The 233,796-nt window shown below is 39.2% G+C and overlaps 9 protein-coding genes, 2 long non-coding RNA genes and 1 pseudogene across 21 annotated transcripts; 4 read left to right on the top strand and 8 right to left on the bottom strand.

The window, feature by feature from the left end:
- The first annotated feature begins 17,490 nt into the window (after nucleotides 1–17,490).
- Nucleotides 17,491–18,607, top strand: LOC107218069 (annotated as a pseudogene).
- Nucleotides 18,608–25,701: 7,094 nt separating this feature from the next.
- Nucleotides 25,702–43,796, top strand: LOC124293746. Its single transcript, XM_046735980.1, has 4 exons — nucleotides 25,702–25,718; nucleotides 25,846–25,861; nucleotides 36,762–37,414; nucleotides 43,128–43,796. Exons 1-3 carry the CDS (start codon nucleotides 25,702–25,704, stop codon nucleotides 37,404–37,406), a joined length of 678 nt encoding a protein of 225 aa, XP_046591936.1. The 3' UTR covers nucleotides 37,407–37,414; nucleotides 43,128–43,796.
- LOC107227720 (lysosomal acid glucosylceramidase-like) lies at nucleotides 28,305–34,340 on the bottom strand. The gene is made up of 7 exons (XM_015668937.2): nucleotides 34,208–34,340; nucleotides 30,762–31,083; nucleotides 29,702–29,967; nucleotides 29,168–29,599; nucleotides 28,994–29,073; nucleotides 28,617–28,894; nucleotides 28,305–28,459 (listed from the first exon to the last, which is right to left on the bottom strand). The coding sequence occupies exons 1-7, from the start codon at nucleotides 34,248–34,250 to the stop codon at nucleotides 28,360–28,362; spliced, it is 1,521 nt and encodes a 506-aa protein (XP_015524423.2). The 5' UTR covers nucleotides 34,251–34,340; the 3' UTR covers nucleotides 28,305–28,359.
- Nucleotides 42,867–45,983, bottom strand: LOC107218385. 3 transcript variants are annotated; one of them, XM_046736036.1, is made up of 9 exons: nucleotides 45,867–45,983; nucleotides 44,756–45,743; nucleotides 44,570–44,668; nucleotides 44,378–44,497; nucleotides 44,186–44,305; nucleotides 44,015–44,113; nucleotides 43,395–43,484; nucleotides 43,146–43,277; nucleotides 42,867–43,057 (listed from the first exon to the last, which is right to left on the bottom strand). In XM_046736036.1, the coding sequence occupies exons 2-9, from the start codon at nucleotides 45,690–45,692 to the stop codon at nucleotides 43,029–43,031; spliced, it is 1,626 nt and encodes a 541-aa protein (XP_046591992.1). In that variant the 5' UTR covers nucleotides 45,693–45,743; nucleotides 45,867–45,983; the 3' UTR covers nucleotides 42,867–43,028. The 3 variants fall into 3 exon arrangements, with proteins under 3 accessions (XP_046591992.1, XP_046591991.1, XP_046591993.1); XM_046736035.1 differs by having other exon boundaries at nucleotides 44,756–45,965; XM_046736037.1 differs by lacking the exon at nucleotides 44,186–44,305 and having other exon boundaries at nucleotides 44,756–45,971.
- Nucleotides 45,984–52,300: 6,317 nt separating this feature from the next.
- LOC124293755 lies at nucleotides 52,301–53,046 on the top strand. Its single transcript, XR_006903629.1, has 2 exons — nucleotides 52,301–52,455; nucleotides 52,522–53,046. It is a non-coding gene; the product is annotated as an uncharacterized LOC124293755 (long non-coding RNA).
- A 9-nt stretch (nucleotides 53,047–53,055) lies between these two features.
- LOC107217966 (lysosomal acid glucosylceramidase) lies at nucleotides 53,056–60,370 on the bottom strand. Of its 2 annotated transcripts, none has more exons than XM_046736038.1 (8): nucleotides 60,219–60,370; nucleotides 59,119–59,255; nucleotides 55,598–55,919; nucleotides 54,538–54,803; nucleotides 54,004–54,435; nucleotides 53,830–53,933; nucleotides 53,453–53,730; nucleotides 53,056–53,295 (listed from the first exon to the last, which is right to left on the bottom strand). In XM_046736038.1, exons 2-8 carry the CDS (start codon nucleotides 59,159–59,161, stop codon nucleotides 53,196–53,198), a joined length of 1,545 nt encoding a protein of 514 aa, XP_046591994.1. In that variant the 5' UTR covers nucleotides 59,162–59,255; nucleotides 60,219–60,370; the 3' UTR covers nucleotides 53,056–53,195. The 2 variants fall into 2 exon arrangements, with proteins under 2 accessions (XP_046591994.1, XP_015511179.2); XM_015655693.2 differs by having other exon boundaries at nucleotides 53,830–53,909; nucleotides 60,219–60,369.
- A 3,188-nt stretch (nucleotides 60,371–63,558) lies between these two features.
- Nucleotides 63,559–69,364, bottom strand: LOC107217976 (lysosomal acid glucosylceramidase). Its single transcript, XM_015655704.2, has 8 exons — nucleotides 69,118–69,364; nucleotides 68,089–68,197; nucleotides 66,364–66,685; nucleotides 65,834–66,096; nucleotides 64,972–65,403; nucleotides 64,787–64,866; nucleotides 64,193–64,470; nucleotides 63,559–63,819 (listed from the first exon to the last, which is right to left on the bottom strand). Exons 2-8 carry the CDS (start codon nucleotides 68,129–68,131, stop codon nucleotides 63,720–63,722), a joined length of 1,518 nt encoding a protein of 505 aa, XP_015511190.1. The 5' UTR covers nucleotides 68,132–68,197; nucleotides 69,118–69,364; the 3' UTR covers nucleotides 63,559–63,719.
- Nucleotides 69,365–74,109: 4,745 nt separating this feature from the next.
- Nucleotides 74,110–80,893, bottom strand: LOC107217958 (lysosomal acid glucosylceramidase-like). Of its 3 annotated transcripts, none has more exons than XM_046736041.1 (8): nucleotides 80,749–80,893; nucleotides 79,275–79,435; nucleotides 78,672–78,993; nucleotides 77,911–78,173; nucleotides 76,343–76,774; nucleotides 76,154–76,233; nucleotides 75,536–75,813; nucleotides 74,110–75,085 (listed from the first exon to the last, which is right to left on the bottom strand). In XM_046736041.1, the coding sequence occupies exons 2-8, from the start codon at nucleotides 79,315–79,317 to the stop codon at nucleotides 74,986–74,988; spliced, it is 1,518 nt and encodes a 505-aa protein (XP_046591997.1). In that variant the 5' UTR covers nucleotides 79,318–79,435; nucleotides 80,749–80,893; the 3' UTR covers nucleotides 74,110–74,985. The 3 variants fall into 3 exon arrangements, with proteins under 3 accessions (XP_046591997.1, XP_046591998.1, XP_046591999.1); XM_046736042.1 differs by having other exon boundaries at nucleotides 79,275–79,415; XM_046736043.1 differs by having other exon boundaries at nucleotides 79,275–79,342.
- Nucleotides 80,894–86,564: 5,671 nt separating this feature from the next.
- Nucleotides 86,565–90,879, bottom strand: LOC124293754 (lysosomal acid glucosylceramidase-like). 2 transcript variants are annotated; one of them, XM_046736039.1, is made up of 7 exons: nucleotides 90,640–90,879; nucleotides 90,122–90,446; nucleotides 89,456–89,718; nucleotides 88,792–89,223; nucleotides 88,604–88,683; nucleotides 87,106–87,383; nucleotides 86,565–86,681 (listed from the first exon to the last, which is right to left on the bottom strand). In XM_046736039.1, exons 1-7 carry the CDS (start codon nucleotides 90,680–90,682, stop codon nucleotides 86,582–86,584), a joined length of 1,521 nt encoding a protein of 506 aa, XP_046591995.1. In that variant the 5' UTR covers nucleotides 90,683–90,879; the 3' UTR covers nucleotides 86,565–86,581. The 2 variants fall into 2 exon arrangements, with proteins under 2 accessions (XP_046591995.1, XP_046591996.1); XM_046736040.1 differs by lacking the exon at nucleotides 86,565–86,681 and having other exon boundaries at nucleotides 87,193–87,383; nucleotides 88,546–88,683.
- Nucleotides 90,880–106,610: 15,731 nt separating this feature from the next.
- LOC107227407 (lysosomal acid glucosylceramidase) lies at nucleotides 106,611–111,590 on the bottom strand. Of its 2 annotated transcripts, none has more exons than XM_015668537.2 (8): nucleotides 111,441–111,590; nucleotides 109,894–110,017; nucleotides 109,432–109,753; nucleotides 108,757–109,019; nucleotides 108,102–108,533; nucleotides 107,914–107,993; nucleotides 107,270–107,547; nucleotides 106,611–106,888 (listed from the first exon to the last, which is right to left on the bottom strand). In XM_015668537.2, the coding sequence occupies exons 2-8, from the start codon at nucleotides 109,934–109,936 to the stop codon at nucleotides 106,789–106,791; spliced, it is 1,518 nt and encodes a 505-aa protein (XP_015524023.2). In that variant the 5' UTR covers nucleotides 109,937–110,017; nucleotides 111,441–111,590; the 3' UTR covers nucleotides 106,611–106,788. The 2 variants fall into 2 exon arrangements, with proteins under 2 accessions (XP_015524023.2, XP_046590534.1); XM_046734578.1 differs by having other exon boundaries at nucleotides 109,894–109,974; nucleotides 111,441–111,582.
- A 5,070-nt stretch (nucleotides 111,591–116,660) lies between these two features.
- On the bottom strand, nucleotides 116,661–223,470 carry LOC107227406. Of its 4 annotated transcripts, XM_046734511.1 has the most exons (6): nucleotides 222,401–223,470; nucleotides 222,008–222,266; nucleotides 136,015–136,263; nucleotides 120,204–120,319; nucleotides 119,302–119,635; nucleotides 116,661–118,855 (listed from the first exon to the last, which is right to left on the bottom strand). In XM_046734511.1, the coding sequence occupies exons 3-6, from the start codon at nucleotides 136,045–136,047 to the stop codon at nucleotides 118,628–118,630; spliced, it is 711 nt and encodes a 236-aa protein (XP_046590467.1). In that variant the 5' UTR covers nucleotides 136,048–136,263; nucleotides 222,008–222,266; nucleotides 222,401–223,470; the 3' UTR covers nucleotides 116,661–118,627. The 4 variants fall into 4 exon arrangements, with proteins under 4 accessions (XP_046590467.1, XP_046590468.1, XP_046590466.1 ...); XM_046734512.1 differs by lacking the exons at nucleotides 222,008–222,266; nucleotides 222,401–223,470 and adding an exon at nucleotides 191,961–192,013; XM_046734510.1 differs by lacking the exons at nucleotides 222,008–222,266; nucleotides 222,401–223,470 and adding an exon at nucleotides 137,075–137,398.
- Nucleotides 172,916–174,552, top strand: LOC124293503. Its single transcript, XR_006903357.1, has 3 exons — nucleotides 172,916–172,994; nucleotides 173,078–173,256; nucleotides 174,095–174,552. It is a non-coding gene; the product is annotated as an uncharacterized LOC124293503 (long non-coding RNA).
- Nucleotides 223,471–233,796: the final 10,326 nt, after the last annotated feature.

Genomic DNA, 233,796 nt, shown 5'->3' with positions numbered 1-233,796 from the left:
GGCTGATTCAATGATGGGATTGTTCTATTCAAATAAATGTGCTGTACTTGCACCAGAATAAGTTGAAATTTGGTACATTTTAATGACACCTAACACTAGATACAAGATGAATTAAAAATAAGAGAATTATCAGGTTCTCGCGAATACAGCGTGTTTCCGAGCGATGACTGAGGAATAAAAAGACAATGGCCCTGATGGGCTGTGGTGTGACAACCGAAAATCGTCGTGCGTTTGCGTCCCCTGAAATGATCCAATGGTAGAGTTGAGAACTTGTTGCAAAACATCAGAGAGTTATCGATTGCGACGTGATGCTGGCATCATTCACCTTCCGAGTGATACAGTCTTCGCAATAGTGAGCCCAAGCCAGTACTTAGCCTGTGTATACTTACTGACTTGTCAGCGATACAAGAAATTATTGACGAGACTAAAAATCTTCCAATATTCGTAGCAGAACAATGATTTAATTGAAGTATAGGCACCTAAGAGAAAAATATATACATAGGTCATAAATAATAAAAGATTTGATGTCATAATGATGCAGAGACCAAAAAGTATATATGTATATGTGGTTCATGTACGACGATATTATTGTATATGATACATTCAGGATTAATACGTGATGCATGCTATGTATTTTATAATTTTCCAGGAGACAAACTAGATTATCTACAATACTACGGAAATAATATGAAAAGAAAAGGATTATTCATTTCGAAATGGGATTCTATTCGACGCGCGCTAGATTTGATCCATAACATTAGTATTCACAATTATTCCAACAACTTTTCATTTGCTCTCTCGATCTTGAATTTTCGTAGGCGTACAAACGAAACGCTGATTTAGCTAGTCGCAAGTAGAGTATCTACGTTAGGTAGAGAAGAAGAATTGTTTTTCGAAAATTGTTCGGGGGAAAAAATATTCAGAGTAACTGTAATACATCACGAATGCGCTAATTTTGATCGAGATGAAATTGATGCTCCGTACATGAGACGGTATTTAACGCGGTGTAGTGATTTAAAGACCTGATAAGGTGACAGTGAGAGAAAAAACGAAGCTACTTGAAACTTCAAGTGTATTTGAGCACACATTTGAAAGGTACGAGCAACATTTTTTATCACCCAACTGTCGCAGAACCGCAGCGTTATTAGCTGACCCGTTACCTGTAGAATATATCTTAAGTCAACGGCTGAATATGAAAGGGCTTGGCCGCTTGAGTCTGGAATCGGCAGGAAGGATGAAGTGGGTATTTCTTGTATAAAATGTGAGGACTGAAATCGTTACACATCATATCGTGTGATCATACATCATAGATCATACATCTTCACACATCACATCATACATGATCATACTTAGTATTACAGTTCGTAACCAAAGTTTGGATGTCGGATGTTCAGAAAGTGACGTCACCAACTCAAAATCAGCTAGCCGAATTCCTCAGTCTGGAATCAACCGCGCAGTAGGGCGGACGGATGAGAGTCGCGCTCCGCAAATTTCGAGCACCGTGTTCTCAACCTCCCGGATCCCGCGCTTCGGGTCCGCTACGTATTTTGAGTACAGGGTTCTCAACCTCCCGGATCCCGCGCTTCGGGTCCGCTACGCGGTGAAACTCGACTTTCAGGATAAGCGCTCCGTGGCTCCTCGTTCATGTTTACAATAAATTATTTCAATTCGTTTTTCGCGCAAGCCCAAATTCAATAGCTGTCAGTGCGCTAATAAAATTTCTATAACTTTACAATCTTCTCATAATCTTTCTGGTAGATTATATCGATAAAAAAATTATATCAAACCTTACACATTATTTTTGATTTGTTCTCATGCTGAAAATATTTATTAGTATTCGGGGTATGACTCGAGGTGGTTGGCGGTGGTCGTTGGGGGTGGTTAAGGGTGGTTGCGGGTAATCAAGGTGATTCAGGAGGAGGGGGACGAGGATTTGTGCTCGCTGAGTTTAACAATTTTATAATATTCGATGGCAATTGTAATTACATTTCATCTAATCTTCTTGAAACTTGTCATCCTTACAATAAATTATTTCGATTCGTTTTTCGCGCAAGCCCAAATTCAGTAGCTGTCAGTACGCTAATAAAATTTCTATAACTTTACAATCTTCTCATAATCTTTCTGGTAGATTATATCGATAAAAAAATTATATCAAACCTTACACATTATTTTTGATTTGTTCTCATGCTGAAAATATTTATTAGTATTCGGGGTATGACTCGAGGTGGTTGGCGGTGGTCGTTGGGGGTGGTTAAGGGTGGTTGCGGGTAATCAAGGTGATTCAGGAGGAGGGGGACGAGGATTTGTGCTCGCTGAGTTTAACAATTTTATAATATTCGAGGGCAATTGTAATTACATTTCATCTAATCTTCTTGAAACTTGTCATCCTTACAATAAATTATTTCGATTCGTTTTTCGCGCAAGCCCAAATTCAGTAGCTGTCAGTACGCTAATAAAATTTCTATAACTTTATAATCTTCTCATAATCTTTCTGGTAGATTATATCGATAAAAAAATTATATCAAACCTTACACATTATTTTTGATTTGTTCTCATGCTGAAAATATTTATTAGTATTCGAGGTATAACTCGAGGTGGTTGGCGGTGGTCGTTGGGGGTGGTTAGGGGTGGTTGCGGGTAATCTCGGTGATTCAGGAGGAGGGGGACGAGGATTTGTGCTCGGTGAGTAAAACACTTTTATAATATTTAATGGCAATTGTAATTATGTTGTATTCAAAATTTTTCAAACTTGTCATGCTTACAATAAATTATTTCAATTCGTTTTTCGCGCAAGCACAAATTCAGTAGCTATGAATAAGCTCATACAATTTATTATATTATCAATTAATTCATTAATATTGTCATAATATTTAATGGCAATTGTAATTATGTTGTATTCAAAATTTTTCAAACTTGTCATGCTTACAATAAATTATTTCAATTCGTTTTTCGCGCAAGCACAAATTCAGTAGCTATGAATAGGCTTATACAATTTATTATATTATTAATTAATTAATTAATCAATTACTCAATTATATTAATCCTTACACAATATTTTCGATGTGTTCTTATACTGAAAACATTTATTACTGTTCAAGGTATAACCTGAGGTGGTTGAAGGTGGTCGGAGGTGGACGAGGAGGAGGACGAGGAGGACGAGAATTTGTGCTGGGTGAGTAAAACACTTTTATAATATTTGATGGCAACTGTAATTATATTTCATCTGAAATATTACAAACTTGTCACGTTTACAATAAATTATTTCAATTCATTTTTCGTGCAAGCACAAATTCAGTAGCTATGAATAATCTTATACAATTTATTACATTATTAATTAATTAATTAATATTCCTATAATATTTGATGGCAATTGTAATTATATTTCATCTAAAACATTACAAACTTGTCACGTTTACAATAAATTATTTTAATTCATTTTTCGTGCAAGCACATATTCAGTAGCTATGAATAATCTTATACAATTTATTATATTATTAATTAATCAATTAATATTCTTATAATATTTAATGGCAATTGTAATTATATTTCATCTGAAATATTACAAACTTGTCACATTTACAATAAATTATTTCAATTCATTTTTCGTGCAAGCACATATTCAGTAGCTATGAATAATCTTGTACAATTCATTATATTATTAATTAATTAATTAATTACATTAATCCTTACACAATATTTTTGATGTGTTCCTATACTAAAAATATTCATTACTATTCCAGGTATTACCCGAGATGGTCGGAGGTGGACGAGGAGGAGGACCAGGTGGACGAGGAGGAGGACCAGGTGGACGAGGAGGAGGACGAGGTGGACGAGGAGGAGGCGGGGTGGGTCGTCGGAGAGGAACTCTCCTCTCCTCAGAGGAGGGGAGGGGTAGGGGCAGGGAAGGGGCAGGGAAGGGGGAGAGGTGGGCGGGGAGGGGGAAGAGATGGGAAGGGGCGGGGGGCAGAGGGAGGGGTGGCGGGAGGGAGGGAGGGCGCGAGGGAGGGCGGGCGGGCTGGGGGGGGGGGGGGGCGTGCGGGCGGGCGGGCGGGGGGGGGGGGGGGGGGGGGGGTGCTCTGATCTATTTACTCTAACGGGCTCGCATCGACATCCGTCCTCCATTCTCTCCCTCCCACCCACCCGCCCTCCCTCCCTCCCTCCCTCCCTCCCTCCCTCCCTCCCTCCCTCCCGCCCTCCCGCCCTCCCGCCCTCCCGCCCTCCCTCCCTCCCGCCACCCCTCCCTCTGCCCCCAGCCCCTTCCCATCCCTTCCCTTCCCTTCCCGTCCCGGCCCTTCCCCCTCCCCGCCCACCTCTCCCCCTTCCCTGCCCCTACCCCTCCCCTCCTCTGAGGACAGGAGAGGTCCTCTCCGACGACCCACCCCGCCTGCTCCTCGTCCACCTGGTCCTCCTCCTCGTCCACCTCCGACCACCTCGGGTAATACCTGGAATAGTAATGAATATTTTTAGTACAGGAACACATCAAAAATATTGTGTAAGGATTAATGTAATTAATTGATTAATTAATTAATAATATAATGAATTGTACAAGATTATTCATAGCTACTGAATATGTGCTTGCACGAAAAATGAATTGAGATAATTTATTGTAAACGTGACAAGTTTGTAATATTTCAGATGAAATATAATTACAATTGCCATCAAATATTATAAGAATATTAATTAATTAATTAATAATCTAATAAATTGTATAAGATTATTCATAGCTACTGAATATATGCTTGCACGAAAAACGAATTGAAATAATTTATTGTAAACGTGACAAGTTTGTAATATTTCAGATGAAATATAATTACAATTGCCATCAAATATTATAAAAGTGTTTTACTCACCCAGCACAAATCCTAGTCCTCCTCGTCCTCCTCCTCGTCCACCTCCGACCACCTTCAACCACCTCAGGTTATACCTTGAACAGTAATAAATGTTTTCAGTATAAGAACACATCGAAAATATTGTGTAAGGATTAATATAATTGAGTAATTGATTAATTAATTAATTAATAATATAATAAATTGTATAAGATTATTCATAGCTACTGAATATGTGCTTGCACGAAAAATGAATTAAAATAATTTATTGTAAACGTGACAAGTTTGTAATGTTTTAGATGAAATATAATTACAATTGCCATCAAATATTATAGGAATATTAATTAATTAATTAATAATGTAATAAATTGTATAAGATTATTCATAGCTACTGAATTTGTGCTTGCACGAAAAATGAATTGAAATAATTTATTGTAAACGTGACAAGTTTGTAATATTTCAGATGAAATATAATTACAGTTGCCATCAAATATTATAAAAGTGTTTTACTCACCCAGCACAAATTCTCGTCCTCCTCGTCCTCCTCCTCGTCCACCTCCGACCACCTTCAACCACCTCAGGTTATACCTTGAACAGTAATAAATGTTTTCAGTATAAGAACACATCGAAAATATTGTGTAAGGATTAATATAATTGAGTAATTGATTAATTAATTAATTAATAATATAATAAATTGTATAAGCCTATTCATAGCTACTGAATTTGTGCTTGCGCGAAAAACGAATTGAAATAATTTATTGTAAGCATGACAAGTTTGAAAAATTTTGAATACAACATAATTACAATTGCCATTAAATATTATAAAAGTGTTTTACTCACCGAGCACAAATCCTCGTCCCCCTCCTCCTGAATCACCGAGATTACCCGCAACCATCCCTAACCACCCCCAACGACCACCGCCAACCACCTCGAGTTATACCTCGAATACTAATAAATATTTTCAGCATGAGAACAAATCAAAAATAATGTGTAAGGTTTGATATAATTTTTTTATCGATATAATCTACCAGAAAGATTATGAGAAGATTATAAAGTTATAGAAATTTTATTAGCGTACTGACAGCTACTGAATTTGGGCTTGCGCGAAAAACGAATTGAAATAATTTATTGTAACGATGACAAGTTTGAAGAAGATTAGATGAAATGTAATTACAATTGCCATCGAATATTATAAAATTGTTAAACTCAGCGAGCACAAACCCTCGTCCCCCTCCTCCTGAATCACCAAGATTACCCGCAACCACCCCTAACCACCCCCAACGACCACCACCAACCACCTCGAGTTATACCTCGAATACTAATAAATATTTTCAGCATGAGAACAAATCAAAAATAATGTGTAAGGTTTGATATAATTTTTTTATCGATATAATCTACTAGAAAGATTATGAGAAGATTATAAAGTTATAGAAATTTTATTAGCATACTGACAGCTACTGAATTTGGGCTTGCGCGAAAAACGAATCGAAATAATTTATTGTAAGGATGACAAGTTTCAAGAAGATTAGATGAAATGTAATTACAATTGCCATCGAATATTATAAAATTGTTAAACTCAGCGAGCACAAATCCTCGTCCCCCTCCTCCTGAATCACCTTGATTACCCGCAACCACCCTTAACCACCCCCAACGACCACCGCCAACCACCTCGAGTCATACCCCGAATACTAATAAATATTTTCAGCATGAGAACAAATCAAAAATAATGTGTAAGGTTTAATATAATTTTTTTATCGATATAATCTACCAGAAAGATTATGAGAAGATTGTAAAGTTATAGAAATTTTATTAGCGCACTGACAGCTATTGAATTTGGGCTTGCGCGAAAAACGAATTGAAATAATTTATTGTAAACATGAACGAGGAGCCACGGAGCGCTTATCCTGGAAGTCGAGTTTCACCGCGTAGCGGACCCGAAGCGCGGGATCCGGGAGGTTGAGAACCCTGTACTCGAAATACGTAGCGGACCCGAAGCGCGGGATCCGGGAGGTTGAGAACACGGTGCTCGAAATTTGCGGAGCGCGACTCTCATCCGTCCGCCCTACTGCGCGGTTGATTCCAGACTGAGGAATTCGGCTAGCTGATTTTGAGTTGGTGACGTCACTTTCTGAACATCCGACATCCAAACTATGGTTTCGAACTTTGATACCATGTATGATGATGTATGATGTACGATGTATGATGTACGATGTATGATGTACGATGTATGATGTACGATGTATGATGTATGATGATATGATATGATGTATAATGATTTTAGCTTTTACATTTCATACAAGAAATACACACTTTATCTCTCCTGCCGATTCCAGACTCAAGCGGCCAGGCCCTTCGATGGTCAGCCGTTGACTGAAGATGTATTCTTCAGTGAACGGGTCGGCTAATAACGCTGCCGTTCTGCGACAGTTGGATGATGAAAAATTTCGCTCGTATCTTTCAAATGTGTGTTAAAATACACTCGAAGTGTTAAGAAGCGTCGTTCTTTCTCTCCCTATCACCTTCCTAGGTCTTTAAATCACTACGCTGTTTTCGCTGCGTTTTCTGAGTTCCTGAGGGTCCAATAAGTCAGGTACGGGTCATTTGAATCGAATCCGAAACAAAAAATTTTCCGCTCAAAAAATGAAGAAAAGGTAAGGCATTTTACATTTTTTTCGAAAATTTTCGCGATTTTGAAAAGTGCTGGAATTAACTCTTTCGTGCACTATTCCGACGTAATTTTGCAAGAGAAATCGATTGTGCGCAGTCCCAATACGCTGCGATCGACGCATCAAAAGTTACAGCCAAAAAACGAGAACCTGAAATTTTGACATTTTTCATCAGTTGCTTTTTTGCTCGCCGTTTCCCTCCTGTTGATCTTACGCTTTTTTCGCTGCGCTTTCTGGGTTCCTGAGGGTCCAATCAGTCAGGTAAGGGTCATTCAAATCGAATCTGAGACCAAAAATTTTGGGCTCGAAAAATGAAGAAAAAGTAAGTCCAACCCCTTACCATTTGTTACGTGGGGGTGAGAATGTACTCAGCGGTGGTAGTTAATGATTAATTGAATAATCAAGCTTCCACGTAGCCACAATGAACAAAAATCAAATCTAAGAAAGACCTACCTTTCTATAAGCCGGTAATTTGTAGGATCGTGTTGGTATAGTCCTGTACAGGTCTGTGACGTTTGTTGAAATGATTGAGGCGAATTTATAGTAATAAAAATGGGAAAAGGTTCTCGTTCAAAATAAATGGTTCGACGTGATTCAACTGGTAAAAGATAAAGTATATTTGGTACGATATGGTAATTGAAATGTGTGGTAACAATGAGTGTTGATAATGACGTAACAATTTATAAAGTGTTTGAATGTATATAACAATCCACACTGACGGACGAATTTATAATGAAATGCAGAGAAGCTGCAGAATCGCTAAATTTAACCATTTGCGTATTTGAGCAAATCGTATGTTATTCTATTCTAATGTTATTATTATTAGATACCAAGATCATCTATCCTGAACGATACTTATAACTAGCGGGTCGTGATTATTGTATTGTATCTCTCTTTTTAGATTATCTTAAATTACTTATATTTCCTGTTGTTATTTCTTGTTGGTTAAATCTTGGAAACAATACGTATGACTTAATTGGGGTAGTGAAGCTAGCCACCAACTCTAGTCTTACCTTTGACTAGATATTATGATAGTAAATTTTGATTAGACAGGTGAAGACATTAGAATTCGTTCAATGCTGATGATTAGCACTCGGATTGACTTATCTTTAGATGTAATACGGCGAGATTGAGAGCCGTCGGATCGTGTCGGTCTGCGTCAGTAGAATTTCCGGATCAGGGCCTCACCTCGAGATCGGAAGGGTTGATGAGTCCGAACGTTGTTAACGTTGAGCACTTAGTCTTTGTAAATTTAGAATAATACTCTACTATCGAAAGCTATGGTTGAAAACGTCAATTTGATTCACTCGCGGTTTTGATATATATTGAAAGGTGATTCTAACGATTATTATTTCAAGATGATAATGTAACTGGTTATTATTATAAACACTTAACATTACCAGATCCGGATTGAATCTGGGCAGAACTTGGTTATTTTTTGTGAAAACCGAATATCATAAAAATGTCTATTTTCGAAATAAATAGATTTAGTAAGGAACAGGAAAGATGGAACGTAGAAGATAGTGAGTCTTCAAATCACAGGATAATATGATTGCTCGAATTTGTCGGATTAGCAAGAGGCTTTAGGCCGGACAAAACTAAGATTTTCCGAACGCTACTATTGCTCAAGATGGGCTAATACGGGTTGACGTCCACGCACCTCGCGACTTAACAGAAGAAAGACGCGGCTTCTTGGGCCTGAGGGTCCAAGGAGCTGCAGTTGTAATAAGTTACAACGGTAATTAGCCAATGAGGTGCGAAGGCGACCCCCTGGTGCCCGAATCTATATGGTCAGCGCTACTCCACGCTCTTTGACGGTGTTCCGACGATTCTCAATCTCGTCGGTGACATATTAAAAATATGAACAAGAGATATTTACATACAATATTCACACATTCATTCATACATCCTTATAAGTAATCTATTTTATTTAGTTCACAATGGATGAATAGTTTATGCTAAATATCAATGATAATTTTGCCTTAAAAAGAGAGGTATTATTAGGCTGAGCTCCGCTGTTACTAGCTCAGCAGTCTCCTATCTCAGTTCTTGGTACCAGTCATAAGAAACAATTTGGAACCTAATACTAGGGATCATTGTCGGTCTCTACGTGACTTTTGCCACGTGGAACTCGCCGTTATTAGAATATGAGATTTTAATGAAATAATATCTGTGCATTGAAGAAATTAAAGAAATGAAATGAAATGGATTTTGAAAAAGGTACGCCAAGGCGGTACCCTACCCTACCCTATACCCTATCCTATACCCTACCCTATACCCTACCCTCCCCTACTCTACCCCCTACCCTACCCCTCCCCTCTCCACGTCCCTCCCATCCACCTCTCCTTTCCGTCCCGCCCTCTTCTTCAGCCTACTCCTTCTCCCGATTCTGTTCCTACTCCTACTCCTGATCCTACTCCTACTTCTGATCCTACTCCTATTACTACTCCTACTCCTATTCCAGATTCTACTTCTACTTCTACTCCTGATTCAGCTCCTACTCCTACCCCTGATTCCACTCCTGATCCTACTCTTACTCCTGATCCTTCTCCTACTCCTCCTCCTACTCTATTCAATACTTTAGAATGATATACTCAGAGTGCACGAATCCTCGTCATCCTCGTCCACCTTGTTCTCCTTGTCTTCCTGGTCCTCCTCCTCGTCCACCTCCGACCACCTCCAACCACCGCCAATCACCTCCAACAACCACCGATAACCACTTCGGGTTATACCTGGAATAGTAATGAATATTCTCAGTATAAGAACACATCAAAAATATTGTGTAAGGATTATTATAATTAATTAAATCATCAATTATATAATAAATTTTATCAGCGCATTTATAGCTACTGATTTGTGCTTGCGCGAAAAATGAATTGAAATAATTTATTGTTAACATGACAAGTTCGAAAAATTTTGAATACAATATAATTACAATTGCCATTAAATATAATCAAAATGTTAAACTCACCGAGCACCAATCCTTGTCTTTCTCATCCACCTTGTTCTACTCGTCTTCCTCGTCCTCCTCCTCGTCCACATCCGACCACCTCCAACGACCACCGCTAACCCGAGATGGTTACCGGTGGTAACTAATAAATATTTTCAGCATTAGAACACGCAAAAATATTGTGTAAGGATTAATATTATTTTTTTACTGACACATTTTACCAAGAAGATTATGAGAAAATTATACAAAATTATATAAAATTTATTAGCACAATGATAGCTACTGAATTTGGGCTTGCGCGAAAAATTATTCGAAATAATTCATTGTAAACATGACAAGTTTAAAAGATTTTAGATACGATATAATTACAATAGCCTTTAAATATTATAAAAATGTTATACTCACTGTGCAGAAATCCTTGTCTTCCTCGTCCTCCTCCTTCTCCTCCTCGTCCACCTCTTGTCCCTGAAGTTGAGTTTCACTAGGTAGCGGAGCTTGAGCGCAGGAACCACGAGCGCTTGTCCTGGAAGTCGAGTTTCACCAGGTAGCGGACCCGGAGCGCAGGATCCAGGAGGTTGAGAACCCGGTACTCGAAATCTGCGGAGCGCGATTCTCATTCGTCCGCTCTACTGCGCGGTTGTTTCCAGACTGAGAAATTCGGCTAACTGATTACTACAGATCGATGACGTCAAAATAGAAAAAAATTTTGGGTGACGTCACTTTCTGAACATCCGAAGATCTAAGCTTTGGTTTCGAAGTTTAATACTATGTATGATGTATGATGATATGATATGACGTATAATGAATTTAGTTTTCACATTTCGGACAAGAAATACACACTGCATCTTTCCTGCCGATTCCAGACTCAAGCGACTATATGTATAGGCCTTTCGATGGTCAGCCGTTGACTAAAGATATATTCTTCAGTTAACAGGTCAGCTAATAACGCTGTCGTACTACGACAGTTGGATGATAAAAATTTTTGCCCGTACCTTTCAAATGCGTGTTAGAATACACTCGAAGTTTTAAGAAGCTTCGTTCTATCTCTCTCTATAACAAAAAAATCGCCGACAATCACCTTTTTACCTTTTCACCGGGATGTATTACAGTTACTCTGAATTTTTTTCCATACGGACACTTTTCGAAAAACAATTCTGCTCCTCTACCCAACGTAGATATCTCACCTGCGACTAATAAAAACAGCGTTTTGATTCTATGCCTACGAAAATTCAAGATCGAGAGAGCAAATGAAACATTGTTGGAATAATTATGAATATTAATGTTATGGCATACATCGAGCGCGTGTCGTATGGTATCCCATTTCGAAATGAATAATTCTTCTATTTTCATATCATAGCTGATTATTTTAGATAATCTAGTTCCTCTCCTAGAAAATTATAAAATTCATAGTATGCATCACGTATTAATCGTAAATGGATCATATAATTTTTGTTCTCTGCATCACTATTACATCTGAACTATTATTATTTATGATCTATGTATACATTCCTCTCTGGAGTACCCATACTTCAATTAAATCACTGTTTTGCTACGAATTTTGAAAGAAATTTATTCTCATTATCAATTTCTTGTATCGCCAACAAATCGGTAAGTACACACAGGCTTAGTACTGGCTTGGGCCTACTATTGCGAAGACGGTATTACTCGGAATGTGAATGCAGCTAGTATCATGTCGAAATCAAGAACTCTCTGATATTCTGTAATAAGTTCTTAACTCTACCGTTGGAACATCTTAGGGAGCGCAAGCACACGACGATTTCCGGTTGTCACACCAAAGCCCATTAGGGCAGCTGCCTTTATATTCTTCAGTCAACGTAGGAGGTGTTTGGAGGTGGTTGGCGGTGATGGGATGAGGTCGAGGAGAACGAGGAAGACGAGGATGACGAGGGGGGGAGGGGGACGAGGTGGACGAAAAGGACGAAGGTGGTCGGAGGTGGTCGGTGGTGTTCGGAAATGGTAGGAGGTGGTAGGCGCTGGTAAGGTGGTAGGCGGTGGTAGTATGTGGTCGTAGATGGTAGGAGGTGATAGGAGGATGTTGGTGGCAGTAGGAGGTGGTAGGACGTGTTTGGAGGTTGTAGGAAGTGGTAGAAGGTGTTTGTAGGTGGTCGGAGATGATCGGAGGTGGTCGAGGAGGACGAGGACTACGAGGATGTTGAGGTGGTGGAGGAGGAGTGGGACAAGGTGGACGACGAGCACGAAGGTGGTCGGAGGTGATCAGAGGTGGTTGACGGTGGTTGGAGGTGGTCGGAAGTAGTTGGGGTGCTTGGCGATGGACGCGGTTACGCTTCATCTCATCGAGCTGATCGCCATTTCTAAGGCGCAGTCGACAAGTAGTCTTACGTACTCACTTTGTACCGATTCAATCTCAAGCTTTGATACCGACACTATTTTGGTTGCTACGAATGTCGGTGCGAGCTCGGTAGGTAGAGTCGATAGAGCAGAACCCCCCCACGCTCCCAGGTCCACCTGGACCCACTTGCCCGCCAAAAACTGGTCACAAACATTTACCCAGGGGTATTAGTCTTTATGTTCTTCAGTCAACGTCCCGAGTAAACGCCACAGTATGATGGGTTGCCTACCTCCAAGGTACACAAATGCCGATAAGATAGGTCTACCTAGTTATGGGTAGGTATCGCGTCTGTAGTCCTCGCGAGCGTTGACTGATGTATAAAGATTCACAGCATTAAGTTATTTTTCGTTTGGGGGTAAGAGCAGTTTCACGTGTATCAAACAAGCAACTGACCACGCCGGTAAAACAAGTTCTTCATAACCAACAACTATCGCGTGCGTGCAAAATGTTGGTAACATACCGTCGTCATTGTGAAAATAAAAAGTTGAGAAAATCTCGCACAAGAAATACGTACGCTGAAATTATACAGTCGAAAAATAAATGTCAATCAAATGGACGAACGTATATCGTTTGGTTTCATATCACTTGAATACTGAATACGTGAAATCTTTTATAGGTGACAGTAGCATCTTTAAGATGCTCAATTTATTTTTTTGAAGTTTCTTATCAAGTCAACTTTGACCTGCAAATATTTTGGAAAAATTTTGAATTGCTTTATTTTCAGTTTACATCATTTCAAGAATGTTTCTATGACATTTTGTTCTTTCTGATTTGATGAGCACTTTTAAGATTTCGAATTGAAAAAATTCAATTCCTCAAGTTTTGGAATATCGGAAAAACTATGAAACATTTTTCTGTTAGCTAGAAGCACGTTGATAATATGTAGAAGGCTGAACCTGTTTTCTGAGCTTGAGATGACAAAAGCTTTTTCGCCACGAAGTAGATACGGTATGGCGCCTGTGAAAAGGCAAAGATTTAGAGATCGGCGGGATGAGGTCGAAACCAATAGCAATAGCAACCAGGTCCTGTAATACAATACAGAAATGATATATGTTTTCGGACAGTATAAAACATAAATAATTATCCTGTTTCATATATGAATCGTCTCTTGTCTCTATTACATTAGGGAATTTTCCTCTTGGCAGTCCGTTTCTTTCGTCCCATCGTTAGATTTTATTTTTTCTGCTGTTTCGACAATTCTGTTTTGAAATACGTTTTTCGCGACTTCGTTGCTTGTGTTTGTAATTTTTGTTCAGCTTCGCAATTGCTGTTGCTCAAAGAAGTATCATATAATTCCATCAAGGATGTGTGAAACGTATTGTCAATGTCCATGACGTGTGAAGTTTCAAATGACTCCTCTTGAATTGTAATTCGATTAGTCTGGTCAGGCTTTGGGTTTGAGGTGGACTCTGCAATATCCGTCTTTTTCTGCGTTCGCCAAAGATCGTGCTGTCATCCGTGTTATTCTGTGTGAAGATTACGTAAATCATCTCTGTTTCAGAAATTTCTGCTACGCTAGTCATTGTTTTCCAAGATAATACAACCATGGCTACGAACGCGGAAATGCCAGTCTCTTGATTTTGTCGTTTTCATACTCTCAAAAATTAAACGAGGAAAAAGATGTGTAGATGGAGAAGTCGTACTTTTATCAACCATATATTCTGTAGATTTTCTGACGCGTATGGCTATCTGAATCGAAGTATGGAGTATAATTTTGAACAATTGGTAAAAGGTAGTTCAGCTACGTTAAATCGAAAAATTTAAGTATTGATTTCTCCAGCCCTCTGTACAGCTACAGACAAGTACAGAATGAGATTGTTTTTCTGAATTTCTTACGTTTCAAATAGGCAAGTCCTGTTGCTTTCAACTTCTGTATTTTCATATTTCAATGTACTCGTTCGCGGAATTATGATTTTTCTAGCAAGTGGTGGGGAGAAAAAAAATGCAACCTTTTTTCTGCATCTAAAACGCCCTTTTCGCGATTCCGAGCTGCTTCCATCAGACTGGCGATGTATTTCAAGATTTTTGATGTCATACTGTCCTACACGCATTGCGAAAACGTGCTGCAAAATGCTTCCGAAAATTACTCGTTCACAGTGATGGGTGCTTTAGAATTTTTATCGGACCATACGGTGCAAGGTAAATCGTTCGCCTGATCTTCGGTCACGTCTATACCTACTTTTGAAACCAAGAATATTTATTAGACTTTCAGTATGATTAGTTTCGTTGCTCGTTTTTTTTTCAATTTTTAAATTCGCAGCATAGTTAATGCTACTGTACAATGTAGTGCCACGAAACCACCCGGTACAGGTGCGCGCACATAATGGGCCGTCGACATAGTGGGCGTATATGAAAACAAGTCTCAGCTACGACGTAAGAACGGATGGGAACGTAGTCCATGCTTACCCGTTCAACGTGCAATGTATGGGGAAAAGAGCACTGGAAACAATAAATATTTGAATTGCACTATCCGAATCATTCATTTCGCCACTCGAAACATTAGATTTGATTCGGGCCATTCAATCGCGCCGAGAATTTGTAGATGAATGTAACGATATACGCATATTGTAGGAATGAAAAAAACGTGCGCCCCAGGAATGATAAGATTTCAGAATCGTAATAAAATGATGATTTGGTTTTCTGATATGGCGACGGAAACGGTACATTGAGAAAAGTTTTGCTGTAGTAAATAAATATATTTCGTTGACTATTTTCAGGAACCATTTTTTAACTGTTGAAAAACTCATCAACATGTAATAAATATGTGTACCGCTACAATACAATCGAAATTTTGTAGTATTTGAAGCAAATAGAATATTACCCTCTCACTAAAATACGTCTATTATTGAAAACATACTCTAAAATTATGGCAGTAAGGCGAGAATTGATTAAAATTTTTTTCTCTATTACCAAAAAAATTAAGACAAATTATGAGGAATTTCACACCGTGTTATCCCGAATGAAGATTTATTAACAGTGAAAGTTGTATGAAAGGTGGGTAATATGTGTAAAAGTAATATAAATATATGTATAATGTAAACTTATTCCTAGTGATCCCAGTACGATTTAGCCTCGTGTTGGTCCAGTTTCGTCCGTTAATTTATTCGATTGCCCTTATTGCCTTTTCGTAGTTTCCGTTATTATTTATGTTTGCCTTTTTTGATGTGTAATTGGTGATTGTTCAACTTTAATAATTCAGTGAATCTTCAATAAAATTAGTTTTCCGAAAAGCTCACTCCATTTTAAGATATATATATATATATGTATATTTATGTTTCGACCGTGTTACCGGTTCAGTTGCCGTCGAGGGACTGAAAGCTAGAAACGGTGAGGACTAGATTCATAGGCTACGACCGCGACGGTCAAACCTTTACATGATCTACATTGAACTCTTGTTGTGTCTTAGGCGGGCTTATTCTATTGTTAGACCACTCACGCAAACATAATTATAAAAACTCGTATCTCCGGTGCAATCAGAATTACCTCCTCCAAAAAGGTCTCGTATTTTGCGTCGTCCGCTACAGAATATTCAATGCTGTCCAATGTGGTAGAAATGCAATTCAGACTTTTCTTTTTTTTTTTTTTGCACAAACGGACGCCGTCGAGGGATGCAAAGATTACCGTTCCAGTTTGTCGGAATGGTCAATGAAAACGCAACTTCACGGTGAGTTTTTACGGTTTAACCCGAATATCCCAAGCTGGAACTTGTAGACTATCCAGATCAAAGTAATGGAAAAAATATCTTGCTCTAGGATGGCTTTACGTTTAGCCAATTTTTATTTCACATATCTTTCTGCGTTATCACAAGTTACGATCGCATATAGTATAATTGAACGAATGCCTGTCACAATTTTCGCTGGATGGCCAACTTTGTTGCGGTAGCATTTATTGTCGAATTTGAATTGCCATCTGTTCACAGATATTTCAATCGGTCGGAACACGTTAAGCATAAAATTTGTTGTTTTTTTGCATACATACGCCACATTGTCGGAGGCTGTACCACTCATGCGTATCTTTTCGAGAAATTTGGAATAATAATAGATTGCGCGAGTACGATTACATTGATTTTGAACAACGTTATCCTCATATTTCTAAGAATTCGTGTTATGCTTGTTTTTTTCTGCCAATTTCGACGCTGACAGCAATATTTGGCACGCCTTATGAACCGAACTTCCTTTCCCTCACTTGATCTTCTCCGCCTTAACCCTTTCGGCCCGAGCGGTGACTATAGTCACCCAACGACCGACGCTCGCTCTGTCCGAGCGGTGACCATGGTACGGACGCTTGCCGCGACTGCTCGGTCAGCGGGGACGGCGCGACGTAGAATGCGTCCGTACCGAAAGGGTTACATACGCTGATCAACGTTGGAAATCGATACTTGCTTCGTACATCCCGAGACGATCGCACCACCATCCGGATTTTGAAGTGTGACAGAGAACTTCGTACATGCAATTTCATTATCGAATTTCCACAACCGTCGCCTACGACCAAGAAGCAGAGGTAATCGATCACACGAAGAGTATTAACGTGTCCCCGTTTGTCAGCCGCCCTTCTGATCTCTAATTGCTCATTGTTTATATTGCGTGTACACAATGCTTTCAGTTGATCATAATTATCATTTGTATTCGATAGGCGAGACCTGGAAGTCCCTGCTTGAAGTGACTTGTACTCAGCAACATGTTCCGGTACTTGGTACTCCTCCTGTCACTCTCATCCATCGCTTACAGCGGTGAGTAGTTGATGAAGCAGATACTGAAGTGGAATCTTCTCGATTCAGTCGTATTTTTCTATCTCTTCCGGCTAGCGCATCTGACGTGCTCGCCCGACGTACCTGTCACTGTGAATACGTGACTAAACACCGCTGGTGAAAACTCGGTACTATCGACAAACGGAAATTTTTTTTCCCGATCAATCAGCGAGCTCGATTTTTGAATGTTCATGAAATATTGCGGGATCTCTCTGATGAATGAGTCAATTGATCCCGAAGACTAGAGTGATCGAAGAACTGTACATTTTCAGAATCAACTGCGGGTAAGCGTATTATCGATGGTGTTCCTGCGGAACTCACCGACTTTCCCTAACAGCTGAGCCTGCGCTTGAGAGGCATCCACATATGCGGCGCTGCCCTGATATCTCCGGAATGGGCCGTCACCTCGGCTAATTGCACCACCGGACGGCATATTCAAGACTTGAGACTCCAGGCTGGAACCGCAAAACTTTCGTCCAGAGGCCAATTCCATGCCATTTCCCAGGTGATCAACCACCCGAAGCTCGACAGCATGTCCATGGACCATGCCATCAGTCTCCTGAAAGTCAGCGTTAATTTCACCAGGGCGAAACCGTAAACAAGGTTGGGCTTCCCGAGCAAGATCAGGAACTCCCAACTGGCACCTACGCCAAAGTTTCCGGATGGGGTTCCCGTTGGGAATGGTACCCCGAAAACACAGATCTTTTGTATCAGACTTCCGTACCGATTGTTTCCAACGATGACTGTAACGCCGCCTACCCCGGTTCGATCACCGATAGCATGATCTGCGCCGGCTACGACGATGAAATTAAAGGACACTGCTACGGTGATGAGGGAGGCCCACTTGTCCGCGATAAAATCCTCTTCGGCATTGTCTCTTGGAGCGACGGTTGCACCCGTCCTAAATTCTATGGAGTTTTCACTCGCGTCGCCGCCTACCGCAACTGGATCAAAAATACGACGAGTTTCTAGTCTTACGACCCCCTATAAGCGTACACTGTCCGTGTCTCTGTTGCCGTCATTGCGAAAATTCTCTAATCTTATGTTCCAATTGTACTTTGTTGAGTTTATTGCTGAAATTGTGCAATTTTATTATCCAAGAATTATGTATGGTTGATTATTACACGCAGCAAACAAATTCCATTTATCCATATCCATTTTTCGTCCTGATACTCGTCCTTGGTTGAAATCAAGGGGTTGACCACTTTATGAGACTTTATGAGATTTCTAGATATCCCATTGTCGAACGATATTAAGTTCGTTGTGAAGATTGCGAAAGACTTCGTATATTCTAAGAGATTTCACAAGAACTTACGCAGTGTACCAGGTTTGAAGGGTAATCAACGCCTCGATTATAACAAAATTTATGATTTTTTAACCGTAAATTTTAACCCTACAACTCATGACTTGATTTTTTTTTTTTTCAAACGCATGATTAGGGTCCGAACGCGCCCGACGCTTTTTTTGATCATAAAACCGGTCCTATGCAATTGAACAGACTCTCTTGTAAGTGGTTCTTTTTTTTCGTTTTTGCGTAAGGAAGAGGATGATATTCGAGAAATCTAATTTCATTCGCATTAAATTGATGAAAATCCTATTCAACGACTGAAATCTGTGTAGTGTCAGGAGGGCTGAGTGTTGTTCAAAGTTCGCGTGGGTTGCGTTATATCTAACATTTTCGCGATTCCGTTCCGAATCATTGGATCCTATGTGCGTCGACATGAGTTGGTCTTTTCAATTCGATTACTCGATCATCATCAATGAACTAATCATACCATTCGAATGGTCTACCTCCTTTTAAACCGATCTCTTCCTCTCTCATACATTTTCTGCACTAGGAGCAGTGTCACGGAAGTGCATAATCGGTGTGTACGGAGCGTAAAACAGCGAAATAACACCTTGGTTGGGCGTAGAGTAGGTTTCGGTAACCACGCACCGAAGTCGACGCGTTCTTCCCCGTAAAACTGTTTTGAGTTTACAATTTCATGAAAAATAATGGTTGGAGAAAATAATTTAACGCAAATCAGTAAAGCTATTTACAGTTGGGACAATCCTGTAAAAATTATGAAAGAAATAAAAAAGGATGAAAACAATCGTTCGTCGAGTCGGCATGGAATACTTCGTACGTATGCTTGACCGAAAACAAAAGTATAGTTTTATTTGATGTTTCGGAAAATGTTATACATAAGTAATAATCACGAAAAATATGGAAGGCACAAGTCGACGTTTTCGTTCGCGTTTCATATTTGTAGTAATGTTGAGAAATACGTCGACACCTTGGGATGCAAATTAGTATGGACATGTTCTCATAGTGTGTCCTGTGAATGTAAAAAAATACTCGAGATTCTATTGAAATGACATCATACGAACTATAACTATTATTTCTAGAGAGTGGGGTACTCTTGCCTGAACCACCGCACCTTCTGCACGTATAAATGCGACCACCCCCAGAGAATGACATCGAAGGAGATGGTGTGAACATGTAGTTATAGGACGATGACGAAGTGCTGCGACGGCCGCAAGTTCTACTGTTGTGATCTGAGATGAGAAGACAAAATACATATTAATTCTCATCATCTTGACTTCTGATCATAATCTCTACTGTTAACATCATAGCTCCAATCATAGTCACTGAAAATGGTCTCAATAATATACCTTCACCGCCACAGGTACTGCATCTAGGAGTGGCTCTCGTTGAAGCCCCGGATGTCACAGAATCGCGCGAGCGTGTTGATCTGTTGTGTTCTGAGGGTTGAAAAATTTTGAAAACACGAAATTTCATACAAAATCAGTAAAACTAGTTGAATTTGCAAGACTTTTTTGAAATTTGAAAATTATGCGTAATCAATATTGAGTATATTTTATAAGGTACGAATAGCAGAGTACAATTTAATTTATTTTTAAATGTATTAAAACACGAGCCGTCATTTGGTTTAAAATTCATTCATTCATCCATTCCACAACTCATTAGTTTCAGTTGTATATTGTTTGAAAATGGTGTATATTGTTAAAATTATAAATGAGTGTGAATAGTAGTCTTTCGTCGAGGGACTATATTCTTGGATTTCTCAGTGTTTTTTGTTGTTCCTTCGTTTTAAATCGTCTATCTTTAAATTTGACTTGACTTGTGTAGTTTATGATAATTAATGTTAAATGTTCTTCTCCGAGGTTTGAATTTATTTTTTTATTATAAGTTCGTCGATTTTCGGTCTGCTAATATTTCATCCGCGTGTGTCGTGCTCATTGCGCGGTTATGTTTGAATCATTATACATTGTTAGTACCTTCTCCTCCAAATAGTCCCGATCCGTGAGATCTCGCAGGAGTGCTGGATGCAGCAGGTTTGGGTGATGAAGTAACTGATCCCAGCTGTGAGTACGTCCGTCCCTCGTGTCCTAGGTGATTAAAACAATTTTTCAATAGGAACATGGAATTTATTTTACTGGCGAGGACTTGTTTCCATTTACAATACCGGTCAAAGGTTCAAGATCAATTTTCGAATTTTCGGAATGATTCTGAATTGTCGGATAGTGATGGTTCTACCTTGTTGACCACGTACGCCGCCTTCATGTGATGTTTCGGTGGCTTTATCAGCAGTAGTTTTAACACTTGCTTTCGTTGAGCCTGGTTGAATTTCTAAATACACAGGGTTATGATCAGATTTCGTAGAAATTTTCATAACTTTGAAATCCTTTATCAACTTCCAGTATTGTATTGGACATGCTACCAAGTCAATAACGCTTTCACTAGCTTTACGTGTACAGTTACCACTAGAATCACTTTGGAACCTGCCGTTGACAATTACGTATTTTTCTTGTTTTAAGCATCTTATGAGTGGTTTACCACGAGGATTGGATATTTTATCCGACGATTCTCGCTCGGACCTCATGTTTGGCATATCGCGCAAGTCTTCAGCCTCCAAACAAGACAACAAGCCAATTCTTGCATTAAAATCACCACCGATAAATATAGGTAAAGGTACCCGGAATTTTAATTTGTGAATATCAGACAAAAATTGAGATAATTTATCCGTACGGACATTATGGCTCATCTCAGAGTTCCAGTATACTATAATTAATATAAATTCAGAATCACCACGCTTTACTTTCAGAGCAAGAGTGTCCGTTTCATATTTAATAACATTATACTTGTATTTATTTTTGTTCAGTGCTATCGCCACACCACCTCTCGCACGCCCACTGTTGTGATACTTGATAGCTGGTAACAGCTGGACATTGTATGATTTGAGGCACACAGGTATTTCTGATTGTAATCTACACCAAGTCTCTGTTAGACAGAGTATATCCGGTGTGCTCAATTTCTCTTTGAACTTCGCAACATTGCTGATGCCTGCCACATTCCAATAGATAATGCGAACAGAACCCGGTTCTCGAACCCCAACTTTATTACCGCAATCGCTTAGTTTCTCGGAACTTTCGATGGTTTTCGAAGGTGAAGTTCCCGACGTCGAAGCAGCTGATTCGTTCGATGAAATGGTCCCGTTGTTACTCCCTAAATATTGACAACAAATTCCACGTTAAATTCTAAATTGTATTTCATTGATTGACGTATGTTTGTCGATAGAGATCTGCCAATGAGTATACATGCTGTTTTAGAAATGATTCGATTCATGAATTTACGAATATTACGCGAACGCAATATATTGATAAAATTATTATAATTTTTCACTTCTTCAATTACCTGACGTCTCACGTTTCGCCCCGCCCTTCTTTTTCTTCGTTTGTTTCGTTTGGAATTTTTTGTTCGGTGATGTATCAGGCTTCCCCTTTTTTTCCGCCATTGCGATGAATTATTTCAATAATTCCACTTGAGTATAAGTCAAAATTCAATACTTCTCAGTAATGTACAGTCAATTCCACGACTTGTGCTTCTCTCGATACGTTTGTCAAACGACACACTCTATTTGCAAAAAAACTCGCGTCTTTGCGCAACCGCGATTTGCGGACACATGACGCACACGGTTATTACATCGGCTTTTTATACATTGTCATCTGTCTCTGGTTTTCTAATTAGGGTTATTTGTTTCTTCTCTCTTTGATTTGATAAGCACTGAGTGAAAAAAACCCGACCATAATTACCCCACGACTTTGATTAGTCTTACGCGTAATTGTGACTAACCAGGCGGCGTCACACCGTCAAAATCACAATTACATTACGCTACCACAGTTTTTGTTCGAAATTGGAATGTTTTTGATTTTATTTTCTAGTCCCCACCCCCTAAAAATTTCCTCCAAACGATCAATCGACTTTGCTTGATTCAAAGCAGGAATTGCAACCAAACTACTTTCGGAAAAGGCAGAAAGTTTTGTAACAATGACGACGCATGCATTTATGTGGTTACGCAGATTGTGTTTTTGTTGAAACGCAACTTTCCTTTAATGGTCAACTTTAGGCATCGATTTTTAAACAAAATTATTGTGATTCTCAGCATAATTCTGCGCCTAAGGTATCGAGTCTCATGCAATTTAATTGGGTGATTAAGACCACCGCGTATGCTTATCACGATCCCTGATTACAAATACATGCGTAGCAGACTCACTAACAGTGAAGGATCTGGTCTCGGTAGCTGCATGACATCATCGATTCCGGAGGAAAATCTCTCCATTACTGACCATCATACGCGACGCATGAAAAAAAAAATGGCGCGGGGAGATCCGAACAATAATATGTGTTTCCGAATCAATTTCTTGTGAAACCATTTTATTTCGAAAGATACACCACTGTTTGCATGATAGAAAATTTTGTTTTGCATTCTTGCAAAATTTATCAACCATTCCACACGAATGGCATCAAACAATATGCCTATAAATTCCGGTAGCCTGCGGAAGTTATTTTGCTGTCGCAATAATCGACTCTGCCGATATTATAGGAAACTGCACGATCCAACGATTCCGATCATCATTTGTACTTGCGTTTAAGCAATTAATATTTCTTTCCTTGCGATGACCTACCTCTTTCAAAAACGTTATTACGTTGAATTTCATCATTTTTCAGATAAAAACAAACTGGAAACAACCCTTGTCATTTTCTTTCAAGTTTCAAAGCTTCACGTATTGGAATTACGTTCTTCTTATTTCCGCAAGTTACATGAAAAGGTTGAACAATAAAAATGATGTTTCATGCAGTAAGACTGACAATTGAGTTGTTACGAATAAAATGTAAATTTTCACACCAAGAGCTTTTTTTTAGGAGTCAAACAAATACATCATTAAAATTGTGGTACTTTCAACGGTAAGTCCAAAAGCCATATTTGGAGTGAAAAAATCTTTCGCGGTTGCGAGTATTCCGTCGCGCTTTTTATCTGACCGCTCGCGTTTCCGGTGCCATGGCAGGAAACTGCATGATTTTTATAATAAGGAAAATATGACACATTGGTTGACGTCACTCTTTATATTCGCGTTCCGACATATCCTGGCAATATTTCCACGACTTGTACTACTTTTTGAAACTCGAATTTCAACATGCATAGCGTTTCGATACGTAATGAGGTCCCACGAAGCGTTCGGTGCCTAACAATTTCATTAATTCTTTCCTTCCAAGTCCGAGATTGGATTCACTTCAAATTCGATAGGTGGCGAGATTTCGATAAAATTAACCGCTCTCTTGAATTTGAACTCAATGGGTCCCAAGCTGCGTTCCGTCGAAGGGCGGAGAAGAAGAAGAATTTTCATCCCACATCAACTTTGGCAATCGGTATGTCCGAAACTGCAGCGTATATTGAAATACGTCAAGTTTATACAACAAGGTCAGACTGTCAAGGTCTCTCGATCCCTGATATGAGACCCTGATTTCGGGCGTAAGTTGGGCCAGGTGAATGATTCTCAGCTGAAATTTTGATGCAGTCGAAATTCGGAACCGCGCATTCCGGGTAACTGTCAGAATATGTAGCGTTGCAGATACGGACCGTTCAATTATTGCCACAGTCCCGGGATGCGCAAAGAATGACTTTCACTGTGAATGATAAGAATGTGACTTCGACAATGTTGCAACACTTCGAATCTGTCCGTAAAGTAAACGGCCTCTTGGTCAATATCTGCGTAGTGTAATCAAAGCTGTTGGAGTAATAGACACTTGCAAGTTTCTAATGGTTTGAGGCAATGCTCGGTTTATATACTCACAATTGATCGAAAGTTTCGGTTAGCTATAATTCACAAATTTTCAAATTTTTTAGTGAAACGGAGAAACAGGACAGTCGAAAGTTGATTTTCTCATTAGTTACTTGTAATAAAAGTGATTTTAGAAGTGATTCCTTTTCGAGATAGGGACGATAAACATTCAAATAACTTAGAAAACGTATTTTTTTAAATCTGAAAAAAATTCTGAAGCAAGGAAATTTTCTAAAATAATTCATATACAAATAACAATAAACACCTAAACTCCTGAAATAAGTTGGTATCTTCAAAAATTCGTAACTCTGAGGCGAATATATGAAATTGAACGGTTGAAAAAGCAAATTAAAGCTCTAGAGTGTTCCTTTCGAGAAAAAATATTGCAAAATCATTTTATGAAATTGGAACCCTTACTTTTTACACGAACATATAATTTTTTTTTAGGTGTAAGCGTAGGAAGTTTTGGTAAGAAATATAAACATTATTCGATTTGAAACTATTTATTGAAATTTTATAACTACAAAATCCACGTCGTCTTCGCTCTCATCCTCAAAATAATTCACAGCTTCACGCGAACGACATTCTCGACTCACATCGTCCCCAGAGCGTTTTGCCATTTTTTAATCTCAATCACAACGCATGGTTGTTTAATTTCAATAATATCAGATAAAATCGAACTCTCATCAGTACAAAATAAAGTACGAAATGATAAACTTACCTGAACTATCGCTCTCACGATTTGTCACCATATTACATTGTGGGAAGAACGTCGCAAGAAATCTTCTCTTCACTGCGTGATTTTCGACTTTAATTTGAATCACAAACCTTGTGGTGTTAAGGTCTCGGTAGCATTTCTCGTGCAGCCTGTTTTGATCTGGAATTATATTGCGGGTCGCGCCAACTATCACTATGCGTGATGAGAATGATTCGTTTTACACAACAATTCAATTCAAAATACACGTTTATCAACAATAAGATGTTGGTTGAATCGATTTTCGAGATTTGGTTCTACAATGTTATTATTCACTAGGTTAGTTATACTGAAGTTCGAAGGTTCCGAAGGTGAGTGTTCTACGATTCAGAATGATCCATAATATTCTTAATTTCAAAGTATTCTGAATCGTCCGGAGTCTAAATTGATTCTGCAATCAATTCAGTTCATTCTCTTTCGATGTCCGAAGTTATTCTCTTTTGCATTAGTCTGGTTCGAAAAGGATCTTCGATAGTGGGAGATCTGGAAGAGACTCCTGATTGGTTCTTAGCTACGTCAGTGCAAGCCGATTGGTCTTGAAGATGCTAATCGATGCGGTGCCGACAAGATAGTTAGTTGCAAGAATGCATGGTTGAATTCTCAGAATGATACTTTGTGAACCGCTCTTTTTTTTTTTTTATCACGTTGCTCGCGTTTCGTCAGTCAGGGTTCATGAGCCTAAGTTCCGTGAATTTAGATTGTAGACCCACATGGTCTATGTGTGAGTTGGAATTGAAGATATGAAGTAAATTTTATATATAATATTATATATATATATATATATATATATATATTGCATGGCATTACATGCACGTTAGCTCGCTTGCGAAATGACAGATGGTATTTTGTATGCAGATTGTCGGTGCGAAATCATTGCACACCAAGATGGTATCTGAATCTAGATCGATATGGATCTTAAAGGCTATGGTACGAGCATGGGCGCTGTCTTATGGTGATTGCACGTCGGTAGGTGACGGTACAAAGAGGGTACAGCCATAATTATCGACTGGGACGTAAGAACCTTAAGGAGAAGTTCAAAGAGCATAAGCGAATCTTCACTTCCGATGAACAGGGCGAACCTCGAACGACCTTGGCAGGCTTTTGGGAATAACTCTCCTGCTACCGACTCTTGGATTCTGATTGTAGCTACTTTTGGAAACAAGTCTCGGGCTATATTTGCCTCATGCGGGATATTGATCGACTAAGCTGAACACGTCTGACTTATGAGTGACGTGTGACCTTTTACATACCCGATGCATTTATAAGTTTATTCAAAGCGTCTAGCGTGCGTTTATTCAACGTTTTGTGCGATGCTGGAATAGCTTAAGTACAAACAAATGCTGGCGGCAAATACAGAGCATTCCATTTTGCAAATAAAGATACTTGCAAGACTGTCTGTGCACGGACATATTCCAATAAACGACGCACCGTAATCCGTGCCGTTCATCAGACGCTTCAAAAATAAGATTCATGTATATTACATATATCAAGATCAGCGCCAAGTTCATTATAAAAAAAAAAAAAATAAATAAACGCGTGGGAACCAATGCACTACCGGCGAAAATATTATCAGATATTCGTTCGCTCTCACGATGAAATTCGACATTTCACAAATTTTATACGCTTATATATTTTAAGAGCTTTCATTTAAGCCCTAAATCAATACGATCGATGCACGGAGAGTCGATACACACATTTCCAAGATTATCGAAATCGTCGGTTCGATCAAGAATTTTCAATGACCATCAATTAATTTACGAATAATTGTACGACATACTTTTGTAACGTATATATAACGTATTGGACAAAAAATAACTCGATCCGAGAAGGTTACGGAGACAGCACAAGAGTTGATCGCCCGCACTCGGTCGATAAAAACGTAATTACGATTCCATTTCGTAAACAAACCGTCAACTGCGTGACACATGATGCGAATGAACGTATGAAAAAAATACCAGAACCAGCGTTGCGAAGTTTTCAACCGTAACGAATTGATCTGTAAGCATAATTTATATGGATTCTTTCATCTACAATGATATTGCCGCGTAAAAATTACACCAAGTATGGCTTGGCTTTCTGAAATAATGATGCTTTTATGTCAGGATTCTAAGAGCCAAGTTGTTGAAATAATCGGGATAATGAATGGGAAAGCATTTAAACGTGCTCTAAACAGTGTATGAAGTATATTTTACACGGAACAAGAATTTCCTGTCAGATAATCATCAAAAAATTATTCTACTCACGAGTCCAGCGGTCTATTAATTACACCGGCCCACAAAAAAAAAAAAAAAAAAAAAAAAGTGGTTTGTACTTTTAACCGGACCTACCTATCTTTATGTATTTTGACGCGCTGAATCCGAATCTGAAGTCGGTTTTTCTCGTACACCCTCAAAATTTTGAGTAAATCGCAAAAAATTAGCAGTTTTGGTCAGAAAAAAATATATGGAACTAAAGACCAAGTGTGACTTTTATGTATTTTGGTCCGCTGAATCCAAATCTGAAGTTTATTCAACCATAAGCCTTTTGAAATTTATGTAAATTGCAAAAAAAAACCTAAAAATTGCGGAAAATAGCAAAAAATTGCAGTTATTGTGATAAAATAAATTCTATAGAGCTAGATTAATAGATCAATCATGATTTTTATGGCTTTTGGCTGATGGCTTATTTGGCTTATATATCTTTAAAAATCTAACTGAATAGCAAAAAATCTCTGAAAATTTCAAAAAATTGACGTTGTGACGAAAATTATTTTTGAAATCAAAACAAGATATGTATTACGTTATTTGATTCAACAATGTTTTAATATACCTTAGACCCTCTGCTATTGTACCGAATACTGCTATGCTCATTTTTGCCCGCATTCGAATCGACAAAATTTACGCAATTGCTTAGAAGTGACCAATCGATTAACAGTGTGTGGTCACTTATACACAATGGTATGAATGGATTTCGGTGGTAGCTGTAAGTTGATGTTTCCTCTTTCTTGGTCACGGATAACTGCATGCTGATTTTCAGTGAGTCTAAAACGAAAAATGAGTTGTATTGCCAAAACAGGACATTTGAAAAATATTACGTAGACAATTTATTGTAAACTGTAACGAAAACTGGTCGTAACTGATAATTCACCTGTCTGATGGATACCGATTGAAATCCGATTATAATATATCTTGAACTCACGTATTGTACAGAACTATAACAATCTTATTGTCCGGAGTCTTGAAGGCGACAGCAATTGTAGACCTTCCCTCCTGACTGAGCTTCAATCTGACCGAACCTCGTGGAATGAATTTACTGAAGTGTGCTAAGCCGTAGAACATTGGTTGTTTGTAAAACTCGTCATTCTCAGCATTCACGATGATTGCAGAATCAACAAAGTTGCTCCTCCAATTGGGACCACCATGATGGTTAAGAGCTAAATTCCAGTCCACCCAGCCGGTAACCCAATGTTGCAGATTCTTTAAGATCAACGAATCCATTACAAGCGAGTTGCCGCCATTTCATTCGCAAAAGAATGCTCCCTTTTCGCCACGCGTGTTAACGGATATTATACTTACGTCCATGATATCCGTAATGTACATTTCCCCTCGTTCCCAGGATCCTAAGATGACTTTGTCGAATTGCCATGGCTTATCTCCTGTACGAATAGACGATATTTTGGCGAACGGATTGTTATAAAAGACCGTTAATATCTAGCATGCAATATGTCGATTGAAAATGACATAACTAACCAACCGAGGCCTCGGTCATGATCAGAAACTTCTCAGGAAAATGATAATGGGTTCGATCGATCACCCAAGAAGGTACAATACTATCCCAGTACCAATGGAATGCAATACCGGCCGTATAGTTTTTTGCCACCTTGTTGCTAAACATATCAGAGACGTACCAGGGCAGGCCGAATTTCTGGTCGTCGAAAGCCAAAATTATGGTATCTTTGTGCTCGGATTTGCTCATGGTAGGGCCGAGGTTTTCCGCCACCCATTTGCCCATGCCACTCGGTGTCCACCCCATGCTGTTAATACCAGCCACTGGTACGATACCGTTAGACGGTTCATTGCCTGTCGTCATCGCCCACATTTCGAGCCCATAGCTTTTGTACTCATCCATGAATTTCACAGTGTACTCAGCGTACACCTGGTAGTACTCTTCAAGGAGAAACCCTGCGGGATACAGTTACCAAGTACATACTTGAGTTATAATGCACGGTATCTATCGATACATCGTTTACCCTGAACTGGCAATACTGCAATATGCGCACTCACCGAAACCCGTGTAATCATTATTTGTCTTCATCCAAGGCGGAGCAGTCCACGCAGATGCGAAAAATCTTAGATCGCGATTCATTCTAAGAGCCTCTTGCATCAGTGGAATTTTGTACTTGATATCTTCCTCTGCCAGGCTGAAGTTGTGAAGTTGCGTATCAACACTCTGGGTGTCGTCGTAAGTATATGCTCGTGTGGAGAAGTCGGACCCACCAATGGGCACACGACCTAGGTTGTATCTACTACCTTCCTCGCCAAAGTACGACCTGAATATTGCGGGATTTTTTTAAGCTACTCAACTGGTGCCCGTTTAGACGCAAAACACAATGGCAGATGTTAATGACTCGTTTGAAGAGTCTTTATACGGAAGCTTCGAGATTGATTTCGTGGAAAGTAAGGTTATCATGAACTGGGATGAGCACAGGAGAATTTAAATGGAATATTCTTCGCGATGATCTACCGACGAATCCAGCCGACACAGATATCCTTTCGTTAAAAATCTCGTTAGTAGGTCACAAGTTTCGCGAGCTTGTTCTTCTTCCGTAATTCGAGAGAGTTGCTGGGAAACCGGTCCACGAGAGTTTAACTTACAACAAAATGCGTGCTACTCGTTAATTTCCATCTGACATATTGCATCATCCGAATATTGAATAACGAATACATGTCTTCTAAAGAACCCACAGTTATTGAATATTTGAAGCTGGAAACCTGTCAACCATATAATCACCTAAACAATTTAGATCGCAAACGTTAATTGTTCAATATCCAATAAAATCATATGCCTTGAGATCGGTTTCATCTAAATTCACATTTGAGCAAAATCAGATTTTCAAGATCGGAATTTTCCTCAAGATTCTCATGTCGTCTGAATATTCCTGAGTATATTAACTTTTGTCAATAATACGATGATTTCATCGACAAAAGTTTTCAAATAAAATATGTCGCCTAATGGTTACACGATCTGCCATTGTAGAAGTATATCAATGAAAAGGGCAAGAGTCAAGGTAACATAATTAGCACTAACGTCCGGTAACTGTTGTGTTTCAAATACAAGAATTACCTGAGTATATAGTCCGCTGTAGCATTGCTCAATAATTTTATGTTGATGCCGGCCGCGTCGGTAAAAGCACCTCCAAATCCGTGAATAGTTTGAAAAGTAGTGTTAAGATCCAGCTGAAGAGTGACGTCAGCGGTTGCCGATTCGTTGGTGAAAGCACCCTCCGTTGGATCCAATCTCAAGCCGTCTCGGCTCGAGACGTATCGCACGAACGAACCGATTTCCGGAATTTCGAGCTCTGGTGTACTGTCGCAGTAAGTAGCGTTGCACACGCACACTGTTCCTCCATTTCCGAAATCTCGAGGCACGCAGGGAAGAGATTCCGCTGCGAATACGGAAGATTTGAATGGTTAACGTTAGTTCATTAGTTCGGTAGAATGAGCATCAGCCTCTTCATAAAGATCCTAAGGGGTGCGGGTAACAAATCGGAACGGTCAGAATTCCGAACATAAATATATCGGAAACTCACAACCGCGAAGGAACAAAGTGGTGAATCTTCAATGAGCCAGAAATAATAAAAATACAATATAAAGGTATCGAAATTTGAAGTTATAGAATTGAGAATACCAAACTGAGAAAAATTCCGAAAGGCCATTAGCAGATTGAGGCAATTGCGATTGCTCGCAAACACAAACAAATCACCTTCGGATGGATAACAAAGTAGAATTTTCATTTATTCGAATTCATAAATGCGGAGGATCAAGAATCAGAATGGTTAGAACTCCGAGTAGTAATCTCATAGAAGGCTCGGAATATAGAATTGCGGTATGTCAGAATCGTTAGAATGAAGGATCGCAATATATCAGAAAAGTCAATAGCTCACATCATATTAGAAGCCCAGAAATATAAGTTTACAATATCAAAAGTCGTAATCAATATTTTAATGAGACAAAAAAAAGATAGAAAATAAAAAGAGGCACATCGTTGGCCAGACTCTAAAGGTCTAACCCACCAGCTTCAACAACTCAAGGTTGTCCATTTGCATCGCGTTTTTTCCTTTTCATTAAGAACGACTATTGAATAAAGAATTTGTTCGATTCTGTAAATGAGACATTTCACAAGTCAAAATAGATTGGTTGGATAGACACGAAATGTGAAATTCTGGTGGTAAGCCATCTATACGGTTACTTTCGGCGTACCGATCTTTCCGAATTGTACGATTCTGAATCATGACCCTTCCGCATTCTGGATATCTGTTTTCCGTCGTTTCTAGATGATCAAGTTTTGACTTTTATTTTCATAATATTTGGACATTTCAGAATATGAAACTTACTACAGATTGAGTCTCTAGAATATTGACTCTATACATTATTAAATTCTGCATCTCTGAATTCTTGGATTAACGTTTTCGGATAATAGAGCCCTCTACTAAATACAGTTTAGGTAAACTGCAGCTTTTTGTGGGCACTATTTGCGACTGAAATTTCTGATAGAATTTGTTCACTCATATTTATCATTCGAGTTTATTAAATTCGGAATTCTGGCCATTCCGATTTTCCGATGAGGTGGAGCTGAAAGTAACGTATCGGTTCAAATTATGGACAACCAGTGTATTTTGACGAACAATGAGTTTCTTTTCTCTTGTGGAGATGAAGTTCAGAGCGCAATGTTAAAGCACTGATCAATGACGGTGAAAATATCACTCGATAACAGAATTCGATTGTCATTGTCGTGTATAAAAAATTATACACTGCATTCTTTTTTTTATTGACGCTTGCCGCAAGATTAACGGTACAATATTGACTGCGTAATACGCGAACAACGTCAAAATGTTATGAAATTGTTATCTAGGTTGTTATAAATAATCATATCGTATTGTGTGAGGGATCGTTATGTGTGAGCCTCAATGTGGTGACATATTAGTGTGTATTGTATAACACGATCGATTATATAATACAAAAACATATGATTATGTATGACTACATGCAACGTAATTATACACAATGTTATACAGGAGCATGAATTATCGTGTGATGCAGAAATATGTACTCATTTATTTTACGGTAACTGACGAATCCCTCTGCATAGAAAGTGATCTGTATCCAGTAGCAACAGTGCCTTCGAGCATCATGGTAATGGCAATAATATAGCAAGGACTATAATAACGATAGTACTATCATTATTAGTAAAGTGCTATGTACGAGCAACCACGTACGTGAAGTTCCCGTTTAGGTGATAAGAAACTCTTCTTTAAAGTCAACAAACATAACCACAAACTTCATTTAAGTGAGATAAGTTTCTGTTTTATGAAAAGGTAGAAATATTGTTCCTTGTTCGACGTAATTTGTCGAATTTGCGTCTAGAAGACAATGAAAGTGAACGGAATTAGAATCGAGACGATCCCTGAAGGAAATTGTGTATTCGTATAATTTCCATCAGTGCATAAGACAGACACGGAAAAGATACAGAAGATCGGAAATTTTTACATACGTAATTTATCGAATTTGAAGATTACATAACAGGCGATGAAGCAAGTAACTCATCAATTGAATCCCATGAATATTTTGGGTGTCACATGAGAAAAAATGGTACGTACGCCAGTGATGTAGTACCAACCAAATCTGCATTGTGTTTCAAGATGAATATATCATTGTATCGTCAGAGATTAGCAGTGATCAAAGTACATGGATCAGAATATTATTAATAAATAAAACTGTCCCTGAAAAAAAAAGTTGAATGTAAGTAAATCGTTATTGAAAGTATATTTACGCGACGGATATTTCTATTCAAGTGAAAATACATCGTGAAGCTGAATAAAAAGCCGCACGATGTAGATCCACCTCAAAACTCCTGACGTTCAGGACATCCACTTCGTTCTTGTAGATAACTAAAAAAGCCAAGTCATCCGCTTTAAACGTTTTCAACGATAAGGTCTGCTGGTTGAAAAATTTTAATGTCTATATCCATCCATCATGCGGCATATCATGAGTTTCAACACTTGCAACAGAATAAAATGCAAAGCCCCAAGTGACTTCAACAAATTCGTTCTTTTTCGTAGCATTGAAAAGGGATAATAGTATTGAATATATTTCGCACTTATTGTAAGAGAAGAATTAAGAAAATCGGTTTGTTATAGCATGGGCACAACAAAAAAAATCTATTATTTGCAACGCGTACTAAGGAAACATTTATTGTACGAACCTGAAGTTTTAATCGTGCAAAATCGATAAAATACTCAACTTATCACTGATACTGATTTTGAATAATAAACAGAATTTGATCAGTATTCATTTCTGAATTTTTGAAAAGCTTACAAAATTTCATTTAACTACGTAATGCAAAAACGTGTTTTATTATCGCAATTTAGTATGGATACATACTTGGTTCCTCTATTAGACATGTTCAATTGAAACGTCACAAGTATAAAGTATTAATTCGAATGAATACTTTTTCAATGACAGAGCATTGCATTTGTCGAAATGACTTAAACATATCCAAGTTAAAAATACCTGCACATATCCACAATATCAGCAGGAGGTAGAATCGTTGCATAATGCAATCTCCAAGTTTCAATCCTTGCTCCGGCTTGATTCTATTTTATTTTCAGCAATGACCCAAGAGCAGAAGTTCCAAATACGTTCTTCCTCTGCTAACGTAGGAATGAGCATAAATTTTCACGGTTCACATCAAGTTATCACTATGAATAAATAATACGGATACACAGGCATCTCAGCGATCGCTTAACGACTCTCTTATCAAAGTCAATTCGCCGTTTGTCAGCGTCAGTGGAGGCGAAAGAAATGTCAACAGAAATTCGGCTTCGAACACATGTTTCACAGCAAACCTTGCAGCCAAACAAACTGGTCCGTCCAAACCGCACGACGGTAGCAAGTCGACTGTTTATCGGCTTGCCCGATAATCACTGCTGTCCAGCTGTGGCGACTCTCTCCCATGGCAATTCTATGGCTGGACGGAACCGTGCTAGTTATTCACGAGCCAACAGTTATCACTCTCCTTAAGTGATAATCCCAGATGCCAGGAGAAGATAAAACGTTTGCACAGAATCTCCGCGGTTCTTCATGCGAGAATACGCAAATTCCCACGTGACTGCACCAGTGGCGCAGTTTCACAAAAATTTCTGCCCAATTATTTTAAATCACGGACCACCGCGTTTATACTGGCCTTTTTGCTTTCAAAGAGATTAATAATGACGAACACTGGTCTTGAAGTTTGCAACCACACGGCATCAAACAGGTCCAAGTCCTAATGAAGTAAATCTACGTGGGCTTCGTCGTGAGTAGTAAATGTGACAGTACAAGAGGAGGATGAATGTTGATGTTCTCTGCTAGACGTACATGCCATGAATATGAAATGTGAGAGAAAGTATGTTGTGGCTAACTTTTACAATGCAAAAAGTATAATAAAACGTCGAACTCATGACGTACACTCGTTATAAGAAGTGAAATCACTCTCCTGTAGAATTAGTAGCGGGTTCCGAATTTTTGCACGAGACACACAATTTTCGCATACCAAGTGATAAGGCTCTTTATTTTAACTGAATAAATTTGATTTCAGATTATTTCACAGTAGCAAATTGCAAATACTGACCTTACAATTCAAGAGCGTGTCCGCGTTTACGAAAAATGCGACACTTCATACTATTTATGTAGACAGTTATTGGGCATATTTGAAAAATACAAGGTCGAATAACTCATTGTGTTTTATGCAGGTAATACGATTATTACAGTAGCACCGTTACTATCTCAAATTGCAGCAGCTTACATCAATACATATTCGCAGTGACTATCCATTGTGGGATATAGGACGTTTTTTTTTTTTTTTTTGATATATATCTTATAGTAGTTTCTGTTCAATTGTATTTTGCGCCTCTTCCTTCAGAGATCAAATTGTAGTACCCCTCACTTTCCTCATTTGTCGCCACAAGTTTCAAAGCAAGCTTTTTTCCTTGGTTGCTATGCAACCCATATCCTGCTCCGTTGTTTATTCTCATTCTTTCGCTTTGTGTCAACGTCATCACACGCGAAATATTAATAAAAACGCAAAAAGTCAAAAAGAAATGGGAAAGAAGAGGAATCACGATCATTCACCGCCAAGAGAAAAGAAAAAGAAGGTCTTCGCTGAGAGACTAAGAGGAATGGTGACCAATATTAACCGAAAAAATAAAAAACGTAAGTGGAGAAGAACTTAATCTGTGCTCACGGGGCGAAAATGACCACCACGAAAATTGACTCTTTCTGAAAGATCAATTACTGACAAAGATCTGTTGGTCTCGACACCTTGTTGCTATGCCAGCGATTTGATTGCTCAGCCGCGTGCCTTTGGTCTGACCGAGGCGCACGCCTTCGTCAGACGAAGGAATGCAACATGCATTGTTCAGTTTCCTGGGTCTGACCCTAGGAAATGAAATTTTTCCTTTTAATGAAAAATTGAACAATTTAAAGACGATGTAAGGCAAGTATTGGCAATTTGCCCGTTTACCTTTCAGGTTATAGATCGAGTCCGCCACATCGTCGGGATCGCTCTCGAACCCGTCACAGGAGAAACGGCGAACGCAGACGAAGGTCAGATCGTCGCGTCCGGTCTCCTGAAAATCGCTCACGATACGACATCAGTCGATCACGTCGTTCGAGAAGATCTTCGCGTCACACTCGTCGCTCAGAGCGTAGTCGCTCGGATCATTCTCGGCGCTCGGGTCATTCTTGTCGCTCAGAGCGGAGTCACTCGCGTGAAATTGGCCAGGGCTCACAACAACTTCCGCAGGAGTCGGAGGAAGAGCGAGAGGAATTTCCGATACGGACTCAGAAAAATGACGAGGTGGAAATCGATACCGAGCAGTTGCCAGCGGGCGCACTGGGGGCCGCATCAACAGCACCGGTCGACAGGGAACAACACGCGAGCGTGACCGCAACGGACAATGAAAACCAGCCTGATCATGAAGTTGATCTTGGAGAGGACGTATTAAACGTTATTCGACCGCGTTTGGAACCGGACCAGAAAAAGGCCCCTGCATTCCACAAGGATATTGTCATTCGTTGGAAAGAGATCTTTAAAAAAGGGATTTCTAACGAGGAAAACAAGGACCTAGTGGAAAAATATGATATTCCCGAAAATTGCGGATTCATAGCTGCCCCAGTGCTAAATTCGGAGGTTATTGCTGCAATACAGGAGAATGTCAAAACAAGAGACAAGCGTATTACGGAAAAACAAGAGCGCATCGCTGCCTGCATGGCAGCCAACGGAAAAGCCATCTCGATTACTTTAAAATCGGACAGTCCAGATAAACTCGAACGGCTCGAAATTGAGAGCGACATGGGAAGACTCCTGGCTTTTCTCCAGAGGGAGGAATCAGAAATTCGCAAGAGTTTAATCCTCGCGAATCTCAATTCATCCGTCAGAGAAATTTTGACGGGCTCGACAGTCGACGGTTTCCAGTTCGGGGAAAATCTGGAAGAAAAAATAAAGACTGCAAAGACGATTGAGCGTACATCAAAGGACCTTATCCAACGGGAAAAACCATCAAAATTCAAGGATTCAAAAAACCAGAGGGGCCCGCCGGCGAAGCGACAGTTAATGCACAAGAGGAATTGGACGTCGAGCGGGCCAAAGAAACCGACGAACGACAAGTTCGGCCCGAGACCGAAGAAAACATATCCTCGAAAGACGCGGTTCCCGGACAGACGCCGTTAATTCCCAACGTACGTAAATCTGCGGGTCGATTACGGTTTTTTCATCGAGCATGGGCAAAAGTATCGGCAGATCGCGAGATTAATGAATGGATTAGAGGGTTAAAAATACCCTTCACATCGCTTCCTGTGCAGGGCCGAATCGGGGAAAAAACAAATTGGTCAAATAACGAGAAATTGGCAATCGAGAGCGAAATCAAAAAGTTATTAGAAAAGGGCGCGATACGGACGGTTACTCCGTCATCCGACCAGTTTTTATCGAATGTTTTTCTGGTGCCAAAATCCGACGGTACGCAACGATTCATTTTAAACTTGAAAATGCTTAGTGAATTCATAAAGGCGGAACATTTTAAGATAGAAGATTGGCGCGTGGCGAAGTCGCTAATTGAGCCCAATTGTTTTATGGCATCAATCGATATAAAGGACGCGTATTACCTCGTATCAATCGCCAAGAGTTCTCGAAAGTTTTTACGTTTCCAATACAGCGGTGTATATTACGAATTCAATTGCTTACCGTTTGGTTTAAATGTCGCATCTTTCGTATTTACGAAAATACTCAAACCAGTGGCAGCATATTTAAGAAAACGAGGCTTTAGATCCGTTTTCTATTTAGATGATATTTTGCTTATCGGGAAATCATACAAAGAGTGTGCGAAAAACTTTCAAGCTACGACGGCTATTTTAAAAGAACTCGGGTTCATAATCAATCAGAAAAAATGTTGTAAGATTCCCAAAAAACGATGCAAATATCTAGGGCTTATTTTCGACTCGGAAAAAATGACAATCGAGTTGCTAGAGGAAAAAACCAAAAGATCTCTTGATCTATTCAAGAAATTTAGGAAAATGAAAAAGTGCTCGATTCGTGAGTTCGCATCTTGGATCGGTACTCTCGGCTCGTGCTGTCCAGCCATGAAATATGGCATGATACATATGAGACGGTTCGAAAAAGTCAGATTATTAGCGCTCGAAGCAAATAATAATAATTATGACATGACCATGGTCATTCCGGAGGAATTAGAACAAGATATCGATTGGTGGACGGTAAATATAGCCTCAGCCTGTGCCCCGCTGAATAAGCCAGTATTCGATTGCGAGATTTTTACCGACGCTTCGCGTACAGGATGGTGAACAGCTTGCGAGGGGCGATGAGCAAACGGACACTGGAGCACGTATGATTTAAAGTTCCACATCAATCATCTCGAGTTGGTGGCCGCATTTTTCGAACTTAAATGTTTTTTAAGCCACAAGAAACAAAGCAACGTGCTTCTTCGTATCGACAACACCACCGCGATAGCTTACATAAATCGTATGCGAGACATCCGGTTCGATAATCTTAGCGATATAACGAAACAAATTTAGGATTGGTGCGAGGTCAGAGATATTTGGATCGTTGCGGGATATATCGCATCGGAAGAAAATATAGAAGCAGATTACGAGTCACGCAAATTACAGCCCGAAACGGAATTCGAACTTGCGGATTATGCGTTTCAAAAAATAGTAAAGGTGTTGGGTGAGCCAAGAATTGACCTGTTTGCCTCGCGAACAAATACGAAATGCAAGCATTATATTTCATGACGTCGGGACCCCGAGTCATTCGCGATTGATGCATTTACCGTAGAATTGAATCAATGGTTTTTTTACGCTTTTCCGCCATTCTCAATTATTTCGAGAGTTTTGCGAAAAATTTGCCAGGACCGCGCAGAAGGAATAGTGGTTGTTCCATATTGGGAAAGTCAACCTTGGTGTTTTGTCGGAAATTGACCACCAGGATTAATTCCCGTACTTCCCTTTCATCTTGAAATTAATACTTATAACAATTATTGATATGGGCAAGGTTAGGTATTTTAAATAAATCCACTCGGTTTGGGGGTCAATCAAAGATGGTTTATTGCCCCAGAGGAGGAAAACCTCAGCAGGAACTGAGTAAAAACCTCCTCGAAATCGTGTACAATGTGTGTGAATGAATGTTAGATTTATGAGTGGATGTGTGCACTGGATGTATCTAGAGAGAGAATTGTGACGCTTCGAGTGAAGACACAATAGGGGTGAGCTCAACCGCCTTACAAGATGCTAGCGTGGAAGCTAGTTACACGATAATTATCAAGGCGATAATCAATTCCCCAGTGGGAATACAAGAGAGAGATGGAACGGCCGAGAGGCGCTATTTGAATGGCCGAGAGGCGCTATGTCATGGAGTGACGACGAGTGTCGACCCTCTTATGCCGCAGTGGCGTTGTCTCAGTTATGTATCAACACAACCATCGTCACAAATACTACTTAGCGTCAGTTCAAATCAGAGATTCGAATTATAGGCTCACCAAGTTGAAGAGGAGCCAGAGTGCTGTCTGGCTCACGCGTATCAAGCAACTGCTTGTGCCAGCACGTGTTGACCCGGCGTTTCTCCGACTTACCGTACTGCGCATGTCAGGTAGCCATTGTTTTCGAGTTCTGCACAGATTTGAAGGTGTGTGTCACACGTCATCACATGAGTGTATCCCAATACAAGTAACTCTGCCGTGTAGGCACGATACACTTGGTTCCCCTTTTTCTCTTCGTTAATGATTGGTGATCTTGTTTATTTCAAACCAAACGTTAATCTGTTGCGTTCTTCCAACAGGGACCCTCACCCGCTGTCGAAGCAACTTACATTGGTTGCCGGCAGGCTATCAGGGAAGCGTTCATCTTGAGACAAGCCCCAACGGAGTCAATCGACATTCTTATTGCGTCTTTAACAGATGCAACGATCCGGCAGTATGATTGTGGGTTAAAAAAATGGTGGCATTTCTGTGCAACCACCAGTCTCGATCCGTTGAGGGGCTCGCCAGTGGACGTTTTATCGTTCCTTACAAGAGAGTTCAAAAACAACGCGTCATATGGGTCGCTTAATTGTTATCGATCAGCGCTTTTACTTATTCTTGGTTCGAGTTTGGGTGAAGACGACAGGATAACACGATTTTTTAAGGGGGTTTCAAAATTAAGGCCTTCTGCGCAACGGTATGATTCGACGTGGGACCCACCAATTGTGTTACGATTACTTTCAAGCTGGGGTTCAAATGAAGAACTTTCGTTATAGCGACTCTCTATGAAACTAGTAACGCTACTAGCGTTAATGACAGGCCATCGGCTGCACACTTTTTCGTTAATAGATATTCGTAATATCCGAAAAGTCGACGAAAAATCGTACGAGATAAGAATTCCGGACCGAATAAAAACTTTGGCTCCAAATAAAAAGCAACCGGTATTGCGCTTACCGTTTTTCACAGAGGATAGGTCAATATGTCTAGCGTCAGCTCTCGAAAGTTACTTGGATAAAACAAAAGATCTACGTAACGCGATTTTAAGTCTTTTCATTTCTTTCAAAAAACCGCATAAGGCGGTTACGTCTCGGACGTTATCCCGCTGGGTAAAGAAGATTTTGTCCATAAGCGGCGTCGAGATTAATGTTTTTTCCGCGTATAGTACGCGTCACGCCGCCACCTCAGCAGCAAAACGGGCTGGCGTAGGCGTCGATTTAATTCGAAAAACGGCGGGTTGGACGCAGGAGTCTGCAACCTTCGTTCGATTCTACGACCGAGAGGTTTTGTCAAAGGAAGTCCAATTTGCTGAAGGTATTCTCGGTAATAGAGATTAAGGCTTTCCGTTTGTGACCTTATTTGATTTTTAAAATATGCAGGGCGAAAAATTGCATGCGTATTATTGCATTATTGCGTTTTTGGTTTGAAATGTTATGAAAATTTCAAAATGTTTGAAAAATAAATATAACGATTTTCTCAACAGCCGTAACTCGCTTTAAACAGCTACAATTTGATCTCTGAAGGAAGAGGCGCAAAATACAATTAACGATTAAACGAACTTACCTAAGTGAAGTTCAATCGTGATTGTATGAGCGCCTCTTCCGAAGAGATCAATCCCGCCCACCCATTAATCTCGTATGAGATACCCAAAATATATCAGTTACGGCTTAGAAAAAAAAATTTTAAAAAAATGAGAATAAACAACGGAGCAGGATACGGGTTGCATAGCAACCCAGGAAAAAAGCTTGCTTTAAAACTTGTGGCGACAAATGAGGCAAGTGAGGGGTACTACAATCTGATCTCTTCGGAAGAGGCGCTCATACAATCACGATGGAACTTCACTTAGGTAAGTTCGTTTAATCGTTAATTATATACAGTCCGGACTGAGTACGATTAACGCTTGAGGAGTTGCAACGGAAAAACAAAAATTTTTTTTTGAATTTACGAATCTGTTGTTCCTCCGGCATCCTGGATATTCTTATCGGAATCCTGAGGGTACACGGTATAAGATTATTTGAAAATTAAAAATTATGCGAAATAAATATTAAAAATCTTTTATAAACTACGAATAGTAGAGTGAAAATTTTAAGTCATTATAAATATATCCACACATGAGCCGGCATTGGGTTTAAAATTCATTCATTTGTCCATTCCACAATTCATTCATTCCAGGTGTATATTGTTTAAAATAGTGTAAATGGTTAAAACTGGTGGATATTATTGAGATTATGAATAATTGTCAATAACCGTCTTTCGTCAAGGCACTATATTTTTTTATTGCACTTTTATTGTTTCTTCGTTCTATATCGTCTCTTTTTAAATTTGGGCTTGGCTTTTGGAGTGTTTAATTTTTAATTTGATAGGTATGTCCTCGTAGTTTAGATTTACTTTATTATTTTTAATTGGTCGATTTTGGATCGATTACGATTTCTTTTCAGAGAGCAAAACCTCCTCACCTCCTTCCTCCTGGAGAGACGTAGACCAAGCCACCTAGTTTTCTCCTTAAATTTGTGACCAGGTGCCCCACTCCCTGGGTCTAACCTAATCCGATCGTGCCGTGTACAATGAGCGGTTATACTTGAATCATTACAGTATTCGAGAAATCTAATTTTATTCGCATTGAATTAATGAAAATCCTATTCAACGACTGAAATCCGTGTAGCGTCAGGAGGGCTGAGTGTAGTTCAAAGTTCGCGTGGGTTGCGTTATATCTAACATTTTCGCGATTCCGTTCCGAATCATTCGATCGTATCAGTGCGTCGACATGAGTTGGTCTTTACAATTCGATTACTCGATCATCATCAATGAACTAATCATACCATTCGAATGGTCTACCTCCTTTTAAACCGATCTCTTCCTCTCTCATACATTTTCTGCACTAGGAGCAGTGTCACGAAAGTGCATAATCGGTGTGTACGGAGCGTAAACAGCGAAATAACACCTTGGTTGGGCGTAGAGTAGGTTTCGGTAGCCATGCATCGAAGTCGACGCGTTCTTCCCCGTAAAACTGTTTTGAGTTACGAATTTCATGAAAGATGATGGTTGGAGAAAATAATTTAACGCAGATCAGCAGAGTGATTTACAGTTGGGACAATCATGTAAAAATTATAGAAGAAATAAAAAAGGATGAAAACAATCGTTCGTCGAGTCGGCACGGAATACTTCGTATGTACGCTTGACCGAAAACAAAAGCATAGTTTTATTTGATGTTTCGGAAAATGTTATACATAAGTAATAATCACGAAAAATATGGAAGGCACAAGTCGACGTTTTCGTTCACGTTTCATATCTGTAGGAATGTTGAGAAATACGTCGACACCTTGGGATGCAAATTAGTATGGACATGTTCTCCGATTGTGTCCTGTGAATGAAAAATAATACTCAAGATTCTATTGAAACGACATCATACTAACTATAACTATTATTTCTAGAGAGTGGGGTACTCTTGCCTGAACCACCGCAATTTCCGCACGTATAACTGCGACCACCCCCAGAGTATGACATCGGAGGAGATGGTGTGAACATGTAGTTATAGGACGATGACGAAGTGCTGCGACGGCCGCAAGTTCTACTGTTGTGACCTGAGATGAGAAGACAAAATACATATTAATTCTCATCATCTTGACTTCTGATCATAATCTCTACTGTTAACATCATAGCTCCAATGATAGTCACTGAAAATGGTCTTAATAATGTACCTTCACCGCCACAGGTACTGCATCTAGGAGTGGCTCTCGTTGAAGCCCTGGATGTCACAGAATCGTGCGAGCGTGTTGATCTGTTGTGTTCTGAGGGTTGCAAAATTTTGAAAACACGAAATTTCATACAAAATCAGCGAAACTAGTTGAATTTGCAAGACTTTTTTGAAATTTGAAAATTATGCGTAATCAATATTGAGTATATTTTATAAGGTACGAATAGCAGAGTACAATTTAATTTATTTTTGAATATATTAAAACACGAGCCGTCATTTGGTTTAAAATTCATTCATTCATCCACTCCACAACTCATTCGTTTCAGGTGTATATTGTTTAAAAATGGTGTATATTGTTGAAATTATAGTGAATAGTAGTCTTTCGTCGAGGCACTATATTCTTGGATTTCTCAGTGTTTTTTGTTGTTCCTTCGTTTTAAATCGTCTATCTTTAAATTTGACTTGACTTGTGGAGTTTATAATAATTAATGTTAAATGTTCTTCTCCGAGGTTTGAATTTATTTTTTTATTAAAAGTTCGTCGATTTTCGGTCTGCTAATATTTCATCCGCGTGTGTCGTGCTCATTGCGTGGTTATATTTGAATCATTATACATTGTTAGTACCTTCTCCTCCAAATAGTTCCGATCCGTAAGATCTAGCAGGAGTGCTGGATGCAGCAGGTTTGGATGATCCATTCATTGGACAGGTCGTTCTGTTGTGTCCTAGATATTGGAAAAAATTTGCACGTCAAATCGTGAATTATATCTTATTTATCAATATATCTTCGTTTATACCTTCTTCGCGACATATTCCGCACTTATATGATCTCTTGGGACTTTCGGTGGCTCTGAAAGCTTGAATTACCGACTGGGATGCGGTTGATTTATTCATTGGACAGGTCGTACTGTTGTGTCCTAGATATTAGAAAAAATTTTCACGTCAAATCGTGAATGATTTCTTATTTATCAATATATCTTCGTTGATACCTTCTTCGCGACATACTTCGCACTTATATGATCTCTTGGGACTTTCGGTGGCTCTGAAAGCTTGAATTACCGACTGGGATGCAGTTGATTTATTCATTGGACAGGTCGTTCTGTTGTGTCCTCGATATTAGAAAAAATTTTCACGTCAAATCCTGAATTATATCTTATTCATCAATATATCTTCGTTTATACCTTCTTCGCGACACACTTCACATTCGCGCGTTTTCTCAAGACTCGGTGTAGGCGGTGGAGTATGAGAATCCATGACTGAGCGTATCGAATCTCTGTTTTCTGGAAATTTCAGTTTCAAATTTTACGAATCTAAGACGAATAAAATACATTCATTCGATTATAATACTTTGTCACTTCTGCAATTACCCAACTCGCACGGAAATTCCTCATGATCGACCTGCTCTTTGGATTGCAACATTTCCCTCCAGATATCAGCCAATTTTCCCAATACATTTCTTGTCTCAGTCTCCGCCTCAGCCTCTGTTTCATTATCTGTCTCATCGTCTCCGAATAACTCGGTATTCGTATTATCCGAGGCCTGTGACGAAATCTCTTGACCCATCATTCCATCTTTTTTTGTCTTCTTATCACCGTTCATGTTATCATATGGTATTTCCGCTGTGTCAGCATCACTTTTTGCTTCATCGTTATGATTTTTATGTGGCTCAATATCAAATATCACAAGTAAAGTATCAATAAGCTTGGAGACCAATTCATTCTGTTGTTTCTGTATTTCAATATTGGATAATTTATCAATGACAGCGATAAAATCATTGACAGTGTTTACGATCTTTTCTTTATCCCGCGAATTTCCAGCATTATTTTTTTTTAATCGCGAGAATAAACCATTGGTGAAGGTAGAGCTCAGTAATTCCTTATACTCCATCAAATTTGTCTCAGATAAATCATTGATTTTGTTGAAAAAGTCTTCAGCACTATCTTCAATAGCATTTATAATGACATCTTCATCGTTATCTTCACAATCATCTGTTGAAACTTCGCTGTCTTTATCTCTATTATCATAAACATTTTCAAGTTTCAACCAAACTTCGCGCGCAGTTGTGCAATTTTCGAGCAACAGAAGCAGCTCGCTGCTTATATGTAAAATCAATTTTGATTTAGCTATTCCATCTTTTTTCATCCATAACTGACCCATCGCGGATGATTTTTCGTCCTCGTCGACATGATCCCAAAGATCAGATACTCTCAACAAAGCTTCGGCTTTCATTCGCCAACTTCGATAATTGTCTTTCGTTAATACATCGAAACCGATTGCCCCTGAATGGCTTAGTCTGTTTGTCATCGCACGTGTAGTACTTTACTCCTGGGAATCTTCTATAAACATCACAGATGCCGAGCCGAAAGACGAACAAGTCTGAAACTAAGCCTACTATTGCCGTCTCGAATCGATACCGTGAATTTCTCAGCTTCAACTCGACCAAAAGAATGAGCTTAATGAAAGCTTATTCCTGCCAGCAGTTTTGTGTTAATACGTTTATTCGCACTTCTCCGAACAAGACAGTAGAACAAGATAGAGCTTTTGCAACGCAACCCGCCAAATATGCAACAGAATCGCGCAAGGTTTGGACTTGTACTGCCGCGATAATTTACTTCTCCGTATAAAAGTTCCAACGCCGCGCGCCGTCTGTCGTGCATCTCTGAACACTAGAGGTCCCCCTCCCATTCGTGTTTGTGCGTCACTACGCATGCTACATCTATTCCCGTGATGGCCGAGCCTTTTCTGCTACTGTGATGAAGAGATAGTGTCGTTTCTACCGTCCCTTATTTCCGTCTAGATAAGGTGACCAACAGTCGAAACTATTAATATTTTTTATGGAATAATCGGCCTATTCAGGGTACGGATGATCTATGTGCCAATTGTCCATCAAGTCCATTTGATTCTATCTAATAACGGATAATTATAAATTTAATACACTCCATATTAGTGAATCTATTCCATTCTGACCATTCCGTTAGATATATACTATTAGTTCTAAACTTGGTTCCTGATAAACGTCTTGTGCGCATCCACTTCAAGTGTCTGTTGCAGTTGAGAAAAAGTAACCAGCGTTATTTGATGTCAACAACTGTAAAACCTATTGATCGCACTTCCGCCGTTATCACAGAAAGCTCCATTGAGACGACAGCCACGTACATGGAACGTGATAGCGGTAACTCGGCTGAATAGCATTTGGGTAATTCCGCCTCTGAGCAGCATATCTTAAGTGTCGTTTAATCTTGTATTTTTCAAATCGATTGAAACTCTTCGTTACGTAAAATGAACAGAGAAAAAAGTGCGCCGGTATTTTTTTGCCAGTTCAGAAAAATTTGTTACATCAGTTATAAATTATCGCATTTTACTGTTAAAATAACGGACGTGAAACTTTGCAAATTAATATTTGGGGTCCCCTTACCGTGGAGAGGTGTGCAAAAACGCGTTTTGAAGATAATGAGAGACACATCTCGAAAGAAATTTGCAATTTCTGAAAAATGTAGTTTTGTTATTCTTATGAGTGTTTCAAATTTTGCAGACTGCGTCTTTCGTCATCTTCGAAACACGTTTTTAAACATATTTTTACGTCAGGGGGGACCCGAGATAATAATTCTTAACGCCACACGCGCGCCACTTTTGCAGCAAAATGCAATAATTCGTAGTTGGCGTACAAATTTTTTTTTTTTTTTGATATACGATGAAACGCGATTCCACCTCTTTACATACATTTCACGTAAGAAAAGTTTTAATTGACTCAAAAAATGGAAGTTCATTTCTCGCCAATTTCAGGTGAAATTGCCCATTTATAATTTCGTGCAATTCTGTATCTCATTATCTGTCAAATTAAGTTAATGCAAATTAAGAACAACGCGTATTGTTTCATTTCGAATTTTTAACCTCACTTTTCTAAGACGTCTTCTTTTTCAAATGCTGCAGGTTGAAAAAAATCGTTATTGTTGTACGACAATATTTTTCCTCTGCGCTAACGGTACCCGCGATACGAACAACATTGTTCGTCACAGTTAGTGGACAGTACTCAATCAAGGTCGAAGGATAGAACAATTGGTCAAAAATGAATTCGAACGAACGAAAGAAAAAAAGGTGCGCGGTACAAGGTGGGGGAATTATTTTAGGTTTAGCCCTTGGTGGGATGCAGAGGGCGCAGTTTCGTCCTTGATACAATGTCAAACTTTTCGAAAAATCGTCATTCTCCTGTGTTTAGTATCACTTGACCTGTAATAATTACGTACACAAATACCAGGCACAAAATCCATGTAAACTTGTGCTATCAAAATTGTAAAATCCTTATAGCTTCTCCCAAGAATACAAAAGCAAACTGTGACGGATTTTATATTGTAACGTTCTTAGACGTTCCGGAAATAAATATGGATCCGTGAGTTTGATTATCAAGCCAAAATCGAAGGCGTAAATAAAATTTCGTGAAAAAGCTTCAATTGCAAGATATGTGTTTCTCTTTTCAAATCTGAAACAAGACAGTTTTTACAATAATGTTGGTTGACGCAGCAACCTTATTCTTTCGAAAGACATAAGAGGTTTATAAACGTCTTTTATTTATGATGACTACTAGATCATTAGAGAGGGGGCAAAACAGGCGATTTCACCTTTTGTAACACTACTCCCCCCCCCCCGAGGAAAAGAGTCGACCCGACTCGGGAAAGATAAAACAATTATAAAAGTGATCTAGCAGTCAGTGCTCAATGGTGAGTTGGAGCTGTGGCTCTAAAAATTTAAAGACTCCCTCTTTTACTATCTGGCATTTGCTGACAGTCTCAAGGTAAACCACAGAAAACCTTGAGCAGATATTTGAGAGTTAAATAATTTTTAAAATTTATGTGCCTTGTTTTATAAAGGTAAGTGTTGTTAAGTGTTATGTATCTTCATGAATTTGAAGTCATCAGCAACGATCCAGATCAATGTCGAAGAGAAATCTAATCCTCTTCATGAAGGATTGTCCGAACTAAACATGTTCGGGTGAAAACATTGAGGCGGGAACCGAAAATTCCAGGACCAAACAGAATAAACGCAGATTCCTTTTTGAAAATTCACACAGGAAACAGGGAAATAGATGGGTGACTGATCCAGGACTTCTTTAGAAACAGCACACCCTAGAGTTTTTGGGAGGACAAATGTGAGTGATGGTGTAACAATTCAAATTCACTAAGTGAATTCGGGAAAATGCACGAATAAAGTGAATTGAATATTTATTCAAAACAAAAGAAACGATCCTATCTGAATCACATCCCTGTATTTCTTCAAAGTAAGGCCACCAGTCATCCTCAGGAATCGGGAAAGGTCGGAAGGAAAAGGCTGTGTCAAATAACCTGAAAAAGTGCTCACAAAAACTGACAATTGAGGTTAATAAAATGTAAAAATCAAGCAATCGCTCATCGATCTCGAAAAATAATCGTGGCTCTATTCACATTATAAAATAAATCAAAGCCTATCCGACACGAAACTCGATTCCAAAGAAGAAGTTTCTAGAAAGAAACAAAACTCTTAGAAAAACAAAAGAGCATTTCAAAACGAAACAACTTCTTATATTGAAAACATCAGTCCGTTGTTGTTCTCCGGATGTCAAGGAAGTACAAAAATCTTTAAAAACTTGATCGGCCGTAGCTTCTGCATTAATAACCAAGACAGGAGCCGATAAATAAGAAAAGGTTTGTTTTACTAGCCAGTCTTCATGAACCTCATGAACAGTTCTGAGTAGTTCTAAAGAAATGTTCGATTCCTCCTCACGAGAACGGGAACTAACTCGAGCAAAAGAAGTTTCTGGAGAAACTCGCAAATAAACAATCAAATCTACTCTGAGCTTAGACGAGCGAACGAGAAGATCAAAATTTTTCATCAATAAATGAGATTCGAAGTCGCGAAAATTACCTAACCTTCGACGAGCTTCTACGAAACAATTGCTACTGAATATCGATCTTTCCATCACCTTTACAGGTAATGAAGTCGTCTGAAGATGTCTATCTAACATAACCATCTGAGCGAAATGCTGAAAATAATAGCAATAACGATCTGGGTCCTGATACATCAAATCTAAGAGATTGATTCCAGCTACGTCTCGATATTATTCAAGAGGTTCTAAAAGTGTACAGACCTGGTGATCTGCTAAAAACCTTTTGGTGAAAGTTGTTTTTCCGCATCCGATATTCCCTTCAATAATGATCGTAAGCGGTCAAGTTTTACTCAAATGAATTCCAAAAGGCAGATTTTTCTCCCAATCGATGACCGATTGTAAAGAAGGTCAAGTCGATCACAGTCGTCAAAGGTGTACGTCTGAAGATCTAACCTCGAAGGATGTTCCTGGTCTTGAAGAGAATGTTCCAGGTTGATCTTCTTCAAATGGAGCAAGACGATCCAAGTGTACCACTTTCTGACGCGAATGAGGAGATCTTCGGATTATATAAACAACATCATTTATCCGGTTAACCACTGAGTAAGGGCCTTCCCAATTTCTTTGTAGTTTTCGACATCGTCCTTTCTGTCTTCGGGGTTGAAAGAGCCAGACAGAATCTCCAGGATTACATTTTAAATCTCTGGCTCGAATATCATGACGAGTTGTTAATTTGTCTGAAGCCATAGAAATTCTACTCCTAGCAAAGTGATGAATTTCTTCTAAACGTTGTTGTAATAGAAAGGCATAATCTGTTTGATGCTGTCTTTGCACAGGAACATGGCCTTTCTCTAAATCTGACGGAAGTCGAAGATTTCTCCCAGTAAGCATGAGGGCCGGCGTCTGCTTCGTCGTCTCATGAATCGCAGATCTGTAAGATAAGAGGAAGAAAGGGATCCAGGAGTCCCAGTCTCTCTGATTCTGCTCTACGAAGGACGACAAATACTGTAGCAAGGTTCGATTCAGACGCTCTATCATGCCGTCAGATTGCGGATGCAAAGGAGTCGTACGAGTTTTTCTTACCCCTAAAATCTGAGTAACCTCTTTCATTAAGGTTGACTCAAAATTTCGGCCTTGATCAGTATGAAGTTCTAGAGGAACTCCGTGTCTACAAATAAACTCTTTAACGAATGCCTGTGCTACAGTGGAGGCTTCTTGATTAGCGAGAGGGACCACTTCAGGCCACTTAGGAAAATAATCAGCAATAACCAGAGCATATTTATTTCCAGAATGGGTTATCGGGAGGGGTCCGAGAATGTCCATCGCTATCCTTTCAAATGGAGCTACCACGTTGTAAATTTGAAGGGAGCTTTGTCCTTTCGCTCGAGGTCGTTTCTTTGCCGTGCAGATTCGACATTTTCGGCACCATTCCTCAACGTCCGTCCGGCAACGGAGCCAAAAGTAGAAGTTGCGAATTCTGCCCAGAGTTTTATTTGAAGCGAAGTGTCCGCCTGCAGGAGAATCATGATAAAAAGCAAGAATCTCCGGAACTCGTGTCCTGGGAACCAAAAGTTGCCACCTGATCTCTTTCAAGTCTGCAGATTCCCATTTTCGGTATAAAATTCCATCAATTTAAAGGATAGAGTCCCATTGAACCCAATAAATTGTCAAATCTGGCTTGGCTAAAGATATATCCTGCCGGTCCGGGCGAGTTTCCGCTTCCTCCCAAGACTTCACTTTAGTCAAAGTGTCGTCCTCTTGTCTTCATTCCTCCAGGTTATTTTCGAGAGAAATATTCCGTATTAAAAGCGAGGGGTCTCGGTTTTTCTCTGATCGTGCACACTGTTTACACTCTGGCATTTCTTCGCAGGGTCTTCGAGAGAGAGCATCGGCGTTTCCATGATGAATTCCTGCTCGATGACGAATGTCAAAATCGTACTGTCCAAGCCTTTCTAACCATCTAGCTACCTGACCTTCGGGAGATTTGAACGAAAGTAACCACTTGAGAGAAGCATGATCTGTTCGTATCAAAAATCTCCTACCGTACAGATAATGATGAAAATGTACTACGGTCTTAACAACAGCTAAAAGTTCTCTACGAGTGACACAATAATTCCTCTTAGTTTTACTCAAAACTCTGCTGAAATAACTTATCACTCTCTCCTGACCTACCTGAATTTGTGACAGAACCCCACTTTTTCCTGAAAGAGAGGCATCCGTATCTAAAATAAAAGGAAGTTCGACTTCTGGATAAGCTAAAATCGGCAAAGAAATAATATTTTCTTTTAATTTCTTGAAAGCTTCTTCGCATTCCAGGGTTCAGTCAAAAGGAATCTTGATTCTAGTCAAATGATGGAGAGGTTTAGCTATACTAGCGAAACCTTTTACAAATCTTCTGTAATACGTACAAAGGCCTAAAAAGCTTTGAATTTGTTCTTTATTCTTAGGTGTCGGCCAAGAAGAAACCTTCTCGATTTTGGATGGGTCGGTCTTCACACCTTGTGCTGAGACGATATGTCCGAGGAAGCCTACTTCTTTCTGGAACAAATGGCATTTTTCGGGCTCATTTTTAGGCCTGCTCGCTTCAGCCTGGCAAAAACTTGTTTGAGATTTTGAACTTCTTCAAAGTTCTTGCCAAAGACGATTATATCGTCTAAATAAACGAGGCATATTTTGCCAGTGAGCCCTTGGAGAACAGCCTCCATCATTCGTTCAAAGGTAGCCGGGACATTACTTAAACCAAACGGCATAACCTTGAACTGCCATAATCCTCCTAAAACCGTAACAAAAGTTGTTTTTTCGTTATCTAGAGGATCCATTTCGACCTGCCAGTATCCGCTCTGAAGATCTATGGTGCTGAACCAAGTTGCACCAGCTATCAGGTCGAGTGTCTCGTCGGTTCTGGGTAGAGGGTAAGAATCTTTCTTCGTTATATCGTTCAGCTTCCTGTAATCGATACAAAATCGTTTGAATCCGTCCTTTTTGTTAACAAGGACGATTGGTGAGGCCCAGGGACTAGACGATGGTTCAATCACATCGTTCATTAGCATGTCTTCCACAAGCTTCTTCACCTCTTCTCGGGCGTTGAGAGCGAGTCTTCGAGGAGCTTGTTTTATTTGTGAACTCTCTCCGACGTCGATCTTATGCTTGACGGAAGTTCATCGGCCCTTATCACCACTATATTTGGCGAAAGAATGTTATGAGTTATGAGCTGTAAGAAAGTCTATTCCCAAAATACCTTCATCCTCTATATCTGCTATAAAAACCTTATGTGGAGAGACGATACACCCAAAAAGGTTAATTTGGACAGTAACCTGTCTTAAAATCGGGGTCGTCTCTCCAGTGGCTGTTCGCAGGGATGAAGAGGGAACAATCTGATCATCGGATTTAAAGAGATCCGATCGAACTACGGTTATTTCCGCGCCGGTGTCTATTACCCAAAGACAATCGACGCCATTTACAGTACCGCGCGCGTAAAGACTAGACTGTCGTAGACTTCTAATCAAAAGCCGGTGTTATTTTTAGCTTGACGTAAGGAAATTCGTCTAATGCAGAACGACATGCTTCGTGAGATACATTTCCATTCATTAGTCACCAATATGCAATGCAACGTCCATGAGACATAAGATTAAAGAGCATCAAAATATATTACGTTATCGTAACGGCAAGATTAGCGTATGATTGCAGTGATTTTCTTTGTCCGGCTTGTTTCAGTTATTTTCAGATAACTGTTAGTTTGCTCGCTGCTTGAAGATGGAACTTATTTTAATCGAAGGTTTGAGGAAACAGAATGAAATTTAAGAACTCATCGTAGAAAATGTTCAACAATGTTGTAATATACCTTAAACCCTCTGCTATTGTACCGAATACTGCTATTTCTCATTTTTGCCCCCATTCAAATCGTTAAGATTGACGCAATTGTTTAGAAGTGACCAATCGATTACAGTGTGTTGTCACTTATACATAATGGTGTGAATGGATTTCGGTGGTAGTTGTAAGTCGATGATTCCTCTTTCTTGGTCACGGATAACTGCATGCTGATTTTCAGTGAGTCTAAAACGAAAAATGAGTTGTATTGCCAAACCAGGACATTTAAAAAATATTACGTATACAATTTGTTTTGAGCTATAACGCAAACTGGTCGTAACTGATAATTCACTTGTCTAATGAATACCGATTAGAATCCGATCATAATATATCTTGAACTCACGTATTGTACAGAACTATAACAATTTTATTGTCCGGAGTCTTGAAGGCGACAGCAATTGTAGAGCTTCCCTCCTGACTGAGCTTCAATCTGACAGAACCTCGTGGAATGAATTTACTGAAATGGGCTAAGCCGTAGAACATTGGTTGTTTGTAAAACTCGTCATTCTCAGCATTCACGATGATTGCCGAATCAACAAAGTTGCTCTTCCAATTGGGACCACCATGATGGTTAAGAGCTAAATTCCAGTCCACCCAGCCGGTAACCCAATGTTGCAGATTCTTAAAGTTCAACGAATCCATGACAAGCGAGTTGCCGCCATTTCATTCACAACAGAATGCTCCCTTTTCGACACGCGTGTTTACGGATATTATACTTACGTCCATGATATCCGTAATGTACATTTCCCCTCGTTCCCAGGATCCTAAGACGACTTTGTCGAATTCCCATGACTTATCTCCTGTACGAATAGACGATGTTTCGATTAACGGATTGTTAGAAAAGACCGTTCATATCTAGCATGCAATATGTCGATTGAAAATGACATAACTCACCAACCGAGGCCTCGGTCATGATTAGAAACTTCTCAGGAAAATAATAATGGGTTCGATCGATCACCCAAGAAGGTACAATACTATCCCAGTACCAATGGAATGCAATACCAGCCGTATAGTTTTTTGCCACCTTGTTGCTAAACATATCAGAGACGTACCAGGGCAGGCCGAATTTCTGGTCGTCGAAAGCCAAAATAATGGTATCTTTGTGCTCGGATTTGCTCATGGTAGGGCCGAGGTTTTCCGCCACCCATTTGCCCATGCCACTCGGTGTCCACCCCATGCTGTTAATACCAGACACTGGTATGATACCGGTAGACGGTTCATTGCCTGTCGTCATCGCCCACATTTTGAGCCCATAGCTTTTGTACTCATCCATAAATTTCACAGTGTACTCAGCGTACACCTGGTAGTACTCTTCAAGGAGAAACCCTGCGGAATTCAGTTACCAAGTACATACTTGAGTTATAATGCACGATATCCATCGATACATCGTTGACCCTGAACTGGCAATACTGTAATATGCGTACTCACCGAAACCCGTGTAATCATTATTTGTCTTCATCCAAGGCGGAGCAGTCCACGCAGATGCGAAAAATCTTAGATCGCGATTCATTCTAAGAGCCTCTTGCATCAGTGGAATTTTGTACTTGATATCTTCCTCTGCCAGGCTGAAGTTGTTAAGTTGCATATCAACACTCTGGGTGTCGTCGTAAGTATATGCTCGTGTGGAGAAGTCGGACCCACCAATGGGCACACGACCTAGGTTGTATCTACTACCTTCCTCGCCAAAGTACGACCTGAATATTGCGGGATTTTTTTAAGCTACTCAACTGGTGCCCGTTTAGACGCAAAACACAATGGCAGATGTTAATGACTCGTTTGAAGAGTCTTTATACGGAAGCTGCGAGATTGATTTCGTGGAAAGTAAGGTTATCATGAACTGGGATAAGCACAGGAGAATTTAAATGGAATATTCTTCGCGATGATCTACCGACGAATCCAGCCGACACAGATATCCTTTCGTTAAAAATCTCGTTAGTAGGTTACAAGTTTCGCGAGCTTGTTCTTCTTCCGTAATTCGAGAGAGTTGCTGGGAAACCGGTCCACGAGAGTTTAACTTACACCAAAATGCGTGCTACTCGTTAATTTCCATCTGACATATTGCATCATCCGAATATTGAATAATGAATACATGTCTTCTAAAGAACCCACAGTTATTGAATATTTGAAGCTGGAAACCTGTCAACCATATAATCACCTAAACAATTTAGATCACAAACGTTAATTTTGCAATATCCAATAAAATCATCAGCCTTGAGATCGGTTTCATCTAAATTCACATTTGAGCAAAATCGGACTTTCGAGCTCGGAATTTTCCTCAAGATTCTCATGTCGTCTGAATATTCCTGAGTATATTAACTTTTGTCAATAATACGATGATTTCATCGACAAAAGTTTTCAAATAAAATATATCGCCTAATGGTTACACGATCTGCCATTGTAGAAGTATATCAATGAAACGGGCAAGAGTCAAGGTAACATAATTAGCACTAACGTCCGGTAACTGTTGTGTTTCAAATACAAGAATTACCTAAGTATATAGTCCGCTGTGGCATTGCTCAATAATTTTATGTTGATGCCGGTCGCGTCGGTAAAAGCACCTCCAAATCCGTGAATAGTTTGAAAAGTAGTGTTAAGATCCAGCTGAAGAGTGACGTCAGCGGTTGCCGATTCGTTGGTGAAAGCACCCTCCGTTGGATCCAATCTCAAGCCGTCTCGGCTCGAGACGTATCGCACGAACGAACCGATTTCCGGAATTTCGAGCTCTGGTGTACTGTCGCAGTAAGTAGCGTTGCACACGCACACTGTTCCTCCATTTCCGAAATCTCGAGGCACGCAGGGAAGAGATTCCGCTGCGAATACGGAAGATTTGAATGGTTAACGTTAGTTCATTAGTTCGGTAGAATGAGCATCAGCCTCTTCATAAAGATTCTAAGGGGTGCGGGTAACAAATCGGAACGGTCAGAATTCCGAACATAGATATATCGAAAACTCACAACCGCGAAGGAACAAAGTGGTGAATCTTCAGTAAGCCAGGAATAATGAAAATAGAATATAAAGGTATCGAAATTTGAAGTTATAGAATTGAGAATACCAAACTGACAAAAATTCCGAAAGGCCATTAGCAGATTGAGGCAATTGCGATTGCTCGCAAACACAAACAAATCATCTTCGAATGGATAACAAAGTAGAATTTTCATTTATTCGAATTCATAAATGCGGAGGATCAAGAATCAGAACGGTTAGAACTCCGAGTAGTAATCTCATAGAAGGCTCGGAATATAGAATTGCGGTATGTCAGAATCGTTAGAATGAAGGATCGCAATATATCAGAAAAGTCAATAGCTCACATCATATTAGAAGCCCAGAAATATAAGTTTACGATATCAAAAGTCGTAATCAATATTTTAATGAGACAAAAAAAAGATAGAAAATAAAAAGAGGCACATCGTTGGCCAGACTCTAAAGGTCTAACCCGCCAGCTTCAACAACTCAAGGTTGTCCATTTGCATCGCGTTTTTTCTTCTTCATTAAGAATAACTATTGAATAAAGAATTTGTTCAATTCTGTATATAAGACATTTTACAAGTCAAAATAGATTAGTTGGATAGACACGGAATGTGAAATTCTAGTGGTAAGCCATCTATACGGTTACTTTCGGCGTACCAATCTTTCCGAATTGTACCATTCTGAATAATGAGCCTTCTGCATTCTGGATAACTGTTTTCCGCCGTTTCTAGATGATAAAATTCTGACGTTTATTTTTATAATATTTGGACATTCGAGAATATGAAACTCACTACAGATACAGTCTCTGGAATATTGACTCTGTACATTATTAAATTCTGCATCTCTTTATTCTTGGATTAACGTTTTCTGGAGTGAGTTCGGATAATAGAGCCCTCTACTAAGTACAGTTAAGGTAAACTGCAGCTTTTTGTGGGCACTATTCGGGACTGAAATTTCTGATAGTATTTTTTCACTCATATTTATCATTCGAGTTTGTTAAATTCGGAATTCTGGCTATTCCGATTTTCCGTTTTTCTGATTTCTCACCCCCGCTCATCCTGAGGTGGAGCTGAAAGTAACGTATCGATTCAAATTATGGAAAACCAGTGTATTTTGAGGAACAACGAGTTTCTTTTCTCTTCTGGAGATAAAGTTCAGAGCGCAATGTTAAAGCACTGATCAATGACGGTGAAAATATTACTCGATAACAGAATCCGATTGTCATTGTCGTGTATAAAAAATTATACACTGCATTTTTTTTTTATTGACGCTTGCCGCAAGTTTAATGGTACAATATTGACTGCGTGATACGCAAACAATGTCAAAATGTTATGAAATTGTTATCTAGGTTGTTATAAATAATCATATCGTATTGTGTGAGGGATCGTTATGTGTGAGCCTCAATGTGGTGACATATTAGTGTGTATTGTATAACACAATCGATTATGTAATACGAAAACGTATGATTATGTATGACTACATGCAACGTGATCATACACATACAATTTGATACAGGGGCATGAATTATCGTGTGATGCTAAAATACGTACTCATTTATTTTACGGTAACTAACGAATCCCTCTGCATAGAAAGTGATCTGTTTCCAATAGCAACAGTGCCTTCAAGCTGCATGGTGATGGCAATAATATAGCGAAGACTATGATAACAATAGTACTATTATTATTAGTAAAGTGCTATGTACGAGCAACCACGTACGTGAACTTCCCGTTTAGGTGATAAGAAACTTTTCTTCAAAGTCAACAAACATAACCACAAACTTCATTTAAGTGAGATAAGTTTCTGTTTTATGAAAAGGTAGAAATATTGTTCCTTGATCGACGTAATTTGTCGAGTTTTGCGTCTAGAAGACAATGAAAGTGAACGGAATTAGAGTCAAGACGATCCCTGAAGGAAATTGTGTATTCAGATAATTTCTATTCAGTGCATAAGACAGACACGGAAAAGATACAGAAGATCGGAAATTTTTACAGACGTAATTTATCGAATTTGAAGATTACATAACAGGCGATGAAGCAAGTAACTCATCAATTGAATCCCATGAATATTTTGGGTGTCACATGAGAAAAAATGGTCCGTACGCCAGTGATGTAGTACCAACCAAAGCTGCATTGTATTTCAAGATGAATATATCATTGTATCGTCAGAGATTAGCAGTGATCAAAGTACATGGATCAGAATATTATAAATAAATAAAACTGTCCCTAAAAAGAAAAATTTAATATAAGTAAATCGTTATTAAAAGTATATGTACGTGACGGATATTTCTATTCAAGTGAAAATACATTGTGAAGCTGAATAAAAAGCCGCACGATGTAGATCCCCCTCAAAACTCCCGACGTTCAGGACATCCACTTCGTTCTTGTAAATAACTAAAAAAACCAAGTCATCCGCTTCAAACGTTTTCAATGACAAGGTCTGCTGGTTGAAAAATTTTGATGTCCATATCCGTCCATCATGCGGCATATCATGAGTTGCAACACTTACAACAGAATAAAATGCAAAGCCCCAAGTGATTTCAACAAATTTGTTCTTTTTCGTAGCATTGAAGAGGGATAATATTAGTGAATATATTTCGCACTTATTATGAGAGAAGAATTAAGAAAATCGGTCTGTTATAGCATGGGCACGGTCAATTTTATTTACTCCTTTCACTACACAACAAAAAAAATCTATTATTTGCAATGCGTACTAAGAAAACATTCATTGTACGAACTAGAAGTTTTAATCGTGCAACATCGATAAAAAACTCAACTTATCACTGATACTGATTTTGAATAATAAACGGACTTTGATCAGTATTCATTTCTGAACTTTTGAAAAGCTTACAAAGTTATATTCAACTACGTAATGCAAAAATGTGTTCTATTATCGCAATTTAGTATGGATACATACATGGTTCCTCTATTAGACATGTTCGATTTAAACGTCACAAGTATAAAGTATCAATTCGAATGAATACTTTATCAATGACAGAGCATTGCATTTGTCGAAATGATTTAAACTTATCCAAGTTAAAAATACCTGCACATATCCACAATATCAGCAGGAGGTAGAATCGTTGCATAATGCAATCTCCAAGTTTCAACCCTCGCTCTGGCTTGATTCTATTTCATTTTCAGCGATGACCCAAGAGCAGAAGTTCCAAATACGTTCTTCCTCTGCGAACGTACGAATGAGCATAAATGTGCACGGTTCACATCAAGTTGTCACTATGAATAAATAATACGGATCAAACAGGCATCTCAGCGATCGCTTAACAACTTTCTTATCAAAGTCAATTCGCCGTTTGTCAGCTTTAGTGGAGGCGAAAGAAATGTCAACAGAAATTCGGCTTCGGACACATGTTTCACAGCAAACCTTGCAGCCAAACAAACTGGTCCGTCCAAACCGCACGACGTTAGCAAGTCGACCGTTTATCGACTTGCCCGATAATCACTGCTGTCCAGCTGTGGCGATTCTCTCCCATGATAATTCTATGGCTGGACGGAACCGTGCTAGTTATTCACGAGCCAACAGTCATCACTCTTCTTAAGTGATAATCCCGAATGTCAGGAGAAGATAAAACGTTTGCACAGAATCTCCGCGGTTCTTCATGTGAGAATACGCAAATTCCTACGTGACTGCACCAGTGGCGCAGTTTCATAAAAATTTCTGCCGAATTATTTCGAATCACGGACCACCGCGTTTATACTGGCTTTTTTGCTTCCAAAGAGATTAATAATGACGAACACTGATCTTGAAGTTTGCAACCACACGGCATCAAACAGGTCCAAGTCTTAATGAAGTAAACCTACGTGAGCTTCGTCGTGAGTATTAAATGTGACAGAACAAGAGGAGGATAAATGTTGATGTTCTCTGCTAGACGTACATGCCATGAATATGAAATGTGAGAGAAAGTATGTTGTGACTAACTTTTACAATGCAAAAATTACAATAAAACGTCGAACTCATGACGTACACTCGTTATAAGAAGTGAAATCACTCTCCGGTAGAATTAGTAGCGGGTTCCGAATTTTTGCACGAGACACACAATTTTCGCATATCAAGTGATTAGGCTCTTTATTTTAACTGAATAAATGCGACTTCAGATTATTTCACAGTAGTAAATTGCAAATACTGACCTTACAATTCACGATCGTGTCCGCGTTTACGAAAAATGCGACACTTCATACTATTTATGTAGACAGTAATTGGGCATATTTGCAAAATACAAGGTCGAATAACTCATTGTGTTTTATGCAGGTAATACGATTATTACAGTAGCACCGTTACTACCTCAAATTGCAGCAGCTTACATCAATACATATTCGCAATGACTATCCATTGTGGGATATAGGACTTTTTTGTTTTTTTACATATATCTTATCGTAGTTTCTATTCAATTAAACTTTGTGCGGAGTCACGTTGCATTTCTATTCATACTTGTGCATAATTATGCACACGGAGGGAAATAAATTCTTGAACCAACAAAATAGATTCTTTTGGAGTCCATTCGCTTGGATCTATTATCCCTTATTTGATCCAAACACGATGACTACAATTCATCAATTTCGATTCGGTTAGATTGTCAAAATGATTTAGTCAAGCGAATACCTTGATTCGACAAAAGCCTTGCTCGTCACAATCGAGCGAACCTTTTGATGTGTTTCCAAAATTGAGTCAGCTAAATATCATTTCTTTTGAAGTTCATGTATTGTTCCTCTGAATCACATGTTCGTTGACAGAAACAATTATGTACTTCGATTAAAATAATTGTACATGAATGTGGTAAACAAAAAATTGACATCAATTGAATGCCATACACTGTTGATCTAACCAGAGCTTGTTTGGCGTAACTGGTTGAATCAGTTGCACTCATTTTTCACGAGCTAAAATATACACCACATGCTTTGAGTGAAGTAGAAAAAACATTAGTATGCTAGTACTATAAACGGCCGCTAGGCGGCGAACTTTCTCGTTACGGAAGTAGCTTCAGAGATAGTTATAAAACCGGTTAGTCGGTTGGGTTGTCAGATACGGACAACGTGACATAAAAGTGTCATCAAACCTATTTCGAACGTAAAAAGCGTAATATCAAGTTTCGAGACATCAATATTCATATTGATTACGACTGAACAAAAACTATTGACACATACTAAATTTATACTGCCACAAATATAATAATAAATTTTCAAGCATGACGCATCAAACAACTCGGAAAATCCATCACAAATTTAAGCCAACAGTATTATAAATGATGTCATTTAAAAAATACGTTATTTGCGCTTAAACAACTCTTAATCTTCAGTCATTGCAAAGTTTTTTTGTAACAACAAAATTCAGTATCTGTGATCAAAATTCATTTTTAGACGCAACAAGACATGATCGGGGTGCGTTCGATCGAATTTTTACCAATTCCAATCACACATTTTCTTGATACAAATTTCACATTATTGCAAGGAACTCGCGCCGTGTTATCTTGAATAAATCGACATTCGGCATTAGCATTCAAAGGCTTGATTCAATTCTACATTAAGTTGCAATAAATATTTCGTATGACAGAAGTATTTTGTTGAATTAGATAAGTATTGGGTTCACAACATTTGACTAGAGCATTTAGTTGAATCAAACGAATACAACTTGACTTAAATAATCCTTCCCCTCAGTGTACTTATACCAACGTCATCGTTTATAAGTTTTGATATTTTTCTCATAACAGAGATACCGCTACGTTTTTTTCGCAAAATTTCCTCGCTTTCTGGCATCTGGAAGTGACGGAAAAGGAGTTTCCGACAGAAAGCACGGCAAAGAAGGGTCTTATTCCCAGTTTGGAAATAATATTCAAACAAAGCAAAGAAGTAGAGCCGAATTAGAAAACGAGAGTCTTGCATGAGGATCTGAAAACATCGTTCGATCACGTCAGCTTTTCATGCATGTGGTTGTGAATGTAAATCGTTCTTGCAGTGTGAATTGAAACAAAGAATACGAGTCGAAGGTTTTTCTCTGAGTATTTCAGATAGAAGCCTAGTCATAGTGACAAAGCTTTTCAATAGAATTTCGCAAATTGTGACTGGAACTGACGACGAGAATTCGCATCTCCGAGTTGATTTCGCACTTTCTTGTTGTACATTACAACAACGATCTCGTTTTTCGGTATCTTAAAGACTACAGCCTTTACCGATTTCCCGCTGCTAGTGAGTCCCACTCTTTCTAAAGCTGGTGTAATGAACTTGCTGAAGAGCGCGATGTCGTAATACATTGGCTGCTTGTCAAATTCTTCGGCCTGCAGGTTCACGATAATCGAGGCTCCTACAGTATTATCTCCAATTGGAACGACCGTATTTGTCTACAGCAAGATTCCGGTCCACCCAGCCAGTCATCCAGTTTTTCAAATTCTATAATGTTAACGGCTTTCTAATACAAGCTATCCCTTTCTTCACTTGAACGTATTACTACGGTATTTTATGAGAAAGTGAAGAGCGGTAGTACCACCAGCTTTTTTTAACGACTATTGATATCATATCCCAGATAAAATTCATTTGCTTATCACAAAAGAACAAATTCAACCCGGAATGTGAATCAATCAGTCCTAGAAATGAGTACTCTGATACCGGGAATCAGGTGCAGTGCAAATTACTGCGCGTGTCCAGAAGTATCGTCATTGAAACCCAAGGTGAAATGACCTACAATGTCATGGCAATATACGTATTCCAATAATGTTAAATACGTAGGTTTCTCCGAGGTTCCAAGACCCCAACTAAATAGTTGCAGTGAGTTTCTGTGGTGCCCCTACACCCAAAATACCATCATGTTGTATGCAACAAATCCTTAGCAATTATTGTGCATATTTACATTAGCTTGGATACAATGCGTATGAAGCTTAACATTCGTTACCCACGTTAAACTCCGTCATGATAAGAAACTTGTCGAGATACTGTCGCTGGATCTCCCCCAGAACTTTCGCGGGAATGGTCATATCCGCTTACCAGTGGATTGCAATACTAGCCGTAGAATTCCTCGCCAATTCGGCCTGAAACATTTTATCAACGATTAAGTCGAGACGTGTTTTTTTTTATCGTCATAGGTAAGGATCAAAGTTTTTTCATGCGTCGATTTGTGGATGATTGAACCAAGGTTTGCAGCCCACTTCCCAAATTCACTTGATCGTATGTCTTATCGCTGTCGCATTGCATATTAACTCGTGACTGATGAAATGAAGACGTAGCAGCCTGCGTGAGTAGAATAATTTTGTTACAATTATTTGAAAGGTAACTCTTCTTTCGTGTAAAATATGCTTCATACATTTTTCACACGTACGATTAAGAGCACGAGTAATCGAACGTAAACTTCGCTTTCATATTAAGATCTAGTTGTAATTACATCATTGGTCTAAACGAAGTTCAGTTCATCATGTACTTGATATCGGGGGTAAACTTCTGTAGATTTTTACTTATTTATTTTATTTATTTATTTTTTTTCCATTATTTTTACGTTACAGTGATTACTTATTTTTCTAATACCAATTTTTCAGATAATAATTTAAAAGCTGTACGCATACGAGTCTATATTATTTTATTGAAGATATATTTGAGGGTTCCGCCAATTTTTGTACACCAATAGTGCTCAGTAAATCAAAATGAGCATTACTTGTACATAATTGTGTGAATCGATTTTGCTGGCAGCTGTAAGCGAATCTGCCCTCTCTCTTTGTCAGAAATGATCACATCCTGCTGTGCACTGCAACTGGAAGTGAAAAAAACGTATTCGCCAACAGAAACCACTGGAAACAACGATTTTATTCCGAGTTTCAAAATCATATTCAAATATAGTAAAAAAGTTCAAGTAGCAGGAAGAAACTAGAGTTTCGGATGAGGATCCGAAAACATCGTTATTTGACGTCAGCTTTTCATGCATGTGGATGTAAATTTTATGCAATTGGTTCTTGTAGCGTGAATTGAAACAAAGAATACCATTTGAAGGTTTTCCTCTACAAGTCTTTTAGGTAGAACCCTAGTCATAGTTTGCGAAGATTTTTTATCGCAGCAATTTCAATTTCGCTAACATTGATTAGAACTGGCGAGGAAAACTTTGAGCTCTGAGTTGGTTTTGCACTTACTTGTTGTACATTACAACGACGATCTCGTTCTTCGGTGTCTTAAAGGCTGCAGCCTTTACCAATTCTTTTCCGCCGGTGAGTCCCACTCTGACTGAACCTGGTGTGATGAACTTGCTGAAGTGCGCGATGGCGTAATACATTGGCTGCTTGTAAAATTCATCGGCCTCTGAGTTCACGATAATCGAGGCACCCACAAAGTTTTGTCTCCAATCGGGACCACCGTATTCATCTGCAGCAAGACTCCAGTCCACCCAGCCAATTACCCAGTTTTTCAAATTCTATAATATTAACGGCTTCTCATTACGAGTTATCCGTTTTTTTCACTTGGACATGTTATTACGGTATTTTATGAGAAAATCAAAAGCGGCGGTACCACCTGCGTTTATTAAGGACTGGCGATTTCATATCCCAGGTAAAACTGATTGGCTCAGCACAAAAGGATAAATTTTACCAGGAATATGAAACAATCAGTCCTACAAATGAGTACTCGGATATCGTAAATCAGGTGCAGCGCAAATTACGGAGCGTGTTCAGAAGCATCGTCATTGATCTCCAAGGTAAAATGACCTGTAAATTTCACGGAAGTATACTTACTTGGATAATGTCCAACACGTAGTATTCTCCATAGCTCCAAGATCCCAAGGAACTAATAACATTGCCCCGCTGTGAAGTCACTGTATCCAAAACACTTTTATGTCATATGCAATAAATCCTTAGCAATGATTGTGTATATCCACAGTTATTTGGGTATAACGTGTACGAAACTCGACATCACTCACCCGTGGAGAACTCGGTCACAATGAGAAACTTTTCGGGATAACGCCGCATGATTTCGTCAAGTACGCTCGTGGGAACTACCGTATCCGCGTATCCGTGTATTGCAAGACCAGCCGTGTAATTCCTCGCCAATTCGTTCTCAAACATTTTATCGACAAACGTGTCGAGAATTGTTCTTTCATCGTCATAGGTGAGAATCAAAGTTCTTTTATGCTTCGATTTGCGAATAGTTGGACCAAAATTATTCGCAACCCATTTGCCGAGATCACTCGGTAGCCATCCCATACTGCCATAATGAGATAGGTTTAGCGTACCGACGTAAGGTTCGTTGCCCGTTGATATAGCCCACATTTTCAGTCCATAGTCCTCGTACTTGTTCAAATATTTTACAAGATAGTCAGCGTATACCTGGTAGTACTTTTCTTCTAGAAATCCTGTGGAGCACATGTACTGCATATATCAAGTCATTAAGGAATGCAGCAAAATCGACTCGGAATGCAGTAAAATCGCATAACTCTATCAATGGGTCTATAGTTTACGGATTGGAACTCATTTCGACTGATTATTCGTACAATGGAAATGAGTTTTGCGTTGTGGAGCAGTTGTGTATATTGTTACGAAGCGGAAAATTGAGAGAGGAGAAGGATTCATTTTGTGACGAAGCTCTCGTTTTAAAGTCTCAAGATAGACTGTTTTTACAATAATGTAGGTTGACACAGCAACCTTATTCTTTTGAAAGACATAAGAGGTTTATAAACGTCTTTTATCTATGGTGACTACTAGATCATTGGAAAGGGGACAAAACGGGTGATTTCACCCTTTGTAACAATATGATAAACGATGGCGATGCTATACAACACATACCGTAACCTGTGTAATTGTGATTCGTCCTCATCCATGGTGGCGCAGTCCATGCTGCTGACAAAAATTTAATTTCAGGATTCATTTCCTGGGCTTTTTTCATCAATGGAATTCTGTAGAGTAAGTCTTCAACTGCTAAGCTAAATCTTTCCAGTCCCACATCACCAGAGTGATCGTCGTAGGTGTATGGCCTAATAGACGAATCAGTTGAGCCGATCGGTACACGGGCGAAATAATAATTACTACCTGCGGTAGTGAAGTACGATCTGAAAATTTGTAATATCAAAATTCACGGTACGGACAACACTGGATACGTTGAATATAGCGCTGCTCTGACCTACCATACACTTAATGTAATAACTGTTTAAAATATATAGATTTAATAGAGAGTAAGAAATTTTTACATGAATTGGAATGTTTTATGTTATTGGCGCATTTTGGTCTTTTCGTAAACCATGAAGAAATTAATGATATTAAGGGAAAAGTGTCTCCAATGATTTCGATCTTGTGTGTTATTATATGTGATGTCAAACCTCATTAAATTCTCTTGAGTATCAGAACTGAGCGTTTTTATATTCAAGATCGCCGCATCGCTAAAAGCGCCTCCAAAGCCCTCGATACTTTGATACGTGGTGTCAGGATCTATTTGGAAACTATTGAGATCGGCAGTCCATTCCTTGACAAAATCACCCTGCGTTTTTTCGAGTCTCAGGCCGTCTTGACTTGATGTGTATCGAAGATAAGAACCATTCCCAGTGATATTGGAAATCTGCGTATTGTCGCAATACGTAGCATTGCATACACAGACTATTCTGTCGTTTCCGAAATTGCGACGTACACAAGGACAAGTTTGCGCTAAAAATTTCAATATCGCACCTTGAGTGACTGCTTTTTTGAGTGCAGCGCCTACTCAATGGACACACGATAGTATACGATACGTCAAATATACGTAAGGGTGGTTTAATTCGAGTATAAGTACAAATTATAAACGTCCGAAAATCAACGTTGCACAAACTGGTAGGTATTATCCAGCAGCGATAAACGTTTAGACTACATTGTCAGAACTCCATAGGTTTATTATACGTTTAAAAATGAATATCTTGATGACTTATGAGAAGAAATTACAACATTCGTATATTTCGCTGTCGAAAAAGCGTTGAATAACCGTATATGTCGCAGTTGTATCGATTTGCAGCCTTCTACCGTTTGCTTTCGAACATGATTATCGTTTTATGAACTGTGATGTTCAACGTTGAAAGTAGTCGCTGCAACAACGTATATCATTAGTTGATAATACGTTTTTTGTTCACCTGACACGTGTCATTTCCAAACGATAATTCTGCATCCTACCATCATGTAAGTAGGTATGTATGTCCGTTTCTGTGAGGTATGGAAGCATAACATATAGTTACTCTGAAAATTATGTGGTAACTTCCGCTTTAACGATTCGGTGAAATGTACGCTACTTTATCTTACAGTGGACAATGTGGACTTTACTCCTGTGAATCTGATCAAATTGTGCTTGTCTAAACTTTATACAAAATACTTAATAGCATCAGATTACAGCAATGCCCAAAGAATTACCGTGTTAAGTTTCGAATAAGTAATCAAATTTTCAATTTCAGACAATTACACTATAAATTTACTGACTATCTAACGATTTACTAAATTTGGAAGGTAAACGCTCTTGTAAATTTATTTAAAATTGTATTGTGAGTGCAAATTCGGAAATCATAATCTCATTGATGACTTTTTGATGACTGCATTATTTGTCATGCCTGTGATAGTCTTGACGTTCATGTGATATGTATAAGACACGTATCCCATGTATAATACACTAACAACCGGGTTACTTTTACACGTGAATTGGAGCGACGTACTTAAAACGTATAAATACGACCGATATTATACTCACACAAATATACGTCTCAAAATCTTCCGACAATACCTATCACAACCGGTTAATAAACGTAAAAAATAACGACATGTGGCAGACATTCTGAAAAGCGTTATCCATGCTTCATGAACGTTTTATAAACTTATGGTTTTATACTCTTTCTCAACGTTTATCATACTACCGTGTGTTTGTTGGGTATTTAAAAATTCTTGTCAGACAGTATAATTAGGTATCCAAAAATCAATCGTGTCCAACAATTTTTGTACCAGGGCATTTATTCATTTACCAATCACAGTTCAAACGCGTTGTACAGAAAACGCTGAATAATTGAGCAATTTGATTAATCGAGTTCAGTACTTACCTGTATATACACACGCGACTATTAACAAAATGCAACGCCACATGATTTTCCAATCTACTCTTCACGAGTTTGATATGTAGTTTGATTCGACTGCCTTTCAACAACCAACCTGAAATGAGCAATTTATAAGTATTTCATCACTAAAAAGGAATTTACGTTGAAGAGTTTCCAAGGTCTCGATGAACTCTGTAAAAAAGTCCTCGAGATTATATGGCTAGGTATGTATATAATACTTCTGCCACAAAAAGCATTCGAAAATATTCACGGGTATACCTGCAACGGGCTACTAATTCGAAATTAATATACACTTCTCGCAAAAATTAAGGGAACAACAAAATTTTCGCAATTTTTTGGTGATTTTCAACAGGCTGTATTTCAGTGAAAAATGGTCGTGCAAGAAATAAAAAAACAAAGCTTTTGAAGCTTGAAGACTCTAGTTTTTGAATTTTTTGGTTAAAAATTTTTCGAAGCACTATTAGCCATGCAATCCTTGGATAAAGCACGAAGAAAAAATTTTCAAAATTTTTTACATTTTTTCTTTCGCTCTACGGGCATGGAAAAATTTTTCCGAGCTAAACCAATGCATAGGTCGCATAGCCTGTTTATTCAGCTTCAAGATGCTTTTTTTTAAACCTCGATACGACCATTTGTCTTCGAGATATCGAATTTTGAATGCCAAAGGATCCTTTTTCACTCAACTGCCGATATCTCTGGAACTACTGGTCGCACAGCGAGCCAAAGGGCAGTTTCTTTTTCTGTAGAAAATTTCCTACAAAAATCTGTCAAGGTTGATGTAAAAAAAAATTTTTTTCCACCTGTAGCGTTAACGTGAAAAAAGAGCAAAAAAATGCCATTTTGCCTTTTTTTGGATAATCGACTGTATCTTCGTCAATATTGGGGGGAAAGCTTAGGTTAGAAGAAAATTTTACAGCCTAATGTACCCCAAAGGTCCCCCTAAATCGGTAGATCAGACATGCAATAGAGCTTCCAAACAAGAATGACTACGCAATACTCCATTCGTAAACTCACCACAAAAATGCACCACAATGATGACTAAAGGAATAAAGGTCATATGCTCAACGCAATGGAACGAAGAAGAGTTCGCGGAATGGCACTGAAATTGTTTGAATCACACCTCACAAACCAATCGCAGAGAGCTGAAGTCTACGATTTAAATAGTACACCGCAACTCGTTAACTATGGAAGTTCAGAAGGCACGATACTATTTGCAAAACTCTTCACAAAGTACTTCAATAACGTGCTGAGAAACAACATCCATTTCGAAATTATTTTCATGCAACTGATAGTCATGAGATTAACGTAACTCATGGCAAGAACCGTAAACAGCCGGACTGTTTATACACATAATACCATTTGAACATCTGAATAAACGGCTACCCACTTACCAATAATCCACATGAAATAACATTGATGCTTTGCAGGCCAACGTAGCGAGAGGGACGAGAAAACGTTCGATTCCCCGTAGCAGTCACATAATCATTGTTAATACCATTTCATCGATTTTAACACATCGTCATCGACATTTGATCTCCTTAGTGAATAATGACGTGTGGTTGAATACTAAAAAAAAAACGAAGACACGCAGTCAACTTAATCGTAAATTTTTCAATCTTTTGCATCGCTGAGTCGTCACGTTCATGACATCAAAAAACGTGGTTGACATTATCTCAAAATTTTCAATAAAGATATCGAAAATAATCCGATGTCATCGACCGCCAATAACACCTGTTTGATCACACAACGGAGCTGTTGCTAAAAATCAAACAAAGGGCTGAGTGATTTTCAATTTATTTCTATCTTTTAAACGAATCTCGTTATTATAAAAAACAATTCTATATTCTGACACGTGTTAATTCCTGCAGCCTACCAAATTTGAATTATGATTATGTCATACTTGATTAATTGCAACAATATTCCATGGCACATTTTACCGTTGATAATTGGGTGAATGAATGTATGAGTGTATGATTTTAATTGTAATGACATAGATGATTGAATGCGCATGTATCTATATGATATATGGAAGTAAAAAAGTGAAATTCAATGAACGTGATTTAAAGATTTTTATCGTTGTTTATATTTTATTTATTTAGTTCAATGTCATATCCATCATCGTTCTTGTTTTTGTAAACCTGTCCATTTTATTTTAATCATAGACTCAAATTCTTAACCTTCGTCTCGTTTACATTTGGCTCTACCTCGTTCGTTTATATATTGTAGCGTGGCATTTTTGATGCCCGTTACAAGAGGCTCCTTGAACCCTGGGCAGAACCAAAATTTAGGGTTTTCCGAGATTAAGTCGCGAAGTCTTTGCAAAAGAGCGCCAGGACCAGAGTCACGCTTCCGAAACTACGAGAGGGAACACTTTAGCGAACAGCGTAAGATATTTCAGGTTTTTTTGTTTTTTTTATTTCTCGAGCTACGACGGGATCAGGCAGGAAGTCGGCACCGAATTCGAGGAAATTGCGGAGTGGCGGACTAGCGACGATTGCGAAGGAAGGATGTCGAGGCTGCGAAAGGGGAGCCAACGCAGATCCCCGCATCGCGGGATTCCCGCTGGCGGCTGGCGCGCCGCAGCTTCTCCCCCTTCACGTCGCCAACAATTGGCCGGCGAACTTGCGACGGACCGACTAGCGACGAGGGACCACCACGCTCACCACCAAGACGCCATGGAGATGCGCAGAGGACGAGATTGCGATCTAGCGTTAAGTTCTGCTCCGCGATGCTATTAAAGGTGCGCGTCGAGTTGCGCAATCGCCCAAATCGACGACGGGTCGATTACTGCGTATTCTTGTGAATATGACGTCACGTATGGGATGGTGTATCGAGATCCGTGTTGCGACAGGTCGTAGGTTTTTGAAACCACTCCAGTTCTGGCGGTCATGATAGGTAGTCACGTTTTGGGGAGTTTCGCGAAGTAATGGAGCCGCCCAAAAATCGCGAGGGTGATGGAGAGGATGTTGCGAGGATGTGGAAGGTAAGCGCTACTATATTATTATAGCGGCGAGTAACGGATAGCCGTTTTGGATTTGCGTTGTAGAAAAGTACTCAAAATTCTTTTGCCGATTCTTTTGCTTGATGACCGTAGCCTGAGTGCGCGTAATGGAGTAGAGTGAATTTTTAGTCCTTGAAAAAGTTGAGTAGTCACGGGGTTTAGTCGAGTCTCTCTCGTTTTTGAAACTAATTACAGCCGAATTCCGCTGTACCGGGTCGAGCCGAGTTTTCGGGTTTTTCAGTGTCACCTCTCGAGTAGGTCGCGAAGTGCCGAATTTGAGGGCTCGAATTAACGAATAACTTCTTCGATGATTTTGAGAAGGTTTGATTTCGGATGAATGCGATAGCCTTTAGTTGAGGTTACGATTAGTTGCGCTTGCGCTTAGTTAAGTTTTTGTTTATTCAAGGTAGTGTTCAGTTGAGTTGAGGTTACGTATCGTCAAAATTGCCGTGCGTTGAGCAGCGGTTGGGACAAGAAGTCCGTATATTGGGTTTTAGTTACGTCTGAAGTATGGTGGCGTTTAAGGATTTGTTTAGTCGAAATAAGTAGGAAATAAGCTTTAGGTTAAGTTGTCACGTTTAGATTTAAGGCAGCTCGCGGTAGCGTGGAAGCTCCGCGTCGGGTAAGGCCTCGGGTGAGATTGAGGACGCCGTCTGTTCGGTAGCCCGACGGCGCACCGTCGAGAAAGTAGTTTTAGTTTCGGTTTCGAGCAATCATTGCTATTGAGGAAGAATTGCGAATTTGCGAATTTAAAGTAGCGTAGGGAGATTTTGGAACTGTAGAGTGAAATTTTAGTTAGGGAGCCGCGAGCTCAGTAGAGTAAGGAATAGCGTAAGTTACGTGTAATTTTCTGTTCGTTTTGGAATCACGACGATCGACTTTTGAATTATTTTTTTTGTTTTTGTATCATCGGTATTGCGAAATATAAGATTTTAATTTACTTCTTTTGTTAAGTAGCGTGTGGTTTTCGAGTGTCTCCCTCTCTCTCTCTCCAAAAATTACTCCTCCCCACTCCGCGGTACTGAGCTACCGAGCATATTTCGAGGTATAGTGCATTAATGATTTCGAGGCGTGTTAATCACGATGTGACATATTCGCGTCGAGGCTGATTTGGAATTTTAGTCAAGCATTCTAAGAACCATTGAAAGTACGTGAAGTAATTGTGAATAGTTTAACATCTACATTAGTTTGTGATCACGTAGGAGAAGGCGATAAAGCTGGCGTGTTCAATTTGTGATTAACAAAGTCACGTTTCTGAAACGTGCAAGGTGTTTCCGCTTCAATAAACGTGTTTCGTAATGAAATCCAAATATGTAGTTTCAAACGCATCACGTGCTCTCGCCGGAAATTGCTCATGTTCTGTTCCGCAAATCTATGCTTATATACCTGCATCAGTAGAGTATCGAATTTATCATACAACAGAATATCGCGATCCAATAGTTCTTACATGACGACACTATCGTGTGTGGTCCTACAGCATCAAAATACTGCTTAAAACGAGACAATTTGACTGTTATGTGCCCGCATTCCAGTATCAATTTCTTGATAGCTTCAGCCACTTTGTCTGATCAACGCAAATTAAAATGAGGAAATTGATTTACAGGAGTTGTGCAAGGTTTCTAGTCATTGTCATAGTCATAGTAGCACACCTGAGCTTCTTTCAGTACCGGTTGTTCCATGTCTGTCAGGATGCAATGAGCACCTTCTTTCTCGAGTCACTGCGTGCTATCAAAGTCACTGTGTGTCGATTGTGACGAAAACACCCTACTCACAACCGTGTGGTAAATACACAAAGGCACATAGAGGCACAAATGGGTCTATTTGTGTGCCACATTTGGGATCCACGGCTCGCCGTACGAAGCTTGGTCTCACCTTTCCTCATCTTTATTGACCGCTAGGTCGGGTATGATTCTAGCCCCGAGCCAAACTACAATATTACTCGGTCAGCTAACTGTTACACATGGCCAAGTTTCATGTGTTCGTGACTGGATACACAGCTTAACGAACAAGGAGTTTGTAATAATCTGAAGGCAGTGCGGCGGAGGAACAAGAAAGGAATGGTAAGTTCTTGACACCGGGTGATATGCACTGTGATTGTTTGACCTTTATTTAATCACCTTAGGCGACGCAGGATATTCCAAATACGATATGTTCGGCTTATTGTTCTAAACCTTGCTTACACGCTGCACTTTCTTTCACTCGACCCGATCATAAGCATTTTAAATGTAAAATAATTGTACTTGAATTTGGCTCAAAGGGCCAATTTGTTCCCGGCCAAAGTTTATGGCTGCTGGACTTTGTGAAATTTATATTTCAAAATTCTAAGGATAACAGAGTATGTCACACGCGCAGATGCGCGATATCTGACTTGTGAAGCTAGCAGCATTTGGTTTTGCGGCTCTCTTTGCAGAGAACAGGAATTTTCGACGCCGCGCCGGGACGATTTGGCAAGGTGGCGACAGAATATTTTTTCATGAAACATTTTCCCACCAGTATATTTTTGGAGCAGGTCGGAGGACTGGTTCTACATGAATCAGTCCGACAAATGAAAAGTTATAAAAGTTCGTTTCACGTGCGAAAAGAGCATCGCTTAGAAGTTGTGATTTTTCAAAAATTCCAACATACGGATGGTTACTATTGCAGCCCAAAGGTTGGAATAAGCTCAGCCTCCGTATGACAGGAGCATTGTATCATGCCAGAATGTTTTCGCAATTATCTAATCGATTGCTTCGCTTCGCTGTGGCGCTTCGTCGCTTAACGCACAATATACTATTATTTTATAACACCTATACGGCACAGGTGGAAAATCTGTAACATTGGAAATTGGCTATCGCACAACCAACCCACCGAATCTGATTGAATACAATTTTTCAAATTCATCCGTCGGAAATTTATCGCACGCGTATAGCAAAGTTTGCATTAAATAACGGGATCATTTAGTACCATTATATATTCCTCACAAGCTATAATTTTTCAATTTATCACTGCTTCATTTTTATTCCTTCAAATCATCTTTATTCCTGATACATAATTTCCATGCTTGCGTTATCGCTGTACATGAATTTGGAATAACTTGACGTAATCATAATTCTACCATAGAAAAGACGATAAAAATGAGTAGCGAAATACAAGTACAATAATAATAATAATAATAATAATAATAATAATAATAATAATAATAATAATAATAATAATAATAATAATAATAATAATAATAATAATAATAATAATAATAATAATAATAATAATAATAGTGATAAAAGTAGTAATTGAAGAATCTATGTGCATACCACATGAATTGTGTAATTATGAGCTTCGGTTCCAACAGTTTTCTTAAAGTAATTATTTATATAAATTGCGCAAGAAAAAAGCAATTTTTTTCAACACCTGCTAAGAAAATCCAATGTTCAGAGCTTACAGTAATGCAAAACGACGTAAGCGCATGCGCATAACCGAACTGCTCGAAAATTTGTACACTAGGGTTTTCTTTGGCGCACGCGCATTGCTGAACGTCTCGATTTTACGCGCTTCCAGTGACATTGTTTTTGCTCCTCACATCGAACTTACTTTCACGAGTGTTGGGAAAATTTACGTGTGTCATCCGTGCGTAACTACGGTGTAACTACGAAGCTCGCCTTGTATTGACTTCTGTTCAGTTCACATGAGTACTCGTGCTATTGCAACACTTGACTTTGCGGCTCACGATGCAAACTTCAAACCCATTTGGAATCACTTACTTTCCACACTTGCATCACCATATGCTACTGTTTACATAACCATCCGGCTGATGAGATTCCGTAATATGATTTCCACGTATTTCTTACGGGTTACTGTAATATGTTTATACGATGATGCACATATTCAATCAATCACACCGTGCCCTAATAGTATATGAGGGTGTGAATAGACTTCGGTGGTAACTTTAACGAGATCTGCCCTCTTCTTGAATCGTAAATAGTCACATTCTGGTCTGTGAGGTATCTAAAATGAATAAGAATATTTTCGGAAACACCATTTTTGCATAAAGAGGCAACAAATTGTTTCCCAGAAGTACCCAGAATACGAAGACAAGTCCAAAGTTACTACTCTTGGCATTGCACTTGCCATCAGACAATTTAATGGAATGAACAGAGTGATATAACAAACTAAGGCTTCTCATTGAGGTCAAACAATTTGGTTCAATGAACTGGTTTTTTGTTTATGAACGACTGAATTTTATCAATATTATTGCTGAAATGACTCGAATAAAAATGGAATTCAGAAGTTCAAGTACTCTGTTAATACGTGTTTTGGGTAAAATCTTATAGTTACGGTTTGCGTCAACTCTCGATCTCAGGTATTTCGATTCCGTAAATTGTTTCTATTTAGTCGAAACTAGTGAAGAAAATACCTCACCAATTAACGAATTCACTAATTAATTTTTACACTTACGTGTTATACATCACAACGACCGTCTCGTTTTTCAGTGTTTTGAAAGCCACAGCCTTGACGGATGTCATGCCGTGGGTAAGTCCTATTCTTATCGAACCTGGTGGAATGAACTTGCTAAAGTGCGCGATGGCGTAATACTTTGGCTGTTTGTAAAATTCGTCGCTTTCTGGATTTACGATAACCGCAGCATCTCCTAAGATTCCTCTCCAATTGGGTTTGCCATATATATTCAGAGCAAGATTCCAGTCCACCCAGCCAGTTACCCAGTTTTGTAAATTCTGTAATAATAATGCCTTTTCATGACCAACTACCCGTAGCTTAACATAAACATGCTTCTACAACATTCTGAGTTTATGTTAAACAAGATAGTACCATCAGCTCTTACTAAGGATGATATTTTCAACGACCAATTGTAAGTAAGACTTGTGTGTTTCATCCGAATCGTGAAACATTCGATCCTAACAATGAGCGTTAATACAACGTTAGCGATGATCGCGTGAATCAGCACCGTCTTCGAGCCTTGAGGTGAAATGCTCGGAATTATCTCGATGACAATATTCTGATTTTATTCGGTACTGTACGGCGAATGGACAAGAATTAAGTAATAAAGCTACGTACTTGAATGATGTCCAATATGTATTCTTCTCCGCGATCCCAAGAACCCAAAGCAAGAATTCCAGTTTCTGCATCTGGACTTCCTATATCAAAAATACATTGACGCTATGCAATTAATTGTTATCATCCATTAGGTGCATCCATAATGTAGGTATGTGGCACGTAACGCATACAAATCTTGATATCACCTACCATTCGAATACTCAGTAAGGATCAGAAACTTTTCAGGATAGTCTTCATGGACGCCGTCAAGTACGTTTGCGGGAATGCTTGTGTCTGTGTATCCATGAATAGCAATACCGGCTATATACTTTCTAGCTAACCCATTCGAAAATGTTTCATTGACGTATGAGACCAAACCTGATGTTGCGTCGTCATAGCCAATAATCAGAGTTTTGCTGTGCTTCGATTTGCAGATGGTTGGACCAAGGTTATTCGCTATCCATGTGCCGACATCTCTCGGTAGCCATCCCATACTGTTGTAATAAGTGATGCTTAGCATACCGTAAAAGGGTTCGTTGCCTGCCGAAATAGCCCACATTTTTAATCCGTGATCCTCGTATTTGTTCAAAAATTCTTCATGATATCTAGCGTATACCTGGTAGTATTCTTTTCGTAGAAATCCTGCAAATTAAATATACATATAAAGCTGTACAGTAGTTGAATTGAGAACGCAGCGAGATGACATCGAACCCCAATAAATCTGACAATTCATATTAGACCCATTCCTTGTGAATTAGAACTGAAAATCCAATGACTCTCTCTGATCGATCTCAAACTATACAAGGCCATTTGTAGGCCAATTTGAGGCAACCTGTGTCTCGTGGTACAGCCAAAAATATCGTGGAAGCCCTCGAATTAAAAGGCAGATACTGACGAAAATGAGCAAAAATATTCTTCAACATACGAGTTCATTGTAACTAAATAATAGGGACCATCTAATAGCGGAGGTTTACGATTCTTGTACGTCTGTATGTAGCCATCCGATAGTGAAGGTTTATTATTTAGTCATGTATGTCTGTGGGTAATCATCCGACAGTAGAAATTCACAGTTGATTATCATTGTAACAAACATCTCTTAGTACGTATGTATGAGTATAACGATCCGGAAGAGTGGTTTCACTATTATCAGTCTTCGTGTAACTATCCGAGAACGGAAGTTTATTGCTTATCTTTATAATTTGCCAACAGTGAAAGTGACGTTATTCCACACGCTCTCCTTTTTGAAACACCTTTAAAATTGTACTAGATCCTAAACACCCAATATCCTTACTCCTACCATATAAATTCCTAACAATCCGAATAATTTGCTGAAAAAACAAATATGTGGCTTGAGAGTCACAACTATTCTAATCCACAAGAAATGGGTCGTCAATTTCTAGGCTCAAAGTTTACGAATCAGAACGAATTCAAAGAAATCCTTGAAGACTGGAAATGAATTTCATGTGGACCAAGATATGATACACAATGGTTGGATGTACAATCTCTATCGTAACCTGTATAACTGTTATTCGTCCTTCTCCGTGGTGAATAAGGCGAAGAAATTGCAGTTTGATTTGAAGCTCTATCAACAAAAGCTCGGAGCTAAGAAAGTAGTGGACCAAAATCTAACTTCACTCTAAGCCTATGTGATCTAAAATATTTCAAGTCGTGAAGCTTACAGATTGGGAAAAATTTTAACGTCTTACATTTGTGAAACGTAAGGAAATTTTGCACGAAGTAAGATATCATACAGACTGATGGTAGTGTATAATACTGACCGTAACCCGTGTAATTATTATCCGTTCTCATCCATGGTGGAGCACTCCATGCTGCCGCGAAAAATTTAATTTCTGGATTCAGTTCCACAGCTTTTTTCATCAGTGGAATTTTGTAAAGTAAGTCTTCGTCTGCTAGACTGAATTTTTCCAGTTGCACATCACCTTCATAGTCATCGTAGGTATATGGCCTCGTAGAGAAGTCACTTGAGCCAATCGGAACACGACCGAAATGATAATTACTACCTTCCTCAGTGAAGTACGTTCTGGAAAATCGTAATCACACAATATCGAAACAGCCACATACGTGTTGCGGAAGCTGAATATGAAGCTTCTTCGATTTACTATTCCCTTGGTAAGCAGGTTAGAAACAGTGAGAAAATTGATGTGAGAATGATTTTTGGAATCTTGTCAATGTGATATCAGGTAATCTGAATTTTAGTAATTTTTTTTTTTTTTTTGAAGCCGTAGGCACATATATGTGGGTATAGAAAACCATTGGTGATTACCGGTTGTGATCAGTGGCCACATTGGGAATAATTATACAGTATTGGAACCATCGAGTGAGTATTTGAGATTTTGCCCATCGGATCTGTTCTTTTCAGACATATTTATAATTTAAATGATTAATAGAAAGAATCTTGTACATGAGAAATTTCGGCTCGGTAGAAATATGGTACGTAATATTCCAGTCTTTTGTAATGATTATAAGAAATCGAACTGAGATAATAATTTTTTACGTCCTATTACAGTCAGTGTCTTACCTCATTAAATTTTCTTGAGCATCTGGGCTCAGCGTTTTTATATTCATGGTTGCTGCATCGGTAAAAGCACCTCCAAAGCCATGAATTGGTTGAAAAGTAGTGTCAAAGTCTAGTTGAAAACTGTTGGAATCAGCAGGCAATTCCTTGTTAAAAACGCCATCTATCGTGGAAAATCTCAAGCCGTCTTTACTTGATGTGTAATGCATGTAGAAACCAATGTCTGGAACCTCGGTTACCGGAGTGCTGTCGCAATAAGTAGCATTGCATACGCAGACTGTTCCATTGTTTCCAAAATCGCGAGGTATACATGGAGCACTTAGAGCTGAAAATTTAATTAACGCATGATATGTGGGTGCTTTTTTGCATATGGATTATGGGAATGGAAGACTTAAGCCCAGTTCTGCTGAAAATCTTTCCAAACTAGGGGTGAATTCTGTAAGTGAACATTCAGGGCATAAAGTATAATTCTATGGAAATCTGTGACATAGAACGATTGTTCGACGGAAGCGTTTTTTTTTTCTTGACAAGCCAATCACAAGTTAAACGGTGTTTTCCTGCACAAAGAACAATTAAGCTATTTCACAGATACTGTTTGGAGTTTACCTGTGTATATCCATGTGAATAGTAAGAAGACGCAACGTCGCATGATTCTTCACTCCACACTCTGCAAACTTTGAGTGACAGTTTTATTTGACTGCTTCTCAGCAACGAGCCCAGCATAAAAAACTTGTAAGCCTTTGAACACTGGGAGTAATGAATTCACTCTAAAAATGATCTTTTGTTGAAAATAAATATATTTCTGGTGATATACATGACCGCTAATATTTCTAAGGCGTGGAGATTGTTGATTTTGGTGAAAATTGTTTCTTAATATTTAAGCGCTTCGGTCCAATACTCAAATGTAAATGTGAATTATGCCATTGGATATATTGACAATAAGTAAAAATTAGGTACTGCAGTCTTCCCTCTGAATAGGATCGCTCGAAAGCAGTGAAGGGAATGATTCTTGAAAATTAATTTTTCCACCAATAGCTCGAGCACGACTCGACTCAGCCACTGGCTTCACCTCTGAATAGGACCGCGTATTATTCGCGTAAAATACGGAATGGACAGTTCACATCGAGCAAGCGAGAACGACGTCACAGTTGAATAATTTTGAGAGGAACGAAATGCAGGGTGCGAATAATAATTCTACGGACTTATCTCATTACACGCTTTCCATAAGATATTATCAGAGCCCTGGTGACTACGAATGGAAGACGATCTATTTTATAATCAACTCACAAAAAGAGTTGAATCAATTCAATGTTACTTGTATTTTCGTGTACTCATAAAAAGTGACTTGTGTTTAAGGAAAGTTATACAAAATTACTTGCATTCCATGGCGTGCATGGGAAGTTCCAACGTCAGGGTTTTCGCAAATATTTGTCAGTAAACAAATTTAAAATATGATTGTGAATACATGTATATGAGTACGAGAATATGTTGTAAAATATGTGAAAATGACATGACGAATTATAGCGATTTGAAACGTTGATGGTCGATCTGAGCGTACAACAGAAACGTTGACATATTGAAAGCAAAACTTCTTACGAAAACTAACAACTTCTTCTCCTCACTGATACATACGTTTCATAATTGCAACGGGTAGTATTTTTAAATATTGTCTAGTGATGATGTCGGAAAAAAAAATAAATAAAAATATAACGACAGAATCTAGTTTCATCGGAACATTTGATATTTAAAAATATCAAATGCTGACTAAACAAGGTAATATATCTTGCTGTATTTACTCACGATAATGCTTTTCGAAGAATAATATTATTGTCGAACACACAATTTTCACTAAAAATACAGAATCTCCGTTTAGTTTGTGTTTTCAAAAGAAAAATTGTCATATATTTAGAAATCTCTGAAAAATAATATGCGCGTAGAATTATTTCACAGACATTATATCAGATTTGGTGATAAGTTGCTTCTCATTTTATTTTCATCTATCATTAAAAAATCGAATTATGACTTTTATTTTGACTTTTTTTTACTTTATCACATCAACGCGAATGTCATTTTTACCAACCTGTGCGGTGATGGATCGTTAATAATTTCGTTACGTGTTATTAACTTATTAATTTTTCGACAATTGTTTCAAACATCTTTAATTACTCAACCATTGACCAGATCCATTTGCTTGAGGCGGGAGAACAAAACTTCCAATTGGTACAAAAAGCAAGCGACAAAGGAGTTCGGAGTGACTGATTTTTTATAATGCGGAAACTATATATAAGCATTTACAACCGCCCAAATTAAAACTGCTGCTCACGCATGATTGACGTCGTCTTCAATTAGTGTTCATACTTCACCGAGTTTCACAGTCTTTACCCTTCCTTGGTTCTGCTCTACGTTAATCGTAAAGAAAAAATATCATATCATCACGAAATACCTGCAATGTATTAAGAACAGAGAATCTTGGAAAGACTAATGAACTTGGTTTCACGATACTTACTTAGAATATTCAATTGCGAATTATAGAAAGGTTGTTGAACTGTGTTCATGCTTAGAATATTCAACCTACTTCTACGATTCTCATTATTTGAAAAATTCCTGAAAATTTGTTTTCACCAAAATTGTCTTCCAGCATGCTACAGATTTTTGGCTGGATCACTGGTTTCTAAATTACAGTCTTTATTGTACAAAGATGATGATGAAAAAAATAATCAACCACCTAAATTTTCAGAAAGCAAACCGCCAATACACCATCGCCACAAGGCACGCTAAACGCATAATTTCAACGACTATGATACAAGAGTAACTAACAAGATTTATTTCGCAACCAAGTGTCGAATTCGTTCCAAATAACATGATACATTGATCCCACAATCTCGTAATCATCATTACTTGCGGTGTCTCCAAATTGCACGCGAATACAGCTGGATTCTATTTCAAATATCTGAAAAAATGCTGCATTCAAAACAATAAACGTCAAATAGTGGAAATATCGTTATTTTGCAGGAAGTGTATACCAAAAACAAGTAGTAACGTTCATCTTAACTGGTAAAATTGGTAGAACAAATTGTTGACGAAACTGAAAGACTGATTACATGCGGAGTAGTTAAATAAAGTCTCCAATTGTATAAAGTAGGTACTAATTCAGTTACTCGGATTTGTTACACTCTACTATTGCTTTGTTGGATTTTTCATTCGAGTATTGATTATAACCACTATCGATGTATCGTATCCCGTGTGATACCGCAACAATTTTTCGTGCTTTCCCCATAACTTCGCCAAAAGCATGGCTCTCGCATCAGTGTCTCAGGTTCGTACGATGTATTGCATTTTTCGCACATTCACAAGTGAACCGTACTCTGTTAAGGAACGAATATCGGTTGGCTATTATTCATTCAATAAAGCCTAAATTCGACACAACAATTTAACGCTCGTACTAAGACAAAGTACCTAAACACGATTTCCTTGAAATAAACGCTGAGTTTTCCTCTCTTGGTTGAATTAGTATTGAGAGGAAATGATCAGGTGTCATAAAAAGGCGCCACTCACCTTTCGTTGATCGTGATGATTCGGGCTGTGGTCGGCTCTGCGTGCTCGACGGTGACTGGATATGATATAAATTGACACTATTTACGCACGATTGCTTTGGTTGCAGCAATTAAATTATTGTCCCTCGCCGGACGAATGAAATGTTTACTAATAATTGTTTACTAGCATTTCGGAATCGATGCTACACTTTCAAACTGTTATCTACAATAAGGTTTGGTGAAAGGGTTTTCAACAGAAAGAAGGACAATTTAACATGGCCAAATAGGACGCTGGTGGACCAATGATGATATACGTGATGTTGCCAAAAAATGGTAGGTAAAATTCACCAATTAATGCAAGATAGGAGGCCGGCTAATATACTGAAATGGGTACGGACATAGTTTAATGGATTTGCTAATTTGATTTTCAATTTTTTTTTTTAATATTGAAACATTATTAGAAGTTTGTTCATCATGTGTTAAATCAAGTATGCGACATTCTTTTGGTACGAAAATAAAAATCTGAGAAGATTTATAAAAATGATATTTTCGGTAAAGGCCATTAGCTCCGGAATATACATTTTTCCTGTCATAGATATGGACAGATAATTAATGATTTATTCAATACAGGCAGAATTAAAGGATGCTAAGTTATGGGGGAACAAAATCCGTGAAATTTTTTGAGGGGGACTGTCGTACCCCGGAATTCTAATTTTTTTTTTCAAATTATGCTAAAATAATGATGGATTTTTTCGGGATGAATCAAAACTTCTTGTACCTGGTGCTCAAAAGTTGAAAAAAAAAAATTAGCGACAAAAGGGGTCCATCGTGCCCCCGTCTCCCCTAATTAGTTTAACTCACAAAGTAGATTGAAGTTTATTCAAATTCAGTTGAATCAAAATCATAATTATTGAATATTAGTGCGAAAATGATGGTATTAAAATAAGACGAGTCGTACAGAATTTCTTTAGAGTTATTTTACGTGTCTGGATTCTAGGAGCTTTTTTGAACTGCTCTGTTTGGATGATAGTTCTGAACCGACTGCTTACAAGGTCTTCGATGAACTACCTTTTTCTGAACAATGCAACGCTTTCTAGAGTTCATCCTTTAGCGAGCAATTTTCTAACGTAATTTCTAGTTGGTTTCTTCCATTTTTATGGAAGTTGGACCAATACGGAAGACTTACATATGCCGATACAATATTTTTGGCCTTCTTATTCGCTCTGAACTACCCCTGCCCTTCGCAGGGTCAAGTGTAGTGGATTAGTCACGCCCACTCCGACCTCTTTCACGAGTGCGGGTAAGAATTTCCGTACTTGCATTACCTGTGCAAAGATAACCCATTTTAGCCTTGGGTAGTCAATGCCCAAACAGACACCACTTGAAGGATAAAAGGTTCTTACGCTGCACGTACAAGCCAGTACCATGAGGTAATCTTCGGGCATCTGGTTTGTCCTAACAAACTGTTGATTGGTAGTTAACAGTTTTTGTTTGAGTTTCGACAAAACAAATGACAAAGACCATAAAAAGCATTGTAAAGATGCTTTGACCGTAGGCTTGCGATGTTGAGAGGATACCACTCGTTCTCTGGTGTGGTTTTTCTGGTACCATCGTTTCGGTGTAACGTAGACCCGCTCACCACGGCACGGCACTTTCGGTATAATGCAATAATAAAACTGTTAGGCGCAAGACGATATAGTTCATTCCACTATAACTCTCATTTGTATGAGACCAAAGATTTCATACGATTACAATTCGCAGCTGATCCCAATAACTGAATATGAATCAATGAATCCCGTTCTTGAACCTTTTAGATTGATAGGTATTGAAAGGAATTCAACTTGAAATGATTGAAATTTTCTTCATCGGTTGCAAATCGAAAAGTTCAGAAAAGAAATGATTCATCGATTCATCTTCGGTTATTCGGATTAGCTGCGAATAGTAATCGTCAGAATCATAAGAAATCTTTGGTCTCATAGAAGTGAGAGTTATAGTGGAATGAACTATATCGTTTTGCGCCTAACAGTCTTATTGTTGCATTACGTTGGAAGTGCCATACCATGCGTCGTCATGCGGAGCCGCGGATCGCCGCGGCATGCCGCGGCATGCCGCGGCAGGCTGAGTGGATCCACGCTGTACCGCAACGATGGGCGTTACCTCTAAGTATGTTTGAGCACAGACTACCGTTAATATTGTTTAACTATAAGATTGACACAAACAAGAATTACCGTTTTCCAAAACAGTTAGGAGATAAAAGTCATGCAATGCATACGGAGATTTGGAGAAAAATATAAGAACGACTCAGACTGATATTATAAAGGTTGTAATATGTAAAAAAAAATTATATCAATCCATGAAATAAAATCGAGATGGTGCTCGATAGGTCTAATATTCTGGGGCGTAAGGTATCGAGGATGTTACAACGCACTTCAAATTGAAAACAAGTACTACTATACATTATCAATTTCTAGCGATATTACACGTAGAACTGGTAGTAGGGCATTTTGTGCACTCTAACCTGTGCGCAAAATCAATTTCTGCGCACCCTGTTCCGAAAACGTCGTGTGAGAGACGTGCAGATAGACAATAGCCGACTTGGTGAGATTACAGCACTTCTTCTCATGTCGCAACCCATACTCGTACAGGTATAGACTATTTCTTGCACTTGTTACACAACGTGCTATTGTACCTCTAACCAGAAAATCTATTAAATGTTCCTTTTTTGTCTACCGTAACTTATGGTCGCGATAATTTAACGATGGTTCTATGATAAATTGAGGTGACTGGGAGGGAGACAGATATCCTGACAGGAACTTGCAGCGCAACTTTAGTTTCGACGTGTTTGAGCTTTCATCCCTGACAGGTGGCGCTGGAGATACTTTAGAGGGCAGGATAGCAAAGCTGTGGTACCAGTTTCGCAGTTGCGACTTCGTTGACACTAGTATTTTGACATTCTCGTAGCAAGGACAGAGCCCAAAGGCTCATTCACAGGTATCAGAGAAGCAATTCTTGCCATCGAAGATAGATGCGGTGTCGGTGAGCTCACAGCTCACGTACCTGGATCAGCCTGAAGCAATAATCTCCCGATGGTCTCAGCTGAGTTGGATTGTTTATTCGTACCTCTTTTGGGCCGGTTACCGATGCACAGAAATCTCAGAAACTGAGGACAAGGAGTGCCAACTGCTGGGAGTAGCAATGGCCACTAAGCTAAAAATGATCGACGCGGCGACGCATGGATTAATCGAGTCCAAAAATATAATCGAACATGACTCGATTGATTCGATAAAAATTCATCGACTGTTTAGTATTTTTTTGAAACGGTGCGTATGACACCAAAATTTTGTAAATTTTAACATGTAGTCTGAATAGCGGAAAAGTTTTTTTAATGATTTGTTGTTTCGTTCCAAATATTTTTCAATGTCAGGTGAAAATATTTATCTTTCACTTGTTATATCAAATAGATACTTGGTAAGTAAGACAATGATAATAATTAATACTTCAATCATATAAACTGATATTGTATTGCATCGTTATTGGGAGTAAAAAACAATCATCAATTGTGATGAAAAATAATCGATTATACTCGATTAATGAGGAACATATGATTCGATTTAATCGAAAATCGATTATTTTTGGTCATCTTAGCTGGAAAAGCGACAAGACTACTCCTCTCAGAGCGCTCAAAGTACCTGCTAGTGAAAAAATTCTCGACGGTGGTGTTGGTCCCACGTGAGATTACGTGGGTGCTTAATACTTACAGACAGTGGAGGCACAATATTACAAAAAAAAACAGTCTATTTTCATTTCAAAGACTTGAATTACTGGTTTTACATTGAACTTTTACGAAACGATCAACCCCGTCAACGACGGTATTCAAATCAATAACGCTTATGTTTCTGAAAGGCAGCGAGAGTCACGTGTGTGACACTTTTGCCACGTCATAACATAAATATGACGTAAAAAAATACAACAAAATAAGTTCAAATTACGAAACGTATAATGCAGTAGGTATAATATGTGTATCATTTTTCAGAGCACATATTTCAATTATATTCGTTTTACAGCGGTAATATATTTTTGTATAGGTAATATATTTTTTGCTACATATCTGACAACTAAACGTCTTGTGTGTAATGAAATACATCCTCTAGTATATAAGTGTTACTAATTTTTAACTATAGATTGTGCACGTAAAGTACGAAGATATTATTACACTACCAACGTGAGGCACAATTGAATGTTTTACGTAATTACGGGTTTGAACTACATAGTTACATGGTGAAGAAGAAATTCGTAAAGGTAATCATCCTAACGATACTATCTGACAGTTATTGCTACGAAAATCATTTTTGGGGCCATTTTAATTTCTTCCAATGCGCATTATTTGTATAGAATGGTGTGAATTGATTTTGGTGGCAACTGTAAACGGACCTGTCCTCTCCTTGGATCATAGATAGTCACACTTTGGTCTGCTATACCTCTGAAATTGGAAGAGTTGTATTTAAAAACAAGGATTTCGCATTTAGGAGATGAGAAATCACATTTGCAAAGTGCTCCTAGAAAATACAAAGAGAAATGTCTCATTTACTGGTCTTGGTATCGTATTAAAAATAAGTAGCACAGAAGAAACACTAAGGTGTTCTCATCAAGACCCAGAAACGTTGTTCAATGATATCAATTTTTCTTCAATATAAAAGCTAATTCGATTAGTTGTTAATACGACGTTCGTTGAAATGAAGAATATGAGTTCAAAATTTTCGCAAAGATATCTCTCACGTAAAATCCTAGTCACAGTTCGCAACAACTTTTAGTGGCACTTAACTTCAGTTTCACAAGCTTTGTCTGTCTGTTTCCTTGAAACTTGCAAAGAGGATTCTCAGCTTACAGTTAATTCTTATACTCACTTGTTATACATCACAACAATGATCTCGTTTTTCGGTGTCTTGAATGCTACAGCCTCTACCGGTTTCTTTCCGTGAACAAATCCCACCCTTACAGAACCTGGTGGAATAAACTTGCTGAAGTGCGTAATGGCGTAATACGTTGGCTGCTTGTAAAATTCGTCAGCTTCCGAGTTCACAATAATCGGGGCATTCACAAAGTTTTGTCTCCAATTTGGTCCGCCATATTTGTCAAGAGCGAGATTCCAGTCCACCCAACCAGTTACCCAATTTTTCAAATTCTGCAATATTCAAGTGTTCTCATGACGAACAATTCATTCCTTTTCCAGAAAATAATATGTTCATAGTATTCTTAGAGGAAGTGAAATAAGTCTCTACATTTGCTTGCACTACGACGCATAGGTTATTTTATCATCCAGGTGAAATTTATTCACTCAGAGCAAGTGCGAAAATTAACTTGGACTGTAAAATAATCTTTCCTAATAATCAGTGATAAGTATAGTATATCGTATCATACGGGTCAGCTTTGTGTGGTAAAAATTTCAATTTGGCTGAAATCCGGATGTGTAATATACACTGTAATATAAAAATACGCTAATTTCGAGGTCTCTATGCCTTACTGCTTATGAGAAACACGTTGATTAATTTTATCAAGAAGTAGGCGTTTCGAATGATTTCCTAAAATTTTCAGGATTAGTTTAAAGCGAGATTATGATTATATTGGTATAGTTAATGATTTGAAGAAAAAATTATACACAGAATCAATGGTTTGTTCTTTTTCCGTGAAAAACTGACATTCTGGAGGAAGTCCGAAAATATTTCTATTAGATTAAAAATCGAGCCATCATTAACGGTGAATCGATATAAATATTAAAGGGGTCTTGAATTTTCTGATTATATTTTATACCCCTGGAATCTTGATACCGAGTTGATGGTGATGTAATATCTTTATTCTACTTAAATAACTGTAAGCTACATTTTAAGATCTCTTGTTTCGCGCACGAATGAAGAGCGATTCATTTTCGGGCCTTCGCATACTCAAGACTCAAAATTACAACCAAAAAAAACTTTTGGCATTTTCTGAAGATTGGCCATTGGATGTATTTCATGTTCAGAAATCGCGAACCTTGTCACACAGAGGTCAGATAAGTTGAATTTTTTTTCCAACGACAGCCAGTGATAACATTTCAAAGACCACGGTGTATTTTAAAAGCAAGATTAAATTTATCAACGTATGTATTTCTCGTAAATACAAACTTTCACACCACCATGTGTACTATACCATATTAGAATTTTGGCCAAGTCAAAATTTTACCTCTAAAAACGAGCTTAAAAACCTGGCCGTAAATTCACGAATCAGCCCATATATTGATAACCGTGTAGATTAACACTGTCCTTGGTTTCAAAGATAGAATGTTCAGAGTCTTCACGAAGGAAACATACTGATTTCATACCGTACCGGGCGATGAACAGACAAATACTCAATGATATTTTTACATACTTCAATTATGTTCAATATGTACATTTCTGCCAGTTGCCAAGATGCCGAAGCAACGATTCCAGTGTCTTTTTGTGGATTCCCTGCAATAATCAAAACGCCATCACGTCGTGCTACAAATCGTTACAAATATGTGTACATATTCGTGATATACAAAGTACGTAACACGTATAAATCGTCACATCACTTACCCGCGGAAAACTCGGTCATGATGAGAAACTTTCCGGGATACTTTTGACGGATTTCGCCTAATACGCTTGCGGAAAACGTGGCGTCCTCGTACGCGTGGATAGCAATACCGGCTGTGTAATTCCTTGCTAATTTGTTTTTAAAAATGTCATTGAGGAACGGATCCAGGCGCGATCTTGAGTCGTCGTAAGCAAGAATCACAGTTTTGTTATGCTTTGATTTGCTGATAGTCGGTCCCAGATTGTTCGCTATCCACTTGCCGAGGTTTTTTGGTAACCAAACCATACTTCCATAGTTAGATAAGCTTTGGGTACCAATATAGGGTTCGTTACCCGTTGACATAGCCCACATTTCCAGCCCATGGTCTCCGTACTTGTTCAAGAATTCCACTAGATAGTTGGCGTATACCTGATAGTATTTTCTTTTCAAAAATCCTACCAAGTAACGAAATTGCTGGGTTAAAGTTAAAATTTTTTCGTTAAAAACCCCGAACAAATAAAGTAGTCAAATCAGATCGATTTCCGCAATTACTACGTACGATATTTGAAATTTGAAGACTTAAAGTTTACAGACCGTAACGATATTCATTAAACTGTTCATCGAATGAAAAAGAATTTTGTAGTAAACGTGATATGATCCAAAATGGCGGTACTCCACAATACTCACCGTAACCTGTGTAATTGTGATTTGTTCTCATCCAGGGTGGAGCAGTCCATGCTGCCGCAAAAAATTTAACTTCCGGATTAATTTCGAAAGCTTTCTTCATCAATGGAATTTTGTAGAGTAAGTCTTCGTTTGCTAGACTGAAATTTTTCAGTAGCACATCACCTTCGTGATCATCGTACGTGTATGGCCTTTTAGAAAAGTCAGTTCCGCCAATTGGTACGCGTCCTAAATTGTAATTACTACCTTCCTTGCTGAAGTATGTCCTAAAAAATCGCTACCACATAATACAAAGGCGGATATTATTATAGCTTAATATTAAGTTTTTCTGACCTACTGTACACATGTTTTCAGTCAAAAATAAGAAGGGATAACGTCCACGTGAGAACGGTTTTTGAACACTTGATGGTGTGGACCATGAGGTGATCAACTGGCAATAATGTCGATTCACACAAGTACACTACTGTATTGTTAGCTGTTAGGTATTCAATCTTACGTTGTTGTTAATCGAAAGTGATAGCACTCTAACCATAAGCAACAATTCAGTTATCGAGCAAACAATAACCTAAACAAAAAAGGGGTACGTGCGATTCCAGATTTGCCATGCTAATTTCAAAGATTCAAAATTGGTCCATCATCTCTTCGGTTCTATTACAATAAACGCCGCACCTTAATAAATTTTCCTGAGCCCCAGGGCTCAATGTTCTTATATTGAAGCTCGCTGCGTCAGTAAACGCGCCTCCGAAGCCATGAATTGGTTGAAAGGTAGTACCGAGGTCTAGTTGAAAACCATCTGCATCAGCAGGACTGCATTCTTTCCTGAAAACGCCATGCGTTTCGTCAAACCTCAAGCCGTTTTCACTTGATGAGTAACGGATGTAGAAACCAATGTCTAGAACCTCGGATACGGGAGTGCTGTCGCAATAAGTAGCGTTGCATACACAGACTGTTCCGTTGTTTCCAAAATCGCGATGTGCACAAGGAATACTTCGCGCTGTAAATTGAAACGTTGGATGATAGGTGACCACTTTTCTCAAAACAGTGTTAATCATGCACAATTATACGATATCGTTGATTGATATCCATGTTAGACCGGCTCATTCATTTATCATCTAATTTTATTTTTAACATTACTTTCATATAAATAAAAGATTTGCGCGATTCGATGAATTGGATTTAAAATTTACCTGTGTATATGCACGTGATCAGTAAGAAGATGCAACGTAGCATGATCTCGCACTTCACTCGGTACGAAATTGGACTGATTGTTTCATTTACCTGCTTTTCAGCAACGTCACTGTGATACAAAACTTACGATTCTCTGATAAATGAGTGCGATAAAATTACTCGAAAAATTGTTTTATGTTCGAAACACTCATGTTTCGATGCTTTATACGCGTGAGAACAAAACTTCTCATTGAACCGAGATGACAGAGCTCAGAATGACCGATTTTTTACAATATGTCCACTATATATATGCATTCACCACCATCCAAATCACAAATGCTGTTCACGCAGAATGACGTCATCTTCATTTGGTTTTCGTAGTTCGCCGAGACGCGAAGCCACTACTCTCGGATTTATTGAGGAAAAAAAATCGGACAACCACATAAAATGTGCATGTATCGTCGAAGACAATCTCAAACCTGCGACGTTATGAGTAGTGAATTCTGTAAAGGCTGATGAACTGTGTTTCACGATACTTGGAATATTCAAGAGTGAATTACAGAAAGTCTCTGGAACTGTGTTTGAAGATACTTCAAATGTTTGACTACTCACGTACATTATTAGCGCTACTCCAAAAATCCGGGAAAGTCGCCCCGATAGAATATGTTTGTTACTAAAATCATATACGGTTTTTGAAAAGGCTTCTAAGTGCGATTACATACTGAAAAATGAGGTAAGTGCATGTACGTAAGATCAATTTCATCCGGTTCGATATTTTGTTGCGATGAAAATCAACGTGGTAAGCCACAGTTTTCGGTATCACAGTGATTCAATTAATTCTTTGACGATTTCATGTGACGAAGAGTGACAATTGTTTTTCACAATCGGTAGCCGTCAAATAATCTTGACGTGATCACTTACAAACAGCTGATGTATTTGAAAGTATAAATTCAGATTAAGCCCTTGATATGCTAGCTAGGCCTTGTCCTTCAGTAACATTTTTTCATTCAACATGTTGAAATAAGACTTTATCAAAGGAATTCACTATTATGGGCACAGTCGACTTCTCAATAGTGCCTCTCTCAATAGTTGCGCTTTCCCAGTTTCACGCGCAAACTGTTTCCCCAACTACTCAGAAGATGAGCCGTAATCTCGGATTTCGCATACCTATTTCGAAATACATCTATCAACCGAAGTTATTGAGAGGAATGTTCAAAAGTCTCGCATAACAAGCACGGAGGTACATAGTAGGTAAGAACGATTCGCTGAAAAACTCTTCCCCTTTTATTCCTGCCCGGAACTATTGGGAGGTCGGACTGTGCTTAATCTCAAAGGAAACTGATTTTCCTACAATACTGCAGGTACAATGGATATTCGATCTACAGTTTGGATTAGTTGGTGTCCTGCAGAAATGGTAAGAGTGAATTTAAAAAGTTTATAACTCAAAGACCAATGATACAATACGTTTTGTACAAGCCTGGAATGTCTGTCCTTCGGCGAACGATTTGCAGCGATTCAAGAAAAGATATTAATTTAGGTGTTCACACAAAGAAAAGTTGGCCAGCCGGATTTCGATTTTTTACCAAACTTTTCTATGTGCTTCTCACGTCTTCGAAAGGTTGTCAAACTTCTTTCTTCGTCACAAGTATATTCCAAGGGTGACCCAAATTGTCAACTTGATCTGTGGTTTCGGAGTTGGGAATAATTAAAAACTAGAAAGAAAAAAAAAAACAAAAACCTTGATGAAATGCGAATGGTGAGTATGAATCGCAGTATTGGTAATGAGGTCCCTGGTGTGACAGCCATAAATTCTGGAATTACAGACATCTGCAACGAAATCAGGCTCCAAAAGAAATATCATAGAAATGAAGGTTTTCGTGTGCCGAATCTTTATCTACTTTCCATGAAGATTTTTATTTAAAAAAAATTTTTTTTATTTATTGTTCAACTTTCAGAATTTGTTGCGTTTTGTTTTTTCATTTACACTGCTCTAATCTATTTAAACAGTATATGTAGATACATAACAGTTTCGAACTGATAGAAAGAAATTACAAAATAATAGATAGATTTTCTGACGATTTTAATGTTAAACTTTTTAACTGTATAACTTTTTTTCATCCATATTGTTGCTATTATTAGTGTTTGATTACGTTTTTTAAGCAAAAATACAGTTTATTAAAAAAAAAACATCACATGAAAAGTATGCGTGGTACATATTTTTTATTACTATACTTCGATTCAAGCGCATCGAATCTTAATTACATATAATAATAACTAGATTTTTTTTTCAGACCAGTATTATTGATTATTTCTATCATCATAGCACGTCAGTGATATTTTTAGTTTTTTATCGGGTTGTTGAGTGCCATTTTCGATGACATCAAGGGCTTTCGCAAGCGACTTGAAGTGGTTTGAGGTAGGTACCACTGCTGGTGTATCTCCTTGGAGATACCAGGCTGTCAGGCGGGTACTGGTACTTGGGTTGATAATTTTTACTGACCTAGTCCGTGGACTTATCTGTTTCATGATGTTATGGGATTACAGCTAATCTTTCCTTGCTTCGTGATGTCAGTAGAGGATTTTTTATCAATCACATCGCCGGAATTAGTCGTTTTGTTGCGGGTCGTTGCGAGGATAGTGGTCAAGAACCAGAGCTGATTAGTATAGTCAACATAGAACATGAAGCCCCCCGAGAGCTGGTGAAACATATGGTGACCCCATGGGTCAAAGTGACCTGCGCTTAAATTTGATACGAAAGTTATAACCTCATACCAGGTGTTGTCGACTATATCGTGACTCGGGCCGTGGGACGTAACTATTACATCTACGAGTCAATTAAGGATCCAGGCAACCCGGTAATGGAAAGAATGTACCCCCAAGGTGGCGGAGGTAATGATCTGAGGGTTGACTAAACCCCAAGGCATGGCACAAGGAGTGAACGCAATGTACAACGGGTTGTTCCGAAAGACAGAACGCAAAGATGCCCGTGTCACTCAAGTTCTCGCATTTAAAGTTCGGGATTGCCTCGATGGATATGTCGGAAGAATAAAACTACGTACGAACATACACTACCGAAATATGGTAAGCGCACGACAAACTTGTCTCGCGCGCAGAGGGCGCCACCGGTAATCGAGGCAATCAAACTGAAAAAAGGAGCGCTCAGCGCGAGCGATCATTCCACAATCACCCGGCACAAGAAGTCGCTGTTCGGGACTCGGAGCAATAGATACATCCGTTAACACCAGGCGTTTTTAAGCCGTGGCTATCTGTTAGGTTCCGGATCTTCCAGTACCGTTTCTGGGGATGGGTATTTTGAGCCAGTGCCGATCACTCTACAGAGATCTTCTTTACCTTCTGCTATCCTGACCGAATAGAACGAGAAAATTTCAAATCAACTCTACCGGACAGGGATACAGATTCGTTCGACGAAATTTTAATCAAGCACAAATATAAGTAGCAAAAGATAATAAAGAAAATTATCTCGCTGAAATCCACAAAAAAGCTAAGAAAATAAAATAAATTTGTGATCAGTATTTCTCGGTTCTGTTCCTGTTCTAAGTTCTTCTCTGCATTATTGCAAAAGTATTTCAAGTTTTCATAAGGAGTTTTGATAAGTTTCGGCTCTGCCTAAAATTATTCTTAGTTCTGAAATGAAATCTAAAGGTGCTTTGCCGTGGAGATTTTATCTTGTGGAATTTTGAATGACTCGAATATTTCAAGATCAGAGATAGTTTCCCGGTGAGAAATGTTCCGTCAAACGAAGTGACCCAGTGGAGCGCTTTGCTACCTAACCGGTCAGACAAAAGTATGAATCGCGATCAGAAAAGTGCTTTACTGCCTACTGGTGACGATCGCTCTGAGGCTCCTCTATCTTTACCGAACACTGGATGGTCAAGCGCAGTCGCGAGTTGCCATGTTCGTTATTCATACCCGTCTGTTGTTGCGGTGATCATGTTCGGGTGACATCGGCGTTGCATCGCATTGTCCCGTTTCTTGTCATTTTCGCTTTCATCTTATTCACCGTCAGTTTTGGTCATCGTCTGGTATGTCCAGCCTCAGTTGGCGTAACTCTTATGCGTTGACTGGAAAACACGAAGACGGATACCCATGGGTGAATTTTTGTGACCAGTTTTCGGCGGGCAAGTGGGCCCAGGTGGGCCTGGGAGCCTGAGAGGTTTCTGCTCTATCGACTCTACCTAACGTGCTCGCACCGACATTCGAAGCAGCAAAAGTAGTGTCGATATAGCAGCTGGAGATTGAGTCGGTATAAAGTGAATACGTAAGACTACTTGTCGAATGCGACTTACAATTAGAAATGTCGATCAGTTCGATCATCCCCATGAGGAGACGCGTAACCGCATCCACCGCCAACCACCCCCAACTACCATTGAGCACCTCCATCTACCTCCTACCATATCCGTCCACATTCTACCACCTCCTGCCACCTCCTACCACCTCAAACCAGCTCCAACCACCTCCTACCATTTCCGAACACCTCCGACCACCCCCTAACACCTCTTACCACCTCCGACCTCCTTCGTCCTCTTCGTTCCCCTGCTCCGCCATGTATTCCATATCATTAATATTGATAAATATTCCAACAACTTTTCATTTGCTCTCTCGATCTTGAATTTTCGTAGGCATAGAACCGAAACGCTGTTTTAGCTAGTCGCAAGTAGAGTATCTACGTTGGGTAGAGAAGCAGAATGTTTTTTCAAAAAGTTTTCTTACAGAAAAAAATTCAGAGTAACTGTAATACATCACGAATGCGCTAATTTTGATCAAGATGAAATTGATGCTCTGTACATGAGACGGTATTTGACGCAGTGTAGTGATTTAAAGATAGTGAGAGAAAAAACGAAGCTACTTGAAACTTCAAATGTATTTTAGCACACATTTGGAAGGTACGAGCAACATATTTTATCACCCAACTGTCGCAGAACCGCAGCGTTATTAGCTGACCCGTTACCTGTAAAATATATCTTAAGTCAACGGCTGACTATAAAAGGTCCTGGCCGCTTGAGTCTGGAATCGGCAGGAAGGATGAAGTGGGTATTTCTTGTATAAAATGTGAGAACTAAAATCATTACACATCATATCATATCATCATACATCATAGATCATACATCTTCACACATCACATCATACATGATCATACTTAGTATTAAAATTCGAAACCATAGTTTGGATGTCGGATGTTCAGAAAGTGACGTCACCAATCTAAAATCAGCCAGCCGAATTCCTCAGTCTGGAATCAACCGCGCAGTAGAGCGGACGGATGAAAGTCGCGCTCCGCAAATTTCGAGTACCGGGTTCTCAACCTCCCGGATCCCGCGCTTCGGGTCCGCTACGCGGTGAAACTGGACTTCCAGGATAAGCGCTCCGTGGTTCCTGGTTCATGTTTACAATAAATTATTTCAATTCATTTTTCGCGCAACCCCAAAATTCGGTAGCTGTCAGTCCGCTAATAAAATTTCTCGACTTCCAGGATAAGCGCTCCGTGGTTCCTGGTTCATGTTTACAATAAATTATTTCAATTCGTTTTTCGCGCAAGCCCAAATTCAGTAGCTGTCAGTGCGCTAATAAAATTTCTATAACTTTACAATCTTCTCATAATCTTTTTGGTAAAATATGTCGATAAAAAAATTATGTCAAACCTCACACATTATTTTTGATTTGTTCTCACGCTGAAAATATTTATTAGTATTCGAGGTATAACTCGAGGTGGTTGGCGGTTTTCGGTGGAGGTAGTTAGGGGTGGTTGCGGGTAATCTCGGTGATTCAGGAGGGGGACGAGGATTTGTGCTCGGTGAGTAAAACACTTTTATAATATTTCATGGCAATTGTAATTACATTTTATCTGAAATATTACAAACTTGTCACGTTTACATTAAATTATTTCAATTCATTTTTCGTGCAAGCACATATTCAGTAGCTATGAATAATCTTATACAATTTATTACATTATTACTTAATTAATTAATATTCCTATAATATTTAATGGCAATTGTAATTATATTTCATCTGAAATATTACAAACTTGTCACCTTTACAATAAATTATTTCAATTCATTTTTCGTGCAAGCACATATTTAGTAGCTATGAATAATCTTATACAATTTATTATATTATTAATTAATTAATTAATATTCTTATAATATTTGATGGCAATTGTAATTATATTTCATCTAAAATATTAAAAACTTGTCACCTTTGCAATAAATTATTTTAATTCATTTTTCGTGCAAGCACAAATTCAGTAGCTACGAATAAGCTTATACAATTGATTATATTATTAATTAATTATTTAATCAATTACTCAATTACATTAATCCTCACACAATATTTTCGATGTGTTCTTATACTGAAAATATTTATTACTATTCAAGGTATAACCTGAGGTGGTTGAAGGTGGTCGGAGGTGGACGAGGAGGAGGACGAGGAGGACGAGGATTTGTGCTGGGTGAGTAAAACACTTTTATAATATTTGATGGCAATTGTAATTATATTTCATCTGAAATATTACAAACTTGTCACGTTTACAATAAATTATTTCAATTCATTTTTCGTGCAAGCACATATTTAGTAGCTATGAATAATCTTGTACAATTTATCATGTTATGAATTAATTAATTAATATTCTTATAATATTTGATGGCAATTGTAATTATATTTCATCTGAAATATTACAAACTTGTCACCTTTACAATAAATTATTTCAATTCAATTTTCGTGCAAGCACATATTCAGTAGCTATGAATAATCTTGTACAATTTATTATATTATTAATTAATTGATTAATTACATTAATCCTTACACAATATTTTTGATGTGTTTCTATACTAAAAATATTCATTACTGTTCCAGGTATAACCCGAGGTGGTCGGAGGTAGACGAGGAGAAGGACCAGGTGGACGAGGAGGAGGACGAGGTGGACGAGGAGGAGGCGGGGTGGGTCGTCGGAGAGGACCTCTCCTCTCCTCAGAGGAGGGGACGGGGAGGGGAGGGAAGGGGGCGAGATGGGCGGGGAGGGGGAAGGGACGGGAAGGGATGGGAAGGGGAGCGGTGAGGGGGGCGGGGTGGGAGGGAGGGAGGGAGGGAGGGTGGGGGGTGGGTGGGGGGCGGGCGGGAGGGAGGTAGTGGAGGACGGATGTCAGTGCAAGCCCGTAGAGTTGATAGAACAGAACACCCCCTCCCCCCACACGCCCGCCCGGCCACCCCTTCCCTCTCCCTCCCTCCCTCCCTCCCTCCCTCCCTCCCTCCCTCCCTCCCTCCCTCCCGCCCGCCCGCCCCTTCCCGCTCCCTCCCTCCCTCCCTCCTGCCCTCCCTTCCCATCCCTTCCCTTCCCCCTCCCCGCCCGCCTCTACCCGTCCCTGCCCCTCCCCCTCCCCTCCTCTGAGGAGAGGAGAGGTCCTCTCCCACGACCCACCCCGCCTCCTCCTCGTCCTCCTCCTCGTCCAACTGGTCCTCCTCCTCGTCCACCTGGTCCTCCTCCTCGTCCACCTCCGACCACCTCGGGTAATACCTGGAATAGTAATGAATATTTTTAGTATAGGAGCACATCAAAAATATTGTGTAAGGATTAATGTAATTAATCAATTAATTAATAATATAATGAATTGTACAAGATTATTCATAGCTACTGAATATGTGCTTGCACGAAAAATGAATTGAAATAATTTATTGTAAACGTGACAAGTTTGTAATATTCCAGATGAAATATAATTACAATTGCCATTAAATATTATAAGAATATCAATTAATTAATTAATAATATAATAAATTGTATAAGATTATTCATAGCTACTGAATATGTGCTTGCACGAAAAACGAATTGCAATAATTTATTGTAAACGTGACAAGTTTGTAATATTTCAGAAGAAATATAATTACCATTGCTATCAAATATTATAAAAGTGTTTTACTCACCCAGCACAAATCCTCGTCCTCCTCGTCCTCCTCCTCGTCCACCTCCGACCACCTTCAACCACCTCAGGTTATACCTTGAATAGTAATAAATATTTTCAGTATGAGAACACATCGAAAATATTATGTGAGGATTAATATAATTGAGTAATTGATTAAATAATTAATTAATAATATAATAAATTGTGTAAGCTTATTCGTAGCTACTGAATTTGTGCTTGCACGAAAAATGAATTGAAATAATTTTTTGTAAAGGTGACAAGTTTGTAATATTTCAAATGAAATATAATTACAATTGCCATCAAATTTATAAGAATATTAATTAATTAATTAATAATATAATAAATTGTATAAGATTATTCATAGCTACTAAATATGTGCTTGCACAAAAAATGAATTGAAATAATTTATTGTAAACGTGACAAGTTTGTAATATTTCAGATGAAATATAATTACAATTGCCATGAAATATTATAGGATTATTAATTGATTGATTATTAATATAATAAATTGTATAAGATTATTCATAGCTACTGAATATGTGCTTGCACGAAAAATGAATTGAAATAATTTATTGTAAACGTGACAAGTTTGTAATATTTCAGATGAAATATAATCACAATTGCCATCAAATATTATAAGAATATTAAATAATTAATTAATAATATAATAAATTGTATAAGCTTATTCGTAGCTACTGAATTTGTGCTTGCACGAAAAATGAATTGAAATAATTTTTTGTAAAGGTGACAAGTTTGTAATATTTCAGATGAAATATAATTACAATTGCCATGAAATATTATAGGATTATTAATTGATTGATTATTAATATAATAAATTGTATGAGATTATTCATAGCTACTGAATATGTGCTTGCACGAAAAATGAATTGAAATAATTTATTGTAAACGTGACAAGTTTGTAATATTTCAGATGAAATATAATTACAATTGCCATGAAATATTATAGGATTATTAATTGATTGATTATTAATATAATAAATTGTATAAGATTATTCATAGCTACTAAATATGTGCTTGCACAAAAAATGAATTGAAATAATTTATTGTAAACGTGACAAGTTTGTAATATTTCAGATGAAATATAATTACAATTGCCATGAAATATTATAGGATTATTAATTGATTGATTATTAATATAATAAATTGTATGAGATTATTCATAGCTACTGAATATGTGCTCGCACGAAAAATGAATTGAAATAATTTATTGTAAACGTGACAAGTTTGTAATATTTCAGATGAAATATAATTACAATTGCCATGAAATATTATAGGATTATTAATTGATTGATTATTAATATAATAAATTGTATAAGATTATTCATAGCTACTGAATATGTGCTTGCACGAAAAATGAATTGAAATAATTTATTGTAAACGTGACAAGTTTGAAATATTTCAGATAAAATATAATTACAATTGCCATGAAATATTATAAAAGTGTTTTACTCACCGAGCACAAATCCTCGTCCCCCTCCTGAATCACCGAGATTACCCGCAACCACCCCTAACTACCTCCAACGAAAACCGCCAACCACCTCGAGTTATACCTCGAATACTAATAAATATTTTCGGCGTGAGAACAAATCAAAAATAATGTGTGAGGTTTGACATAATTTTTTTATCGACATATTTTACCAAAAAGATTATGAGAAGATTGTAAAGTTATAGAAATTTTATTAGCGCACTGACAGCTACTGAATTTGGGCTTGCGCGAAAAACGAATTGAAATAATTTATTGTAAACATGAACCAGGAACCACGGAGCGCTTATCCTGGAAGTCGAGAAATTTTATCAGCGGACTGACAGCTACCGAATTTGGGGTTGCGCGAAAAACGAATTGAAATAATTTATTGTAAACATGAACCAGGAACCACGGAGCGCTTATCCTGGAAGTCGAGTTTCACCGCGTAGCGGACCCGAAGCGCGGGATCCGGGAGGTTGAGAACCCGGTACTCGAAATACGCAGCGGACCCGAAGCGCGGGAGGTTGAGAACCCGGTACTCGAAATTTGCGGAGCGCGACTCTCATCCGTCCGCTCTACTGTGCGGTTGTTTCCAGACTGAGAAATTCGGCTAGCTGATTTTGAATTGGTGACGTCACTTTCTGAACGTCCGACATCCAAACTATGGTTTCAAACTTTGATACTATGTATGATGATGTATGATGTACGATGTATGATGTACGATGTATGATGTATGATGTATGATGTATGATGATATGATATGATGTACAATGATTTTAGGTTTCACGTTTCATACAAGAAATACACACTTTATCTCTCCTGCCGATTCCAGACTCAAGCGGCCAGGCCCTTCGATGGTCAGCCGTTGACTGAAGATATATTCTTCAGTGAACGGGTCGGCTAATAACGCTGCCGTTCTGCGGCAGTTGGATGATGAAAAATTTCGCTCGTATCTTTCAAATGTGTGTTAAAATACACTCGAAGTGTTAAGAAGCGTCGTTCTTTCTCTCCCTATCACCTTTCTAGGTCTTCAAACCACTACGCAGCGTTAAATACCGTCTCATATACGAAGCATCCATTTCATCTCGTTCAAAATTAGCGCATCCGTGATGTATCACAGTTACTCTGAATTTTTTTCCATCCAAATACTTTTCGAAAAACAATTCTGCTCCTCTACCCAACGCAGACACTTCACTTGCGACCAGCTAAAACAGCGTTTCGATTCTATGCCTATGAAAATTCAAGATCGAGAGAGCAAATGAAGAGTTGTCGGAATAATTATGAATACTAATGTTATGGAATACATCGAGCGCGCGTCGAATAGAATCCCATTTTGAAATGAATAATTCTTCTCTTTTCATATCATAGCTAATCTAGTAATATAGGTAAATAGGATGGTTGGAGGTGTTCGGAAATAGTAGGAGGTGGTCGGCGCTGGCAGAAGGTGATAGGGGGTGGTCGAAAGTGGCCATTGATGGTCGGAGGTGGCAGGGGGAGGTAGGAGGTGTTCGAAAATGGTAGGACATTTCAAAAGTTAAAGTCGACGATGATCCGGTGCATCAATTTTATCGTATATTTGATAAATTATTCCTAAATACATTGAAACATATGTATTTGTAATGAAATATCATGCAATGGGCTGTGTAAACTATAAACTATAATTTCTATCAAATAGCTACTTTTATGTCAACAGAGCTTTGAGACTCAGTTAAGTTGGATCTCGATTTTTGCCATCGTATGTAGGACATTGGGCCACAAGAACAAATGCGAATTACGAAGAACTCCGTATTAGAGATAAGGATATTTTAGTTCAAGTATACCTATACACAGAAATCTGTATGTGAATATACTAAGACCTCTGTGTTTGTTGTAAAAGTCTAGTTTTAAATATGTGTATATATGTACATACACATGCATAAGTATACATATACATATATACACATACATGTACATAAATAATTGCCACGAAATTAGAAAAACTCACAACTTGTCGCAAATAGAGTAAAACGTAAGGTTAATAATATACAAATTACACAAGCGCACCATAAAACATGGCAAGGGTAATCCTAGTGCAGTGATTGTATAAACTGAAGAAACATACATTTACGTATACATGATATAAATTAATAGACTAGAAAAGAGTATTTAGAGAGCTTATCTAATTCCGATCTTGTCACAATAGATCATTAACATAATCAATATACGGTTAAAGCTGTATTAGCTACATTCACTATTGGAGATAATATTTTTTATTCATTCTTATAGTTATTTAATTTCTTGTACAACAATTTTTCAAATTTCACTACAAAATGCCCAACGAGTTCTCGTAGTGCAAATACCAGTCCAATTACCTTACAGATGGCATTACATTGATTTTTGCCTTTTCGCGTCGAGTTATAAATACAGAGAAATCTCAATGAGAGCTCATTTCTATAAGATTTATTGTAGTGCTGCATTCGTAGCTGTACCTGTTATTCTATATTATATACTGTCCTAAATTTTAAACACACAGCACAACAATGGCTGAAAGCACAATGGCAAGAAGAGATGAGCTTTTTGCATCTTAATAGCACAGCGATGTCACGTCGGAGGATATGTACTAGTGGATCACTAGGTGGGGCACAGAACTGAAACATAATTATGTTGAAAATCTTCAACATCTCTTACAGAAAGTAGGTACATTGCCAGACCTTATATACCAACAATGAATATTCATAGAGGCTATATTCATAAATACTTACAAAAGTAAGCTAATATTTTACCCGCAATTGCTTATTACTGATAACTTGATATGATAATATCCCCTTCCCGCCCCTCCCCGCACACATCTACTTCTACTCCTACTCTACTCCAACTCCTACTACTATGACTACTCCTATTCCTACTCCGACTTCTACCACTTCTACTTCTACTCCTACTACTCCTACTCCTGATCCTACTCCTACTTCTACTCCTGATTCTACTTCTATTCCTGATCCTACTCCTACTCTAATGAATATAATAAAAATGTTATACTCACAGTGTGCAAGTCCTCGTCGTCCTCCTCACCCACCTCGATCACCCGCAACCACCGCGAACTACCTCGGGTTATACCTTGAATAGTAATGAATATTTTTAGTATAAGAACACATCAAAAATATTGTTCAAGGATTAATATAATTAATTAATTAATTAATAATATAATAAATTGTATAAGCTTATTCATAGCTAGTGAATATGTGCTTGCACGAAAAATGAATTGAAATAATTTATTGTAAACGTGACAAGTTTGTAACATTTCAGATGAAATATAATTACAATTGCCATCAAATATTATAAAAGTGTTTCACTCACCCAGCACAAATCCTCGTCCTCCTCGTCCTCCTCCTCGTCCACCTCCGACCACCTTCAACCACATCGAACAACCACCGATAACCACCTCAGGTTATACCTTGAATAGTAATAAATATTTTCAGTATAAGAACACATCGAAAATATTGTGTGAGGATTAATATAATTGAGTAATTAATTGATTAATTGATTAATTCATAATATAATTAATTGAATAAGCTTATTCATAGCTACTGAATATGTGCTTGCGCGAAAAATGAATTGAAATAATTTATTGTAAACGTGACAAGTTTGTAATATTTCAGATGAAATATAATTACAATAGCCATTAAATATTATAAAAATGTTACACTCACTATGCACAAATCCTCGTCCTCCTCGTCCAGCTTGTTCTCCTCGTTTTCCTCGTCCTCCTCCTCGTCCACCTCCGACCACTTCCAACCACCACCAACCACCTCGGATCATACCGCGAATACTAATTAATATTTCGAGTATTAGAAAACATCAATAATATTGTGTAAGGATTAATGCCCAATTGTAATTGCAATTTTTTTATTCTGGTCGTTCGGTTCTTATGCTGATTCAAAATGTTATCCGAAGCATGCTTATTGGATCGATACTACAAAACATGACGTTTCCATTAATCAAACTTGTAAACTTGAAAATTAGTCCTGAAGGTTAAAAATCACCAGGTCAAGGACCTGGACAGCCAGAACTATTGAGCGCTAGTCCTGGAAGTCCGGTTTCACTAGGTAGCGGACCTGGAGCGCAGGAACCATGGAGGGCTACGAAAAACTGGAAAACTACGGAAATTTCGTCCTGAAGGTCGAAAGTCACTAGGTCTAGGACCTGGAAAGCAAGAACCACGGAGCTCTTGTCCTGAAAGTCGAGTTACACCAGTTAGCGGACCTAAATCGCAGAAACTATGGAGCGCTCTTTCTGGAAGTCGAGTTTTACCATGTCATGGTCCTGGAGCGCAGAAATTATGGAGTGCTTGTCCTGGAAGTCAAATTTCGCCAGGTAGCGTACCCTGAGCGCAAAAACCACGGAGCACCTGTTCTGGAAGTCGAGTTTCACCAGGTAGTGGACTCGTAGCGCAGATACTACGGAGCACTAGTCCTGGAAGTCGAGTTTTACCACGTACCGTACCTGGAGCGCATGAACTACGGAGCGATTGTCCTGTAAGCCAATTTTCACTAGGTGCGCACCTGAATCGCAGGAATCACGGAGCGCTTTGTCAAAAGTCACCATATCAAGAACTTGGACAGCCAGAACTACAAAGCGCTCTTCCTAGATGTCAAGATTCACTAGGTGCAGGACCTGAATAGCCAGAACTCCGGAAAATTGGTCCTAAAGATCAAAAGTCACCAGCTCACGGACCTGGACAACCAGAACTACGGAGCGCTTGTCCTGGAAGTCGACTTCTATCAGGTAGTGGACCTGGAGCGCAGAAACCATGGAGCGCCCGTTCCGGAAGTCGAGTTTCACCAGGTAGCGTACCTTGAGCGTGGAAACTACGGAGTGCTTGTCCTGGAAGTGGAGTTTCACCACTTATTGTACCTGAAGCGCACGAACCACGGAGCGCTTGTCCTGGAAATCGAGTTTCACCAGGTAGTGGACACGGAGCGCAGAAACTACGGGGTGCTTGTCTCTGAAGTCGAGTTGCATCGGGAAGTGGACCCGGAGCGCAGGATCCAGGAGGTATAGAACCCGATACTTGAAATCTGCGGAGCGCGATTCCCATACGTCCGATGTACTGCGCGGTTGTTTCCAGACTGAGAAATTCGACTAGCAGATTTTCAAGTAGATCGATGATGTCAAGAGAAAAAAAATTTTGTGTGACGTCTCTTTCTGAACATCTGACCATCCAAACTTTGGTTTCGAACTTTAATACTATGTATTATCATGTATGATGTGATGTGTGAAGATGTATGATCTATGATGTATGATCATATGATATGATGTGTAATGAGTTCAGTTTTCACATTTTATACAAGAAATACCCACTTCATCCTTCCTGCCGATTCCAGACTCAAGCGGCCAGGCCCTTTCATAGTCAGCCGTTGACTTAAGATATATTCCACAGGTAACGGGTCGGCTAATAACGCTGCGGTTCTGCGACAGTTCGGTGATAAAAAATGTTGCTCGTACCTTCCAAATGTGTGCTAAAATACACTTGAAGTTTCAAGAAGCTTCGTTTTTTCTCTCGCTATCACCTTATCAGGTCTTTAAATTACTACACTGCGTTAAATACCGTCTCATGTACGGAGCATCAATTTCATCTCGATCAAAATTAGCGCATTCGTGATGTATTACAGTTACTCTGAATAATTTTTCCCCCAAACAATTTTCGAAAAACAATTCTTCTTCTCTACCTAACATAGATACTCTACTTGCGACTAACTAAATCAGCGTTTCGTTTCTACGCCTACGAAAATTCAAGATCGAGAGAGCAAATGAAAAGTTGTTGAAATAATTATGAATACTAATGTTATGGAATAAATCTAGCGCTCGTAGAATAGAATCCCATTTCGAAATGAATAATCCTTCTCTTTTTATATTATAGCCGTAATATTGTAGATAATCCAGTTTGTCTCCTGGAAAGTTATAAAATTCGTAGCATGCACCACGTATTAATCCTAAACGTATCATATATAACAATATCGTACCTGAACCACATATACATGTATACTTTTTGGTCTCTGCATCATTATGACATCAAATCTATTATTATTTATGATCTATGCATACATTTTTCTCTTGGGCGCGTATACTTCAATTAAATCATTGTTCTGCTATTGGATATTGGATTGGAATATTGGAAGATTTTTAGTCTCGTCATTAATTTCTTGTATCGCCGACAAGTCGGTAAGTACACACAGGCTCAGTACTGGCTTGGGCTCACCATTGCGAAGACTGTGTTACTCGTAAGGTGGATGCAGCCAGCATCATGTGGAAATCGGTAACTCTTTGATGTTCTGCAATAAGTTCTCAATTTTACCGTTGGAACATCTCAGGGGGCGCAAGCGCAAGACGATTTTTGGTTGTGACACCAAAGCCCATTACGGCAACTGCCTTTATATTCATGCATGAGTCAACGTCTTATGTAATGGAATCAGCTTTTCTACGTCTAACCACTCAGTATCTTTTGTTTTTCTAATTATATCGCTCGGTCTATTATTAATTACCGAGAATTAGAAGTTTAATACGTCAAGTACAAAGAAATCATCGAACTGGTAACGTGATCCACGATTAAATATTCACGACGGTTTTATTCAAATAAGTTGTACATATAATGAAGAAGCAATTCGCTGACGTATAATTTCTCAATTCATTCGATTTGTAAACGTTATTTCAATAGAAATACTTCGTTGGAACACTATAATTTCTCTACACACTGCATATATTCAGTATTCCCATGTGCGTCATTTGTACAAAATGGTGTGAATTGATTTTGGTGGCAAATGTAAGTGGATGTTTCCTCTTCTTGGATCATTAATAGCAACATTTTGGTCTGTTGTGCAACTGAAAAAAAAAACTATATTTCAAAACAAGTTCTGCAATGAACAAGTGAGAAATCGCTTATGGAAAGTGCCCACGTTAAGTGAGAACCTGAATTATCATTAGTCTCATTATTACATCGTTATCGACTGAGCAGGACAGCTGGAGTAGTGTGAGATAAGCACCACAGTTTCCTGTCAATCGTAAGCTCTTAGTGCATGTGAAAATACATTTGATTGGTCGTTATAACTTGAATTAAAATGTATAATATCAGTTCAAAATTTCCGCAATGATGTCTTTGAGATAAAATCTTAGGTACAGTTCTCAACAAGTTTTAGTGATCATAACTTCAATTTCACGAACTGTGCCTGTTTCTTTGAAAGTCGTGTAGAGACTTCTCCTTACTTGTTATATATTAGAAGAATCATCTCTTCTTTGGGTGTTTCGAAAGCCATAGCTTTGACTGATGTATTGCCATGAGCAAGTCCTACCCTTATCGACCCTGGTGGCGTGAACTTGCTGAAATGTGTAAGGGCGTAGTATAACGGTTGTTTGTAAAATTCATCGACTTCCGCGTTCACGATAATTGCAGCATCCTTGTAATTGCCTAGATAATTGGGCCCACCGTACATGTTCACAGCGAGATTCCAGTCCACCCATCCAGCTACCCAGTTTTCAAAATTCTGGAACATGAACATTTTTTAATTACGAACCATCAATTGTTTCACTTGAACAAAGTATTATTACAGTATTATGAAAAGAAATGAGATAAGCTTTCATCATCGGCTCCAACTATAGAGTACAGGTGATTTCATTTTCCGGATAAAAATCATTTGCTTCGAGCAAATGTGTGTTTTACTTGTTACATAAAACTTTGAGTCCTTACACTCAGAGCTAATATATTGTATTATCTATTGATAAACGTGTTCCGCAGCACTATATCTGATTTCCAAGATAGAATATTTACAGCAATCACGTGGAAAATATTTCCATAATTAATTCTGCACTGTGTATTAAGCCAACAAATACTCAGTAATTTAATTACATACTTGGAACATTTCCATTATGTACACATCGGCAAAGTCCCAAGATCCCAAAGGTACAAGTCCAGTGTCTGGTTGTGGATCCCCTGCAATAATCAAAACACTATTACGCCGTGCTACGAATTGATATAAATCGTTATGCACATTCGCAATGTCTACAGTGTGTAATACGCATAAATCGTGATATCACTTACCCGTAGAAATCTCGGTCATGAATATGAACTTGTCGGGGTAATCTTGGTGAATTTTTTCAACTAGGACTGTGGGATACAGTGTGTCCTCATACGTATGAATAGCAATGGCCGCTATGTAACTCCTGGCTAATTCGTTCTCAAACATTATATTGATGAACGAATCCAGGTGTGATCTTACGTCGTCGTAAGTAAGAATGAGAGTTCTGTTATGCTTTGATTTGCTAATGGTTGGACCGAGGTTATTTGCAACCCACTTGCCCATGTGTTTTGGTGTGAAGCCCATAGCCCCATAGTGAGATATGTTTATGGTACCAATCCAAGGTTCGTTACCCGTTGACAGAGCCCACATTTCTAGCCCGTGATCTTTATACTTGTCCATAAACTTTAAAAGATAGTTGGCGTAAACCTGATAGTATTCTTCTAGTAGAAATCCTGTCAATCAAAGAAATTGCAGTTTAATTCAAAGATTTTTCAACAGAAGCTACGAGCTAAGAAAGTAGTTAAATAGGATCAAATTCTGCAATAGATCTATGTCGTTTCGAAAATTTGAAGATTTGAAGCTTACGGATTGAAACGATTTTCAACGAAATATTCACGTAGCACGAAAGATGATTTAGCGTTGATCAAAATATGATACGAGCTGTGCAATACACACCGTAACCTGTATAATTGTGATTCGTCCTCATCCAAGGTGGAGCAGTCCACGCTGCCGCAAAAAGTTTAAGGTCCGGATTAATTTCCAAAGCTCTTTTCATCACTGGTATTTTGTAGAGTATATCTTCCTGTGCTAGACTGAATTTTTCCAGTAGCACATCTCCGTCGTGATCATCGAGGGTATATGCTCTTGTGGAAAAGTCAGTTGCACCAATCGGAATACGTCCAAAATTGTAATTACTACCTTCCTTACTGAAGTATGTTCTAGAAATTCGTTATCACAAAATGTATTACAGAATAAACCGGATATTGAACGATTCTAACTTAGGTACTGTATACTTTTACGGTTGGAAATTAAGAATTGCTAATATCGATGTGAGAATCGTATCCAAACTCTTGACGGTGTAATATAACTGGTGATTAACTCCATATACTGTCCAATCATATCACACCCAACAAGAATATACTGTTGCTGATAGGTAGCTATTCGGTATTTGGTCTTATGTTGTTGATTTATGGAAGTAATAATTTTCAAACAAACGTATATTTTGATCATGGTCACTCTCAACACACGCAACAATGCGGTTATAAGTGCAGTACGTGAGATTATAGCCTTAGCCTGATTTAGTCTGTCTTAGTCTGTCATCTGTTGGGTTCCGTTACAATTGTTACCAACCTCATTAAGTTCTCCTGGGCCCCTGAGCTCAAGTTTTTTATGTTTATGCACGCTGAGTCACTGAAACCGCCTCCAAATCCATGAATTGGTTGAAAAGTGATGCTGGGGTCTAGTCGGAAACTGTCAGAATGAGTAGGCACTTCTTTGCTAAAAACGCCATCGGTCTTGGAAAACCTCAAGCCGTCTTTAGACGACGTGTATCGGATATAGAAACCAACATCCGGAACCTCGGGTACCGGAGTGCTGTCGCAATAGGTAGCATTGCATACACAGACTGTTCCATTGTTTCCAAAATCGCGATGTACACAAGGATGACTTCCTACTGCAAATTTCAATATTCAATTGTAGGTGCGTACTTCTCTGAATGCCTTATATATTAAAAATCATTCGCCACTGGGTGGAATCACATGGAAATCAATGTCAAATAATTGTCCGATTCAACGAATTGGGTTCAAAATTTACCTGCGCATATCCACGTGGCCAGGAACAAGATGCAACGTCGCATGACTTTTCTTTGGTCAATTACTCAGTGCAATAGATTTACTGCGAAAATTCGTATTTTTTGGAATCAATTTGTCTTCTGTAACTGCGGGCAGTAATAATTATTTGCAATGTTAGTTATTATGCATGAGCGATAACGTTAATAAGAACTCTTAGATTAATGAAAAACAGAGTTCCGACATGTGACGGTTGCAGTATAATAATTTTTTTCATTTCGACTTCAACTAGCAGTAAACTAATAATCGACATTGCGAAAAGTGTGCCACCTGGGAAAGCACTGATTAGTTAACCAAAGTTCAACGTCTCAACTACTAGCAAACATCAAAATATAGTCTAGTGAGGCAATCCACATAACATTGCACAAACGTGCATGAATCATTTCAGAATAATAAACAATCCACATTATTTATATTTTGGATGGAAAGTTTGCCTTTTCAGTCGTAGATGAACTCTGTCAACTGAACTGCAAACGATATCGAATATTATTTCAAGTGTTCACAAGAGGATAATATTCACGTTCTTTGCGCGCTTTCTATTACACTTGTTGCAATACAAATAAAAAATTGTAACCATATTGTCGCGAAGCTTTCGTTCGCACTATTGATTTTTGCAATGTAGCATATTGCGTCTATTTGAAATTCGTAGGAATGTAACGATGCAATTAACGACACAGTAGAACAGTGACAACGGAGTCTTCGCTAGCACAAAAAAAAAAAACTATGTTTTTCGAAATAGCTTGGTTTGATTCTTGATTGTAACATTTTCAACAGAAAAAAATTAGTGTTTTTCGTCAAAAATCAAATTTTTTCAATTTTCCAGTTTTTGAAACCCAAAAAAATCATTTGGTCATTCAAGAATTTCACTGTTTTTGTATAAGTGTATTTTTAGAAAATTTAACCCGCGATTCTCAAGTTATACTTACGTCACCTACTTCGGAAATATTTTTAAAATGTAACGTGGTTCTATAGTTCGATTAGAAATTATATTCTTTACCAGCGAAATTACAACTGTACATAATTTACAGAGAACGTAAATAATTCACTATTGACGGGAAACACATGCCGTAAAATATTTACTTTGAAATACATCGGTAACTGAATGTTTTATTTTAACTGCGATGAGTGTGAATTTAATATGCACGTTTGGAAGTGACTTTCCAATCTATTCGGAATAGTTGCCATATTGCCAACTAATTTTTTCCCATATTTTGACAACGTTATGGAAAATTCAAGCAAAGAATATTAAAAAAAAGCTTCTGCGTCGGTCTTTATGGCACATTAACTATAAAAATTCACAGTTGAAAAATAGTTCTTACAAAATTTTTAGCTTTCGTATGCGTAGCAACTTATAATATTATACGATTGTGTTTCCGAAGAATAGTTCGAAAATAGTCTGTTAGTTAAAATTCCAGATTAAAAATACCCTCGACATTTGCACACAGTCTCAGAAGTCCCAATTACGTTCATTTTTTGTATTTTGAAAATTGATTTTTCGTTTATGAACCTTACCTTTCCTAGCACTATTCTCGTCAACTCGACAGCTGCTTTTTATTCCACGACGACCGCTTCAAATGCACCTGGAATAAACCTAGTGTGCAATACTGACTGAGTGATTTAGTAAGTTCAACTTGCACTGTGCGTCTGTCTCTGCCGCGCCAGCTTTTCATACATTTTCTCTCCATGCGCAATTGTGTTTTTACTTAATGCTGCATACATATTGTTGATGAGGAAATAAATGATCAAATGCCTGCAACCGTCATGCGGATGATATTATTACCAAACGATAATACCTCGGATATGAATACACAAGAATAACAGCAACAAAAACTGTTGATCTGGCCATTTCTCACTCACAATCAGCAAGAAACATTTTTATGATTCTCGCAAATTGCTATTCTCATATTCACTTTCTCTTGAATCATATCACATTTTGGCAAAACGATACAGCAATTCTTTCACCACATTTCGTTGGCAAATATTTACTATATTTCAAATATTCTTGTTTATTTTCACTGTGTAAATGTGATCCAAATTGAACAGGCATATAAATCGTGACTAGTTTGTAGAGCAAATTGCCCCAAAAGTTTGAATATCAAATCTATTTGAGTTCGTTCAAATTTTATTATACAAGCATAGATTTTTACAAATATAAATAAAGTTTCAACACGTATATTTTCGTATATTTTATTTCTAAACTACCTGCAGGAACAAATTTCACACATACGTACGTATGCACTTATATCCGTATGAAACAAATATGAAATTTATTTCGGATCGTGTGAAATTTTACTGCTAGCTATCTTAATTTTTGTCACAGAATATTAAACAATGTAATATCACTATGCGACAAATGTTCTCATATGCGTCGCACTTTGAGTCATCACGCGCGTGACGACATACAAATGTGAGAAGACTCCAAAAATTATTGACAATATGTGTCGCATAAAATGAAATTGAATAGCATGGTATCTAAATTCACGATTCTTCAATGTTTTGTTACAAAGCCCAGTCGAAAAAATGTAATTTTCATCCGCATGAACATTGGAGTAACAATCGCCTATATTAAGAAATAATGGAGGAGGTTGCAAAGCTTACGTACAAAAGGCTATGGAAATATACATTATACTGCGTTGCATTTTCTGTTGCACATCATTTGTAAGTTTGAAACCAATCCGGAAGGTATAGAATTAAAAACATTATTAGAAATGATATATATTGTATCATTACATATAGGAAACAAGAATCAATATTATGTAATTTCGGAATTATATATATTTAACACGACGGCTGTCTTAATCTTGGAAAAATATAATGTGTTGAAAGATCGTTGATTGAAGATTTATAAAGACCTAGTAGCTACCTTTATGGGACTTTGTGATAAGGCCAAGTTCTACATTATCGACAAGCATTACGGTAAATACAACTTCATCAGCTTGCACTCACGGTGTCCGCACGCTATACTCACCGAGTGCGACCACTATGACGTTGACTGAAAAATATAAAGACAAATACCCTTGGATAAATTTTTGTGACCAGTTTTCGGCATAAAGTAGTGTCGGTATGGAAGCTTGAGATTGAGTCGGTACAAAGTGAGTACGTAAGACTACTTGTCGACTGCGACTTAGAAATGTCGATCATCCCCGTGAGAAGACGCGTAACCGCGTCCACCAACAACCACCCCAACTACCTCCGAGCATCTGAAACTACCGTCAACCACCTCTTCCCATATCCGACCACCTTCGTCCTCCTCGTCGTCCTCGGCCTCCTCAACCACCTCCGATCACCTCCAACCACCACCAAATACCTCCTACTCCCTCCAACCATCTCCGAACACCTCCTACCAACTCCGACCACCTGCAAGCACCTTAGACCACCTCGTTCTCCTCGTCCACTTCGTCCTTTTCCTTCTCCTCCTTCTCTTCCTTGTCCTCCTCGTTCGAAACCTCCTTCTGGTCCTCCTTGTTCTCCTCCTCCTCTTCTTCATCCTCCTCCTCCTCAGAAAATCAAAAGTCACCAAGTCAACGACCTGTACAGCCAAGACTACGGAGTGCCTGGAGGTCGAGATCCACCAGGTGGAGGACCTGGAAAGCTAAGTCTACAGAAAATCAGTCCTGAAGGTAAAAAGTCACCAGGTCAAGGACCTGGACGGCCAGAACTATAGAGCACTTGTCCTGGAAGTCGAGTTTCACCAGGTACCGTACCTGGAGCGCAGGCATTACGGTGCGCTTGTCCTGGAGGTTGAGTTTCACCAGGTTGCGGACTTGGAGCGCAGGAACTACGGAGCGGTTGTCCCCGGAGTCGAGTTTCACCCGGTAGCGGACCTGGAGCGCAGAAACTACGGAGCGCTTGTCCTAGAAGTCGAGTTTCACCAGGTAGCAGACCTGAAGCGCAGGAACTACGAAGCGTTTGTCCTGGAGGTTGAATTTCACCAGGTAGAGGACCTGGAGCGCTGGAATCACAAAACGCTTGTCCCTGAAGTCGAGTTTCACCCGGTAGCGGACCTGGAGAGCAGAAACTACGAAGCGCTTGTCCTGGAAGTCGAGTTTAGCCAGGTAGCGGACCCGGAGCGTAGGATCTAGGAAGTAGATAACCCGGAACTCGAAATCTGTGGAGCGCGATTCTCATACGTCCGCTCTGGTGCGCGATTGCTTCCAGACTGAGGAATTCGGCTAGCTGATTTTAGATTGGTTACGTCACTTTCTGACCATCCGACATCCAAAATAGGGTTTCGAACATTAATACTATGTATGTATGATGTATGATGGTTCTTGTTTTCATATTTCAGACTTTATCGTTCCTTCCGATTCCAGACCCAAGCGGCTAGGCCCTTCGATGGTCAGCCATTGACTAAAGATATATTCTTCAGTTAATGGGTCAGCTAATAACGCTGCCGTTCTGCGACAGTTAGATGATGAAAATTTTTGCTCGTACCTTTCAAATGTGTGTTGAAATACACTGGAAGTTTTAAGAAGCTTCGTTCAATCTCTCCTTATACTGTCTCATATACGAAGCATCCATTTGATCTCGATCAAAATTAGCGCATGCGTTATGTATCATAGTTACTTTGAATTTTTTTCCATCCGAATCCTTTTTGAAAAACAATTCTACTCCTCTACCCAACGTAGATACTTTACTTGCGACTAGCTAAAACAGCGTTTCGATTCTATGCCTACGAAAATTCAAGATCGAGAGCAAATGAAATGGTTGTTCGAATAATTATGAATATTAATGTTATGGAATACATCGAGCGCGTTTCGAATAGAATCGCAATTCGAAATGAATAATTCTTCTATTTCCATATTATAGACGTATTATTGTAGGTAATCTAGTTTGTCTCTTGGAAACGTATAAAATTCACAGTGTGCATCACGTATTAATCGTAAATGGATCATATATATTAATATCGTACATGGACCGCATGTACATATATACCTTTTGGTCTCGCAGACACTACACACAGGCCAAGTATTGGCATGGGCTTACCTTTTCAAAGACTGTGTTACTCGGAAAGTGAATGCAGCCAGCATCATGTCGAAATCGGTAACTCTATGATGTTCTGCAGTAAGTTTTCAACTCTGCCGTTGGAACATCTCAAGGGGTGCAAGCGCACGACGACTATCAGTTGTCACACCAAAGTCCATAACAGCAACTGTGTTTATATTCTTCCGTCAACGACTATGAGTAGTCATCAGGGCGTGCTAGCATCATGCACAGAGAAATTTCATTTGTTATAGTAACTAAAAAAATTCAGTAAAATAGGTTACGGTATAACAAACTGTTTGAATATTGTTGGAATTACGCAAAACGAGGTACACGTAACCATTTGGCGTTATTGTCGATCCTTCGCAATGGGGATCATTTCACACACAGGTGTGTATAAAATAATCCTTTTCTAGTGCTTGGCAATATTATTTTTTTTAAATATTGGAAGCAGCTTCACTCAAACATTTTATTCCAGCAGTTGTAGAAAAGGCGCCATAGTTTCAATACACATTAATAAAAAAGAAAAACCCAAGTTCCTCAAATTTTACAATAATGTTATTTTATTGTCGAGAGGAACACTTTGTACCAGTCTCCCCTATGTCTTTATTCATAATCTGCGTTTGCTTGTAACTCGATCCGTGTCTTTTTTCAACTAATCAATATAGCTGCATAAGACATTCAATATTTCAACAGCTGGTATTCTACGACAGTCAAATAATAACGGTGCTGTTTGATGAAATGGAGCAAGACGGACGTTGACTAAAGATGAACGTACTGTACATAGCATTCCAGCCGAATCGGATTGTTTTCTTATTGTTCTGGTTCTAATTTTTCCCTGTTTCAGAATTTTTGATTTTTTTTTCTCTCAACTGACACGTCACGGACGGAATCAGATAAGTCAGTCCTTCCTTCTCTTCAATATCGTGCACTACCTAAACGTACAATTAACTGTTCATATCCCACGTTTGTTGGTAACGAAGCTACAGATATTGACTAATTATGTTATCATGCGAATCCTGTTCATCTTTAATGCATAGTCGAATGTGCAGCAGTCGATAATATAGATAATGGTAAGTAGCAGTCTCCTATCTGAAGATATTCTCGACTTATATAATGCGAGCCAACTCCAGTAGATGGCGAAAGTAGCAATTAATATTCATTTCACTGAAAATTGAGAAAATTCTGTTTAGTTATTTGATTTTTTCGATACAACCCGATTGAGCCACAAAAATAAATAAGAGAATAAAATTTTGTCGAAAAGCGCAATACTGGGAAAAAAAATTATTTCAAATAACGATGGATAACCTGTTTTGAAACCTCAGCGTTCTTTGAAAATGTCACTGCAAAAAATTCGATAGAATATACTTTCTTGCCTAAAAATTCTGGTGCTTTTTCAGTTTAGTAGAAGTATAATTTTTAGCATCCTAAAAAATTGGTTCAGATAACCACATTTTGTTTTTTAAACGTTACGTATCTAGTTCGCAATACGAAGACGACTCTTTCTCCAAAATTTGAGTGACAAAAAAAAAAAAAAAATTCACGATGAAATTATTTGAGCACACTTGGACATTTCATTAATAAATATCTGTTCGAATACTCGGAACTTTCATTCAGCGATAGAGGAAGAATTATTATTTGAATAAGTTTTGAAAATTAGTGAAGTTAAACGTTTCATGACAAATATACGTATGAGGTAAATGGGAATGAAGCATTTGAAACGAAATAATATTTCACATTTGTATTAATAGTGTTTATGTACAATGTTTACACGGATGTACAGAGAGCTGCGTTTAGTCTCTGGAGGCCAAGTGTTGTATAATACACGGAAATTAATAAAAGTTAATGTTGCTACCGAGTCTCTCTCGATAATTGCATTGGGTGAGAATATTTATAGTAATTAATGATTCAATTACGTTAATAAATCCTAATTTCATTTTAGATACATTTTAACACATATTCATAAATACAACATGATGTTGTACATGGTGTAGTAGCCAACGACTGTTGCATCTTCGAGAAATTCATTCGTACTCAATACAGAAATCGATCGAAAATCACTATATTATATGATCATCGAGTTTGACAAGACTTTACTTTTCAATCAATGTTACTCTCAATATCGGTATGCCAATGATATTTTCAATGTTATCTAATAAGAATTTACGGCGATAGTGTCTTTCATTATTTTGTCGACGGTAGATAGGATCTTATCGGAAATGAAATTAAACAAATTTTTCATGCCTATGTATAATAATCTACTATCGAAGAGAACAAAACAATTCGAAATAGAAGAGCGAGAAAAAAAAATCCCGAACACAATTTTTAAATTTCAATCACACCAGATTGCTCAAAGATATGGCGTCATAATTGGCACACCACGTACATTTTCTAGTCAGTTCACAAGTATCGCGATATTATACATATGTATATATGCATATATATACACATACATATATAATTAGTTAATCTATTCAATAGACAATTTCATTAAATATTTTCTAGTAGAGCTAAAAAAAAAAAAAAAAAATTTTAATAATATTTTTTTTCTTAACATTTTTACTTCTCTTATTTGTATCCGGGATATATTTACATCCCAGAATACGCCCAGATCCATCAAACAATCAGATATTACTTAGAATACTGACGCGCGGCATAACTGCGCGCGTAAATCTTATGATAATTATGAAGAAATCTAATCATACATGAAGTAATCAAATATAGGTACAAATTTTCATATACAAGAATTAATAAGAACTGGCCGCATATAAAAACTATAACCTAAACGTCGTAAAGTTAAATTATTAGTGTAAAGTGGTCTCGAGACTTTTCTTTTTGTTTTATTGAATATCCCCTCGGTTCACTGATCCCGACTCACACTGAAATGTCGCGCTGATAAGTACCAAAAAGGTGAGCAGGGTCTTGTATTTCAATATCTCAAAAATCCATTAACGTTTCATTTGGATAAATTCGGAGTGATAAACCACATTTTTGCCATATCGATTAACACCTATAAGCGATAAGAGAGTCACGAAGCGCTTTTGAAATTTCTGTCACTACGTTTAAAATATGAAAACTCTTTGCACGTTATCGAATAAAGCCAACAATCAGTCAGATCCTAAGCTGACCACAGGGAGTCGAGCGAAAGTGAACTTCGGTGTATCGATAAATCGATGTATATTGGGACTCTAAACCGAAGAAGAAAATCACGATATCGTAGTTGAAAGCCACAATAAATTGGCTGTCAACTAGAATTCTTGTAAAAAATTCTTCTCCCGCCACTTATTTTTCTCTATCATATAAATGTTGACGTATTAATATGTAAAAGTTCTGACAATAAATACGATGATTACATGAGTTTTGTTTGACGCACGTGTGTGTGGGTATGAGGCCGAAAACAATTGGTCCAGATAATGGTAGGTCAAAGATAATAAGGTCGTCGCCACCATGCCAAGGTTTTACTTCCGTGCGGAAAAATTTGAAAGCTTGTTAAGCGATTTCAGAAGCTGCGGTCCTGTAACAACTAAGCGACAAACTTCGCGTATGTCTAAGATATAAGAAGACGTATTTCTCACTCCGCAGGTTGACTCTTGCCCGAATTCCCTGCAACATGTTCACATCGGGAAACAACCTTTAAGTTTTTCTGGACAAATTGGAAATTCCAGGGCAAATATTTACGGAATTTCTAATATGAATTTATAACAGATAAGCGTGAATCAGGCTTCAAAGTCCGGATCGTTGTCTCTTGGCTGTCGCTGTTTGCTTCTCGCCCTTTTAGCCTTCGTCGCCGAGGCTTTCTGCTTCTTGGGCTTTGGCGAAACCTCGCAGCTGCATCCGCTTCGGACTTTGATGTAGTCCAATGCCCACCCAGAACCCCCGGCTATAGTTCCGGGGACCGCCAGTATCTGGTGTCCGTGGTGGTGCCTGTGCTCGCCCAAACCACCCTGCAAACCGAAGAAAATTATTTTCTGTACCACCTTGGAATTTTGATAAGAATTACCAAAACACCATTAATTTCCCATAAAAAATTCCGAAACACCATGGATTTCCCATAAAAAAATCCCAAAACACCATGGACTTCTCATAAAAATATTTGAAACCCCACAAAAATTATGAAATTGTGATAAATTTCCCATACGTATCGAAATAGAAATTTTCATAATTTCACTACAGAATAGTTATTAAAATCTACATTGAAAAGTCTAGAACCGCAAACCCGGATGGAATCTCCATATAAATACATCTCCCGTAATGATTCTTAACACTATGTCACAATGTCCAAACCGTAATGATAACTTGGAAATTACCACCGTTTCGGCATAACGAAAGGCGCTTAGCTGAGATACATTTTCTTATTTTCATATCAGGAGGTTGAGGAACTGAAACGAACCTTGTGATCGAGGGTTTTAATGATAGCGTAGGTGTAGGAGAACTTTTGTACGCATCGAGATTGGCTTTTGAGCTTCCGGTCGATGAACCTGCACGGTTTGTCGAGGACCTCCTTTTTGCAAGAGTATTCATAAAATCGTTGCTTGTTCTCTCCGTCCCGGTAGAGGTCGACGTACATGTTATCCCGGTTCGTTCCACCCAGCGGTTCCGACATCTCTGCATCGGTTGGGCAGCAGTCGACCGGGTTACCTTCGTCACCAGCCTCTCGGCGCAGCATCTTCTGCATCTCACGATACGTCATTCGCTTGTTCGACGTTTCATCCAACGGCACGTTCCTGCCGAACGATCATATCAAATGAGATTAAGTGTTTCCAACAGTTTTTTTTTTCGAACATAAAATGGGTACATATGGGAACTTTGTTGAAGGATTGTTAAATCGTAACTAAATCCAATTCCAACTCCCAGGTAACATATATACTCTAAAGTCATTGCCAAGTAATTATGGTGCACTAAAATTTGAAATTTGAACAAAGTCGTGGATTAGTAGGCGCTTACTACATTACAGCATATAAACTGTCATATGGTGATGCATCGTGCAAAATAGTACAACTATCAAATATTACAATTCGAATGGAAGTCATCACAAGCAGCAAAATCCTTTATGCTACTCACTGTGCATGACTGAAACTCATATTTTATTGACTTTTTCACGTATTACTATTGTCTTTGATTACATATTTTACGGCACATTTTCTGTCGTCGTTGATTTCCAGGTTATTCTTGGTCCCTATTGAACTGTTCAATATACGGTTATTTTTTGTGTTTGGGAACGCACGATCGCTACTCAGGCAAGTATAATGCTAACCAGGAATAAAAATAAGTAGATACTAAATAAATCCGCACCAGGCAGAGATGTGTCCTCTGAACGGATGATCCCTGGGCCGACGTGACGTGAAGGAAGAAGTCAGGTTATTCGCGGCAACAAGCCACGGACACAGGACTGCGGTCACCCAAACCACCTGCAACATGAAGAACGATCCACGAAATGTTAACAAGTTATTCGTAAGGCAAACATGCCTGGAATATAAGAACGTTGGTCAAATGCTTTGCGAAAGGAGGTGCAGCCGCGAGACACCGCATTACTCATACGCTTAGCCCAACAGAGTTACGAGCTGAACCAGCAAGTGTGGTGCGCAAGCAGATACGGATAAAATGTGCATGTATGCTTGTAATGATGCTTGTATCTGCCAACCAGTTGGGCGAAGTGATTAATTCAAGTACCGTTCTGCCGTTAAATAATTTTGCCCACCCTCTCCAGTTTTTTTAAAAGGATTTTTTAGTCGTACCATACCAGTAAAAAGCTGTCGTGACATTGACAAATGCTTGACAGATCAAATTTAAAAGCATCAAGATTGTGAAATACTATTTTTCGGTTGTCGAAGATATCTACACTTTTACAACAGTCGACTGAGAAAATTTTGAAAAATTATTGAAAGTCTGTTGATGTCTTGAAAATAGATTCACAATCGTATTCATTTCTACTTTTTTCTTTCTCAATTTCCACGGGACAATGCACAGTACCATGGGACCGGTTGAACAGAGGTTACGTATCGGGCATAGAACCGGGACAAAAGTAACGTAAGGTTCCAAGATCTCGTTGTGTGGTCATGTTGATCTGTTTAATTTGAATACCACCTCGGTGGCAGTGTGCACTTAGATGCCGTTAATTACACGAACACCCAACCGCGGGATGACTTAATTAAGTATCATGAACCGTTATCTCGTATCGCTACTTCTCCGAACTTGGTGTCCTTTGTATATTCAACCGAATCTCACGAACGGTGCCTTATACATGCAGCTGCCTCGGACACCGGACCTCGACACGCTGCATTCAATGCCCGACGAACCAATCCTGAGTCCTGGCCAAGAGATCAATTTTACTGCCTAGAATGCATAGAAACGCTCTACGGTAGTCTGGACTGTGGCCCAAAGGTCTTGGAATGCACTATAAGCGATACTTAATTCATTTCAGATGGCGATAATGTATGGACCATGTCCGTGGGCCACGGGCAGTATAAAACCGTATTAGGTAGATTGGGTCCCTCTACCTGAATTCAGGATATATGCATTTCATTTTCAAGTAACACTGTGTATGCTGGATATAGCTGATAACAGTTTCAGGCTCATTGTCAGTAAAATTCACAAAACAATTCATCAATAAGTCAAAAGATGGAAATCTTCCCGCTTGTTCTTTCAATCCTGCGAGTCATTCCATAGATATATTATATCTATGGTCGCGCGATGTCCGCGATCATTCGAAGCGACCACACATCGAGCTGCTGGACACTTCCTGCATGTAATCAGCTTACGGGTGTGAAGAGAATCGAGAACACGACGACAGGTACGATTCCAAACTGTCGATAATGGACTGAGCCGAGACTCATTAGTATATCATGTCATCGCAAATAACGTCAATTTATATGATCGAAATCCTTTGCTCGCCACATGCATGCGTAGGCAAAGTTTTATCCTCGATGTGATCTGACATTCGAATAATTACCCAGAATTCATCATTTGCGCATCAGTCTGCAAATGGGATCCTATCTTCTCGCTTTCGACATGTGAATAAGTGTGGAAATAGGATTTCCTTCGTGGGATGTGACGAAATATCTCGCAACGACTTCATCCGTCACATGTAAATCGGTGCAAAAGCACCGAGGCCTGATGGCACAAGAAGATCATAACTGCGGTGATGGATGATGAGGTCGTTATCGGGACTTGATGAACGCTGGTAACAGGTTCGCACGTACTTGTCAATGATTTTCACGCTATGTTAGATTTTCTCGATGCAATTATTCGCGCAGCACACATATGTCAGCTTTCGTAATGTGGGCAAAATTTGACGTTATCCAGACGGTTAAGGCTTAACACAGACATGTGATCGGCGTATCTCGAGGACCTAGCATAGAATAGACGTTGTTATCTGAAATGGCACCGATCAGAGTTCAGTTGTTGAACGGAACCAGGAAACTCGGCAACTCGCAAAACGAAATATGTTCAACGATGCTTGAGACGAAGTGGGCTTATTCTTATTAATGAGCTTCCACGTTCAATACTTCGTATCGGACATCGGGCATGCGGTTTGACATTTCGTAACGTTAACGCTCCGAGAACTCTTGGCGATTGATACCAACGCAGAGAGTTCGAGCAGGCAATGAAACTTAATTGACGACTTTTCTACGGCTTGTATTTCAAACGAGCACGCCGACTTTCAGTGACATTCATTCGCTCAGCTGAGAAATGTGATTACACATATATTTTGTGGCTCTCTTTAATCCTACGGGTGCACATCATACCTTTCACCGTTCAACGCCGTTCTCCGTTATTCGACAGACACTGGATTGCGATTGGAGAACATGAAATGGTAGAAACCCGTTTCGTTCATGTTACTGCTTTCCGAATCGTCAACATTACTTTTTGTCTTCAAAGTGCATCAAAAATCAATTTTCGATGCTTCAAAAGTACTCTAAGTACTTCTCGAAATGGACTTCCATGTATTATAACTTGCGAACTATCACGCATTACGGTTTTTAATGAAGAACCAATCGCCGAAACAAAATAGTCCCTGATCAACTGGCCGTCATTTCTTGAAGCCCAATGACTCGCGGACTGTCGAAGACATGATCTGATTGGGGTTACCAAGAGGTGCTGAAGGTCAAAGCAAGGAGGAACCTGGCGCAGTCGATATCGGGACCCCGCGTGAAATGCAAATATGTCGCTTCTCGAGAGAGGAACAGAGAGAGAGAGAGAGAGAGAAAGAGAGAGCCGAGGTACCACATGCACTTATACAACCATGCACCACTTCCCGGAGCTTGTCGTCGATTAGACAGGAATGTGCTTTCCTAGTCCTCAACGATCTCGACGGGGCAGAACGAGTCGTCAAGCAGCTCGTTCTCCGATCATCTACTGATCCGCCGGGAATATGTCCATCGAAGAAACTGGAGCGCGGCTGGTATTCAGATATCGATTCTGATTCTGAAGTTCGATATCGCCAATTTGCGACGCACGTTGGAATCTCGGCACTCGTATTACGGGGACATGATGGTTTTTTATGGATTTTTACGACTTCCATGCTGATTTTGTCTAGATGTCCACGCTTTTTGAATGTTATTGAAAATATGTTTCTCGATTCATCGCAAAGGGAAACAAATATACCCTGACCTTACCCCAGTCTTTACGCTGCATTTTCGAAAAGATTTTAACAATTAACCTCAACGATTTTGTTTCAAAAGATACGAAAATAACGTGATAACCTCGAAATGGTTTGGTACCTACAGTTATAAAACATTATGTCTCGATAATTATAGAGTGTATGTTCACGAAACGTCAGTATATAATATTGGGCTGTCCATAAGCTGTGTAGCTCCGTTTTGTGAATAGCCCCTATGATTCCAATTATTTATTTTATTGTAACAGAGTCCAATTAAAGTTGAAATTCAGAATAATGAGACTGGCAAGCCCTGTTTGTTCCATAATTTTTCAAACGATACTATTTGATTCATTCATGTTCCAAACTTGAAAAAGTTTTACGCTAACACAAAATTTGGCCCACTTACTACTTGACAATAAAAAAAATCGAGGGTTGTACCATTATATGTTATTGAGATTAGTAAGGGTGCTTGAGAGATTGCAATTGATCTTGATCTTCATCTAATCGCGAGGCTTTTATCGTAATGAACATAAATTAGTTGGGACGTGGTATATCGGATTTAGCCTGGGACGCAGCGTATTCTGCTTGCAGCAGTGAAACTGGCTTCGTTTATGAATTGTATTAATCGCACGTGCGCTGCTGAGGTTATACTTTGCAAGTTGGAATTGTCCCGAGTTTACAGTCCAGGCCAGAAGGGTTATTTCATGCGACAAAGAAGCAGCGATTGGCTTTCACCGGAAAAAAATTATTAAAAAACGGTGAGTCGAGAACGTGGCAAGTTCCACAATATTTACGAAGCCGTCAATGCACCGGGAGTATCATTAGCATAGCCTTTGTGTGTTCAGGAGAGAAGAACTTACGAAGAAGAAGAAGAAGAAGAAGAACAACCCAAAGGTAAAGGCGATTTCAACACTTGGTTCGCTTCGCCATTATCGGACGTCACCGATGTGCTTCTCATTATATTCTCCAGCAGGGCGATTCCTAACGACCATAAAAAAAATCCCGACATCCATTTCTTTCGCCTCATCGATACAACGCCGATGATCGTTCCTCATGCTTCGGGCTTCGTTTCGCACCTCGCTCGCTTCAACACCACGTGTCTCTCATTTTCAGGCATCTTATTTGTGAGCCATTAACTTTGAGGATACGTTCAGAGACTTCCGTGAATGGTAGACGAGGTTCGGCGCGTGGGTGCGTTACAGTATCACGTAAAATATAAGGCACACCGTATAAACTGTATTGGCAATTAGCCAACGATTTAATGACAGTACGAAACTTTATAGCAGCCCGATCGCGAGGTCATCGGACGGTTTAACTTATTCGTCGCTTGAACGTCTTTTCCACAAAGTATCATCGTCTTAATGTAATTATTCAGTCCGCAGTCTCACTTATCACAAATTTATTACCAAAAATCTTTGCTTTGGCAAGATCTGTTTCAAAATTTGTTCTGGCGTCATGGCCCAACTTACTGTTTCAGTACAATCAGATCTGGAGATCGGTCTTAAAAGAAGTGGGAAACGCATATTGAACTAGTTGTAAGAGATGCATGTAACTCATTCTCTTTGTGAAACGATTCTCGATTATAATCCTTGTGTAGGGTGTCAAATTTGTTGCTTTTTAACTGCTGAATAGACAAAAAATATGGCCTCACCTGAACAGAATGTGAAATGATCATGAATGAAGAAAACTTCAATTCTGTTTCTGGTCATGGTTTTAGACGATTTTTTTCAATAATCGAAATTACAGTCGTGTAACTAATCACGAACAGCATTGCGATCATAGTATTGAAATATTCATAAATTACGATCACTTTGTTGCAAAATAAATTTGTTTGTAATGTCTATCAACTCGTGAAATCAAAGAGTCAGAGTCGAATCATCAAGATTTGTACTTCAGAATTAGATAATACAATGGAATTTTTTTGCATATTTTCAAGTGAATCAAATGGTCTCTAAACACATCTTCCAGTTGATCAAACAAAACCATGGATCTGCGTAATGAGTATGAAATACGTCGAAAATAGTAGAAGACCAAAGAGGTGATCTATCGAGGAAGTGTCTCTTGAAATATTGGAAAGGTATTAGATCAAAATGAAAAAAAATAAACAAAAAATAAAGAAATCCAGCAAAACGGTAAAAAATTAGAACGAACGTTAGATCCAAGAGCTGCTGTGCAGGTATAGAGCCATTCGAATATAATTAAGAATTTTCACCCAAACAATTTATAAATATACAGTAGCCGCACGTATGGCAAGCGGTAACTATTTAGTGCCACTTTAAGTGTCGGTAATAACAGGGATTTTTTTTTTCTCCCCGCTCCGGTACACAATGAATACCACCGTCTGTACTTCTACATAGTAACATTACCGAGTTGCGGCATTGAAGCTCCGTCGTTCAGTTGCGGGTACGTAGCACTGTACGTATGTATAGGAAAACGTACCTATGGGACTGTCTCTCTACGTTCGTCTCTGCCGGTGTCTGCGATGCCTCTAGGCTGTTTAGACAGTGAACTCTCGCCGTGTGTTGTGATTGACATATATCAACATTTACTTAGTCGCGTTGCCGTTCCGTGCTTGCGTGCTTTCGTGCTTGCGGACGCGCATGCGTGCTTGGTTTTACCGAACTCGTGAGTGCCCCGAAGATAGCCGCGCGTGGTTTTTCACATCGATACCCGTGCAGCTTTCCCTAAGTCGTTTTTGCTTGTCATCCCCTTCGGAATGATTCGTTGCTTATCGTCGTTAGCAGACACTGCGTGAAATTATTACACGGATTTACCGACGCCAATGTTTGGTCAACGAACTTTTTGCCTTCGCAAAAAATTATGCAACGAAGGCTGAAAAACGACATTAAACTTCATCGAGCTAGTAGAACTGAATTTTATCCAATGAACATCCTTTGAGTACATAAACAATTTTAAGTAGGGGTATGCAATTTTGTATCGCAACAATTTGTAACAGATAACAATATTTCAATAACTTTTGTAACGTAAGTTGGATATAATTTTTCTAATTTTGTTGTACATTGAAAATCCGATTAAGGTGAGCGTATTAAGAACTAATTTACGATTGAAACGAACCGAACAAAAGTAGTGAAAAGTAGACAAATCGTTCTACGATAAAGAAAAATTTTAAGCATTCCTTTCGAAGATTAAAATCAACCGTTGAATGGATCCCAAGTCTGACGATTTTGAAATCTTCGTCATTCATACTCGGTTTGGTTGAACATGGAACTTTTTATTTCGTCGATATTTGGCTAAGGAAACATGCATGATTTAAAAGGTATTTGCTTTTTATTCGACGACTCGTACAATTACCCAGCGAAAGAAGGAAGAAAGTCTAACGCATCGTCGTATAATGATGACATATAATTATCCGCTGCAGGTAAACAAATCAAACCAATTATAATCGACGACAAGTGTAATCCGTGGCATTAGCATCCGTGCAGTCGTCGAGTTGCTAATATCGTTGAATAATTTATATAAATTTTCAATCCCTAATGAGATGTTAGAAATTAGAAATTAAACGAGTCTCCATTTACGCGTAGGTAGGTACGTACACACGTGCTAGTCGAAGCGGCATCGAGGTATCATAATATCCTCGTAACAGCCTGAGACGAGTGTTTGAAACGCGGCGTTTTACTTCTGTGCAGCATCCTCGAGGACTTCGCACAGCAAATATCCTCGCTTATCCTCGCGAAATCGCGCAGCTGCTGCACCGCTGCTCGACGAATGAATTAATTACATACAAAGTGTTTGGAAAAGTGACTTTTTATATTACCTAAAGAAATTCATATTATCTGCAGCCACACTGAGAAAAATTTCACTTGTTACAGTAACTAGAAAAAGTCAGTAAAACAGGTATCGTTGAAAAAAAAAAAAAAAAATACTGTTTGAATATTGTTGGAATTACGAAAAACGAGGTACAATTTGGATCCCTTTTTTGGGTAATTGCAACGCAAAATCTGTTTCTGAGGTTTATACTCTACTTTTTTAGCTAAACGAGGCTTTAATGTCAATTTATTGTTGCACAAGCATTAAATTTTCGCAACAGTTACAAGAAAATCTAGTAACAGCGATCGTAATGAGAAGGAATAGTAACGGATACTAGACTTCCTGTTAACAGCTACAAAACTAATTTTCATTTTGTACCTAGAACTATATTCTTCAATTGTGGTAAAATATGAAAATATTTAAGGACTGAGCGGTGACCGGAATTAAAAATTTCTCTCAGTGCAGGCTGGCAGATAATTGATTTAATATAACGCCCACATGGCGCGCGATTCGCAATTGTCCTTGGTGTGTTTATTCCATTGTAGTGTAACCGCGTAGATTATGCAATAAAAAAACGCGAGACTGTTTGACGCGTGGTAAAAAATTTCCATCCGATAAGATTGAACGTTTCTTGTTATTTGAAATGAAAAAAAATAAATAAATAAATAAAAAAAAAAAAGTGATCGGTACATAACCTTATACGTATGTATATAGTGGATAAGTCGTATACCTATTCGTATGTAGAACCGAGCATAGAGGTGATAAAATTCTTTCTCACGCGACTCATCAACTGGTACTAAAAATAAAACTCGAGTGAGTGAGATGCCGATCTGATCAAATTCGAGTGATTAAAAATCGAAATTTTGAGATTTAGCTTACCCGTTTTATTTCAACGAAGCGTTTACGTTCGATTTTCTCTTCATTGTCGGGGGATAGTTTTGGATACCGTTGGATTGTATCACCGTCTACTATTATTGTACGCCTTAGACCAATGGTCTAGATAAGAAAAGTTGTTATCAGGCTCATCTGGCTCTGTGACGTAACGATTTCAATTATACGACCTACTTCGATACTTTGCGCCAATTAGGAGATACACGGTTTGTCTAGTGAATTGTTATTGTTATTGTTATGTATGTATACCTGTACGTGTACAATATAAGCAAGGTGACGAAGTAACGACGCGTGAACTAAATTCACGTGATATCGGGACACGTTTTACATTCGGTCCGATGATAATAATTAAGTTAATTGATCGCATTCCATAAATCACAGACATTCTGCGCCTGCGGGAGCTCCGATCCCAGTAATTGCCACAAATTAACGTTACTCTTGTCGGTTCAACCCGACGAGTATACCTGTATCTTCATGCTTGAAACTCGTTTTGTCTCGCATGGAAATCGTAAACAGTTGCATAAAATTACTCCCCTCGTTCAACATAACGATCACTCATTCGGTTAATGAAACCTTTCGAGAGTATTCGTTTAACCCTGCAAGCGACAAACTCTACTCATTTAGGATGAAGCTAAATTCAAGACTGTATTTGAAAATTTAACTGTTTTATTATCATTCACAGAATTCAGAATCAGAATTTTTTATTACATTTTTGGATTGAAGATGGAAAAATTTTCACTTTTAGAAGAACAATTTTTTTTCAAATTAACCCCTGTCCCCGCAATTCAGTGAATAAAATTTTCAAATCGTTACGAAATATCTATCGTACAAAGGACTATTGGAATAAGTATTTGCTTGGGTTTATCTTTTATTTTTCTTCGCAATGATGAGACATCTTTTCGCACAAAGCATAAACAATTTTACCGAAAACACTTTTACAACAATATTGCTACGATATCTCGAAAACGTTTAGATTTTTTACTTGAAATTGATACGGCTTATCCATATAATATGTCTTCATTAATTCATTGCTGCATTTAGTTTGAATTTATTCCCCCAACTCTCGTCTCTAATAATGTTTACGTTTTGGACAAATTCAATTTTTTTATACATTCCAATCCTTTACCGAAAAGTTACTTTGTGTTACTTTGAATTGTTAAAAAATTTACAGATCTGCTAAAAAAAATCCTTTGGCAAATAATTGTGCAGATTTATTCAGTCTCGGGTAATTTATTTTTCAATTTCATCCCATTTACTTGACGAGGATATGTGACTGTTATTTTTTCAAAGTATCCGCAGCGAACATCGTTGGCGGTTATAATGGCCATTCCCCGGGTCGATTTTTCACGGTTTTACTCGCTCGTTGAGTAGCCGGTATGCAATTTGCATACGGTGGTAATTATCGCATATTAGTGCAATAACGATTGCCATTAACGAGTATCGCGATATCAACCTATACTGGTTTGATAATGAGAAAGTAATAAGTCTTTGAAATTGCCTCGGCTCATTTCAATCCGAAGAATAAACGCAGAGCGCAGCTTTTGCCGCGTCGCGTTGCGACGCTAACTTGGATAGGTACTAATCAGTTAAGTAGCAATACGTGTAGCCGTAGATATCTGTTCCTATCCAAATATGCGCAGTACCCGTAGAAGGCTTGCGTACCTGAACGTCGCATGCCGCGTATTGAACATTCGACGCAACGGGGTAACAAACTTTGAACAAAACAAAGCGAAGCAGCTGAACTGAGCAAATTTTGTGTCCCCTCTCATGAATGTACAGATAAAATTGTACGTTATTCTTCGAAAGCTTTGATTCGACGCTTCGAATGACAACCATTTGAAAATCAAACACATCTCTGAATGTTTTTAAAAATTGGACTCAAAAGCGTTCCAACATGACAGAACTTTTGTTGAGAAATTTAAGAAAAGAGCGAAAAAAGTTACATTTTTTCTCGAGTCTTTTTCTAAGTTTGAAACTTGAAAAATCCCAGACGATATATTATGAGAATGAGAAGTTTCAATTACCTTTTTGAATGATCGTGCGAAAGTATTTGATCGCTGATTATTTTTGCTTTGTTTTATTAAACGGCGAGTAACTTAAACGCAGTGAAAAGGAATCAAATTGCAACCATTTGAAAAACCAACGAACATATCACGTGACTTCGTGACGTCAAAATATCTCGGAACGTTTTTAACAATTGGACCCAAAAACGTTCCAGCACAAGACAGAACTTTTGTTGAGAAATTTAAGAAAAGAGCGAAAAAAGTTACATTTTTTCTGGAGTCTCTTTCTAAGTTTGAAACTTGAAAAATCCCAGACGATATATTATGAGAATGAGAAGTTTCAATTACCTTTTTGAATGATCGTGCGAAAGTATTTGATCGCTGAATATTTTTGCTTTGTTTTATTAAACGGCGAGTAACTTAAACGCAGTGAAAAGGAATCAAATTGCAACCATTTGAAAAACCAACGAACATATCACGTCACTTCGTGACGTCAAAATATCTCGGAACGTTTTTAAAAATTAGACCCAAAAACGTTCCAGCACAAGACAGAACTTTTTTTGAGAAATTCAAGAAAAAAGCGAAAAAAGTTACATTTTTTTTCTGGAATCTTTATCCAAGTTTGAAAATTGGAAAATCCGAGACGATATATTATGAGAATGAAAAGTTTCAATTACCTTTTTGAATGATCGTGCGAAAGTATTTGATCGCTGAATATTTTTGCTTTGTTTTAGTAAACGGCGAGTAACTTGAACGCAATGAAAAGGAAACGTTTATTCGACAAAAAAAAAAAAACAGGTAAAGTCAGAGTAATAACGTGACAAGATTCGAGGTGAAATATGTCGAGAAAATGGGATCTCGAAAGCGTTTAAAACGAGAGTGGAACGTAAGATGCAAATATCGCGGAATCAATGACAAGGGTGAAATAAAGGAGTGATGATATCTCTTCTGCAGCAGAATTTCAAACTGTATATATATATATATATATATATATACGGTTGTGAATTTACACGGAGGAAGCATTGGAGTGGTATCGCTGACTCGAATAAAGGACCTCTTTGGAAGTGGCTGAAACCCGGCGGCGAGATACACCCACGACTCACTAAATCACTCAAAAGATACGGCGTCGGATGAGGCGAGCCTTCTATGTATAATCCATTCGTAATATATTATTTGAAAATTGTTTTAAATTATAGGCTTCACGGCTGGGATGCCATCGGTGATAATAGAAGAGCGTTTGCTCCTCGACAGTATCATCCTACAAAAACCCTGCAGTCTGAGGATCCTGGAGAAGAGTGAGTAGAAAGTGCGAGCTGAAATGCTTTCCTTGATTTTTTCTTTTTGCCTGACATCGCTGCGCTGCTCTCGGCTTTTAGTGGGAAAAAATTATGCCGATCTCTTCTGCGTCCAATTCAGGGTTCAACGATTTTTGGGCGTCGGTTGACAGACGACGGAAACTCGGAAACGTTTTAATCGCGATTCACTTCAAGTTTACAGATAATTTTCTCGGATAATTTACGATTTACTTTTCGATAAAACTGGGACCCTTGAAATTTTACGAACAACTGACACTTCTTTTCATCTCTCAGTTTTTTTTTCATTCTTTGTTTCATTAACTGCTCAAATGATCAAGCAATACAATAATTTATGATTTTCTGATTTCATTTAGTTTTATGTCTCCGTGTTAAGTCTGATTTTTATCCGGACTTCTGTTTCCGCGACGTTTACAAACTCAGGATTAAAACAAACTAGATTTCTGACTAGACATTTGAATTGGGCCCGTTTGCTGCGTTGTTAACATAAAACATCGATTCATCCATTCTACAATTTTGTCAATTCTTAGTCATTATTCGCTGTCTTTTTTTTTTCTTTTTGTTTCAATAATGGATTACAGATATACTCAAACTATTTGAAAACCAGTTTTTAATCCACGTACTGCACACATGTATACGTCAATAACAAGCAACTTCATTACGTTCAACATACTATCAACTAATATAATTGGTTGTAAGAAACGAGCTTCAAATTCCGTTAGCATAGCCAAGTTTCGCTCGTAAAGCGATTACTTTATATCTTAATTTCTATCGTTAAATAAATATTCGCGAAAGGTCAACCGCGAGTCCCGATGTTACGCCCATTTTTATGTCCGCACTTCCGCGGCTTCTGCTTTTTTTCGACAAACGATAATCGTCATCTACTGAGGTAAAAATTCAGGTGAAACGAAAAAATGAAGAGAACAACGAGTGAATTAAACTTAGTTTCGATGATCCTGAAGAACGATAAGACTCTTCGAAACGAGGGCGCTTTTATGTCGTTACGATATTTGGTAATTTTGTTTCTCTTTTTCCGGCTCATTTTTTCCCTTACGAATCTGTCTCTCGGTACCTGATCTTGACCAGATGTGTAATTTATAATACCAGCGATGAGATCCTCGAGTAATCCCTGCCAATTACCGAGTTTCCCACCAGCAAGAATGCAAGGAAACGATGATCATCGATGCGATCGATTCGCCGAGCGCATTAAGCGGATTATTTATCGGAAATATCGGCGCCGGTAAATGATTAGCATATTAATATCGCGTTGCTGAATTGGCGCCGCGTTTGCGGTGCGAAAAGGAATAATTGATTGCATTATACGTTAATAATTTGTTTAAAAAAAGAAATGTATCCTAATCCCTATAATCACGCCCACTGTCGGCGAGCCGCGAACAGTTGTGTCGAATTGGTGCAGAGCTTGTAACAAGATAATAATCGAACGTGTCCGCGTGTCTGTGACAACCGATAGACACGCGCATTATACCTGCGGCTGCCAATAATAATATTTATCAATATCCAGGGCATGCGGATAATCACTCATGATACTGCATTGGCATGTAGCACATATTATGTAGATAGCCAAGGTATGCGCGGTGCGATAGACACTTTATCTATAAAAAGATTGAAAAACTGGCGGCAGTTATTCTTGCACTTTCATCATCTGTTGATTTTTTTTATTTTTTTTTTATTCTTACTGCGCCAATTTGCGTACAACCCGGCAACTGAATTATCATCCAGCTCTGATTCAAACGGAACCTAGTAATTGTCAACATTGTGCAATTTGGAAAATTCAGATTAACTCGCAGTTATTCTAGTCATTATCTGACAAAATCGAATAGCTGTAGTCGGCACAAATCAAAACATCTGCTTTTTTGCAAGCCTCTTGAAAATCTGTATAGTTGGGTGCATAATAGTTGAACAAAAATAATATGAATTATCATTTTTTCAAATAAAAAATCATGTATCATTCAGTTTTGGTAGATTTACTTCCGAGCGGAGCGTCGGAGTGATTTTAACTGTCGAATAATTTTGAATGAAAAGAAATTTCGAAACGTATACATAAAATCGCAGCTCTTCGGAATAACTGTAAACAGAAATCTTATCGAATTCTTTTGTTCGTACGAAAACAGGCCGGAGCTTCCTAGCTAATTAACAATTTCGCACCAGACCAACGATAAACACTCGATTTTAATCGAATTCGATATGATATTGTTCAACCGTTGAATGGTAATATTTACGCTTTTAAATAACCTCCATTAATGTTCGACAAACAATAAATTAAATTATACACGCAATAACGAGTTAAAAGAATTTCTAAACTGAATCCAGAGTTTAGTTATTCCACATTGAATTTCGATCTCGCACCTGAACGTGACACATAACACATGCCGGTGACAAGAGATGGGTTTGCATTAAACTCGATTTCGATTCGATTCTTGTTTAAAACGGCATTGTAACGACGACACGACGAATGGTAAACGAGTATCTCGATCGGACCTCCTGCGAAGCAATTTGCATCTCAGCTCAAGACTGCGGCAACACGACGGTTGAATTGTCCCGAGATGTTGCGTTGACGTAGCTGATTGTAAGCCATCTTAGGTTGAGTGAGTTGCAATTTGTAAACCTTCAACCGATCGCAACAACTGCTCAAGAGTCTCTGTCACGACGTTGCGTACCTGCAAGGACTTCAACCGAAGTGGCTCAAGCCTGCATTCCAGTCCCAAGCACTGTTGAACTGAAACTTTTTCATAGCGGGATAACTTTCTGTTACACCATGTTTCGCCACCGGTAAACAGTCAATTGGGAAAAATAGTATTTAACGGACTACGATACTTCAGTGATTGAAAAAATTCTACCTGGATCGCAAGGGATTGTAAAAATTTTATACAACAAGACTTTTCAGGGCTTCGCCGGAGTCATCGGAAAGATTTTGTTAAATGGGTAAGAGATGACTACGAAATACGTAATTACAAACAGCTCGTTAGTGTGAATCTGGGATGGAAAGAATGAGTAAGAGGGCATTGCGCAAGTCTCTTTTCTTCGTACGAACCGAAACAAAATTACCATCCATTCTCTACTCCCTCGAAAAAAAACTCGGCTCACGATGTGGAACTTTCACGCACCAAACCGTTGAGCATCGTGTTTTATATTACACTTATCTGGCGATGATGAGAAAATGTGACAAAGTCGTAGACGCCCGGAGAAGCACCCCGAGTCGTAAGGTGCGCGGTTTATCTCTTTGCGCCTGACAGGGTGAATGAAATCTGAAATCTACAGCTCTATTCTGCCCCCAGTTCACCGCGTACGCGAGTCTGGCTTCATAACACGCTAATAACACTCTCGGCAGGGGGCATTTGTGCTCATTATACTCACTCGTATCCGCTGTTCTACCGGGCAGACTGATTGCTTCTAGCCTTCATCCTCGTGCGACGGATCTGAATGAAAGGATCTCCTAACTGCCGAGCACCGAACGGTTAATTTGCTACTGTAAGTTCTTCGTGTGAGAATTTGTGGTTGTTCGGAACTTGATAGTGGCCAGAAACCATTTTGAAGAAACTTGATACTCGAATGTGTCCGTACAGTAATTTGACGTGGAGCTGTTTATAATGAGGCCAGAGGATTCATTGCCACCCCCCGAAGTGAAGATTCTGTTCTTGTAAGAGATTTTCGTATTTCAGAATTACAGTTACCAAAAATGGTGGTTTGCCCCATTAGCCACGCCTTGTGACTGAAATTGCTTCCAATACCGCGATAAAAAATGATTATATTCAAATCTGTGAAGCGAAGCACGTGGCTGGTGCGCGCGTCTTGCCTGAAGTCGATCTCAGGCTAGCCGGAAAGATTTTCGACGTGCCTGGTAGACAACACGGAACGACGGTAAGCTGCGTAATTTATTCTCAGTGTCAAATGTCTCCGACGTAATTGCGTCGATCGAAAATCTGACCATCCTAGTTGGAAATATCTTGCGCAGCACTATAAAGTACACTATTATCCTTTCGGTTTCAACGGAGTTTCATAACCAGCTGAATTCAGCACGATTCGAACTTGATTGAATGGTTGTGAGTGCGATTTATATATTAGAAAGAAAAATGGTACTTTTGAAAAAAACATTTAAAAATGGCACTTGCAGCATTTATTAATTCTCCTCTCCAATTTGTCACCAAGGAGAATTGAAGAAGGCTGTAAGTGCCATTTGGAGACATAAAATGGTACTTGTTTCTGAAAAATGGCACATTTCCAAAGAAAATGGCACTTACTGCCCTCTTTAAATATCGTCTTCAATTTGTCACCAAGAAGTCTTTGAGAAGGTTGTGAGTGCCGTTTGAAGAAAGAAAAAAAAATGGCACTTTTCCTAAAAAATGGTATTAACAGCCCGCCTTAAGCCTCCTTTTCAATACGTCGTCGTTGTGCCGCAAAGACCTTTTTGAGCACAGTCTCGAGCTTCGGCGAGACGCGTTGCTGGTTTCTTTGGTAAATCTGGTCGTTTCGGGGAAAAATGCGATAAGAAGGGATCGGCGAGAACTTACCGCGAGAAAGGCGCTAAGAGCTTCAATTCGCATAGTAGCTGGCCAGGCCAGCGGGGAGGCCGTAGATCCCAAGCCTCAGCTCGTCGTCGACTGTGCAGCTAAATTTCAATTCCTTCTGTAAAATCTCGTCCCCGCGGGGCGTCCTTCGGCTCAGCTCCTTGGATGGGGCCGGCGATCCAGGTCTCCTGGCTCCACGTCGACACGGCGCGCTCCTGCCCGGCGATCCCCTGACATGGCTAGCACGCCAACCTGAAACACGTACGCATATTCTTCAGTTACTTTCGACTTCGACTCGATTTGGGGTACAAATCGTGTTTCTCCGTCATCGAAGCACGGAGAGTCGATCAGCATTCAAAGATTTACCTCCACGCGAACCTTATTCAATTTATTCATCGCTCGAATCATCGATTCTTTTTGCGTTTTTGCTCAAGTATTGAAAGGTGGTTCAAATTTTTTTTTTTTAGGTATGCGGTACACTTCTATGTTTTTCGAAATAAATGTTTGTACGCAACACATCTCGTTCAAGTGAGTACATTGTACGACTAAACGGCTAAGACAGTGAAGAGTAAATTTCGGGAATTTATACGTCGATAACGAATAATTCAATTCGATTGGGTTTAGTTATGTCAAAAATGTATGGACTGAACTTTTCTTTTTGTAAGTCAACCATTCCAAAGTGCCTCCTCCAAATTTTGAGATGAAGCGTTCAAGTCGTTTTTGAAAATATCGTGGGCACCATAAAAACATCTATCGTCTATTAACAATAATAATCCTTCCAATGAATCGGTTCTAATTTTGTTTTTTTTTTTAATGCGAATGAATCTGCATACTTTTGCATAAAATAAGCCTCAATCGACTCGAATGATTTGTTGTACAGATGCAAATTCTCAAAAATCACCCACTTTTTTAACCATTTACTCGCACATGCCATCTTAAGATCACGTTTTATGTTTTTATTATCAGATATAAGCCTGGTCAACAATCTCGACATGCCAATCGGCAGTTATTTAAAAATCATAGAAACTGTCTATCAAATCAAGGCTTATAAGTTCATTAGCACCTGTCATGGCTGTTCACCATTTGATCCAACGTAGGTAAGATTCCCAAGGTAAGTGAAACACTGTTTTATAGTTGCATATGTTTTTTTATAATAACAGATGAAAAAAGTGAAAGCTTTTATATTTGTAGGGTAAATAGTTGTGACTAGTCGATGTGAGACGGCACGGTGCGAAAACCGTCACCAATATCACTATGCGATAATATCGTTTTCGGACTTTGATTATCATCACACACGGAAATAATAACTCGATGAAAAACGGTGGACTGGGTTAAACTGTTCCGGATCGGCGGAGTCAATCGCTAATATCATGCCGATAACGCGACGCGTTCGCTGCGGCATGTCGCGATCGACTGAACCGTGCTTTATTGATCAATCGATAAAAGTCAACTCGAGGCGCTGGTTGAAGCAATATAGAAACAAAACGGAACAAACAAAAAAAAAAAAAAAAAAAACAAAAAAAAAAAAACACATATAAGAATAAACGAAATCAAACGGAAGTGCCGCCACGAACTTCAACGCACACTTTATCTTATCTTGTATTATACTTCGAAGTGTGGATGTTCCTGAACGGTCATCAACGCATAATTCAGTGCCTTTGCACCGTTGAAATTTCAGGCCGCTTTATAACTGACCTATTCCCACACATGAGTTATCCTTTTTTCCTGTTAACGATTTCTGCGCAATTTCAAAGTCCAAATTATTGCGTGACCGAACGGCGCCAAAGAAATATCTGCACTAAATTCATCGATGAGTGATTTTTCTGGAAATCTAAGATAAGATTCGTACGTTATAGTGGTGACGGAGTGGCTGAAATATTCGATTTCGTAACTTGCAGGATCAAGGGGCAAGTTGGAAAGGGGCAAATAACTTTCCGTAACTCGTTCTCGGTATCGCTTTTATCCACCGACAGACAAATATCGGAGAATCTTTGATTGATTCTGTTAGCAGTTTCGCATTCTATGGTAATTATTAGATATGAAAAACGATAAATCACCGGTTCGGCTATCGAACCACGTGGAAATCACACCGTGTAAAATGACGGAGCACCAGCATCACGTGACTCGCTGATTGCGCGAAATTCCATTGGCCGAAAAACAAAGGCGGGACGTCGAATACGTTAAATAAGATTCTACAAACCAGCCATCTCGAAAATTTCGATCATGTAGGAATTTATAGGTGCAGGTCGAGTTAAATCCGGAGTATAATAACGATTTTACGATCTTTCCAATGAATTTTTATCGCCTGTACAATCTATCGCAAACCGTAGCTGATGTTCAATTTATATCGCAAAGCAAATCGTCCGATATTAACATTCTTTAGATTAGCCATTCCGTTTCTTGATTGGAATTAGTCACGGTATTCGAGAAAAAGAAGGCCTGCCTTACAGTTTCGCTGGTCTAATTGTACCACCCCGTATGACAATAACGCTTCAAGATAATCCCAATTACGACACAGCTCGCCACTTGTGCGACCAAAGCTTTCCCCTCGAATCACGAGGATGTCTTTTACCGTAATCCACGGACTTAATCGTTGATTGGAATTCCAATCCAGATATCGACACGTTAGGCAATCAAAATTAACAGAACGAAACGTCATGCATGAATAAAAGCAGATGATGTACATACTTGTACTGTGACGATAATCAGTATTTTAAAAAATTTACCGATCGCATCGATTGTCTAATTTCTTGGTGGAGTCCTGCACGAGCTTTATGCATGTTTTAGAAAACTTTCTCCTCATTTCAGTGTAGTTAGGTTAGTAAAATAAAAAATTTTCGTACGAGGGACTAAAATGTTTCCGTTTCGTGCGCAAATACATACTTCGATTAGAATTTGTTTATTTCTCTGACGCAACGTTTGGTAAAATGTATGTATCGACGCTAAAATTTGAATACGATAATTCGATTTCATCTGTCAAAAAAAGTAAACATTTTTTCGACTACATTTGAACTTGTTTCTCCTCTTTGCGTTGAAGGTAAATGACTATTCACAATCCGTAGCAAAATATCAGCTGAGTTACAATATATCTGTGACGTAGAAACAACGGTGAAATTCTCGGGAAATAACCCAACAACTAAAAATAATTATCGATGACGAGTGGATATTTTTTTTTTTTTTTCTCTCTCTCCTTGTTTTTCGCCCTCACGATTTAATCGTCTGCCAAGAAATTTTTCTACGAATCGATATACTTATTACAGGTACGAAGCGATAGCAGTGATAAGGCTGTACATCATCGATTCCAGGTAAGGAGAGTAAGTTCTGGAGTTTTTACCTATCCACGAAACGTCACAGCATCGGCATTCAACGATTCGCCGATAGGGTTTAACTTAATCCACACGATCTGAGACCCAGTGCATTTCTGACGAGTCTCCGCGCCGACGACGCCACGCATATGCGAATGCGTTTGCGTGCGTCTGCGTGTGTGTGTGTGTGTGTGTGTGTGTGCCAACGTCAGCTCACTTTATCAACGGCGCCTACAGTAAATCTGATAAGATCGGACGGTTCGCGCGGCCTCAGCTTGTACCGTTGTAACTACGCGGCGCCAGTGCTCTACTGTGTCATTATTTTATTATCATTAATTTTCTCGCTAATTGCGAAGTCTTGTATACAGGCGGCCTTCTTCGTCATTCGCGAATTTCGCCGTTCCATACACGCGGCGACGAAATATTCGACGTCACTGACGAAGCGACAATTCTTTTTGCCATGCCTCTTGCGATCGCGAAATTTTGGATTACGTAAGGCTGACTTTGAAAGCGGAAGCATCACCGGAAAAAAGCCCTTCCGTGTTCCTCAGCGTATATCATATCATAAGATCTTGATGGTAATGGAAAACCATTTGTCTGCCATTTTACCAATTCCAAAGAATGACGATACCATTGTAACTCAACTTGGTGCACAATACGAACTATTGTGTCGTTTGTATCATAACGGAGTTCGTTGTTCCAAATACATCGAGTGATGCTCGAAACCGAAAGTTGTCGGTTATCGTATCGTACACGTCGGGTCGAATGGGCTACGGTACCATTGAGTCAGGAATCCAAATCGTATTATTAAAATCTATACCTACTTAACAGCATTCTGAAGCATCATCCGATCGGGAAACTGGTTTCACGTCCTTTAATTTTGCCTTGGAATGACAACGTAAACCGTATCTGATAGTCGGAATTGAGTTGCTGGACGAAACTGTCACGATATCGGAACTATAAGCCCGGTAATCCGAATTCGGAACACGTTATTTTACTTTTGTTTATTTCACGATCACTTATGGCAGAAGCTAGGCTGTGTAACAGTAAAGATGAATGAGGTTCGATGCTTAGATTCTAGCTTCCATAGAAATATTTCAATTCGTCACTATACCAGCATATTTGAACTCCCAACAGTATTGAAACAGTCACGATTACGTATTCTAAATGATACTTGCTGTACTAGGAAAATGTCGTTCAAGTCGTGTGGCATGCTCACCACGGAGCTTTGAGAACGAGCTTATCAGTATTCCGGGATTTGTATTGGAAGGCTGATTATTCCATGCCCGAGTAAAAACTTTCGTTTTGCGATCTTCCGCAACGTCTGCGTTGCATAAATCATGGAAGGTTTCTTCCGCCGATCAGCTTCGAGATACTTGACAGTTTTACAACTCAATCTCGCAAACGCCACCGACCCTCGTCAATCTCAAACTCGAACGTTGGGTATACTCGTATAATGCGCACTCGAAAGTCGAGTTGAACGAAGCGTTGCGTGCAATAAATGAGTAGAAAAACAGGGAGAAGAAGATTAAAGCTAGTCGCTTTACTCATCCTCGGCAAGCCAAAAGCTCTTGTCGGACATTTTTGAAAAAAATAAAATTTTTCTCAGTGTTTGAAACAGGTGACGAGGTCAAGGGCGGTCGAATCAGGACTGAACCCGATTGAACCCGTTGAACCCGATTTCCGATAAAATCTCCTAGCAGCCTGTAGTTTCCGTAGTTACTATCCTTGGACTAGCATTACACCAACTCCGCCCGCAAATTACCTGCAACACCTGGACAGGGTGATCTGCGAATCAAACTGCTTCTCACCTGCAGCACGAAGACCGGGTGAGGATGAATCAATGCACACCATAGGAATTATCCTCTGAAGGAAACCGTGCCTATAATTTTTACCGAGAGTGTATATTGATCAGGCTATGGCAAAGAAAGCTTCAAATTAACCCGGAAATACCTCGCCTTGGAATAATGCAACGAAACGTTCGTTAGGAAATTGTATCGAGCGAGGGTCTTCTCTGCGTGAAAATTAACTGTAATTAAATGAAAGGTTGATGACCGAGCATTTTTATCATGCAAAGCGGAGAAAAATGCACGCGGTTAAATATGTAACGGGTGATATAAATGAATACGTGCCTCGAAGCATCGAGAAAAGCGGTACAAGGTAGAGGAAAATGGAAAACTTGAAAAGGTAGCAGCTAGCAAATTTCTGAAATTTCGGTTGGTACTTTTCATTATATTCTCAGTTTTATAAAGGTTCTCTGATTGTTCGAATAGTAGAAGTACTAAAAGTAGAGTATAAACATCACAAACTGATTTTGCGTTGCAATTACCAAAAAAAAAGGATCAAAATGGTAACGCGTACCTCGTTTTTCGCAATTCCAACAATATTCAAACAGTTTTTTTAACGATACCTGTTTTACTCAATTTTTCCAGTTACTGTAACAAATGAAACTTTTCTCAGTGTAGGAGAACCATTTTGATCGACGTGCCGATGTTTTCGACTGAGCAAAAATTTCGAAATGATTGTTTATCAAATTCCAGCGCGTCGATCGGTAACTTCGAATTCTTCTTTCCATAGCCAACAATATTCCAAAGCAAATTTTCTAACAAGTCGTGAAGAAAAAAGAATTTTCTGAATCGATCGAATACATCGAAAAAAAAAAAAATAAAATAAAAATGTTTTCCGAATCGGACCGAATATGGTTTCACCCAACGACGCGTATATTCTTGTTCCGAATACTCGTTTCACGCAAACAATAGGTTTCTTTGAATGAGAAATAACACTTTTTCGCGATATCCGATCGCCGTCTTTCCTGAATCTAAAAAATCACCCAGTATAAGGGGGAGACAATAGTGTGCGTTTATCCGTGTAAAGTGAAAAACGGGTACAGGAGAGACGAGGATGCCTCAGAGGTAGGTCCGAGTACGCAACGACAGCCGGCGATCCAGGATTTCTTTAAACCGGAATCATTTAATACGTAATAAACGCGAGATCCTCTTCTCTTTGTCGGGATGGGTTTAATTAGTTACTGGTTTTGGAACCAGTAATCCTGCGCAGCCGCGCCCCCAGCTCGACGCGTCGAACGTCAACTAATTCACCTCGCCACGGCCATTCTCCGCATACCGAGCGCCATTCACAACCAACGTTCCTCGATGAATTTCGGATCTCAGCTGAAGCTGAGGAGGTACAGTCAGGGCCAAAAAGGGTGAGGCAAAAACGCGATCAGATAAAACAAGTTGAAAATTTCTCGCTTTAACTGGTCGAGAAATTACGTGAATTTTTTTTATTTCGATCGCATTGTCCCGTTTCTGATTTTCTTTTAACTTTTGTTTTTTTTTTTTTTTGTTAATCACAAAATCAATGTAATCACTTGTTTCGTTTGTAAATAAATTCTCAATAGATCGTTTCATTTAGATTTTGGATAATAGGTTACGCGCATTTGAATCAAACGCATGTCGTTCGTTAATTATGATGATGGTACGTGTCAAATATTTTATTAACCGCTGATGAGTTCAATTGCAAAAATTTATCCGAGACGGTTCATAAAAAATTCGTTCACGAATAAATCGAACAATTTTTCATCACGCTCAAATCTACTAAGTGGACTGCTTTTTTATAATTTTTTTCTTTTTGGGGGCCGGCTTGATGGATTTGCAGTTAAAATTCAGGGTTTGGAAGTTCATTTCTCCATCACACATTGCCTGTTTAAATAAGAGTGAAAAAAACAATACCTATAATTCACCGATTTTACCGACGTAATTGTTGACGGAAAAATTTTATCACAGTTAATTGACTTAGTGCTTTAACATTTATCTCTGGATAAAATTAACTGGTTAGAACAAACTAGACCAAACTCGATTAGCTTCAGTTGAGCTTTCTAAGCCTCGATTTTGCTACGTTTCGGTTTCAACACGTCTTCGATCTGACTGTACGTCTTATGGATCCTCAAATTTCAGGTGAAATGTTCATTTCGTCGGACACACGGCGATTGGTATTCGCTAATCTTTCGATCACCCGTTGGCGATTCTGGATTGGGATTGGTCGGCTGGCGCTATAATAATAATTGATATTCCGATTTGCATTTGGCTATTACTCACTCGAAAGAAAAAACTTGATGAATAAATACACGAAATAATTTGGAACTGGTTTCTCCCTCCTCAAATAAGTCCTGACCCACTGAAGCGGATTTTTTTCTCAACTTTTCGAATTTGCCTAATCCGCACTCTGATATTTTCATCCCGCTGTGCAATCGCGTTCTTCTCGATGATCTACATTTTTACCGTCTCACTTCGGATCTAAAGCAAGTCTGACGATAGAATTTATGAATTGGAAAATAACGATGTAACCAAGTTTCGGAATATAAAGTTAATTGAATTTCACATTGTTGAGAGAATTCTTTTTCAATCCAGACGGAAATTGAAGATCGGGAGTTTAGCCGCCGATTTCATGTTTCATTCTTTCAAAGCCAAACCCGAATCTTCTGCCTAATTTTTACGACTCTCTTATTTAAGAATCTACTAACTTATCGTAGTAAAATACATTCTTGGATGAGTAGAATTTCAATGATTATAACCCACGATATCGCATCGTACGTTTTTTTCATTCCATAAAATCAGAAACTGACGAAGATTTTCAGAGAATTCATTAATCGAAAATTCATTGAAACGGAACGATGAGTGTTAATTGTATCAAAAATTCTTTCAAACGATTATTGCGTGCAGTTTAAATCCGTCAAATGGATGAGAAACTTTTTTCCCGTTGAAAAGAAAAAAAAAAAATGATTTCAATAGTTTTTTCTTACGTTTCGTATCGTTTCTACCCAATTTTCTTCACGACGTGCAAAAGTCTTTACGCCGATGCGTAAGGCGTGCGAAATACATTGACAGATTTTAACGAGCCAATGATAAAAACAAGCGCGTGGCGGCGGCAGAATTTTTTCATATATAATAAAAAAAATTCAAGTAATTAAGAGCCACGAGACGGGATTGAGTTGCCATATCTTTCACCGACGCCCACGTGTACGTACATATGTGTGCATATACGTACACCTATACGACAAGGATATTACGTTATGCCCTAAGCCATTGAGCAAAGCTCGTTATTTATCGGCAAGAAAGTCGCGTTGAGCCTTCATCGGCGTTTTGTTTGCACACGCGTCAAAGCTCAAGATGGGCTCGCAGCTGTTGCAGGGTGAAATTAATGATTGAGAAGAAAGATTGCGTTGTTTTAACGGATTATTAACCGACCTGCTGGGGCGGATCGTTAGTCGCGCGTTGTTGCTGATTCACTGACAAGTGAGCTTGCAGAATGTTACGCGCACGGCTAGTTATATATTCCGTAACATTAATCCGCGCGCAATTATTTATTATAATCCTGACCCGAGACTAAGACTGACAATGAGCTGGATTTAGTTTGAGATATTAAACGAAGAAAGAAAGATTAGCAAAAAAAAAAAAAAAGGAATCCTAATGATTCATAATACTTGTCACGATACTCGGAACGAACATGCGTCGTGTTGTTGAGAATTATTGCTTGTCAAAAGCGCATTCATCTGCATTAGCGAAATGTCATATATCCGCGAAGCGTAAGCTCGGATCACAGTTTTCTGCACTGATGGATTACACGTCCCTTGCTGTTACTGAATTACATAACTTACGACGCTGCAACGGGAATGAAACCGGTGACAAAGTAGCTATAATTTCTCATCCGATACCTGCAGAACTGTCCTTTTCTATCGGCAATAGAAATTATCCCTGATTTACGACGTCGCCCACGCGACGCCGGCTGGCAATTCGCATGTGAATGTGTATATAATATATACATATATATATACACACACACACACACGCGTATACAATACAGATACGTGTTGTACGAGTTGGTAAATATCTGGATAATCATTCACTCATGGAGGTAAACCGATCCCTGCACGCTATTTACGCTACTTGTGAATAATCGTGCGCTTTTACCGCATACTGCATTCGCTTTATGCGCCTCGAATTGTCGTAGTCTTGATCGTAATCCAGCAATCGCCAGAGCAGAGTACGTTCTCACATCCCGTAAGTTAGTTGGACGTAAAAAAAAAGAATTTTCACATTCCATTAGAGAAATCTCAACATACGTGTTACAGTTGCTTACACTGAGAGGAATTTTTAATTCCGGTTACCGCTCAGTCCTTGAATATTTTCATTTTTTACCACAATCGAAAAATATAATTCTAGGTAGATAATGAAAATTAGTTTTATAGCTGATACCGGAAAGTCTAGTATCCGTTACTATTCTTTCTCGTTACGATCGCTGTTACTATATTTTCTTGTAACTGTTGCGAAAATTTAATGCTTATGCTTTTTTTAACGATACCTGTTTTACTGAATTTTTCTTGTTACTGTAACAAATGAAATTTTTCTCAGCGTAGAGGAAACTAGCAAGCCCGTCACAACTTTACCGGCATCCAAAATTAAATTTAACTAAATTAATGAACATTCTATTCGGACAAAACAATCTTGCTCATAGTTTATGTTTACATACCTATTTGAATGAAGATTGATGTTTGATCGAAGCTAACCTAACCTAACCCACCTCTGTATGATCTGTAAGATTTTAATCAGCGTATGCAAATATCGTTATATCCGCGAAACTGTTGATTTCATTGTAACGAATTATAACCTAAAACCTGGACAGACGTTCTAGCTGTCCAGAAAAAAAAAAATTGAACGGAAATCGGTTCAGCAGTTATGGATTTATAAGCGAACATAGGTCAGAAAAATGGTAAGTTTATTATATTTATTTGTGGGATCGATAATATTACAACGAAATTGATAAATGAATGACGCAATGTAGTTGAATTCGAAAAAAAAAATTAGGTTGAAGGAAGATATTTCGTCCGGTCACAGTTGACGATGATTATTGCATTTCAAATGTTAGAAATCTTGTCTAGCAATAATTTTTTCATGTCTCGCATTTGTCCAGACCGTAGAAGAAATGATATATAAAATTAGCAGAGGTAAAAATGATTAGGAGCTGTGTTTTCGGTAGATATGATCGGGTATTCAATCAGGGTTATTACTATGTAAGACACTAATCGGATTCCCTTTTGAAAACTAGATTAATTTACTTTACACCGAGCCAAAAATAAAATTGAGCAATGGATCGATATTCTGACCAGAAAGTAATGTGTTGTGAATTCGTAATTCCTTGGATCATAACATGAAATCAAGTTTAGAATCACACATCCTGAAATCAATTTATAGACAAATTTGCAAGCCAACTTTAACACACTTTTCGAATGATTTCGAAACAGCGTTAGAAGCGATTGCGAGAAAAAATTAAAATCGAGGGATAATTAATATGTTTCTAGGAACGCTCAAATCCCGCCAGTCTGCGGAAGCTTTTTCATGTTTAAATAGCCTGAAGAATGCTCCAATATCCAAAGTAACTCGTTCGACTTTTGAACGCGCAAGTTAGAAGTGGAAAATTCCTGAACACGGCAAGTAATGATATATCGTTCAGCTACATTCTAATTGTTAATTAAGCGGTTCCCATAAAATTCTTTTGCGACTGTATGACATGGTCCAGCCCCGGAGGAAGGTGAGGATGATAAAGGAACGCCTGAAAACGTATTTACGCATCCTTGGTCCTGGCGAGATCTCTTCAAGTTATCTTAAGCACCGCGGCGAGTCGCGTAGAGATCTAATTGAGTTGCCAGTCTCGGTTATCTAAACTGCAAAGATCAAGAGCAATATCTGGAATGCCGTTATCTGAATACACTCTCGGGTATCTTACCCGAGCAGCACTTTGTACAGCCTACTTCGTTCAAATGCAAATCGGTTAATTAATATCGCTCTTGCGTAGGCACCGACAGTGCAGCTCGTCTAAAAGAGAATTTTCAGTTTTTTTTTTGTTTTTTTTACCTCGTTCTTAAAACTCCGAAAACTGTAAACATTTTTCTGGACGCTTCGTTCGAACTTCGATACTGTAAAATAATCGCATGCAAAATTTCAAACTAAATTATTATTGAACATACTGTAGTGGTGACAGATATTCAAACCCAGATGCGGAAATAAAAATGTTGAAGAAAATACCGTTTTTGAAGTGAATATTTTCATACTAGATCAGAACAACAAAGAATTTCAAACAACAATCTCTTGTTTGGAATTTTAAACGTGAATTTCGGCGACTAATTTTGAAAATAAGACACCTTATCCGATCAGAAACGTAGAGGCTTACCTAATTGTAACCTGGACAAAATTGTAGTAGTGAATGAAAACTGTAGCAGTAAATCGATAGGGAATTATTAAAGAATTTGCAATAACTCTGGATAATGTTTGAGCAAAACGTGACACAGAAAAATCGACAGGGAAAAATGAGGAGATTTTCGAATATTAGAAATTAAACTGTTCTGAAAAGTTTGACATAATCAGTTTCACAAATGCAGTTATCCTATTAAAATTATCTTACATATGTACAGATTTGCATGAAAAATGTGATAATCAGAAAATGTACACTGAGAAAAATTTCATTTGTTACAGTAACTAGAAAAATTCAGTTAAACAAGTGTCGGTAAAAAAACTGTTCGAATATTGTTGAAAGTACGAAAAACGAGGTACGCGTAACCATTTTGCGCTATCATCGATCCTTTTTTGGTAATTGCAACGAAAAATCAGTTTGTTCGGTTCACTCTACTTTTTTAGCTAAACAAGGCTTCAACGTCAATTTATCGTTGCACAAGCATTAAATTTTCGCAACAGTTACGCGAAAATATAGCAACAGTGATCGTAACGAGAAAGAATAGTAACGGATACTAGGCTTTCCGGTAACAGCTAGAAAACTAATTTTCATTTTATACCTAGAACAATATTTTTCGATTGTGGTAAAAAATGAAAATATTTAAGGACTGAGCGGTAACCGGAACTAAAAATTTCTCTCGGTGTAGTATCGACAAGTATAATCATACTAACTACCAACTCGTCCCACATTTTCTTGTAATTTCAACAATATTTAAATCGTTATTGTAACGATACCCATTCAACGAGAGTTTTCTACATACGGTAACTATAAATTTTCTTCAGCGCAACGTTTCACCGAATTTCCATTCCGACGTTTTTCCCTCGCGTGACGAAGAAAAGGCAACCACGTTGCCGCATTCTTTGTTCGGGGGCGTCGCGACGCCGGCGCCAGGATTAGAGGGGTTTACTCTAATCCCCGCGACGCGCGATCCTATGCTTAATTTATCACCGACGGGTTCACCGCTGGCTACGTCACGGACGGTTGACGTCGCCGGCGATAGTCGAAAGGAACGAGCTGCATAAATCCCTCGACTGCAAAAATGGCGCCCGTCCTGTGGGGGCCTTTCGAGTTCGACTCGACTGTTACCAACAGCCGGTAACTAATGGACCACGTGGGAAACCGCACTGACAAATTTACGACCGGGTAAGTGTTCCTCTCCCTCTCACTTTCTCTTTCTCTTTCTCCAGACTCCGGGATTTCTTTTATTACGCAGTTCCTTAATTTCCTTTTTTAGTTCACCCCCGCGCCACTTGATTCATTTCTTCAATTTTTTTACAACCCCTGCACCGCGACTATATATTATTCAACAGTAGATCTTACCGTTTGGTTTGATACAGACCGTTATTTATTACGCACCCCTGTTTCTGAGCAATGAATATCCATTGTCAGGATAGCGAGTTCAAAGATACGGTCTTATTATTTCGGAGCAGAGTGTGTCTGAAATATATACTGAGAGAAATTTTTAGTTGCTGTTACCGCTCAGTCCTTAAATATGTTCAATTTTTATCACAATCGCAAAATATTGTTTTTCGTAAATTCAACAATATTCGAAGTTTAACGATACCTGTTTTATTGAAATTTTCTAGTTACTATAACAATATCAGATTTGTACTTAATCCCACGACAAGCCGTAACAATTTGTACTAATCACAGGGAATGCAATATCTTTGAAATCTGCAGGAGTACTCTTTTGCAAAAATCTTTCGAATCATTTGTAATTTTTGTGAATTTTGATTGAAATTCTTTGAAACGTCCGAAAATCAAATGACTTTCGCCCCTGCAGGTTCTCCGAAGAACTTGCTAAGCGTCTGTGAGCGTTATTTTGATAGATTTCAAACAAAGGTTTCAAAGTTCCAAACAATTATTAAAATCCCAGAGTTATTAAAATCTCTACGAAATTTGTCTGAAACTTCTTAAAAATGATCAAAATCGTTTTCAATCCGCTCAAATTATATCACATACTTCAAAATAATTTAAAATCCCATTTCATCTGAAAATCTTTCAATTTGCTGAGATTTTTGTGATACGAAAAGTTTGAGAATAGTTTAGACCAGAAAAGATGCTCGACTTATATCGACTGGGGTCAAACGGTTGGACATTGTAAAAAGTGTGGCACATAAAAAGCGAGAGTACAGCGATGGGTGAGTATTCAAGCAATTGAAAGGTGCGGGCGAATCGGGCCCTAGGAGACTGAAAACTGAAGTTGAAAAGCGATAGAAAAAAAAGGCAGAAAAAGCACGCTCGAAGAGGGGAAAGAAAAAAAATACATGTATATAGAATATCATTTGCATGACTATGCCGGTATAATGTCGACGTCAGGGATTTGTTAACGAGTGAGCAAAGAAACAGACAATCTCGAGTGTCCAAGAGAACCGCACTTTTCACGCCATTCTCACGATATTGTGACACTTCTCTCTCTCTCGATGATTCTTCACGTGATTTTTTCCCCCCCTCTATTATCCTCCTCGTTCTCTCTACTTTCCTCTTCAACTTCTTGAGTCTTTTTTCTATTCCGTCCTATTGTATATGCAGAACGGGTTGGGGGTTAAAATAGAGAATGATGAAAAAATTAAAGAGCCACAATGTAGAATCTTCTAAGACGCGAGAACTCAATTTATAGAATTGAAAAATGTAGAAGCTCGAAGTATGAAAAAGTAAAAGAATAGAAAGATCAGAACATAGAATGCCGGACTTTATAATCGTCAGAATTCTTCTTGAAAATATAGACTTTGCCGTTCTATGTTTTGACCTTCCTGTATTTTGTCATTCTGTACTTCGACTTTCTATACTTACAATTTTCTATGCCTGGACTTTCCGCATTTAAAAATTTTACGAATCAGATTTTCGCATCGATGAACATTCGATATCCTGGTCCTTCTATCGATCGAAATTTCTAGTTTTTTACCCCTACCCTGCGGAGGGAATTTCTAACTACTTCACGTTCCTTCGTTCGCTAAAATTCAATGCGCACGCGCTACAATCCGGCGACCTATTTCTAACCTAAAAAATTTCAACAGTTACGAATCGAGCAAATTTTTTGAGGTTAGATACGTCGCGACAAAATATCGTCCAAGTTTATAACAATCGACCCCGGATTGCGTGCGCATTAAATTTTAGCAGACAACGAAACGTGCTACAGTAGTTAGATTATCGCTTCGATGATCCCCAATAAAGTTCACTCAACTTTAGAGGGATTGGTTATAAAAGATCTAACTTTGGCGTGAAAATTATAATCCAAATAACTTTACGGACCCCGATGATAAAACAATTATCTTATACGCTTATACACAGGAGTTGACTGTTTTATCATCGGAGTCCGTAGAGTTACTTGGATTACAGTCTTCGCGTGAAAAATAGGTTTTTTGTAATCAGTCTCTCTAAAAATGGGTGAATTTCATTTGGAGAGATCGCCTTGGTATGCCAGTTTTCCGAAACTCTGCATAACAAGTGCAGATCGGGTCGAGATGCGTCATCGAAATCCATCAGGCGCATCATACCTTGTAGTTTTAAGGTACTTTCGCTTATGTCAGCCCGCGACTCCAGGGAGATATGACACCACTCGAGGCGATCCGGGGCAACGCGCGCGTAAACATTTAAACCGTGATTCCCAAGGTAAATAATACGGTGTTCAAAACGTTTACAAATACCCCGCGACTTTGTCCCGCATATGGGAACGCAAACATCATTGACCGTCTGCACCCAGCCACCAATTGACTCATATTGAGGAAGCCTGTTGAATGTCAATATCTAAGTAAATATCGACACCCTGCACCGAAGTCAGTTCTTTCTGCTCGCCACGCCTTCATCAAAAGCACGTGAGAAATAATTCCAATTCCGGATATGGTGAAAAGAATACGCTTCGCCTACTGGCGCCAGGCACGTGTGCCCCTCGAAAATCACCTTCCTTTTCACGCCTCGTAGTGCTTCTCGTGTCATTTTACCAATAACTCAACGCCATACCCACGCTGAGAGAAATTTTTAGTTCCGGTTACCGCTCAGTCCTTAAATATTTTCATTTTTTACCACAATCGAAAAATACAGTCCTAGGTATAAAATGAAAATTAATTTTTGTAGCTGTTACCAGAAAGGCTAGTATCCGTTACTATTCTTTCTCGTTACGATCACTGTTACTAAATTTTCTTGTAACTATTGCGAAAATTTAATGCTTGTGCAACGATAAATTGACGTTAATGCCTTGTTTAGCTAAAAAAGTAGAGTGAACCGAACAAACTGATTTTGCGTTACGATCACCAAAAAAGGATCGACGATAGCGCAAAATGGTTAGGCGTACCTCGTTTTTCGTAATTCCAACAATATTCGAACAGTTTTTTTAACGATACCTGTTTTACTGAACTTTTCTTGTTACTCTAACAATTTAATAATTTCACGATGAAACTGTCACTACATTACACGGACTATATATTTTCACGACACATCCGATGTCAATATTATTTCCCACGAGTAGTCCCACGAGATAACTTTATCATGCGTTAACCGAATTATTATGCAACAGTATCTTGAGAACTTTTTCATACCACGGTTTTCAATCATATATTGAACAAACAAACACACTTCAAGTTACTCCTGAGATATTCAACCGTTTTATAACGTTAATTTATACAACGATATAATCGTTTCCTAACATCCTTCGTTTAACGTTTGAAAAAATACTTTACAATCTTGATGTCCACCCACAATTTTTGATTGATCTCAAGTATTTTATACAGTATCTCCACGAATACCAGTTTTTTCTTGCTTTTTTTTCATTTACTTTTAAAATCAAAAAGAATTCACTTGAAAACGAAACTATCAAAAATTCAGGAAAGTTATAAAGACATAATTGAAAATTGTTTTGTTTTTCAAACGACATTGTTTGTGTCAAATTGATCTGTATATCAACTCAAGCAATAGTTTTAAAAGTTTGTTTTACAATTGTTTGTATCGTCACTGTTTCGTGTTTCAGCCAACGAAGAAAGCAAAGTGACGCGAAATCGATCCGATATGTTATCAGATACGAAAGTGCGAACGATGAAACGAAGATGTTGCATGAATTTGTCAGGCTTGAGTGTCTTGTAAAGACGATAACAGGAAATCTAGACGAGTTGTTAACTGACGTTAAAAAACAGCTTTCAAATATCGATAAGTGCTGCCGATCAGCCGGAAGATCGAGTCGAAAATCAGAATCGTAAGCATGAGTTTCAGGTGGAGAGAGTGACAAGAGAACCGCGACTGATAAGAAAACTTTGTTTTTTCGTATCTCTGACAGCTGTCAAAGCTATATATTCAAACTTTGAACAAACCTCAAGAATTTTTCCAGGCCCACGACAGACTGCTTTTATTCAAATGCAAGCCAGCGAAGGGTTTTAAACCAGGTTTATTGCGGTGCCTGAAAAAGTGTTGTATTATTACAACTGTAGTATGTATCAAATGTGTAATTTGTCACGATTGCAGTGGTATTAAATTTTTACTTCACCAGATACGTTCGCTCAAATCTGCATTCGGTAGCAAAGAAGTCAAGAATTTTGAGAAATTATTCTCAAGCCGAATCGCGTGCGTAATTTTGTTTGCATATAATTGTAAATTTACGGTAATACGTGTGCAGAATCCGTACGCAAATTTGTAAAATTACAGGCACGAAAACCAGCAGACGTAACATTGCGGAAAAAAACGTATTTGATTCTTAAATGAAAATATGTACTTTGAAAACAAAGATCATGGTGTCGGTGATAAGTCTCGTTTATTTAAATTCCCGAATAAACAAATGTTCTCAATGCAAACTCGATACAAACTCATTTTCAGCCGGTTAATAAGTAGCTAATTTTCACAAACTTCGCAGTTGTTTAGTTCAGCGTTCACGAGATACGGAATATTTATGTTCAAAATGTTTGAACGCGAGGAGACGCACACGTGCGTCAAGATGATAACAAAACAATAGTAGAGTTTATCACACTCCGTAGAACAGGATAGATTGGTCTTATTGGGTATGAAGGTCAGTCTCCACAAAAAAAAAAAAACTTTTATTTATAAAAACATAAAAATATAAAAAAATATTAATTTTCACACGGGTAAAGAATTATAACGATAAAACTGTTGTCAGACATAATTCGTTGAATATTTTTTTTTTTGAGGTTTTTGGGACCCCACTTCACATTGAGAACCAAGAATTTATAAGTTTAAATTTAAGTTATTAAAAATTATTTTTAATGTAATATCGGTCAACAAATAAACACAATTCGTAACTGTTTTTTTTTTTTTTTTAGAAATTTTAGATGACAGTCAATTTCACTTACGTGTTCTTATCTTCTATCACGCGTCAAGATGTTGTTTGAACGCGTCCCAGTGGAGGAAGTGATCGAACATCGATTGTTACGCGAGGAGCAGCTTTTGACAAAATTATTAAGAGGTCAAGTAATTGATGGCTCGGCTTATGGAAATGCTCAAGGTTAAGTATGGTATGGACACAGCAATGAGAGCTGCGGGGACTCCTTTGGAAGCCAATGCAATAACACTTCCAACAATTGCAGCTAGTCTTCCTTTGATAACAGTTTCCCCTCTTCGTAGCTGGTCTTGGAAGAAACATCTATGACCCGTTGATAACTTTTGGAGAGGATTACAAAAAGATGCCAAATGCATTCTTCTCCCCCACGATCTTATCTGTATTTCCTCTTTCCTATGAGATTCCAAGAGCACAAGTATTCTTGTGTTCAGTGATGACTGATGATGTTCTGCGTAAGAACGAACCTGGGAAGAAGACTAAGCTGAAAGTTATGCTACAATATTTCCAGGCATCCAACGTTTTGTTTTTATAAATAAAAGTTTTTTTTGTGGACACTGACCTTCGTACCCAATAAGACCAATTTATCCTGTCAACTACAAAGGTCAAGAACATTCTTTGAAACTCTATAGAACGGTCTTTGTACTGTAATAGAAATTCACGTGTACGATTAATTTTTAAAACTACACGTGTCATACTTTATTCTATGTTCAAATTGGAAGTCGTGAGACAATTTCGGTATCACTAAATAAAAGTGAAACAGCGTAGCTGTATTTGCGAAAATTTGACATCAAGAAATTATCTAATGAACGGATGATTAATGTGATCTGTTGATGATATCGTGACCTAATTATTCCGTAATAATTGAAAAGGAAAATCAAAAACGGCTGTAGGTACAGTTTTTATTATTACTTCTATTTATTGAAAACGGTTGCGTCATTTTTTCACATAAATTAAATAAGGCTACAAGTACCATTTCTTTCTTTTTTGACAAAAATTGCACTTGTGAAAAAAAAATGGCAATGTTGAACGGTGAATGGCGAATGATGAATAATGTGATCTGCGGATGATATCATGACCCAATTATTCCGTGATAATTGAAGAGGCAAATCAAAAACGACTGCATCATTTTTATTTTTACTTTCATTTATTGAAAACGGTTGTAAGTGTCATTTTTTCACGAAAATTATAGAAGGCTATAAGTACCGCTTATTTCTTTTTCGGCAAAAATAGCACTTGTGAAAAAAAAAAAATTATCATATTGAACGGTTTGTCCGGTGAGAGGTGTGTAATTCGAGCACATATGTTTTATTTTTTGTCAATATTATATCGTTGCCCAATTATTGCAGCGATTGAACGAGGATTTTTCTAATTGATTTGAAGGAGAATTCAACACAGCTATAAGTACCATTTCTTCTTCTTTTTTTTTCGACAAATGACACTTGTGAAAAAAAAATTACGATTTTGAGAAGAAATTGCACTTACAACCGTATTTAACTCTACTTTTTAATTTTCAAAATTATCGTCAAATCGCTGGCAATTACTGGGCGCCGATATAATATTGAAGAAAAAAAAAAGAAAACGTGTGCTTAAATTCCACTTGTTATAACGAGACAAACAGTTCAATCTTGCGAGTGTCAGAAAACGCTTGAGACTTATCACTAGACGTGCAAGACTGATGTTCAGAGGCTTGACAGCGTTGTTGTTACCGATGTCACGCCGGCAACACGCAGTCGTGACGTATGATCCGGGGATTCTGAACTCACGTGAGTCGAAAATAAGAGCTGCGCGATGCCGGTCTGCCATAAATTTCAGCACCGGCCTTTTCATCCTCTAAATATAGGCGAACGCGTGACGAATCTAAGCTCGGGAGGTGATAGATCGGAGCTTTCGCATATAATCGTCTCTGTCCAACGTCGCCTGGAAGACCTTTTGTGTGACACACCGAAGGAATGTACGTTCCTATTTATCTTAATCTGCTCAAACTTTACCCACGAATGATGAATAAGGTTACCAAGTGGTGGAATCGCGAATGAGCTTCAAGCGGATTTTCAAAGACGTGAAAATCAAATTTGCAAAATCTTTGCTGCATCAAAATTCCTTGTTTGGTAGGATATTGTGCAGCCCAAAGTTGGGCTCAAAGTCAAACAAACCAGTTTCTTCCATATATATATAAAAAAAAAAAAAAAAAAAAAAACAAGGTAAATACGAATTTTGAGCAAATGAAAAACATCGAGATGCTCGGAATATCCAGAATTTGGAGAATTTTTTAATCGTTGCTGAACCAACGGCTGGATGAACATACGATTATTACTTTGTTGCTGATGATTCTACATTCTGCATTCAGATCTACAAATTTTGATAACGATGCATTTTATATTTTTTCCTGTACTTTTGAATTTTTAACCTTTTGGTTGATCATGTTCGGTTGAATAACAAGATTTATAATCTTTAATCATAGTTTGATTAGTTGAATCTGCAAGCATCGTGAATTTGAAATTCAATTTTCTCAATTTAATGTATATTATCAATTCCGATCTTTTTTCAATTAAGAAACAACAAAAAATATGCCCTTTGTAACCTAATATAACCTTTCGGAGTTTGACTCTCAAAAAAAGCTACAACAAATTGCGGATCACAATTTAATTTCATTAGTATAAAAATTTTTTCTTAAAACGTAATTGAGACATGCAGAATTTTTGTGCTTCGCAAGCTTCTTTGCTAATTAATTTATTCCGGCTTCGTTTCCCTATGCCAAAAATATCGTTGTTCTGTGTAGGTAAAATAAAACTTTACCTCGGACAGTATTTTTCCTTTTCACCTAAAAATTGAAATTCTGATACAGTTATAAAAAATTTTATGCCTTTTCGCATGTTTTTCGGTCGGAACGTTTTTTCATCAAAGTGTTTGGCGAAGAAATGCTCGGCATTTTTCAACTCGTTCTCATGTCAAATCTCGAAAGATGTAAAATCTATAATTTATGATCCACTTCGACCAACGATCGTCTGTTAGCGTTACACTCAACGCATGCTTAGATTAAAAGGAGAGTGACAATATATTTGAGTAGTTATGTCGACCCTTGAGTAAACGACACTCAAAACCAGGTTTCGTTCCTCCGAAGAAAAAAAGAAAAAAAGAAAAAAACAAAAGAAGAAGAATAATAAGAATAAGAGAAAGAAAACATATTTTGTACTTGTAGATCACTCGTGATTTTTTATCGACTTCCATATTTTACTACCGGCTTCTTGAGAATGAGACATAATTTTATTTTCAACAGTGTCCTCATCCTCCCCCGCCTCTTGCCTCGAGAGGAAAGAAGATGTGTAAACTTTCTCTGTCTTCCTCCCAAGAACAACACTTGACTCGGATTTCTTCTCACTGCACATGCATCTCTTAATTTCTTAGACCCGCGTGCGAAAGCTCCAAAATACGTTTTATAAATACGCTTGGAGCGAGGTTGAGGACGGTTTTTAATATCCGATGCAAATTATGCAGCGTCGCTTCAGTTCGTACAGAGATCTTGAGATCTCGAGAGATAGAGATGGAGAGAGAGAGAGAGAGGCAAGAGGAGCAATTAAATTACAATTTCACGGCTTAACGTCCCATAAAAGAGTGTGCCGTTTTATCACCTTGAACCGCAGTCCCTTGTTGCGTCACTCTCAATTTCCCATTTCGAATATCCGTTGCCTTTCGCGTGGCCTGTTGATCCCGTAAAAAATCCTACGTCAGGTTTTATATCACCGTGCAGTTAATAACGTGCCGGGTGTTCGCCATCCCTCACTTTTCCCTTCGGCTTTCGCCCCGATATATTCACAGCTCTTCGGCGTCTCGATACCCTCGTAAATAACGATCGGGAACGTGTAAAGTAGATATGTGTACGCATACACGTCACATCATGCGATAACAGACTGGAGAGTAACACCTTTCCTCGTACGATAGATCATGTCACGTTTTGTTCGATTCAAGTCTTCGCAATCCTGAAGTCGCCGTTTTACTTTTCGAACGGTATATTCAGCCAGCTTTGCTCCGTCGCGGAGTTTTTCAGTCTTTCTCAGTCTCGTTAATATTTCGTTGAATTCATTGCGATTGACTGAAATTGAATTACTGATAACCAACGCACAGAGTTCCGGGCTTCTTGTCTACGGCTATTTTGGACCACCGACCGATGAAAGATTCATATTTCTTTTTACGCTCGTATAATGAACATAAAAACATGATTTATAGATATTTTCAGATGGAGTGAATTTACTAGTGATTTTATAGGAATTTAAAAACTTTATAACCACTTCCACATCCGCGTTATGGAGACGTATACATAATCGTGTATCATAAAACGTAAGAATACTCACAGCGCGAGATATCAAAGAAATGGTCTGTTAGAGATTATACGAAAATAATAAAAACACTCGAAACAGAAGTTAACAAATCACTTGAAGCCTCCCCGAGTTAACGAAGGGAATAAACTATATATGTAATTGACAATATACGGAAAAAGTAATTTCCATCAATTCTACCGAAAACTAGCGTTATTTTACCATTCGAGCAATTCCCGCAGGTAGTAAAAATTTTGTTATCAAAATGCGAGGGAAGACAGTGTAAGATTATACAAATTGACATATTTACGACAGATCATAAAATCCCTGATACATTTACGAGCCGGGAAACTAATTTATTAAACACACACGCGGAAAACAGAAAACGAACAATAAAAAAAAAAAAAAAAAAAGACACCTCGCATAACTTTTTATGATAAATTTAACGAAACGGATTTCGGTAGCAATGTAAAAACAACAAAAATAAATTACTCGTCTCCGTTACTTCGTTCTCAAAACTGACTTTAAGGGCCAAACGACAGTTCCTCATTCAAAAATAACTCGAGAAGTGATTAAATTCCAGAAGGCGTCGTTAATCGAAAAAATCATGCTTGAATTTACGACTCGATCCGTGTGCGCGATCCACGGTTCTTTCGCAGTTCCAGGCAATCGTCAGCCGTTTTAGTGAAAAATTCTGAGTAATCCGAATCCTAAAAATGACAAACGGTCAAGTTTCATGCAACGTAAAGTGGGACGCGGCAAAAACCAGTAGGCACGATTAGAAGGAGCGAGTCGCCTTCTCAGCGGTTCCGAGTTCGAGTAACCGAAGCCGTTGTTGCTGCAGAGTCGACAAGTTGAGCTTGCAAGCACGAGTGCTATGTAGACGGTACGTTAAATTACGAGTCCATGGTGTAAAAGAAGAAGAGGAATAAGAAGAAGAAGTCGAGAGGATGCGGAGTACCGACTCACGTGAACACGTGCTTTACGCTTCTGGCATAATAATTTCCCTATCGCGTTTTCTCTAGGATCCAAGACTCGCGGGGCTACCGAGCTGATCGAGCGATACAAGCTCGACACATGTGATGAACGTACTTTGCGGGGGACATTACAACCGCCTCCGTTGGAGAAACCACGCCTAAAAGGAGCCAGGCATGTCTGCCATACGTCGGTTCGACGGAGAGAAATTTTTAGTTCCGGTTACCGCTCAGTCCTTAACTATTTTCATTTTTTACCAAAATCGAAAAATATAGTTCTCGGTACAAAATGAAAATTAGTTTTGTAGCTGTTACCAGAGAGTCTAGTATCCGTTGCTATTCTTTCTCGTTACGATCACTGTTGCTACATTTTCTCGTAACTGTTGCGAAAATTTAATGCTTGTGCAACGATAAATTGACGTTAAAGCCTCGTTTAACTAAAAAAGTAGAGTGAACCGAAAGAACTGATTTTTCGTTGCAATAACCAAAAAAGGATCGACGATAGCGCAAAATGGTTACGCGCACCTCGTTTTTCGTAGTTCCAACAATATTCAAACAGTTTTTTTCAACGATACCTGTTTTACTGAATTTTTCTCGTTACCGTAACAAATGAAATTTTTCTCAGTATACGAAGTCAAGTCAAGTCAAGACGCTTAACCTTTGCGAGCGGGGCCGAGAAAGCGGAGATTAACCAGTGAATAAATCATCCGGTGCCCACATTCAGGAAACGCCGGTGGCCAACACCTACGGCCGACCTCCATGTAATCATTTCACCATTTTCATACCGCGTGAGAGGAATTGTCATAGTTGTTATCCGGATTGTCAACTGCAATTAAATATATTTCATTCGATTTGACAGCTGCTGCGGGAGAGTTGTGGGTTAGGTACTGACTGTAATACTCACCGTTATGACATTTCTAACCGCGTTTCATTGCTCCGAATGCATTGCGAAAGACCGCGACTACTGAATATGAAATTTGCATACAGAATAGATAGTTCACACGTCCTTTGGAAATTTCTCGTCAACTGCGCGCACAATGATCGGAACAGGACGTTACGCGCAGGCACTTATGCAGCAGGCTGTTTCGTAGAGACTCACTTGAGGAGGATGATTGGTCGAGAATCGATACTTTTTAGTGATTTTGTTTCGAAGGTGTCTTAAAAAATGTGAAAACAGAAGATGTCAGTTTGCTTTTACTCTACGATTGTTGAAATTCAAACTTTTTATCGTGCTTGCATCGTGGAATATCTCATTTTAGGACATTGCGCCAATGTTGATCATGATCGGCATAAATGGCAGTAATGAATCGAGTGCTAGAAAGAAAGAATCTGTGACAGTAACTCAATAGAATATAATCTTCTAAATACAATCATCCATTTTTAGATCGAAAACGAAAGTATCTACTAGATTTTTACCAAGTTTGAATCAGTCTGAAATGAAGCTTCGTCATCTAATCGTACACCGCTCTTCATAATTCCAGTATTTTCTATTTCCGTGTTTCTAAAATTATCTTCGAAGCTTAGGAATGTAATAATTAAGTAAATTTTTAATGTGCTATTATCTTGTAGTAAAGTTACCAAAAAAAGTCCAAATCCTCCGTCCAAAAAACTCTGAAGAGTTTCATAAAAATCTTAAAACTGTTTCTTAAAATATTGTCGCTGTTATTGGGTAAAAATAAACGTATAACGATGTTATGTTTTGTTTTTGCTTAGCTAAGTTACGGTTTGATCAAGAAAAGAGCAGAATGAGAAAGAAATGAAAGATATCAGCGAAATTTGATCGCAGGCACGGATTGTCAGATTCGAAAGCGTGATTCCGAATTTTGCCTCGATAGAACAAAATCAGAAATCTAGAGAAAAAAAACAAAAAAAAAAAAAAAGAAAATTGACGAAAATAACGCGAATTCTATTCAACCGGATGTTCTTTGAAACATTATTTTTAAGTTGATCGAAAAATGCCTCAACGCATAAATTTTTTTCTACAGTACGAAGGCACGTGCGTGTAAAGAAGAACCTGTAAACATGAACTGATTCGAATCTGAAGTATTTGAGAAGCGTGGTATTTTCGGGTTTCAACGCATTATTATAGCTTTCTATAAACAATTAGAAATACGTTCAACAGACATTTTCACCAGGGCGTAGTTTATTTCCTGTAGACTCCCGAATTTCAAACACGTCTATAGTCATCCATCACGTTTTCGTCTCAATCAGGTAGCCGAAATATTTTCAGAGAGGAAGAAGTGAAATTCAGAAATATTTTCGCCCGCAACATAAAAAAGATCCTGAAAAAGTTGGACAAATGGACTTTGAAATGATAATTGTTTTTGATTGCACAGTAATTCACAGTTGTTTATTTTAATACAAACTACCGAGAGAATTTTTCGTTCTACTTCAGTCGGCGCACCGAGTAGTAAAAATAAATATTTCGCATGGAAATAAAGCCGAGGGGATGAAAAGACGGCAAGTCCGATAGGTGAACCGATTTTCGCGTAACAGCCTGTTTTCACATAATTCACATGACGTATAATCGCTGTATAATCTTTCACGCGTCGTTCCCGCAGAGTTATTTCGCTTCGGGGAGTAAATCGTGAAGGTAATAGCGCGGTGTGAAACACACATTTTAATGTCTTCAGCCAATAAATTACTGTACTTTTTCGTAATCAAACAGCTTATTCGACTTGTCAAGTTGCATGGCTTTTATCGATAGTAAATATAAAAGTCACCGATTGATCGTAAACCGAGTAAACTTACACAGTAATCGCGAGTTCATGAAGCCATTTTGTCATTATAACTGCAACCAATCTCTTTCCAATTTATTTCTCCATGTCTTTGCCTTCATCCCGGTTTTGCGTATTCGTCACTTTGATTCGATATTTTCCCTCGAAATCTACTTACGGAAATAATATCGAACTTACGATTCGTTTCGCACTAACCTTGGTAAAAAGCTTGTTGAAACGAAATAAAAAGAAATGGTTCCGTTAAAAAATTTGCCAGTAATTGCGCTGTTTATACGCCGGAAGCGACGCTGGACGTCGATTATTAACTCCAGCGTACTTACGCACTTCGGATAAGTAACACCACCGGTTCACAGTTCCGCTCAATGATTGAACTGCAATCACCAACCGCCTTCTTATTAACCCCTCCCGTCACCCTTCTTTTTTCCTCCGTCTGCCACTTCGCGTAATACATAAACAAGGTGAAAATATGAGGAAGTCATTGCAGACTAAAGTGATCGAAAATTTAGACCACCCAATCAATGGCTGAAAAACGGGGACCGAATTGGAAGTATAGAAAAATAGATGAGTGTGATTAGTCATGAATGAAATTAATCAAAAAAAATACTGCAGGTTTATCGGTTGTTAACATTGTTTGAAATAAAAAAAAAAAAAAGAGAGAAGACAAAACAGCTATGGACGAGCATCGGTTCTTCAGAGATATTTTTTTCTGACATCCATGCACCCTCTTGACTTTCCATAAGCTCATTCTGAGTACCAGCTTCAAGAGATTAGAAGTAAAACGAGGTACTTGTGAACTCGTCTCTTGAAATTCGTTGACACAATCTGTCTCAAAATGAATTAGATATAATCTGAATTGAAACTCACGAGATATTGTATCATTCATTTACTCAATACTGGCTGCAAGATGAACCCCACCTTCCATTTGAAATGGACACGATGTGTATCCTTCACTTATTCGGTCAGACAAAACGTTTTCAAATCAAATAAACATTCACTGGAACGTAAATGTGTACGGAAGGTTATAATTAAACGGTCGACTTGAATTGCAGACAAAAAACAATCGGTCCGTCTAATCGAGATCCTGGATAAGGTTATAATAAGTTTCATCCAACTCGTTATGGGATCGTTAAATGGCGATGATTCGGACCTGAGGATCGGACCTGTACGAGAATCTTAACCAGGAGTCGCAACGTTTTATTTTATAAAAAAAATTCTTGTCGGCTTGGTTCTGATTTCATTCATCACTAACAATGAAACCCTTTTGTTTGCAAGCAATAAATTTCAGGCTATTTTATGACGTAAAATCACCATAATTATTTTACTGATTGCTACTTGTATGTCATGCGTAGAATCGGGTTCTTGACGCACCGTAAATAAAAAGACTTGTTTTTAATAACACTTTCGTTAGACTTGAAGGAAGTAGTCAATGGCACTCCTTTAATCACTCGGCCCAATTTCAGGAATGTAAATTTTTTCGTCCGAACTACGGTTCAAGCTATATATGGGAATGAAATATAACCCAATCAAAACATGTTCAACACGAATATTAAAAACGTGTCATTTACTCGACGTTCTATTTTAATCAGCCTATTAATCGAAAGCCGGCTGATGTTAAAAAGAGTCCTTGACCCAGTGATTATCTTCTCTATCTTGTACGGGCATATAGAGGCAAGCCACCTCTAACGAGCGGTCTGAGATAGGAATTTTGTTAACATGATTTCACCAAATATTTCACCGCAAAGGTATCCCGGGAAAGAAAGGAACCCGACCACGAAGAAAAAGATCGTTTATCTGTCGGGACATTCGTCGAATGCCTAGATCCCCGTCCCAAGAGTTTCCATGGTGATCTTCAACGCGTTCACGTACCTCGAATGGAAAACAATCTCCACATGTGACCGTCCAAACACCCGGTAACTTGTTGGTACTGCATTCTGAATGACTGATTAGACGAATCCAAATCTGTGTCATGTTTTTCTGAACACGCGACTACCGCGGGATCCAGAACGTAAGGATCACGGATCGTTTCTGAAGGAAAAAAATCAGTTCGTCGATCGACGAGCTGTTACCCTTGTAAGACATTCACACCGTCTTCTGGGACAAGTGGAACGACAGCCTTCGAATGGGTTTTGGAGTGACAAATTGCGGCGCGAGAGAAATAACGCGTCGGTTTAAAATCCATCCGCAATATATCGCCTTTGACTCGGCATTTGCACATAGCTGGTTGGTCTTTTTCCGCTACAGAAATACACGTCACACCGATGATTGTGGCGCTTAATCGAAGGTGCGCGTAATCACGAGTGTTATTCGCATACCGGAGGCTTCAAATTTTTTATCTTCTTATCACTTTCGATTATTATCGTATGAAACATTCCGTTGAACAGCCTACGTTTCTTCGCAAAGAAGATAAATATAGAACTTGAAAGGTGTATCGAGATATGCGCGCTGTTAGGCTATATACGATTACCGGAATTGATTTTTGTCCCTATCTCGAGCTTTCAATTGAACCTTGCGGATCGTTGGTTTCATTTTTCAGATCGTAGTATCAGACTAGGAGTTTTGTGCACAGTATACTTGAATGAAATTTTTTTTTAACGATTCAAACTCGCAACGCTTATGCCAGAAGAATGCCAGAATAATTTAAACAAATGTATTCTCGATCAAGGTGATAAATTGATGATCTAACGTTGATCTTCGATCATCGGCTACCAATTTCTGGTACCGTTGACGGCCCGTATAATATTTGTTTGCCCCGGCATTGTCTTTTTTCTTCACCTTATACTCCCGTGTTCGTACGTTATATGCATAGCAATATCATAGTTTGCGCTCCTTGACTTTTCAAGTTTGAGTCACCAAGTACCCTGCAGCACTTCGGGTGCATTCTTAAGAGGCGATACAATGAAACTGAGGAAAAAAGAGAATTGGAAAAAAGAGAGAGAGAGATAGAGAGAGAGAAACCCGCGTGAATCCAAACAGAAAGCGTTCATTTTTGGAATTATTTACACAATCTATTTGGTTGCTTAGGTCTAAAATCCACATAATTACTGTGAGAATCAGCTTTGGTCACCTTCCCCGCGATGAGCTGCAGCTAGCCAGCTAGTCCGGGTATTTCCCTCTCTTGAAGAGGGTGGTGCGCACGGTCGAACGAACGAACTCGAGGTTTCGTCGGGAGATCTGTTTGTTTAGGGTATAGTTTCTCCTTTTGTTTCTGTATCTAGTTTCCCAACGGGGATACTTAAGCGTCTTTAAGAGTGCGAGGAGCAGTGTCTCGTGGCGTCTCCCTCGTCACTCGACTCAAGTCTCGTACACTTCTTCCTCCACATCTGGTTACATCCTAGTCGTGTGTGCTGTATACATACGGCACCTCTGCCGCCGCAGCGCCGACACAAGAAGCGTCGAGATGTTATCACGGTATTTGCTTCTTGGTGGTCGAAGCGGAGTGCGCTTCCATTGCTGTTCTCGTCACACGGTGCATGAATTTTGCCAGGACCTTGTTAATTGCCGTTGAGGACAGCGTGTCGCATTGTTCCTCATCGCCGTTACTCGAACAGTAATTGTTTCCAAGGCTGGACTCACGTGCCACTGAGTAGGTGCAGTCGGGTCCCGTGGACCTTGAAGCGGGTGTGATCTGCCGGAGAAAACACCTCGGCGGAGCGGATCGGGCTGAATTGAATTCCTGCGATTTGATTCGCCGACTCTCCGGCTCGGGAGGACCGATAAACGAGATTGTTCGTAACATTGTCGCACGGTGCATTAACGGCGAGCGTATGTTGGACGGTTGTAACGCCGTTTAAGACCCACCGGAAAAGGCGCGAGACAACCGGCTTGTGAAGGGTAAAACCGCCACCACTGTAACTGACAACTGTGACGCCTGACAGCACCGTGGGTGGCAAGGTCATACCCTGGGATGAAACCAGTTCCTCGTCGATCTAACCACTGGGCAAAAGTCACGAGAGATCATTTTTACGCAAAGATTCTACAAGGAGGGAACAGCGGCGTTGTTAGAAATCCGTTCACAAGTGGTATCGGACCACTTGTCAGAAAACGAAACCATTTTCTAGCAGTTCGCAGCATCTCAGATATTTGTAAGGCAATAATTCGTACTTAATGTATATAATACGTGCCTACAACGTAAGGTGTTGTGTATATAGGTGGTAGGCTTTGCGTAATCAAGAAGTAATATTTTTGTCTGGTGATAAAACGATCCGAGTGATCATAGAAAGAAACTCCAGAACTCAACTTGTTGTTACGTTTGCAATGATGAATAGAGTGGCTGATCGTGATCGGAATCCAGACAATGGAAGCTTCTAGACACGAGAGATTAACGATGAAATTTGTTTCCCAGCTTTTTTCAATCGGCTACGTGCTTGGGTACCAGCACGTAAACGCGTACATCAAGATCTAAATCTCCGGGTTATAATGGCGATTGGTATTGTTACTGACATCCGCGAACGATGATAAAATCTCTTGGAGTGATATTTCATCGGTCGATTTATCGCGAGCTTTTCAATTATGCTCCATCAATCTCCGAGCAAACTGTCCGCACTATCGCTTGATGTATATATGGACTAACAAACTGACGTACAATCCTGAGGTGCGTTTGCTATTGCGATATAACTTATTAAACGCCCTAATAGCAATGAATTGCCGGCTTTGGCAACTCGTAATCCATCTGGGCGATTAAACGCCAATAATCGGCTTTGCGTGCAGGTTCCTTCTACCGATGGGCGGCATAGCTTCAGGCTACGTCAAGCATCCCGGCGTCGACAAAAAGCCTGTAAAAGATGATCCGCCAAAGCTTGAAGGAGTGCATTTTTCCCGTCAGCCAAGCGATCATAATCCGCCAAGTTGTGCTGCGGGAATGAGCATCGTTCCCCAATAATTGCTTCCCAAAAAACATCGTGCTGCTTATTCGATCTGTCTGCGTATCTCATACTTGGTTATTATAATCCCTGGAGGATCGAAGGCAACAACGTAATTTGTGCACGTTTGTATGCTAACGAGTGTCTCTCGACCAACTGTTCGGCTTGGAATTTTCTAGAAGAAACTCTCTCGCCTTTTGCGGAATATAAATTTGCTGGTTAGCCTACTTCGGTATATTTCACGAAACATCAATTTTCGAGGCATCACCTTCAGCTGCCAATCGAGATGGAGGAACTCAGCGGACCAGCTATTAAAACAGGATTAAATCTTATTCACAGCTTCGGTTCAAACCAGTATCTTGTCGATTTTATTTCCTCGCTTAAAATTTGAGAGGCATTTTTGAAGGTCGTTAACTCCACTTGGTGTATTTTATCACCAGGCTCGAGCACCATCACAAGCTTTTCTACGGTTCAAATAGACGGTTAAACCGGAGACCCGGTCAGTTGACCAAGTCCACCTTCTATGACAGCAATGATATGTGCCTGAAAACGATTATCAAACTTTTAACGGGACTTGGCGTATGACGAGTTTTAATTTTTAACCTGAAATTCGCACTCCAACAAGTAGGAAAGCGACTGTTTGGGCAGAAATTTTTACTTTGCGGTCTAAAAATGGTTAGAAGCTACCGTCATCAAGAAGCGTGAAAGCTCGTAATGTCCGTCGCGCTTAGCGGCGTATAATTTTTAAGATCCGCAGATCAGAGACACGCGTTTAAAAGTGGCCGTAAGCAGACGCATAACCGAGTGCCAAGCACGCTTGCGATATCCAGAAGATCGAGGAGATACGCCAACGCAATAAGTGACCACTTGTAACCGCTTCCGACGTGTGTGACAATCAATTTGAAACAGAGTGAATATATCTCCGAGGACTCAGATCGTATCGTTGTCAGGTTGGTAATGCGTTAAGCAGTAGCCACCGCTGCAGGCCGACTGGCGCTGTTGCACGTCTCGTCGGCTCCTTCGTGATCCTTTTACGGATGTCCATGAAACATGCATTCCATCATTCATTCTGCGCGAGCACCACCCGTGTGATTCGGCTCATGCCAAATGGGCGGAGAGCATATCACGAAGTGTAACCAACCGGTGGGTGGAGACTCTATTCATACCCTTTTAATCTGATGTCACATATGAAGGTCTCAAAGCACTCGTACTCTGCAGCGTGCGGATTACTGGTTTTGTAACAAACGATGGAAAGTTGATAGTCGCCCATCAAACCGAATGGACCCTCTTAGGCACGAGACATTTTGACTGACAGTATATTAGTTTCGACCGTTCCTCGCGAATCATTATCCGTCCATCAGAGGAAAAGATAAGACCATACGGAAGGTTTAGAGTAATCATTGATACAACCCGGGTTAGAAATTATTGGTATCGCTACAGTCGCTGTAAACACTTCTCACCGTCACGCATTTGGTGAATCGTTCCAACATTTATCTGTAACAGTTCGGGATTCTTTTTATTTTAATTCATAAATATTTATGTCAGTTTCTCGGGGATTCTTTGAAAAATACTAAACCAAGGTAGAAATACCGAAACTGTAGATCTGTAGCACTGTCGTCTTTGCTCTTTACTTTTGCACTTTACAGTCGTAGGAAATGTGTGAATCGTCAGAGAGTCAAGCGAGAACTACTGACAGTCTACAAATGAAACTGTTAAAGTAAAAAAAAAACTGCAAATTTCATGAAAATAGATGAAAAAATTTCTGACCATTCAGTACGCCGAAACTTTGGGTACACAACAGAGTTTTGAATTGTCCGTACGGGTAGAATAAATTCACCTTTGAACTGGTGCAAGTACTTTTTTTTTTGTGTTTTCAATTTTATTTGTTTCGTTTTTTTGGCCGTCAACTGGACGAACAGGGTGCATCGGTCCTTGACTAACGTCCCCTGACGTTCGGCAAAGAGTTCGTGATGCGAATATAATTAAACTTGCCACGACGTATGAGAGAGGAGAAAAAAAAATATTACGTCTACATTACAGAGCCTCGAGTTTATTCGAGATTCGAATTACCGTATTTCATTCCCATAATTCCGGAACAGTATGAAGCCGAAGGTTGGAAAGAAAAAGATGCACCTGCAGCAGATGACGGAATTTGGAATGAAATTTATATACGAGAGCTAATGTATAAGGTATGTGAGTAAACATTTGAGTAGATTCGAAAAGCGGCAGAAACCAATTGATTTTAGGATATATACTTTCCACTAGTTTGATTCAGAAGATGCGCTGGCAGCAGCTGACGTGGCCAGACTTGAAATATACAAGGTTCGTTAAGAGTATTTATAGGTCCTAACATCGAGAACGTTTGAGGTTTAATTTATGAAAATGTATGTTAAGGTAATCTGGGGGATATGTAATATGCATACAAACATACGCACTGCACAGAATGCTTTCTGTTGGCCGAAGATTTCTAATGTTGAAAATATGTGAGATGCAGTAAAGCATTTTACGAAAAAGTTCCTACCACACAAATAATTGCATGTTAATTACATTCTCGAGCGAAGGAACTCTCGGTAAGTTTTTCCAAAGTGCACACCGAGAGTACATAAATCCGCTAAGGAAGTGCCGGGCCCGAGTTCAACAAGATTCTCTACGAGGCTGAAAGCTGTTCAACCGTGAGCCAGCGCTTGCTGCTCTTTCGGTTGTTTGGAACAGTTTTCGGGTCATTGTGGAGCCATGTGTAAACCCTTGAGCATGAGGGTGAAAAAAAGCTACGCTTAGCGCCGTGTGATCGTGACCAAAACCACGGACACGCTTATAAATCAGTCGACGACGTGTCCCACGAAACGCAAGCAGAAAAGAAATCCTCACATATTTTATGATCCAAATAGCTGGGCGGGTGGGCCCTTTTTTGAACGCAGCCTACTTTCCGAATGGGAAAACACGCGCGCAGGGCACGTAATCTGACCCCACTTCTTATTTTGATATATTGTACAGCCAGCCGTTCACCAGAACACAACATTTAGCGAAACTATTCACCACTTCACACAATCTTCAGTCAAGCTTCCATCAGCACTTACCCCCAATTGTGAAGGAAATTCACGCCTGAGTTTGGTTACTTAGCAAAGTACGATGGTCCCGAAGCCTTTGGCATTATTCGGTGTAAAGAAAATGCTCTGTAGTCCTAAAAATCATTGGATTGAATGCGAATGTTCATGCACTTGGACATTCAGACGTACGCTATGTAAGTTATTAAAATTGCATCAAACGGTGTCTTTCACGTCTGTCTGCATGTGAAAATATTGAAAATAGATTTACTCCGACTACAAGTAACCGCGTAAACAAGTACCGTTACTTCAAAAAGAGATCAGATTCGTCCCAATTCGGGTGCACCGTATAAATACCGGTTAAGTTCCTGTTACCTGCCAAGCGATGAAGAATTTATTAATTGCCGAACGGCTGTTGTGGGTTTACCAAGCGGACGATAAATTCAAGGTTTAGGAGACAGCTTTCATATTATTAAAGTTACGATATTCGTGCTCGGTCCGTGATGTAATCGGTAATCGCTACCGCAGTTCCACCGACTGTCCGGATTCCTCGAGTGCTCGGAATGTCCGAGTGGGAACCCGACACGGTCAACTAATTGTCAGAAACACCCCCAGACCTTTGGTTTGCTGGTTCTGTAGGGCGGTTATATCACGATCCGTGTCAACGGCTAGTTCGTAATGGTGAGCATCTACGATACGACAGTGTGCACGTGACCTAAAACACGCAACGCCAAAATGCGATGGCATGTGTTAACAGATTGCACTTTATCGCCGTTTTGGGTTACTGAATTACGCATGACGGGGGCCAGATTATGATAATCATGATGCGGCTCTGTTCGTCGCGGGATCGTTTTTAAGAGCCGTTTGATGTGTGCGCAACTGGATCGAATTGAGTCTACGAAAGTCTTCCGGGCTGGTCGAGCGCAGCTTACGGGCAAAAAATATACAGCGTATCGTAAAGATGAACCGATGATTGATTGACCCTTGACGGTATTCGTGTACCACGAATTGCACTGACGTAGACACTGGAATGGCCGTTAAAAAGATCCGTAAATCAATTGGCGAATGGTCACATTGGAAACACTCGTAAACCATACGGATCATTATAATACCCATTTCATAATTTGAGTCGAGCTACACGATGTAGTGTTGAAAACAAAATTTTATATGGTAATTTCGACATTTTCTTCCAACATCCCAGAGCTGGTCCACTCAAGAATTTATGTTTCTTTAAAACACGCCGATGATGTTTGCTCCCACTAATGAACATTTTGCTTTTTCAATAATAACTGTGGCATGGATGTTCTTCTAACATTCCGATAGCCCTGAGTAGAAATAAATTTCTGATCTTACACGACTGTAATGTACCATTGAGTCAACTACGAGTTGAACAACTGTAACTTGTAACGAATTCCCAAATTTGCGACATCACCGTGCACTCGGTAAACTGTATTCAATACTTAACTCGTGCTCCAAGCATTGACTAACATACTCTGTGCAAGGTCGAGGTATCTTCAAGTCCGTGTCAGGAAACAAACAAGACTCACCCTTTTCGCATATTAACAATTCCAATCGCAAGTACTCGCACGTATTCGTGATGAAAAAGATGGGACCGAGGATCCTGTGAACAGGATTTTCTTCAAGCAAGCCGTTGAATGTACCTACTACACGCTATGAAAAAGTGAAAAAAAAGTCAATAAACTTCATAACTAATATCTCGCTCGTGCTAGGGGGTAAAAGATTGAAATACCCAGGCGGAAGTTGGTCAACACCAGGTTCGAAGCGGTGCGTGTTGTTCCAGCGGTGGAATCAAACAGCTTGACCCCAGCCACCGGGGGGCCGTCGAAACCAACTTGCCGGTCGTCGATCACGGCCTCGAGGCGCATCATCGAGCTTGGCTCGAAGCTCAGCCTGCGGAGTAAAAGTGGTCAGCGTGGACAAGACTCCGCGTCAACACGCCTAGAACCCCGCCTCTTTGATAGCACCGCTCGCTTATAAATCTATTTGTTATCCCGCCCTAGCGTGTTGCCAGCTATGGATTGTGCTATCCGTGTAAGACTAACACCGACAACCGAGACGCTGTAATTTTATAATCACTGCCGTGTCCTGGCTCAGCTGCTAGGTACCGATGAATACCGCCGAGTCCCTGGAGTTTCAGGGGGAACGGAACACTTCGGTAATGCTATCGACCACAGGCGCCAACTTTTGTAAATCCCAGGGGTTGCTTTATAGTGCTTCGTCGCGAGTGGTGGTAGAGATGTAAAAAAATTAACTATCTTCAAAACAGAAATCTTAAATCAAGAAGCTGATGACTCATGTTAAAAATAAACCAACTAACGGAGAGGTGTAAAAAATTTATGAAGTTACACCTGAGCAACCCCGGAGTCGACGCCTATGCTGTCTATCAACGCTCATTTACAAAGCGCTTTAGCACTGCACCGCATTGCATTTAATGGCACTGCAACTCCGGTTTGTGCACTGTTGGTGATGCGTTTTAGCGATATTATGTCCGAGAATAGTTCGAAAAGAGTTATTGATGTTTTATTAATCTTATACCGATCTTTGTTTCAGTCACTGTGTACGGATATTATTTTTTTCTTCTCCGAAATTCAGGTGTCATTTGGAATTTGAGTGGGTCATCCATATCGATTCCTAAAATAGTGATCTGCAGTGTAAGTGCTGAGTTGAGATAATTGGAGGAAGACTAGAGTCTTCGGTCTTGTATGAGATAAGTATTCAATAACAAAGGCATAAGAAAAAGTTTGTCAGTTTGGTATGCCACTTACGATTATAAGCTGTACATTATTAACAGTATGTGCAGTGAATTGCAAGCTCTCGTTATATAGTATGGTTGAAAATACTGTGTTTCTATTTGAGAGACGCTATGCACCAACGACTGTGACATGGTATATCCGTTGAATGCAATGCCTCGCAAGTTCGACGGCGAGTTAAAAGTATACAACGATCACAATTCAAGTATATCGTTGAAGGCTACAACATGGCAATTGACGCAGGTGATCTATAATTATTACTCATATAGTATAAGCCGCGTTATCTTGTAACAGGAGCAATATAGTTCGATCGGAATGCGGGTACAGGCAAGTTTTATCGCGGTTTTCGATACGTCGCGGTTAAGGCGTTGCGAGCCAGAGCCAATGCCGTTCAGCAAGCGTGATAATTAACCGAGCAGGTATTTCTGGCGCCATTAAACGATCTGTCTGGCCAATACAGCCGTGTAAACTAGTCGAGTATCTATTTTTATTTTTACACTAGGTTGGCGAAATTCTTACCGCAGACTTTCGCATGTTAATGCTGCAGGCACGTCGCCGTGCGGATTGGCTCGGCATGGGACGCGGCTTCGGGAACCGCCGGTTCTGATACGTGCCTCCGGGAAGTCGGACCCGTGTAATATACACCCATGCACACACGAGATGCATATGGATATCGCAGAGGTGAGAGTTTCCTGGACGTGTTCAACGCGCCACTTATATGCCGGGTAACGTTCGTTCGCTAAACTATAATTTCCAACTTGAGATCAATTTTATTACCTCGGCGTACGGATGTTCTTGATTAGGACTTTGATTCCGCATGCGAAGAACTACTTCCTCGGCTCTTTGTAGAACAGAAATGAGACCGAACACTCGTTATTGAACCATGGCACTTATACCGTGTTAACCGTGGTCAAGGCTCGATACCGTTCCGAACACTTCATTTCGACATCTCTAGCCGTGTGTTAAATGCAAATTTTCCATCGCCATTTTATACCGACTTAAACACATTCCGCGGAACAATCATTTGTACCAACCTATACCATTTTGCATTTCAAATTGGAACATTCCCCTTCGATTCAAACCCACGCACAATCGTTACAGTACCAGTCGTACAGCTGTTTCTCTTTTTTTTCAATACAGGATCGAATCAAATTGCCAATCTGTAGACATTCCAGAAAAAAATTATTTGATAGTCATAAAAAATTTAAGTTTTGTGGACAATTTCATCGGGCTTCAACTCTCATAACGAATGTTTTTCAATTTTAGCCTAAAAATCGTTGACTTGCGAGATATTTCGAAACTCTTTATACATCCTTCTTCGTTCTCTTTTTCTCTTCTTCGTAAGCGTAGCTTACGCAGCTGATATGATCCTTGCACGGATACAACGATGCTTCGGTGAGCAATAAGAGCAATTGCTGATGCTAAGCAGCTTAGGAAGTTTAAAGGTTACCAGAAGCTTGTCGTCGTAATCCGTATTTATCAGCACTAAAAGTCGTATTTTCCTGCATTGGATTTACAGATCCCAAATGTACGGGCACAAATGGAGAACATATTAAGCAGACACTCGTTATATTGCCATGGTCACTTGTAAAAGTTTTATCGGCGTTCTCCAAGGGGATCAAGACTTTGATAAAATGGTTTGAAAAGTAAACGAATTGCGAACTCTTATTGCCAATTCGTTACACGTGTCAGCCCGCGATTTCGCCCAATGCTAATTTATTTTTATTATACTACGTAATGTTTCCACTTGTTAATGCCAAATTTATGTACATTTCTTTTTTTTTTTTTTTGTCTTTATTTTCATTTGGCCAAGTGGAAACGCAACGAATGAGAAACGACCGGAACACCATTGATAAATGTTGACGTAAGATCAACTGATTGAGCCAGGAAAAAATTTACGAACTTCCTTTGGGATCCATTCCAAAATATCAATAAATAAACATAAATTAAGGACTCGATGAATCAACGTTTCAAAAGTAGTTGATTTCAATTTTAAAGTTTAGTTTGCTCATTAGTCGTGTGCAAACAAAAAAACGTAAGAAATATGTTACAAAAAGCAACGAAACATAGTGTATTCAAAACCTAACAATTCGTGACTTTGGCAAATAGTTTTTTCAAACTTTTTAGAAATTTTAAAACCAGTTGATCAAATAAACCAGTAAGTGAATAGATTATAAAAAACACCGAAATCTCCCGTCAGAAAGCCGCAGGTTCCGAGTAACGTCGTGTTCTATATAAAGCGACGAGCCTGAGCAAGAGAGAGACACGTTCTATTTTCAAAATAGTCGTATCTCGACAATTCTATTAGAGCGTAGCCAGTCAGTCGGATTAATCCGGATGACAGGGCGGATTTTTTCGTCATACAGAAACGACAATGACTTTCCGAACCTCGTGAGGTTAGTCTCGTATCATAATTCAGAGTCCGAGATGAAAAGTTTCAGCTCTGCATCGCGGTGACACGAGGTCTGTAGGATACGTCAACGGCCAGACTAATGAAAAATAAACGGCGGTGCATAAAAGGGGGATGAGACCCCGTCGGTGTTGTTGAAAACGGGGCTGTTCGTATGATCCGGAACCCGACGGCATCATGAAACTTCAAAAAAAAACTTCCTCCGAAGCCCAAAGGCACGACGAAGTCAACTTGCGATGCGGTTTGAAATCGAGAGGGATTTTATTGATTTTAGAAAGTGATATCAGAGAGAAGACGTTATTATCACCACGCGACAAAAGTGGGCCAAATTTTGGTCAAAAGATTTTAGTACCAATAACGCTATTCACAGCGCTGGTGTCGTTTGTTTCACTGCGCCTGATGACTGGCAATACTAACGTATTGGTTCACTTCTGCGCGCGCATATTCTCCATGCAACAAACGACACCAGCGCTGCGAGTGGCGTTGTCGGTACTACGAACTTTTTACACGAATCTGTTCCACCACTACGGAGCGTATAGAAGGAGGACACTCTCTTACGAACGACGCGTTCAAAATGTGGTCAAATTTTGTAGGCAAAGAAGGGTTCGTAAAATAACCAACGTGGCGCTGATCGATGCAAAATTGAATTTCGGAATTAGTTACACAGTTACACCTATTATATCTTAATCCAACTTTGGATGGGCAAATTACTTTAAATAGCACCACCTTTATTCGCACCCAAAATCAGCTCACTTTTTGTAGTCCTAAAATATTCGTTCTTCCATTAAACAATCCATATGTTCCACTTTTGCCATGTGACATAGTAGGGTGAAATGTCTCCTCCCTAATGATGCAAAGTGAACAAATAAAAAAGTCTGTCCAAATTTGTTGCGGCGATTTGAGCCGTGAAGTACGGCGGAATAATGGCAATTTGAATACTGTGATACGCGAATCGGGGCGAATGGTATAAAGGGGTATTCGTGGATCGCGTGTTCTTGCGGACCAACGGCATCAACAAGGCTTAGCACAAGCCCGGTATCAAGGAGTGTGATCTTGTTTTTGCGAGTTCTCCTCACGCTTAAAATGACGATAATATTAGGAGGCCGTTGACGCCGTGCGCCCGCTGGCTCTTTGAAGAAATTCAAACATCAAATACTGAGCCACCGTCGAAACAGGCCCGCATATACATACCTTTACACGACGTTAACTTTCTTTCGCAAATTCCAGAGGCTTACAGACACGGCTAAATGGCCGAACGTTGCGCTGCTTGAGGACCTTTTTCACCGAGTTTTATCGAATCTCTAAGGATATAGTCGGATTAAAAGATCAGAAGCGATAAGAACTCGGGACTGGTTTGCTTTCGAGAATCTACCGATGGTGGTTGGTGCTAAATGAAGTAACGATTCAGTAGATTAGCAGTTCGAAGAGAAATAAGAGAACAAAAATTAAGGATAATCGAGAAAATATCAGATACCGGATAAACAAAGCTCGGTTTCCAACATTCCCGAATAACATGAATATTAATTTTCAACGTGTTTCTTGTTGAAAATATCAAATTTTTGAATTCATTCGAAACGGTTTTCACAGATCTCACTTTTTTTTTTTTCTTGAATGATAAAGTTTATTTGAAACTCTTTTCGACCTCGCAACTACGCCGGAATTCCACTGATCTCATCATTTCCTGCTTCAATCAAAATCTACGATTCGATATTTTGCACAGGTATGTTATTTATTTTTCGTACAGTCTGCGGATGTTGCTAAGAATCTAGTGATAAGTTGAGGATGAAACAATAATAAAATAACAAATCTCAATCTATGCTGTTTAAAAGAACTGCTTAGAAAAATTATTCCTTCCTCAAAATCCAACAAACAACTTACAAGTTACCCGAAAACGATCATTTCAATATATTTTACGCGAAATTTAAATAATTGAAATGAAAATTTTAACACGTTTGAAAATAATCGAGGAAACATTGAGGAAAAAATCGCTATCTTACAATTTCAAAACGACTTCGAACGAGTTCAAGATTTTTAAAACCAAATGAATATGGTCGGCTTCATTGCGGTTTACTGGACTTCAGACAAGTCTCAAAGTTGCAAAGTGACGTAACTGATTTCGGGATTTTCACTGACTAGGAGAAAAAAAAAAAAACAACAATGTCTCACAAGCGGTCGGTGACTTTGGGCTACTCCGTTGTTCTACCCAGTCTGTACAAGTAAGTTACTGTGTCTATAATTCACTGATTATACTCACTTGGCCGAGTCTTGAAAGTGAAAAGTTCTCGAAAATTAGAGGGTTGAACCCGGTCATTAGGGTTCGAAGAAGAGCAGTGGCCGGTCGACAATCCTGTCAAAGAACCGTGCCGGCAGTTTATTCCTACCGTATAGATATAACAGTAATGCTTTTAAACTCTGAGATGCGCCGCAGCGGTGGATTATAGCCGAGAAGAATCCCTCGTCCAAACCCTCTTGCGGTAAACGACACACAGTGACACATAAGCAACAGGAAAATATCCTGGCGATCATTGACGTCACTTGTTAGACGCGGGCAACCTTCGTTCCTTTGGTATGTTCATACATCAGCCACTAGTCAATATTCAAGATGAGACTGGATTTTGTCGAACTTTGTCAGTCCCAAGCCAAAAATAGTTCAAGTTGCATGTCAAAGAGGCAAAAATTTAGTTGACCCGACCACTTAATGCTTCAACAATTCGATTAGAAAATCAACTTTCTGAAGTTGACAACTTTTACTAATTTTATTACGAGACAGCTGTATTCGTAAGCTGCGGAAATCTCTTTAAAATAGAAAAGTAAAAAAAATTACCGCATTCGTTCCTTTTCACTTTGCTATGCCTTTTTGTGTTCAAATGATTTTTTTCTCAAATTTACTAGAACTTTAATCGTTAACCTGTTTCGTCATCATCTATTTTTCATTTCGTAAAATTTCTGAAAATTTTTCATCCGTACAGTTAATACTGGTTTTTACTTTTCTCGTCAGCAATTTCACTTGTTTTAAATTGAAGAACCAACAACAACGTTTCAACCGAATTTTCGACATCGATCGAAACTCGAAATACGTTCTTAGTTTCATGTGTACTCAATTTCTTCGAAGCAGAAGCAAAAAAAAAGCGCAACGCAACAAAAAGGTTTAGTTGTTAAAATTTATATTCAGCGCCGCAAAATTGGCCTTAAAAAATTGTTTCAACGTACAAAGAAACTGTTTTTTTTCACCTCGTTTCTTCCGATCGTCAAATTCTATGTCACGTCTCATCTCACCGATTATCATCCGTAAGAATATTTCCGAGGCAGCACCAAAGCAAGAGTACGAATCCTGTGGGTCGAGACAAGTGTTGAAGAGAAAATTTTGCAAATTTTGTATTGGTCAGAATTTACGGTGCTTAAAACGCGGCATTTTATACGAGCGCTAAACAACAGGCGTGTAACGGACTTGAAAGAAAGCGAAGAGGAGATAAACCCTCAGGATCCAAGCGGGGCGGGAATCCGTGGAGTTCGTATTCCTGCGGCCTATTAGCGGCTGGCTTATGCCTGGCTATTAAACGCCGGGCGTACCGAAACGTGGTCGTTACTTTTGCCCGATGTTTTTTCTCGTATTTAAGCCATCTGATCCCGCGGGATATGTGACTGCGTAAACAGAGGTCTTACTTACTCCTCGGTGTCAACTATTTCTGATGCACGTTTTCAGAGGGGTGGAAACACGCTGAACCGTTTCTGGAAGAAGCGTTCTGCCGATGAACCAGGACAATCTATTGAAACTTGAAAATCAACCGCGCATGCGCCAAATAATTCAATATCATTGGTCGGCGAAATCTTCCCGCAGCGATATTCTTTGTCTGCGACGCAGGCGTGCCAACGTACGCAAAATGTGTACGTTTGAATTTTCAAAGAGCATAAGCATCAAATTCCGACCGTTCTTTGAAGAATCAACTTTCCGACCCGATAACAAATCCTTCCCAAACCTTTCCGAGTCGCTACCTCAATTATTTGAGATTCTAACCTCGAAATTTGCGTCAACTACATCGCCGCCAGAAACAGAGTTCGACAGCTGAAACTTGGGATGAACAGCTGATAAAACTCGCGCATGCGCAGTTGATTTTCAACTTTCAAGAGATTGTTCCGGTATGGGTGTATCAGGGTGGTCCTTATTTGGGGGTTGGAAAAATGTTCATTGGGAAGTGTACCAGATGTACTGTTCCAAACCATTGAAAAAAAAAAAATCTGTGTAAAGTTTTAAGCTTCTACGTAAACTGGAACACGTACCTGAAAGCTCCGAAAAGTTTTAATGTAAGATACGTGTAGTTTTTATGACCAGTTATTTCGTTTTGTGTAACTTTGGTGTGAATTAAAGGACCGATTTGAAACTAGACAGAGTTGTTGCTTGTAATAAGAGGGAACTAACTGAAAATTTCAACATTTAATAACTACTGTTTCCTCATATATAAGCTTAATAAAAGTGATACTGTGAGGCTTATATTGAAAAAAATGCATATTTTAAAATTATGTCGCACGTTTAAAATTTTCAGGGTTTGTTTCTATCACTGTAATCTGAATACATACATATATATATATATATATATATATATATATATATATATATATATATATATATACCCACAAAAATAGTGAGGATAAAAATGTGTAAGCATCGAAAAGTTGAAGGGATATATTATCCAATTTTCAGAAACGAGAAATTCTATTTTATAGAATTCTAAAATGTAAAAAATCGAAGTACAGACAAATCTGAATTTGCAGAAAGGTCGGAGTATATAAAACTAAAATAAAGAATAGTGACAATTGTATATTTTGACTTGTTCAACGTCTTATCGATTCTGACGATTCATATTTTGAGTTGCTTAGTTTTCTGTTTCAGCCTGTTAGAGTTGATAAGTTAAGTTAATTAATACCTGAATAGACTTTTTTTCCATACCGTAAGTAGATGGTGATAAAACAGTAATGCAAAATCGGTTTGTACAAAACAATGTCAATTTTCGCGGGTGTGTCTTTGAATAAAAAAAAAAAAGTGTTTAACAAATACTTAACAAAATAACTCGCTGCTCGGTGAAGAAAATAAACGAATTTAGGTGCTAAGAATAACACGTAACACGGGTGATGTAGCAATATAATAGAAGATACTTTTACCGATTGTATATTGTAACGTCCGCCAGAAGAATTCCGAAATGACATAAAGTTTATTTAAATTCGAGAGGTAAGAAACGCTTTGATGGATCGGAGCGAAGCTTGAATGATACGAAGATCAATGAAATCCGGATCGAAACGTGGGTGGAGGCGAATTTTAGCCGAGGCAATCGCAGCGTGGCGTCGTTGATTGAAGCGAGATTACGTCTTTCAAAATTTTTACACTGTCTGCAGAAGGTGCGCAGAATATAGATTTATAATAAAACAGCGTTAAAAAAAGCGGCGTAATCCTTGACCTATCCCAGCAAGCCGGAATGATCCACAGCATCCAACGGAGCTGTCTCTATTATAAGATTCTGTTGTCGTGCCATGGAGTTCCGAGAAAGAATGTTGACCGATTCGAATCACTCGATCAATCGCAGATCGCAGACGCATATAATATTTTTATTTCAACGGTGAAATTGACTGTCGGATTTTTATTTCCAGAGCAAACAATCGCCTTTTACACTGGCCGTGAGCCAGCCCTCGAACTCCCTTGTTCTCACACTGCCGGTTCCAAGTTCATAAAGAAAAGGAAACAGTAATATCCAGTTTGAATTCCGAACTGCAAATTCAAATTCATGATTAACGATTTCAAAGCCCGTGAATACCATATTATATGATAATATGAGGATTTTTTTTATTTTGAGCCTCTTTAAATGGTCCACCATTATAAATTTTGAAAATCTGACCTTAGATTTGTTATCGGTCACGTAAAAAACTTCGTTCACCAATTTCTACCAAAATTGGAATATATTTAGGTTGTTTTCCACCATATTATATCGCCATTTTGGATTTCGTTATCTGACTTCAAACCGATGAGTCCCGGTTTTCATCCGAGTCCAAATTTTTTCAGTATTTTTTTTTTTCAGTTCATCGAATACGCCAAATTTAAATTTTGCAAATCTGACCTTAGATTCGTGACTAGCGACAGAAAAAACGTCGCAGTACTAATTTTCATTCAAATCTATTCATCCATTCTCAAAATATCATTATTTTTAAATCATTTTTTGGAATTTTGTTATTCAAGTAACTGGAAGAGAATAGAATCGATCAAAGCCACACTCTGATCAGTTCTAAGTTTGGAAAAGCCGCGTCGATTGAAATGAAAATCATTGAATTCCGGTAACTCGTTCTCGAGATATCGTCGGACAAAAATATTGGTCACATACGTACAGACATACACGCATACAGGAGTTCATCTGAAAATCATTTGAGGTGATTTTCTAAACATTGAAATGTGAAAATCTGGGAAAAACTCAGCTTTTGATTTTCAGGTTGATAACAATGAATTTCTTGTTTCTCCGAAAACAGAGAAACGGGAAGTTGAAAAGGAGTGATGAGACTGGATCAGGTGTCGCCGCTGCTTTAACACCTGCAACTTTCGTTATCTCCGTCAGCGAAGGGCAAGTTTGTCGCTCGAAATGTTACACCGATGAAGGTGAACTTGACGGTTCGGTATAACACCGGAATATAATTAATTCTAAAAAAAAAAAGGAGGCAGGGATAAAGAAGATGAAAGGAGAGAAATTTTCATCGCCTTCGGTTAAGATGATGCAGCATGGCGATGAGAGCGGTGTCATTGGGAATGTGCAGCCAGACTCCCCAGATTTTCAACAACTGGTTTTAAAATGCAGTATATTACGCGACGTTCTCATCTCGCAACAGCCGGACAATCGGTGCCAGAAATTTTCTGGACGTCGGCCAGAGCCGGGAGTAAGTCACACGAATTATAAGTGCACCCGGAGTTTGAACACGTGTTTTGGCTTTCAGAACTTACGGCGGGCTCGCGAATCCCGAAAGCTTCCAGGCTGTGGCGATAACTCAAGCACGACGAAGAGCGCGCGATAAAGCTTGCCGAGATTTGTGCCAGGGAACGAATTTCATTTTATTGTATTTACAAATTTTATTGCCATCAAAACCATGCGAATAAATCGTCTGCCGCACTCGGAACTAATAATTATTGTCTGATCCTGTACGAATTGGAGTGAAATGGATATCTTTTGCAAACTTCATGCTGATTCATATTTATTGCGATCATTTTTTATCGAATTCAAGAGTTTAGCTAATTCTGTTACTCGCTAACTTCTGGTGAACATTTTTCGATGCCAAGTCTCGTGCGGACTCTTTGAATCAAGTATTCGAGACAGATTTCTCCGAAATTTCATACATTATACGAAAAAAGTTATAATTTAGAAAGTGAAAGATAAATTTCAAAGATTTACAAAAGACATACACTTTTTCTTAAACTCTAAATTCTCTCTCTTGCCTCGTACGAATCCTAGCTATTACAAAAAGTACAGAATTTTTAAGAAAAATCCGTACAATTGGTATATCTACTGGGATTTTGTTTCAGCACTTTTCAATTCTGTAATTTTTTTTCTTCTATCAAACAGTATTTACAAGTTTTAGATTACAGGAAATTTCGAAAGGATCACACTAAGGCAAATGAAAAATTTCAATTCAAAGATACTAAAAGACTATCGTGAATCAAACAATGGTTATCTTATTCACTAACCAACAACTGTCTATCGATAATAAAAATCTAGCCAGTCTTGTTATTTTTTGACTGTAACTTTCCGATCAGTTTAATAATTAGGAAAAACCAAGTTTCGACGAAATATTCGACAGACTTCTTTCCGACTCAACTTCAAAGCTACAAATATACCACGAAGTAGACCATCGGGAATATAGATTTTACGAATGCAGGTCAGTCATGATGACGATGAGGTTGCAACTTCGGGGAAAATTCTAGTCCAAATGAGTCACTTGAAAGTAGAATTAATCCATCTCCATAACAACTCCAACTTCCGACTGTTCCGGTGAACAAATCTTTCAGCGTTACCGTCGCCCTACGAGACGATCAGAGTGAGCGATGCGCCTCTTCGTAGCTGAGTTTACGCCACAAAGTCCGACGTCGAAGTCCGCGGAGCATTCTATATTTGTAATTCACGTAGAAGCGACACGACGCAGTCGAGTTGCATCGTCGAAAACGAATGGAATCGGTATATCGGCCTGACCGAGTTTCGAGTCCTCCTCTCGGCACGAGACGCGAGGCCGAAAAGAGACTGAAGACAAACGAGCCTCCGAGTCCCGAAGTCCCGAGTAATTTACCTGTCAGATTATCGTCACAAAATCGCATCTCAATTATCGCCCTGTCAGTACTTCCAAGGTGACAGCTGCCGGTCCTCGGGACTTTGAGCCGCCGCTTTTCTCGCTAGCTACGTGCAGCCGAGCCGTTGGACTGGAGAACACGTGACATTGTCAAGTTCGTAGGCTGGACCGACGCTGAGATCACGCGTTACAAACCGTAGACGAAATATCATCCACCAGCAGCTGGGATACTCGGAATTCTGCACGATAAACGCCACGCCGATCTGCGACAATAATTATTATTGCAAGCTCGGTCACCCTTACCAACGACTCCAAACAGCACGTGACTTCGTCGTGGCGAGGGATATATTTACAGAATTTCATAATGCCTGCAATCACGTTCAGGAGACGGTAAATGCTATCTGAGGGAGCTTAAATTCGGTTTTACCGTTGTACAGAGTCACGTACGTTCGAAATTTCGAATATGCCGTTGGTCTGTGTTTACGAATTGTTCGAAGTAACTATCCAGTGATCAAATTTTCGAGAGAATCAAATTACGAGTGCGTGAAAAATCGGAGTGTCTTGTCTCGCGTCATGTGAAAAGAATCTGCTTGACCACTGATATGATCTACTCAAAAATGTTCAACCATTCCAAATTTGAAATAGCCTGAAATTCTACGATGCGTTACAGTGGAAGAAGAATATGGTGAAAATTGTCCACAACTCGAAATAAGCTATCCAAAATGTTATAGTGATCATCAAAAGCTTATAAATTAGGATTAAGCCCCTACCAGTATGCATGAGCAAATTTTTACACTCATTGTCAGTATACAAGTGCTCATCAAAATAGTTCGAAGCATCTGACACCTTTGACATTCGTAAATTCAAATCATTCGGAGTGCCAACTGCTTGGAAATTCAGCTATTCACAATCTTGGTACTGTAAAATTTGAACGAATTAAATAATACGAAACATTCAGAGATTCGACCGAATAACGGATCTGAGATTTTATATTACGGAATTTCAAACCATGCGACAAATTCGACTATGCGACTAATTGCAGATTCGATTATCGTATCAGAGTAAAACAACCGTACCTAAAACAGGAAGGGAATTGAAACCAATAGAAATACTAGGCGATAAATTTTTGCGCGTTACTCCCGGTTGTAATAAGAATAAATCAATAGGTGGAGGAACAACACATCGGTTGGGAAAACATTACAGCTGCAACAGAGACTGAATTACGATCAGAGTTTCGCAGAGTTATGCAACAACAGTATTTGTCTAGGCACTTCCGAAGTATAATAAATACCTACGACCAGAGTTCTACACGAGACTCTCTCGTTCAGCGGGCAATAGGCCCTAGAACCGAGCCTCTCTTATCTCCGTAAAACGGTGATCGGGTTGACATATCGTTCCTGTTTATTGGTCAGATCGTACCTTAACGATAGGGAAATAATCGGGCGCAGTTGCACTTCATGGATCGTAGAAGTTGGGCTTTTGCGATAATCTCTTCGCAGAGGCGTGCAGATCCTCTAGACACGTGTGTAACAACTGCGTCTGGCGATGCTGATACCCTCCTCGAACCGATTCATGAGAACGAAACTGTGAACAATAAGGACCGACGAGTAATCCTGATGAGAATTGCAGGGAACCACCGGTGTGTCTGTGTGGACATGGGAGCGACTTGATGGGAAGAGAGAGAGGGAGAGAGAAAGAGGGAGAGAGAGATGACCGCCGGTATCCCAACGCACGACTTAATGGGCAGTAACTCTCGGATGATTCCCTCAGATCTTATCTAACTTTTAATGGAAATAGTTCTTTATACGACGCTGTGGAATGTGTCAAGATTCGTTTGAACTGATTTTTCGAAGAGAGAACTTGAAGGGGTTACTTTTCTCAGGATAGTTCGGACTTGCGTAACCATGAAACGTACTAAATTTTATCGAAAGTCAATCGTCAAGTTCTAGCTAAAAAAAAAAACGTAAGGAAGAAGAGGAGCACTGTGAGAAAAATTTCGGTGTCGACTTCTGTTTGTGGTAACAAAATATCGTTTGGCGTCAATCTAACACTATCTGACGTCAGTATCATACTATCTAATATCAACGTAATACTACATGATGTCAATATCATGCTATCATCTGTTTTGAATCTAACACTACCTGATGTCAGATTAAATCTATTCCATATCAATACAACACTATTTGACGTCAATATCATACTATCTGATTTCCATTGAATAGTACCTGGTGTCAGTATGACACTATTTGATGTAAGTTTAGCATTACCCGATGTCAATCTAGCGCTACATGATGCTGGAATTGGTCAAAAATATTCTTCTACACATACCGATACCATTCAATTCATTCAATTTCAACTTTACTCTCTTTACAATTGCGGTGATCGGTTCCAAGCTCGGATACAAGAAACACGTATCCTGCATCGGGACGGCGGCGGCAATTCCAGGAAATATCAGCCGCTACCGTCACGCTACTATACAAAAGTTTTTGTTTCTTTTCAAGTTCCCTCGGTTCATTTGCCGGATCGTACAAGGGAGATCTTTATTACCATCGAGCGATGTGTCAGCTGGCCATAAATTTGTACCACCTAAGAATTGACTCGTCATAAACCCCAGACAAATACATTTACAACGTGAAACGAATAAATAAACCGTGGGAGTACAACGGCCGGGGTAACTCGGACGAATATCTCGACGGTTTCATCGACTTGCAAGCACGAGAGTAAGAGAATTACGGAAAGCTCGATCGACAGGGGAAGTTCTCTCCGTGCGGTTGGTTGTCAAAGACACCAGCGCAGGGACATCAGCGAGACTGAAGTCAAAATTCAGGAAAGGCAAACCTGCAGGTTTATCTCGATAAATTACTCAGGATACTTGATCCATCCCGTTACTCGATCGACTAACGTGAACACACAATATCCATTAGTAGCAATCATAGATGCAGAGTGTAGGTAGGGCGACAGGAAAAATCAGGTTAATAAATAGACAAATAAATGTTGTCCTGTCGCGTCAAACGGGAGTCGATAACTGAACTAGTTACGGATGTCAACTGGCCTCGATTGCTGACCTTTTTTACCTCCGCAACCGCAGATCGATCGCCGTTTGTGAACGAGGACTAAATTGGAGCTGCAAGTTCTCCAATTTCGGATCAGATCGGTTGAAAAAAGTATTATTTTCAAATTTCTACTAAATGTTGTACGTTGGACATCGAAACAGTATATGAGATTTGCAAAAAGTTGCTTCGTTTTTTATCCATCTCTGTGCGAAACCATGTTCTGGATTGAAGATCAGTCGATACCATACCGTCTAATGCAGACAATGTGAATAATATCCATACAACATAATCAAGCTTCCAGACTAGGAAACAGAGCGTCAGAAATAGTCTCGTCGAATTGACAAAGGGCGACGCGACGGTGAGCGAGAGCGGCAGTCAAGAAGGATCTCGCTTGAACTCTTCTCGTATCCTTATTAATACCGAGAGTCTATGAAGACCGGAGTAAGGAAGGGAGGGAGGATTCATTTTGGTTCAGTTAATATCCACACAAAGGCGGGGTGGCGTACAGATAAAATCAAATCCCCGTCTCTGCCTCCCTTCGCTCCCTCCCTCCTTGAAATAATAAATGAGGTTTCGGGTCGGGGCGTCGCGTCGTGGCGCTAATACCGCATAGACATGGCTATGTATAGAGAGGAGACGATGCCGCCAACGTCGAGGAGACCGACGCGTGTCACGCGACGAAGCGGCGGCGGGTCGAAGACGAAGACGAAGACTCGTTGATACGTAGTGCCGAGGGCTGAAAAGTTGAGCCGAAACTAAAACGCAAACGCGCCTCGTTTGCCACAACAGATAGACAGCTCCGACTTCGGTGGCGGCACCACTTTTCTTACTTTTCATGCCAACCGTCGAAACCGAGTCACTAGCTTCAGTGGTTGCCGGCTAACCCTTGGCTTTGAGGTTTTATAATCAACCACGCCGCTCGTTTCTTCCTCAGGTTCCAGTCGGCGCGTGAGACTTACAGCCCAAGATCAGAGGATCCGGGAGAATCGTTCACAGGATTAGCACCTTTCCTGTTTTACCGACCAATTCACCGATCGTATTTCACACTTCGTTTCTTCTGAGTAACGAAGTCTCTCATCATACGTCTGGAAATGATGAGATTTGGGATCGTAATTGCGGTAAGGGTGTTAGAAATAAAAAACAGTATGAATACGCATACTTGCAAATGATTACTCGCTTCTAGGTTATGTCACGCTAAGGTAGAAATCTGAGTTTCATATTTTTAACGAATCTTATCACCGTTTCACCAATGTTTGGTTGTCATTAAAAGTCATTTTACATTCCTCCGAGCATTGAGTGAGTGATTTTTATCACTCAGGAGTAGAAAAAACTCCAAAATACAATTCGCTCATTTTTTTCTTGATGTTCGACATTATAACCTCGGAGTTATACGTAAAGCAAATTACAAACATTAGTGAGTCAATAAAAGGGTTCTGATTCAACGATTATCTTCAACTCGCCGCGAAGGAATTATTTTTGTGCCTTAGTAGTTCCGCGTTCGCAAAATGCAATTAATCACATAAGGGAAGCAATTAGTAGCTCAAGTCGCGCTAATCAAGTAAAACTACCTGTGCAACTTTCATGTAAATGAGAGAGTACCAGATTCAAGGAAACTTGTATCGTGCCTAGAAAAAAATCAACCTTGCAATTAGACTGATTAAGATTTATACACCTAATTAGTTACAGATAAGTGAAACAAGTTGAAATTGAATCATGTTTTATGTCCATCGTTTTTTTTTTCTATTCTAAACTCAAACTTGAACTTGACTACCGGGCGTAATACATGGAGTCGCATTTTCAAAATTGATGTAAAAAAAAAATTCATGCAAATTTGACAGAAAAAGAGAAAGGAGCGTCAATGAAAAGTGCAGACGAACGTTCCAAGACACGAATCACCTTGTGTGTGATACGCGGGTTATTTCACCGGCTGCGAACGTGTTTCACACTTTCGTATGTAATAGCCGTCGCGTAGCGTTATTAATACGCGGGAGATAAATCTCTCGGAGCAAGTATGCTATTACATCGCGCGTTTAAAACACGTAACCGTGGCTCGGTTATAAGGTATATTTCTACCTGTTTTAAGAACCAGATCGCGCGATGCGACGAGTCGAGCGTTTCAGCGCCATGCTCGAAGCCCCAGCTTTCAGCTCTGGGGCGAAGAACCACCGGAGATAAGATCTTGCCCATGAATCGCCATCGGTTAATCCTATGTAACTAACTACTTTTCCGTGATTGAGGACATGATTAACCCCCTTAGAATATGTAATGTACTGGCAGGAAAATTTCACGCTGCAGATGTTTATCGAGACAAATTAGATGGCAAAAACATCGCGATATAATTCTTACTTTCAATGAAAACAATAACGTATTTTTTCTTTTTCTTTTTTTAGGGGTGAAAAAGCTGAGACCATCGATTTAGCAACAATTATAGAACCTCACAAATTTTTTATCAGAGCTGAATCAAAGAATCGAATCTTGATATACAAATAAAATGCGTAATTATGTATTCGATTTTTGAACGGACGACAGTCTTTTGTTAAAAAAAAAAAATGACGTAAGAAATTTATAACATGACTATCTTCTACTTTCATGCATATCAGGCTCAAAAGAATTTGTCAAAATAATCTGAAAATTGTTAGATTTGATAATTCGTAAATTTAATCTCTGCATTGATGAAATTAGAAATAAAAAATTTCCGGAAAACTTATTATATTTTCATCGTCGTAACACGATGTATAAAAATACAAGGACCAATTGTACTTTGACGCGAAAAATTATAAGAGTGATGAATCATTGGTTTCAGCCCAAATGATACCAGCGATATTCCGATGATCTCGGTATCCAAACAGGAGCAAATAGCCCGAGCATGTGGCCGGGAGTCTCCCGCTTTGCACTGGCACCGTGTAACACAGTGATAACCATCTGTTGAGTACAGGGCGGTACAAGAATGTAATATGCGATTGGCTGAAGGCGATGTCGTTGCGATATAGCGAAAACTTGTTGTAAATTACTCGGGTGTTACGCGTTGCAGCGAGCAACTAAAGGCACTGAACGTAGCCATCATCAGCTCAGTTTTACCGTTCCGTTTGAAGCTACGGCTACAGTGCTGACCGCGAGGCAGGGTCCGCCTTTTTCATTACCCCTGCAACGCGGTTGAAGCGATGAAAACAAAATGGCGATCATTTGCCGTGTAATTGAACGGCTGCATTACACCCGTGATCCGTAATCCTGCATTCACCCTTTTTCCTCTCTCTCTCCCTCTTTCTCACTCTTGCAACGTTGTCTCTTTTCCAGTCTTCGTCTTCAAACGCATGCGGCAACTTTCCAATTGCCGTAACTGCCATGTCTCGAGTCGGTTATTATGCGTGATGGAATCTTAAAACTCCGTCTCATCTTCGAATGTTATATCGAGCGGAAACCGTGAGACTTAGCAGATTGAGCATCCGACTGCGCATGCGCAATTTTTCACGAATTTGCTTTCAGGCCTGCCAACTCAAGCTTCAACTGTCAAACGCAACTTGGGGAGGTTATGTAGGTGACGCGAATTCTTCTGGATTAACCAGATGTTACATAGTCGATGCAATGATTGAAGAAAGCTTGGAAAACTTTTATTGACAACTGACTAATGACCGATGACTGTCAACGTAATAACATAATTTCAAACCACCACTTGACACAGGGGATTTTAACATGTCCCGCTTTGTTTCGAGTAAGTTGAGTTCCCTGTTTAGCAGGCGAAATTATGCCAGAGTATGGTTCCAAGGATCGTAAACAGTTTCAAAACTGCAGGTAAGAATATTAAACGCTGCAAAAAAACAGTTCATTGCAAAAACAGTAATTAAGGTTAGGTCACATGATATTGTGAAAAATTTTCAGAAAACGGAATTAGTATACAGACGAGTCTATCATAAGCAATCAAACGATCTTCGTATCAACTTATCAACTGACAAGTAACATTTCTTCATCTCTTTTCTTGGAGTTCAGTCATAATATTTCAGAAACGTGCACAATTATGAGGCTCCAATACAGCTTCTGCACTAACGGGAGGGACCGAAAAGTTGGTGAATGCGCATAAAGCGGGGGGAGTGAAGTAGGCACCGACTGGCGCCGTTGCTCCCGCAGGTGATAACAGAGAATCCTTTCACCCGCAGACCACGGCCAATTAGAAAACGCGCTTCTACAAGCCGAGGAGTCGTCGCACCACTCCAGCTGGCATCACGTGCAATTTGATTCACGTTAGCACCTGTGTATCCCCGAGCTCTCTGGACACGATAAGTGTATGCCGAGTCCAAACGTGGCGAGATGACTTGCGTTAGAAAGGTTTGGTATGATTCGGAACACAGTCACTATTCATTTTGGTGAATATAAGGCGAACTGTACAGTGTATACCCGTGATAATTGGTAAAGCAAGTATAACAGACTGCACTTGAAATGATCTCGACTTCGAAATTGTACCAGTACTACAGTGATTCACGGCACTGTTGTTGATAATTTCATTCATTCCCTAAATGGATTCCGTTGTTAATATTATTGACAGTTCATATTTCTTCTATAAACTCCAAGAAAGGGAATAATGATAATTTTTCTAGCCAATAGCGGTGCTTTCTTTTGAAAAGTCGTTTGGATTTGACCTAAACGATTGGGAACAAAGTACGTCATCTTATACGCAAATGTTCTCTTCGTTTTCTTACTCTATTTTCGAATTTGGCATCACCATCGATCGTGTCGAAACTCCAGCGGCAAAACAAAAATCGGAATACACCGCCAGTGAGAAAATAAACGGGAAAAAAGTACTGAAGCTTTAAATTGATGCCAATTGGTGCTGATCGACTAAGTTCTTGTGCCGGCTCGACAACCTTCGGACAAATATCCCGGCTTAGATACGCAGTTGGCTCTGGAGACTCAGTACAATTTTCTACCAGCCATTCACCAAAGATACAAATGCTTTTACGTATACAAACTTTCGTTCGGATTTGCAGTTGAAAATTTGACTCAAATATACGGTTATTAGATAATGAAGAATGTGAACTCTTCATTTCAAGGTTACCTTGAACGTACGTATTCTTTTTTCGCATGTGTTCCATTACACTGGGTGTATATTAATCATTGCCAGATAATAAATCGTGAAACATCAGGGGCTAAAGATGAAAAAAAACTTATAATTGAATGGTCGCCAAAAGTTACGGCCACCGTTAATACGGAGAAACATATTCCAGGGGCTTCTGCAATGACCATATCACGTTACGATCAACGGACAAATTATACGGACCATATGAGGATATCAATTTCAATTGGTATCAGGTACTGTATCAGGAGAACAATCCATAAGAAATATTAACCTATCGTTGCCTTTAACCATTCCGAATAGTGACTATCTGGATAATATTTACCATTCGCCAATTCAAACCATTCGGTCCAGCAAGATTTGGTGTATAGTATTTGATGCTACAGTATCAGGACAATATAACCAGTTAGTGATATTAACCTTCCGTTGTCTTCAACCATTCTGAGTAATGACTATCTGGAGTATCGACCATTCGCAAATTCGAACCATGCGGACTGGTAGAATTCGATGGCATAGTATTAGGACAATATAACCAATTAGTGATATTGACCTTCCGTTGCCCTGGACCATTCTGAATAATGACTGTCTGCAGTATTGACCATTCGCAAATTCGAACCATTCGGACCGAGGGGATTTGTCGAAACGGCCACCTGAGTCTGACCATCCGTGATGTCGGCCCGCAGCCACCGGTTCCTTTGCCATCCAACCGTTCCCTCGCCTACCCCTGTTCCACTTGAGGTGTCTCTGACACGTTGGACGAGTAGGTCGTACGTGCCGCCTCGACGATTTCATGGGGGCTGCTACCATCGTCTCGGTAGGTCGGCGCGGCTTGAAGGGCACGACGGTATTCGGCTAGAACAACGGTCCCAGTCACAGAGGTGAAACGCGCGTCGTTGGAGGGGGCGGACATTAGGCTTATAACTGATTGTACAAACCTTGGACATCGGGCGGGAACTCGCGTCGCCGGCCCGCCACCGACGGCGTTCCCACACGGGCCCCATCGCATCTCTTCCGTCTTGGGAGAGAGCCCGACTCGATAATTGTACTAATGCATGCTGTTTGCCGAGTTCGCCTCTCCTAAGGACATTGGGAAACCGCCCGAGTCCCACAGCTCGCGGAGCCCGCGGGAAAGGATTCGATCCTTCGACCCCGAAGGTGTTTGTACCCAAAAGCTCCGAGCCGCTTGGAAAAAGCACACACACAGACAGACACGCACACGCATGTACGTACGTGTCTATAGCAATTCACACAACTTCCTCCCATCTCCGCATCCCCTCAAACCGAGATCCATCCGCGAGTGAGGACAGCTTTACACGTCCGTCTCTTCAGATGTTACTGCGGTTGACATTCGGGGACTGATTTATTTCTGCTCATCCGGCTGAAATTTATGATTCCTCAGTGAGAGTAATTCCTTGCCAAGGTTCATCAGCGTCTGTCTCGATGGGCCGAATTTAGGGATGAACAAAAAATTAAAAAGGGAGAAAAAATCGTTTGAAATATATAGCATAACGCTATTCGCCCCACTGAACGACAACACGAATGAAACAATAATATCTCCTACGTGATTGAAATGAATCTTAACAAGTTCGATAAACACAAGCTAAAATATCAGCAGCTCGATAAAAGGTTTTATATATTTTTTGTACGTTCGAAATGATTAAACTCTGGTGTTTTTCATCCGATTTTTATGTTTTTGGCCTCATTTTCTGGCTGAGTAAATTATACCTTTAAAACCAGCCAAGAAGTCTGGTATCACGGTTACAATGCGATCATGGTTGACAAAATAAGTCAACCATTACAAAATTACCAAAGATCAATCATCTCGAACGTTTGAATTATGAAACCCTTTTCTCATAATGTTCATACCCCAATACCTTGGGTAATTTGAACTTGCTCAGATTCATTTGAATTTCATAACACCTACGTATTCTTTCATTCGCCTTCACTATCGACATTGATGCAAAACAGCCTTCTTGGCAACTTTTGAAACGATTTTTGCTCTTGTCCCAACTTTCGATTCAGACAGTCCAGCCCATTCATGATCCTAAAATGAGCGGAGTCTTCTCATGCTCGGATTTTGATAAGATCACGACCGGTATAGCCGAAAAGCGAGGGATAAGTCTCGTGAAGCGTGCAGCGGACTGTCACGTGAGAGACTCAGGGGCGAGGGGGTGGGGATTATTTATTTTCAGGTTGAGGGGAGCTAAATTACACCCTGTCTTCGAGATAAGTAAACATCGGATATGTGCCGACTCTATCTAGGCTCGCGGGTTGGCGGGGGAATGGGGGGGGGGGGGGATGGGGAAGGGGGCGAGTGAAGGATGGCGGTTACCCGTCTCTGTTTATCTAGCGGAAACCCGTAAACACAAGACTGACATATCATTTACCAACGTAAGAGGTTGGCCCGATGCGGCGGGGCGTCTGCGTACAGCGATCCTCTTCTCCTCTTTCATCTCGTCTCGTCTCCTCGATAGTACCGGAACAATTGATTCGTTCAATTAGTAATCGATGAGCCAGAGCAATAACTCACGAAGGAACAAGATTCGAAAAATACTAAAGTCCTGAAAATCCTCAACTACGGTAGGATTAGATTACTTTGACCCTTCGGTTTTACGACTTCTTCTACACCCGCCGAAGCATTTCTCTTTCGCACTTTACCCGCCGCCGCCACTTTTATCTCAGCTTTCTATGGCTGACGAATCATCAAACCGAGAATTTTTCTGAGGAACAGGTTTTTTCCCGTGTTATACAGAGAAGACGGCGAGCTGTAAAATGTAGATCAGGATTTGATCACAAGATTAAACCCTCGACGTATAACGAATGACTGGAAGAAGATAACGTCTCACACGCTTGCGACGCAAGTTGAGACGTCGACGTCGGTGAATCCATGTCTTTCGCCGAATGTCAATTCCAAGACGTCGAAACCAACCGTCAATTATTATGGAGCCAATGCAATCTTTCGTCAAACTAATTCCTCCTACGATAGTCTGCGTCGCGTATCTATACGCACAAATTTCACCGTGTGAGGCACGTCTGGTGTTGATAGTGACACGCGGTATTATATTTATCACGTTACGTCCAAGTACAAAACGTACAGCGAATTTCATTAGCGGTACGTCATCGCCGAATGCAATGCTTGATGTAATTAACTGAAACCGATACGATAATTCCAATTTTTTCAAAAGATAATTATAACATTTCGATAATTGCTCGTTCCTGACCACTGGTTCACTGTACAATAGTCTTCTTTCTCGTACAAGGAAACGGTACAATGAGAAAAGCAGAGAAAAAAGTGATCTATCTGTGAATATATTAAATGTTAAAAACGTGATGATGTAATTTTGAATAAGGAAAAGTCCGACAATGAGAAACTAACTTCTCAGCTTTGAGATCCGTATTTCGTAATTCATAATTTTTTTATTTTTTTTTCATCGTCGTAACGCATCAACGATGCTTTTTGCAAAGGCTTGCGGTTTACAGCGAGCCGCGTTCTCTTTGAAATTACAGCGTTCGCTGCAGCAGGTATCACACAGTAAGGCTGTAAGGATATACCGTATATACGTATATGTTATAATACACGTACCGCAGCCGTAGAATCCGGTCGTTAATAAATCATGCAACGGGGGAACGGCCGCGACTTAAACTCTACGATTATCCTATGTTCAACTACCGTAACCCTTGAACCAGTGAATTATGATTCTCGATATTGCGGCTGTAAAATTCCCTACGAATGACATTCGGACGTTGATCTTATCCGACTACTTATATGCCTCTGATTTTCTACCACGATCAATATCCCTGCAGTAGGACTAACTTTTGATACTAATGTTTATCACCCGTACGAATTTCGACCTCGTCTCAGAAATGTTACTTTCACTTCGTCTTCGGACTCGAAATTTTAAAAATGGTAAGAGATCGATGTATCACAGCAATTATAGACTAAAAATCTAGGATCGACTGTTTCAAAAATATATCATTTACCACCGACAGTTTGCAGCAACAAATTGAAAGAAAATAAATAACAAAGAACAGTAAATTTTCTCACCAACTGTCAATACTCCGTCTAAAGAATCAGAATTCGCATAACGTGACGAAGAGTTTTCAAAACCGAGTCGAAAAACGGTATTGAGAAAATAGATTTTCGCGGAAATCGACCCTTTCGCCGAAAATGACCGTTCTTCCTGTGCGGTCTGTCCTCGTGTTCAATCTTCTTCTATTTCCGAATACAGGGTGGCCATAAATTTTTGGAAAAAAAATTCCATGACATTTCTAGGTTTTCTCCGACATTTTCCCAGTTCCAATAAGTTACCAAAACCTAAATCGTTCAGCTTATCAACTCTATATTCGGTTCACATTAAATTCGAATTGAAGAAAAATATAATGTACAAAAAAAAAAAAAATTAGTTCAAGCCAATTTGATTTCTCGACGGGAAAAAGTAAGCTTGTTACCTCAAAAGATCACTTCTGATTTCCATGATACAAAACTGATATTTTTAGTTTTTTCCATCGCGAAATTAAAAATCCCCCGACAATTCCAGGTTATGCACGCTCGCTTTCAAATACCCTAAAATTGTCAGTGTTTCCAGATATGTGGCTACCCTGCGAACAGTAGTAAGCGACGAATTTTCTCGTCCTCGAAGCCACGTGGTGAGAAACATTCCGGTATTGCCAACCTTCAATTTTTTCCGGTAATGGTATAACGACAAATGAGAATAGTCACGGACTATTAATGTAACATTATGTTAGCCACAGGCATAGGCGTTTTTCTCGGTCAAACGCGACGCGGGTGTCAAGATAACCGGATACATTCAGCGGTTTGCGGTCGGAGGTTTTACGGATGCGAGAGATGAGGGCTGTGCAGCTCCGTGACGTTTGAAGTGATTTAAGAAGGTTCGCCTGTTGGCAAATTGAGCCGACGCACATGGCCCGCAGCAGCGGTAACTGTTGTGGCATATAAACGTGCCTCACTGCCTTGGCAAAATCGTAAACAACGCTATATGTTTAGTCGGCAGGGAGCTTATGGATACCGGTAATTCCGAATTTGATACTTTCGCAAACAGCATCGTGTATAAGGTGAGAGGCCGCTTTTTTCGCCCTCTGCAATTCGCCCCTCCTTCGGTTCCCTCCATAATACGCGAGAAAAGTACACTTTGTATCGTTTCTAAAATTACAATTTGTATGGACCGAAAATACTCCTACACTGTTTTTTTTTCAACCACAACGATTTGCTCTCTCGATATTTTTTTCTCGCTGATTTATGTCTGTACAAATTTTTGATTCCTTGGAATGAAGGAGGAAATTTAAAAATCATTACAATCGTTACAATTTTGTAGAACAAGTTTTAAACAAAACCTTCGTGTTCTAGAATAACTTTGTCGTTTAATTGCACCTGTTTTATTATGTCATTCGTGAAAATTGTAAATGTTGTAAGAGTTTTTCAAAATTATCGAAATCGTTGGTCATAAAATAGAAACTACGGAAACTAAAATTCATTCGTTTTCCCGTGACGATTATCACCAAAATCTCAAATCGCGTAATTGTGAAAATTGATTTCTCGCAGCATTATTACAAAGGAAGTAAAGCTCAGTAATCGCATTTCAATAATAAAGTAATAACAAAGTTGGTAAAATAAAACAGTATCATTAATTCATTTGAAATATCCTCGATATCTCGGAGCTCTATAAATTCTAAATTATCACGGGTATTATTGTAATTATGGATACTTGAGCGCGATGCGTGGAGCTTAAAAAGCTGCTTAAGCTAATCGTTTTCGCTACGTGCACGCTGGAAAATGGGCCGATCTGAGCTCGATCTAATTTATAGTAAAGGATCTATTTTGTAGAAAATTCAATTTCAACTATCATATTGTTCGTTTGTCAATTTTTGTGAAAAAAAATTGTCACACAAAGAATGGAGGAAATTCTGACAGCTCGTAATTGAGCCAAGATATTTGACTTTCGATTGAAAAAAAAAAAAAAAACTACGTGAAGCCGCAACATTGTCCAGAAAATCAAATCGTGCCAATGAATCGCTGACGATCAATTAGCGGTAAAGAGTGTGAAAAAAAAAAAAAAAACGGCGAGTCTTCATTCGCTGAAATGGCCACAGAAACTGTGGCCGAGTTGAAAAAGGTAAGAAAGAAAAGAGAAGAAAAAGACTTCGAGTTTCGCGATCATCGTGAATAAATTACGAATGAACGCTTCATCGCTTGAAGCCATTCGTACATATTATTTCGGTTGGCATCCCGCAGTTGGAAATGAGACGTTAATTCGAGGCGGCATCTCCGGAGGCTTGAAACAAGATCTTAACAAGACTGATAAAAGCTCAGCGAGAAAGCTGGGAACAAGGCTCGACCCATGTTTCAAAGGGTCTCGTCGACGTCTCGAAAACCACGTTAAAGAACTTTCAGAGATTCTCATCGCGCCATTCAGGCTTCAAATTTAGACGACCTGCTCCATTATACTTTCACAGATTTCATTTCGCAAATTCAACCATAGATTTTCGCGTATCTGATCTCGTTATACGCTCACTAGCTCCGGGCTCATTCCCCGGCGGTATAATAACATAAACTCGCGAGACAAAAAAACTACGCGGGATATTCAAAGGCCCAAGCGTTTGAATTGATCAGGGATCAAGTGGACGATGCTGGTGTTGGATGCCCTATTCAGATTTGGCAGTCGTTAACCTTCCATTTATCACGCGCCGTTTCTGAGGCGATAAATACGAGCCAAGATATCGAAGAGAGATGGATGGAGAAGAAAATATTAACTGAATATCAACTGTGGGGCATCGTGTTCGTTTCATTCGAAGTTGAAAACGAAAATGATCAACGATTACGAGATTTGAAACGATGATAAATATTTTTCACGAGAAAAATTAACCGGTCGAGTAGGGGATAAAATGGTAGTTTATAATTGATTCGTAAAAAAAATATAACACGATTCGGTGAAATAAAAAAAAAAAAAAAACTCTAGAAAAACACTTGTTTATAATTGTAAGTTAAGTTAAACTTCAAAAATAGATCAACAGGTATTAGGTTCGCACTTGCTTATCCAACCGAACTGTCCAAAAACTGTTGAATTCCAACAATAACTCGATTCACATATATTATCAAAACTAGTGGATAGAAACTACTTTTTGTTTTTCCGACATTCGAAATTCCTTTGACGATGGAAATGAAAATCTTTGCGGAGAAACAAAACTAAACTTCTTGAAGTTGAACAGTCATTGATGATTTTGACTTATTTCAACAATGCTGAACACTACCGGCACTTATCGATACAAAATAAGTTCGATACAAAAGTTACAATCACTTCGTTGAAATCATGGTCAGAGCCACAGAAACATGACCAAAATAAAGAAAAATAATGAATATCACCGGTGAAGTAACAATTTTCTTGAATACACGTTAACGATTATATAAAGTTTCCCAGACCCCATACAAATTGTAAATAGTAACGATAAAATCACAGTTACCAGTTATCAAGGGTTCAGGGCACGCCAGACCGCAATCAGAAATCGCAGTATCTTCTGTCTTCTGAAAACGAGTGTAACTCCGAAATTATTTTCACACTATCACCAGAGGAAGATTAAGGAGAAAAAAAAAAAAATCGCACTGTACGTTATCACTCGATGCCTACATCACGATACAGTTTGTAATATATTCGTCGGAAACGCTGCGCGTGAAACAACTTTTCGACCAAATACAGACGCGCTGTAATAATATTCTAAATTCCCTTTCGCACACCGTCTGACGCGGAATAAATTGACGAGAAAACGCGACGAGGAATGATCCGAAAGAGCGTAAGACGCGAGCCGAGCCGCCGATCGCCGAATGACACGCGACTCCGCCGCAGAAGACTTTGTGTATCCGTCAGTCTCGGTATCCAGGAGGCAACAAATATACTCCCACGAAAGTTCGGGATACTGAAATTCGGAAGCATCCCGCGGTGCGCCCGTGGCTCTTGTTCGCTGTCAGGGGACCTGGTGGGAGGGTTCGGACCGTCGGGTTTCGGGCTCGGCCCCGAGAACCAAGCCTGCTTATTTACACTGGTCACTGCACCCTTGCGCTGGTCGAGGTCCACTGCTCATCCCCGATTTTCGGTCGGCCAACCGACTGACCGAGTATCCCACTTTGCGAATCGACCGACGAAAATCGCGCGTTTCTCACCACCGCCTAACCTGAGCCACGTCTTGTGGAAGACGGAAGCCTGCTAACGGGATCTTGGAGCGGTAGAAATTCGTTGCCGGAATCGCGAGTATTTTGCTGACCGGATTTAGAAGCGAATTTCTTTCATCGAAGGATTCGAGCATCGGTTGCGTTGTGTTTCGGCTGTGGGTAAGAATTCCTTTTTGAAAACTAGGAGGAAACCAGACTGTTAATGACCAGGAATCGATGAATATGACTGCTGAAGTCATTGGAGATCAGGACGAACATCAGGAAATCACACTACAGGCGTTGGAATTCAGGAAAATCGATGTTAAGTCTTGCGGTGAACGACAAATAGTCTCAATCGTTGAAATTTCATTGTTGGACTAAAAATCATCAAAGATTGCACTCCAATTTCAAGCAATCAATAGAAATCATTCGAAAGCAATGTAATTGAATTGGAAGTATTCATATACGGTGCCTCGTATGTATGCAAATGAACCCTTTCGACCCTTTTTACACTTTTTGACATTATCTTTAGTTACTCATTTTCAAACTTGTAGAAACTGATTGTACTTCAGAGCTACGCTGAAGTAAAAATTTCAGTAAATATAACGCACGAAAATGGACATCTACAAACGAGTCGTTGAATCGAGCATCGCTATCTCTGACTCATCGAAATTATCTGGAATCTGCACCGTAATTCAAAATAATCAGTCAACTCGCGAAAATATAGAGACCTGAAATTGGAAGGCAAATGAGAACGAGGCTAAAGTTAGTAACGTTAAGCGTAACGAAACGTCGCGGGAAAAAATCATTATTGTCCAATTTCTGAATGAACTTAAAGGAGTTGACTATCCAAAATATATGAGTACGTTTTGATTATCATCATGATTTACCAAATCTCAGACAATCGTTACTGACTTCATCCTCGTAAATGAGAAAACTTGTTCTTCTCGTTTTATTACCAATTGGACTGATTTTTTCAAAGAGCGAAGAGAGTGTCAACGGACGGAGGAAGGTATGAATGAAGGAGGATAGACATTTCTTACTTCGGCGGCTGCTATAGTCGAAATCCAAGGGGCGGGGACTCACTAATAACCGGCCCGTGGGGCCTACGCTCCCTGTGGTCCTAGAGCTCAGGGGTTTTGGTCTATAAGCAAGGGCCGACGATTTGTCAAAGTAAATCAGCCCTGGTCTGACGTCTTGACCAGCAGCCTCCGTGAAATCAGATTTTTCCGGCACTACTGCATCTTGCACTTCACTGGACTCGCGGCTTCTAGTCTTACTTCTAAACGCGGTGTTATCGAAATGTAAAGCGAACGACAAAAGGGCGCCAAGAATCACCGATGTTTGCTGAGAGAACTCATGACTTGGTAGATAAATTTGGAACAAATTTTATAAAACACTTTTTTTTTCGAATACGGAAGAAGTTTTACATCCAAGTAAGCTGAAACTAGCAGCAATAATTAGCAGCCAAACGTTCTAATGTTCATTTGAATAAGGTAGTTGAGTCTGAAAATGAAAATTTTGTGAAATACCTTGAGCCCCCAATACTTTCATAGAATTTCGAGCACAAGACTGAACAGCATTTTTCTATTACGAAAAAGTTTAACACGTTTGCCTGCTAGTTTCAGCTTCATTAAATCCATAAATTTTTAACTGAAACACGTGATTGTCAACGAAATTGTATAGAACTCTCAATCTACAACTTTTTTTTAACTAACAACCAAATAAAAATAACGTATTCGCAATAAGTATCTATAAATCTTAATTTTACATCATTTATATGGCTCTCAACGATATTTTCCCTCATACCGTATTTTTTTAATTAATCCATTAGCTCCAAAAAACAGCCCATCTTGGAAAATGTGGTAAAGAAATAATTCACGATGTAAAATGAGCTAATTCTTAACGAAACTGAACAAACGATACATATCCAGTACTGAAAGAACTGCAAAATAACGCCACGTAAAACGTCTACGATGTTGCTGAGAAGTGGATTTTTCGAGTAGAAATTAGCACGGATCTCAAATATTTTTTGTACCAGACACGATTTCTTACTCACAGACGGGTGGATTAAATTTGATTCGATATACTATTCTACAAAAATTCTTTCCCGACGTTCTTGATTAAAATGCATACTTCACCAGTTGTGAAAAAAAAATTAAAAAAAAACGTGACACGCGTAGTAATTTATATAAAAAAAATTGTACGAACACCTAAAAGAAACGCTTCTTTCATGAGCATCTTGGAGAAACAAGGGAACGAAAGAAAAACACAGAAAATGTTTGAAACAACTCTGGATGCATGTGAAAATTCGGTTACCGGTATAGCAAAGCGCTTATGTAGTTTATACGCAGCGTGATGCCGAGTTGGTGGAATTTCTCCGACATGGTTCGCCGGCCTCTGGCAATTCAGACGCGGGTGTTTAACACAAAATTGAAACGTGATATCGTTCTGTAGTGACCGTCGCCGTCACGAGTTATAAATTTGTGGTCCCATTCCGAGGCACATGAAACAGACGAGTTACTGTACTGATTGGATCCCAGAAGGGGGCGCGACAGGTCGATTTATCGTCGGCTCCCGGTCACACGAACCTGCCTGCAGTCGCGGAACATTTGGGGGAACGTACTCGATCTATAGGAACCGGACGACGAACGGAAAAAAAGAAAAGAAAAATCAGAAGAACAAAAAAAAAAAAAAAAAAAAAACAATAAGTAAATAGATTCGGAATATTTAGCCGCGTGGGCTCGCGTCGCTTCCGGTATGATAATTCGACCAGCTTGCATGCTTGATTCGGGGCCATAATTCGATATGGAGACTGCTTTTTCATCGGTCAGCGGTCGAGTTACCTATAAATGAATCACCTGTAATTACGGCGATCTGTATACGCCCTGATTACGTAATTTAATGGATTGTTAGATAGGTAGAGAGAGAAAATATGCGACCGTCCTTATGCGCTATGAACATGCGCTATAAACAAGTACATAAAATGATCGGATCGACACTTTTCGTGTTTAGCTAAGTCGATGATGTGTTTTTTTTTTCTTTTTTTCTTCTCAAACTATGATTTCAGGGTTGATAAACTTGGAAGGGAAGAACACCCGTCACGGCGTTCCAACAGAGCGAAAAGAATGTGGCACGTTTCAAGGGGTTATATGGACGGTCATATAATGGATCTGTTGAGGCGGAAGGCGAAGTAACAAACTGACCGAAATTCAGAGTTCATAAAAAAAAAAGCCCCGGTGCATGGCTTAATCGTCAGTGACGCTTTGCCCTCCGGAGGTCAATTAGTCCGGTAAATTTTGCCACTTTTCAGTATTGTTATAATGATCTTGGACGTGGATATCGCAGACTAGGAAATTTCCTTTCCAGTTGTGGTTCAAGATTTGCGCCGTTTCTTTGAATTGAATATTCAACTGGTTTAGTTTGGTCAAAAGCCAGGGTCAATAATCTAATGTTATACGCGTGAAACTGTCTACTTCGGTATTCGAATTGACTTTGCCATTGGAATTTTGTTTCATGTGAGTCACAGTTTGTAAATTACTAACTTTGATCGGTATTTGTTGAAAACCAGATAAATGAAGTCATTTTTCTGTTCAAATTGAAGTGACTATGAAGATCCCTTCGTTTCCAATCGTCGTGGGCAAGTTATAATTAAAGTGTTTAGATACGCATTTTACAAGATCTCACGAAACTTGGCTAATTTTTCACGATCATTTCTTTTTCCATCTTTCCCGTCGCCAGTAGGTTTGTGAAATCATTATAATCCACCTGAAACGATGAAAATTAACCGAGAAATAACGTTGATTTGAATCAGTTTGGATTCCTACCAGAATTATCTGATTACGGAGAAATAAAAAAATGATATCGAATTAAAAAACATCGATTCGAATTTTCAGGAAATACAAAAGGAGTAGAAATTTTTCGAAACCTGCTTGAATTAGAATGAATTGGAGATGTATCGATAAAAAAAATTGCAATTCATGAATTATGAAACGAATCGAGTTGAAATAAAAAAATTTATCTCAAGTAAAAAATTTGATTCAAATTAACTCGACTCAAAAAATTATCGTCTCACTCAAATATCGAGTTATTTCTCCCTCGCCTTCCCGCTTCTGCAGAAAATCATTCGTAAAGTTCAAAGCGATCAAAAGTTCCATTCAAAAAGCCCACGCCAATACTGAAAACGACGTCAGGATTAGTACAGAGTAACCTTAAGAGTATCGCAGATGATGATGAAGCGAAATTGTGGGGGATAAAATTTTGGGGAAAGGGATGAAGGATAGTCTGTTTCGAAAGTACGCCCGGGGGACGCTCTGCCGATTTTGCCATTATTCTTTGCGCCATGTTAAATTATGGAGAGTGTGAATGAAATGAGTCGATAATACCCGAACGCACATAGCTTCGGGCCGAGACGCGTTGTGACTTATAGCGGAATGGTAATGGGCCTTTTGTGCGTTGTGTAGGTGGTCGTCTGCAGGCTACGCGATAGGCGCCCGCCGACCTGGCCGACCATGACTCGTCTCTTCGCATTTCATGCCTTAAGCGTACCGGGACAATCTTTTGAAACTTGAAAATCAACCGCGCATGCGCCAAATAAATCAATCTCATTGGTCGGCGAAATCTTCCCGCAGCGATATGGTTTGTCTGCGACGCAGGCGCGCCAACGTACGCAAAATGTGTACGTTTGAATTTTCAAAGAGCATAAGCATCAAATTCCGACCGTTATTTGAAGAGTCAACTTTCCGACCCGATAACAAATGCTTCCGAAACGTTTCCGAGTCACTACCTCAATTATTTAAGATTCTAACCTCAAAAATTCGTATCAACTACATCGCCGCCAGAAACAGTTTGACAGCTGCAAACTCAGGGTGGCCGGCCTGCACGAACAGCCGGTAAAACTCGCGCATGCGCGGTTGACTTTCAACTTTCAAGAGATTCTCCCGGTATACGCATGTACACAAAATCGCCGGATCTTTTACCGGGCCCTAAACATCCCCAACTTTTCGTTTACACGTCACAGCTCAGGTTTGATAGTCTAGTCACAATGGGTGTGCGTTAAAAATATTCGGGATATGGTTAGATTTTTGTGTAAAGGGGTTTTTGATCCTCAGGAAATAATATCTAAACAACGAAATTAAAGGTTTTTTTTTTTGAGTTTCCCTCAAAAATTGCTATCGATGGATTAAAAATGAGTTGACCATCGTGTGCAGCGGAAATGTTACATCGAATTATGTCCTCGTATGTCGGAAAGGGAGTCTCGGATTAACAAATTGAGAAAAAAGGAAAAAATCGAACTTAGTACGCTCCGATATCTAACCAAAAGATTTTATGTTGGATTTTTTTTATTTCTGTTACGGTTTTAATGGCAATGAAATATTTTAGGTCCGAATAGTAAATAAGAAGAGTCAAATACATTAATCCTGTCAGACAGTTTGAATTGCGTATAACTAATTGATCCGAATCGAACGTAATTTCTCGGACGATTGAATAATCTCAAAAACGATGGTCAATGAATTCTGGGATCCTAGAAATTAGGCGATAGCGGGGGGGAAAAGAAACTCGTGAGAATCTATCGCCGCTATTTACAAACGCAGATAGGTACGAGCAGCTAATGGAAAACGAAACCGCAACGATCTCTGACCAATCACTTTGTTGATTGCTTTTAAATTGATAACCAAGATCGTTATTACGGTGTTATAAATTTCCTACAATTATAACCCGAACACGCATTGCTTCTTCGAAATTCCTCGATCTCTGCTCTCGGCTTTAACCTGTGCAGTGGTCAATGACCATCACGTGCTCGCTAACGAGCCTCGCGATAACTTCGCGTATAACGCGATAATTCGATGCTTTACATTATGTCTTTTATACATTGTTATCTATTCTAATTGTGAGGATGCGTAACAGAGGTGAAAATTTGTGAAATCTTGTTACGTTTCAGTATAACGGACCAAATTAGCGAATTACTTCAACACATCGACTCGAAGGAATCACATAAATCGTAACCAAAATTTATCTGGGTCAGAAGTTCTTGCGTTGATTTCATGCACCGAAAAAAAAATTTCCACTTCGAAAATCGGACGACTTTTATCTCGATAAAATTTAACGCAACGCGGAATGTTGTTCTTGTGTAAAGTTGAGCAAGTTTTAGTTGACTGAAATATCTTACAGCTTGTTTTAAAGGAAATAATTATATACGGATTCCCCTACCCTTTTTTCAAGACATTTCCCTTTCTGGAACCGGTATGGTAAGGACACATATTGTGTCAACGATTTTCCCCAAGTTCCTCGCTCGCTTAACATTCTGCGATGAGCGTTAATTGATAAATTGTACAGAGAGCGGAATAATTTGCCATCTAAAATTACATCCAACAGTCCATGCAACGTTCTTTGCCCACATTTATCCTGACCAACATTTCCTTCTTCCTTGTTCATACAATTCGATCCTATATCTACGCCTTTTCATATTTCTTAAGGAAATACAAAACAGGATATGAAACTCGCAGCAGGCGGCATGAGTTAAAAATTCATCCCATTCACGTGTCAATATATTCGAATCAAGATCAAAATCCTGTTTGTTGTTTATGTATTACCATTTCGAACAGCTGACAGCGGTTTTCAATCCATAAACATTTCTAGAGAGCAATTTTTTGGGCATTTTACACAGCATTTGAGCTTTTCTTCAAACATCGCGATCGCGACTCAGAATCCGGCATGCCAAGCTCTGTTCAAATTTTCCAAGTTGAATCTTGGAAACGATTCTCAAAACATGGAAATTTGCACCCCAAAAAGGCAAGATAATTCGAAGACGTACCCTACAGCCTTTTCCTTTTTACTCGGCATCGAAAATAACAGTTGCAACTGTGTTTCAGTGGGAAAAAACGGCGTAAACTAAAAGCCATTTGAAGTGCAAAACAACGATAGGGCGGGGCTCATTGACTCGGGCGTTAAGATAGAGGGAAAATACGGGGCAACCGTAACGGCCGAAGGGTGATTATTATAGATACGTCTGCGGCGAGTTTACGAGGCTTCTTCCTCCGTACAAGGCCTTGTTCTTCGGACTGGTTATGCATCGCGGATCATCTCTCGTTAGCTCGAGTGCGTATACCATTCTCGGTTGGTCATCGACGACTTGTTGTAATTAGAAGGCTGGAGGATTTACAGATTGTTTTTACTTTGATTTTAAGCATACTTGTAAAATTTAAAAGTGATTTTCTGAATCATACTGGAGTTACTTTACTTCTCATTTTCCGTCATTTTACTTTGAGTCTGAAAGTTTTTCCATAAGGATCAATCACAGATCGGGTGGAAAGCGATTTCATGCGATTTCAAGCGATTTTAAAGTAACTACTTTTCGAAGTCGTTTGGAATTTCAACAGGTAAATACACGTGTGGCTTCTCGTGATTTCAAGAAATCGCATACGACTTCAGGCGATGTCAAATGGTTTGAAATCATTTGAAGCGATTTCTAACTAACTGCTTTCCAAAGTAATTTGCGAGTTCAACATGTGAATACACCTCCGATTTCACGCAATTTCAATCGATTACACGTGATTCCACACGATTACACGTGATTTAGAGTGATTTCAAATTGACTGCCTTCCAAATGGCTTGCGATTTCACAAGCGAATGCCACCTCGGACTAGCGCAGCGTGATATCGATACAAAATTGAAAGAAAAATAACTCGGTTACAGTTCAGACAATCGCTTTCAAATCTGATACAGATGTCCAAATTAAAAGTGAGAACAATTGGTATAATTGTCGTTGACCTAGTACGATTTCGATCCACAAGCCAGCACATCCTTAACCAGCTTGCGAGAGCCACGTTCAGCAGCGGATGATGGCGATGTTGATATTCACTTTACGATGAAACATGGAAAATCGAAGAACTGTCCGGAATTTAATGCCCACCGATTGCAGACGAAATGCACTTGAGAGTCTCGTTTAACAACTCGTGGGAAAAAACGGAGGGAAGGTATCGACCGAAGTCTAGTTCTAGGAAGAAGAGGACCTGGTAGCATTTCGGATTTTGTACACACGCACGCCTTGTGCAGAGGGAGACTGTAATCCATGCGTATATAGTAGAGCCGCAACTCACGTGGGCGTGAATTATGACCTGCACCGAAAATCATACGAGCCGATAAAGCGACTACCGTAATTAAGTGTCTTTAATTCAAAATAATGAGGTAGATCTTGTGAGATAGTACAGCACTCATGACCACCCACCAAGATTCTGTCGACTGTACAAGCCCAATCTCGTTTCGAATCGATGAAGTTCTGGATAATCAAGTACCGATTACATCTTCACATGCTCACAAACCGGCTCCACCTTTGAGGTAGGTAATTAATAATTCTGTTCATTGTTTCATTAGTCTTGAAACTCAACGGCGCGAGCTTTGATACGCGAGAGAGAGAAAGATTGAGAAACATGCGTGCTGGTGGTTCATTGACAACTGTGGCAATTGGAATGTGTGACGCTGAAAATGTTTTCCATAAAGATTCTTCAGATAATGTATTGCGAAATTGTTTTTGAGTATCCCGAAGACGATCGCTAACTATCCGGTAGTCCGATAAAGCAACGAATGAAGATGAACCGATAACTCAGTCACCCCGATTACGAACATTTACGATAATCATACGAAATTGTACTCGTCCTGTTTACTTTCAGAGAAACATGATTCTGTTGACGGATATTATATGTCCAGTACTCTTTGTATACAGACGTTAAAGGTCCAGAAATGGGGCCTTTGTTGTACCGCACGAAGTGCTCAAACTCTATTGGACCAGAAGACAAAGAAAATTGATATTCATGGCGCCACGAGGGACGTCATGCCGCGGAGTTGAGAAATTTTCTTGGCTGGTTTTCGAATAACTGGACACAGGACGAAGGTGGATAACCCGAAGAACCGAGAACAATTGTGTGTGACCAAAGCACTCCTGGAAGGTACATATTTTTCAGCCAACAGTGAAACAGTTACTTGGGTTGAAAGTTCTCGATTCCATAGGACTACGAATTCGAGTTCCAAGTTATCAAAGAAGGTCTCAAATTCCCAACATTTTTTTTTTTTTTTTTGTTTTGTCACTTTTTTTGTGTAAAGTGCACCGTGAAACGTGTCCGCAAAGATGTTATCCGTCGCGCAGCTTCAGAGAGAAAGTGTAAACAAAGTAGCGGTGCGTCCCGACACGACATCGCTTTGCTGAGATCCGACTGCAGCTACTGCAGAGAGCGGAAAAAAGGCAGATGTTCCACCAATCTCAATATTGAGTATACTTTTCACGTCAATTTTGAAGAAAAACCTCGAACAGCAGGAACAGAGGTCCAAGTTCAGTCCACGACTCCACAACATTATGCTTTCGAAGATGAATACTCTGGCAACAAAATGCAGAAGCCAAGTTTTCAACCCGAAAACATCTTGGATCTGACAATATAACCTTAAGTCAAAGTACTGAGCACTATTTTGTCATCGACAATTCTCTGTTTCGATCTTTGACGTCTAGGAGCAATTGAAACCATTGGTTAACTGGCATTACAAATGTGTAGACCATGAAACATTTGATCTACGGCTATGACGAACAGCCATTTTTTTGGTCATTTTATGACTCATATAAAATTTGGTAGGTTTATTTCATCTGACAATGATCACTCGTGTGATCAGATTTCCGGCTTTCACTATGACTACTGTGGCTGAATGCGACATTGTGTTCCAAATATTACCCACTACACAATTCATCCCAACGTGTTGCGAAACCGTAATGAGTTTCAGGTGTCGAGTTATAAATTTCAAAGCATAGAGTGTGCACACGTTAATTCTCTCCACGAATGATATTTATTAGAATTTTTGTCATGCTGACCATGTTCTGGCGGTTGTGTGGGCGATATTTAGAACACGGTTTTGCGCTTTTTAATAAACGAGCAACATATTTTCGGACTCAAATGAAACCCTGCCGTTTCAAATTTTCGATAGATAAATCGAGTCCTGCTGGTTTCACGGTTCTTAGAATAAACTCAGCCGCGCGCAAGCAGATTGAACTATAAGTGAAAAGTTTGAGGACAGCCCGATTTTTCCTCCCTGAGAATTTCAGTACCTATTTGCGTTTCACTGAGGATGGCCATGAATCCAATCTCCCCGTCACGTGACGCAAAAGGTACGTCACAGTAGTGATATCGTTTGATAAGTTTATTTTGGTCAGGTCGAGTACTGTTCATCGATGGCCGATAGCGCCATGTGCGATAAATGTCTATTTGAAGTAGGTGTCGCATGCTTGGTGTTACAATTGTCGATAAGAAGATTATACTATAGGCGTTTTGGTGAAGCAATCATGGCACGATCACGTATAACTCATAAAACACGTACGACTTCCTCAATTAGGCAGTCATAAATCTTCAGAGCCGAGCACGCCGATCGAAGGTATTAAAAACTATGCACAGTCGACTCTAAACTGAAAATAAATTTGACCTGTTTATAAACGGTCACTCTTTAATCACAGCCAGCGTGTGCCTGCTACACGAAATGCGAATTGCACAATTTGTTTTCTACAAAGCGCAACGGGGAACAACTTGGGAGGCGCTTCCAAGAGGGTTCTGCGTGAGGAAACGTCGGAGAACTCTCGTCTCTGACTCATTGTCAGGGGCCAAGCGATATCCAACCCAAACAAAACGCGTTTTACGAAACGACCAATTCTAACGAAGTCAGTGTCCAACCCTCGATCGTAATTATCCTCGAATTTAATCACCCTGACATTTATCGAGGCTATTTCTGTCAATGGTGATGGATTTATCGAAACTCCACTTTGTACCCTGTACGTGGTGCGTGCCATCATGAAACGGAACACACAAGCTTAAAAAATTAACGCCAAGCCGTAAAACATTAGGAAAAATGGTTTGATTTTCCTATGGAAGCAGCGATCGACTGCATTTCTTCTTTGTCCAGAATGCCTGGAAGCTATAAAGTGTGATTCAATCGCTACAAGTGTCTGCCTATCCGTTCCGTCAGACAAATAATCAAGTGAAGCAGCTTGTGCAAGATTACGGTGACTCAATATTGCGAGATTTGGAACAATCCGGATTAAATGTTATTTTTTCGGATGCAGTAAGCGATGTACGGAATACTAAAGTTATTGTTGATTAGTGAAATTTCAGCGTGAAAGTAGGCAGGTAAAAGTTCTTGGAAGCGAAATGTTTTTTTCATGAAAGTACAATGAATAAGCAAGCGTAAACAAACGTGAAGTTTGAACGTTCAATTTGTTAATCGAAGCCTACGATAATCCGTGAGAAAATGTTGGTTCCTAATGTGTAGAAACAGGCCAACTACCATATGCGCATCCCCCGAAGCCATTGATTTTTCATTTAACGTATTTTTTCAATACCTCGGAAGGATTTACGACACACTAATTTGTAACGCTTCAAATGCCTCACGGTGGGACACAACACTGGGATCAGTAGATTCATTGCCTAAAAAACGAGCGTTGAGTTTCCAGAAAAAAAAGGCGCCTTCTTTCAGCGCTGAGAAACCCATTCGTCACGCATAAGAAATCAGATGAGTTTACGAAGAATTTTATTTTTAAACATAGCTCGCGTACACAAGCAGCAGCCGAGTAAGTACATACCGTCTTAGAAGTGTAAAAAAAAAAAAAAATACATCATATAAATGACAATATTGATCCTAAGCCCTGGGGACAGAATTCCAGCCTCCCATCCGTTCAACAGAGAGCACTGACGCACGAATATTTTGTCCGTGCCACCCGAAGTCATACTATGACATAAGTGTAAAGCCGTCACTTCGTGCCTAGGCATACATACCTACCTATCTACCTACCTGACTAACTGCCTCGGTACCAATAATTCTCTTTATAACTATACGTCAATGGCTATCGCCCAATGGTCGTAACGAAACCCAAATACGAAAAACATGTTGGGTACTTGCGGTAATGCTCCATGTGGACCTCAGCCGACCTACATGTGGGTAAAGGTCCGAGCCACGGGAGGTTCCCTTCTATTGTTTCTACCAGGAGACCTTCTCAGGATCGAAGCGACGCTCATTTAGTCACGCGAGTGTTTCGCACCTCGAGTTTCACTAGAACCCACAAAATACATTCTCCGTCTGCTTCTGTTTACACCAGCATCAAATACCGAAGCGAAATTCACGGAAATAATCCACTAGACAGAAGTTTTTTCATGTTTCAATAGTCATGGGATGAGTCATTGAGGTCTACCCTGGATATAATTGTAATCAAGACTAAAAACAAAAACTTACTCTTTGGAATGACCTGAAATTTACTCTACGTTCATCGCAATAGCATTCACCAATATCGAGGATTATGAATTGATTTTTCACGAGAAACAAACCATTTTACTATTTATATTGAAAAATTGTCTGTGTTCATGGTTTATAATTATGCAGTTGAACCGTGAACTACCCATGATACGCAGAAATAGATACCTGAGATATTTATATTCCATTCTAAATTGGAAAGGACCAGGCAATTGTTTTTATCCAACCAAGGAAAGCGACCGAGTTCTCAATCTCGGCCGTTTCACGGAACTTTATTCTCAGTTCGTAGCGAATGCGAATCACGAAGAACCGATAAGTCTGTAAACAAAACGTGATTGATAAATATTATCAGTCAGATGTGTGTGTCTAAAATGTTTCGAAACTCCGACAGTACAGACACTTTCGTATGATACCCTGAAGAATGGAACTAAAAGTGACTCAATTCCACATGAAAACTGATAATGTGGATTTCGTATCGTCAACGACACCAAATTAGTGGTGAACTGATCAAAGACTGTTGCCGATACCTTTCAAAAGTAAAAATTCTACCATGAATCACCGGCGTGGATTGGAAATCGTTGGAGGAATGGTGAATGGCACTGCAAGTTTCTCTGTACCGATACGAGGGAGGATGATGGAAATACGAGGTACCCATTTCATCTTTCCACGAGGCGTCGATGTTTCTGGAAATATCATAGCGTAGTATAGAGTGATCTCGGGGTGGGGGCACCCGTGAATGAAACTAACCACGCGCTCTGAATGGACCCGAGGGAGCCAGGAGCGTGGTGAGTGTATTTCCGACGGTGTTTACACAGAGAGACGGCCGCGCAAAGATCACGCGGGATTTGAAACATAACAGAACCCTCTACACCTCCGCACTTGGCGTAGGGGTGGCTACGGAGGTGGTGGCAGTACACTCTTTGGCCACAGGGCCTCGTCTAAATACCGTCTATTTCGGGCCACACGCGATTTCATGATTCTGTGATTTTAGAAAGCTAGATAGTTTCGACCATAAAAATAGCCACCACTGTATCACCATCGGAGTATTACCCAAAAGATTCGGGTACTTTGTCTGTCTCCTTTATCCGTTGCAACAATCAACACTTGAGTGGTTTTTCCCCATTCTTCAAAGCATTTTGGTCACAAAATATGCAGCATAAAACTAGCCACCTCCATCACTACCGAAGTTATAATGTTCCTGAAGGGATTCGAGCACTTTGTGCTCTTTTCTTCATCTCCCAGAGAAGTCCTTTTCGAAGGACTTTTCATCAGTCTAATTAATCGCACCGTGCCACAACCTGCGGTTGGTTCGAGTCAATGCCGTAATGATTCTACGAAGATGAGAAACTACCATTGAAGGAAGCTTTTCACTGAGTGGGAACCTGTTACATTAGAAATCCATTGGTCCCCAGCTCATTTGCGCGTTTATCTATCAAAGTTGACTCTTGTGAGAAAACTACGCCCAGTTTCGCCGAGGCTCATTAATCTTATAATTATGTGCTCTCTCTTCGATTTGCAGGCTTGGAAATTGAATGTCGCAACTCAACATTTGCGAATGTTGCGCGATGTTGTGTCCTGATTTAACGTGTTATCCGGTCGCTACCTTTCTCCTCATTTCGATTTTTTTAATGCCCCGAACATGTCTCGGAAACGCTGAACGAGAGTGAAACTGATTGTGAGTAAAATTTTATCTACGCATATTTACTCGGATCATACTGTGGCGCTGTTCCCACAATCATCGTACTTCGTCAAATTCGGTTGCGCGTGATGCGAACGGTTAAACTTATTTGTTCTTACCTCGGTCAGAGTTCGTCTCACAGACGTGACACGCACGATCGAGTACGTGACCGATTTTAGAACGACCGGTACGTAAAGCTTGGAAGGTTTCGTCTTCTGGTACTGCGATGCAACTGCAGCAGTTTAAACACGATAACCGTGTAATTCATCGGATGAATTAAAGCTGTTCAAATCATGCGTCTGCACGCAACATGAAAAGGATAGACATGAGGACGCGGTCGGTATGAAGCGACTATTTATGTCCTGAAGCACGAAATTCTCTTGAACACGAGAAAATGAATTACAATACCTGTTTCACGGAGAAATGAGATGGGAAAAAAAACCGTCCAACACAACGTTTTATTCCACGGCTTACACTGTAGAAATATATCACTCACGCGCTGTTATCTTGTTTTAATGAAATTTGGGCATGGTTCTGACACGAGTTACATGGTTTCGATACGGTGTTACTCATGTGTTAGAAAACAGCTTGACTCAAAGACGGACACGTTATGTGGTAACGATGTGGTAAGCATGGCAGTATGCGCATAAGCTGATGAGAAACCACGATATTCGTCCCATAATAATTTCAAAGGATGAGGTTGAATTTTCATGGTATCCTTATGCGGCGAGTTATCCGAGAACAATTCACGAGGTACATAGGCAAAGAATACACTTGACGAACGTCACTGAAAGATTAATAACAGTGAATCCAGTACTCGTCAACCACAAAGACAACGACCCTATAAAAATCTGGACCTGGAGTGAAATCAATAGTATATAAAAAACGAATAATATCGAAAAACTGTCAAGTGTCAAAATTGATCCAATGTACCAAGAGGTACTCTACAATCCACGGTTTGAAGATTGCAAGATTTGATGAAGTCGACGAGGCTGAAGAATCAATGCTTAATTCACACGATGGCAATGCACGCTGTGAAAGTTTCTTGGCAGGTAGAACTGCGCTGATTTTGAATGACCGATTACTTCTACAGAAGTATCAAGCAAGGTCAAAAGTCTATCAGATATTTGAGAATGGCAAAGTTTGTACAGAGTTTGCCGACTCCTGACACTCACTTAGCCTAGTTGGCTATAGCTGAAGGACACATATCCATCTCGTCTGTAATTGCTACTGTCGAGTTGCGTTGATGAAGAATTCGAGAGATTTTTTGCGTCGAGGAAGAGATACCGATTTCTTGAATATTTTTGAAATTAATGACCGAAAACAACTTATGCATCGCTGAACGGTCTCTTCGTGTTTGATTACACGAACGTATCATGTGAATATTGTGAATATTATGAAGCCGGTTCCGCATTACTTGTATTAGTCGGGGAATGCGCAAATATTGGAGTACTTAACGAACTTTTAAGAGTATTTATATTCGACGAACCTCCCGCACAACTTATTATACCTTATTTGGCGAGCATTCGCACTCGAGTTCATTCTCCAAATTCTTCAGTTCTTCTTTCTTCGTCGTTACTATGCCTATCTGTGTATACATATTACTCGCGAATGTTGATATGTTCATAGAATATTCACGAGTGGTCTGGGAACGGCAACAAATATCAACATAATTACGTCATCTTGCGTCACAAGCTCATATATACATTTATCTTTATATACCATAACGATTCGCGGTACATAATCTGCAATATAATTGAATTTGAAATAAAAACGAGACGAGTATTTACTTTCTCATAAAAATTTTCTCATACTACTTTAAACACAGTGGCCCGCTAAATAGTATCTCGATAAGACAAAATTTCCTGATTTGAAAATGTACCGTGTTTCCTTGAATATAACTAATAGCCACGCCAAGTCCGTTAGAGTGTAGGTATAGGTACACTGGACAAAACCCATTCATGAGCAATTGAGGAAATAAAAAACATGTAATTGAGCTCGTGTATTAACCATCAATATTTCTGTGCAAACAGTTAGAAATGGGAATTAACAGGGACGCAAAGCCATACCGATTCTACGGATCAATTCAAAATTACCCAACAGACACTGGTACACCATACCACGATTTTTGAGTTCGGATTCTAGATACCAAATTTTCATTTTTTCCACGTAAATAGTTTTGTCTTTATCGAACAAGATAAAGTTTGCTTTTGTAGAAACGACAAGTTTGTTTAACTGTTATTTATAATCAAGTGTTTGAAAAAATAGGTAATTTTTCATACAATCCAAAATATTGATCTGGTTTCTACAAAAGTAAACCCTATATAATAAAACTACTTTCTCTCTTATTAGCTACATCTAAGAAATTAAAATTTGACATGTAGAACCCAGACTCAAAATTCGTGTTGACCGGTGTTATTTATCAACATAAAAAAACAACAAAATCAAACTTTATAAGCAGTAAATGAATAATTAGGTTATTATTCGATGTTCAGAATCAGAATTTATTTATTTAAATATAGACTCGAGAAAAAAAACAAAAATTTTATTGACCCGTGTTATCATTAGTGTGTATTTTTCCAATAAATACACGAACGAAGTGTTGGCGATGGCAAGTATCACGAATTACCAAATCTTGTGTATAATTAAAAGCAAACCTTCATCATTTTGGATTGAAATTTATTCGTGGTCGGTATTTTTATGCAGGATCGCGAGGCGTAAGTGCGGCCTCTTACAGATTCGTCTTCAACTTGGAAACATGTGTCATGAATAGCATATTCATTTCTCAGCATATTTTTCTCCAAACTTTTTTGTGTCCAATTGTCCAAATACTTAACGCGCGTGGAAAGAATTAATTTTTCGTGTCCCAAATTCCAAAGCAGTGACCTACCGATTCGGGGTTGAAATATGGGAGTTTCTTTGATGGTCCTTGAGTTAAATCGCAGCGGTAAAAAGCCCTCAGACTTCGAACGAAGCTTGGTTACGTTCATCGTCGAGAGCTGGTTCGTTCCGATACTGTTAAAATATTATTGATGAAGTTCCCGTCGAAGAGGGTCACGGGTCGTCGGCTCTCCCCAACAACTCAATTTATTTTCGTGCTCACGGTAAGTGATTAGAGGCGTCTGTTTATCCAGTGTCTCTTCCATCCTTCGGCTCTCAGTTGGCCTGGACTGTGTGTATACTTTATACACGCAGCTCCCGGATTGACGACGCCATTTAAGCCCGCTGGCTAGGCTACTCTCCTAACGCTCTAGCCCCGCGTGTTTATTTCTTTACAATTACGACAGACGGAATATTTTCACCTATTCCCCAACCATGTTTCATCAACAATAAACAATACGTGTCAATCTTATCGTTGCACCGCTTTTTAGCCAGCTGACGAGTGATCCGCTCCATGATCGCCCGGCGCCCTGAACGTCACTCATGGGTTAAAAAGCATCGCCGATGTACCGTCTCACTCTCGTCAAAGTGTCCATGGCTACACGTTCGCACGTTTCTCGGTGCTCAGAGTCCATCGAATTTTTTACACCTTCTCAAAGATTTTCATAATCCGAGAAGAAAAAGCCTTCCACACGGATTTCCATGGCTCTGAGTTTTGGCACATGTTACAATTAAGACTTGTAACCATTAGCAGTCGCCGTTCGCCGTTTCCTAACAAATAATACGTAAAAAAATTAAAAGATTTTTAATGGAACAGGAGGGAAATGGAAACAACCCGGTGGCAGATGCTCCAGCAGCAGCATCGGGGCTGAGAATCGAATGTGGAGAATATAACTTTGAAGCTGGATGTCGGGAGCATAAACACGTCAACGTGAACTAAACTTGACTTTAGACTAATTTACTCTCTCCAAATGCCAAATGAATTAGCATCGTCCTCTTACGTATCAAAGAAATTTATATAACGCCTGTTCCATCAAGGTTGAGGATACTGGATAACTAGACGGAAAATGAAATGGACGAAACAAAAGGTCTGAAATAATGACGGTTTTACGACATTTCAAGTTCTACTTCAAACGATTCCTAAAAAACAGAGAAATTCAAACTTGACAGGACCTCGCAAGGCTTTGAAGACTTTACAGATTTTGTCAGGTGGAATCCAACAAGACTTTGCGGAACTTGATGGTATTTCTCAGATTTCGAAGACATCGTTGGATTGAATTGTCAGAATTTATGGATATCACGAGGAGTTTAAACGATATTAATAAAAGTTCCAGAGACGTAACGTGTAAAATTAACAATAATTCACATAAATTTGTGCTGTTCAAGGTATTTGCAAAGACTTCGCAAGGATCCGCAGAGCTTTACGAGTATCCCATGGGACTCGAGGAGCGCCAGTGTAAACCGGACTTTGAGAATAATTAACCCCTCGACGATTGAAGAGAAAAATAATAAAAATTCTCACTTTCCCTACGCTGAGATAGACACGGCGTTACATGTATATATGTATATTACGACGCGCGTTGCATGCACGCAGAAATTTCCAAAGAGGTTCATAACTGCGGAGGCGCTTCCTTGTGCATGGAGGAGCTTACGTGAGGTCGGGTGAGAACGGTAAGTTGGGAGGGAGGGAGAACGGAGCGAAGGGAAAAAGGTCGAAGGAAGTAAATAATACGTGGGGGCAAGAATCCGAACCCCCTTTTTAACCCCGTTGCAGGATGTAATCACGGGTAGAGAGCCACGCGGTGTATAGGCCACTAGGTAATTCTCCGAGGAGGCGAGAATATATTTATTGTTTATTCAACGAAAGTCCGCGGAGCCCCATCAGTTAACCGGCGAGGAGGCGCAACAACAGCCTCGAACGCATACCTGCGCATACGTGTGTGTGTGTAAAATACGCGTACATACTGCAGGTTTGAGTAATAAATCGTCGGCCTCATGCTTCGCACCATGCAATCAACGGGGGTCGAACAATCTGCGTTTACACATCGCGACGAGCTGCCAAAATTACAGCCATTATCACGATAAAGGTGAGAACCTCGCGGTGTTTGCTTAGCTGATCAGGACCTCGAGAGCCGCGGATCTCCTTCGACGTTAAAACTCGTACGCTACGCGGTATTACCAAATGCAATAGAGATTGTCAATTCTTCGAGGTGTGCGCGTATCTGTGTGTGCATATAATACGATACATATCAGCTCTGCGCAACACCGGTATTTAAATAGACATAAATATTGATCTTGTTGGCTCCGTGCCCATAATACGCGTGAATACATCGGAAGGAGGAGATAATATATCGTAAATATTATATGGAAAAGAAAACGGAAAAACGTTTTCACTTCTTCGAGTGTCGTATTATATTCGGGAACGGTTCGCATTTACCAAATACGGGGAAAGGATTCCATTGAAAATCAAATAATTTTTCGGTAGTTTCAATTTTTTCACGTATTCCAGCCTTTTTTCGTTACGGATAGCACGCTTTTTTATAATTAGAGTTGTACCGAAGATTTCGATTTGACTTTTGAATATTATACTTCCGATAACTTGTAATTTTCACTGAATGTTCACATCCGTGTGGGGGAATCGTAGTCACGAACATTTGATTATCTTCCGACGTCTCCAAAAACCGTGTCAGTAAAAGAAAAGTCAGCAAGTAATTGTACTCTTGTTGCCGTCCTTTCAACCGACTGCATTCTTCATCCGTTGAAGTACCAATCTCGATTAATCCAATCGGAATTCGTCTAACCGGATAAATAATGGAATTGGTTTAAAAACCGCCGATTATTGTCTGTAAGTATTAATCGTTTGGTAAAGAGAACGTTTAATTGAGTCAATTTGGAATTAACTGGTTCGGATAATAAATCACACGTAATGATACCGCTATAATTGATCTACGGAATTTCTTTCAGTTGAGGTAACAAAATAGATCGACGAAGACGAAATATCACGCTGATAAAAACCTAGGTCTGCAATTATCTGTTCCAAACAATCGTTTCATTCGGAATTTGCAAAACTTTGTAACGCCTGAAATGAACGTGGAAAATTTTCACCATAGCAATTCCGATCGCTAAGTGAACCAGTAATTTATCTACTTATATTATAATTCTGTTGAAAATCACCACAAGTTCCTGGTTTTCTATCTCGGCTCTTATCTGTCTAATCCGCATTCCAGTTGCGCTCTCGCGAAATTTAGTAGGATAAGAGTTACGGAAAATTCAAAACGACTACGTACTTATATTATACAAGATATATAATTAATGTGTGACAGATTTTATGGTCGCTGATTTGTATAAATAATTCTGTATTAATATGCAACGAGGATAAATGCTCGTTTTGCACGAGCACTCTTGCGGCGGTGGTTAAGGAGAGGAAAGAGCGAAAATAAAAATAAAATCGGCCGCACCGACACGTTCAGCTCCGTTAGCGAATACCCCGCAAACTGTCAGCCGGCAAGCGTGCAATTAGCTTGCATCGGCCCGCGGGGATTTTCATGCCTTTTAGAGCGGGTCGTTTTGGAGTTCGCACCCATCCCCCTCAGCTCGTCAAAGGAATACACGAAAATTCGCAAATTATATGGACCGGCGATATTGGCCGTGACGAAGTCGTCAGAGGTGAGATTTTTCAAATTACCCTTTCGACCAGGGTCGTGAAACCTGATCTTAAGATATTCAACGGATGTGCGAATAATAACAAATTTCGCATTAATTTTCTCATTACCATACATTCGGCAAGGTCTCTGTGTATAAGTGTCATAACCTTAGGAATACAGCTGTGTAACAGTTTTAGATTCTGGTGAAACCGCAGCGGAATGTTGTGTCGTCGACTGTCACGTGTCGCATTTTAATGTTCGACAATTCGAGCAATATACAAACTTGTATGCATACGTCGTACTGTGAACTTAAATTTGAGATTTCATTTCTGTTATTCGAGCTGCCTGAAAATATATACGGGCCACTTTGCATCGACTCGATGATTCGTCGTTGTCCGATTCTTTTTTATTCGAGTACAAATTTTCAAGTAACATGTTGACCATGACAATGTTGGGATTTCCTATTTTTACCACCCTGGGGAAATTCGGGACGTTTTTTTGTTTGTAAGCTTTCAAGTACATAATGCGTGGTACACTGTTAAAAATTTCTGTATGGAACTTCTTACACTGTATTAGAAATTTTATTCCGATACGGAACAGTGAATTCACCATACATTTACCGTGTATTCAATTTACGAACACAATAAATTTACTACAAAATTTAGTGAAATCAAATTAATTTTTTGTGTTTTTCCTGTCAAATTTAGTAAAATCAAAAATTTTCATTGTAAATTTCAGACAAATGCATAGTAATTTACGTCGCTGCATTGAATTTGTAAATTTACACCTCTTTTGTGCAGTAAATGTGTAGCATATTCACAATCATTTTTAACAGTGTGCTTTAAACGCATTATCTTGAATCGTACCGTCACTTTTACGAACAAAACAATACGAGCGAGTTGACAGATCGAGTCATATTTGTGATGTTTACAAAGTGAGGTAGTTTCAAATATTTTCGACAGTTTGAGCGAAAAATGAACAACAATAAGTGTCAACGTTTGATCCTTTAAATATACATGAGCGTGAATTTATTGAAATATTTTACCAATTACCGATACAATTGTAATGAAATTTCATTTTAATCCTAGAAAAAAATACAATTTGTTTACCAGAATAGTTGTCAATTTTTTAATTTGCGAAAACATGTGACTTTTCTCAATCACAATAACTGAAGTTCCTCTTTTTTGTTATAATTCAACTATAATAATGATATTTTTCAGAAACGGAAACAGGAAAATTGCAAAAGATATTCGCGGTCGTTACAGCTATTCAAAGTTGCGTGTTAAATTCCAATTCGTATTTATATTATAACCAGCTGTCAAACGATTAGAATAAACAGCTAATTACACCGACATAAATTTAATTAATCCTTGAAGAGATGAGCCGTACGATTGCGCGACAAAAAACTGACTCCGGTGACTTTTTAATTAAGAGTGAGAAGGTGAGGTTGAAATTATACCCAAAGACTTGCTACTCAAGCCGTTACGTGAATAATCGAAAAATAAACTTGGAAACCGATTCATTTTTCACACGTTTCAAAAGATTAAATCATCACATTAAGTACAACTCTGAAGTAAAAATATACTTTCTTGGCTGAAAACTTTTTTTTATCGATATAGTTAGTAATATTTGAGATGTAAATTTAAGATAAACTGACACAGAGCCCTAGTAAAAAATAAATCTTTTACCGTTAATTATGCACTGGAAATAATTTGCATTAATGATAATTACATTTTACCAAAAATTCTGCGAACATTCTAGGCAAACATTTTCATTGTTGACACTTTTTGCGGTGAACGAAGAGGAAAAAAAAATATTGCACAGCTAACGAGTGTCTGAATCGATGCAAAATGTGCTCCAAATATATGTGAATAGGTAATTAGCTCAGTGAAACAAGCATATGCGACACAATCTTGTCTTCTAGCTGATCACCGATCGATCAAAATAATGTATAAATGACTTACCGCTCAGAGAAATTGAGGCAAAGAAGGCAGCCCGCACCATCCGATCCTTTGAACACGGGATGAACAATATTACGTGTCACAAAAAATGAAACTCACACACTGAATGAACAATTCACAAGCTGCTGCACAATGCGAAGTTACCGAGCGTATTTTCACGGTGCAGAGTGAAGAAGAATATCAGTGATCGCGCAAATTGTTTGGAACGTAGCGTTGTAGCGACGTGACGCGTTCCTCGCGCTAGTACTTAGGTATCACTAAACTAAACAACGCGTAGCGAACATAAAACCGGGATCGTATTTCGTAAGATAAAGAAAGATGAGAGAAGCGTGTAGAAAAAAAAAAAAAAAAATAGATGAAATAAAGAATCACACGTATAAATTAAATAAAACGAACCAAATGTTCCGAAAACAGTTTGTCGTAATACCAATATAAATCAAAATCACACTCGCGATTACGGCAAGCCCATACTGCTGAAGAATTTCACCGTCGCAAGTAGAACTGCACAGAACATAATTGTAACGTCGCAACGATATTGTGATAATTTATCTACCGTGTGCTGTAATCGAATTGATTATTCCTGTTCTCCGAAACGTTCCGTGCTCGAAAATAGCAACGCCGTCGTAACAGCGAAATGCATAACTGTGGCAAATATAATTTCACTGATAGCTCGTTGGACTCTGTGTCGGATAATTAATAAATCGTCCGCCGTATATTGATATAGAGCAGCAGAGATGCGATCGTCTGATAACGCGTCGCGACAAACGAAGAGAAGGAAGAAAAAAAATAAAAAAATTAACGTACAAAGTATAATAAAAAGGGGAAGGAGTAACAAATATTTGTTCTATACGATGACGAATTTTTAAACCAAGCACAACACACACTCGTTCAACCGGCGTTCAGTCGCGTGGCGAGTAGCAGCTGGTTGATGGATCGATCGTAATGCATGTCAAAAATCGGTCGAAACTGCAAGTGTTCAGGCTGAAGCGCGGAGGGGAGGGATCCGCGATCGATATCGATCGGCGAAAAACCGTTCCGCAAGGTAACTTATCGACTGGGCCCATGCACTTCGATCCTGTATCACTGACTCCTCCTCCGGGGGCTGCGAGCGTCGCGATGCGAGTGAGAAAAAACTCATGAAACCGGGATGAACAGGGGTCCGGAAATCCCGCCGAGGGTTGGACCGCCTTCGGTGGTTGCAAGCTCCTCGAGGACCGTCGACACCTTCCCTGAACTAGCGGCGAGGGCGGATAAGGCCCGGGGGGTTAGTCCGGGTTCGGGGCCCGGCCGATCCTTGGATTCCGATTTTTGGACCCAAGAAAAAATCCTGCCGGTGATTCTCGTGCTCGTCGTCTCCTTGGCGTTGCTGCTACGGCGGTACGGTTTGGGCGATAGTGCGGCGGACGCCAGTTGTGCGCGACGCATGGCCAGACAGGACAGTGCGAGCCGAAGACTGAGCCACGCGGCGACTCCTGGCCAACGAGCTGAGGACGCCCACGAGACCCGCCCGAGAGCCACGAGCGCTCGAGCGATCCCTCGATCCTCCACCGTTCGTTCGCGCCCCACTCCAAACGGGGGACGCGTGTCGCCGGGCCCCGAAACGGACTCCGATAACTTTCCGCGCTCGGCTATCGGGCCCCTCGTTTCTCGCTCCGAATTCGCTCGTCGATCAGCTGATCGCCAGCCGCAATAAGCCGGACACCATGCGCTTTTGCAGTTTGAACAACGTGTTTTTCATCGCGTTTCTTATCCTCGCTCTATTCTTTCGAATCAGAGGATGCCAGCTTTTGGGCAGTTTATAGCTGGCCCTGATACGAAAATTGGGTGATTTTCGTATCGGTACTCGTATGTCTTCGGCGGAAAGGATCGAGTCGATTGTTGTACAAGCTGAAGAATCAGCGATTCATCGGTTAATCGAAGGGCGATTCATTGAGAGGGTTGATTAATTCATTGAATGAAAAAGGGGTCGATTCGACACGAAAGATCGAAAGACTGATTGATCGGTTAATCGGGAATTGATTGATTGAACGCGCTAATTGATACATTGATTGGAAAAACCGTTCATTGGAAGGGCCGATTAATCGATCAATCGCATAGCTCTACAAACAGTCAACTTTGTAACAGCTGTCGTTAAGTTGTCCTTAATAAGCTTGATAATTTTTACGGTGGTTAGAATTTTGCTTTATTTGGATGTTATTAATTCTTTTGGTTAATTGAATTTTGCCAATATTTGGTTATCAACTTTGAAAAAAATCATTCGTTCATAGATGGGAATAGGTTCATATAATCCATAGGAAGATTCGTCACTCTAATACTTGACGTATTATTTCATCGGTTCCTTGATATGTCTGCTTTATTTTTCGAGCGTTGACTATAATATTTGCTTTGAGAAAAACCTTGAAAATAACATTCTCAAAAAACGTTTTTAATATGTATTTTATTATTTATTCATTTAGTTTTCAGCCTGAATTTCATACTACTACCAATTTTCGAAGTTTCGTCAAACTTTTGAGAATTTCTAAATTAGTGATCGAGAAATAATCGTTCTAAAAAAAACATAAACGAATGACTAATAAAAACTTTTTGTACGCAAGAAGCTAATACTTTCGAAAATTAACCGCACACGTTACCACGTAATTCATAAAATGAAGCGCTGAAACATGATTCTTGACGTCATATATATAACTATAAATCGCTCCGAGTTCCGTTGAATTTCCTATTTTGGAACGATGCAGGTGCCGCAACAATTTCAGATGCTGAATAAACTTCTCACACATAAAACTATTAAAATGATCCCACTACGCCGTAGATGCCGAGTTGGGCTCGAACTTGGGTGGCCATTGAAAAATTTCCGACGTTTCGTTTATAACATATATGTTTTAGAATTTCTTCAATGAAATAAACGCAGAGGCACGTTCTTGAACAGCTGAGAAGGTAAACCTATCAGCGAAATAATCTAAGAGTACCAATTAACGAATAAAGTAAATCTTCTGACATTTTTGTAGCGTGAAGATTCAAAGAATCTTCATATGAAGAGTGAATTCCTAACGACAGAACGTTCCGTCGTCTGCTATAATTTAATGCGCATGCGCCACAATCCGAGAGCAGCTGTTTGCCAGGGCGACCAACCGTCAAAAACGTAACCTCAAAAATGTTGAAAGTTATCGCTGGCAGTTGTGTTCAACACTGACAGCTGTCCAAATTTTTAAGGTTACATACACGCGGCGAACTGTCGTCCAAATTTATGACGGTTGGTCGCCCTGACAAACAGCTGCTCCCGTATTGCCACGCAAACGCATTAAACTATACCAGACAACGAACCATTCCGTCGCTAGCAGTTCACACTGCATTTATACTAATGCTTATGACGAGGATTTGTTGTTCCCGATCGATAACAAACGAACAGAATCGGAGAGCAATCGTAGCCCTGATTTCCTTCCATGTAAGTAGCTGTCGAACATGGAATTGAAATAAAAATAAAAAAAAAAAAAAGAAACTCGATTGCTTGGAATGAACTGGATTTTAATAAAGTGGCATTTTGTCGTTTCCTTGAATGTATGTATATAACCCAGAAAAACGGAGCTTGACTTACAGCGTAACGGTAAATCCATGGCGATAGTGCCGCGACACATGGGACCGTGCACGTGTGTACTTGCATATACGTACGCGTGCTACACGCGGCATCACAGATCTCGGAAAATACGCGGGTCGTAACTATGCCAAGGGATAGTCAGTCGGTGCCTGGATGCATACCTATGACGATATCTGAGGGACCAATCGATGCACGGTGACGCGAAGGTGCGAGAGGCGCCGATGACCAGCTCAGTTTCAACCACTGTCCCAACTGCTCCGCTGTTTACCCAAGATAAGGCCCCTAATCTGGATAAGGGAGGAGCCGCGGCGATAGTCCATCTGTTCTCGGATATACCCGCTCCTCTGCCCGTCGCTTCGTCGTCTCATATACATCTCATTCCCCCCGTCGACGAATTCCAAGAAGCAATACTTTCTTTTTACGACTACCTATTTCGTCGACTTATTACGTAATCTCCTCTAATCTTACACAACATTGAAACGGGACTTGAAACGACCCCTTTAATCTCACTTGCCGTCGTTCCGTATCTCTCGCGAGTTCTCACGTCGTGTACGAATTCTTTTTCACTTTGAGGTGAATGATTTTTTCCTCGAATTAAACGTAGGTACTCGTTTTGCCGGATTTTACCGCTTTCCATACCTCAACACCATTCACGATCTTCGTATAACCCGGAAACGTCAGTTTTCAACCTTCGGATGACAGAGTCGATTGTATCGTCGAATCGAGGGGTGGATGTGATGGCCACCACAGGCAGAAACTTATGGTTGAGATCAATGATTCATCAGCCGAAAACAGTAAATCAATTTTCCACACCTCCAGATTTCGACGACATGTTATCTTCCGTCACAAATGCCTGTTCGCATGGGTGAGCGTAACGCGAATGCTTCGAGACGGTACTTTGCTTCTTCATATTTCGAGCAACAGGTTCAGCGCTGAGGACGATAGAATATGATCGTGATAACTGCGCGAAAAGGATCAAGTTCGCTGTGTAAAAGGGTTTCCAATTACCAGCCGCATGCCTGAGCGCAAATTGGCGCTGAGTGTTGATCAGTAAATCACTTACATCGAGCCAATGTGTTGATGAAAATGATGTGCTTGAGTTTCTGGTAACATCCCATCCTGATAGAAAAGTCATGCAAGATGAATTTGCACTACATCTTGAAGGTTCTTTTTCTTCGCAACGTTTTGGTCTTTGCCAACCATTCCATCCTTAATTTGATAAGAAACGATCAATCGAGGATCGGAAACTCGATGACACGTTTTGAAAAACATTTTTGTCGTTGCTGCGAGTATCGATGTATAGTTCTGGCAAATGTAATTGACTCGGAATATGAGGAAGTGATGAACCATTTGCCTGAACTGCAGACGTCAAGTGTCTGGTTCAATTCTGAGAAGGCAATCGAGAGGCTGTTGTTGAAGTGTTTAGTGTTGTATACATAGTTACTCGGATGACGTTACCTGCACTAAGTGGTCTCAGGTTTAAGGAAAAACCGTGACGAAAGTCAAATCCTCGAAAAAGTGAGTTCAGTTTAAAACCGGAAGCCAAGCTTCGCATTATTTCTACAGAAGTATTCACGCAGAAGTCCGTAACAAACCCAACCTGGACTTTCGGAGAAGACAATCGGAAATTTGTACGTTACATTTGAAACGAAGATGCACGGTGCGTGAGAGAAAATATGTTCTTACCATTTTTTGTCTGCAACGAGATTATTTTAATTTCATAACCGAATCATTATCTAATCATTAATTTATCGATTTAGTCACTTTCAACGACGAATAGTTAAAGTATAATCGTCGTGAGTGGTCATTTGATAGATTTTTTCTCTGAAAAAATTTGTTAGGAATTCTGGGATTCGGGGTTTTGCTGTCAATACTGTAGAATTTGAACTATTTTTTAAAAAATTGTTATTGAAAAATATTATAAAATAGCGGCTTCAGATATGATAGCGTAAAAACTGAAAGAAAATTCTGAAAGATTATCAGATTATTTCAGTATGGATATGGTTCAAACTACAATCATGTCGATATTAAACTTTAACGTTGAAGTGTCATTCTTTCGCCTTTCTTTAACCACATAATTGTTTCTTCAATTATTCAACTTATATAATCGAATAATCTTATTTAATTTTCTCAGTGTGACAACTGGAACTTCAAAAAGCACGTCGATCAGCAAAAAAACAAGTCTTTCACGTTATTATGACTACATCTGCCATTTTGTAATATTTTGCGTCAGAAAAAATTTGACAGATAGTTCAAATTCTATGTTATTTATCACAAAAGCCTGAATCACAAAATTCCTCAGAGATTTTTGCAACAAATTTTAAAACACGTAGTAAAAAAAAAAAACACAAGCAATCAAATCGATCTTCATGTGACGCAGAAATAAAGAAATGACATGAATTCTACGAAATCGTAATAGCAAGTTAGTAGAGTTCATTTTTATTTGTTTAATATAAAAAGAAAAAGGGTGAGTTTACCCGGCCGGTAAGGGTAGAAGTACTACATGACCCTAACGAAGAGTTTCGCAAACTAGCCACTCCAGGGTGTTTCATCGGAAATTCAGAACCACTTCTGCAGTGTTCGACTGGTGAAACGTCAAGACGTGAAGTGAAAATTGTCGGTATGAAGAGAATCGTGACAAAAAGGCAAGCGTACCGTAATGCTGACCCCAGAAAAACACTGCGCGTACGTTTACATGCAGAATATAGAATTTGTTGAACTCGGTCGTTGGGAAAAGGTACAAAGCCGGACACATCTCTGCAATCCGGTTTACCGGCAACGTTGTTTCGAACTGGTCGGGTAAATATTTACACGCGAATTAGTCCATATAGGCGCACGCGGTTGCGTCTTAGAGATGCAAATTCACCTACGCCCTTGTTTGCGCGTTTTATTATCAGGATTCATACTCGGAATTATCCTCAGGTTAACACGTCGTCACGCTTAAAAACGGATCACTCGTAAAAGTTACCACATTAAAGGTAAACAGTTTGAGGGAATTTTTTGTTCAATATCTTTCAACCTGTCCGGGCTTTTCCATCTACAATATAATATGGTAAATATTCAAGGTCAACTATGTGAAGTAATTCCGACAGTTTTGAAAAATAGAGTTGGTCACGCTGCAATTCTCTTCTTAGAAATATCAGCTTCTCAAACAAGCAAAAAATACTTTCCAACATTCGTTTTAGTTTACTCAACTTCAACAGCTATTCAATGCCAATACATGCCACGGGGCTTGTTTGGAATTAAAATATCTGCCAAATTTATACAAGGCTATGAATTTCGCAAAAATAACTTTATTCCATAACATTTTCTAACGATTCATCCAAATACGAACGTCAATTTCATCTCAAAGGCGCGTGGTTAAAAATCCTGACGTTTGAACAACGATATGAGACATTTTTATGTCAATCCCAGCGTACATCTTGACTGCAGGAACTGAAAAAGTCATTCAAGTATTTGACAAAAACGGTTAGCCCTGGCGGTTGAATGCACGGTTGAGTTGGAGATTCAAATTCACGCTCCAATAGACCGAGAAAAGGGTTTGGTTATCACCATTTAGTATAAGAATGTCTTTAGTAAGGTGTAATAAAAAAATTTTGTAAACGTGGCTAACAAGTTTATTACAGAAAATAACCAACACAATATTTATATACGTGTATATTACACTTCATTCGTTAACGATTACTAACTAAACCGTGTATTGTTTCCTCGACAAACAGACAATAATATATGCTAAATAAATTCATGGATAGGTATTTAGTAATTTATATCGACACACGACGGGGATTATATTTATTAAACTATCACTTAGCATCGTTACCTACATAAAATAATATTTTACTCGTCAATATTATTGACCTCCTTTGCTTCCGAAAATTTTCTAAGTTTGTGTTTCACTCGGTACGTGGTTCTCAACTTCCTTGGCAAAATTTCAAGAAAACATTTCTTTCAGATTTAAAAAAAAAATCGGACAAGTTCATAACTCGGTGCAAAATATTGATACACCAAAATATTTGTACGAAAATTTCATGAGAGTAAAAATTGATGAACTTTGAATCATAGCGATCAAAAATCTTCAAACACTCAAAATTTATACAAAATTTGACTCTCGAGAAATACACAAGGTGAAATGTGTTCCTTATTAATTTCTAACGTTAAACATTTGGAAAACCGACATCAAAAATCATTGCACAGAAAAGGAGATATTGATTCAGATATCTTAAAAAAAACTTTGGAATACTTTTCAAATGTAATATTTCACAGCAAATCAGTCATGTTAATCAAAACGAAATTTTGAATATAAAAGAGAAATTTATAAAACAACAAGGTACCGGAAAATGGATGATTCTGCTGAAAAAATCATAACTAACTGAATTTTTAATACTTTGAACTGAAAATCAACTCAGTAACTCTCAAGACATAGGTACTTGAGAAAAAACAAATATGAAGATACTGCGGGATGGAAAAAAAGTATTCATTGGAGTGAGTGAAGTTATATTTTTGGAAAAAGAAAGAATCAACGATTTATACGATATTTTATTATTTACATTAGATCACATTCAATTATTTCGGATGCTTTTCATACGGAATTAACGGCGAACATCCAATGGGGTCGTTTTGACCCCGGTGTGGATTGTAAGGATTAATTACGCGGCGAACTTCGCCGTCCATTAAACACAAATAAGAAAAAATGATTACCGTATTTTGACAGTCTTCTTTTCACTGTGAAACTGTCCGGCAATTTGAACGTATAACTCATCATGGGTGTCTAAAATTTGTCGTTACCAAGCAGACGCTAAGTTGTTGAGAAATACTTCTTGATCTTTCAGAGTCAGAAATTTTCCTCGAGTGAAGTCTGGATGCGACAATTGCATTGTTGAAGCAGCAATGGTTTTAGAATCGGCATTCCCAGCTGGAAACCAGAGAATCCTACACGGCACATTGAATGGTGACCAGATATTTATACATTCTGCAGGCATCACCATCTTCCATTGACGCAATACCTGTGCAGCTTCTATGTAACGAACGTTCGTCTGCTGCGAGACGAAAACTATCGTCGGGAAATGAAAAAATATGAAAAACAGGCGACTTGGATCGGCTCTTTTTAATGTCCGTCGTAAAATGACCGCTTGGTTTGGGTATTATTTTTTCTTCGAGAAGCTTTGACGGGATATTTCGTATTTTGTACGAGACAGGAGGAATAAATTCACAGGAGTAACGACTCGGATATCTTATAAACAATTCTAATCGTACCGTATCTTCTGTTTACATTTAATATATAGGTTAAGTATCGATCTCATCGGAGTTCCGATCCCAGACTCTGTCTCTTTCTCACTCACGCAGATCAGCGCAGCTTTTCTTTCGGTCTTCTTCTGCTCGCCTCCTCATCGGCAAGAATTATAAAACGTAAGTACTCCAGGAAGTAAGCAGCCTCGTAATATTCAAGATTTATCGCCAAGGATAGCGGTATAGATGAAACGTTATCAAGATTCGATAAATGTAAAAATCTTATCCGTGCTTCTCGCTTTTGAATAAGTAAATACGTAGGACGATAAACGCGGATCGTTATGTTGAAGAGATTGGTTGGCCAAGAATCGATACTTTTTACCAACTAATTCGTCAAATTATTATTTTCGTAAGCTGTAAAAGCTGTTTAAAAATACAGAAACATAAAATAAAGGGAATTGTAAACAAAAGCTTAGATATCGAATCTCATCCAATTTGTTAGAAATCTTGTAAGATTCGTTCGATTTCAATCTACGACGGCTCGTCTTATTCGAAAAACTGTTTCCTACAAATTCACGACATAATGAACGAAATTTCAAATTTTCCCGTAGCAAAATTTCATCTCATTATTCAGATACCAAATTTTAGTCTTCAACGTCAATCAGAAATTAGTTACTTCTTTCTTTGTTTGAAAGATGGTTTTTTTTTTTTTTTTTTTGTATTTTCCGATTATACTCACACCAAGAATTCAATGATATCGATTCTTACATCATGTATATCAAATTCCCGCAAGCACATACCTGTGCATTTCATGTATGTATAGGTATATAATGTACTTACAGCAGGTATAAGAAATGGTGCGTGCCATTTGATCTGCACACAGCATGCTTTTCTCGGGGTCTTGAATAGCTGCCAATCTACTATTTTCCGTAAAAATAGAATGCAAAGTCTGGATTAACGACTCAACTGGCAAACGAGTGCCTGCCAAGTGGTGGCGCCGCCATAATTACGCAAGTGCATGTACATATAACATCGGATATTTATTAAGTTGCGTTTAAAATCGGAAAAAGAGAAATATATATATATATAAGTTTTATAAACAAGTTAGAGCAGGAACTGCTTTGCCTGTAGCATAAACCGTTTGATACTTACACATCTACTTTTGATCCGTCGGAGTGATAAAAAATTCAAAGATCAAATGGCTCTTGAATAAGCAGTAAACTGCTCAAAAAATATATTAAGCCAACAAATGCAAAGGAAAAAAATATGTATAAAATTTAAAAATTTTATACAATTTTATGTGGTTTATCTCACTGATATTTTCCAATGGAGAACTCATAACTGATTCAAATTTAGAGAGTATGTAAATTTTAATCGGTGAATTCATCATTCCTCGACTAATTTTCGTACAATTGATATTTACGCTAATAAAGTTAATAAACGTGTATCAAGAAGTAAGTTAAGGGATATCGATTCAGTGAGGAACATGAAGCTTTAATCCTCGATATAGAATTCTGTATTATATGAAGCAAATGTTCCGTCACACGGAGATGAAAAAGCATATCTCTAATAAGCGCGTATCATTCTCGAAGTAATACTTTGACCTTTAAAGTTTGCAGATATCCGCATACCTGTGACTTGACATAAATTGAATGCAAGGCGTGAGATGAGATATTGGAAGACCCTGTCAAGGAGGGTGTATAACCAGGAACCGGGGTCGACGTTTAATCGTTCGACGGGTATCGGGCACAAATTCCAATTACCGCACGTGAGAATAAGAAGAGACCGAAGTACGGGGCCCGATTGGGACCGAAAGCGAGTCTCCGAGGTTCAGGTTCAGCTTCAACGACGCGACGCAAAGCCTTCGGCGCCGAGGGCTGTTTAATTTTAGGGCATTGCGTGCAGGCGGCGAAACGAGCAAAGCTAAAGGGTTCCAGCCGACGTATTTGCCAAGATATTATCGCCGGTTTGCAGGAGGGGGACTCAAGGCCCCAGCAACGAGGGGGCGTGGCTATCCTCTTCAGAGATGATTTCTAGGACCCGGCGGTGAGCATCGTCGCCTCTACTTGCTCAGGCTGCCGCCGCTGATGCTCCTGTCGAGGAATTCCCTCACAGCCAGGCCGACGGCATCAGCGATGAACTTCAGGAATGAGAGTATCGCGCTCTTTCATCCCGACCGCAAATCTCATCGCCCTTCTCAATTTACTCATTGCTATGAAACCGACACTTGTCCCCGCGAATTTGTTGCCAAGACATCGGAAGGTTTCTTGTCTTTGAACAGAAAGTGCAATAATTTATTCAATATTTTCCAATCACTCACACCAATCATCTAGTTATACATGCAACACGTTACATGGCAGTTGTTCTGTCACGTTATGACATTTCCATTGCAATATCTTATGTAGAGATGAGAGCTCCGAGCTACTTTTTCGATTCAGGTCTGAGTGACGTCGGTATCACGTTTGTCATGGTGAGTGAGGTTGCAAAATTAGTTCGCAAGATTCTTGGAGGCCAGAGAAAATGTCACGAGTCAAAGAATCTCTATCAAGGTGATAAGAAAATCATGGAACTGCCTGGAGATTCCAATTTTCTTGTTTCGTCACATAATATCTATATGAAATCTTCTGAAACCGTACGGAAATAAGTGAATAATTACTTCCTTGGGAGATGAAAGTTTGAAGTGTAACCTTGGTAATGATGTGATACGGTATTGAATTGATAAAGTGATGAACACTTGTTCAATTTTTGCCTCCAAAACTGACTAGTTCCATTCCGATGTGTGGAATACAGTGATTGCGCGTCCATGAAACAACAAGAAACAAATTAATGAAGCATCCAAGTGTCATTGAACACCTCTTGAAACTTGAAAATCAACTGCGCGTGCACGAGTTTCATCGGCTGTTCCTGCAGGCTGGCCATTCCGAGTTTTCAGCTGTCAAACTGTTTCTGCCCGCGATGTAGTTGATACGAATTT

Source organism: Neodiprion lecontei, chromosome 3 (genome assembly GCF_021901455.1).
Source record: "Neodiprion lecontei isolate iyNeoLeco1 chromosome 3, iyNeoLeco1.1, whole genome shotgun sequence".
Taxonomy (NCBI): domain Eukaryota; kingdom Metazoa; phylum Arthropoda; class Insecta; order Hymenoptera; family Diprionidae; genus Neodiprion; species Neodiprion lecontei.
The sequence above is the reverse complement of the archived record's forward strand: the minus strand, read 5'-3'. Positions and strand labels throughout refer to the sequence as shown.

Bases quoted from the DNA above. Each gene is read 5' to 3' on its own strand.
- LOC107227720 (XM_015668937.2), bottom strand. From the start codon at position 34,250: ATGCAACGATTCTACCTCCTGCTGATATTGTGGATATGTGCAG. The intron at 29,968-30,761 runs GTAATTCTTGTA...CGCAATATTCAG, and splicing joins ACAGCGGACTATATACTCAG to GTCGTACTTTGGCGAGGAAG. The intron at 29,600-29,701 runs GTGAGTGCGCAT...TGTATCCCGCAG, and splicing joins TAATGATTACACGGGTTTCG to GGTTTCTCCTTGAAGAGTAC.
- LOC107218385 (XM_046736036.1), bottom strand. From the start codon at position 45,692: ATGACAAACAGACTAAGCCATTCAGGGGCAATCGGTTTCGATGTATTA. The intron at 44,498-44,569 runs GTATAAACGAAG...TCTAATATCGAG, and splicing joins TGAAGTGTGTCGCGAAGAAG to GACACAACAGAACGACCTGT. The intron at 44,114-44,185 runs GTATAAACGAAG...TCCAATATCTAG, and splicing joins CGGAATATGTCGCGAAGAAG to GACACAACAGAACGACCTGT.
- LOC107217966 (XM_046736038.1), bottom strand. From the start codon at position 59,161: ATGCAACGATTCTACCTCCTGCTGATATTGTGGATATGTGCAG. The intron at 54,436-54,537 runs GTGAGTACGCAT...TGAATTCCGCAG, and splicing joins TAATGATTACACGGGTTTCG to GGTTTCTCCTTGAAGAGTAC. The intron at 53,296-53,452 runs GTGAGTTCAAGA...TTTTCGTTTTAG, and splicing joins GTTATAGTTCTGTACAATAC to ACTCACTGAAAATCAGCATG.
- LOC107217976 (XM_015655704.2), bottom strand. From the start codon at position 68,131: ATGTGGCGTTGCATTTTGTTAATAGTCGCGTGTGTATATACAG. The intron at 65,404-65,833 runs GTATGTGTTGTA...TGTGCTCCACAG, and splicing joins TCACAATTACACAGGTTACG to GATTTCTAGAAGAAAAGTAC. The intron at 64,867-64,971 runs GTGAGTGATGTC...TTTTGGATACAG, and splicing joins TGTGACCGAGTTCTCCACGG to TGACTTCACAGCGGGGCAAT.
- LOC107217958 (XM_046736041.1), bottom strand. From the start codon at position 79,317: ATGCGACGTTGCGTCTTCTTACTATTCACATGGATATACACAG. The intron at 76,234-76,342 runs GTAGGTGATATC...TTTTTGATATAG, and splicing joins CCTTACTGAGTATTCGAATG to GAAGTCCAGATGCAGAAACT. The intron at 75,814-76,153 runs GTACGTAGCTTT...TTATTATTACAG, and splicing joins ACATATTGGACATCATTCAA to AATTTACAAAACTGGGTAAC.
- LOC124293754 (XM_046736039.1), bottom strand. From the start codon at position 90,682: ATGCTACGTTGCATCTTCTTACTGATCACGTGCATATACACAG. The intron at 89,224-89,455 runs GTGAGTATTGTG...GTTACTTGGTAG, and splicing joins TCACAATTACACAGGTTACG to GATTTTTGAAAAGAAAATAC. The intron at 86,682-87,105 runs GTGAGTATAAGA...TTCCAATTTCAG, and splicing joins ATTGTTGTGATGTATAACAA to AGGTATAGCAGACCAAAGTG.
- LOC107227407 (XM_015668537.2), bottom strand. From the start codon at position 109,936: ATGCGACGTTGCATCTTGTTCCTGGCCACGTGGATATGCGCAG. The intron at 108,534-108,756 runs GTGTGTATTGCA...TTTGATTGACAG, and splicing joins TCACAATTATACAGGTTACG to GATTTCTACTAGAAGAATAC. The intron at 106,889-107,269 runs GTAAGGAGAAGT...TTTTTTTTTCAG, and splicing joins ATTCTTCTAATATATAACAA to TTGCACAACAGACCAAAATG.
- LOC107227406 (XM_046734511.1), bottom strand. From the start codon at position 136,047: ATGCGAATTGAAGCTCTTAGCGCCTTTCTCGCG. The intron at 120,320-136,014 runs GTAAGTTCTCGC...TTCATGTTGCAG, and splicing joins CTCTTAGCGCCTTTCTCGCG to GTGGTTTGGGTGACCGCAGT. The intron at 119,636-120,203 runs GTGCGGATTTAT...ATCGTTCGGCAG, and splicing joins AGAGGACACATCTCTGCCTG to GAACGTGCCGTTGGATGAAA.